General features: G+C 50.8%; 5 protein-coding genes and 2 long non-coding RNA genes across 19 annotated transcripts; 4 read left to right on the forward strand and 3 right to left on the reverse strand.

Moving 5' to 3' along the window:
* Positions 1 to 1113: 1113 nt before the first annotated feature.
* Positions 1114 to 121366, forward strand: ABLIM3 (actin binding LIM protein family member 3). 11 transcript variants are annotated; one of them, XM_089769527.1, is made up of 24 exons: positions 1114 to 1269; positions 1677 to 1791; positions 65069 to 65209; positions 71470 to 71653; positions 74937 to 75049; positions 83020 to 83146; positions 84902 to 84995; positions 93574 to 93661; positions 96855 to 96913; positions 98417 to 98488; positions 99030 to 99185; positions 101845 to 101874; positions 102870 to 102999; positions 103961 to 104059; positions 105972 to 106022; positions 109580 to 109714; positions 110046 to 110110; positions 110809 to 110956; positions 115533 to 115562; positions 116829 to 116887; positions 117681 to 117741; positions 118993 to 119000; positions 120200 to 120280; positions 121091 to 121366. In XM_089769527.1, exons 2-24 carry the CDS (start codon positions 1779 to 1781, stop codon positions 121202 to 121204), a joined length of 2058 nt encoding a protein of 685 aa, XP_089625653.1. In that variant the 5' UTR covers positions 1114 to 1269; positions 1677 to 1778; the 3' UTR covers positions 121205 to 121366. The 11 variants fall into 11 exon arrangements, 1 of the variants encoding a protein (XP_089625653.1); XR_016346967.1 differs by having other exon boundaries at positions 109595 to 109714; positions 118993 to 120280; XR_016346968.1 differs by having other exon boundaries at positions 99030 to 99101; positions 118993 to 120280.
* On the reverse strand, positions 105888 to 110280 carry LOC112543853 (uncharacterized). Its single transcript, XR_003087123.3, has 3 exons — positions 110144 to 110280; positions 109467 to 109588; positions 105888 to 106008 (listed from the first exon to the last, which is right to left on the reverse strand). It is a non-coding gene; the product is annotated as an uncharacterized LOC112543853 (long non-coding RNA).
* Positions 121367 to 127409: 6043 nt separating the features above from the next.
* AFAP1L1 (actin filament associated protein 1 like 1) lies at positions 127410 to 193354 on the forward strand. The gene is made up of 19 exons (XM_075900225.2): positions 127410 to 127588; positions 168721 to 168849; positions 170849 to 170932; positions 171557 to 171654; positions 172104 to 172215; positions 173346 to 173444; positions 174282 to 174493; positions 175279 to 175458; positions 177972 to 178067; positions 178559 to 178652; positions 178955 to 179107; positions 181855 to 182066; positions 185923 to 186068; positions 186842 to 186920; positions 187180 to 187291; positions 187967 to 188131; positions 190075 to 190253; positions 190718 to 190846; positions 192076 to 193354. Exons 1-19 carry the CDS (start codon positions 127573 to 127575, stop codon positions 192097 to 192099), a joined length of 2319 nt encoding a protein of 772 aa, XP_075756340.2. The 5' UTR covers positions 127410 to 127572; the 3' UTR covers positions 192100 to 193354.
* Positions 193355 to 205810: 12456 nt separating this feature from the next.
* On the forward strand, positions 205811 to 220497 carry GRPEL2 (GrpE like 2, mitochondrial). The gene is made up of 4 exons (XM_075900223.2): positions 205811 to 206255; positions 211580 to 211736; positions 213940 to 214021; positions 215708 to 220497. The coding sequence occupies exons 1-4, from the start codon at positions 206047 to 206049 to the stop codon at positions 216061 to 216063; spliced, it is 804 nt and encodes a 267-aa protein (XP_075756338.1). The 5' UTR covers positions 205811 to 206046; the 3' UTR covers positions 216064 to 220497.
* A 1814-nt stretch (positions 220498 to 222311) lies between these two features.
* Positions 222312 to 224756, reverse strand: LOC142818709 (uncharacterized). Its single transcript, XR_012896312.2, has 2 exons — positions 224616 to 224756; positions 222312 to 224148 (listed from the first exon to the last, which is right to left on the reverse strand). It is a non-coding gene; the product is annotated as an uncharacterized LOC142818709 (long non-coding RNA).
* A 486-nt stretch (positions 224757 to 225242) lies between these two features.
* On the forward strand, positions 225243 to 242827 carry PCYOX1L (prenylcysteine oxidase 1 like). 3 transcript variants are annotated; one of them, XM_075900220.2, is made up of 6 exons: positions 225256 to 225580; positions 232608 to 232814; positions 235827 to 236001; positions 236227 to 236438; positions 238867 to 239007; positions 241582 to 242827. In XM_075900220.2, exons 1-6 carry the CDS (start codon positions 225463 to 225465, stop codon positions 242238 to 242240), a joined length of 1512 nt encoding a protein of 503 aa, XP_075756335.2. In that variant the 5' UTR covers positions 225256 to 225462; the 3' UTR covers positions 242241 to 242827. The 3 variants fall into 3 exon arrangements, with proteins under 3 accessions (XP_075756336.2, XP_075756337.2, XP_075756335.2); XM_075900221.2 differs by lacking the exon at positions 238867 to 239007 and having other exon boundaries at positions 225243 to 225580; XM_075900222.2 differs by lacking the exon at positions 232608 to 232814 and having other exon boundaries at positions 225255 to 225580.
* A 773-nt stretch (positions 242828 to 243600) lies between these two features.
* Positions 243601 to 249515, reverse strand: IL17B (interleukin 17B). Its single transcript, XM_075900224.2, has 3 exons — positions 249401 to 249515; positions 246636 to 246970; positions 243601 to 246199 (listed from the first exon to the last, which is right to left on the reverse strand). The coding sequence occupies exons 1-3, from the start codon at positions 249419 to 249421 to the stop codon at positions 245938 to 245940; spliced, it is 618 nt and encodes a 205-aa protein (XP_075756339.1). The 5' UTR covers positions 249422 to 249515; the 3' UTR covers positions 243601 to 245937.
* Between the last annotated feature and the right edge of the window lie 19450 nt (positions 249516 to 268965).

Genomic DNA, 268965 nt, shown 5'->3' on the forward strand with positions numbered 1-268965 from the left:
ATCCTGAGGCCCTTGATCCAGCAAACCTTCCACTGGAGCCAGAGGGACCAGGGCACTTGAAAACATTGAGTGAGAATCTTACCAAAAGAGGACAGCCTTCTCTCTAGTATAAAACAGTATTTTCTATGGCCCCAGTTCTCTGAGCAACATTTATAATACCAGGGAGTTTTTTAGGGGATGAATTAGATCTATCGTTTAAAAATGGGCCGCTTTTCCGCAAAATGTTGCCACCTGTCTACACTGGCCGTGAGTACTTGCACAAGAACACTGCCGTTCTAATGTATAAAATCAGTGCTTCTTGCGCAAATACTCTGACGCTCCCGCTCACGGATAAGCCCTCTTGCGCAACTGTTCTTGCGCAAGGGGCCAGTGTAGACAGGCAACATCAATTTCTTGCGCAAGAAAGCCCGATGTTTAAAATGGCCATTGGAGACTTCTTGTGCAAGAGATCGTCTACACTGGCACGGATGCTCTTGCGCAAAAGCACATCTTTTGTGCAAAGGCACATGCCAGTGTAGACGTTCTCTTACTCAAATATTCTAATGCAAAAACTCTTGTGTTAAAGAGTGTTTGCGCAAAATCTTGCCAATATAGACGTAGCCTCTATGTTTTACAATTATAAAGCTTTAACTTTTTGAAATTGTCTCCTGTTATTAAATAATCCATACCTGACCTAGTCATAACTTCCTGCAACTGTGAAAAATTAAATAAATCCAAATAAAAAATACCTAAAGCCCATCATTTTGCACAACAGTGACAGTTTAAATCAATCAAAATGGAAAAAATACTTAAACACCGATATTTTCCATGGAAATTGTAAACAAATAGAAATCCCCCTTTGACAAGCCTGCTGAAGAAGAAACTGATGATCTTACAATCAGCCCGCCCTGTAAATACCGGGGGACAGTGATGACAGGGAAAGGTGAGAGTTGGAGAACCCATCGGATGAGTGAATTCGGGAGGAATTTGAAAATTGCAAATGGATACACCTGCTTGCTTGCATGCTTGCCTTCACTTTGCAAACTCGATGCATGGCCTGCACCAAGCAGCGGCGCATTTCGGCCAGCAGAGGGCAGCCTGATCAGCTCCTTTGCCAACAGCAGGCTCAAGCCGAGCAAACCCTGCCCAGTGGAGCTAATTTCCTCTCTCTCGCCTTCCCTTTTCATCACAATTTTCAGTCTCCAGCCCAGCCCAGCCCTGCCCTGCCTGGCTGAACTCCTCCACCTGCACTTGAAAGAGGCTTCTGCTGACAAACTTGCCTGAGAGGAGGTGAGCGCCAGGGGGGGTTCTCCTCGGATAGATTCAGGGGCGAGGGGGAGCAGCTTCATCCGATAAGCTCTCTGCGGGCCCCCTCCCCTTGCTGTGGTCCACACCCCCCTTGAGCTATAAGAAGAGCGGGCGCTGGAATTGCTCTGCATTGCATGACAGCACCCTCCATAGAACTCGGCTCTGTGCAAGCCGGAGTCAGTCGTCTGCGTGCTGCTTCACGCCGTGCAGCGACTGCTGGGAGGAGAGGGAGCCAGAGGAAAACCCTACCCTGCTTCTGTAGCTCCTCTTTATTATCTGCCTGCTAAAAATTAAGAGCAAAGGCAGGAGCCAGGGGAGGTAATAGCGTGGGGCCCCGGAGTCCCCTTGGCATGAATTAGAAGGGAATCACACGGAAACATTTTTCCTAGGAAGAAAAGGGGGGAAACCTACTCCTAGGAAGGAAGAAAGAGGTTTGGAAAAGCAGCTTTGCCCCCTTTGTTGAATGAGAAGGACAGAGCAGGACCAGCAGCATGAGCACTAGCAGTAAGTACACCTCCTTCTTCCTTTGCTATGGGAACGGGGCTTATTTTGTATGGGGTCTGGCTGAGTCGAACAGGCAGGAAAATGTCACATCAGGGTGGACGATCCCAGGGGATTGGATTTTTTTCCCACTTCTTGTCATGTAGCAAAAAATGGTTTTCTGAGGTGTCTTTTTTTTCTTAAGATGACTAATGTGCTTAAGCCCCACAGACTTTTGGGACTGTAGTTCATAGAATGTATTGTCTACATGCAACATGGTCTGAAAGGTCTGTATAATCACACACACACACAGATGTGCTTGGACCACCGCCTAAGTATTAATAGACATGGGTCTGCTATCACTGATAGGTGGGCAGGGTTGGCTCAGAATGAAGGAAGATCTAGGAATACTGTCCTTTTCCTTATTCAGGTTAGTGGGTATCTGTATGTGTGTGAGACAGGCACATGCTAGCTATGTATGAATTGCTAAAGGAGCAGAGCTAGCTAATTTACTGCATGAGATCAGTAAAGGCACATACTGCCAATCTGGATAGCTCCCTATTTTGAAACTTGGATTTCAGAGTCTTGAGGGAATAGTTGGTGTTTGCAAGTTGTTATCCATTTCTCTCTCTCTCTCTCTTTTTTTATTATTATTATTACTGTTATTGTCTAGCTTGTTAGCAGAACTCTGGCTCATTCCCTTAAGAATGCACTCAAGCCAGGCAGCACCAAAAGCAATCAATACAAAATACCATTGGAGGATTTGTCTCCTCTGCTAACCAGCTAGGGCTGGTCTCCCCTCAGATTTGACTTTTTTAGCTCTAAAGGTTATGTGCATGGAGAACTCCCACTGACAGAGCACCAGCTGCCCAATGATTCCTGAGCTCTATCACAGTCCTTTGCCTGCCAGTCCCGAGTGTCTCAATACCAGAGGGTGGAGTAGCTCCAAGGTAGAGTGCGAGGAAAAATTCCTTGGCAAGTTCCAGCTGACAGAACAGGTGATCCCAGATTTATTGGACTGTGTCATGGACAAGTAAACTTTCCAGATGCTCTCCATGGGAGCCACACCTGAAACATGGGCTGCTTATTGGGTTGGGGGGGGGGGGGGGGGGAAGAGATGTTCACAGAGGAGACAATAGGGATCAAATCCTTCCTCAGCCACTGGGTGGATGCAGACTAACAAAAGGCACCCACCCTCTGTGTCTTGCTAGGTGATAAACTCCAGAGCTGGTGAATAAATGGCCTGGAGGGAGGGGATTGTACTACTTTGCTTGCTGGATTTCAGGGATTAGGCCGATCATCTGAGAACACAAAGGGGCTGGATTCAAGCTGGAGAGACTGGGAAGGGATTTTGCCCAGGAGAGAATGTTGACGAATGCAAAACCATTCCTCCTGGTTATTTGCTTCCAGCTTTTAGCCCCCAGCTCAGGTGCTGACAATCCCTGCTTGTGGAATCTGCATTTCATAAAGATCCAATTGCTCTGCCAAGCGGGCGGGCCAGTCAAAGCCAAAAAGCAGAAATAGCCCCTCCTCGACTGGTGAGAGAAATGTGCTGTAGAAGAGGCAGCATGATGAAATGATTAGAGCACGGAATAGGAGTCAGGAGACCAGTGAGTATTCCTGATTATGCCATTGACCTGCCATATGACCTTGGACATGTCCCCTTGTATGTCTCCATTTCCCATTTGAGGATGACACTGGGATAATGATGCTCTTTGTAAAGTGCTTGGTGATCATTGATTGAAAGGGGCAATATGCTGGTGGTCTTATATGGCTGCTTGTGTGATTCTAATTATTATGGTTAATGCAAGTTTGGAAATGTTAGTTGTTGCTATCCTCACTAAAGAGTTCTGAGCCCCAGAACTGGGCACAAAAGGAACTTGACATGCCTGTCTGTTTAGTGCATCTATTGCCATACTGTGGCTAGGGATGCCAACGAGTAGTCGACTAGATGATTAACCGATAAGCCTAAGGTTATCAGTTAATCTTGTCTACTACTTACAGAGGCAGCAAGTGGGGGGAAAATGCATCAGAGGCAGCAAGCGGGGGGGGAGGGGGGAGGGGTGGAGCAGGAGCTGGTGCTGGGGGGAGCCGTCTTAAAAGCTGGTTTCCCCCCCCCCCCCAGCACTGGTTCCATGGTGCTGCCTGCCCCCATCTCCCTCACTACTGCAGCAATAGTGAATTGGAGGAATCGGAGAGGCTGCCATAAGGCAGCCTCTGTCATTAGTGGGCCTGCCCACCATGATTAGAGGCTGTTTCACAGAAGCAGCCCCGTCAACGGCGGGGGGGGAGGGGTGAGGGGATGGTCTGAGCTCCACATGGACAGATGCTGCTCTGCATCCTGTGGAGCAGCCTCTGTCTGTGAAGCTCGGACCCCCCCCCCCCCCATGGACAGGGGCTGCTGCCACACCGCACTGCTGCTTCTGATTCAGAGGCAGCAGCGCAGGGCGGCAGGCAGCCGGCCCATGAGGGGAGCTGGCTTTTAAACTCCCTTTGTGAATCGGCTTCCCCTGCATGGAATAGCAGAGGGCTCCCCGGGAGTGGGGCGGGTAGTGTACTGGCAGCCATCCCTGGGAACTATCGAATAGTTGAAGATATTTTGTGCAGTCACATGACTATTCAATTATATGATAGGTCACATCCCTAACAGTGGCTGCTGCTGTTTACAGGAGCATGGAGGGGCCTCCCTCAGGATCAGTCCCCTGTTGTGCTGTGCCAGATGCTGCACAAATGTAGGATGAGACAGCTTCTTCTGCCTACAGTTTGTTTCAAACCTCAAAACTAGCTGAGGTTCTGAAACGTCAGCGTACACGAGTCCGTTCTCATGATGTGCACGAAGCTGGAAGTGGCAGGCATGCGTGGGAAGACCACCACTCCTGTTCAACTAAATCGATTAGTTTAATAAGTATGAGGGGAAAGCAGAAAAGAAGGAAAATTCCCCTTGGTAAATGCTTCCTGTGTAAGCCCTGGTGGTGGTGAATTCTACATGCCTGGGGAGGGAAGTAATACAGCAAACTCCTGTGGCATAGCCCCGCCACATGGATACTGACCATTGCCTGAGATTCCAATGAATTCAACAATCCTACATGGGGGAGAGAGGAATCTTGCCCTGGTGTTTTCCATCCCTCCTCAGCTTAGTCCTTAAGATGCTATCTCTTGATGGGCCTCACTTCTTCTGGCCAAGGACCTGGAAGGGACTCCCTCAGGAGAAGCTGTCCACAGAGACTCCCAGAGTCCCTGGAGAGACTTGATGAGAGGACAGTCTCTCTCCCAGAGGCTGTGTGTGTGCTTCCTGGCACACAGCAGTGTCTTACATTCTGTTTTTTGCACCAGTATTCTCAACAGTGTACATGCTTTGCTGGCACCCTGCTCTGAGTAGCTGCACCAGTGTGGGGGAAGGGACAGCAATATGGTTATGTAGACGTTCCCTTCCCTCCGCCCACACAAGTGTTGCCACTACCTGTTGGCTTGAAGCAAAGTGCTAGGATTTGCAGAGCAGTGCAATGCACTCCTCACTTGAGGAGTCAGAGCAGGGCCCAAAGTCAAATGGGGCCTGTCTGAGGCAGGGCACTGCACTATTCAATTCACTGTCCTCCTTCAAAACTGTCCTCATAACTCTCCTTTGCCATGAGGCCTACAAAAAGCTTGGCAGTGGTCAAGCTGCTGGTGTGCTAGGCAGGGGCGGCCCATGAGCCTAGTTCCCTAGGTGAACTAGGCAGTTGCCTAGAGCGCATTGGCCCTGGCGCCCATTGATGGCCGTGCAGGCAGGGGCGCTGATTGCAATGCCTACCTGGGGCGCCAGCTTCCGCAGCCGGCCTCAAGCCACTCGTGATGCTAGGACCAGTGTCTGCCATGCTGCCCAATATTGTCTCAGTTTCTTTGTATTCTCCTGTCTATGTCTGTCTGTTGCCTCTTACTTACATTGGGCTGTGTTTGTTCTATGTTTGTACAGCACCTAGCGTGGTGGGGTCCTGTTCCTGGCGGGCTCTGGGGTGCTACAGAAAATTCAGATCACTTATGGGGCTGGAACCTCACTGGTGTAAATCAGCACAGCTCTATTGATGTTGGTGAAACTAAAGCAATTGACACCCACTTAGGAAATCCTGGGCCCCTTCCTATAACTCTCCTCCTCCCCCACTTTCATTTCTAAATTGTGCTTTCCAATAACCTTAAGATCGTGCCTGAACCCAACAAGAGGCAGGAAATTCAAATCCGAGGGCAGCTGCACTTGTGCACGGCCATTGGAAAGGTCACTAGTGAGTTCAGCGTGGGATATTCTGTGCCCTGGTCATACATCTGACCTCCGCCACATGGGAGGGTGTCCACCATAAGGGCATGGAATTGTACCCGGGCTTCTCAAAGTGCCAGGCAGTGATTGGGTGGGGATGGAGGAGTTTGGCTTGATTTGAGAGGCACTGTACACACCTGTCTTCCACCTCATTCCCACCCTCTGCGGGGAAACAGCCTGGCATGGAGAAGGTGTCGTGAGATGAAGAACCCAGAGCTCAGTTACAAATGCATGTCCTGACTCGGGAGGGCAGAGGGATGCCGGGGCTTGGGGTCATAAAATGCTGCACTGTGGGGAAGGGGGCTTTGTTCTTTCCTCAGCAGGATGGATTCACAGGACACACAGTGGAAGTTCAGAGGGCCTGACCAAAGACTGCAGTGTTAATGTTTACACTTGTTCAGCTATTTATGCCTCTTACTCGAGCTCCACTAATTGGTTACAAATGGATTCATAGGGATATAAATAGGTACATCAGTGCCCCTGAGCACTTCTATTGAAGCTGGATCGCTTGATGCAAACCGTTGCCAAAAAAAGGCTCACTCTATGCAGCTTCTAAAATCTCTACAGGTTCCTAGGCATAAATGCATCGCAAGTGTACAGACAGACAGAGGTGTGTGTGTCAGTCAGTCAGTCAGGGTATGTCTACACTACCCTCCTAATTCGAACTAGGAGGGTAATGTAGGCATACCGCACTTGCAAATGAAGCCCAGGATTTGAATTTCCCGGGCTTCATTTGCATGAAGCCGGCCGGTGCCATTTTTAAATGCCGGCAGTTCGAACCCCGTGCCGCGCAGCTACACACGGCACGGAGTAGCTAGTTCGGATTAGGCTTCATAATCCGAACTAGCTGTACTCCTCATTCCATGAGAAGCCTAATCCGAACTAGCTGCGTGTAGCCGCGCGGCACGGGGTTCGAACTGCCGGCATTTAAAAATGGCGCCAGCCGGCTTCATGCAAATGAAGCCCAGGAAATTCAAATCCCAGGCTTCATTTGCAAGTGCGGTATGCCTACATTACCCTCCTAGTTCGAATTAGGAGGGTAGTGTAGACATACCCCCTGTCAGTCAGTAGGAAGAAACCATCCCACTCCTGTGGGCAACCCTGCTGGAAAGGCCTTGTCTCTTCTGCTCACTAGAGGCTCAAGGGCTGACACTGCCCAGGGGAGTTAGATACACTTCCCATCAAAATTAGACAGTTGTAAGCTGTATTGGAAAATCTCAGACAGCTTTCAGTGTCTCAGGTATGCACTGTGGGCTTGGTCTCCTAGGCCAGTAGCACCTTGGCCATTCCCAGCAGGATGCACTTGAGCTGAAATTCTTACAGCTTGTCCTTGGGGCCAGCTCTCTGGGGCCAAGAGGCCACATCCTGGTCCCAGGGAGATCCGTGGGACTTCTGTTACTGACTTCAGTGGAAGCAGGGTTTGACCTTGGCAGTTTAATGCAGTAGCACCAAGGGGAGCCATGTTCAATCTTTTCTGGGGCTCCCAAGTAAACAGTGGTGAAGTTGCCCCCAGCTCCAGCCCCCAGTGATCCCTGGTGCCTGAGTCTCAAATGCCTTTCAGCACAGTGAGGTGGTGTCACTCTGGTGGAGGACACGCATCGAGTGACATGGCGATGAAAACATTGCATTGTCATGCCACAGCTTGATTGGAGCGTGTGCGCCACTTGTGGCAGCTGTGGCTTGAGCTGTTAATTCATGAGACAGCGTCATTGAAGCCGTCCCTATTTTGAACAAAGACACAAGTGAAAATCCTCCTAGAGGAGATTAAACCCAAGCCAACATCCATGAGTGTGGCTTGAACCCAGCTTGTCCTTCTCTGAACCTGGATCCCATCAAATACAGAATGGGGTGGGGTTAATGGGTCAGCGCAAAAATCAAGGGAGGTCTAAGGCAGGCTGAGCCACTGACTTGCAGTATGACCTTGAGCAAGCCCTTCAACCTCCTTTTGCCTCAGCCAGCCATGCTGAGACAGAGCAGTTAGAGTTCTCTGAGCCACGCTAATCCAGAGGGAACAAAATTGCTGCCCCCATTTTCCCCAAGCCCAGCAGGACTTAATTCTACCACACAAGGCATTGCCTCTGGAAACCTCAGGTGCTACAGGCAGAGGGAAGGTCTTTCAAAGTCCATTGACCTGGTGGATGCAAAGCTTCCCCCAAACCCACCATCGTGCCCTCTGGCTCCTGTTAATTATCCCCTCTGATCCCTCAGCTGACTGAGCTGCCTTGTAACGTGTGGGGAGGAGATGGTGGGAAGTGCTGCCCACGGAATGGATGTGGTAAGTACCACGCAGTGCAGGAGAGTTGTGTGGTAGATGGCTCACAGAAGGGGAGGAATTGCAGTTATTTTGTCCCCTAACTCAGAATCTCAGTTACATGGTCATCCACTAAGTACGATCCACAATAACCTCCAGGGATATGCTGGCACAGGGTGTTTACCTGCAGACTCTGTTACTGCTCCAGGATCTCGTGTAGCTTACGAGCGCCATGTGGAATCAGTCCGGAGTCACACTTGGTGTGCTGAGTTATTGGGTCTCTGCCTATTGTAGAGGCTCCACCTCAGCAGATGAGTTTGCACCAAGTTCTGCTTTTGTCTTTAGCCGTGCCGGTAGGCCCTGACATTTCAGTGCATGCAGTTCAAGGCCAACATCCGTTCATGTGACATCTGAACATGTTGGCAGGGGCCTGTGCAAGGAGATTTCATAGCTTCTAACTGCACTGTGCTTGGAGTGAATTGGAGACAAAAGCTTCGAGGAGGGGCACACCCAGGCAGGTAAGACGCTGCCCAAGGTGGCGGGAATGTGGCCACTGTGTCTTACTGTTTTGTTGAGGCAATTTGTCACTTGTCTATTGGATGCTGCCAGCATGCCTGTCGATCTCTGCCCAAAGGAACTCACAAGATCTGGTAAGAAGGCGATGTAGACCTGTTTCAGGCAGACAAGTAGGTGATGGGGTCATCTCCAAAGAGACGCTCTTCTTCCATGAAGATTTTTCCTATTCAATAAAGAGGTCATCAGTTTCAAAGAGGGATATGAATGCAAGGGAGATCGTGTGATGCTCCAGGAGAGAGTAAATCCCAAGAAAGGGGGTGGCCTTGGGGAGAGCTATTCAGAAGAGTAGTGTGAGTGGATTGCAGGCAGCAAGAGGTGACAGTAGTAATGGGAAAAGAGAACAAAGATGTCGGCAGGAACAGATTTATATAGGACCTTGGATGTAAAGAACAAGTGCTTTTGATCAACACATCTTGTGTGTAGCATACAGAGCCCATTCTAATTTCAGCCATGACGTCCATGGAGTAGGGATATTGAAACTATGGGCAGTTGGCACTGGAGCTAGGAGTGATCTAATGGATCCCTGCCTGCTCTTGCTCCACTCTAGCTAGCACCTACAACTAGCACAGTGTGGGTGGCAGCACCAGATGGCAGCTTGGGCTGCCCGACTGTGTATAATGGAGGGAAGGAAGGAGAGACTGGGCAGGTGTTTGTGCTACCTGGCCACACTGCTGTTTTGGGGCAGTAGTTTGAGCAGTGCTAGTGCAGGTACATCTACACAAGCTGGGAAATGTAGACATAACTTGTAGTGTCATAAGATTCTCCACGCACTGCTACTTCCCTTTGATTCATGTGCAACCCAGATGCCTTTCTTGCAATCTCCCTGGAGACAAGTAGCCCTCTAGCTAGTGGGCATTCCAAAGGAGCTGTCTTTATTAACTTTTTGCACATGTTGCCAGCCCAGGAGATCTTAATCCCAGTGAACTATTGTCTACGCTCATGGTCATGAGCAAAATTTCCATCCCATAAGGTTTCACTGCTCTTCTCAATATTCTTCCCCAGCCATCTTGCATAGTGTCTGAGGGCAGGGAAAACATAAGCCATCCTTGAAGGAAGGCCAGAGACAAGCAGGCAGTAAAGTCAGTTGCAGCAATTGAATTACTCAGAGTGTCCACATGCTCTCACAAATAAATAGTGAGTTTACTAATGACAGAACTGAGATCACTTTAGCCAGATAATTATATTTGCGATGCCAGCAGGCGGGGCTAATGATAGACTGTCCTCTTATCAATGCGTAGGCAGCATGGTGCCTGCCATTTCTCTCTGCGATCCAGAGAGGGAGTGGAAACAAGCCCACCAACTTCCTGTTAGAGCCTGCAGGCCTATCATGATAGACCCCTAATGAAGTGCCTGGAACATCTAATTAGATATTTTTAGACTAACTGAATCAGCACTTCAGAAGCGAGGGGGAGAGTGTTGCTGGCAGGGAAGCAAACAAGGCAAGAGGGGGGATGGCTACATAAATAGGTACAGAGAGGGACTCTGCCAGCCCTGCAGGAGGCAGCGTCTGGCTGGGATTGTGGCTGCTGCTCATGCCAAGCAAATTGAGCGCATCGCCTGGGTGGAGGAGGCTGACGCAAGGGAAGTGATCTTTGCTTCTTACAGTAATGGCAGCATGGTGAACAAGAGCCAGCCAAGCCAGCCTGTCCGCTTCCACCCTCCCTGCCTTTTGTATTCAGAGGCACCATAAATCTGAGAGTTTTGGAAGTGCTGTGAGCCACAGCCCTACTGGCTACACATTGCTCTCTAGAGAAGGGTTGTCTGAAGAATAACAGCAGAGAACTAATCACATTTCTCTGTGAGCGCAGCACTGGGGGCCATTACACTTGCTGGTGTTTGATGTGTTCGACAGGTCTTGGTTCATATACACATATTCCCTGTATGGTCTTGGTCACTTAAAAGCTTCATCAATATCAACCATCCTGCCATTTGTCATGGGTTGGAAAGTGACACGAAGAGGCAGAGGCATGTGATTCAAAATGAACAAGCACTAACTGTAGCTGTTGCTTAGTCAGGTGTGTCCTTTCCCTCTCCTCCACCTGCTCCAGCTCCTCTCCAAGCCCAAAGCTGCATTCAGACTTCTGTTATCCCTATATTACCCTTCTCCCACTTGGCAAGGCCTTTTTATGGTTGAGAACTGGATGGAGCACCCCAAGGGCTCATATGGAAAAGTCCCACAGTAGAATTGACTATGGGCCTTTCTAGAAAAGTCCTACAGAAATGAATACAGGCCTTTTCGGAGCAGGCCAATCAGACGTAATGGGAATATAAGTCAATAGGATTCTGCAGGAATGACTCTAAGCAGCTATTACATTCAATAGGGAACTAGATTCAGTGAAGGTTTGAGGGGAGTCGTGCTAGTCTGTAACTTTAAAAACAACTTTTTAAAAAACATGAAGTAGTCCTGTGGCACCTTAGGGCATGTCTACTCTAGGAAATTAATTAGAAATAACTTATTTCAAAATAACTTCTGAAATAGCTTGCCCATGCTATAGGGTAGCCTCGAAACTAGTCTGAGACAGGCTCCCTTAATGTGGATGTGTTACCTCAACTTAGAGCCCCAGGAAGCACTGGGGAGCAATTACCTTGAATGACTCTGGGGAGTAGTTATTTCAAAATAACAGCAGTGGAGCATCCACACTACCACTATTTCTAAATAACTATTTCAAAATAAGTGTTGTTCCTTGTGGAAAGCAGGAGTTATTTCAAAATAACCAGCCCCTTATTTCAAAATAATGGGTGTGTTAGTGTGGGTGCTTCACTTGTTGTTTTGAAATAACTTCCCTTATTTCGAAATAACTCCCTAGTGTAAACCAGGGCTTAGAGACTAACAAAAATAGATGTATAGTATCATGAGCTTTCCTGGGCAAAACCCACTTCTTCAGGTGAGATGATCTGTAGCTCTGTGTGTGCCCTGCTCATTTCTCAGTCCAGGACAAGAAATGGGTCTCTCTGGAAAATAAAGTGCTGCTACTCGGGCTCTGGGTTGCCAGGCCAGTTTTATTACTATCATGTCATGATTTCCTTACTTAGGCCAGTGGGAGACTTCTCTGAGAGAGCTTTACTTTGGTCCATTCTCATGGGAGAAAACCCTTCAGCTAACTTACACGCACCCCTGCTATGAAGCGCTTACACCAGGCAAGCTTTTCCAAAGAGCATGGTCCTTTGGACTAGGTATCAAAGAATGCACCATTTTAAACATGCTGACAGAATCCATGCCTGGGAAGGCATGTTAGCTGTGCCCTGTGCATCACCCTCTCCTTGTGTGTTTGCAGTTCTTCTGACTCCTCTTTCACTTGGGATGCATCTTGATGTAGGGCTAGGAAACCTTTTGCCGTAGTGATCTAGGTCTCAGGACAGAATTCAGGGCCGGGGGGCTCCAGATGGATGTTTAAAGAAGTTTAAGAACAAACTTGGTTGTTGGCCCTTTGTTCAGAGGCACTTGTTGGCACACGTCAGTTTTCATTGCTGGAATCTCCTGGGTGCAGCTGCTCACAGTGAAGTATGGACTCTGAGAAGAGGGGTGAGGAGCAGGCTGAAAGGCAAAACAGGATTGAGTTTCAAGCCCTGGTCAAGGACTTTCCTACACTGAAACTTTTAACTGGGAGAGCAAGAGACAGATGGGAAGGGAACCATGAAACTTGTCTCCGGCAAGTCACCTGTCAATTAAAAGCTCTTGACCAACTCTGATTGTGAGCAGAGCATTGCAATGCAGGCTTTGTCATAAATCTAGAGCAAAGAGTAAGGTGGGACTGGGGAGGGTGACTTGGCTAATGAAGAGATTTCATTTCCGTCTTCCCCCTGTGATTGGAACTCTGCCTTCCAAACAGGTGGGCAGATTGTGATCTACCCATCTGCTCTCAGCATCTCAACCTATTATGTGCCAGTCTCAATTACAGAATGTACTTCCCCAAAACAATAATCCCCCAGCCTAAGTAGCCGTCACTTGGGCTAATGATGGAGTTTTTCTGACATGTAAATAGTTTCCCCTGCTCTCTGCAGTGCACAAACAGCTGTTGCCATCCTTCCTTGGTTGCATTCTGAACGATGATGGTGAGGTAAAATTGTGGAGCGCTGAGATAGGATGCAGCATGGCTCCCGCAGCCCTACCTGGGAACACAGGGAAAATGGATCAAACAGAGACCTCATGTTGGGGCAGCGGTGGGCAATAATTTTCACAGGGAGTCCACTAGTGAATTTTGGTATGTTGCCACGGGTTGGCACTACCCCCAGAAGGGGCGGGGCTGGGGACTAACTTCCCTCCAGAGTTGTCTGGAGCTGGAGGCTTTGAATTAAAAACACAGCAAAGGGTTTGCGGCTCCCGGATCTGCCACTACCATGTTGCCTGGCAGCTGCCGCTATTTAAAGGGCGCCCCGTCGCGGCACTATCCCAGCAGGGGCCTGAACCATGAACCCTGCTGCCAGGCAACATGGTAGCAGTGGGGCTGGGGGCCCTTTAAATTGCTGCTATTTAAAGGGCTTGTGGCTTCAGCCCCTGCCAGGGTAGCACTGCGACCAGGAGCCATTTAAATTAGATCCTGCTGCCTGAGCCACCACCTGGAAATTTGGTGGCACAGGCAGCAGGGTATAAAACAGTGGTCCCCAACCTTTAGAGGCTGCTGGGCGCCAGAGGGGCGTGGCCATTCGCCTGCCAGGTGCCAGAGGGTGGGGACACATGCACGCCCGTGCTCGGGGGCGGGGCCCCCCATAGCCGCGTGCTCGGGGGCGGGGGCCCCCTGCAAGCGCCGCGCTCCCAGGGCCGGGCCCCCCCCTGCAAGTGCCGGGGGCCAGTGCCCCCTCCAAATGCCGCGCGCCCGGGGCCGGCGCCCCCCCCCCCAAGCGCCGCGCACCCTGACCGGCGCTCCTCCTGAGCGCCGCACGCCCGGGGCCGGCGCGCCCCCCCCCATAAGCACCTGGGGCCGGCGCTCCCCCCACACGAGCGGCCAATTCGCGGCGCTCCCGGGGCCAGCGCTTACCATGCGCCCGGGCCGGCTCCGGAACGATGAATGCACCACGTGCCCGGGGCCAGGCCAGCCCCAAGCACTTGGTGGGCGCACACAAATGGCCCCGCGGGCACCGTGTTGGGGACCACTGGTATAAATACAAAGGGTCCAGATGCTGTCCATGAGCTGGATCAAAGAGCCAGGCAGGCTGGATCCAGCCCCCAGACTGCATCTTGCCCAGCCCTGTGTTAGGGAGTAGCTGCTGGGCTCTGAGCCAGAGAGGTTAAATGACCAGTCATCAAGAGGCCCTGTCATTCATCCAGTTTCCCTCATGGAGCTCGTACGCGCCCTTTGAACCAAGGATTGAAATTCTGCTGCCCCAACAAAGAGATTGGTTGGTTGAAACCACACAGTTGCAGTTGGATGAAACAAAGAAAAATTTGTCAGTTTGACTTGGAACTAAATGTTTTGAATGTCAAAATGAAGTAGCAAATGAGGCAAGGTCATGTCAAGCTCGACATTTTCATAACTGTTCCCATGGGCATTTTGGAGATTTGGTTTGGGGGTTTCAGCTGAAACTTATAAAAACACCATTTTTCAGGAATTTTACTCTTTTTGCCAAAAAGATCCAGTAGCCCATCTCTCTTAGTACCAGATCCTCAGAATACCTCCCCCGTCCCTGGGAACCCCCAGGTATAGCCTGCCTGTTTTCCCCCTGCTGGTGGAGTTCATGTGGAAGGATTGGGCTGCCAGACTGAGCTGTTCTCCAGCAGCTGCTGAGCCACTGGGGGATGTGACAGAACTTCAGTGGCATGCTCTTGCCTTGTATTCTCTAGTGCTGGGCTGTGCTTCATAGCTGTCTTCCACCCTCTCCACAAGGTGAATCAACTAATCCTGAATCAACTGACCAACTAATCCTCTTCTCCCCAAAAGCAGAAGTGTTTCTCAGAGTCCTGTGCCTGCTCCCTGCTGCTCTTGGCAGCTTGGATCTCTCTGCCTGGTGCAGTGAGATGATGTCTGGAAGAGCTAGCAGCCACCTCATACAAACCAGGGAGCATTTTTCATTCCAGACCTCCTGTATTCAGCATCTCCAGGGGAACAGACCTGCTGTCTAGTTTAGTTGGAGATGAGACTACCTGTCTGGGGCTTGGAAAGGATTTCAGTATGTGGGTCCTAGGAGGATCCCTGAGCTGAGGGATTTATAGAGTTGAAGGACAGAAGGGATAGGGCAATCATTTAGTCTAACTTCCTGCATAACACAGGCATATAGAATTTAAGGATGGTTATCCCTGCATTGAGGTTGACAAAGGGCCTCCACTCTTGATTTGCAACCATCAAAAAATGGGAATTCACCACTTCTCTAGCCAGTTTGTTCCAATAGGTAATCACCCTCACAGTTTAAGAAATAATTAACAGACTCCAACTGCTTTCAACCCTACTTCTGCAATAGGAGCCCCCAGCCAGGCAGTGCTCCAGGTAATGGTGAAATCTCCCTTCCCTCAAAGCAGCTTGTTGTCTGCTCTGCACTCTCTCTCCCTCCTAGTCATAAAACAGCCCTTAGAATGGGAAAGAGGTGATATAGATACTATGTGGTCTTTCTCCCCCTCTTCAGTCTCTATCAACATGACTGCACCCATAGAATTCTGGACTGCTCCCCTTTGTGTCCTCTTTCATATTTCCTTACTAGCTATCTAGCCTTGGCATCCTTAGGGAATAAAGAAGGTAGGGCATGGTGAGATTAAGTCCTTTTCAGCCTCTTGGGTACTATCAATATTCAGGTCACCAAAGTATCTTCTGAAAGTGACATGATCTAGTTGAGGCTCTTCTACAATTGAACTCGTTTCCAGACACACCCAACTTCAGATAATTTGATAGGCTGGAAAAGATCTCTGCATGTTCTGACAGTGACATTCAGTGTCATCCCCTTAGGTTCCCTGCAGTGTGCTATCAGGTTACGCATGGTGTAATCCCAACTAGCAACAGCTAAGGGAGTCTTCCTGTGGCTAGGTCAGCTTGCAAACACAAAGCTGGCAAAGGCAGACAGATGGACAGCAACAGGGAGCCTTCTGCTACCGTAACAAAGATTAAGCGAGGTTCCACAAGCTTTAACCAATCAACAGCCTAGAAGGCTATCATATGAAGGGTCCCATGCAATCTAGGCACAGAGGTTGCTTTGTCATGCACTTCAGTTGTCTTGTCAGACTCTTTTCCTGATCAGTCATCAAGTAGCTTTGTTATTCCAAAGTGAACTGGCCATCTTCCCAATAATAAACTGAAAAGAATTAGCACTCTGTTTCTCTTTCTGAAGCTGGTGAGATGCCATCACAAACAGTCTTTTCCTATCTCCAGTTTGTTTTGGTCAGCTTCAGCAACAGGCTGTTCAAAATACTCATTCCTTTCAATGACATTCAGAATCCATGCTTCGTCCCCAGAAATCTGACTCTTACTTTCTTATCTTAAGCTTTAGAGGGGTAGCCGAGTAGGTCTATAAAGTGCTACCAGACCATTTGTTGTTTTCTCCTGTACAGACTAACAAAACACGTAGATGGTATCATGAGCTTTCATGGGCACAACCCACTTCTTCATCTGCTTTTGCAGAAAAACTTGCCGGCTGTCTACACTGGCTGCTTGAATTTCCAGAAAAGCACTGACGATCTCATGGAAGATAGTCAGTGCTTTTCCGGAAATACTATGCTGCTCCTGTTCGGGAAAAAGTCTTTTTCCAAAAGACTTTTGCGCAAAAGCACCAGTGTAGACAGCACAGTACTGTTTTACGCAAAAAAGCCCCGATCACGAAAATGGCGATCGGGGCTTTTTTGCGGAAAACCGCGTCTAGATTGGCTACGGACGCTTTTCCGCAAAAAGTGCTTTTGCGGAAAAGCATCCTGCCAATCTAGACGTGCTTTTCCGAAAATGCTTTTAACGGAAAACTTTTCCGTTAAAAGCATTTTCGGAAAATCATGCCAGTGTAGACATAGCCTACATGTTTTGTTACTCTGTACAGGAGAAAACAACAAAGTCTATAAAGTGCTACCAGACCATTTGGGGTTTTTTTCTTTTCTTAGTCTTAGTACAACTCCCAGCATCCTTGAAAGCAGGCCTTCCTGAAGTTCTGCTCCTCCCACAGATGTCCTTAGCCTAGTGATCCAGTTAAAAAGAAACACATTCTGTTGGCAGAAGCTTCTGGAGGTCTTTGCTCTGTTCATGGAGGAGGTAGGAATTTCTTCCATGTTGTATGACAATCTTCTTGTCCATCCTGTCGAGTTGTAAACTGGTAGCAATACAGACCATTGCATAGTCATAGCATATGTAACACATTGCACTTAAGCCTGCTCAAATGTCTCTGCAGCATGGGTACACTTGTGGGTAGCACCCAAAGACTAGCAAGTGACGGACCAAAAGGATTTACTGGGACCCCTACAGACAAAACTGTTCCCTTCATCTAGGTGTGAATACATCCTGTAGAAACTAGATGCAAAGTTAGGTGCATCCAGCTTCCTTTATTCATTGGCTCTGTAGATTATTAGGCAGGAGTGATGGTGCTGCTGCGCACACTGCACCTTGAGTCCCAGCCCCTTTGTGTGTTGGACAAGATATATGGCCTATTTCCAGTGGTCTCACCAAATTGCCCTTTTATGGGGACATCACACCCAGCCCAGTCTACTGCATGTGACTTGCGTATGTTGCCAAGACCCTCCCTGCATCCTGGAGCGCATGATGAGAGGGAAACTGCAACTTGTGACTGATCAGCTCTTTGCTTTGGCACACGTGTGTGTGAAAACGTCTAGCCATAGGTAAGCCGCTACTGTGAATCCCTGTAAGGACCAGTTAAGATGTAATTTTTGCTAGTGTGAGTTAGGGGAATGGCTTGCATGTCAGAGTGCTTGTCCAGGAATGCTGAGTCCCACTTCTCCCTGCAAATGAACTCGGTAACAGGCAGGTCACCTGCCTCTCTGATTAGGTGTACAGTAAAGCCAGCTCGTACAGGGCTATAAAGACAATATCCCATATCTCTGAGGATGCTCCCAGTCAAAAGTTTGTATGGTACTTTGAAAAGAGCTAACAGCAGTGAGAGAAAGGAGTGGGTGGCTGGGTTCCTAATAAGGACTGAAGAGGAAACTGGGCTGGGGGTAATGGAAAGACTTCAGGGAAAGGCTTGTGAGTGATTACACTAGGGGAATGCTGTCTTGTGCTATGGAGCCGGGTGCCCCTGAGTGACTGGGAACCCTATCAAAATTCTGACTGACATGTGCGAACTGACAGTGCTCAGATGAGGCAGCGGGTCACCCCCAGCCCAGACAGCTTCTGTTAAGTGTTCTCACTGCTCCTGCAAGACAAGTTGTCATTTTACAAATATCTGAGTGAACCTTGCTTGGTCCCATGCCTCCCCTCCCCCCATTCCCCTTGTGACTGTCACTCCCGGAGCTGCAGGGGAAATCATTACATCACTGTAACACAAATGGTTTTAATTTTTCACCCATAAATCCTTTCCCTGGCTCCACATACTTACCAGGGGGCTGAAGAGGCAAGTTCTCAGCTCACAGGTGCAAACCCCTCTGCAGACACAGCCTTTCCCATTTGCATGGAATGCAGCTACTTTTACAGATGCAATAAGCAAAAACATCCACTAAGTGGGTCTTGTGTGGTAATTCTTTGCAGGTTACAGGCTGTTGCATTTCCACTGTCTGCCAGTTTATACTGATAGGGAACAGTTGAGTCCTGCAGCTGGGGGTTCTGTCAGCTGTCCACATGCTCCTCCACGTAACAGCCCCATGTAGATGCTCAAAGCACCTAGAGCACTATGGCAGAGCAGCCAAGTCTTGCAGCCTATCAGGGAAGGGGATCAGTCTGCCTCACAATGTCCATTTTCTCTTCTATATTTTTAATAGACTATTCCTTGCTGGAACCCCAAGAGACAAGTTTCAAAGCCACTTTTGCAAGCTTGCCCTGATATTCTGTAGTTCTGGCAATCCCAGCCTCACTGGTAGAAGATTACAAAGTGCATCTGTCTCCAAACAGCTGCTAAGGCTGAAATGACTTAGGCTGAGATTTTGCGGAATTGGGCATTCAAATCCCTTAGGTAACTTGGAAAATCTTCACATCCTGTAGGCAGTTAGGAAAGTCTAAGCCTGTGTTGTGTGTTCTGCATTTTAATTTGCTAGGTTTTGATTTGGTTTGGTTTAACCCGCCTTCTCTTTGAAATGAACAAAGGTCTAAAACTGAGCCCAAAGCTAACCTCCCCAGTCACAGCCCTGCCCGACTATGCAGAAGCTGAAATCCAGATTCAAACATTGTGGCTGACAGGGCATGGCGGCACCTGTAATATATTATCACACCAGGTGCAGCAACATCTCTTTCAAGTCACAGGCATCCCTCTCTATATTTGACATATGATGAGGTCACCATTGAAACACTTGTCGAGTATTATTTTAATCGGTGTGATATCTTACACTTCCATGCAGTGCAGCAGGGACATGTGTGAATTACATGGGAGTCTGGGGGGAGGAAGAGCTTGCATTTTGGGTGACTTCTGCCAAGATCTCTGTCAGCCCACATTGCAGCAGGGGCCAGCGCTAATGACTGCTAACACACACTGATTGTACCTCCCTAGCAGATGATCTTGATGCTGGCTGTTGTAGACTTTATGAACCATTACAAGAAACACATAGACAACAGTAGGCCTGCAAAATTCCCATGGGAGCTTACTATTCCTAGCACAAAATCCACTTGCTAGTAGCCCTGTGCTTTGGCAAGGCTGCTGTACATCATGAATATACAGCACAATGTGTTGCATATTGTATTAGTTGGGGTCCGTTAGGTGTGTGTTCCAGCCTTGTCCTTCCCAGGGCCTGCTTATGCCACCAACAATTAAAACTTTGCAGACCTGTCTGGCTAAGCCGTGTTCGGTGCAGGTTGTTGGAATGCACTTTCAGCCACCTCCCAGTGTTGGAAACAGCCATGAGGTCATTGCTAACAGGATTCTCTGTCAAACTTGCTGGCCTGTCCAATGCAGGCTGCTGTTCCCGCAGTGTCCTTGGCTCACTTTGTATTTCTTTTCACAGCAGTTATCCAAATAGTTGGGAGACACAGAGACTGAACTAGAAAAGGGTTAATGTTCCCCTGAGAAGCCTGGGTGATGAGAATAATGCATGCATTAGCCTCGCTTATAAAAGGATGGTGTTCATTTGCATGCCATTTCCCGGAATCCTCTGAGAGCTTTGGGCTGAGGCCTGTGAACAAACCAGAGCCAGCTTGGAGAATGCGCGACTTCTTTTCTCCTGAGCTCTTTGCCAAAGATCATGTTCCCTTTCCATTATCCTCCATACCCAAGGTGTCCAGCATGCTAGCCACATGTGGATATTTGGCCATCTGAGTGAGGCTAGTTTGCTATAGCAGTAGCCAGTTACTGCATCAGAACTGGTTGGACACGATGGCTCCATACCCTTATAAAGGGAATAAGTCCATTACTACCTGCATCTAGCCTTTCTACAAAGTTGCTAAGTTCTCCGGAGTTACTTTTTTGCATCTCACTTGTGTGGCCCCAACTTTTCTGTGGGTCAGTGACCCCTGACTCAAAACAGGTTCCCTGCCCTTCTCATAAATTAAAGACAATGTAGAAACTTTTTGGCTACATCTAGACTGGCATGACTTTCCGGAAATGCTTTTAACAGAAAAGTTTTCCATTAAAAGCATTTTCGGAACAAAGCGTCTAGATTGGCATGGACACTTTTCCGCAAAAGTACTTTTTGCGGAAAAGCATCCGTGCCAATCTAGACGCGCTTTTGCGCAAAAAAGCCCCGATCGCCATTTTCGCGATCGGGGCCTTTTTGCGCAAAACAAATTTGAGCTGTCTACACTGGCCCTTCTGCACAAAAGTTTTGTGCAAAAGGACTTTTGCCTGAACGGGAGCAGCATAGTCTTTCTGCAAGAACACTGACAATCTTACATGAGATCGTCAGTGCTTTTGTGGAAATTCAAGCAGCCAGTGTAGACAGCTGGCAAGTTTTTTCCGGAAAAGCGGCTGATTTTCCGGAAAAACTGGCCAGTCTAGACACAGCCTTTGTGTTTGACATAGTATTTTATTTAAAAATGAAGCCTGGACAACAAACCCCCAATTGGTGCCAAGCCTCCATCTGGCCACAGCATCATAACACTCCTGTACCCCACTTCCTCCCAGACTCTAGATCTGAGCCTATCATACACTGGAATCCCTTGCCCTGAGCTCCTCACATACGCCAACCCAAATTCCTGCACCCTCACATCCACAAGCCTGTGGCTTGCTTAGCATCCCAACCCTCAATCTGACCCCAACACTGCCCGGCCAGGAGTCCCCTCTCTGAGCCAACATCCCCTTCTCCACCTCTTACCTGCATCCAGATTTCCTCCTAGAGCTTGCACCTCTCACCCCTTCCCACACCCAAATCCCTCATTCCCACCCCAGTTTTAATTTTGGTAGCTCACATTGTCCATGTGTAGGAAACCATGCCACTGGACCGAGAGATGCTGTTGCCTTAGCAAAGCAACAAGGTGAAGGAAGAGCCCTGCCCATGCGCCTCAAAACACGCGGAGCCAAAATTTCTCTCCCTTACCGTGTAGGATGATGCTTTTTGCAAGGAGAAAGCAAATGCCGTCTCCAACCAGTGACTTCCCCCTGTACATCAGAAAATGGAATATAAATGTGAAAAACTAACGTAAGAAATGGTTAACTGACCTTGGTTAATGCCCCGTTTCTCAAAATCCTGCACTGTGGCACAAAAGTCTGATTTAATGAAATCGTTTTATATCCCGTGAATCCAATGTAATCTAAAACCCAGAACAAACCATGGGTTGATATTTTCCTCATTCTAGTCCTTAAAAAGGGACTCGTTGTTTGGAAAATGCCAACTTGGCCTGGCCTGCTGACCACACGTTAATTGTCGCTAATGAGGGGATGGAAGACTTGGCTCCCAGAATCCCCTAGGGACAGAATTTCACTTCAAGGGGAGAAGAATGCTCCTCAGTGGATTGTGTCTGATGGGCGGGGGAGAGCGCTCTGACCTCAGAAGGGACTAGTTTAGCCACATGAATGGATTTGTTATTGGAGACTGCCTCTATTCTCGTACCTACTGTACTCTGAGCCCAGGCTTAATTCCCACTCTAGTGCAGAGAGCGGGGAGTGTTAAGAGGATCTCCAGTGCTTACTGTACACAGATGGATTTATTATGCATATATTCCAGAGTAATGGGGGGGGTCATTCTGAATGGGTGGGAGAATAAAACCCACGTAGCTCTCAGGCGCTGTTCCACCTGGTCCGGAGCATGAAGTTGCTGCTGCTGCGTGACAGCAGAACTTGGCCCCAGTGATTGGCAGTCTGTCCCAGGGCCCACCCATTAATATTTTCCCCCTGCTGCTGAAAGGCATGGAGGGCATTTAATAGGAGACAGTGCTGTCTGTCTGCTTGCTGCTTCCCACACTGACAGCCCTTCTCCTTTTGAAGTTGTGCTGCTAGGCGTGTGCAGAAGCTGGAGAAAACAAGTGTGGGAAGGAAGGGGGGAGAGAATTACGTCTTTCCCTGAAAACCCTGCGCAGATTCTGTGGGAGTTCAGTATTTTAGACAGGCTCTGCTATTTGCCGTTCCCAAGTTGTGTCGCAACACTGACAGGATCCATATGCTTTTTCTTCTCCTTTATTTCTGCCCTAGTTGAAATGAGATTAATTGGCCACTTTTAATTTATGGTGAATAAAGAGAGCAAGTGCTGTGTGAGATTCCCTCCTGCAGCGTGGTGAGTGGATTCCCATCCCACTGCCCTCACCACCCTTCTCTTCCAGTGCATCCCATTCCTTTGCATGCCTTACTTCATGTCCACCCTGCTCTGCCGGTGCACGCCTGCCCCACTGTATTCCATACCTTGCTCTGCCAGTGCGCCCTATCCTCCTGTATGCCTCGCTCAGCCAATGCAGACCCACCCCATTCTGGTAGTGTATGTCCAACCTGCTCCCCACTCCTGCTTTGTCAATGCACCCATATTTCTGGTGTGCTGCCCTACACATCAAGCCATCTAGTCAGGGCGTCTCCACTCAGCTCCATCACCCTACTCTGACATGCAGTTCTCCCAGCTATTCTGGACCTGGGATCCCCACCCATCTCTATCACTTCATACCTCAGTTCTGACTTGCCACGGACCCAGCCTGTCTAGTCCCGGCCTCCCCAGCCGCCTCACTCGGTGCCTTTCAGCCCTGCCTGCCAGTTGTTCTGAACTGGGCGATGTGGATTGGTGCAGACTAGGCAAAGGACGCCAAATTCATTTGGCTCATGAGGAAATGACTAGAATTTTTTTAAAAAATATTAAAGCTAAAGTCAAAATGATCTAATACCCAGGATAAGGAATGAGCATCTGGGGGTAGTGCTTAAATTATCCAAAAGCACAAAGTTTAGTGTGGAAGTCCTAGCGTAAATGCTGCCTGCCATCTGCAATGTCCCGAACTAAGAGTCATTCATTTAACAGAGTTAAAATATTAGGACTCTAGTATTTGGGGACAACACTCCTAAAAAAATGACGCCAAGAATGGCTTGTGGAAAGTAAATCTAGCAATGAGTATTGCTTGTCCCTCAGTAACTGAAAATTTGGGCTAGGTCATCCTTCAGAAAACCCACTCCCTCCGAGAAATATTCCAGTCACTGTCCCAGTTGCGCTGCTCAGTGGCACTCTAGCTTAGTGCCTGCTGTCACTCTGGATAGGTGCAGGTTAGACTCATTCTGCTTGTGTAGAAATCGCTGAAATAAATCTAGCACTTCTTATCCAGAGCTTTCAAAGCACTCTGTGAGGAAGGGCAGGTAGCAATCTCCATGGGGTTGGGGGAAGAGAAGGAAGCAGAGTAGGAAGGTTTCATGTATGTACAGGATGGGCTGGATCTCAGGAGACCTGTGTGCACTTGTGCCAGTCACATGCTTGATGATTGATTGCGGGTCCTCCAAGACTACAGTGTTGAGGGACAAATAAGCAACTAGATGGATGGATTTGCCCAAGATCACAATGTAAATCAGTGACAGAGCTGGGAATGGAGCTCGAGACCCCTGGCTCCTGGTGCCCAGCACTAACTGCCTAAGCAACACTGTTTGAGCAGGGCAGGCTTTGAACCCCACCCTCCAGCAGGAGAGGCTGAATGCACTACCTCCTTAGTGCAGCCTGGCCACTTGTGAGTTACAGGAGCGAGAAGTGATGCCCAGTTTGCTGGCAAGGTGCTCTCTGTGGGTTCTGTCACCTACCCGTACTGGCCATTCCTAGGCTAGTGATCTGGAATGCCCACTAATTACTCCCGTGATTTCTCTTTCGCCCGTTTCTTTTCGTTACAAAGACTGAGAGTTCACTTGGCAGCTCTTTCCCATGCCGTTCTTCAGCACTCCAGCTCCACTACCCTACCGCTCTCCTGGGCATTCTCCCAGCAACTAGCCCCTGATCACGCTCTGCCTTCTGAAGTGTGATCCCTCCTCTGCAGACCTGCAGAAGCCTCCAGCCTTGCGTGAGTCAGGCACTTGCTGTTTCACTCAGGGCAAGAGCTTGTTTAACATTCAGCTACTGCAAGGGCAACTCAGCACGAGGGGGACTTCCCCTTTGGGACTTAGTTCATTAGAATAAACAGCCAAGTGGGCTGTTGCTTTCCACTGCAGCTGAGAGAGGTGGTAGCTGCTGTTTTCAGCTCTATCCCTAACCACTGTCTTTAATTCTCTTTGACTTTCACTCCATTTATCATCTTCAACAGAGAAGAAGGGAAAGGGAAAAGCTCTGCCACTTTTGCTTCCCAGAGGCTTGTGCTAACATTTTTCTGAGTGCATCCCTGGAACTCACCTGCACTTCACCCCCAGCACATTATCAGGCTCCAAGTCCAAGACCTGGCCTAAGATGTTGCTGACGTCTTCTACAGTAGGAAGGAAGGAACCTTTTTTGGGTTGGGGACCGCTGATCCACAGAGAAATCAGTCAGGGGTCACACACAAGTGAGAAGCCAAAAAAGAAAAACCAACCCCACTGATGAGGCCCCCAACTGAGAAGGAGAAAGATCCTCCCCATATCAGAGCCTAGGAGGCACCAAGCTAGTAGATTTTGTGTGCTCCAGTCCTGCAGAAGGCTGGCTGGAGTGGGGGAGGGGCTGAAGCATCAGCATGGGCTCCACAATTCTGAGCCTCAGACCGCAAGCGGCCCCTGGGCCTTAGGTTCCCCACCCCTGCTCTACAGCAAGGTTGGTGGTTGCATCTTGGAACCCATCATGGACCAGGACCGCCGTGCTAGGCGCTGTACAAAGAGAACAAGACAGTCCCTGATGCAAAGACTAAATGATTTAAAGAGTAACTTGAAACCATAATGTCCCCATGAGATCATCACAGGTAGGTCACTTCTGTGAAGGTCGTACCAAGGTGAGGATCATGGGAGGGAGCTGGAATTGTCCAGAAGGCTTTGGAGATCAGAGAGGCATGTGTTATGTGAGGTCCCATCTTAGCCTGGTTTTGTGGGCCCGCCCCGACTTTAACACCAGGTCTTTGAGTGAAGAGCTGTTTCCCTTTATTATCCTGTCAGCTTTGTTCACCCCAGCTGTATCTAGAGGTTGCCATGGCGATTCTGCTGCAGCTCGGCAGTGTTTGTTTCAGGAGGCATCCCTTGGATGGTCCATTGCCATGTACGGGAAACAGCCCTGGAGGGTGTCAAGTGAAGCTGGAGTTTTATAAATCTGGCATTGTTCTCCTCTTACTCCCAAGTGCCCTGAACCAGTAATGCCTCATGGTACCCTGGGTGGCCATGGTTCCTCCTATGTAAACAGCAGTCCTTACATGAAAGGGGGTGTCTAGCCTGGGCCTGAAGGCAGCTCCACCCCCACAACCCTGCCCAGCAGGATTTTGTAGCAATACCTTGACACAATGGCATTGGGAAGGAGCTGGCCCCTGTGCCACAAATTTAATTTAATATCAAGGCTTTGCTGGCCTCTCCCCGTTGTGGTGTTAATCTGCAGTAAATGTGTTTTTAATGAGCAAATGGTATTTGAGTAACAAAGTAACTACAGCGGCCAGGGCTGTCCATAGACTTACAGGCATAGCCCTATGCGGGCAGATGCTAATTTAAAGCCATATAACACCTTACTGAAACCCCATTTCACACTCCCAGCATTCCCCTGCTTTTCTTCTCCCTCTGCACTAAATGTCTTGATGCATCAAGGAATCACCATCAGGACATCCCTTTCTGAGCTAACTACACTCCATTCGTCAGCTACCACTGATGATGTCACAAACTCTGCATTAGGCCTAAGCAAAACCCAGGGTCCAAACAGCCTTGAATCTTTGGGAAAGTTCATATCCGGAACCAGAGCCAAACTTTATTATCAGATCCATTCTCTGACTGTGATATCAGTGAATGAATCCTGGCAGGATAGGAACAGGAAAAGCTTAGTTGATCAGCAGCCACAGCATGGTATGCACAGGATTTGTGGTCTATAGCTGGATACATCCACACTGCTCCCATTAAAGTCGTTGGACCAGATCCTCCCCCTCTGTGAATTGTAGTGTCAGTGGAGCTACATATTACCAGCTGAGGTGTGGCCTACTTGTGCACTGGGTGTGGAGATCTGATGGCAGAGCTTGGCACATGATTGTTTTGTGAAGTTTTATGGACAATAATATATTTTAAATAATTGTCAGAGGTGCTGTGTCCCTTTTAATGAGATAATTTGGGTGACATGTTAATAGCTGATTACTGGGAAAAATGTATTTGCAGAGGATTAACTCTAGAAGTAACATTAATCTCCTGCATGGTTGCTAAACCCCCATACATAATTTGTGTTTGATAATCAATTGCTATTGCAAAACCATGCTAATAAATCCCAATTAAACACGCATTTATTTTACATAAAATGTTGCCAAATTCTCTTGTACTTTTCCATGCTGCTGTTTGCTTTAGGCAGATGTCTGTGTACGTGCTAACTCAAGTCTGTTTACCAGACAGCCCTAAACCAGGCTGCAGTTTGCCAAGGCACAGTAGCTATAATAGAAATAGTCCTTTTGGACAGTGCAGCAACACTGCAGGTTTCTGTTTCTCCCTCAGCTGAAGGCATCAAAGGGCTTCACCACCCTGACTGCCCCAGCTCCTTCCCCCATTATCTGGCTGTCATTAGCCCCATTTTGCAGATCATGAAACCGATGCCAAAGCTGAGGTGAACTGTGTCCCCAAATCCCAGTCAAATGCAATGGCAGGTCTGTGACTAATGTCTTGGGTGGCTTTGCTCAAGATCATGCAGCTGTGTCAGAGGCAGAGCTGGGAATACCATTCCTGACTCCTTGTGCTGTGCTCTGACCACAAGACCATGCCCATTCCTCATGCAATTGATGTGCCCAATGAGGCCTTGACGCAAATTGCTTTTAGCCCAAACATCAGACTTCAAATAGTCCCAAGCAGCAGCTGTACTCACCTGAAGTGGCTACAAAGCCTGAGAGCAGCTGTGCAGGTCAGGGCAGGACACAGGAGTGGGGTGCCCCATGCAGTGGATGTTGCTCTGTGTTAGTGGGACAAGTTTTGCCAGATTCCATTTGAGCTGGAGGAGGATTCCAAGCTTGAGGTGGGGCTTGGTTGATTGCAAGTGGCATATTTTTAAAACACAAATATGTGCTGTGAAATATTGTGGCAAATGTTCTGAAGAGTCTGATGCCTGTGGAGTGTCAAAGTGCCCATCAGAGCATGGGGCATACCGCTCATAAATGAGAGAGTGACAACACTTCCCAGGCATAGCTGATATGAATTCATTCCCCCTTGGAATGGGCACGCTGGAGACATTCTCAGGCCCATGCAGACTCAGTGGCTCCGGAGAGAACTGTTTCAGCCTCTGCGTGAAACCTTTGCTCCACTGAAGTCAGTGGCAAAACTTTCATGAGGTTGTGTTTCTCTCCCGGTTTCAGTGTCCCCCACTCCACAGAGCATGCACCCATCTGTGCTTTGGTTCCCTAGCTAAGGCAGACGGTAGCTGTCACAAGCCGCACAGAGATCTGCTGGTGCAACTACATCCTTCTCATTTCTGCTTCCCTGGATGGCTGTTCGGAATAGGGGGTGCAGATCCATGCTGCCCTTCTCTGTCTGTAGAAGTAATAGAGATGGGAACTAGAAGTGTGTGACATGCCTCCTAACTGGGCCAATGGGTGTGGAGCCATAAAGAAATGGCAAAACTGTCCAAATGGATGCGAAGATGTCCATACGCAGCTCAGCTTGGCAGGGGCCCAGACTGCTAATTTCTTTGGGAAGGGAAATACACAAACATACAGATGGCAAGAAGAATAAAAACTGCTGTCATTTGATATCGAAAGCCTTCTTTTCTGGCCAAGCAAAACTGACATGCAATAGAAAATGAATGGCAAGAGCTTTGGACGAGACTAGAGCATTTCCTTAGGCTGCTGAGGAGTCCTGTAAGTCCAGGCAATGGGAGCTAAGTCCAGGGACCGGCTTTACCTGTCTCTGTGTAGGTGAGCAGGCACTAGTGTTTCCATGACAGCAGCCTGTGACTGAAGCTGCGAAGCTGGGCTTTAATCATTCCTAGCCACACACATGCTTGGCAGCCAACTGAACGAGTTCAGGGCTGAGGCTGGAACACACAACCTCTGACTCTTCCTATAAGGCCTCCAGCTAAAGCTATGGCTCTCGAACAGAGGCAATCAATAAACACTTGGCTAGACAGGCCCATACGTGGGCGAGTGCAAAGGATGTGAAAGCACCCCCCTCAGGTGCCCTGAGTAAGCATGCTCCAGCCGGCCAGAGGAAGGCAGGAGCATCGCACTGCCCGAGCGTCCCTCCCCCATGCTCTGACCAGCTGGGAGAAGGTTGGAGCCGATTTCCCCACTTATTGGGGACTTGTGGGGGTGCATTCACACCCTTGTGGTCCACATTTACCAACACCCCCCCAAATTCCTGCATGTGGGCCTGCGAGATCTGTCTGATGGCAGAGTAGAGAGACCCTGTGAAGTCTGTCTGTGTGCTGCTGTAAAGAGGCAGGGAGCTAGCAATTCTGCCTGAGCCCTTCTCCAAACCACAGTATTTACTGTGCCATTAAATGATTTCTGCTCATTGTGATCTCCTGCCGTACCATCTCACCAAGCCACCAGGGGAGCATCAGCACCCACTTAACATTCCTTCTCCACAGCCTGAGTTCAGTGCCTGCTCAAGTGTCTAATTTAAGTTTCATGAGGGGATAAGATCTTTTTATGGCCAATTAAAGGCTACAGTTCCTACCTCTAAATTAATCTCAGCAGAAGTGACAGGTTCAGAAGGAAAATAAGCATGCACTGTATCTTTCATGATGAGGCACATTAGGCACTGCACACACGTGTAGTCAGAGCAGGCGGACAACTGCACATGCCCGTACCATAAATGTACATGGACCTGTCACGGTGAAAGGCTCAGGCAACCTGAGTAGTTTGTTTTTGTGTTTGAAGGAATGCTCCCGAGGAAGCCCTTTCCTTAAGCATTTTGGAGCTCACATGGGGGAAGGAGTGTGAGCGAGTAGAGAGAGGCCTGGCCTGGGACTCGGGAGAGGTGAGCTCTAGTCGTGATTTCCTATGGGATGACTGCAGACAAGTCTCTGCTTCGCTTCCCATTTGCAAAATTAACTCCTTTGCAAAGCACTTTGAAAGCTATTCATGGAAAAAGCCCTGTATTGTTCTGCCCTCCATTTAGACCCACCCCACCCCACCCCATTGCTTTCATGGGGGTTGCATGAGCAGTTTCCAACAGCATGAATCCACTCTCTTCCACAATCATTTGTATTATTCTTTATTAGCGCAAAGCCTTTGGTTGGTCCTATTGGGGTTTAAAGGACCCTCCCCCAGCCTACACAGAGGATCCAAAGAGCCCTAGAACCCCGGATAGCACCCACTGTCCCTCAAAGGTCTTGAGAGAGCCAGCGGATGCCGCCCAGTGGAACTCTGCCCGGATGCATGAATGGATGCAGGAGCGGAAATAGGCCCCACAGTTGCAGGCAACTCCCTCAGGCAACCTCTGTTTCCTGGTTTTATATATTGCTATCTTGGTGATGGCCAGAAGCAGGTTCTGCAACTTTGTGGGGCCACAGATGGGGTGTGCATAGATTAATAGGTGAGGGGAGAAGTGCAGCCAGAACCTCAACAAGAGATTCTGGAGGAACTAAAAGGGGCTGTAACCTGGCATACTCAAGGTAGACATGCGCCAGGGTCTTTCTCGCGCCACAGATGAGGCAAGTGTCAGGGACAGGGGTGAACTGCGCCAAGAACATGCCCATGCTCACAGTGCCGTTGAGGATTCTCCAGCTGATATCCCGGGTGGCCTATGGAACCAAGGTAGAATAGATACTGGCCCACCGGGGTTTCCTACCCTCTATTGGTGGTAGGAGGTCCCGCCACTTGGAATCTGGGGCTATGCCTACACTACAGAATCTTTTCAGAAAAACAGCCATTTTTCCAAAAAAAAACTTCAATTACGTGCACACTGCAATCGCATTCTTTTGGGGCAAAAATTTGAAAGAACAGAGGAGGTTTTCCGACAGTAGTAAACCTCTTTCTACGAGGAAGAACATCTTTTTCGAAAGAGCTCTTTTGGAAAAAGGCGTGTGTGGACGGGGAAGAGAGGGTTTTTTTTCGGAAGAAGAGGTGTCCAGGAAAAAGCACAGGTGCCCTGGTGGCCACTCCGTCCGCAGTCATCAGAACTTAAATGCAAGATAGCATCCAATGAATGTGGACACTATCTTTCAAAAAAGCAGATTGCTTTTTCGTTGCGCTTTTGCTATGTAGACACTCTCTTTCAGAAGAAGTTTTCCAGAAGATTTCTTCCGGAAAAGTTTGGTGCCAACTCTGCCCTCATATCTACACCAGTGACACCATCACAGGACCTAACCAGATCCACTTTTGCAGATCCAGACTAACACGGCGACCCCTCTGATACTTCTGGGAATGGTATCCCATCTAGTGGCACTGAGACTCCTTACAGAGAGAATGAGGAGTCTGCTCTACAGCCTTAGCTATTTGCTAGCTGGCTTTTAGCTCATTCAGTAGAGGCTCATGTGCTAAACTCCAGAGGTTCCAGGTTTGATTCCACCTGTCGGTGTGGCAGAGGGAGCACACAGCTCTCAGTCAAAGATGTGTGCAATCAGCATACACCTCACTTCACATGCTCTTGTCCTTGCTTTTAAGTGCAGTAATATTGGTAGGAGAAAACTTGGATGGAAACCAGCGGAAGCTGGCAACCCTGCATGCAGGCAACAGTAAACAAAATATCTCATGGGCCACACACAGAACCCTGATGGGCCGCATGTGGCCCTCGGGCTGCAGGTTACCCACCACTGTCCTATACCCTTTTAGACTACATCTGCAACTAGTAACTAATCTGCTGAACTCTGATTGGCTGTTGTCTTCTGGCCCTGGGCCTTCTGCTGCCCAACCCAGTGAAGGCATTCCATGTTGTCCCTGTAATACACACCCCTGTTGTGTTCTATTTCTGAGAGAAATGCCTACTGTAAGATGCCAGAACTCTGCACCAGCTGTCCTGTCTAGTCTAAATTCCCATTTCATTACGTTGGGAGCTCTGCAGTGTCCCTGGGTAGAGATTTCATTTCAATTCTCCCTGGAGCAGAAAGAGTTAAAATTAGCAAATATTGGGCTCCTCGTTCCTTGGCTATTAGGCAGCTTTCCAGATTGGCATCTCAATGTCAGAGTGAATGAGATTTAAAATAACAGCAGTAAGTGCTCGCATTGGCTCTGAGCTATGGAAGAACCAACCCCAATCAGAAAGAAGTTGAGGTATAGATGGTAAAAGAATCTCCAGTCTGCTAACCTAAGAGACACACATTTCTCTTACATAAGTTGATCGTATTTGTTTAATTAGATGTATTACACATACTTTCACAGTGCAACTATTTAAAATATACAGTATGACACAATGGGGAATTGCTCATTTTATGTCTTAGTCTCATGTCTTAAGGAATCAGCTGATGATCACAATGAGATCAGGAGGAAATGGACACACAGCTTCCTGGGGAATTAAACACCTTTCTGAAGGATCAAGTGTAGACCACTTAGGAGGCAAGATGCTGACTGGCATGATGCCTGCATGGCAGGAGATGGCCCACTGGCCTAGGAGAACTGGAATGAAAGACACAGCAGGGCACAGCCAAGGCTGATATGGATCAACTGATTCAGGCTTTGGCTGTGGGGATAAAAATTGCTGTGTAAATGGGTTCAAGCTTGGGCTCCTGGCCAAGCCCTAACATCTACACAGCAATTTTACAGCTCCGCAGCCTAAGCCCAACAAGCTGGAGTCAGCTGATCGGGGCTGGCGGTGGGTGTTTAATTGCTGTGCATATGTATCCGCAGCCTTAGCAGCACCCTGCAACTCCAGGTTACCAGACTAAATGGATTAATCATCTCCTCTGGTATGGCCGGCAGTGGGATGTCAGACTAGAAGGACCACTGATCTGATGCACCGTGGCAGGAGTCAGGACACCAATGGTATCTATTGGTTTAGTATAGGTGAACCATTTTTCTGATCAAGAACAGCAAACTCAAAATCCCCACATCTCTCTCATCACTCTGGTTGTGTCCTAGTTTAAACATCCTGGCTCTTAGCTAGCTCTGTAATATTTTAAATGGTGTCCTCTTTTTTCCTTTGACGTATATACCATACGTTTCAGCAAATGTAACAAATCCATGAGGTTCGTGGGTGGAGGCAGGCGGGCCAGGGGGACGATGTATTTCCATATAGGAAATTGAAAACATGAAATACAGCAGCAGGGAGCCAGAAATACACTTATTTCTGTCCTGGGTTCTTTCTGATGCATTCACGTGTGTGCCAGGAATCAGCCTAAATGGTTTTGTTGTCAGCTCTTGTCCATGGCATCCTCTCCATAGCCGCCTCCTGGGCCCAGCATGAGATGCCGCTGTGTCTGAGTGCCTCTGTATGTGCGTGAGAGCACATTCACCCTTTCCCTTCCTCAGTGCTCGGTCAGCCTTTTTGGTTCAGCCCTGGCTGACGTTCCTTTTCCAGTAAAGCTTCTGGGAGGCTGTAGCATCCCCAGCATTCGCTCACAGGGGCAGAAGGTAGGCAGTCAAACTGAGCCCACAGAAGTAGACACTAAGTATATTCAGTTGTGCCCACAAGGTACCGAAGTCCTTGGGATAACTTTGCCCTGCTCTCTGGGCCCACTTAGCATGTGACTGCTGCTTTGAGGGCAAATTCGGGGTTTCTTTACACAACCAGTTTTGGATAATGAGTCATAAATGCTGCCAAGAGAGAGAGAAAAACAAGAACATTAGGAGCTGAACTTACTCCCTGCCTAGATGGAGCAGAGAGTACCAACAAGGCTCCATGGTCTTGAAATATGGGACAGCCTTGTAACGGGAGGATGGGACATATCAGAAGAAACTCCACCCCAAATTGGCACAGCACTGGGGGGGAATCTGGACACGGGTTTCCCCCCTTTGTTTTGTGGTTCCGTTGCCTACTGTTTCTCTTCCTATTATTACCAGCCACTTGAAATAGCTCATGAATAAAAGCTGGAAAAGAAGATGCACTCAGGACAGTGTCTCACTGCCGAGCCAAGTGGCCCACTCACCAGTTCCCAGCCCACCTCAAAGCTGCTACTTCCCAGTGCCTGGCAAATGTAATTTTCAAACCAGGTCTGGAAGTCAGCTATTCAGGTGACAACTGAGCTTGGGACTCTTTTCACCTTCACACAGTCAACCGTGCCTCATTCTGTGTCCCAAAGTCAAAAATGGGACTCCTTTCATTTTAGCATTTATTGACTCGCACGTTTACCTGGGGTACAATCTCCTTGGAGTTGCCACTAAAGTGTTTTGTGAATACCTTGAGGGCAATTCTTGGGGAATTCAGCTGCCACTAGGTGAGCTGACCCTTTTATAAGGGTTCATTCATAGTTCAGATTTGTCTTGCAGTTGACTTCAGCCTAGGAAAGAAGCACTCTGGGAATTGTAGTTCCTATGGATCAAGGACTGTGTACACCTGGAAGTGAGGCATGCTGGGAAAGGAACTATAAATACAGGAGACTCTCGCAATTCACAGAATCGCAATTTGCAATTTCAAGTATTTGCGAGTCTCTCCTATCCCCCCCACTGCACCTCATCCTCCAGCAGGGGGCAGGGAGCTGTTGCCAGATGGCAGCAGAAGTCAGTCATCTCCTCCCCCCACACTCACTGTGGTGGCCAGGAACCATAGGGACCGCTCCTCCGTGGCTAGGAGCTGCCACTCCCATTATTCACAGATTTCACCATTCACAGTAGAGCCAGGAATGTGTCCACCGTGAACGGCAAGGGTTTACTGTACCTAATCTCCATCTCCTTCCTAGCTGAGATGGTACGAGGGAGGGGGCTTGTGAAAGGGCAGGGCAGGTTGGATTCCTGGGAGTAGTAACTATTTTTGGTTGGGTAAAGGGCTGCTGATGAGCCCTGCACCCAGGGGGTTGGCTTGAGACTTCTTGTTAGTGCTGTTTGTTTAAGGACTTTGGGTACCCTGAGAGGAATGGAATATTTGGGTTGATTAAAGGACTTGAAGTTACCCAGAGTATATGATAGGGGAACGTGCCCCCATCTGGCAAAGACAGGTAATATGAAGGACCAGTGACTTACAGGCAGTGAAATGCCACTGTACTGACTTGGTAGCATTTTTACTTTTGTGTTTCTTTGGTGGGAATGACTACCGAAGGTGCACATACCAATAGAAAGTCCAGCCTGAGAACTGTAGCTGATGATCTAAGGAACTGATCCTGTGAGGTCCTGCGTACATCCTCCAAGGGGCTGAATGGCCCGTCTACATTGAGATCAAAGGGAGGTGAGAGTGACTGTGAAAACCTTAGTCTGCTTCCATTTCCCCTTTCCTAAAAATTGTGGTAAGCGGTGGGTAGAAGAGGGTAATGTCGTTATTCTGGCTGAGTCGTGCAGGGCATCATGTCCATTATAGAAAGTGGTTGATGGCTATTACCACTGGAGCTTGGGGTCAGAAAATAGCCACAGAGTGGAGACGTGTCTCCCCATGAACTTCCTTTGTTTTTAACCTAGGACTCTTTCCTGGGGTATATCCAGCTCCTGTCCCATGGCCTGTGAACCTTCAAAAGTTCAAAACGCTGCAAGCTACAGAGAAGGGAAACAAAGAATGCAATTCTCCACTCCCTTTCACCCCATTGATATCATCCACAATTTATTTGTATCTCTAGCCGTTTGGGCAAGATTTTTAAGTCAAAGCAGATGTAACAGTGAAATTCCATATTCTGCTTCTCAGCAGGGGCTCTCCTCACATGAGCCCTTCTACCTTCTAAAATGCTAATCTCAGACAATGTTGCGCACATGCTGGGGTGGGGATGGGGGACAGAGAGGGAAGAAGGATTAGCAGGAACTGTCAAGAAACTGGTGGGACAGGCAGGGGTATAATCCTGGTGCCATACATGAAGGTCAGGGAATTCTTATTGGGTAGGGCCGCTCTGAAAACTGACTGATACAACCACAAATGAGGTGGATGGGCAGTGATGTTTGCCAGTGCTCCGTTATTTCCAGCTCAAATAGCTTTAAACGCCAGTTCTGCCAGCTTGCCCTTAGCTCTGAGAGTCAAGCTGGTTCCTCTTAGAAATCATGCCTGTAATAGCGGTTCTGCAGGACACATGCCTCCTTCAGCGATGCCTGTGCCATCCCATGTTTTCAGTTGGTTTGCGCTGGTGACACTGACTGGAATCCAGAGCAAGTCAGAAGGCAAAATAGCCAGAAATGTATTGTTGTTCCAAACACGAGGCGTGTGGTGGGCCGCAGTTCTGTAGCGTCAGAAGGGGCTGCGTCAGAGTCGCCTATTTAAGTAGACCCGTGCTGAAGACTGAGTGAGACCATTGATGTACATTGAGCTCTTGCAGTTTTGCACTGGTTCCTGTGTGTGCGTACCATGCCATGCCGTGCCTGCTTCCTGCCCAGGCTGCTCTGGGGCCGACAGACCATGTGATGGCTAAAAGGCCAGCATAGTAGGTTTGCTGTTGGCAGGTCGCCCAATGTTGGGATTTCATTAATACCATGGCCCCTGTGTGGGATCAGCTGGGGTGATCACTTGGCAGAAGCAGAGGTCTTTCTGGATCTTTAGGGGGTGACTCATGTTCTCCAGTAGCAAGGGCAGTTAAGGCTGTGCGGGACACAATGCCACAATAGGGTAGGCTTATGTTTTAGAGTGGGGTGTCCAAGAGGAAACCATATATGCCCTCAGGGACTTTGGCTTGATTAGACCTACTAACCTTTGGTTGCCCCTTCGGATGTATGCTATAATCCCCAAAGATAACTCTGCTCTAGCTTGCAGGGGCCTAATCCAGAATTCTGTTAGCTGTCATTTGCAGCCTCCTGGGAAGGGGATGTGTGTGCATGTACACAAGCAAGGGTGGAGCATCTGAGCACATGCTTCCCAGAGAGAGGGGAAGTATCTGTTGTCTTGTGTGAGGGTGGGAGACAAATCCTTCCTTCCAGGACACACTGCCATGTAAAGGGACAGGACGTATGTAAATATATTCCACCAGGACAGCACAGGGACACCCAGCTGAGCACATGATAAAATAGCTGGAAACAACAAGAGCGTAACAATGGGCAATGAATGCTTTGGAGGAAAGTGCAAGGGGAGGTACCAAATGTGTCATTAGTGCGTAAGATGTCAGATGTGTCATAGATTGTTCATTTCTGTCTATAAATTTTGGGGTACCTCGACTTAATTCTTTGGCCGGCCTAGGGGGCGATAGTGAAAAACATACTATCAATTGAGCCGCGTCCGTTGTTCCAGGTACAAATACCTAGGGCTCGGAGGCCATCTGGCTACCGACACCTATTAATGTACTTCGTTTGACAATAAACCTGACTCGGATGCCTTCGTATCTTATGAGTCTGTGGTCTTTGGGGGCTCTCATGAAGTCTATGATGCTAGCTACCTGCGCAGAGCTGGCACGATATACTTAGGGAACATACAAAAATGCACACAGCCGAACGTTTATTATCACTGACAGAGCAGAAGACCTATCAGGACGCCACACCAGTGAATCCTGAATTTACAGCATCGCTGTCCTGAACTACTACATTGGTGACCCCAACCGCTGATCTGGTAAGCGAGCTGTCTGCTGTAGGAATCATGATCTAACATGGCAGAAAACCATGAGTTAGGGAACCCCCTCATCCCCGCCCCTGAAAATCTCCAAAAGTTGATGAATCATGGACCCACTGGATTGCCGCTGTTCTACACAGCTGGGCTTTTAGTTTCGGTGGCATATGCTTATCACCAGGGCTCGCCAAGCCATGCGCTGATCGTACTGCGACGCTGTGCCGGGCTATAATCTACTCGCCCGAGGCGAGTAGATTACCTAAATTGTTGAGCCCTGCTTATCACGCCCAAGCCGAGATGTTATTCCCCACTCTCCCAGCCCAGCCCAGTACCTCACAGTCCAGCTCACCATCTTCTATGACACCATCAGCAAGGCCCTTGAACTGGTCAGTCAAGTTTAGGTTCACTCCCTTAATCTCTAGGCCCAGTTTCCAAGTGGTAGCATTGCTGATCCACATAGTCTCAGTCTTAGTCATGCTTATTTTTATCCCATACCAGTTCAGCTGGTCTTACCATTTCCTCTAGGCCTTCTTTTGAGGCTGCCCTTATTGTCATCTGTATGCAGCAGCTTCTAACGCTTTCCCACTGGAATCTGGTTTACTATTGTGGGGTGGCTCTGAGGAGCTGGCACTGGCAGTTTGGCAATAGCTGTCCTGTTGTCAGGACCATACACCTATGCATACAGGTTTGCTATTGCAGAGTTCCTGGAGTGCAAGGTATGCCCTGGTTTGTTAGGTTGTTAGAGCAAAGCAGTGTCCATAGCCCAGCCCCTACAAACAGCCTCCCCTGCCTCCCTCCCGCCCCACGCTGCTGCCTCTCATAGAGGCAGCAGTGCTGGGTCGGGGGAGGGGGGGAGAATGGAGGCAGCACTGTGGAGCTGGTGCTGCAGGGAACTGTTTTTTAAGCCACGCCCTCCCCCCCCCAGCACTGGTGCCTGCCTGCCCCACTTCACTGCCTCTGTAGGAGGCAGCGAGGGGGTCAGGAAGGTCTGCGGAGCTGGCACATGCATAGAGTCTGCTAGAAAGCTGGCTCCCCATGCATATTGGCTCCAACCTGCCCCCCGCCCCCCAGAGGCAGCAGCGCAGGGGTGGAGGGCAAGGTGGATCTGGTACTCTTGGGAAACTTGCTCAAAGCCAGTTCCTCATGGGCACTGGCTTCTGCTTCCCTCCCCCCGCCACCTGTAATACAGACGCAGCAAGCGGCGGGGAGTGTGTGTAGTCGATAAGTCTGGGCTTATTGGTTAATCCTATCAGTTAATTGTTTACTCGACTATACGCTAATGTCCCTAACCTGGAAGCACTAAGGTGGAAGTCCAAGTCCATGAGCTGGCTGACAAAATCCAGGAAACGTAATTTTGCTGGCTCAGCAGTAGGCAGATGACAAGTGAAGGAGCTGTGGGGAAGATGGCTGTGGGGAAGTGGAGAGCAGAGCTAACTGAGCTAGTTAGCCCATGAATTAAGAGTATAGACTTGCCAGATGGGATCAGACCTTAACTCCATCTAGGTCAATGTCCCATCTCTGCCAGTGGCATGCACGTGCTGCTTCAGAGGGAGGGTCCTTTGATCAATACATGGGTTAATCTCCCTCCTAGGACGTCTCATCCTAGCATTGCAAACAGAGCCCTTCCTTCCTCCCAAAATGGTTGTTTCTCAGCTAAGTGACTCCTGGTGAATGGGCCTGGGAATCATTGTGCGCACCATTCATAGGAGCAAAACCGTGGTCATGTGATGCCTTACAAACAGCAACTATCAAGGGGACATGAACAGGCTGCAATGTTCCCTCTACATTTTTCCATCTGTGTGTGGAATAAATGTTATGTGCATTGAGGCATGTGTAGATGTGCACCACCATTAGAAAACACATGCTGTGGGAGCTCTGCTAATCAGCCAAACACTGTGCTTCTAGGGAACACTGACAGGCTGCATTGAAAACCTGTTTCTATTCAAAGGGTTCTCACAGGGAGACCAGTTTCAGCCTCCAAGGAATGACTTGACCAGAGGAAGGATGTAATGAAAGGTGGTAACATCTGGGATCCGGATCCTTTTTGTGGCGGGTGTGCAGAAAAAGGCCAGACTCACTTTCTGCATCGCTTAGTACAGGGGTAGCCAACCCATTAAATTAAGAGAGCCAAAACAGCGGCAGAAAAAATGTGAAGAGCCGCACCAGAATTGTTGAGCCAAAAAAAAAAAGGATGCTGCCCTTTTAAAAACTGCAGGTTAGGCTTTTTGGCCACATCAGGCTCCCGCTGGCCGCCACCATCTTGCCAACGCCATTTTGCTGCGCCGGACGGCTCCCCTGCACCCGGTGAGCACCATTTGTAGGGGCACATGGGGCGGCTTTGTGAGCCACAGGGGAGGCGTCGTGAGCCGCACTTTCAGGGGTGAAGAGCTGCATGCGGCTCGCAAGCCGCGGGTTGGCCACCCCTGGCTTAGGATCACGCTGAGGCCACTCTACGGAGCAGAGGTGAGGTGGCCCCTGCAGTTGTCTGCTCTTGGGAGGGACCTGGCCAGGGAAGCTCAGGCTGCTGGCTGCAGAATTTGGAGCTGAGAATCAAACGTCTCCGCTCTGTGATGGCCTCAAGATCTGTGTGAAGTGTTTCATGTGCACACTCGGAGCCCAGATATCCTCCTTCCCGGAGCCCTGCTGCACTGCCTCTGGACTAGACAAGGCTGCCTGTCTCTGATTCTCTGTATTTGCTCTCTCTCCTACTGCTGTTCACTCTCTCCTCTGGGCTCCTGCCACTCTGCTCTCTTGCCTTGCTGACTACTCCTTGAGTCCTTCTGCAGTTCCACTGGCAGCTTCTTGGCCTCCCTGCGGTATGTGTCGGGGACTGGCCTGTCATACTCTGCTTTCTCCTGGATCCATCCTCAAGGCTTTACAACCTGGTAGAAATTCTGGCTCAAGGAGAAATCTTGGCTGCCCTAACTTGGAGCCGAGAGGTCTGTGATGTCTTGGACTGATTCCTGCCTAGCTATGTAGAACTTGCCAGCCAGGCCAGAGGCCCACACAGAACTGTGGACAGTCTACTGTGGCCATTCCATAGCCCGCATCCAGAATATGGTACTGGCATCCATCCAGAATACAACTTCTCCATCTCCTCAGTCATCAGAACAGCATGTCCAAGTCCACGGAGCAGCTCAGCTTTCTCCTTCTCTGTCCCCTGTGTTTGCAGAGGGGTTTACAGCTGCAGCTGACAGTGGCAGAGAGCAGTGAAACCAGAACACGCCAGGGCCTTTCCCAGCATCCTGGCCAGAGCCAGCCATGGCGGCTGTAGTGCAGGATGCCAACACTCACAGGATCCTGCATGTCGTAGCCCAAGGCAGGTGAAGTCACAATAATTCTGATAATTCTGCAGGTGCCCACAGCCCCACTATTCTGTGCTCCCCCTCCTCTCCCCCGTCACTGATGCTGGAATCCCTCTGGCTGTGGTTGGGGGGGCAGGGGCACTCACTCCATGGCTACGTGAGCAGGCGACGCAGAGTGGGACACAACCCTGAAATGGTTATGTTGGAAAAGGAATGAGAGCTTGGTCAGGCCATGCTGTGCTTCGATGCTGCTGTCTCACTGGCTGAGAGCGCTGTCACCTGCTGGGGAGCTGGAGCTCAGAGGTGTCTGCACAAGTTTCTCTCTAGTCTGTGCTGCTTGGATGCTTCCTACCTTCACTTAGGAAAATACTCTTGGCCCAAACAGCCTGGGAGGGGCTGTCTCTGAAGGAGAGCGGAGCATCCCGGTGACTGGGGAGTCCTAGGTCTGAGCAGCTCCATTGAGCACATCTTGTAACCAAGTGCTGCCTTGTTTCTTCCACAGTTGGACGCCGCATGCTCTTAGCCAGACCGGGTCTTGGCGGCTGGTGTTCCAGCCTGCTTTATTGCTCTGAAGCTGCTGCTCTGTCTCGGCATAGCAGCTGTTGCTGGGCCCTTTGCCATTTTTCAGATGTTAGCTGCACCCTGGATTCATGCTCAGGGTGGCTTCCTCTGGAGCGGGGCTATTTTGGGACTTGTTTGCCCATCAGATGCCATGTCAGAATGGGGTGCAGGTTCTGGCCATTAACTAGCTAATACCCGCACAGCACTTTGGAGATGAAAGGAGCCCTGGAAGCTCCAATCTGATTCTAGGAGGTGCTGAGCACCCTCCTTTCTATCCAGCATTAGAGAGAGAAGCAGGTGCTACCCAGCTGTTCACACATTGACTGTGAGCTCACTTGGGGGCCAGGGCCGGGAGCATGGTAAAGGCCTAGAGAGACAGAGGCTCCGCTGAACTGTCCCCGTTGAGTTTAAATGCTGCTCACTGCCTCTGGCTCACCACCCCACCCTACCCCCTCCCCTGGAGGCCAGACATTTTGGCCAGTATTAATTAAAACATCTCAGTCCTCTCGGTCTGGTTCCCCCAGGCACTGGGTGCTTCTGACATGTTCTCTGGTGTAATGGGGCCAGAAATTAAACAGTTACTGTGGAATCTGATCTCTGTGGAACTTGACTGGGGTAATTTTTCCTGCCCTTAGAGCCTGATTGGTGCTGCCAGAGTGTAAAAATAAATGAATGTATTTAATGCAGTTCAGAGAAACCTGTCAGTTGCTTCACATTGAAACCTGTGCTGCTCAGATGCAGTGGCTACATATCCGTTGTACAAGCACATAAAGAGCACACTTGTCACCCTGACAGAAGTATGGTGCACAGCTGTGTGATATATGCAGCATGTGTGGAAATACACAGGTGCAGACTTATAGCCTCTTGTATGGTGGGAAACAATCCTACACTCCCTGGGAGATGGAGATTGCCTATCTCCTAGAACTGGAAGGGACCTTGAAAGGTCATCAAGTCCAGTCCCCTGCCTTCTCAGCAGGACCAAATACCATCCCTGATGAATTTTTGCCCCAAATCCCTAAATGGCCTCCACAAGGATTGAACTCACAACCCTGGGTTTAGCAGGCCAATGCTCAAACCACTGAGCTATCCCTTCCCCCTCTGCCTGGGAGATGTAGTGGGAGATCTAATAGGCCTTTCTCATTTCTAACCTGTAAGCTGCTGTACTGTGTTCAAGCAGACTAATTTTTATGAAAGCATCCACATCCCATGAACTTCTCCTAGCCAGATGATGATCGGAAAGTCCGAGTCACACAATAGTTTCCTGGTGAGTTGCTCAAGGAGAGAGATGGGAGAGCCAATGGAAGTTAACTCTATCGATCTCATGACACTGAACAACAACCTGAGGATCAGAAGATTGTGCAGTGCTTTTTACTTGCAGTTCTCAGTGGTTTACACTGGCTTCCTTTGCCCAGGAGCAAGGACAGCAGAATCAGAATCCCAAGTTACTTTGTGCTAACTATGAAGGGGTGTTTTTCCTGTCTTTTGCAGGCAGTGGTGCTGAAACAATTTCTCTAGTTGGGGTGCTGAAGGAGAAGCCATGTTATTACTACTACACCAACTACCCTAGTTCCAGCATCAGGTGTGGGGAGAGCCAGCCAGGGATCCTCTGTGTCCACACTGCAATTAAACACCAGTGGCTGCCCTTGTCAGTTAACTCAGGCTCGCTGGGCTCAGGCTTCAGGGCTGTAAAATTGCTGCATAAATCTTGAGTGTCAGAGCTCTGGCTCCAGCCAGAGCCCAAATGCCTAAACCACACAACCCTGCAGCCTGACCCTAGCAAACCTGAGGCAGCTGACCTGGGCCAGCCACAGGCATGTTACTACAGTAAGACAAGCTCTAGCAGGCTGGCCTGAGGTAGGCTGCCTGAACTTGCCACAGATGACCCTTCCCAAGGACAAGTGAATGAGCTCAGCTTACAGATGTAAGAAACTTTCCAGAGTTGTTTGTTGATCTCAAACTTAAAGCCAAACCCCACCCAGCTAGTGTCCAGCTCCAGAGACAGCTTGGGCCTGGCTTGGAGAGAGAAGCAATAGTTTCCTGGAGAAATTGCAACCAGCTGTTGTAAGGCTGTTGTCCTCTCCCTCCCAAACCCTAGACCATCATAGACCACCACCACACACATCAGCACAGGTCACAGGGAGCGGCTTACTACTGCTTCACTTTCCTTGTTAACAAATACCTAACACAGAGACAGATGGGCTCACACTCCTGAGCACGCTGAGGCAAGCTCTGTTCAGTGAGATGTTATGTGCACAGCTTATTATGCCAGGGTGGTGGTTTTGTGCGTGTGTGTGTTTTTACTGTCCTTAAATCAGGTATCTGTCTGAGGTAGGGAAGATCCGTCCAGGGAAATCGTACACATGGTGATGTACACATGCATGCAATAAAACCTGCCTGCTGACACAGACTCCCTGCTTTTGCATGTGTGTTCATGTGTCTCCTTGCAAGGGTGTGACTACACTGTGCTGTTAGAATGCAGCATGCATCTATTCATTCAGTAACACAGGCCTTCTAGCATATACTGTAACACACTGACACATACTTAAACCACAAACACTGTACCCAGCACATTCACACTCTGTCTCTGTGTGCTCCCTGCCGTGCTTGCCTCCTCCCCCTCCCAACACACGGACTCTCCTCTGTTCCAGGCACTAGAGTGTTCTGGGCATGGCTAGAAGCTGCAGATATCCACAGAAGCTGCAGATATCCACAGTGAGAGAGAAGCTTTTGCCTAGAAGCTGGTCCTGAAATATAAAGCCTGCCAGGTGGCAGGAAACCCTGTGCCACCATTATGCTCTCTCTAGCCCATTTGCCTCTTCATTTATTTAGTTGTTTGCTGAGTGAGTGCCAGGCTGTTCGATTACATGCTGAAGTGTGGCTTGTGCTGTAAAGATGGCTCCTTCACCCCTTGCCAGACTGCTTGCTGCATGGCTCAGAGTCAGACGCTGCCATGGGATGCTAGGCAGCACCTTAACACCCTGAACCATGCAGACCTAGCGTGGCTGGAGAAAAGGGAGTTGTGTTCAGCTACTGTCTTCCAGTGGCTGGGCCGAAGCCTGCCCTCACGGCAAGTCCCACACACAACCTGGCTGCTGTCGGCAGGGTTACACAAAGGACACAGGCAGCAGAATCTACCCCTGTGGAATCTTTACCCTGATGCTGGCGTGGGAGATGGAACAAACCCCCTGTAGTACTTGCCTCATCCCTTGGGTTTAGGCTCTGTTTGCAAGGCCCCAGACTTAGGACACTGTCTGTGGAGACACAGGCATGTACATATTCCTGCTAGACAGAAAGCTGGGGAGCCCCCCAAAGTGGAACACTGTGTCTGGGCAAGGGGTCAGAATGCTGGGGAGTGCCCCCTACAGGCCTGTTCTCTGTGTTCCTACTCCCCAGCTGGCTAGCTCAGAGCACCCTCTCCTTGCCAGCCTCCCAACTCCTTCCTCCATGGACAGACACGTGGGGATTCTGCAGCTTTGCTGGGGGCTGTGCAGGACCTGGGCAAGCTTTAGTTGAGTGGTGGCTGAACCTGCCTGCTTCCCAGGCTGCCTTCCCCTGCACAGGAGGTCTCCCCCATGACATCTGCTTGGCCCAGACTCCCTGCCCATGAAGGGTTCGCTCTGCCCCAGCAGGGAGAATATTGTGGTGGCTCTATGCATTAAAAGGGCTGATGTAGTGGAAAGGACTCAGAGGATTTTCAGACCTGTTTGCTGCTGCTGAACCTGCTTTACCTTCCAGCCATTTCAGCCGCGCCATCCCCTCTCTGCACGGCAGGGTGGTTAATCCCCTTGTTCGCATCCATCGGCTCAGAGCTGAGCCCGTGCGGGGCTCCTGTCCCTGTAACATTCAGGCTCCTCGCTATCCCGCTGCCGTGCTGTGAGGAGCCTCAGGACAAATGCTAGAGCCAAGTCAGTTGGGGGAACCCCCTGGAATGCAGTCAGACTTCCAGGGGTATCCCCAAGAACACCCCCAAATTCAGCAGAGCCTGGAATGTTACAGGGACAGGAGCCTGCACCTACCACCCCCTACCCTTCATGGGCATTGAAAGCATGTTACGGCTTTGTGGGTTGCTTTGGCAGCAAGAGTTATCCCCTGCCCACACTGGTCCTAGGCAGTCTTGACCGTAGCTGAGGCCTGACTCTTACATGTACAGCAGTCACCCTGTGGAAGCCCATCAGACTTTGCCGGCTACCTCTGATTCAGAGCTAAGATCACCTGCACACAAGCAGAGACATGGAGCAAAATCCCACTTCCCATTCCTACACAGCAGGGCCAATCCACCACCCATTATCCAGTGTTCCTGCCATGACCACTCTCACCCAACATGTTCCTGCCATGCCCTGCATTGGGTTCTGTGAGGAGCGCAGAGCAGAGCAATTACAGAAGCTCTCTACCACCTGGCCAACTCCTTTATGGGTCCCCTACCTCTGCAGGATTCTGGCCCCGTGGGGGCAGTATGAAGGGGCCTGATAACAGCACGGAATGATTCCGGCCCATTATCAAATGTACTTCACTGGTTTCTCCAGGAATTTCACCCACGCATTTCCCCAGCAGGATCCAGGCGCTGGAGTGGCAGCATGCTCAGCCGGTGATACACAAAGAGGAGCATTATTGCATCTGAGTACACATTCATTGGCTGATCAGTGTTCTCGAGGGCCAGACAGGGTTACTTGGCAACTACTGTGGAGCATATTAACCTTCTGATGGATGGTTGTGTTGCTCCACAGCATACATTTTGCAAGGGGGCCATAACTGGGAAAGTCAGTCCTTGTTCTGCCAGCTCCATATGTTAAAAAATCAAGCTATTTTCAAAGCAGTAAATATTGGGCGGTTTTCATTTGCCTTTGGCTTTCAGAGCATTTAGAGGTTAGATTTTCAAGATTATCTCCACAGCCCTCAGAGCTAGAAAAATCATTTTTTTTAAATGAAGTCTCAGGTAATAGCATGACTCCAGCAGCCAGAGGCGTGTCAAGAGAAAACCACCAAATGTCTCGAGAGTTGATTACGTTGCACCTCATGTCCTGTAAAACAATTTCAAAGGGGGATAAGAAAAATCCAAACTATGTGGTAGGATGGACTAAGGCTATAGCCGTGTGGTGTGACATGAAACCCTTCCAGCAGGATGGGCTGCTTGTAGCTGGAAGATGGCAGGCTTAGCTGCATGGTGTGACAGTGAGGGATCAAGAGGTTTCCAGTCCAGGCAGAAAGGCTCATGCTAGTAGGGAGTGAACTTGTGTGTTTACCATAGCTCTGTGGGTGTTGAGGCTCAGGCGCTCAGGTTCTGCCGACCTCCTGGGTTTCAGAGTCGGAGCTACAGCCTCGCTCTGCTGCAGTGTAGACCTACCCTGCGGATCTTCAGTTTTCCGCCTGTAGATGATGGTTCTACACAGCCTGCCAGATCCTCAGGAAGTAAACATCCTGCAAGCAACAAACATGCTATTAAAGCCGCTGGCTGCACTGCAAGGTAGCTGGGTTACTCAGCACACAGAGACAATCACCAGTTTCCTGCAACTCTTAAATGTATCATTTCCAGAAACCCAGTCAGAAACTAACCATGCGATCAGAGAATGTCTTTACTCCCTACATCCTATTTTCCTCTCTCTCTCTCTCTCCCTCCCCTTAGCCGTTGCCAATCAAGAGAGAGCCAGGCCTGGAAGAGCAGCGGGTGCTGGTGATCAAGGCTGTGGCATGTAACAGAGCTTTGGGAGGGACCTCGGGCCTGGAGAGCAGGGGGTGCTGTGAGGTAGGAGTGTTCTAGCAGAGCAGTGTGAGGTGCTAGAACTGGGACTGTGGGCAGTTACTAGTCAGGACTGCAGCTCACTGACAGAGCTATGCAAGGAAGGATTGCACAGCTGGTCTGGCTAGCATTATCCTGTATATTCAGCAACATTAAATTACATGAAATTCCTCCCTGTAAACCCCCAAACAAACACACCCCTCTGTGAATGCCAGTCCCAGCAGAGTCTCATGTGTCTGGCTGCCTTTAACAGTCCTATCCTGCAGCCAGCAGAAATGCTAGGCGGTCAGAGTCGGCATCTGCCACTTCAATTTTGCTCATTGCTCTCCTCTGGAGCACTCCCATCTTGTTTATTTCCCTTGTCACACTGCAGGAGGTGACACAGCTTGCTGGTGATGGCTACGGAGGGTGACAGCGCAAGGCAGGTGGAAGCAATAATTGGTTGTGATCTAATTAGGGGAGCCTGAGGCCAGATTAGGAGCAGTAGCACAGTTTAGCTGTAAACTGCAGATGGCTCTAATGGAAGAGGTGAGAGAAGGAGCCAGCATGGTTTGCAATCCTGCCTGAATGACACTCAGCCCTTTCTGAGAGGGTGAAAATATTTCAGTCCTGATCTGTTGTTCAAGGGCTGGACCCCTAACCCGTCCTGCTCTATCTCTGGAACTCCCAACCCACAGCCCAGCCCTGACCACTGTTGGTGCACCTCACTCCTAGCCTGCGGCCCTTCTACTGTTTGCATCCTTAATAAAGTGATTTAATAAAGTTAGATGCTCATATCCCTGACTGGACACAATGACAATAATTTTAAAACATACAACTGTTGGAATAAAATGAAAACTGCAAATCAGCATCCCAGCCAGGCTCCTCTGGACTAGAAAGTCTCAAATGGAAGAGTAAAATACTAGGGCCTGCACACTCTCTCAAATTTTTGGCTTCGCCCTTTCCCTTGTGTAACTGAAGCCTTTCGGTAGGCAGGTCCCAAACCATTCAGGAATTTGTATTGGAGCTGATCAGAAACTCCACCATCTTTCATACGAAGTCAAACAAATCCAACCCTTCCAGTGCCACCTCAAAAGAAATGGTCCAGTTTTTAAAAAGCCTCTTTTGTAAAAAGAAATGGTTTTGGGTAAAATGTTTGGGTTTTCAAAAAAACAAAATCTGAATCTTTTTACCAAAATCTGAACACATTAACTGAAAAAACTCTAGGGTTTCATTGAGGAAAATGTGTCCCAAATGAACATTATCTGTGAAAATTTTCTCCTCAGTCCCAATGTTGTCTTTTCCCAAAGAATGTTTTGATGGAAAAATAGGTTTTCCCATAGTCAGTAGAGCTGGCCAGCAACTGAACCTGCTGGAGCCAAATGGTGTCCAGTCAGCATACTAGATTTCCACCAAGGATCAGAGACCCAGCCTCAATCCCCAAACCAAGTAGCTCTCTGGGCATCTTCTCTCCCTGCAGAGCATTAGTAAGTTGCCCTGGCCCTCAACCTAGTTATGTTGGTACATTTTAATGACCAATATCAGCATTTGCCCCTTTGTGGTTGTATGTCGTCACTGGCTGTGTCTAGACCAGTGGTCACCAACGCGGTGCCTGCGGGCGCCATGGCGCCCGCCGGGGCATTTGTGCACGCCTGCCGACAACCTGGGCGGGCCCCGGCGCACGGGAGGCACCGGCCCCAGGCGCGCGACACGCACCTGCACCGGGTGCGCGGTGCTCGGGCGGCCCCAGCCCCGGGGCACATGCGGGCGCGCGGCGCTCAAGCGGCGCCGGTGCCGGCCCCAGGCCCACGGCACAAGGCGCTCGGGCGACCCCACCCCCGGCCCTGGGGCACATGCCGGCGCCGGGTGCAAGGACATCCCCATCCCCTGGCGTGCCCCCGGACGCGCAGCCCCGCCCTCGGGTGCCCAGCGCGTGAGTGGCCCCACCCCCCGGGCGCCCGGGAGCCTCTAAAGGTTGGGGACCACTGGTCTAGACTATACCTCTCTGTTGACAGAGAGATGTAGATTAGGCACGTCGAAATTGCTAATGAAGCAGGGATTTAAATATCCGTGCTTCATTAGCATAAACATGGCCACCACTTTTTTTCGAAATGGAGCTTTTTCAAAAAAATGGCAGTCTAGATGTGGCTCTGTCAAAAATAAACCCTTTTTCGACAGATCCCATATTTCTCAAAATATTTTGACAGAGTATCTAGACTGCTGGTTTTTTTGTGGGGGGGGTTGAAAAAACTGTGTTTAGAAAAAAGCAGCGGCCATGATTATGCTAATGAAGCGCAGGATATTTAAATCACTGCTTCATTAGCAATTTCAACGTGCCTAATCTACACCTTTCTGTTGACAGAGAGGTGTAGTCTAGACATCCCCACTCTGCTGCCAGGGACAATAAGGGTAGGGGATGCATGTGTGTGCGGAAGGGAGTGAGAGCTCAGATGAGGGTGGGGCAAAGCAGGGGATCAGGGCAGCACCTTTTCCAAGCCTGATGGGCTTCCTAGTAAGGAAACAGTCCCTGCCTTTTGTAGTTGGGAGCCTGGAGTGATTCCTGTGCAGCTGAGAGCTGGGGACTAACCCACAGTCCTGAGCTCCCACCAGGAACTCCTGTTGTTTGTGCACTGCTAGAGGCTGCCAGTACTAGAGGTCGGGCTGTTGTGGGTTGCAGTCAGAGTGCCTCAGCTTGCCACCATGGCTCTCAGTTAGTCCTTTCCCGTGAGCTAGTGCTCAGGCCAGGCGCTCAGCTGGCCAACGACCTTGTGCTCTTCCCCACCTTCGTCTGCCCAGCAGCAGGGAGTAGTGAGAGTAAAACGTTCTGCTTTGGCTGGTGCATGCTCATTCCCACACCGCTGCGCAGGCTCGTGGACTGGCGGTCTCCTCCAACCCCCAGGGAGCACACTCTCCTGTTTTCACTGAGGTTGGCAAATGGGAGTCTGGTACCAGCAGAACAGGCAAACTTATGAAACCATGCACCTGGTCAAAGGGATTAGGATTCCCGTTCAGTGTTCCTGTTGCATGGTAGGTGCATGCAGGCTAATAGGTCTACCCTGCAAGCCCCTGTGTGTGGGACTTGAACTGAAGTCAAGGCTCATTACTTCTCGTAATACGTTTTTCTTTGTATCTGCATCTCCAGCAGGATGTTACACCATGTCACATTTGGCTCCCGGTGCAAATTGCAGGGACAGTTGTACCTGTGTGTCTGTGGACAGAGTGGATCTATGGGGCAAGTTTTAGCAAGGCTGAGGCTGGCCTCGTTGTTTGCAGGTACAAATTTGCAGGTGTTGTCAGGAATGATAAGTGCTGCTAAAAATCTGGTTTAAGGCCCATGAGGTGGAATGTACAAAATGGCTGAAAACATTGACTGTAAAGCCATATGCTGCATTCGGTGGCAGCAGGATTCTCTCGCCCACTGTTTATCTACTCGTGCCTTCTTTGGTGGGACACATTTACTGATGTGTGAGCTTTGTCTCTATCAGACAGTGGGCAGAGATCTCTTCATCCTCCCCACCCCCATCTGCCAGGCAAAAAGTCAGTGTTCTTTAGAATAGCCCTACCGACGGTCTCCCAATCCGCGCTTTTTGAATGTGCCAATCAACAGGGTGTCAAGATGACAGAAATGGTCAAGATTCTACATGCCCCACCCCAGACCAGGATCCAAAGTCTAATCTCTACACACACTGCATGGCTGCTGGTTGCAAAAGTGGGTCTTCTGTGTAAAGGGATGGTCAGTATTCTGAGATGAGACACAAGCAAAGGGAGGCCAGAAAGAACCATGAGAAGAGCAGTGACAGCCTAGGGCTGCAATCCGTGATCTGCACAGAGCTGGCCATACGGTTAACAAGATCATTCACTTTTTGGTCAATATGGAAATGATGGGTTTGTTGGAGCTGAGAAGAAGGTGCTTGTATTACTGGGAACTGGCAAGACTTGGTCAGATGGAGGGAGAGGCCACCAGGAGATCATGCTAAGAGAGTCCCCTTTGGGACTAATCTCAGTGGAAGAATGGATTTGATGTGAAGTTCCTCACAGAAGGTACATCTCTGTCTTGCGGTAAAACTGCTCTGATTTTCTTTTACCTCTCTCTTGAGAGATTTCCATGTCTCCTCCATAATATGGCTCTGACCACACAGTGCCACAATGTGAAGTAGGGAGGAGTCATCCCCATTTTATAGATGGGAAAAGCATGGCACAGAATGAGTTAGGTGGCTCACAAGGACTCCTGGAACAGCATCTCAGGAGTCCTGAGCCACAGTCTGCTTCTTTAACCACTTGTCTCCACACCCCTACTCGCTGCTTCTATTTATTGGGTGATAAAAGGCTCTGGGGTAGGGTTAACTAAATCTCCATATTCTGGAGTATTTCCCTTTCTCTGACGCTGCTGGTTTGTCTCCTGGATGAGAAACAGGCCTCAGTTCATCCTGACTGATGGTCGTCTGAGACAGGGGATTAGCACTGGCCAGGACCAGCCTAGAATGGTTTTCTTTTCTTTGCTAGATTACATTTATGCCAGGTTCAGGAAATAGCCCTGGGATATTAGAGCCACAGAGCCAGACAGATATTTGGGAGTTCCCTGCCCTTGGGTTCCTTGTTTTGATGGATTTAGTGTTAGCTGTGTCAAAATCTCCCAGAAGTAACTGCATTTTTGCAGTCACCTCAGAGTATGTCTACCTACAAGGGTATTTCAAAATAAGTTATTTCAGAATAGTAACTCCTGAAGTAGCTATTTTGAAATACAGCATCCACACTACAGGGAATCCTCGAAATTAGTCTGAGGGAGGCTCCCCTAATGTGGATGTGGCTACCTTGATTTGGCACCCCAAAAAGCACTGGGGAGTAATTACTTTGAATGGGCTTGGGGAAGAGCTATTTTAAAATAGCAATTTTGTAATAAGCATTATTCCTCCTGAAATGAGGGTTTATTATTTCGAAATAAGAAGCCCTTTATTTCAAATTAATTTCAAATAACAGGTTTGCTGTGTGGATGCCTGTTTTGAAATAATGCGCTAGTGTAGATGTGCCCTCACTGGGAAGTGGCTGTTTGTACACAGACTCTCTGGTGCAACATCAAAACTTGCTCCAAGCAGAATTTGGCTCAGGACTTTAGCAGCTGTTTATATCTGAGTTTGAGAGAGGGGTTATAGCCAACCCAGCTCTTCACTGGGGGTGCATCTACACAGCAGCATTATTCCGAAATAACAGTCTGAGCGTCTCCACAGCAATTCCGTTATTTTGAAATAAATTTGAGATAATGGATGGCTTATTACGACTTCTGTAAACCTCATTCCACGAGGAATAATGCCTATTCTGAAAAAAACTATTTTGGAATAGTAGTAATATGGACGCTCCAGTGCTGCTATTTTGAAATATCTCCTCCCCAGGACTGTTCAAAGTAATTTCTCCCCAGTGCCTCCTAGGGCTCTAAATCAAGATAGCACATCCACATTAGGGAAGCCTACCTTCTACTATTTTTGAGGCTTCCCTGTAGTGTAGACATGCTATTTCGAAATAAACTATTTCAGAGTATTTCTTCCAGAATAGCTTATTTCAAAATAAGCGTGCAGCGTAGACGTACCCTGAGTGTTCAGCGTAGTGTTTCCCAATTTTATTTCACCATGGAACCCTTTTAAACTTGAAAGAATTTTGCAGAACCCCTAATAAGTCTCATATATGGAGCTGAAAAAGTAGACCACAAATAAGTAAGGATAATAATAAACAAATGCTAAACAAGGTCATGATATGTGATTAATCTATCATAGTCAATTTATATTTGTCACGGTTAAATTTTTAAATACAAGAAATCACGGGACTATACTGAAGTAAAGTATTCGCAAGAGCACTGCCTGCTCACTCCCATACAAGCAACTGTTCGACAGCTGAAGCTTGGACTTTGTCCGACGTGGCGCTAATATATTTGTGTTCAGTCACCCACGTGATCCACGCTCCCTGAGAGTGAGTACGGGGATTTACGGTGGTATATAACAGGCAATTGCACCACTGATTGCGCACGCAGTGCTGAGTAGTGACATCATCATCCCCACTCTCTGGCTAAGCTGGCATTACACAGGAACACGTATCATGGCAAACACAAATAAAAATTGTTTTCATAAATGCTTAAATATTTTTTTTTTAAATGTTAAGAAAATGTTGTTGTTGTAATGGAATTTTCTCGCAGAACCCTTATTTTCACTCCGCGGAATCCCAGAGTTCCATGGAACACCATTTGGGAAACACTAGTCCAGAGTGATGAAGGGGGCGGGGCAGGAGGGTGCTTCCCTGGCTGGATAACAGAGCCCTGCCTCTCCGCTCAACTAGCTCAGGGCCCACTCTGCCCACATCGTCAGTTGGGGACAGTTTCCCTTATCACCATTTCATTTCCACAGATTTCTCAGTGGATTTTCTCCTTTTTGGGACACCAAGACATGGGTTTCCTCTCCAGGTATCAGGGCAGGGGTTTCCCTCTGGCACCAACATCGACCTTCCATGGCTGACAATCTGTCATTTTGCCCCAGTCTCCTTCCATAAAAAAACTTCAAGCAAAAATTTTTTCCTGGCCGCTCACTAGTCTGTTGAGCCCCAGTCTTGGAGTAAGGCAGGCAGATACCAACTTTCTCGGGGAAGCAGTGATGTCTGGTCTTCCCTGTGCAAGCTGGGTTATTCTCCCTTCCTCTTGGTAAGCCAGTCAGTACAGGCCAAGGCTTATGGCTAATCCTTCCACTCAGAAGCCCATCAGCTGCCGTCAGCAGCTTGTTTTCCCTATGTGCCTATGGCTGGCAGCTCCTTTTGGTCCAGACCCCTGGCACCAGGACACCCAAGATTGCGGCATCCTGGGTAACTGAGCAGTGAATTGCAGCAGCCACAGAAGATGTTCTTAAATTCAGGGGACCTTCCTGGGTACCATACTTACCTGGGTTACTTGCTGCCCAATTGTCTTCCTCCTTATGGAAAAGAAGGGCAAATTGTGGTTCCTTTTTGTTTGGTTTGTCTGCATGTCTGGTTAACCCCTTGCCTGCCACCAGGAGGGCTGCAGCTAATTACTGCTAACAAATATAGCAGCTGCGCCATGTGAGACAGCCATGGATGGAGTCCCCCGTGCATACCCACTCTGAGATTCATTGGCTAATCCAGTTCCTGCATGACAGCAGCATCTCCAGCAAAGCCTGGCAGGACACATAGGCACTACCCTATGCAGGGTACTTCTGCGGGGTGGCTGGTAAGCAGGTGTAACTCCGAGGCACCAGTAAGAAAGGGAGAGTGAAGTCTGCTCTATAGCCTTAGCCAAAGGCTTTTAGCTCATGTAGCAGAGGCTCCTGGTTTTAGCCCCTAAAGTCACAGTGCAATCCATCTGCTGACCACCTGGGTCCATCGGCTTTACCCAGGGAAAGGCAGGGTAGCCCGCTGAAGGGATTCAGAACAGCACTCAGCTATTTACCTTCCCATGCCATATCCCAGGATTCCAAGGCCCAGCTGCTAATGACACTAGCCCATGACTTAGACACTTTTCTTTGGTAGGCCCTGATCCAGCAAAGCTCTTAAGCAGGTGCTTTACTCCAAGATGTTCTTAAGGGACAGATCACCAGCCTAATGCCGAGAATGTGTCTAGGCACTTGCTTGGATTGGGCCCATAGTGCATTTGATTTTCATTTCACTGGGCAGGTTTCCCCTTTGCATCTCTATAGGGGTCATGTGCTCCCTGCCCTTCCCGTGCTGCTGCCCCTCAATCCTTCCCCATGCCACACCTGGGAGCAATGTGAACAGCCTTTAGGAGCTACTTTCCTTCCAGGCAACCACTACAGTGTGGGTTTCTCTGGGAGGATGATTTACAGGCCAGTTGCTGCAGGAAATGGGCAGCACATGAACAAAATGAATCATTCCCTTACCCCTGCCCATGCAGGAAGAGAGCAGCACAAGTGTCTATGGGCCGCTGGTCTGCATGGGGATGGTTGAGCCAAGAAACCATCCTGTGGAAGAGTTTAGAGACTTCACATGACTCCTTCATAATAGTATGTGTTCCTGGACCCACTCCCTTACTTGCCTGGCACCTCACACATCAACACAGCCATTGCACAGCCACACAGAAACACTCACATCACACATCACCGTATATCCCCCTGCACACTCAGGCATACCAGCACACCCACATCGTGTACATGCAGGCACATCTGTACACCCCCATCACGCTCAGCTCCTCAACACCAGCACACCTTGGCCACCAGAATTCACTTTGCATACCAACAGCGGTACTGGTTAATAATGAATACCTTACATCTCTGCAGTACCCTTCACCTGTGGCTTTCCAAGCATTGTGCAAACATTAATGAACAATAGTTAATTATATCAGGCCTCATGCTACTGTGAGGGAAGTATCTCTCCAATGCAGCCATATTCAATATCACACCAAGACAGGATCTCCAAGCAAGATGTGATAGTTGTATTGCACACTCCTGCCTATGAAAATGGGACCCAGGGCATGCCTGGGATCACTAACCGCATACAAGAGAGGACGTGGTATATCAGGTGAGCAAGGGTAGAACAATAGGAATAGGGGCAGGGTGCCGATAGGGAATGATGGAAAGGAGATCTTAGAAATACCTGGGTTTTTTCCTGTTCCCCATAGCTTGTATTCCCACTGCTGTAAAATATCTGCTGCAGCTCCTGCCCCCTTTTCAGCCACATGGCTCAGCTGTGTCCAGTCTGTGCATGAGGATAGTTTCCTCCTGTTGAGTACGTGGATTCAATCCAGCTTGTACCAAAACTCCCGGCCAGTCCATTGAGTGCACACAGGGTTTATTGGCTCTCAGACACAGGGATTCTGGCTAGCTGAGCCAGTCTGCTTTCTATACTTCACTGATTAGGTCTCCTAGCTGAGGCAGCTTATGCTCTGTTTATATCACACCCTTGAACCATCCTATGCTCTGTTTTTGTCACACCTTTGAACCATCCTATGCTCTGTTTATGTGTCAACTTTCAACCAGGTGATTTGCTGATCCCATCTCCTTAAGGCAGTCCTGGGCTGCTTCCATCACACCACAAGCCAGCTGATTCAGTGTTTATATTGCCCTGGGCTGCTTCCATCACACACTTTATACACTGTACATGGTTTGTATCATGCTCCCTGGGACAGCTGCCATCTGCATTTCTTAAGCAGCTAGTATGTAGGCACCAGTCTCTCTCACTGCGGCACCTGGTGCTGCCACTAGCCCTGGCCGATTAATGCAGTGTCTGCAGGGGACGTACTGGTGACAGCAGGTTATTTGCCATCTGGCAGATGCCTTCTGCCATGTTAGCTGAGAAGGCTTCACTCCCCTATATTTTTGATTAAGATAATTTTTCATCCCAAAGAACCCCAGACTATCCAGGGTTGCTGTCCCTGCCAGTCTTCTGAGGGAGAATGCACTGGCTGTTTGCCCAGACACAACAATGCCACACAGCGGTGTAGGACACGGCCAGCGTGTGGACAGGACAGGAAGGAAAGAAAAGCATTTACCTAAACTAGACTGCAAGGGGCCTTAGAGGAAGTGACTGCTGATGAATACTGGAGCTAACGTCTTTACTTAACAGCAGAAGTGCCCCTGGTGTATGGGGAATCTCTGCTGGTCCCTCTTACCCCGCCCCGCCCCCACACAGCACTTCAGTGTTTTGCAAGGATTCTGCCTCAAGACTGGCTCTGAGGAACAAGCACCATCTGCCAGGGCTGACAATTGCCCCAATGGCATTTCCTGTAATGGTCTCCTATCCCAGGGCTGACCAGGCCCAGTGCCGCTCAGCTTGTAAGATCTGACAAGATCACAGCCCTGGGTGATGCATCCACCAGTCCCAGGCTTCTGAAAGTGTCTAGCACAGAGGGGCCCTGATCACTGACTGAAGATGGCAAATGCAGCAGCAAAGACACTGAAAAGAGATACAGCCCAAGCCTGGGATGCTCTGAGTTCTGGATGGCTTCCCTTCCTCACCCCAACCAATGCATAGCTCAGTAAACAGTGGCCAGCGGCCACACTGGGCTTTCCTGCAGGGAGGAATCTAGCCCTACCTAGCCTATAGCACTGCAGTTAGAAGTTAGTGCAACATTAACAGTTAGTGAACTTGGCTTCCTTTTCTTGCTAAGCAAGCATGTCCATCTCGGGCAGGAGGGAACCAGTGTGAGTTTAAGGCATTCCTGGAACAGCGCAGCTCAGATCTGCCCCTTCTATCCCAGCCTGCGAGTCTCCTAATGCTACTTACATTATTACTGGATTATTTTGGCATAATGCGCTTTGCCCTGATCGGCTGTCCCTCTGCTAGGGGTGTAGTGATGTGTAATACTTCCTGTGCAGGGCCAAGAAGGAATGCACAGCTTCTTGGAAACAAACAGAGGCAAAGCAAAACAAAGGACTAATGTTTAAGGAAGAAATTCCAGAGCCAAGCCTGAGGATAATCTCAGTTTGGGGGAGCTTTCCACTTAATGCTAAAGGAAGCGAACTTGCCAGTAGGTGCTGATCCTGATTCCACATATGCTGGTGTAAGCCTGGAGTGACTCCTCTGATTTCAGGATTTATGCTGGTGTAATTGAGTTCAAAAGCTGAACCTCTGGCTTCCATAATCATTATAGCCTCCTGCATCCCTCTCCTACTCTTTCCTGCTCTGTCTCGCTGCCCGCCTCTCTCATGTCAGATTGTCAGCTCAGGGGCCTGGTGACAGGTTGCTATGGTCACCGGGAAGTTCCCCTGGAGGCAAGAAGCCCATAATTGATGGATGAATTTTCTGGCACAGATTTTTATTAATGTTTATTCAAATGTTGATTAATTCCTTGACACTCATCCCCAGCTTTTCTGGCTCAGGCTTCCCAAGTGGTGTAGCTCTATCTTATGGGCTGACCAAGAAGGCTTGCGCTGCTATAACCCTGTCTCTGCCAGCATCCCCTACCGACGATATTGGGATTCACAAGCTATTGCAGTATACCACCTCAGTATTGTATTTATCCCTGGAGGCTGGTACCAGTGTTCCCTGTAAGCTGAGCGCTTGGGCAGCCACCCGGGAGAAATTCAAAAGCCACCCAGCTGATTAGCGGAGCGCCCACATCCACACGTGCCTCAGTGCACATAACGAAACTTATCCTGCTCCCAGATGGGAAAAGGTTAGGGGGAACACTGGTCATGGCCACTTTCTCTAGAGACCCTCTGAGACTAGGTCACATGAACGGTTGTGTCCCAGGTTTCCAGAACAGTCTTGCATCTCATTGACTCTCAGAAATGAGAGCTAGAAAGGGACTACTAGGCCTCATCCAGTCCATCCTCCTCTGTAGAGGCCAGTGTTTGCATCTTCCCAGGCCGGATTTGAGCATATTAAGCAAGAGAGCCAAGTCAGGGCAGCATTTAGGCTTTTTTCCCTTCCTCCACACATAGAATCATAGAACCATAGAGCTGGAAGAGATCTCAGGTGGTCATCAAGTCCAGCCCCCTGCCCTAGGCAGGACCAATCCCAACTAAATCAACCCAGCCAGGGCTTTGTCAAGCCGAGACTTAAAAATCTCTAGGGATGAAGACTCCACCACCTCCCTAGGTAACTCATTCCAGTGCTTCACCACTCTTCTAGTGAAATAGTTTTTCCTAATATCCAACCTAGACCTCTCCCACCGCAACTTGAGACTATTGTTCCTTGTTCTGCCATCTGTCACTACTGAGAACAGCCTTTCTCCAGCCTCTTTGGAACCTCCCTTCAGGAAGATGAGGCTATCGATTCCCCCCTCACTCTTCGTTTCTGCAGACTAAACTGACCCAACTCCCTCAGCCTCTCCTCGTAGGTCATATGCTCCAGCCCCCTAATCATTTTGGTTGCCCTCCGCTGGACCCTCTCCAATGCGTCCACATCCTTTTTGTAGTGAAGGGCCCAGAACTGGACACAATACTCCAAATGTGGCCTCACAAGAGCCGAATAAAGGGGAATAATCACATATCTAGATCTGCTGGCAATTCTCCTCCTAATGCAACCTAATATGCCATTAGCCTTCTTGGCTCCAAGGGCACACTGTTGACTCATATCCAGCTTCTCATCCACTGTAATCCCCAGGTCCTTTTCTGCAGAACTACTACTTCCTGTTACAATGCTTGGGATTCTTCCGTCCCAAGTGCAGGACTCTGCACTTGTCCTTGTTGAACCTCATCAGATTTCTTCTGGCCCAATCCTCCAATTTGTCTAAGTCACTCTGGACCCTATCTCTGCCCTCGAGTGTATCTACCTCTCCCCCTAGCTTAGTGTCATCTGCAAACTTGCTGAGGGTGCAATCCATCCCCTCATCCAGGTCATTAATAAAGATATTGAACAAAACCGGTTCTAGAACCGAACCTTGGAGCACTCCGCTAGAAACCGACCACCATCCTGACATCGAGCCGTTGATCACTACATAGTCCTCTCTCATCAAGCACTTCCTGGGAGCAGAGTGCTCTAACTCGTAGACAGCACCTGGCACATAGGCAAGCAATTGAGCTATAAATTAGGGATGTAAAATCCTATTTAATCAGTTAACTAGTGAAATGTTTGGTTTAAAGAGTTAACTAATTAAATGGATCCCAGGTGGGGAACTGCTCTAACTCGGTGGCGCAGCACCCAGCCCATGGGGTTGCCAGCTCCTGGCTCCACATGGGTATGGAGCAGCCCTCCACTTCTCCCAGCTGCTGATTAACTGGTTACTCAGTAATCACCACCCAGTAAAGGTAATTCTTACCAGATAACCAGTTACCCATTCACATCCCTACTACAAATGCTCATGGGTCAGAAGCTGTATATTGGAATTGTTTGTGCCAGTCTCTCTTTTAGTTCCTTGTTCTGTGGTTTGATCTAGGGCCTCAGAATCATGCCTTGTGATTTATTTCCATATGGGCGCTGTCTGAGCAAACACACAGATTTGTTGCTGGGTTTGATTAGTTTGCAGCGATGAGCTCTATTGGCAGTACTGGATGATTCCGATGTTGTCTCTTCTGGATCCTCCAATTGGGTGGCCCTGCTCATTTTAAATGTCATGCAGATCCGCCCATTTTGGAATAATTTCATCCGGGGCGCTAAAAGTGAGTCAGAACCAACATTTGGGAACTTGGAGAAGCTCAGGATGAGAGTCAAACCTTGGAGCTAGTTGCTGTCTCTATGATTGACCAAATTACAGCTTCAGGTTTCAATTCTGCAACCCTCCACCTGCATGATCCGTGCTGGCATTTCTGGGAGTTCTGTATATGCAGAACATGTGCAGGATGAAAAAACAGCAAATCTTGGAAGTTCAGCTCCAGTTGTGGGCCTGAGCTTGGTCTGTCTCTAGTCTCTGGATGTGACATGCATCTCGGCCCTTTTCCCATCCAGTTCTTCATCCTGAGCTTGCGTTTTACAGGGTAACTCATGGGGCAGCAACCTTCCACACTGAGGGGGAAAATGGATTCCAGCAGGCTCAAAAATAGTGTGAGATGGATTGCCTGTCTAGGCAGGACTAGGGGCTACCCCTTGGCAGTCACGAAGGGTGTGTCTACATGGCAAAGTTATTTTGGAATAATGGCTGTTAGTCTGAAATAACTATGCGAGCATCTACACAGCAATTCTGTTATTTTGAAATAATTTCAAAATAATGGATGGCTTATTCCAACTTCTGTAAACCTCATTCTACAAAGAATAACGCTGATTCCGTAATTGTTATTTCAAAATAAGACGTGTGTAGACACTCCACTTCTGCTATTTCGAAATAACCCCTCATCAGGGCCATTCTAAATTATTCCTCTGGGTCCTCTAAATTGAGATAGCACGTCTACATTAGGGAAGCCTGCCTCGGACTCATTTTGAGGCTTCCCTGCAGTGTAGACGTGCTATTTCAAAATACAGGCAGTCCCCGAGTTACGCAGATCCGACTTATGTCGGATCCGCAGTTACGAACGGGGTTTTTCTCGCCCCAGAGGATGGGAGCGGCGGGATGCCCAGATGCGCCGCGGTCCCATCGCCCGCGTCCTCCGGGGTGAGAAAAGCTGCTCCGCGTCTCCCTGGTCTGCTGGGGGGAGAGCCCCCCCCAGCAGACCAGGAAGACGCTGAGCAAAGCCGCGGAGCACGCGGGCAGCGGGACAGCCCAGACGCGCCGCGGCTGTTCCGCGGCTGGCGTCCTCCGAGGCTTTGCTCCCCGTTTCCCTGGTCTGCTGAGGGGGGGGGGGGCGCAGCTAGTGCGCCCCTCTCCCCCCCCCCCCAGCAGACCAGGCTTTTCTCCGGACGCCTGTGGTAGAGCAACTGGGGCGCTGCCGGTTGGTCCCGCAGCGCCGCTCTGGGCGCTACTGGACCAACCCGGCAGCACCCCAGCTGCTCTGCCCCAGCTGACTACAGGAAGCCCGAGGCAGAGTTGCTCTGCCCCTGGCTTCCTGGAATCAGCCGCTGATCAGTTTCAGCAGCAGCTGACTTGGGGACGCCTGGGGTTCTTAAGTTGAATCTGTATGTAAATCGGAACTGGCGTCCAGATTCAGCCTGATTCAGGAAGCCCCGGGGCAGAGCAACTCTGCCTCGGGCTTCCTGTAGTCAGCCGCTGGTCAGTTTCAGCAGCGGCTGAATCCGGACGCCAGTTCCGACTTACATACAGATTCAACTTAAGAACAAACCTACAGTCCCTATCTCGTACGTAACCCGGGGACTGCCTGTAAGCTATTTTGGAAGAGCTATTCCAGAATAGCTTATTCCGAAATAACTGTGCAGTGTAGACGTACCCTTAATTGTGGGCACCATTCTGTACCCAAAGGGCCTGCTTCAGTGACTGGTAGAAAAGCTCAGATGATGACTGGCGGGGGGAGGGGCGGGGGTTGGCATGTCAGATGGGATTTGGGGATAAGAAACTCTTTATTTTAGGTTTTTAGCATAAAAACCCTCAGTGGGCTGATTCTTCCTCTTTGTCGCAGAATCTGCTGAATAGAGCCTCGTAACTACAGCTAATGATGTATCTTTCTGCGGCGAGATCTCTGTTGTTTGAAGTCCCTTCACTAGAGCTCTGGGCTTTTGTTCCTGTACCAGGCTTTCAGTGACCTTGGTTTCTTTTTTCCCCAGATAAGTAGTTCATTCTGAGGTTAGCAACCCTCCAGCCCATTGGCTCAGGTCTGCCAACCACTTAAATTCCTGCTCAGGGGCTCCTCAGCCTACTGCCCTTTTTCCACTCGTCTCCTCCAAACCTCGCACACTCTTTGCATTCTTGTAGGAGTGGCAGCAGGAAAATACTTCTCTGCGCAGGCCTAAAAACCCAGTACTAGGGCCAAAAGCAGCTACACACTGTTTGGTGCAGGCATGCCTAGAACAAAGGACTATGGAATTATAATGGACCGGAGATACTCTTTATCCATTCCTTTGGAGAGATGTGTGTTCTGAGGGAGAGTTTGCTTATAGAAATCCAAGGGAGGAGGACCCCTTTGGTTGTATAGTTCCTCCTCCTTCCCCCAGAGCCAAGAGCAGTGTTCTGTGCCCCTCGGCAGCCCGTCTCATGCTGCAGGGTGCAGAACCCTCCCCAGTGGTCTGTGTGGAGTGAAGTGTTCTGCTGAGCAAGCCAGGAGAGAGGCAAGTTTGGGGAGGGGAGCTGGAGAAGAATCTCCCACAGAACCTTTTCCATGTTCGTCACACCACAGAACATAGGGGTGGGAACTAGGGGTATGGAGGGTGCTGGAGCATCCCCGGGCGACTGGTCGCTGTCATACTCTGCTGCCATCCCCACACATCGGGGGCTCTACTGCCATCCCCACGTGCCGGGGGGCTCTGCTGCCGTCCCCATGTGCCAGACGCTCTGCTGCCATCCCCACGCACCAGGCATTCTGCTGCCATCCCCACGCACCAGGCATTCTGCTGCCGTCCCCATGTACTATGGCCTAGGCTACCGTCCCAGCGTCTGGGTTCCCGTCTGCTCCCCCACAGGCCAGCAGCTTTGCTGCCAGCTCTGTGCACTGGGGCTTTGCTCCTGGCTTCAGCTGGGGCAAGGAGGTTGGACAGGCATATGGGGACTGATTTTTCAGCACCCCGACTCCTAAAAATGTTCCTGCACCACTGCTGCAGAAGCTGGTGCACCCCTGCCCCACAGTCTATTCTCTGGGGCTTTCTCCAGTTTAATGATTCAAGCAGTGGAGCTGCCACCATTTCCCTGGACAGGCCACTCCACAGTCTAACCACCCCTCAAGAGTCTGCCCTCCATTCCACTAGGGGATCTCCCTGGGGCCTTCCGAGGAGATTTCTGGGGAGGCTGCTCCATCCAGTGTTTCTCTAGCTCCCAGTGGACTGCGTCTATGAATGGGGCTGGGGACCAGTTCCGGGGGTCGATGATAAGTAGAGCCTTTCCCCTCTGGGCGGCGGGTTTGATCTCAGCTTAGGTCGCTATCTCCTGACAGCTGTTGGGTGGCCGGGGTGAAATAAATGAGTGGGTGTCACTCCAGTTCCCAATGAAATAGGTGTGGGTCTCAGCAGAGCCACCCAGGACTGAATGGACTACAGAACATGACTAACACTCTCCCTCCAGGACTGTGGTGATGCACAGGCATGCCAGAGGGTAGGACACTTAGTCCAAGAAGCTCTGGGAGACAGACCCATAGTCTCCTATAGACAACCACCTAACCTCAAGATGATTCTTACCAACAACCACAGGACATACCACACTAATACCAACCCTGGTACTTTCCCTTGCAACAAACCCCGTTGCCAGCTTTGTCCACATATTCATTCTGCTGATACCATTATTGGACCTAACCAAGTGAGTTATAAGATCAAGAATACATATTCCTGCGCATCCAGAAATATAATCTATGCTGAATCAATGCCCACAAAACAGACATTAGACAGGATCACAAAGAAAAAACAGTTTCTTGCCATTTCAACCAGAAAGGACACTGTCTCAATGACCTAATCACATGCATCCTACTTCAGAAGACTCAAATCTGCACTTGAAAGGGAATCCTCTGAACAGGCATTCATGCTAAAATTCGACACTCTCCGCGGGGGGCTGAACAAAGACCCCAGCTACCTTACCCATTACCAAGATAGCTTCCCCAATTATCACCTCTAATACCATTAACTCACAGACATCTACCCTTCCCCACCTCTAATATCATTAACTCACAGGCATTTACCTTCCTTCCCTTCCCCCCCCCCCCCCCCCCCGCATCCCTCTTCTGTTCTGAAATGTGATTTGTCCTTTTCATATGTGTTCATTTTTTTTATTGTATCCTTTGGTATCTATGGTTGTGACTATTTTCTTCCACTATTTGATCTGAGGAAGTGGGTCTGGCCCACGAAAGCTCATCATCTTATAAACCATCTTGTTAATCTTTAAAGTGCTACATAGTCCTGTATTTTGTTTCAGCTACCCCAGACTAACACGGCTACATTTCTATCACTATGCTACTGACTGTGTGGAGAAAGAAGATGCGTCTCTCCCTAGGGATGCCTAGCAGGGACTTTCTCCAGCCCCAGCCTTGCCTTCGAGAAGGGAAGCAAGATGGCCTCATGCTGGTCATGCAAAAGGGGCAAGAAGCAGCTGCCCTGGTAGTGGGGAAGGAACTGTGCTGGCCTTGGTAGAGGGGAGAGGCGGTTCCTGAGAGTGCTTGGTGTTCTGCAGACTCAGTGCTGACTCTGCGGCTGGGAAGCAGCAGCTGAACAGTGGGGTTAGTATTTGGACTAGGCTGTGTTTACTCAGGCAACAATTCTTATTCTGAGGGCTGGGGAGCAGAGGTTTGTGAAGTGCAGAAACAGCGCCTGGCAGTAAATATACACAGGAGGCGGGGGGTGGGGCGGGTGAGGAGGCTGGCTCCCTTGCAGCTGTACTCCTTGGCACAGCTGCAGGATGCATGTGCTTTCACTTCTCGCCCAGCTATGGCTTTTTAACATGATTGCACTTGTCCAGAAAGGAACCTTGGAAAACCAGTCCCCCCACCCCTGGGGTGGCAGGGAGCTCCACCTGCCAATGCAAGACCTGGGGCTCTTTGAGCCTACAACAGTACGTGTCCCCATGCATCCAGCTGCTCCTGAGGTCTTGCATTTCCAGCTGGAAGCTTCTTGTCCTCATTTGGTTGGTTATATCCAGTTAGAATCTAGGGCCAGGTGAGTCCGGGGCACCTAGAGATACCGAGCCCAGTGGTCAAGCCCAGTCTCCACTTTTGGCCTCTGTTTCTATACGCCCAACCAGTGAGCCTCGAGAAGTGGGTACCTGGCTTACATGTGGCAGGAGTGCAGGGGGCAGTTGTGGTTTATGCCAACCTGCTCACTTGGAATGGGGAGAAGAGGTGATGTTTTGCCCTTTTTAGAGTCTGTTATCCTGAGACTGGTAGAGCTTTTGAAGCTGGGTCAGTCTCATTATCATCAGCGTGCAGCTGTTGGGTGGCTGGGGAAAAATAAATGAGTGATGATGACGAGTGTTTATTATTTGTATTGCAGTAGCACCTAGGAGCCCCAGTGACAGAGCAGGGCCCCGTTGTTCTAGGTGCTGTACAAACACACAACGAAAAGACAGAGCTTACAGTCTGAGTAGCCAGCGTGTGTTGGAATCTTGACTAGCATCCGCTTCCCTCATGCTAATACACTTGTCTCTCGCTCTCTCTCCTTTTCACCAGCAGTTCCCTATCAACAAAACCCGTACAGCTCCGGGGGCAGCTCCACCCTCATCCGGTGCTACCGCTGCGGAGACGCATGTAAGGGAGAGGTGGTGCGTGTCCAGAGCAATCACTTCCACATCAGGTGCTTCACCTGCCAAGGTAGGAAGCTCTGCTGTAAGGGTTTTGCTTGTGCTGGAAGCTGAAAGGCCTTTGTGTGACAGCCCCACTTAGTGGCGGTGAAACCTACCCGGTTCTGATTCCATGGGTGGGGTGGGGTCTAGGGCTTGTGCAAAGAAAGCAGAGCTGGCTAGAGCCAGGAGGGGGGAGTGTGGTGCAAAGTTCTCTCCCACCCCAGTAACTTTGTGTGTGCACATCAGTTCCATGTCTGCAAACCCCCTGCTAGTCTTCTCCTGGCATCCCACATGGCACCTTAATCCTCCTGCCCTCCGCCCCCCCTTTCTTTTGTAGTCCTGGACCTGTGCATAGCTCTTCTAGCGCCCCATGATCCATATCTGCATGCATGGCCTTGCAGTCTACCTCAGTCTGCATCCTAATGGTCCTCCTGCCCTAGGCAGATGGAGAAGCTGTACTGAGTTGTGCTGCTGCCCCCAAACTTGCTTGCCAGCGAGCTGGCCCCAGCTGATCTAAAACCTGGCAGAGCCAGTGACCAGTAGCTGATTAATTCCACACTAATGAAGTTGACAGATCATCCCAGCCACCCCACTGGCCATGTGGTGCTGCAGGGCTTCAAAGATACTCTCGCGCTTATTTAATAAGGCAGATGGGTGAAATAGGGATGCTAAGCCTGGCTCCGGTGCATCTCCTGGAGGAGCTGGGATGGGAAATGCACCTTACCCATCTGTGTCTGCAAAGTTCCAGGTACGTTTACCACCCTGGATAAACGGATGGTTAGTAGAAGCTGGTTAATTGGACAAGGCCCATTGACCTGTGCAGAAGACATTTGGGCTTCTTACTTTCAAAGGGACTTGAATCATTCTGGGAACAAGCTGACTGGAGGTGGATGGTGGGGTGCACAGTTGTGCTGGTGCTTTATGTGTCGTGGGCTCCTGTCCACTACAAGCTGCACTGAGAGCCCCCAACTCCCTTCATGCAGGGCCCATCGTATTCTCATTCCTTGGCAAGGCCTTCCTGGCACAGTGCCCTGAGCTTGCCTTGCAGCCTCCTGGGGCATGGTGCTCTCTCTTCCCACCCTTGCATATTGCCCAAGCACAGCTCCTCCCTGTGCACCTTCTGGGCCTAAGCAGATGTGAAGGGATCCTTAGTCCATTTATTACAAGAAACGCTCTAACGAGGGCCAATAACAGGATCTCTACATTGTAATGTACAGAATTGCCAGGGCTTAGTAAAGACCTCTGCTCTTCCCAGTTCTTATCGGCTCACGCTAACCTGGAGCTAAGTCGCCTGCACAACTCCATCCTGCACGGGCGGGGAGAGTGGGCTCTCTCTCCAGGGTTCAGTCCCTCCCACAGACAGCCCTGTGTACCCTCCCTTTGCAGAGATCTACGTCTGCCTTGCATGCACACACAGCCCTGCCTGACCTCCCCACGATACAGCCAGTCTCCCGTTCCCCAGTGCATACCAACCTGCCAGGCCCAGGCCACCCTGGCTGCTGGCCTGCAGGTGCACAGAGCTCTGCGTCAGAACCCCCTGCCCCCGCATTATCTGTGCGAAACAGCAAACTCTTCAGCCAGACAAAGAGCTCAGACTGGCTCCAGCTTCAAAGGGGACATGGAGCCACTGGGGAGAGCTTGGCAGTGGCTGCCGTCTGATTTCACAGTGAAAGGGAATAAATAATGAGAGGAAACCCTCCTCCCACACCTGCCCCTCCCAGCTTCCTCCCTATCCTGCCTCACCTTCCCCCAGCCCCAGGGCTGGCCTCCTCACTTTCAGCTCTGCTCACCTGCCAGGAGGCTTCCCACAGCCTCCCTGCCTCCCCTGGGCCCAGAGCACCCAACATCCATTGCCCAGTGGCTAATGTCAACAGGCTTCATGCCTAGGGCAGACGGGGCCAAAACCCGCCTCTGCCTCTCTGGTCTCTGTGTCTGCGTGGAGTGTGACAGGACTGTCCATCCATCCTCATCACTGCGGAGGAATGAGAGGGCCCCTGCTTTTCTTGTGCCCAATGGCTGCTTGCCAGGGAGCTGAGCGTTCCCTCGCATGTGGCAGGGTCCCCAGCTGGGAGGTGGGTAATGGAAGCACATCCGTGCGAAGGTGGGAGAAGCACAGCACTGAAAACAGCTGGCTGCAGGCGTGGGGGGAGGTGGGAGGGGCGTGTGCTGCTTCTGCAGCCCTGGGAACTCCAGCTGCTGTCTGAACTCGTGGACTGGGTGGGAGGAGGCGGCTGGAGGCAGTGAGAAGAAGAGACTGGGGTGGGGCTGGAGGCAGTGAGAAGAAGAAACGGGGGGGCTGGAGGCAGTGAAAAGGAGGGTTAGCGTGAGAAGCTCCCCTTGAAGACTGACTAGAGTCCCCATGGTAAGTGTTCCTGGCAGAGCATAAAGCTCAGGGAGCAGGCACGTCTGCTCCCAGTCCTTTGGGAGCTCCCCAGAGTGTGGCTGGCAGGAGACTTAGCTGCTCAGCTTAGCACGCCCCTGAGGGGCACTTTGCTTCTGTTGAATGGTCAAGTCCCTTCAAGCGCTGTGCAAGTCCAGTCCCCCGTCCACATGAAGACCAGCCTCCCCGACTGTAAGCTGGACGCCTCACACAAGGTAGCAGTGCTAGGGGGAGGGGTTAGAGCAGTGGTCCCCAACGCGGTGCCCACAGGCACCATGGCACCCATGGGCGCCATGGTGCCCGCCGGGCCATTTCTGTGTGCCTGCTGAGTGATCGGGGCCGGCCCCTTCCCTGCCCCCGGGCGCGTGGCGCATGGGCGGTGCCGGCCCCTTGCTGCGCAGTGTATGGGTGGCCCCGCCCCCAGGTGCACGGCACAAGGGCTGTGCCGGCCCAGGCACGCGGCACAGGAGCGGCGCCAGCCCCGGGCGCTTGGCGTATGGGCAGCCCCACCCCTGGGCGTGCGGCACAGGAGCTGCGCTGGCCCCGGCAGTGCGGCGCATGGGTGGTGCCAGCACCAGGCACGCAGCGTATGGGTTGCCCCGCCCCCATGCGCTGCCCCGCCCCCAGGCGCCGGCATCCCCAAAAGGTTGGGGACCACTGGGTTAGAACATTGAACTAAGGGCCAGATTCATCCCGGTGTTGTGGCAGGTGCCATAGACTTCCTGTGTGACCTTGGAGCATCTAGTCACTACCCTTCCCTGTGAGTTAGTTTCCCCACTTGTAAAATAGAGGTGATGATCCTGCCCTATGGCACAGAGAGACTGTGGGGGGATCAGTGCCAACAAATCACCCACCCTGGGTGTGTCTAGACTCTGTCTTTGTCGACAGAGCCATGTAGATGAGTTTACTCGGCAAAGGGAAATGAAGCGTCGATTTAAATAATTGCCACTTCATTTACATCAAAATGGTCACCACGCTGTGTCGATCAGTTGTTTGTCGGCACAGTGCGGCAGTCTAGACGGGGATCTGCCGACTCCAGAATCCTTACAGGATCTGCCAACGAAGGGTTCTGGAGTCGGCAGATCCCCATCTAGACTGCCAGGATGTGCCGACACACAGCTGATCGGCACAGCGCCGTGGCCATTTTGATGTAAATGAAGCGGCGATTATTTAAATCGACGCTTCATTTCCCTTTGCCTAGTAAACTCATCTACATGGCTCCGTCAACGGAGACATGTAGTCTAGAAACACCACCTGAGACAACCTTGACGCTTTCTGCTGCCTCGTTTCTGGGTGCCCAAATCCCTCTGCTGAGCTTTGGCAATGGAAGGGCCTACAGGAGAACCTGAAGCAGGAGTTTGTGCTCCCCAGCTGACTCAGTGATGTTAAATCTCTCACACCCTGTGAAGGCTTTGGGGCCCATCCATTTGCAGAGCAGAATTAGCCCTTTGACCACCCCCTCCGAGCAAGCAGCACCCCTCGGTCAGCCCCTGACAGGCGTGTTCATGCATCCTTTAGCCATGCCCCCCGCAGCCTCTTTCTCCTGGAGAAGTCAGTGGGCTGAGATCAGTCCTGTCTCCCACATCCGCAGCCCTATGCGCCCTCTCCCATTGCTACTTCCCCGGTCAGGGGATGCCTTAGCCATGAACAAGCCACAGAAACAGCTGCTGAATCCTCGTGAATCTTGACTTCTTTTAAATGAACCAAGCTGAGGAGACACCTGTCACTGGTGGGAGCTTTCTGAGGTGGTTTGAAAGCGCCTGGTTACATCAAGTCCCAAGTCACAGGCAAATCTGAGAAAGCAGAAGATCCCCTGTCCACAGTGGCTGGATTGTGCCACTGAATGCTCAGTTGCCTGCTCCGCTACTCTCTGCAGCTGCATCACCCAGCTGAAGAGCTACCTGGCTGAAGGGGGAGTTTCACTGGAAGGCCCTCAGCACTTTACCCCTGCTCAAAGGGCAGTTCCTGGAGCTGGGGTTGCTTTCTGGGTACTGAAAGAGATGCAGGGTCTCCCAGGGGATTAGCCTAACCCCCTCTGTGATCTGGCCCTGGGGCACCACCTGCCATGAGATGGGAAACAAGTTGTGTGGGTCCCTGCTGGGGACCCTGCCTCGCAAACCAGCGCTGCAGTTGCCTTGTCATTCCGGGCAGAGAGGCCAGGAGCTGGATGAACTTCCCTGCATCCCACACAGGACCCCCCGGTCAGGGTGGAGGCGCAGGGTCAGGTCAGTGGGGAGCAAGTTGCTTCTGGCTGTTAGCTCGGCACTGCTGCCGCCATATCCCTGTGGCCCAGGGGAGGTGTGTGCAGAGCAATCGCGTACACAGGATGGTTCAGTGCAGCCACCCTGGGCCCTGCGCTTTTGGGGGGGGCCTGCAGCAGCTGCCTCAACCATCCTATGGATGGGATGGGGCTGGCAGCAGGGGTTGGGCCGCTCTGCAGTCAGTGCGGTGGCGGGAGCCATGGGGAAGTGGAGCTACATAGCAGCTTTCTCCACTCCACCACCAGCTCCCAAGCCAGCCCACACTGGAGCTGGGGTGCTCTGCTGCCTGCCGCCACAGGGAAGCGGAGCAACTGGGCTGGCCTGGGAGATGGCAGCAGAGCGGAGCAGGCTGCTGCATCGCTCCACTACCCTGCAGCTCCTGCCACTGAGTGAGTGTGGGGAGACCTGACCCCTACAGCCACCCCACACAAGGCCCCGCCAGTAATTCCCGAAGCCATCTGCCTTGAGGGAGGGGGCTTGAGAGAAGGGGAGTGATGGGGGGGAGAGAGTGGAGCGGGGCAAGAAGAGGCAGAGCGGGGTGGCCTGGACTTGGGGGAAGGGTATGGACACCCATCCCCAGGGCCGCAGGGACTCCCGTGCCAGCAGCCGAGTGTGAGCCAGATCGTGGAGCTGCTTGGGCTGCGGATGGCCCACGGGCTGTGTTAGCAGGTACCAACTAATGCTACTTGGCTGGCAACCACTTTTGCAAGCACTGAAGCAATTACCGGTACATTTTTTTAAAAAACCTCTTAAATATGTAAAGGCAAAATGTGCAGGGAATGGGGATGTGCCTGGCCCGGTTTAGGTGCCATCAGGTCTGGTGTGCAGTGCCAGTCCATGTCCAGTCACACCAAGCTTCTCTGCCCTACCGTCATCTTGCTGGCCAGTTCCTTTGACCTTTGGGTGCGGCCTGTAGTTTCCTCTCATTAGGGCCCATCCCTTCCAAATTCAGGAGGCTTCCTCCTGGATGGGTCTCACAGTCCAACCGTGACATCTTGTGTGGCTGAAGGAGGCACCCTCCGTCCTGTCAGCATTTCAGGGCTGGCCGGCTGTGGAAGGGAGGAAACCTGCTGAGCTGTCTGCAGTGGTCAGATCACTGCCCAAAGGCTCCTGATGGAGCAATCACATCTGAGAGACTGCAGCTGAAGAATTCTCTGTGTGCACTGGTGAGGTCTATAGAGAAGTCCAGCCCAGCAGGCTGTGATGGCCGACTCAGCGCTTTGCCTTAATGCTTAGTCTGTCTCTGAGGGGTTAATTCAGAGCTCCCATCTGCATAGGCCAAGCTGCAACTATTTTAAACAGGTTGGGTTATGGCTGGAGGAAGGAATGTGGAAACAAGGAGTGAAGATACAGGGATACCAAGGGGACTGGTAAAGCAATGGAGGGAACACACGGCCTCTGTCCTGGCTGCCCCCAGATGTAATCCTTTTGGGGCGGGGATGCAGCAGGCACTGCAGTGTTCCAAGAACTTTGCTGAGATGCTGTGACCCTGCTAGCCCAAGCTGACAGCCCAGAAATTTCTCCTTGACTCAGGACCATCCCACTGGATGGCACCTCTCGGAGGCTCATGGCAGAAACGTGCCCAGCTTGTGGAGGTGCTTGCTGGGCTGATTCTTCTCCCCTCAGGGCTGTTTTCTCCCTCCCTAGTATGCGGCTGTGACCTGGCCCAGTCAGGCTTCTTCTTTAAGAACGGGGAGTACATCTGCACCAATGACTACCAGCAGCTGTATGGGACCCGCTGCGACAGCTGCCGGGACTTCATCACGGGAGAGGTCATCTCTGCCCTGGGCAGGACATACCACCCCAAGTGCTTTGTCTGCAGCATGTGCAGGTGAGTTGGACACACAGCTGCGGGCACCTCACCCCACCCCACCCCACCCCACCCCACCCCAGAAGCAGGCCAGTGCCTGATGCTGGGAAGGTACTGCTGGTTTTCAGACCGGCTCTGGAGCAAAGGAACCCTTCTCAGCAATGCCCTCAGTGTATGTTGTAGCTTTGTGCAGTGGGTGCCCTCAGACCAGGCATGTAAAAAATGTGGTCAAATATTAACCGTGCAACCGGTCAAAATTCTATCGGTTACATGGATAACCCTGCAGCTGCTGGCCCGCCGTGTGGCACAATGGGCCCAGCTGGGCTGGGGCAGCCCCCTGCCCACAGCATGTTGTGGGTGGGGGACTGCTCCAGCTGGGCCTGATGCCAGCTAACTAGTTATCGTTTAAGTAAGGGTGATGTTTACCAGGTAATTGGTTAAGCAGTTACCCATTTACATCCCTGCCTCAGACATAGCAAACATGCTAATCCCACCAGGGATGCTGCAGTGAGAGAGGGGGCCATGCATTCATTCTGAGGATCTTCTCTCCTTATTACATTTCTCCCAATGAACAAGTCTTTCATCTCCTGCCTTGGGGAAAGCCCCAGGGAAGCAAGCCCTCACCGTTCACTCCTGGAGAGCTGGATTCCAGTCCTGTCTTAGTTTACTAGTGAAAGTTGCTTTGGTGAGCTCCAAGCCAGACCCCCTGGTTTTGCACAATCCCCATGTGGCTGAAGTGAGATGATCTGTTCATCACACAGGACTGGAGGAGCAGGGCTGAGGTACAGTGAGAGATCTGTGGGGTGCATGACAGGAGGAGCAGGGTGCTACGGGCAGGGCTGAAATGTGTTGAGAGCAGGGATGAGAGAAAGGGAGGGAGGATGGGTGGGAGGGTAGTGCTAAGGTCTTTCTGGCCATACCCTGATCCACCATGTGCAAGGGTTCGAGCTGACTTGCTGCTGCTTTCCCCTTCACACTGGTAGTAATTACTGCCAAGGCGCAGTCGCTAGACGAAGAGCATGTCAGGATCTGGTGCTCTGAGTGTCAGTACAAAGGTGGATAAATGCTATTGTGGATGCTGACGGGGTCTGACATTTTGGTGTTCAGCCCAGACCTGTAAGGTGCCCTGGAGCTCTGGGTGCTTTAAATGCAAGCTAGATTGTTGTGACTCTGACTGGAGACCAACAGCCAGCATACATGCAGGTTACATCTCCCCATCTAGTTTCTGTTTGCTGCAGAATGACACCAATTTCCCCCCCCCCCCCATCCCAAATATCCCCCTGACAGTCTGCCTGCAGTGTCCAGCCCTCCCCTGGAATGCCCACAGGAATGTAAGGGCTCTTTTAAAGAGATAGACTTACGGCCTGTTCACTGCTCTTTTAAAGAGATAGACACAGCAGCAGGTTATCTGGACTGGCGCAATCTCTTCAGTTCAATCAAATCACTAGGCTGATTTAGGTAGAAAATAAAACAAATTCATTTATTAAAAAGAGAGAAAGACTTTAAACAAGCTCAGGTGTAAGGGATAAAGGTAGAGAGAGGTACAAACAATCTTGTAGTTCACTCTTCTCAGGCCTGACAAATTCACCACACCTAACACACTGTTGTCATGAAATAGACACATAAGGTGGCATGTAATATATCTCTGGAAAATTAAGAACTCACTGATTAGTAATATTTCTGCCTGATGTGTGTACAGTAAACCCACAAAGGACTTTATAGATACATGCTGGAATTGTGTGACTGAAATGTGTTTAAACCAGGCACCGGGGGGAGCTGATAAACCAGAAGGGAGCAGTTAATGTCCACGGGGAACTGTAAATCTGTCTGTTCCTCTGTTCTAGAGCAGTACTGAGCAGTGCTGGAGGGAGTTAGGTATATTACTTTATGACTGAATCAAAAGAACCTAAAAGGGGGGTTGGATCCAGTCTTAGACCCCCAAACCAGCTCTGCCGCAGCCCCTCAGTGCTAACCCAGAGCTTACCCTGCTATTCCTGTCTGGGGATACAAGGTTTGCAGAAATATAATGAGATGGGGGGGGGAGCAATCCGCAAGCTATGCTGCACCTGAGGAGATGAGGAAAACAATTCCAGGGAGCCTAAGAGCCTGTCAGCCATTGCTGCCTCCTTTGCTAGTGTCTCAATCCAGGGGTGTGATTTGCGGTACAAATGTCCCTCCAAATGAGCCAGACTGAGATCCACCCACTTCACTAGTTTTAAGACATATTTGGGGGCTTGTTTTATGTTGCAGAAGAGCTCAGAGACAGCACGTATCCAGCTGTGTCTTGCTTACCCCATCCTTGGGTATGCAACACCCATTTACGTGGCAGAAGAAGGGTCACTGCTCAAGGCTGCAGCGGTGCCTACTACTACAGAGAACCTCTCCCGCTCACAGCTAGAGTGCTGTTCCTGACAGCAAGTGATCAGCTGTTCTGTGCCCTCAAAAGCGTGACTGGCACAGATCAGGCACTTTGACCCACACAGGTCAGGGCTGGGAAATAGAGACCTGGGCTGAAAGAAGCCCAGATAAGCTGTGCTGCTGTGAAGAGAAGAGGGATTTAATGGGTGCTGGAGAAACCCATCCCACAAGGGGCTGTCTCCACAGTGCATATGCATTTCCTATATCACCATGTTCCACATGGGTACACTGAAAGGACATGGCCTGCAGACATGAGATAGTAGGACTGAAACTCTGTGGGCAGGGTGCTAGGCTGGGTACATGGGTCACTCCGGTTAGAAGGGTGATGGGTTCTGTACTCTGACACCCAAGCACTGCAGCTATCCCTCCCCACCCTTAGCGCCATGCTCTCTCTGCCCTTCCACCTGAGCCGAGGAGCAGTGCAGAGACAACCATCGTTGTCTGTGTGCATGACTCCTTGTCTCCATGCGTGTCATGTCTGTGGACATCTGTGCCTTTTTGTGGCTGTATTCCTGCATGTTTTGATGGCTTCCTGTATATTTGGCACTGGAGCAACCGCTGCTGCAATGCTGGGTCCGGTTCAGGTATTGACCATTCAAGAAGGATGTTGATAAATTGGCACTGGTTCAGGGAGGAGCCGCGAGAGCAAAAAGCATGTTTGATCGTGATAGACTCCAGGAGCTCGACCTAGTGAGCTTACCAAAGAGGTGGTTAAGGAGCGACTTGATTAGTCTCAGTGGCCCTATGTGGGGAACAGATCTGTAAGCCGGGGGCAATGGATGGGGTCAGAAGAACAGCCTAAGCACGGAGCTGTCATGAAGGCAAGCGGGAGCTCTAAGCAGGGGAAGGTGTTTCTCATGTTTTTCTGCCTTCTCTGTGGCTGCAGGAAGCCATTCCCCATTGGAGACAAAGTGACATTCAGTGGGAAAGACTGCGTCTGCCAAGCCTGTTCCCATTCCCTGGTCAGCACCAAGCCTATCAAGATTCATGGGCCGAGCCGTAAGTTGGATGGATTTGATCTCATTCTCTCGTGTAATGTCTGCAAAGGGCTAATGATGGGTGATCGTGCAAGTTCTGATCCCTGGGGCTATTATGTGATGTGGCAGAGTGTGGCCCCTCTTCGAAGCATTGCTCCATGCTAAGTCATTCTGGCTATGGCGGTCTGTGCCTTTCAGAGACCTAGCGGTAGCAGGTACCAGGAAGAGAAGCAATTGGAAACATTTGTGGTGCCCCCGTGGTGTTCCGTTTGCTCCCTTGTATTTCCTACCACAGATACAGAGCCACGCTTTCCCATCCCCATGAACCAGCAGAGATGCTATTACCACGCAGATGCTCAGCCTGAGAGAGGACCCTCCCAGTGCGTGGTTCCTCCTGTGGTGCCCTGTGCTGGATTTCTCTCCAGTGCTGGCACTGGCGATGATGGGAAGAGCCCCAGTGTCGCAGTGTAGTGGAGCACTGGTGAAGCCAGTGTGACTAGAATTCATTTGAGGAGCTGGTGAGGGAGTCAGATCAGACAGGGCATCTCCCCAGTTCCACCTGGGCTTTCCCAATGGCTGTCACAGCTCACCACTGGTGTCTGGAAATCCCATGCTCTATTTCTGACCTGGCAGGGCTTTGCTAGCAGGCCCTTGGCAACCTGGGGTGGGATTTCTGAAGACAGCATGAGGTTGTTGGGACCAAACCAAGACTCTGCAGCAAGAGGAGGGGGAGCAAGACGCTGTGATCCCCATGTGCATGTTGTGTTTCGCCTCGCCTGGGCAAGTCCAAAGTGGAATTGCCCTGTTTAGGGAAGGCAAGGAGGAGGAAGACAATTTGCTCGCACGCCCTTGCTCCAAGGAGGTGCAAGCCAGGCACTTCTGTGACATCTGAGAGCAAGTTTCAGGTCCTGTATTGCTCAGTTACCTGTGGATGGCAAGCTAGTGTCCAGGGCTGCCAGCAACTGCTCAGGAAAAGCAGGATATGGCTTGCTCACTCATGTACTTCCTAAGAACTGTACTGAGTCCAGGGTTCCTCCCTCTGTACGTGAGCAGCACCATCCAGGGGAAGCAGGCACTGGCTTTCACTAGAGTTTTATTTACTCACGTTGCCCTGCGATGCTAGTGGGGTGAACAGCCACTTCCCATCCCCTCCCCCACAGAGCCTAATACAGAGCCCACTATGGGCAGCGGAAAGGCTCCCATTGTCTTTGATGGACGTTAGATCAGGCCTCGGGGATTGTCCTGGTTTTCTTTTATCCCTTTTCCTCTCTCTCTCTCTCTTTCTTGGTCCTTCTTTCTGTCCTGGTTCTCACTGTTACATTGAACTTTGGCTCTTAGAGCTCTCACCTCTTAGCATCTCCCTCCCTCCCATAGCTGCCTGTGTGGCTGTAAAGACTTTCCTTGCTGCTCTGTGGGCTGGCTAAGGGGCATGTGGCTTTGCCCTCAGCCACAGGTTGCTGAATGTCCAATATATGGCTAGGGAGTGTAGCACTTTATGCCATTGAGGAGCCATTCACAGAGGGAGCAGAGAGTCCATAACTGGCCCATCCTTTGCTGGTACCCATGTACAAGGTGTATGCTGCCATCCAAGGCATGGGGGGAACTAAATCAGCATCATTCTTATGTAGTTGGCAGCAGACAGAGATCAATGGGAGCCATGCCATGCCCTGGGGACATGTCAGTTGGACCAGGCTGTTGAGAGGCAGGGCACAAGCCCATGCGGCAGCACCAGGAAGGGACACCACTGCGGCCAGCAGGAATAACTCACTGCTGTGGCCAGGACAGTCTGGCAGGAGTCCTGCGAATGTTGCTCTGTTCGGTGGGTGCTCAAGAGAGCACCGTAGTGCCAGCTGGAGGCTGGCAAGCACAGGGTGTTGGGTGCTGCCAGCCCTGCGTTTGTGCAGAAGTTTGCATCTGGATTTGCCATAGAGGGCAGCTACAGTGGAGGTGGGCTCAGCATCTCAGGAGAACAATGGCCATTTTTAGAAACCCACGTGGAAGAAGGGCCCTTCTGTCTCTCTTTGTTTTCAGTGGGATTTTAATGCATAAAAGTCTGTGGAAATGTGAACATCATAGCACTGACCCAGTAAACTAAGACAGACCCCACAGCGCTGCTGAGCCTTACCCCACTGGGCAGGAGAAGGGGGGACTTTTTGCTTTCCCGCCTAAGGCCACGATGTGGACCCCTGAACTGTGGAGTTTCCTATTGTGGGCCTGATTTGCATCCCAGCTATAGCTCTCTGGGGTTCAGAGAGTTCTTTCAGGGGAGGGGAGGGCACGACCTCCGTATATTATTTAAATCTATGGCATAGTGTTACAGTATGCTCCAGGCAGCCCCAGGCATGAGGGCCCGTGAACCAATCCCCTGCTCCGATGGGGACATGTCTGGCAGAGTCGGGCACGAAGGCACAAAACGGCGGTGATGAAAGCAGCAAGGCCATGGCTATCTGAGCCATAGCAGACTAGCTCTGAGTCAGCACAAGGTTGCTTTCTACCGCCATCCCCCTTCGCCTGGTATCCATTAGGAGGCTCTTGGCAGAGGGGAAGGAAAGGGGAGCCATGTGTGTTATCTGCTTCCTCCACCCACTTCCATGTCCTCTCCCAGTCAGGCGCCCTGGAGACCACAGCCTCTGAAATCCGCTTGCAGACTCTTCTGTAGGCTGCAGAGCTGAGGTTACCCGAGGGCAGCATGGATTATTCATAACGAGCTGCAGGCAGTATCCAGGATGTGCATGAGCCAAGACAGTTTCTCTTGCTGCTCCTGGGCTGCACCTAACCACCTCCAGGGCATTGCAGCCAATTGGGGACTGAAGAGCCTCAGACCCCTGGGGCAGGCGAGAGAAATGCCCTGATGGTCTGGTAGCTAAAGCAAGGATAAGTTCTCGGGTGGGGACGTCCCCAAAGAAGGGCTGCAGGCTGCCGAGCCCCCTGATTGCCAATGTAACAGGAGCAAAGGCAGGTTAGCAGCAACCCCTGCAGAGTGGTGTCACATAGGGGCAGGTGATTCATTGCTAGACAAGGTTAAGTGAGCAGCTGCTCTGTGTGCCAGTTATATAGGGTCAGATGCCCTCCAGTGCTGCCCATTGAGGTGCATGGGGGTGAAATGCAGTTGCAAGGTTGCCCTTAGGTGCTGGGTAAAATGCAGCCTTGGGCTGCTGAGATTCCCACCCAGTTGGCCAGTGGCAATGCACGGTGTTTGCTGCGTTCGTGTAGCAAGGGGACTGAAATCTCCCTGGAGACCGGCAGCAAAGAGGTTAAAAAGAAACACTTTGCCCGTGTATTACACAGGCTCCTGAAATCCTAGAGAGTCCCTGATGCGAGAGAGAGAAAAAGGCAGAGAGGAGTCAAAGCTGGGCTCTCAGGCCCATATGCTTCCTGCTTCCAGCCTTGATGGGAGCCAAGGGAAATGGGAAAGGAAGGAAGGCTGGTAAATACTGCAGCGGGCTGATGTAGACACAGCATGAACAACAGCCTTTTCTACACCCGGCTTGCTGCCAGACTCTTCCCACATTGCTACCCGCAAGGGGACCCAAGCTGGGAGCATTTCTACAGATGGGATTCAAGCCAGCTGCCAGTATTTTAACCCAGGCACCCTCTATGGGTGCTCTGGGGCTGGAGCATCCACCGGGAAAATTAGCAGGGCTCAGCACCCACTGGCGGGCAAACCCTAGAAAAGGGAAAAAATTTATAGGCAGGTGTGTTAGACCAAGCTGGATGAGCAAGCATCTCAGAGAGGTGATTAAGAAAAAGCAGAAAGCATATAAGGAGTGGAAAATGGGAGGGATCAGTAAAGAAAGCTACCTTATTGAGGTTAGAGCATGTAGGGATAAAGTGAGAAAAGCTAAAAGTCAGGTAGAGTTGGACCTTGCAAAGGGAATTAAAACCAATAGTAAAGGTTTTATAGCCATATAAATAGGAAAAAAACAAAAAAAGAAGTAGGACCACTAATTACTAAGGATGGAGTGGAGGTTAAGGATAATCTAGGAATGGCCCAATATTTGAACAAATACTTTGCTTCAGTCTTTAATGAGGCTAATGAAGATCTTAGGAATAATGGTAAGTTAACAAATGGGACTGAGGATAAGGAGGTAGATATTACCATATCCGAGGTGAAAGCCAAACTTGAACAGCTTAATGGAAGTAAATCGGGGGGCCCAGATGGTCTTCATCCAAGAATATTAAAGGAACTGGCACATGAACTTGCAAGTCCACTAGCAAAAATTTTTAATAAATCTCTAACCTCAGGGGTTGTACCATTTGACTGGAGAATTGCTAATATAGTTCCGATTTTTAAGAAAGGGAAAAAAAGCGACCCGGGTAACTATAGGCCTGTTAGTTTGACATCTGTAGTATGTAAGATCCTGGAAAAAATTTTGAAGGAGAAAGTAGTTAGAGACATTGAGGCCAATGGCAATTGGGACAAATTACAATATGGTTTTACAAAAGGTAGATCGTGCCAAACTAACCTGATCTCCTTTTTTGAGAAAGTAACAGATTTTTTAGATAAAGGAAATGCAGTGGATCTAATCTACCTCGACTTTAGTAAGGCATTTGATACAGTACCACATGGGGAATTATTGGTTAAATTGGAAAAGATAGGGATTAATATGAAAGTTGAGAGGTGGATAAGCAACTGGTTAAAGGGGAAACTACAGCGGGTCATACTGAAAGGTGAACTGTCGGGTTGGAGGAAGGTTACTAGCGGAGTTCCTCAGGGATCAGTTTTGGGGCCCATTTTATTTAATCTTTTTATTGCTGATCTTGGCACCAAAAGTGGAAGTGTCCTGATAAAATTTGCAGATGACACAAAGTTGGAAGCTATTGCCAATTCAGAAAAGGATCGGGATATCATACAGGAAGATCTGGATGATCTTGTAAATTGGAGTGATAGCAATAGGATGAAATTTAATAGTGAGAAGTGTAAGGTTATGCATTTAGGGATTAATAACAAGAATTTTAGTTATAAGCTGGGGACACATCAGTTGGAAGTAACGGAGGAGGAGAAGGACCTCGGAGTCCTGGTTGATTATAGAATGACTATGAGCCGCCATTGTGACATGGCCGTGAAAAAGGCTAATACGATCTTGGGATGTATTAGGCGAGGTATTTCCAGTAGGGATAAGGAGGTGTTAGTGCCATTATACAAGGCATTGGTGAGACCCCATTTGGAATACTGTGTGCAGTTCTGGTCTCCCATGTTTAAGAAGGATGAATTCAAACTGGAACAGGTACAAAGAAGGGCCACTAGGATGATCCGAGGAATGGAAAACCTGTCTTATGAAAGGAGACTATCAAGGAGCTTGGCTTGTTTACCTTAACCAAAAGAAGGCTGAGGGAGGACATGATTGTACTTTTTAAATATATTATAGGGATAAATACCAAAGAAGGGAGAGGAATTATTTAAGTTTAATACCAGTGTGGACACAAGAACAAATGGATATAAACTGGCTAGTAGGAAGTTTAGACTTGAGATTAGACGAAGGTTTCTAACCATTAGAGGAGTGAAGTTCTAGAACGGCCTTCCAAGGGAAGTAGTGGGGGCAAAAGATCTATCTGGTTTCAAGATTAAACTAGATGGGTTTATGAAGGGGATGGTTTGATGAGATAACATGATCTTGGTAACTAATTGACCATTCATTATCAGTGGGAAATAGGTCAATGGAGGGATGATAGGAGTTACTATAGAGAACTTTCTGGGTGTCTGGCTGATGAGTCTTGCCCACATGCTCAGGGTTTAGCTGATCGCCATATTTGGGGTCGGGAAGGAATTTTCCTCCAGGGTAGATTGGCAGAGGCCCTGGAGGTTTCACCTTCCTCTGTAGCATGGGGTACAGATCACAGCTAGAGGATTCTCTGCATCTTGGGGTCTTCAAAGTATTTGAAGGCTTCAATATCTGAGATATAGGTGAGAGGATTATTCTGGGAGGGGTGGGTGAGATTCTGTGGCCTGCACTGTGCAGGGGGTCAGACTAGATGATCATAATGGTCCCTTCTGACCTTAAAGTCTATGAGTAAACTCTCCCTTTTCCCCCCAAGTGCCTCCCACCCACCAGTGGCTCCACTGATCTATTCTTCCCTCTCCCTCCCAGAACCTCTTGCTGCTGTGAAAAGGCTGGAGGAAGGGGTATGTGGGGGCAGGGGTTTGGGAGAAGGGGTGTAGTGAATGTGCGGCCTGGGGCAGGGTGGGTGAGTACCCCCTGGTTAGAGCGGAAATTGGCAGCTATGAACACAGTCACCTACCTCATGACCTGAGGTGGGTAGACCCTGCTCAGTACCAGATTTTCCACTGGTGGAGCTGAGCTGCTGCTAGTAACACTGCGAAAAGTTTGGCAAAGAGACCCTGGACTCACCAGACTGCTTCATGCCCACTCACCCATCTGCCTAAGCTGGGACTTGGCTGTCACCAGCATTTTATTCCCCTTCCAAACATGCCTTCCTGCCAGCGTTCACTGTAACGATCTCAGAAAAGCAGCTTGAAACCAGGCCGAAGCAAGCTGGTTGGCCCCGCCTTGACACCCATCCAGTGAGACTGTTTTGTGGGAGGCTGGGGGTGCCTGTTGCTCTGTGGACTCGTGGCCAGCTCCCCGTGCATTTTGCCCATGTCCTGTCTGCACCTTCTGTGCGCCAGACCACCACACCAGTTTCCCTCTCAGGAGCCAGCTCTTTCTATGCAATACACAAAGTGCTGGTGCTCATTAGGGCACATGCTGAACATTCCCACAAGAGAAACGCAATGTGTGTCGGGACACAGCTCCAACTGGAGGTTTCTCCCACTGCTCCTACCAGAGGGTGAAACAGGAGTCCGATTCCGGGAGAGAACAGGGAGTGAGTGCTCTGATGCTGCATGTTTGGTTACATCTAGACTGCAAGCCTCTTTCAAAGAAGGCTTTTTCGAAAGATACTTTTGAAAAAGCCTCTTTTGAAAAGAACGTCTAGAATACAACCAGTATTTTCGAAAAAGCAAGCCACTTTTTCGAAAGAGAGTACCCAGGCACACTGGACGCTCTCTTGAGAAAGCACGGTTTGCATTACATAGCGCCTTTTTTCGAAAGAGCACTTTGGAAAAAAGGCATTCTTCCTCGTAAAACGAGGTTTTCCACGGTCGAAAAACTGCCGCGTTCTTTCAATTCGCTTTCAGAAGAACATGGCAGCAGTCTAGACGCAGGGGAAGTTTTTTCGAAAAAAAAGCCACTTTAAAAAAAAAACTGTAGTCTAGACACATCATTTGTGCACAAGTGTGCTCTTCTCTCTGTTTGGTTCTGTGTATGGAAATGCGTGTGTACTGGCTACACTGGCCAGGCTGGCATGGCTACACTGCAAGCTTGATTCTACTAAGCCTGGCTAAAAAGAGCCATCAAGACAGAGTGTCATGGACCCTGGCATGGGCTAGCAACATGAGTTTGTCTTCAGGATTCTGGCAAACTTGTACAACTCAGTCCCGGGTCCATGCCACTGTGTCTTTGCTGCTATTTTTAGCTGCACTAGCTAGAACAGGGTTTGGCAATTTAAAAAAAGGCAGCTCACCAGGGTTAGTCCCTGGCGGGCCTCCGCCACTATGTTTACCTGCACCTCTGCAGGTATCGGACGATCTCAGAGCTCATTGGCTGCGAATGGCGATTTGCGGCCAACGAGAGCTATGATCGCCTGATGCCTGCAGAGGTGCACGTAAACATAGCGGTGGGGGCCCGCCAGGGACTAACACTGCGGACCAGATCCAGCCCTAAAACTAGGGAGTGATGTCCCACGTCAACGAACTGTCTCCACAAGCCCCCTCTAGCTTGGGCAGAGTTCACAATATGCGAGTCACAGCACCTTGCTCTAGATGAAAGTGAGATGGGAGCAGGGTTGCCAGGGAAGCGCATGTCCGTGTTGCCAATCCCTGTGATTTCACCGCATGTGAGTTTTCCAGCTGTGCCTTCACCAGGCTGCAGAGCCCCTTCGGACAGGAAGCTGTGGTGGTTTCATGCACTGCCTTGTTCCTTGTCTCCCCAGACTGTGCAGGCTGCAAGGAGGAGATCAAGCACGGCCAGTCACTCCTGGCCCTGGAGAAACAGTGGCACGTCAGCTGCTTCAAGTGCCAAACCTGCGGGATCATCCTGACTGGCGAGTACATCAGCAAGTGAGCATCTCCGCGTCCCTACCCATGTCCTTCCCTGCACGGCGGCCACTCACTGGGGAGGCAGGAAAGAGAACAAGGGCCCCTGGCATTGCTGCAGGCTCACAACTCCCCTCACCCCTCAAGCTGCAGGGGCTCGAGAAGCACATACCCTAGAATTGGATTCTGGGTGGGCAGCTGATCACCTCTCTCCACACACACCCCACGGCTGGGTGGACAGGCTGCTTCCTGGAAGTGCTAGACACACTTGAGAGGAGACTTAGGGAAGGGGCTCACCAGGTTGGGGAGGAGGATCAGTGTCCCGCCAAGATATGCTAGTGTGCAGGAGACAGGCTGGCTGGTGAGTATGTGACACGCATGCCCCCTTCTGAATGGAAGAGCGCACCTGCATAAGTGCATCTCACAGGCCTGGGACCTGCTCCCCAAGAGCAGAGTCTCCATTACCTCAAGTGGCCTGTGCTTCCGACCCAGGTGACTGTCCTTGGTCACTGTGGAGTTGGGCACAGCAGCAGCCTCGAGGGCTGTGCGTCACCGTGTGTTTGTGACTGACAGGGGCTGAGGGCATGTGGCAGAGAAAGGCTTTCTTGCTCTACATGCTAAGTTTCTGGCACTTGAAGCATGCCCGCTGTCAGGCTTTTACAGGCCAGGCTAGAGGGCCCCTAGGAGGCTGCAGGCGCATTCAGTTGCATTAGCAGGCAAGAGTAATTCCATTGTACTCTCGTACCACTCCTCTCCGCCTACTCAGACTCCAGAGCACAGCTTGGCTGTCCCAGGAGCCCCCTCCACCTTCTTCTCTGACGCTGGTCAAGGGCCAGCAGCTCTGAACAACTGCTGTGGTGTGTGCAGATGTGGTGGGTCTGAGACACCATGGAGCCCGCCTACAGGCAGCCTGGGAGCCCTGAATCCCCTCTCAGAGGTTGGGGCAGGAGGGGCTGCATGAGCCTGGCCTTGCTGGGGTGGGGGATCAAGCACCTGACCTGCAGGAAGACGCCCCTTGCAGTCGGAACTGCTCTCTGGGAGAAGCACGAGGCTTGAAGATGATCCTTGTAATATAATCCTTATCTTGCTCCTGTATGGAACAGCAATGAGCAGGGGAAACAATCTGACAGGGGAGGGGAGCAGATGGGGGGAAGGATGAGGAGAGCCTGTGGGAGAGGGTGTGGAGGGGAGGTGCGTCTGAGGGGGCAGGAGCAGGGGCTGGCAAGGGAAAGGCAGGACTGGGATAGGAAAGGAGAGCTGAGGGGGGCAGGGCTGAGGTTGGGGGGAAGAAGGTGGGGAGGGATGGGGCTGGTGATGTGGGGAAGAGAGAGGGGAGGGATTATGGGAGGGGAGAAGAGGCTGTTGGGGAAGGGGCAGGGGCTGGCTTTGGGAACATGGAGCAGGGCTGGAGCTGAGGGGGAGAAGAGGCAGGGCTGGGAGTGGGGGGAGAAGGTGGGAAGAGGCAGGGCTCAGGATTGGGGGGGAGTGAAGGAGCAGGGCAAGGGATGGGAGACGAGCCTGTGGAGGAGGGATGATGACTGATGAAGCTGCCCACTTGGTTCACAGCCAGCTTTCCCATGATCACTTGCTTACTTCCCTGACAGCAGAAAGAGCTGCCTAGCAAATGCCCTCTAGGGAAGTCGTTCTCATACAGGCCGCATCTTGGTTGCACCATCTGATGTAGTGAAAGCCACTAGCATTGGACAGATGGGTGGATCTCTCGGTTGCTCCGTGCCCTCCCCCCTACTCTCATTTCCTGTCTCCTTCTCTTCTCCAAAGGGATGGCGTTCCATACTGCGAATCTGACTACCATGCCCAGTTCGGCATTAAGTGTGAGACCTGCAACCGGTACATCAGTGGCAGGGTCCTGGAGGTAAGCTGGGGCAGGCAGGGGACTGCTAGCTTCCTTCCAGCAGCAGAGGGCCAGGGCAAGTGAATCCCACCCGGGATGCAAAGGAACCATCTTGGAACCCCCATGCAGAGGTGACCCCCTAAGAGTTTTTTGTTGGTGACCTAAGCACAGCACCATTTTAACTGAGTGTTCCCTAAATCACACTCTGCAGCCTGTAGCCCCTCCAGTCCCACTCAGGTGATGCAAATGACTGAAAGGCAGTGTGATCTGTGGGCTGGAACAGGGCACTGCGGGCCCTCACTTCCATTCCTGGTTGTGCTACTAATTCCCTGGGCACTTGGCCCACTCAGGAAGCAGCGCAGGCTGAGGGACTTGCTGGCTGCTGGCACGGAGCCTCTAAGCTCCCAACTTTCCACGGACCCTCTACAGTACCATCACTGACCCCAGGGGTCCGTGGACCACAGGTTGGGAACCACTGCTATAGCACAAGTGGCAGGGTGAAGGGAGATGCCTCCTCCACGTGGCAGGTGCCTGTATATGTAAGTAGCAAGGATGCCTAATTGGTGATTTCCTAGGGATCAGTGTGCTTCTAATATGGCACCGTGCCCGACACTATAATATCTGAGCATCAGAGAGGAAGGGAGAAGAGCAGAGGCAGTGTGGTATATATCCAGAGTGCCTTGCCCAGCACAGAGCAGGAATTCAGTGCCTCCTCAGAGGGACCCTCCCTTCCCCAGTTCTAGCCACTTTCTCCAGTCACCAGGGACTTTGCCAGCACATCTCCCGGGTACTGCACGGACATGACTGAGCACCCGGGAGAACCATCAATTACTGCACCTTCTCTCCTGGTGACTCTGGCACATTTTTCAGATGCTTCTCTCAATGCAGTTACCTAGGAGCCTGCTTGTGGCCAGACTCCACCCCACCCCCCGAGTTGCCATGGCAACACATGCACCACGGAGGCTGTGTACTAGCAAGGAAGAGGCACGCCAGAGCTGTCTGCAAGGGGAATGAATAGGCCTGAGCCAAGCCCACTAGCCACCCTCTTTAGGCTGACAGAATGAGCCCATGGGAGAGAGGCCAGTGTAGAGGAGAACATAAGAACATCCATACTAGGTCAGACCAAAGGCCCATCTAGCCCAGTATCCAGTCTTCTGACAACAGCCAATGCCAGGTGCCCCAGAGGGAATGAACAGAGCAGGTCATTACCAAGGGATCCAACCCCTGTTGCCCACTCCCAGCTTCAAACAGAGGCTAGGGACACCTAGGACAGGGCTGTGTGCGAATGATATTGGTGAGCCCACGCAGGATTGGCTTGTTCTTATAACAGGGACTCACCTCAAAGGACCTGCCTATTTTCTGCATCCCTGCAAGGCTGTAGGTGTCGTTTTTTAGTAGCTCACCCCATCCCTTTAATGGTGCTCATTCCAAGTGCTGTTGCTCAGGGCACAGTGGAGGAGGTGTCTTGGGCTCCTCATGGTTCACAGGTCAGGTTAGCCCAAGGCAGAAGGCATGGGGGGGCTTTTCTAACGCTGACACCCTGAGAACATGAAATCCAGATGTGTCAGCAGAGGAACCTGCTGACTTCTGCTTTCTCTGGACATAGCTGCTTTTTTAAAGAAATGTTTCAGGTTCATTTAGTGTCCTGAAGAGTGGAGTCCTATGTGTTCCCCGGGACAGGCATCATGTTTGCAGGGGGCAGTTTCCACGGCTTCCCTGCTGAGGCAGACAGCAGCTGTGGGGGTAGCTGGATTGAGGCCCCTCACTCAATCTGTAGGAGCTACCAAAGAGTGTGAGATGATAACTACTTTTGGTATGTAGTGACCTGGGCTAGCTTCAAAACAGTGACCTTGAAGTGAAAATCTCTGGACCCCTTTACCCAGCCGGCTGGGTCACCCAGTCCCTTCCCCACCCCTTCAGGGAACTATGGCTGACTCTTGAGCTCTAATCCTGGCTCTGACACTGACTCTCTTTGTGACCTCATCTAAATCTTTGGATCCCTTCAAAGATGAATAAATGGATCAGTGGAGTCATTGCGTGCTGGGGGGAGCAGAAGGGCAGAGCTGTACCTAGAAAGTGATTCCCTGGGGGGAATATAGAGTAGGAGGAATTGCCTCGCCTTGCTATGCTTAATTCTGCCACGCTGCTCTTCTGCCTCGTCACTGTCCATGTTATGCCACTTCGGTCTGTGTGCAGCATTCTGAACATCATCTATCCACTGTTAGCTGAGATTTCTGCTGTGACAGGCAGGTAGGATTCCCTAAGCCCAAGCAAGGCAACTGCTTGTGTAATAGTGACCAAATGGTCTGGAAATAAATCACTTGGGCTCTGGGGTACCTCAGGGCAGAGTCTGTTAGTGACTTTCATCCAGGTTTGGAATGGAGCTGAGGGAGGGCATGAGGAGCAGATATGCTGTGCAGCGAAGGCTTCAGAGGAATGGGGACACAGAGAGCTCCTTGGGCATTTCTTGACCTATCTTTCCAAAAAGCTAATGCAGTGTTACATCATAATCCCTATTCAGTCATGCCCTGGCATTTGAGCGGCCCCTCATCTTTCTCCCATGCCTCTTCTGCTCCTGCATATCCCTGCAGAGGGCTCCTTCTAGATCTCTGACCAGCCAATGCAATCACAAGCCAGTCACTACGCTACGATGGGATGCTGAGGAATTCAGTCTGAATTATTTTCCTTAAAGCAGTAGGCTTTCATTGTCTTGTCTAGAAGAGCTCAAAATAGAAGAGGCATCTTTAAATAATTTTAGGCCTTAATGAGCTTTCTTGTGCTATCCCATGACCCTCTGGGTTTTCCAAATGACTGTGAGCTGTGTAGTCAGCCTTGAATGATTAATGAGTCTTTAAGGGACCCCAAGTAGTAATGAGCAGGTCTCTTCACTCACAATGGCTGTAATTTTAATCAATATAAAATAAACAAGGTTGTTGCATTCTGCTTTTGAAGTGTAATCACTTCTCCTTGCAGAGGGACTGTTGTGTTTTAAATTGTGGATGTGTGTTTCAGAGCTGTTGATTAAAGGGGAAGACAGGCCTGAATTTCAGTATACTCTGCTCTGCACAACCCGGCTAGTGTATTTCTGTGCTGACCCACAGTACCCCATCTTATTTAAGGCCTGCTCCTCCAATGCAGCTCAGTGCTGACCTAACCTGCAATAACCAGCTATTCCAGTAATGGGTTACTGGCAAATCCAAGGGGGAGTGTTTTAGATTTTTAGTGGCAGAGCCAGTTTAGGAATTGTAAAACGTGGAAGCACTTGAATAGATTATTTAAAATATACAATATATTTAAAAGAAAGATATGGTCCAAAAATATTCTAGTCAGTGGAGACTGCTTTGCTTGTCCTAGTTACTTGCCCTTGCTCATGTAGGGTGTGTCAAAATAAGCTTATTTTGAAGTAATTTTGAAGTAAAGCACTATTCTAACAAGTCCCTTAGCCCTCATGAAACAAGGCTTACAGGAACACCAGAGTAGCAAACCCATTATTTTGAAATCTATTTTGAAATAACAGGAGTAACGGTAGTTCGGAATAGGAACCTAGTCCGAACTACCTAGTTCGAGCCCTGTGTAGCCGCGCTGCACGGGGTTCGAAGCAGCGGGGATTTAAAAATGGCGGCTCCCCGCTTATGCTAATGAAGCCCGGGAAATTCAAATCCCGGGCTTCATTAGCAAATGCGGTATGCATACATTACCCCGCTAGTTCGAACTAGCGGGGTAGTGTAGACATACCCTTCGAGAACTGATGGGCAGGATTCCCTGGGATGCTTACGTGAAGGGGAAAGGAGTCCAGGAGAGCTGGCAGTATTTTAAAGAAGCCTTATTAAAGGCACCAGAAGAAACCATCCCCATGCACAGCAAGAAAAACAAATATGGGAGGTGACCAGATTGGCTTATCGGGGACATCCTTGGTGAGCTTAAACACAAAAAGGAAGCTTACAAGAAGTGGAAACTTGGACATATGACCATGGAGGAGTATAAATATATTGCTCGAGAATGTAGGGGAGTTATCAGGAAGGCAAAAGCGCAATTGGAATTGAAGCTAGCAAGGGATGTAAAGGGTTACAAAAAAGGTTTATACAGGCATGTTATCAATAAGAGGGTGCAGAGAGGGTGTGGGGCCCTTACTGGATGAGGGAGATAACCTAGTGAAAGATGATGTGGGAAAAGCTGAAGTACTCATGGACAAGGTCAGCTCCCAGACAAATGCACCAGGAAACGCAGTATGGGAAGGAGTTGGACTGCCATTGGTGGGGGAAGAACAAGTCAGGAACTATTTAGAAAAGCTAAACATACACAAATCCATGGGCCCGGATTTAATGCATCTGAGTGTACTGAGGGAGTCGGCAAATGTCATTGTGGAGCCTTTGGCCATTATCTTTGAAAACTTGTAGAGATCGGGAGAGATCCCGGATGATTGGAAAAAGGGAAATGTAGTGCCCATCTTTAAAAAAGGAAAGAAGGACAATCCAGGGAACTACAGACCAGTCAGCCTTACCTCAGTCCCCAGAAAAATAATGGAAGGGATCCTCAAGAAATCCATTTTGAAGCACTTGGAAGAGGGGAAAGTGATCAGGAATAGTCAACATGGATTCACGAAGGGCAAGTCGTGCCTGACCAATCTGATTAGCTTCTATGATGAGGTAACTGGCTCTGTGGATATGGGAAAATCAGTGGATGTGATTGATATACCTTGACTTTAGCAAAGCTTTTGTTACCCTCTCCCACAATGTTCTTGCCAGCAAGTTAAGGGAATATGGATTGGATAAATGGACTGTACGATGGCTAGACTGTTGGACCCAGCGGGTAGTGATCAACGGCTCGATGTCAGGATGGCGGTCGGTTTCTAGCGGAGTGCCCCAAGGATCTGTTCTTGGACCAGTTTTGTTCAACATTTTTATTAATGACCTGGATGAGGGGATGGATTGCACCCTCAGCAAGTTTGCAGATGACACTATGCTAGGGGGAGAGGTAGATACGATGGAGGGCAGGAATAGGATCCAGAGTGACCTGGACAGATTAGAGGATTGGGCTGAAAGAAAAATGGTGAGGTTCAACAAGGACAAGTGTAGAGTCCTGCACTTGGGATGGAAGAATCCCAAGCATTGTTACAGGCTGGGGACCAAATGGCTAGGTAGCAGTTCTGCAGAAAAGGACCTGGGGGTTACAGTGTATGAGAAGCTGGATATGAGTCAACAGTGTGCCCTTGTAGCCAAGAAGGATAATGGCATATTAGGTTGCATTAGGAGAAGCATTGCTGGCAGATCCAGAGAAGTGATTATTTCCCTTTATTTGGCTCTGATGAGGCCACATCTGGAGTACTGTGTCCAGTTCTGGTCCCCCCCCCCCCCACACACACACATACACACACACTATAGAAAGGATGTGGACGCATTGGAGAGGGTCCAGCAGAGGGCAACCAAAATGATTAGGGGGCTGGAGTTCATGACCTATGAGGAGAGACTGAGGGATTTGGGTTTGTTTAGTCTGCAGAAGAGAAGAGTGAGGGGGGGATTTGATAGCAGCCTTCAACTTCCTGAAGGGAGGTTCCAAAGAGGATGGAGAAAGGCTGTTCACAGTAGTGACGGATGACAGAACAAGGAACAATGGTCTCAAGATACAGTGGGGGAGGTCTAGGTTGGATATTAGAAAAAACTATTTCACTAGGAGGGTGGAGAAGCACTGGAATGGGTTACCTAGGGAGGTGATAGAATCTCCTTCGCTAGAGGTGTTTAAGTCTCGGCTTGACAAAGCCCTGGCTGGGTTGATTTAATTGGGATTGGTCTTGCCTTGGGTAGGGGTCTGGACTTGATGACCTCCTGTGGTCTCTTCCAGCTCTATGATTCTATGACCTTTCAAGGTCCCTTCCAGTTCTATGAGATAGGTATAGGATTAGTATAGGTAATCTAGTGAGAACCTTTCTCATGATGGAGTTAATTATCCTATTCTCCTCATTGTTTCCTGATACAAAAGAAACAGGTTAGTTAGACACAACAATAGTCCTTCCTCCTCCTTTTATTCTCTTACCAGCCTTAAATAGTCCTTCCTCCTTCTGTTGTTATTATTGTAAAATGTCCCTTGGGGGTTATGCTCTATACAGCACAGACCAGTTTTCAGTACAGCCCTGAGCCAGTTGCTGCCTCTTAGCTTGGAAGCCCAGGAAACAAAATTCTTGCAGACATTTTGAGAGGAAACAAGCTAGCAATTAAATCTATTATCCTTGTCAAAGTGCAGGAAGAACAGACCAGCTATATCACAACTGAGAAAATAGAAAAAAAAATTCTAGAGAGTCCCAAGAAATCAGGGTAAGGGAAAAAAGCAGGAATTATTTTCACTTTCATTCCATTGGAATGGGCTGCAAAATGAAACCTAGTGTACTTCTTGTACTGTTGTGGGTGTGTCTCTCTCCCTCTCCTAAGATGCTAAAAATCCCAGTGACAGGCACCTATACCATCTATGACTTATCCTGGCCAAAAGGGGCATCCTATCCAACTCCAAGGGAGTTGCTTGGGGTGGGAACTGGTGGAGAACATTGCTCCATAGCCAAACTATAGGACATTTCTGAGCTACATCTACAGAATCCTTCTGAAAGCAAATGCAAAAATGGATCCAGTAAGTCCTTGCTCAGATAAATAATACTGTTGACTTTGAGATGTACTTGTGCGAGTCAAAGATTGTAGGATTTGGTTCCTAGTTTGTTGGTCGGGAGCTACCTGGACCTAATTTTCTGCGGGTATGTCTACACTACAGCACTATTTCGAATTAACTTATTTCGAATTAGTTAATTCGAATTAAGCTAATTCAAAATAGCGCATTTAGACACCAAAATTAATTCGAAATAGCATTTTTCTAATTCAAAATAGCGTGTACACATTGAGTGGACCCTGAATTGAAGGTAAGGCTGGCCAGAACCAGTGCTGGCAGGGCATCAGGTTAGGACTTAGTGTGTGGGGCTGCTGCCTGAGGCTAACTGAGCTCTGTGCTTAAAGGGACCCTACCCCCACCCCAGACAGACTGTTCTCAGGGTTCCCACTTGCTTGTCTAACTCGATGAGAGACACCACAGCACTCGGCCACATGGAGCCAGAGCTACCCGTGGGCACGCCGGTGCGTCTCGTGGGGTCATTGCCATAAGCCCGGCTACACTTGCTGCAGGCTGCCCTCCGGGGGGTCCATCGGGGGGCTGTCAGGATCCAGGAGGCCCTGAGGGAGAGCGTCCACCCCAAGGAGCCCTCAGAGCCTCCCTGGTCCTCCCCACCGGGACTCATACCCCATTCCTCCCTCACATCCTTCCACTTACCCCTCCCTAGTCCCCCTTCCTGATGTCAAATAAAACAAACGCATGTTCAAAAATAGAAACTGGGCTTATTGAACAAAACTGGCGGGGTGGGGGGGATGAACCTCTGGGGAGACTGGAAAAAGGAGGTGGGAGAAGGGAAGAGAGAGGGTGGAAGAGGAGAGGGGGAAATCTGGGAGGAGGGAGCTGGAAGGGAGAAGCCAGGGGAAGAAGGGGGAGTGGAAGCTCAAGGCTCAGGGTTGGGGGTCGTGCCGGACCAACCTGACTTTCATGCTAACCTGCTCCTGGGTTCGCATGTGGCCTTTGGTGGCCAGGCTGGCAGCTATCCTGCCTTAGATGGCCACATTCCTGTGCCGAGTGCGGAGGTCGTGGATGTTGGGGGCATTCCCCCCCCCAAAACCTGAAGAAGGTCCATGATCTCCACCCTGGATAAGGAAGGCATTCGCCTTCTCCGGCCCCTGTCAGGCTCCTGTGAGCTGGCAGACTGGTCCTAGGGAGCGGTGGAGGGCTGGCTGCCAGTGGCTTGCTGGCTCATGTTTTGTGGCCACTGGGCATGGGGCCCCGGTGGCCACTGCTGGCTCTGGGCTGGCAGGCTTGAAGCTGGCACAGGCACTGTGGCCAGGGTCTACCCCTATAATGTCTCCGGGGCTGGAGGAGAGGAGAGTAAGCTTTCCTGGTTGTGCCCAGAGTGGCCACCAGGGCTCTCTGGGATGGGCTGGAGGCCCCCTATTTCGAATTAAGTGTCTTCACAGCACTTAATTCAAAATAGCTATTTCGAATTTGGCATTATTCCTTGTAGAATGAGGTTTACCAAATTCGAAATAAGGGCTCCACTATTCCGAATTTATTTCAAAATAGCGGTTTGCCTGTGTAGACGCTATTAAAGTTAATTCGAAATAACTGCTGTTATTTTGAATTAACTTTGTAGTGTAGACATACCCTGCTGCCCTGCAGTTTAGCCATTTACCCCACTGTCAGGTGAGTGGGAAAGGCTGTTCTGAGTGGGTAGCATTGCACATCCACCTTGTGCTCAGTTTGCTTGCAGGAAATGGGACCCTGGACATGCGTTCTCTTCATGCATCATGCCAAAGATGATGGTAGTTTTCTTGTCTGTCATCTGTGGTTCCTTGTTGGGATCCTGGCTCTCCTTTGCTAGGCTCTTCCATTTTGTTTTGTGTTTTGCACTGCAAGCAACAGGCCTTGGAAAGGGACTGGGCAGCTCACACTCAGAGGAATGGAGGTAAAAGTGGACCTGCATTTTCTACTTGCTTAGGGCCATTTTCCCCTCCTTGTTTTGTAGGCAGGAGGGAAGCACTACCACCCAACCTGTGCCAGATGCGTCCGCTGCCACCAGATGTTCACGGAAGGGGAGGAGATGTACCTCACAGGTATGGGCACCCTTGCCGGAGGGAGAAAGCTTAGGCTGTGGATTGGGCAAATTAACACCCCCTCCATGCCCCAGACATCCATTGTCACTGAACTCCACTGCTAACATAATTTGTTGATCCCAGCAACATCAGGAGCATGGCCTTGTGCAAATCTCCCACAGTGGACAGTCACTAGCATCACTTTCTAAGCCAGCAACACAGGTGCAGTGACTTGGGAGTCAGGTTACCCCCAGACAGTTGGGAACTGACAAATGAACTAGGAGACAAAATCCTGGTGACTAGCTCCAGAAGGACCCTGTGGAGTGGCTAACACATTAGGCCCAGTCCTGGCTGCCTCATGCAACTAGACCCCCAGAGCTGTTGCTAACTAGTGATTAATGCAGGTTTTGGTTAACCCTGTTCCAGTGATGTCAGAGACACTCCCACTAGATCCCTTTGAGGATTAGATTTACTTTTCCTGCAAACCCAAGCTCCTGTCTCCTCATTTTGGGCTTCACAAGGATGCAGCTCTCTCCTGGCACAACAGTTGCTTTCACCAGTCATGTTGGAGAACACAACTCAACAGTCATCTCATTATGTGAATTGTTCCTTCCTTCCCGGTGGGGGGAGGGAGTGACTAAGCACACCCGCGAAAGCCCTCAGTCCTGCCATCACTCCACCCTCTCCCGCTCAGTGAGTCTGGAAATGCTATAGATTCAAGGCCAGGAGGGACTGCTGTGATCATAGTCCGACCTGTATAGCGCAGGCCACACAACTTCCCCAGAATAATTCCTAATCAGAGCATGTCTTTAAGTGCAGAGGAGGGAGTTCTCAGGGGCCTGAGTGCATTTTCCTGGAGGAGAAATTGTCCCTCCTGTCCAACATATTACCTTCATCCGTGCTGCTGGAACATGCCTGTGCATGCCTTTGTCCAGCACCCATTGGAACACAAGACATTGGGCAGGTGTGGGAATTCCCAGCCATGGCTAAAGAGCCACTAGCTAGGAACTTTTGTGACCTCCAGCACTGTCGTGTCTAGCGCACGTCTTGCTGTTCAGGGGTTAGCCCTCGCCATCCACCGCTTTGCAGCAGGGGAGGCTGAAGCACAAAGAGAACAGAACCAGCATTTTCAAAATTTGCCACAGGTTTTGGGTGCCCAAGTTGAGAAACAGATACACACCATCACTGGCATCTTTTGATTTAAGGAATGCATTTGATATCTCCCAGCATGCTTGGAAACTGAACCCTGATCTCTCAGGTCCCACTCCAGGGCCTTAATCAGAAAACCAACCCTCCTCTATTTCCAGGTTCTGCTGAGTGTGGCACTGAAGGGGTTACGCCATACAGCACAGGCAGCTGGGTAGGCTGGTTTCAGCAAGAAGGAAATAAATAATTGGGTCTCTAGATATGTTCATCCCTCACCCGAAGCTGCCTTTGGGGCTATTTACAGCTTTGAGCGAGGGTGTATTTTCGCTTTAGTAGTCTGCAGCTGCCTGTCCCCCTGAGTCATTAATAACCCCATAGGTCTGTGGGGTAATTGCAGGGCTGGGTCCCTCCTGCCCCCGCATGGCAGGATTTGTGACAGGAGCCCTCTGCTGGGGGCTGACTGACTCCTCTGTGAGATGCTAATCATGAATGTGAGGGAGTGGTTGTGCCATTAGTGTCATGCTGCAGTGTCAGCCAGCACACTCCCAGAAGGGTGCCACATATTTGGCATGGAGGGAGGGGCATTTTATGAAAGCTCTACACCATGCTCTACCCCATTCCTGACTGGTCACCGCTGCTATGGCATCCAGGGGCCCAAAAAGTGACACCCAAGAATGGGTGGAGGGAGACAAGTGGGCTGGTTTTCTGCCATTGACAATTTGTGAACCTAGACTGTTGGATGGATTGTGTTGGGTGCATGCACAATCTCACCTTGACTCTGACCTGGAATTCCCTAGGGGCTGTTTCCTGACCTTACAGGTGAACGTCAACCGTTACCTGCCCAGACCTGAGTTCAAGATTCTGTGTTACCCCAGGAACAGCTGGTTGGAACATAACCAGGCCACCTAAAGCAGGGATGGGGTAGGACAGTGCTCCTCTGTTTCCAAGAAAAGCACAAAATCCTGAACTTGGGTCCTGGTAGGTAGATAAAGGGTGAATGGACTTTCCAGTCAAGGTTTGTTTTTTCTGTAAGTTTCTACCTGCAAATTTGAAAGTTTATTTTTAAATAATCTGTTCCTTCACTTCTGAGGGGAGTTATGTTCCTACAGATTTGTCTGGCATTGGGCTGATGGTGTCTTTGTGTGGGTAGGTAGATAGACGACTGTTAAATTAAACAGTGAATGGCTTCTGTAGCCAAGAGAACAGAGGAGTCTGTGAACATATGTTGACCTTTACCAGCCAGTAATCATAGGCTTTAGGAGCTAAGGAGATGACAGTGTTCAATTTGTCTGTCTTACCCAAAGTTTCACCTCACTTAAAAACTATTTGCTTACAAAATTAGACATAAAAATACAAAAGTGACACAGCACACTAGTCTGGAAAAATTGCTTACGTTCTCATTTTACCATATACTTATAAAATAAATCAATTGGAATATAAATTTTGTACTTACATTTCAACGTCTAAAGTCTAGAAGGGGTAGGACGTGTTAATCTGTGACTTTAAAAACATCACATAGTCCTGTGGCACCTTGGAGACTAACAAATATACAGGATCACGAGCTTTTGTGTGTAAAACCCACTTCATCAGATGAGTTGGAGTGGAAAACTCCACTCCACTTATCTGATTAAGTGGGTTTTATGCTCATCATTTCAGTGTATAGGTTATAAAGCAGCATAAACAAGTTATTGTCTGTATGAGATTTTAAGTTATACTGACTTTGCTAGTACTTTTCATGTAGCCTATTGTAAAACAAGGAAAATATCTAGATAAGTTACGTCTCTTGGTTAAGAACCACTGATCTATCCACTGACTTGGGTGTCTCCAGCTGCTAAGGGTGTCTTCACTTCCAAGAGCCCCAGAACTGGATCAGCTCAAGGTGCTCCAGACCAGGACTGGGAATTCTCATCAGAGCTATAAGGTTCCAGGATAGTCTAGTGGGGGCAGTTGTATTGCAGGATTGAAGTGCATTCAGGTCCAAAATTAAGCTAACTGGGTGTGCTGGGAGTGGAAGTTCGGTCTTTTCAGTGGAGAGTTGAAAGTTCTCTGCTCTTCTTCTGGCTTTCAGGTTCTGAAGTGTGGCACCCGATCTGCAAACAGGCAGCAAGAGCAGAGAAGAAATTGAAGGTAAGCTAGAACATCAGAGGTTCGTGATGGAGTTTTTGTGACAGATGGCTGGACCAGAAGCACACTCTAGTGTGCCTCCAAGACAAGCAGACATCTCTGAAAGTGCCCCTGAGTGATCTGTTTCCTGGCTGAAAATGAATCATGGTGGAGATTGCCAAACTGAGGGGACCTGCTGTACCAAAAACACTGCAAGACCCTGGTGCAAGAGTCAGCATGTTCTCAGCCTCCAGCTTTCCAAAGAGTCCTCAGCCCAGAACTTTGAGGACTCCCTCCTGCCTCAGAGGTTTTGCATTGCAGCCATCTTCCTTCTGGGAGTCATGAGCAAGACTCCACTTGGAGAGTAGCTGGAGCTCTGTAAATGTCTGCATGGTGCTGTTGAACAGTGTGAGGAGGCATCCCTTCCTATACTGCATATACTACTTCCTCCTCCCTGCAGGGGGCCACTCCCAGCACACAGAGTCAAAGACCAGGCAGACTTTGTGCTTTGTTGGGTGGGAATTTGTTCCTATTGTTGAACTGTAGGTAGACACAAACATGGGATTGCTTTAGGCCACGAGAACACTCACCATATGGTCCATCAAAGCTGCCAACCCTTGCCTCCCTTGTAATATCAGAATAATCCAGATCAGCCCCTTGCTTCCCTGCTGTCTCAATGACAGCTTCACTGCCACACTGCTGGGTGCAAACTGCTGTAAAGTATCTTTTCATCCTGCTGGAAAGTCTGATTACCTAGCCTGCTCAACCCCCGTTTTGCTGTGCTGTTCAGAAGATTCAGTAAACATTGGGAGGCCTTTGTCCATGTGCCATGGCCTCTGGCGAGGCTGCTGGCCATGCTCACAGCCCTCAGCTGCAAATTGAACATGCATTGTTGACTGTCATGCAAAATGCCAGAGAAATGCCTGACTAAACCATTGACTGACAGGCAGTGGCCATGGGTGGGTTGAAGGATTGAAATCATCACTAGAAACAAACTTTGGAGGTAAACCCACACATTTTAGCAGTCATTCTCCCTCTAGTTTTTTCTCCCTTCCAAGCCTTGCCTCAAGTCTTCCACAGCCTGGTATTGTACTTCCTGCTGCTCTGTTCAGTTAGCATTAGATACAACTAACAGCTGCTTGGGTGTCTGCAACCAGCAGTCAAGGTGCTATATGTCTTTCAAAATCCTGTGCAGGGTCTCCCTCTCTTGCTGGATCTGAATTTGGCTACTAAAGTGGCTACACATTTTGGACTATGCAAACACAGACAGAATGCCAAGATACAACCACCAGAGTGACTGGTGGGAATACAGAACTGGGCAGTTTAACAGGGTTGGAATTTGGGGGTGCTGTCCTTCCCCTGGAGTTAGTGGGAAACATTCAGCCCTGAACTAAGCACGTGAAATTCCATTGACTTCAATGGCATTGTTCCTGCTTACACCAAGGCTGGATTTGGCCCTTCATTGCCATGATTTGAATGATGCCTAGCTTAAGTTTTGATCCAGTTTGTGTTTTTGTATGTACACAGCACAGAAGAACATCAGAAACCTCCATCTCGCCCCCTGGTTCCAGTATTGGTTCCCCTAACCGAGTCATCTGTGTAAGTATAGCTCTGCTGATGATGAGGGTACATGAGTTGTGCGAGCTGAGTCCCTGATGTTGATGGGGGAAGGGTGCCCCATATGTCCCAGCCAGGAGGCACAGGAGGAGACTCCCCCTGCACTGATCAGGTTGCTGTTCAGGATTGGGAGCAGCGGGTTCCCAGTTCTAATCTGCAGTGCAAGCGGTGTGCACACACAGGACAAGACCAGCCTTGGGATGGTGAAATCCTCCTTGAGTGCTTGCCTGCCTTGCCTTCAGCAGGCCCTCTGGGACAAACATCAGACAGGAGAACTCGGAAGAGTCTTGCCAGGCAGCTCAACACCACAGTCCACTCAGCCCTTTCCCCAACGCTGCCTCTTCTCTCCTGGGAGAGTGTGTGCCTGTCATGAGGACATCTCCTTACCTTTCCCCTTTCCTGTGTGGACACTGTTCTGTTTGCTCTGGTGGGAGCGTCACATTGCCTATTCCAGCCTCCCTTCCCTTCCTTCTCCTCTTTCTCTTTCTCTATGTCTCTCTGCTTCTCTCTCTCCTTCTCCTAGGCTAAAGTGGATAATGAGATCCTTAATTACAAAGACCTGGCAGCTCTTCCCAAGATTAAAGCCATCTACGAGGTGCAGCGTCCCGACCTCATTTCCTATGAGCCCTATCACAGATACATGTCAGATGAGACGCTGGAGAGATATAGCTATGGGGAGGTACTGAGTCTTGGCACATTCAAACAGGGACATCAGGATCTGATGAGGGTTAATGGAGGGACATTTGTGACTCTGTGGGTGTGAACCCTGAGTTACTCCATTGGCATTGGGAGGGAGGGGGTTTCTTCAGATTTACAGTGAGGAGACCAAGAACAGAATCTGGCCTGGAACATCACCAAGAAGGATTCGAGTCTGTTGTCTGGAAATCCAGAATGAGCCCCGACTGGAGAACTTTGGCCCCAGCCTCCTCCACTGTAAGCCACAAGAATGAGAGGCAGAAAACTGCTAGAGCATCAGTTAGCTACAATCTGATGCTGATGGAGGCCACTAGCGATGGCCATGCCATGTAATCTGAAGGGAGTGTTTTCGGGAGAAAGGTTGCCCCAAGGAAGGGCTCCTCTGGCGAATGTCCCCCAGTGCCTGAGGCCATGACATGAGTGAAGAGATGGGGCGCAGACTGAACAACAGCTCTCCAAGGGGATCACTCTACATACTAGGGATGTTAAGGACTAGGCAACGTGTTGACTATCCAATAAGCAAATGCTTATCAGATAATTGACAGGATAGTTGACTAGTCGCTTCCCCCCCTTGCTGCCTCTATCAGATAGAGGCAGCAAGAGGAGGGGAAGAGCGGGGTGCTTCAAAGTGGCAGCACCACATGGAGTCCGGGATCAGCTGTGCAGCGCTGCCCCTTTGAAACACCACTGCGGCGTTTCAAAGCGGCAGTGCTACATGGAGCCTGGGGTCAGCTGAGGAGTCCCCAGCTGATCCTGGGCTCCCCCCCCCCCAGCATTTCAAGGCGGCAGCTGACCCCAGGCTCCGTGTGCATGCCAGCTTTGAAATGTATAAGAGTCCCTAGCGGGAGCTTTTGTGCATTTTAGAGGAAGCGCTTTTTCTCAGTGGATTCCCAAAGGTTGGTTGGCTTATGAGCCAGCTAAGGCTCACCCCTTGAGGTGCCCTGCAGCAGTGTATGCTGAGAGCTCTGCAGCCTTTCATCCGTCGGAGCTTCAAAGGCTCTCTGGCTAAAGCAGAGAATGCAGGTTGCCACGTCGGGGCCTCCTGTGGACGGCGACGTGACCTGTGACACAGACAGGGATGGCATGCAGCGGCACAGACCTCCAACGCCAGGGAACAGCGCAACTGAGACAGCGACAGAATGAAACCATGAGAAGCTGCTGCACGTCAGATGGCCAGCAACTTGCTGGGCAAAGGGGTGGGCCTTTGGCTTTGGGTGTGTCTGGCTGCATTTGCTGCTTTCTGGTGTAAACCTCTTGAGTTGATGCTATTTCAGACTGTTGCAGAGACAGCCCAGTGCTGCTCCTCTGACCCCTGCAGGAGGTCACAAAGTGGTATTTGACAGTGGGTGTTTCCTGTGAACCCATCAGACTTCACTTAGCCCCCATCTGTTTTCATTCTCCCCATTGAGTCAGTTGCTGCTGTTTCACCAATACCAAGGGAAATATACAAGCTCCTCACAGATAGCCAGACATTCACAGCAGCAGAAATCCCTGGAGCTTCCCAGTTCAGCCTGTTCCTTCTCATCCTCTGAGGGCATTTCCCCTTCCCTCCCCATCTGTGCAGCTCAGCTATGATGCCACCATTTCTATATGAAGCTAGGGATGAAATTCAGAAAGGCAGGAGAGGAGAAATCCTCTCTGAACCCTAGGACTCTAGGCTGGCAAGAGCAAGGCTCTCTTGGGCTTACCTTTGTATCTGGAGTTTTGGTACAAGCATGCAGAGCCAGGCACTCTGGGTACGGCTAGACTGTGGGCGGGAGGGGTTCGGAACACTGGAGATATTCCAAAAAAACCTCCACCGCATCCAGGGAGCACATTTGCTCTCCCGCTTTTTTTGTGGAAGAGAAAACGTGCTCTTTTGGAAGCCCCAGTATTCCTCGTTCCATGAGGAAGAAGGGGGCTTTCAAAAGAGGTTTTTTTTTCCGAAATTTGGCCCAGTCTAGATGGGCCAAATTTCGGAAAAGCCTCTTCCAATAAAGTATCAGAAAAAGATATGCAAAATGTGGAGTGCATTTTGCGTAGATTTTTCCAGTAGATCCTCGCAGTCTAGACATACCCTCTGGGAACAGGTGAGATTCCATCCACACAAGCAGGGGAGGGGTTGGTTGAGGGGCTTCAAGGGGTGGTTGTTTCAGTTGTTTTCAAACTGGGAAAGCCAAGCTCGGAAGGCTTCCCTTCCTTCCTATGCTTGAAGTCACGGTGTACCTGTCACGAGGGAAATCCCAGCACTGCCGTGGGAGGGCCTTCCTGCCGGCTCCAGTGATGGGAACGAGGGATATTCTTGAAAGAAGCTGAAGAATTCCCCCAAACACTTTCTTCCTGCTCCAGGAGATGGGGGAGAAATGAGTTGCTCCCGTGAGTTCCTCTTCCAGGCACTGGCTGGATGGGATCAAAGCAGATTCTGTGCTCTCCAGCCTGTGCTCAGAGTGGAGGTGGAGGGACAGGCTGCTATTTATGCCCACTCTCCCCACATGGAGCCTTCTCTCCCACAGGCTTCCGTGAGTACCTGACAGTACTAGGGAAGCTCTAGTTTCACTGAGAGGGCTGTAATTTTGAGCAGATGAAATGCTGTGTGGCCCATTAATCATATCCCCTTTCTCTCTTCTCTCCCTCCTGCACTGCAACGGGGTCCCCTCCCCCAGTCCCTTGGAACGCTGTCTCCATATTCTCAGGTGCGTACACTGTGCTCCTCTGGGGCTGCAGGGCTGGCAGTGGGTGGGACCTGCCTGGACCCATAACAGGAGGATGTGGCCTGAGAATAGGGGCTCTGAATGGTCACAGCTGCTGGGCAGAATCCCTTCTTAGTGTGGCGTCGCTGAGGTCAGTGGAATTACACAGGAAGTGAATCTGCCGTGTGATGCGAAAGTAGAATTTATAATGGAAATCGCTTCCTTCAAGTTAGGACTGGGGTGCCAGCCCTGCAGTCCCACCAGGCTTGCCTGAAGCTACAGTGCTGGGGCGCAGGGCCAGTGTGCTCAGCCGGCGTGTAAGGGGGGAGAGGTGTGGCACACAAAAGCCAACCTCCCAATTGCATCTTGGAGAAATGTTGACAGGTTCTGGAGAGAGCTGCACCCAGCCCTCCGTGGCCAAAGCAGGGGGGAGGTGTCTCTTTGGGGGACAGTGTCAAGTGAGCCAACGGAATTCTCCTGGCACCAAGAGAGTCCCGTCACTAGGGAACAGGAATTTGGTGTTTCTCAGAGGCTCTGCTTGCAAAGATCCATTGCGGGGGGGGGGGGGCACCTGACTCCAGTCAGCTACTGCTGTTGAGCCCCACACGTGCTGAGAGGAGCAGAGCTCACATGGGAGATGCGAGACTTGTCTCTAAGTGCTGGATGGCTGCTTTGCACTGCGCACCCATTCCCCAGCCACACATACCGGTGCACAAGCCAGCTCACCACACCCACTGCACCTTTTCCTCGTGAAAGCTCTACGCTGTCCCAGCTGAATCCCTGGCTGACATGTGGGGGGATGGGACATTTTCCTAAAGGAAAAAGACCCTGAAATAGGCTTCTGCTGCCCATGCAAACACCTTCCTGCACTCTGTGATTCCTTGATGAGGCACACGCCCCAGGAGCCTCACTTCAACTGTCTCCATGCCCCGGAGCCCAAGGCACATGTGCCTTCTTTGACTCTTGCCCTTTATTCACCTCTCCTTTCATCCATCCAGGATATCTATGAAAGTATTGACATACGGCAGAGACGGGCTTCCAGCCCGGGCTACATCGACTCCCCCACCTACAGCCGCCAGGGCATGTCTCCCACCATCCCACGCTCCCCACATCATTACTACCGCTCAGGTAAGGACACTGGCCATCCCCAGGCCTGGCCCAGGTTAAAACAGTCAGCCAACAGCCACATGCTGGGGTCACAAGGACACACACACTTCTCCCTGTTGCCTCAGCCATCCCTTTGGCAGCAGCGCAGGTCATGGTGGGGAATCCTGACTGAACAAGGAGGAGTTAAGTTCGACAGTGCCTGCAGGATGCTGCGAGGTATGTGCCCTAGACAGTGGAGAGACGTTGTTTTGGCTGCCTCATGCACAATCCAGTTCAGCTAATGCCACTTCCCAGGACAGCCCTCCTGTCTCATAACCGATTCAGTCAGCATGGCCCCATCGCTACAGAAAGTCCAAGATGGTGGCTCCACGCCGGCACTTGAGCTCAAGGCACAGATGATGCTCAGCTTGCTTCTCCTGGGCAGTGAAGGATACATCTGTCAACGCTGGGGGTGAACGCCTTATACATACGTGGGCTAGCACATCTTCGGGGGATGAAGAAGAACACAGCTGGACCTTAAAATCTATGGGGCTGTGGGCAGTGGGCAGGAAAACCTGGAGAGAAATGAGTCTGGAAGACTTGCCCTTTGCTGGGTCTCCCCCCATGTTGTTCGGTGAGACTCCAGACCTTGCAACTAAAGCTTATAGCACAATCCCCGTCAAGGACTTTGCCATGCCAGTGAGAATGCCAGAGAAATTCTGGACAGGAGTTTGGGGCCCCTGCAACAGGTTCTGGGGTAGGCCCCTGAACAGCATGCACCTGTGGATTTTCCTCCAGTTCCTGCCTATCCCTGCCTGAAAACCCTGAGTTCCTCCCTCACAACAGTGTGTCAGAAACCCCACCCCCAACCATACCTCTCTCGCCAGCCATTGACTCACAGGTGGTTTGCTGCTCTTCTAACATGGCTGCATTTAATACTAGTTTTCTTCTGCCTCTTGTTCTCTCTCAATCACGCTCACTCCCTCTGATCCGCGCTTTCCAGGCACAGAGAGTGGGCGCAGCTCCCCCTACTATAGCCAGTTAGATGTGAGGTCTTCTACTCCAACCTCATACCAAGCGCCCAAGCATTTCCACATTCCAGGTAGGATCTGGAGACCCCCGGCCTGTGGGGAGCACTGTGTCTGTTGCATGCATGCATGTGCTATATGTGTGTATCGCATGAGTGGCACCACTGCCTGCCTAGAATCAGCTAGCAGCAGCAGGACACATCACATGATAGTGGCCATCCATAAACAGGACCTGCAGCTTTAACCCCACCTAAACTTCCCATTGTCCAGAGTCTGCTTTAACCTCTCCTGCCATTCCCCACTGCCTCCTAGTGAAATACCCTGCAAGGACTCTGCCCTCCCTTCCCCAGAGGACCACAAGGCAAAGCTTTTCTGATTAGAAGCTTTTCTACACCCATTCTTTACAGCTGATTTATTTTATACTCCTCCTACTCCCCCTAGGGCCTGGTGCACCCTTCCCCCAGAGTCTTCTGGGCTTGCCAGATGGCTGCTCCCCTCCAGCAGGGACTCCAGGGGGCCACCAGGTAAGGCCCACTGCCCCCTCAGTCCATCCACAGATCTTCAGCGGGGTTGGGAGGGAAACAAGGCCCTGTTCCCCTGTTTTTCAGGATAAACAATAGGTTGCAATAAGGCACTCGCTGCCCTCCCGGCTGCAATCACAGAGACTGACTGGACCGTTCGTCAGTTCAAAAACTCATGACTCAGCCCATGCAAAACAAACCAACCCTAATGAGTTCAAGGGACATTTGACCTGTCCCCCTTCCAAAGACGTTTCTCTGGCTCTCAAGTGCACCTTTGAGATGGGCCTGAACCCAACCCCAGACTTGGGTGGTGGGATGCAGACTGTGAACATACTTTCCTTATAGTGCAGTGAGTTCTTTTCTCTAGCGTGGGCCGAGCTGGTGAACTGAAACCAAAGGCACCAGATTTTGGTGGAGGTGTTCAAAAAATCCAGGCCATGTTTAGTATGCACATACATAGTCCAGAATTAGCATCTCTCAGGGCGGACACCAACAGTCTGGATTGGAGCTTCAGCCTCTTCCTCATGCTCACCCATGTTACCAATCCATGGTCACAGGCACCACCATAAGGACTAGCTCTATGCACATCTACAGGTCCCATCCTTCTGCAATGGCCCTATCTTGACCCTCTCCCTGTCCCGCCACCCCACCACCACAGCTATGTTATGTGTGCTGACTGGAGTTCCTCTGCCCCCTTGCTGATGTCTGTTATGGATGGCCCCATCCCTTCTCCGGCAGCTCAGCTGGTAGGCCCTAGTGCTGGTAGGATAACTATAGGTACAGTTCAAGTAGCTTCCCCTTCGCATCTAGATCTGTTTCTCCCTTGCTGAAAGAGGCTTTGGCTGATGTTGGTTTGCTTTCAGGTGAATCATGGATCATTCTTTTAGATGCTTATGCCCCAAGAAATAATCTCCCTCTTGTAAATCCTTCAATAAGGGTGGACCATTGGGGTACCCCATAGAGGTACCCCCAGATCCTGGACTTCCAGGTGTCCCCTCTCCTTCTTCCCCTTCCCCCCGTCTGAGAAGAGCCCACAGTGGGAACAGGAAGGAGAAGCATCTACTATTTTGTCAATGCATGATGTTAACACTGAGCATGCTCACTGCATGTCCTCTAGCACACACACACTCTCTCTACACTAGGGTTTTCTATAGCACCCATCACCTAGTAACTGGGTGCTTAGTTTCCAAAACAGGTTTAATCCCCTTTCAAGCTAAACCAGGCCCTGGTCCATCTTTGATGAAATGCCTTGGAAGTAGGTTGCTTTTTTTTTTTTTTTTAAAGATCCATGGAGGTGAAAAATGTTGAACCTAACAGATGAGTGACTGGGGGGTTTGCATCTCCTCTTCCATGTCCTCTCCATATCACTGCTCCCAGCAAACACAAACTGACTTCCATATCCTTTCTCTTTCTTTTCTTTTCCTCTCTCTCTCTCTCTCTCTCTCTCTCTCTTGTTTACCTCCAGCTGCCGCAGAGAGTAACATCTACCGGAAACCCCCCATCTATAAACGACACGGTATAGTCTGAGTGTTGCTTTGGGGTGATTGCCAATTACTTAATAGTCCTGACTTTGGAAGGGCCAAACAAAGATTAGAGACCAGCTTCACTGCTGAATAATTCCTTGGGCTGGGACTTACATTGGTATGAAACCGAGATAAGATTAATCTAGAATATTGGGACTGATATCTTTAGACAGAGAGTCAGGCCAAGAAAAAAGGCTGGAGGTGTTGGCAATGGATGGGGCTGTTCTCCTTCAGCCATGGGACTTAGTGAGGCACAAAGCTGTGAGATTCCTCATCGCCTTCAGCAAAAAGCCCAGGAGGTGGGAGTGAGCTGTTGAGTGGCATGAGAGCACTAGCAGCTCACCTGTCACATGGGGGTTCAATCCCTTCCTCAAATACAACCCCAGGTTGGATATGTGTCTCCAGTGCACAACAGTTGCCAAAGATGGGAAGCAGGTGCTGAAGGACAGGACTGAGGGATGGCATCAGGGCCTGGGTGGGAAAAATAAAACTGGCATGGAAGGGCGCTGCAGGTCAAGAGCCTGAAGGCATTAATATGAAAGCACATAGCAGGGGTGCTGCTGGTCAGGGGCGGGTTGCCCTGGCAGAGCTGTGAGGAGAGAGGAGTGACCAGTATGTGGGCATTTTTTTACACTAGTAATATAAAATAGCTGGAAAAAACTAAAAAGGGAATCCCAAACTCATGAACACCTCCAACCGTCCCAGGTGCACATTATAGATTGAAAGAGACTAGTGATAACCAGCAGAAAGTGATCCAGTGAGTGTTGGGGCTGTGTGGGTGGGGGATGTCTGGAGAGGTGGCCTGCAGGCCCCTGGCACCAGCCATGCCCTTGTTGAGAAGGACTTGTTGTGTGCTCACAACTTGCTTCACTGTGTAGACGTAACAGCTTTCCCCGTGAAACCGTAACTCTGTCTCTCCTTTCTCTCTCTGTGCGTCTCCTCTGTCCTGTCTGCCTAACACCCCTAATGCCCTCTGCTGGCTGGCTGCACCCCTCCATGCTGTAAGTAGCTGCCTTTACCATGTTCCTTGGCATGACTCCTGGTATGTTACTGAGGGGCTCTGAGCACTCTTAGCAGGCCAGGACTTGAGGAAGAGTTTGGCCCTGTCTCTCTTGGGCTCACCATAAACCAAGATGGCAGTCTTCCTGCAGGGGCTTCCTCACATGCGTTATGAGGAAGAGACTACTTCTGAAAAGGCAGCCATTTTGTTTTCTTAATGGTGGAGCGGGACCCTCATAAGTACAGCCCTACCAAATTCACAGCCGTGCAAAATGCATCACGGACTGTGAAATTTGGTGTCTTCCTGTGAAATCTGGCCTTTAGTTTGCTTTTACCCTATGCTGTACAGATTTCACAGGGGAGAGCAGCGTTTCTTAAATTGGGGGGCCTGACCCAAAAGAGAATTGCAGGGGGAACAAAAGGTTATTTGAGGAGGGCCACAGTATAGCTACCTTTACTTCTGTGCTGCCTTGAGAGCTGGGCAACTGGAGAGCCAGAGTTGTAATGTGCCAAGCTTTGAAGGCAGTATCCTGCCAGCAGCCAGAGAGTGGTAGCTGCTGACTAAGGGCCTAGTTCTGCAGGCAGCAGCGCAGAAGGAAAGGTTGCAGCAGCATGTTATGCTTTCCTTCTCTGCTGCTGCTGGCAATAGCTCTGCCTTCGGAGCGCGATTCCTAGCCAGCAGCCACCACTTTCCAGTTGAAGTAAGGGTAGTAATACCACATCCCCATACAATAACCTAGTGACTGCCACACAGCTCCTTTTTGTGCCAGGACCCCTATTCTGACAACACCATGACATTTCAGAATTAAATATCTGAAATCTTGAAATTTACCATTTTAAAAATCCTATGACTGAAATTGACCAAAATGGACCATGAATTTGATAGGCCCCTAGTCATGGGGTTGCCAACTCTGACTGAAGCTATTCCAGGAGATTTTTTTCCCAACACAACGTAATTTCATTAATTGTACTGTAGCTATTAAAAGTCCCAGGTTGCTTTCAAAAGTCACCATGGTGATTCCAGTAGACTCCTGGCCGATGCAGGAGGGTTGTCAAACCCGAGCCTCTGAGCAGTCTGAAGGCAACATAGAGCCCTTGTGTGCAGAGTCATGGCCCCATCCGACTGTTGCTGCGGGCTGTAGTTCTCTAGGCACAGGAGCCGTGGAGCAGTATTCAAGACTAACTGAATATGCATGGGGCTCCCCTCCCGCATACACAACCCGCTGCATCCCTTCCTCACAACCTGGGACTTGCCAACAGCACTTCCTTCCATCCCTTCAAACACACCTTATGGGAAGCTCACTACTTCCTTGTGCCCCTTGCCTCTGGATCTCTGCTCAGACTCCCAGGGCACTTTTACAGCCCTTTTCTGGCAATAACATTGCATTTCTGATGCCAGGTCACCATGGGAGGAAGGAGCAGCTGGTGTCAGTAGCCCTTGTGTTTTCCTTCTTCCTTTGTTGGTGCAGTAGGAAAATTGTAGGTTAAAGAGGAAGAGCAAGATATTAGAACCAGCCAACATCACATGGGCTCTGGATCCGCACCATTCTGGCTGCGACGGTTGTGACTCAGCCTGGCAGCCAAAGGCTCTGCATCATTATGTCATGGCATTTGCATGTCAGAGCCATGGGCTCTGAGCAAGATGCAAGGCAGGGATGGAGCGCCGGTAACAGAACCCTTCAAGTACTTGGCAACCAATTCTGTACAGAGCAGCTGTGTGCAACTGAGCAGGGGGCTGGCTGCTAGTAGCTGCAGGGTTCTGTTCCCAGTTCTACCACTGCCCTGCTGTGTGACCTTCACTTCCCTCTCTGCATCCCTGCTTTGCCATCTGTAGAATGGGGAGGATCCTACTGATTTCCTGGGGTGTCAGGTATAATCAGCAGGCCCACCGACAGGGGAGGGCAAAATGGGTAGTTGCCCCAGGGCCCAGAAATTCTAAAGGGGCCCTTTAAATCACTGCCAAAGTGCCGCTGTGCAGCATGCTCCAGGCAGCTCTAAGGGAGCACTCCAGGCAGCTCTAAGGGAGCACTCCAGGCAGCACTGAGGACTGAAGACCTTGCCTCTTCCGGGAGCATGGGGCTGCCCCCCTCACCCTGCCCTGGGGGTCAGTGTGGCTGTCTGCTCCTCTGGTAATCAGATAACGTTTGCCCAATGCTTTGACTACAGACTATTACCAGTCAGGCCAGGAAAGCTCCGTGCCTGGGAGAGAGCTGGCAAGCCACTGGAGAGTGGTGCAGGGGGATATGCCATGTGCCTAGATTGTTCTCCAGGTCCAGCGAGTGACTCTGATCAGGCATGTGACCCATCAGTTTCAGCCAGTCTGCTACCGCCATCATTGTCCTTTGCTCGGCGGACATACTGGGCCCCTTAGGTTCTGGGAAGAAGCACCACGATAACTGTTATCTCCAAAGTGAAGCCCGTTGGGCAGTTATGCTTACTGGAGCTGGGAGGCACGTGGTTGTCTGTGTGGGAGATGCCATGGTGATTCTGACAGCACCTCTTCCAGGGCTTGGCTTTCCTTCCTAAGTCTCACTCTCTGTTGCTTTTGCAGACCATCCACCTGCAGCAACGAAAAGCAAAACCAGCGATGACATTGCACAGTCCTCCAAATACAGCCCAGCCTATTCCCCAGACCCGTACTACCACTCGGAGTCCGAGTACTGGCCTTTCCAAGGTTCACCCAAAGGTAATGCAGGGCACCCAGACCTGCGGCCTACACCACAGGATGCCCAATAAGGACCTGCACGTATATCATTTTCTGAGAGGAGTTGGCTTTGAGCCCTTGCTCCTCAGGCCAGGCCCAGAGCTGAGGGCATGTAATTTAAATCGAAGGTAGGCAGTGATGGATGATGATGACACATCTAGAACCCTGGGCCTGAAGTCCCCACAGCCTTTGGGCCATTTGCCAGGCACATCCATCCTGGGAACTGTTGCTAACAGTTCCACCAGGGGGCTGCCTCCTGTTTGTATTTGTCCATATTGTGCATCTGATTGGTCCTTATCTTGTCTCCTGGCAGCACCACGAGCCCGCAGATTCTCATCAGGAGGAGAAGAGGATGGGTTTGACCGGGGGATGCACAGGGTGAGTGGCTGCCCCCATCCCTTCCACACCTACCCACTGGCATCTGCTCTCAACTCCTCCCCTGAAAGGGAAACGCAGCAGCAGACAGGAGAGGGGAGCTAGCAGCAAGGCTGGAGGCCACACGCCCTGGCAGGGATCACAGCAGAAAGCCAGGAAAGACTGCCTTGACCCAGCCTCCTCATTCGGGTACATCTGCCATCTGTCTTTTCCAGACGCTTCTACCTCACAAACGGGTCTTGTGCCATCCATACCCGGGAACCCTCCATTCCAAGCTCAGCCCCTCCCAGAGGAAACTGATGTAATGCAATACCCCACTCAGGCCCGCTTGTTCCTTGCTTCCTTCCTTTCATGGACTTTCTCCTCCCTTGCACAGCCTAATGAGTTTGGCCAAGGACCCTCTCTTATGAAGAGGGTGAAGCTGTTTTATGACGCGGAAGGAGGGTGAAGCTGTTTTATGACGTGGGGGGGGGGCTATTGGACTCACCAGGGGGCACCAACCCCTCATTGCTGGCTGGGTGTTGGCCTGGATGTGAGAACCATAAAGAGGGAGGGCCTTCCCGTCTCTGAATGCCGGAGCAGGAGAGTCCAGCATTAGCAGCATTGTGTGCTGACACCCAGATGTGGCGGTGCTGCCACTGCTGGTTAGAAGAGAACTTCCTGCCTGTGTCTGAAGTGTATTCCTTTCCATCTCCCCTCAGATCCAGAGCGGCATCGGCAGGTTGATCCTGAAGGAAGAGATGAAGGCGCGATCCAATTCCTACGCCGACCCCTGGACGCCACCCCGCAGCTCAGCTGGCAGCAGAGAGGCCCTGCACACAGCCGGATATGAGAGCTCGCTGAATGGCTGTAAGGAATGCCAAAAGCACCAGGCCAGCTGGAGGCTGCTGCTCAGCTCGCACGAGACCAAGAGATTGTGGTTTCTAATTTGTTAAGAGCTGGTTAATACTTTGGGTTGTGAGATTAACAGGCTTACTCCCCCAATGCCCAGATTTGCACAGACTGGATCATGTGATCCATGCATCCAGCCATGTGAGCATGGAAGGATCTGTGGGGCTGGCCAGTAATCTGTCTTAGCAAGGGGCTATTCTGTGGCCTCAGGGGGAAATGAGTCAGTGGGTCCCAGACCATATGGCCAAACCCCAAAATCAGCCATTGGCTTTGCCATCTCATCGTCCTGCCACATACCATGTTCCCACTTCTACTTCCATCACCAGGGCATGATCTGGTGTGAAGTGTTGGCATGTGGGGAAGGAAGGACACCTGAACCAGAGCCTTTCAACATGGCTGGGGAGATTGGATGTTTGTAAGGGACATAATTTACCCAAGAAATTAGTCTTGTACAATTCTTTCCCTTGATGGCATCATCAGGGAAACATCTCTTCTTTACACATGCCCCTAGGTGCTATGCAAGTCCCAGGGTTTGGTATTTGTGCTTTTTTTTAATGCTTTGGGGAGCCAAAATAACCTCAGATCTTCTAAAGTTTCAGAAGGGATAGCTGTGTTAGTCTGTAACTGAAAAAAACTTTAAAAATAATGAATAGTCTTGAAGCACCTTAGAGACTAACAGAATTTGTAGATGGTAGATAAGCTTTCATGGGCACAACTCACTTCTTCAGATGAATGATGTTATTCCGAAATAACATAGTCCACATCTACACAGCAAACAGTTATTTTGACATCCCTAGAGGTATTTTAAGTCTTGGCTTGACAAAGCCCTGGCCGGGTTGATTTAGTTGGTATTGGTCCTGCCTAGAGCAGGGGGCTGGACTTGATGACCTTCTGAGGTCTCTTCCAGTTCTATGATTCTATGAATGTCGAGCTGGAGGGCTTTTTACTCCAACTCCTGTAACCCTCATTTTGTGAGGAGTAAGGGAAGATGGAGGAAGAGTGCCCTAACTCGTACTTCCTGCTGTGTAGACAGCGAAAAAGCCAAAATAAGCTAGTTCAACTTAAGCTTAAGCTCAATTGACATAGCTCAAATTGAGTAGCTTATTTCTGTTTTAGCCCTGTTGTGTAGGGTGTCTGTGTACCTACATGGTGGAGGGGCTTTTAGGAAAGCAGGGCTCATGTTAGTTTGGCCCCATAATTATACCCATGAGGCAAAGAAATGCCCTGTAATAAAAACAAAGACAAATACAGCTCTTGACATTGGAGAGGTTGTCTGAGTTCTCTGATAGTGACTTATCATTGTGTATTAGAGCTAGATCCCGGTGCATACACTCTACCTCATACATACACACTCAGGCTACACCACCAGTTGGGCCCCCTAACAGCACAAGCTGAAGCAGTCTTTTATTAAAGAAAGGGCTTAAATTGCAGTAAGGGAGGTTTAGATTGGACATTAGGAAAACATTCCTGTCAGCATGGTTAAGTACTGGAATAAATTGCTTAGGGAGATTGTAGAAATTATGTTAGTTTGGCCCCATAATTATACCCTGACGTTCTAATGTGTGAAATCAGTGCTTCTTGCGCAAGAACTACGATGCTCCCGCTCAGGAAAAAGCCCTCTTGCGCAATTGTTCTTGTGCAAGAGGCCAGTGTAGACAGGCAACATAAATTTCTTGCGCAAGAAAGGCCGATGGCTAAAATGGCCATCGGAGCTTTCTTGTATAAGAGAACGTCCACACTGGCAAAGAAGCTTTGCGCAAAAGCACATCTCTTCCGTTAAAAGTATTTGCACAAGATCATGCCAATGTAGACGTAGCCTTAGAGATTTTTAAGAGCAGGTTGGACTAACATCTATCAGGGATAATCTAGATGGTGCTTGGTCCTGCGGTGAGGGCAGGGGACTGGACTTGATGACCTCTTGATGCTCCTTCCAGTTCTAGAATTCTATGACTCTCTGAAATTTCGATAGACTGCCACATAGTCCCACCTTCCTTTCTGAGGGTGTAAATTCAGGTCTACAAAGGAATTACACACCTGCAATTCCACGAGCTGGTCACTAGATGGCACCATTGAAAATTTGTCAGCTCATCCTCCAATTGGCCTGTTGGTTGGACCAAGTTTCTATAGAGGAGCTCCCTGGTTGCTGGAGCTAATGCCTCTGCTTGCTATGTGATCTCAGCAGCCAGTCTCTAGAATCCGGGATATTTCAGGGCTGCCTGGAGGTAGGGTTGCCAGGGAATATAAGGCACGAGGAGGGAGAGGTGCCAGCCCGTGTGCAAGGCCTGCCACTCTGGCTGAGGTCCTGTAATAGCATCGGTTTTCAGAGGGGTGGGCAGGGAGAGAAGGGAGGGAGCAGCAGAGGCAGAACCTGTTGCCACTGTGAACAAACAGATTAGCAACTCTCTATTAGGCTGCGTCTACACTGCAGGGCTTAACTCTGAATAAGCTACGCACATTGAGCTATGTCAGTTGCATATCTTATTTTGAAATGAGTGTCTACACAGCACTTATTTCAAAACAGAACACTCTTCCTTCAACTTCCCTTACTCCCTGTACAATGAGGGTTACAGGAGTCGAAGAAAGAAGTCCTCGAGCTTGACAGTATTTTGACTCTATTTTGAAATAACTGCATGTTGTGTAGACGCAAATGAAGTTATTTCAGACTAGTGCTAGTTATTTTGAAATAGTGTTGCAGTGTAGACATACCCCATATGACCAGAGTAATTGTGGTCTTAAAAGGCAGCTCTGAGCTGCCCAAAACTGCATTCTCCCTTCTGCAGATGGGCAGAGCCACCTCCCTCAGCCCCACTGGCTAAGCCCAAAAGATGTTGCAGGAGCCACTAAAAGTGACATGGAGGACAGGTACTCTCTCACCCCTGCTTTCACGCCCTTGTAGCGCAGCTGTCTGGTTGGAGATAGGATCTAAGCCTCAATAGCTCTGGGTTCTAGTTCCCACTCTGCTACTAACTTATTAGGTGACCCTTTTTCACTCTGTTCCTCTTTTCCATGTCTGTATAATGAGGGGCAAATTGGCAGTCTTTGTAGGCGGTGGGAGGGCTTGTATTGATTTAGATGGAATAAAGGGACAGAGGAGTCAAAGGTATTACCATGACCAGATCTCTGTCCAACATTAGTGTTAAACGAAGTAGAGAGTTTGGTGTACTGAGATGTCAATAAGCCCACTTAGTACCAGGGCAAATACCCTGTTAAAAATCCTTAGTAACTGGTTATTAGCGACAGAAAAAGATGGAAAACTAGTTAAAGCACTTAAAATGACAAGTATTAAATTAAGCTTTTATTTAAGCAACATCCCACATTTACTCCCCACTCCACCCCCCAAAAAAGCCCCACAACCCCTTTGTCTGACAGTCTTTCGGGTGATATGAAAGATAGTCCTAACTGGCCTTGGTAAAGGAGAAGAAGTTAGTTGAGATGACCTCATGCTTTTGTTGTTAAAGTCCAATCCCATTCCCTAAAAAGGCAAGACAAACACAAAGAAAAGCAAGGACCAAAAGTGCAGCTTCTGTTACTGACTTTCACTTGCAACCTCTCTGCTGGAGAGACACAGGCCTGTCACATGGTCTTATCGGCCATTCCGAGACCTGGCAAACTTGTAGCAGCATTGTGCTGTTTAGAGCATTGCTGTTAGCTGCCTCTTTCCAGTCACGGTCTTGGCCAGCTAAACCAGACTCCTGTTAGAAGCTAAAAAAAGAGGGTTAGGAAAAAGAAAAAATAAGGTGGGCAAGGAATAAGACATATCCTGTGGGGAGAGAGAGAGAGAAAGAGTCTCACATTCCAGGTGCTATTTGGGAGCTGGAGCTAATGGAGTCTACAGTGTCATCTGGGTCCAACTCTCTGGCCCAGTCTGACCAGGAAATCTCTCAGGATTAGGACAAAGAAGGTCCAGTGTCCGAGAAGATGGTGGGGTTGGCCATCATGATGGTGAAGCTCTCTCCATTAGCTAATTTTTTTCCAGTGACTTTTATTAAAGACTCCAGCAGGGAGTGACAGCGGGGGGGAATAGCCCATCCTTTCATTATTGTATCCACCAATTAGGTCTAGTTTCTGACATACCAATTTTGGTGCACTGATTTCTGGCTCCACACTTTTCTTATTTATCAAGCATCAGCTTAACCCAGCCCTTGCATTAGATCAATAGGCCTTTGTGTTTAGTGTCTCTCTGGCACAACTCTTCCCATCAAGTTGTGTTGTTACAGGTCACTGTGACCTTTGAAAAACTTCCACTCGCTTGTTACAGCTGAGCTCACAGTTAGGGTACATCTGCAGGCCCAGTAACCACAACAGGCTGGAAGGCTCAGCCCACCAATATTCATAAAGCCTTGGAGATGCTCACCTGCAAGGGGATGTAAAGGGAAATGGAACGTGCCGCCAGAAGCAGAGTGTGCAGTGAGGTTGTCCTTGGTGTGGAAGCAAGGTGGGGAATGCTGATCGTCTTGCCTGGTGGGGCTTATCATCACAATAAATGCCTCTCTGCCTCCAGTGTACTGACTTCCCGCTTCTTTTCTCATTGCAGCTCCCCGGACACATTACCTGGCTGACAGTGGTATGTATATCTTCCTCCTCCCTTCCACCTTGTGCTTCTCTATCTGCAGGCCTTGGGAAAGGGGGGAGAGCAGAGAACCCACAGTGGCTCTGAGGGTAGGCTGGGGCTGGGTCATGGTGTGGCACACTCCAGGCAGTGCTCAGGGCCAGCTGGGTGGGGCCAGGGCTGGGACACACTCCGGCTGGTGCTGTGGACTGACTGCCCCCAGTCCTACCCCTTTCACTTGAGGCTTTGGCCCTTCCGAGAGTGCAGGACCGCTGCCTCCCCACTTTCCCACTAAGCCTGTGGGTCCATCTGTGTGGATCTCCCTGCTGGATGCCAGGAACCCCTGGTGGCTTCCCCCTTCTCAGTTGGGAGTGGAAAGATGAGAAGCCCTGGGCAGCTTCCCCTCTGCTCTTTGCTGGGGCTGGGGAGGTGAGAAGCTTTGAGGGACAACTGAGCTCCAGGCAGGGAGCCGTACAGAGCTGAGAACCCTGGCTCTCTACCCCATCACCTCCCCTCATTGGTTGCTGGCAGCACTCCTGGTGAGGAGACACACCCCGAACAGGAGGGTAGGGTGGGCTTCAGCTGCAGAGGCTCTAAGTCAACCCAGTCTAGGTAGATAAAGAGTGTAGCATAGACATGCCTTGAGTCTGCTTCCCTCACAGAACATGGCAATATTCCTATGGGCCCCAATCCTCATGGGGATGGGAGGTCTCTTTCATTCATGCCTCCTATCTCAGGTGTAGGGGCAGATTGTATATTGCAAAATCTTCTAAGTCCTGAGAGGCCCCTCCCAGCCCGAGATGACTTAGCGCTCCATGCTGTGAGTCTCCATCCTGGTCTCACTCCCCGGGGAGACAGCCCACTCAGCCACTGCTGGGCCCCAGGCTCTACATCCTCCAGCCATTGGGAGCAGAATCCAAGGGCTCAGAGGGGCATCCAGCCTTCAGCGGGGAGGGAGGTAGCTAGGACAGAGCCTGCAAAGGGCAATCCAGTAATGTAAATTGCAGAGGATCCCCCTTCCCCCCCAGTGTAACAGGCAAGGTGTCCAATGGACTCCCTGAATTTGCCTACCAAAGGGGCCAACTGCAGCACTACATTTCTTCTTTCTCTGATATACCTGTGTCATCCGGGCTAGATCTTTGGGGTCTTTCCTCTTTATAGTTAAACTTCAGCTGTGTTTGGGGACCGGACACCTGGGCCTTAGCTCAGTAGCTGAGGGTTTCCCAAGTACAAGATGTCAGTTTGGGGACTATGCACTTTGTTGTTATTTTTTCTCTTCAGATCCCCTCATTTCAAAATCTGCATCCCTCCCTGCCTACAGAAGGAACGGGCTGCACAGGGTGAGTTTCACTAGCTACCCTGGATCTGCCACCAGGTGGCAGTGTTTCCGACTGTTTCTCCTGGGGGAGTGGCTGCACAGGTGAGATACATACACATGTGGAATGGAGGGAGCAATTCTAGGGCAGTAGCCTCAGGGGCTGGCTAGTAGAGCCCTCTTTGTACCTGGGTTCAGAATCCTCAGGCTGGGGTTCAGGATCCTCAAAACTTGCGAGTGTTCTTTCTGGAGGCATGTGGAACAGACTAGAGCCATGTGAGCCTCTAGGGGCTGCCCCCTCTGCTAAGACATATCCAGAGCTTCCCCGGTGTATTTTGTATGGAGTCCAAGTAGGAACTAGAGATTGGAAAAGCCTCACCCAGTCCTAGGAATCTAGGAGTGGAAAGTGCCCCCCCCCCCAGCTGTAAAATCTCTTCCAGACTCCTGGAGCTCAGAGGCAGGGAAACAGAACCCCCGTGTCAGAGTGTGGGAAGGTCTGTGCTTTCCACAGTGATGTCTTTGCTGTGTAACTTTGGGCAACAAGGATTTTAGGAATGGTCCCCTGACTGATGCAGGCTGGGAGTTAGGAGGCCTGGGTGGTTTCTTGACTCTGCCACTAACTCACTATGTGACCTTTTTCACCTCCCTGTGCCTCAGTTTCCCCTCTGTAAAATGAGGGGAATGACATCTCGGAACAGATTAATTATAAGCGTTGTAAAACATGTTGAGCTTCCCAGGTGGAAGGTGTGATAGAAGAGCTGAGTATTTATCGAGGCTTCCCTCATCCTGACCCCTCCGTGTTCTCATTTCTCCTACAGCCCCCCAGTGCTGAACTCTTCCACTACGACAGCACAAATGCCGTCAACTGGGGGATGCGAGGTAAGCAGGGAACAGTGCCTGGGAAGCCTTAGCAGTTCTGCAGTATGTGCTGCTAGAACCTGTGCCAACATGCTTCAATGCGACACTCCGAGAGTGGCCCCTCTTACCAGAGTAAGAGCTTACTACATACTCTCCTCCAGATCCTGCACAGCACAGTCAGCATAGAGTGCTGAACACTAAAGCTTGCAGGGCCTGTGCAAGATACACCGGCTGATGCTTTTACCTAGACCCTTGACTGGCCCTGCAGCAGCAGATAATGATGTTTTTCAAAGCTGTCTTATCGATGGCACCTGTCACTGTAAAACTGCAAAAACAGTCAGAGTGGTTGTCCCCCTTCCTGCTACTGCTGTTTGCATTCCTGCCAGCTTGGGGGGAAAGTAGGTTAATGAGTTTCTTGCTTTGTCACTATCTAGGTGGTTTATCTTTCCGGCTCTCATTCCCAAGTAAATTCCTGCAGTGCTGGGGTTGCAAACACAGCCGGGGAAGGGTTAAAGCTAAACCAGAGCACTGTTTACGAAACTATTCCTGTGAATATCAGGCCCCGTTCACATCTGTGTCAAGCAGCTGCAATGATGGTGGACCCAGTGTCCAGGGAATTCCCATGACAAAAAGTTTCCCTCTGGCTGGCAGGGACCAGCGTAGCCGATTCTGGGCTCCCCACTGGAGCTGCCAGAACATGGAGCATATGAGGGGCATTTCATATCCCCTCCTTTGAACAGTATTGAGCCCTGGCTATTCCTACCTCCCACACTGGCCCTGAGGGGCTGTTAGCAGCTGTCAGGTTAGTTAAACCCACCTTTCCCCCTCTCCCTCCTCGTCTCCTTGCCCAGTGTTGAGTTCAGCTGCAGCACAGGGATGAACCAGGTTCATGTTGTGAAAAACCTTTAGGAAACTCTGAAAAGCAACAAGTCCCTTTAGGGGCTTTAAGCCTCTCAGAGGCCCCACACTGCAGGCAGCTGTGCACCCTACACCCGTGTGAAGTCAATGCTGGCGAAGGGCCCTGAGCACCTGGCAGGATCAGGCCCTGCCTTCCCCAGCGCTCACAAAGAAGCTTTGCTGAGCTGTGGTGCTGGTGCCTGGGATCTTTCTGTGTTAGCTTCCAGGTGCCGAGCAGCAGCAAGGAGGGCAAAAGCTGTGGGAGGGGGCAAGAGCAGCCAGTACACTGGGACTCACCTGGGCGGCAAAGGGACAGCTTGGAGGCTGCTTGCTGACTCATTTCTCATCTCTTTCCTTCCCTTTCTCTCCCTGCAGAATACAAGGTAGGACTGCACAGGAGTTTGGAGCGGGGAGCAGCTGCCAGCCAGTCAGTGATGCTGTCCAATGTCCAACTACCACCAGGGCACTTGTGGGCTGGGCGGGTCTCCAGAGCCCATGTTTGAACTGAGACCTTTTCAGACACCTTCCCTTCCCTTCCCTTCCCTTCCCTTCCCTTCGACATGACCTGATTCGCTTTCCCCCAGTGCCAGCCACCCTGTCCCTCCTGCTGTCATCCACTCCAGCAGGACTGGGCTGCAGTTGAGCCTGGCTTACGCTGTGGGGATCCCAGACACTTTGCTCCGCAGCAAGGCACATGCTCGGGGGAGAGCTGAGGGGCTGGATGATCACAGCTGTCATGCTGGGCTCAGCAGCAGCAGCTCCTACCCAGTTCTAATGGGAGATGGAGGCCAGGGTAGGACACCAATGGTTCCCAACCAGGCCCTCACCCACCAGCGGGTCCCTATGTCCAAAACTAGGTTAATGCATGACTGGGTCCTGGCCTAGGCAAACATACATTTCCCCCCACCTGGTGCAGAGGGGAGACTCTGGGGGAGATGGACTGTGAGTTCCACATTGCCCCACAGTGCTAGCTCCTGTCCTGCTGGACTGGGTTCCCCACACCAGGGTTTGCAGCCTGGCACATGGGGTTGCAACACCACCAGCTGGACCAAACCCAAGTGGTGCTGCAATCTTGTGTGCCAGGTGGTCCCAGCCTTGTGGGACAGGAGCCAAGGCTGCAGGGTGAATGCAGGGCAGACCCTTTCCCCACCTCTCCAGCCTCTCCTGTTCACTGGGCCGGGGTTAAGGTTGAGGTGCCTGGGCAAAGGGTGTACGTACCTAATGGTGAGTTGCAAAAAAAAATGTAGCTGGCGGGTCACCTGCATAAAATGCATTAGCCTACTCTGTGATAAGCCAAGTGGTCTGGAAATGGGCAGGTGGGTGCTGGGTTAGCATCAGCCTCTCCATCAGAGCATCAGCCCTGCCTTGCAGTGTCCATGCGAACTCCAGGTTCTGCTCTGGAAGCTAGGCCTGCCCTTTGGGCCCCAGGAAGCACCACCCTGTGCCCAACAGAACAGGTCCACGGACTAGCTGCTGGGTTGTTGCTGTGGGTTCCCCTTAGCTGTGCCCATCTGGGTTGCTCTCTGGCTCACAGCTTGGGGAGTCCGCCCACCCAAAAGCGTTTCTTGGCCTCTCTCGGCAGATATACCCCTATGAGCTGCTCATGGTGACCACCCGGGGGAGGACCCAGCTGCCCAAGGATGTGGACAGGACTCGGTTAGAGGTAAGCAAAGCCTTCCCTGCTGTGGAGAATATTGCTGGGATGCCCCCTTCTGACATTGTCTCCTGCTCCCCCAGTGCTGCTGAGGCTGGAGCAGAAGGTACGAACAGAGCAGGGATAGCCGCTGCCCTCCTGCCTGTTACGCATCATCTCCCAGCATGGAGACCTGACATGTTTCAGACATGAGCTCCCTGCAGATGGAACAGGGGCTGGTGTTGTCTGCATGGACATCACCCTGTGGAGCACAGCATCACGCCGACGCACTCACTCCTCCCCACTCCATAGAGTTCACAGGGGAGCCCCTGCCAGATGCTTCCCAACCTCCCCTCCTTTGAAAAGCTCAGGCTAACTAGAAGGTCACTAACCCAGTGTGGGGCTGGCTGCCTGAAGCCAACAAAAGCCTCAATGCTGGGTCACCAGTGCGGTGTTCGGGGTGCAGCATTGGCCATGGAAATCTGTGCCCCAGCTGGAGGCTGAGGAAGGGGGTCACCGATTCACGTGGTTGTGCTCATACCCAGCCACAGATACATGTCACGCTCCCACACAGCCACCATTGCACACACAGCGCTACACAGCCACAATAGTACACGCACACTCACAGGTGTTCACACAATTACAATTCACCTGCTCCGAGACGCGACAACACTGGGATAGTCACAGCCCTGTGCTGCGTGTGCAGAGCCACATGTACAGACAGCCACTTGCCGTTCCAATTGCATCTGCACAGGCACGTTGAGCAGTGGCAGCCATACTCCCGCGCGCTGTCTCAGGCCCATACACCCCGCCTCATGCCCCTCTCTGCTGTCCCTCCAGCGCCACCTGTCACAGGATGAGTTCTATCAGATCTTCGGCATGACCATTGCGGAGTTCGACCGCCTGGCCCTGTGGAAGAGGAACGAGCTGAAGAAGCAGGCGCGGTTGTTTTGAATGCAACGCACTATAAATTTATACATAGCTATAAATATATATGTATAGAAAGATCTCTATATTGAAGCTCTGTATAACTCTCTCTCTCTCTTGTACAATAGGAGACGCGGCCACTCTCTTTGCAACCCTGTAGAGTGAATTGAAGTGTCTCAGATATTTTTATGCCCTTTGTTTGCTTTATGTTCTTTTTTTATTCTAATGCGATTGGGGGTGGGGTGGGAGGTGCAATTTGCGTATTGAACCTTCTGGCCTTTTGGGCCATTCAGACCCCCACCATCCCCTGCCACAGGGCCAGTGTCCGTAAAGCCCAGCCCAGTGGAGGAGGGAGTGTTTGCAGCTCATGCTCAGTGAAAGGTTGGCTCCTTTTCCCTCTTCTGCCCCTTCAGACCCTTGGCTGCTGCTATGTCCTGGGCTCTGGGCTCAATATCACCTTCTCACTTTGCACAGGCAGACCAAGCACTTTCAGCCGGCAGAGCAAGAGGTCCCTTCCCTCCCACAAGGGTTCCTGCAACTCCCAGCAGGGAGGGCCCTGCCATCTGATTCAGCCATTGATAGTAGAAGGGTTCCTGGTAAACTGCCTCTCTTCTCAGGGTTTGGGCTGGGGCAGCAGTTTCCCTCACCTTTTGTCAGCCCCACCTACCAGATTTGTACTAATTTAGGGAAGTGAATGGAGTGGAGTGTATCACCCCATCCCTTGCTAACATAAGACTCCCTCCCTACAGGCCCAATCTGTCATGGCATCTGGTGGAAGTGACATGGCCAGGGACCAAATTTGGCAAGGCCACAATTTTGTTCTCTCCCTCCCCGGCTTTCCCATCCCAGCTGCCAGGGGAGAATACACCTAGGCACTGCCAGTGCAAATCACAGGGGATCATTACAAGATGTGTCAGATCTGTGTCATCTGCAACACTCCCAGGCCCATGAATCACAGGAGTCATTCTGTCAGGAGTGTGCTATGAAAAAGGTGTCTCAACCTTCGTATTTCCAAATCACAGTATCCCAACAGCTCCAGGCTTCTTCCCACCCACGCCTGCCAATGTCAATAAAACTGTTTTCCCTCCTGCAAGTAACAAAACGATGGTTTGTCCTCATCAGAGCCCCCTTTTATGTCCAATGCCACTGTTAGCAATTTGACACCAGAGTTACAGACCCAGGCCCTTTACAAAGTGTAATGCATTTATTAAAGCCCAAGATGTGGGGTGGATATGTCCCTAATGGCATCTTTGTGACTGTAAGGCTTCAACGTGAGCCTCAACTAAAATCCTGACCCAAGCAGGCCTGGACTTTGGAGGAGTTGGGATGTGGCTCTAACGCTGCACTCTGTAACATAGGCCCTATCTTTCTGGTTAGGAGTAGAAGGGGCTGGTTTGGAGTCAGTCCGGAACCTCCTCATGAAGTGTTAAGCAGGTGTGGAAGTAGCCGGTCGGGAGAGCTGTGGGGAAAAGGGGAAGGAGGCATGTTAGACTGTTGTTACAAACTGAATCAGCTACACATCCCCTTATTAATGTGTTCGCTGAGGTTTTTCTGATTCTCGTTCATCAGTAACATCCAGCATCCCAGCTCAAATTGCCAGAGCAGCCTCTGGGAGGGGCGTAATAAAGACGTTTGCAAAGACTCTCTAGAACTATGGGGGGGAGGGGAACTGTAGAGTTTTATTGCTTGTTTGGTTTTTTACTAATATGCTGTTTCAACCCAAACACAGTTGCCTGTTGTGGTATGTTTCTCTGATTTCCTGTTTGCTTTCTTGATGTAATGCTCAGGCAGGCCCCAGGAGTGCCTGTCCTGTGCTCCCCAGTCCACGCCTAGCAAAGCATGCTCACACTCCAGAGTTGTATCAGTCTCTCTCTTATGGGAGCGGAGGATAATGTTCTGCTCTAGCAAAGGGGCAGGACCCCATGTCCTCAGAGGCCTGTTCCAACGCTGTCTCTAATAGTCATCCTTAATCCCTGTATTGGGAATTTTCCATGCTGTTTTTCGATGAAGAGCCATCTCAGGTGAGTGCTGAATGCTCTCCAGGGAGAACCAGCCTCTTGCAGCCGATTGTGTGGCATTAGCCTAGGATGAGCCCCCAAACGCATTACACAAAGAACTGACATCAGGTTCCCGGTATGTGATAGAGGGAATATCCAGTTTGGCCCATTGCCCTTCTGCCCTGCAGTGCTGGTACATGACACCATTGCTATCCCCATGCCTAACACCATGAGACTGGAGCAGCAGGAAGAAAATTCATCTTCAGCAAGCAGCAATGGGTCTTTTAGCTTTTACTTCAGCACAGAATGGGCTGTGGAATGAAGTGAAGAGTGTAATATTGTGCTGGTAATTGCTTCTGTCTACTTTAGCACAGCAGTAAGTGCAACCAATTGTATTTATAATGGTTTCACCCACATAAAACTGCATTTCCTTAAATCAAGCTTAGCTATTTGGGGCTATGAGAAACCTCAGACTCCAGCAGCAGCTCCGGTGAAATCCCTAGGGAGCTAAGAGCTTTAAATAGTCAGGATGATGATGCATAGCATCATCGAGCACTTTTCTTTTCCAAAACACTTTGGGTGCGTCTAGACTGGCAAGATTTTGCGCAAAAGCAGCTGCTTTTGCGCAAAAACTTGCCAGCTGTCTACACTGGCCACTTGAATTTACACAAGAGCACTGACTTTGTAATGTATAAAATCAGTGCTTCTTGCGCAAATACTTTCACGCTCCTGCTCGGGAAAAAGCCCTCTTGTGCAAGAATACTTGCGTAAGAGGGCCAGTGTAGACAGGGAAGAATTGTTTTGCGCAAAAAAGCCCCGATGGCGAAAATGGCGATCAGGGCTTTCTTGCACAAAATTGCATCTAGACTGGTCACGGATGCTTTTGCGCAAAAGCAAGTCTTTTGCGCAAAGGCACTTGCCAATCTAGACACGCTTTTGCGGAAATACTTTTAACGGAAAAACTTTTCCATTAAAAGTATTTCCGCAAAATCATGCCAGTCTAGACGCAGCCTTTAAGTATTAACTAAATATTCTTCACATCCCCCTGAGGGGAGAGGTGCATTTATTCCTGCTGTCCAGGTAGAGAAACTGAGGCACAGAGTGGTTCAGTGACTTATCCAAGGTCATACAGTGTGTCAGGCAGAGCCAGTTATAAAAATCCTGGGCTCCCAGTCCAGTGGTCAGCCCACTAGTTCACACTGACAAAATATAATTGCTGATCCCTACTCTTGGTAGGTATTTTTCGTATTTATTTTGGGGGCACAGTAATAAACTGCTTTATGGGAGGAGGCAGGGTTTTCCTCCAAGTTTTTGATCTTCCAGGGGAAACTTGCCAGGGAACATCCTCTCCATGAACCTGTTGCAGTGGGAGAAGTTTGCAGCTGTAATTGTTTAGTTTCATTTCAGACTCAGTTAAAGTACAGGATCTTTTAGGAAAGACACAGGGCTGGCATCTGTTGAGTGCTGGGGTTGGGTGTTATTTATTAATATTTCCCTATGTGGTGTACACTAGTATTCTATGAATCTATGATTCGCTTACCTAACCCCATCCACTTAGGCTCACCCAACAGCAAGATAGGTATGGATACTGGTGGGCCAAACCAACTCCTATGGAAATCAATGGCAAAACTCCTGTTGGGCTCTTGAGAGGTTAACAGAAAAGGACACTGGGTAGAAAAATATAATGAAAGTACAAAGGATAAACAGAGGCAGCTGTTCTCAAAAGGCAAGGAAGGTGCAAGAGGTCTGGCAGAGCTGCTTAGGATTTTGACATGATTTACCAAACAGATTGGGAGCAGGCCCGTGTGCAGGAATTTCTGTGGGGGGTGCTATCTTTGTAAATGTGGACCACAAGGGTGTGAATGCTCCCTTCGTGGTCCCCCATGAAGCAGGGAAATCAACCCCAGCCTTCCCCTGGCCAGCCAGAGCATGCGGGAGGGAGGATCAGGCAGCATACTGCTCCTGCCTTCCCCTGGCCAGCCAGAGCATGGGGGAGGGAGGATCAGGCAGCATACTGTTCCTGCCTTCCCCTGGCCGGCTGGAGCATGCTTACTTGGGCAACCATGGGGATGCTTTCCCACCCTTCACACCCACCCTGTGTACAGGCCTGGGGAGCAATTTCCTTGGCTGGTAGTGGAGAAGAGGAATATGCTATTAGCAGACCCGCTGTTCCTGGATATGCCGTAAGGGGGCAGCAGACAAAACTGTCTCTGTGTCACCTTTGTGTCTGGTGTTCCCATTGTCTGTCTACCTAGGTAGCCCTATACTCCCATCCCAACAGGCCCTTTCTCCAGCTAGGCAGCCTATCGAATCTAAGAGTCAATCCCTGCAGCAAGCAGTGTTTGCCTTATGCGCTGCTCCCCCAGGAGCACAAGCCACCACGAGGAGAGGGATGAGGTGGGGGCATGAAAACCTTCCCATGAAGACTATTGTTCTGGCTGGTTCTAATTTACTAATTTTAGTGCCTTGTGGGCCACAACCACAAACTCACCTGGGCCCAGCTGGCTGTTTCTATAGTTGCTTTGAAGACTGTGGCCTGAGTGTGCTCTGCACTAACCAGAATTGGAGTTGGAGGAAAAGATCTATTTGCCATTTAGCTGCAACAAACCAAATGTGCTCAGAGAGACCAATGCAAGCTGGGCTTTTGGATGGGGCTAGAGAGGGACAGAGTCTGGGAAGCAAGCTGGCTCCTCTGGAAGCCTAGCTGGCTCTTGGGGGTGCTAATGGGCTCTGGAGCTATTTGCCTGCATCACTCATTCAACCATGGTCCTGGAGTGGTAGTGCCTAAAAGTCACAAGGATCTGAAAGGTCCCAAGTGTGACATGAGTCTGGGAGTTCTCTGCAGATCATGAAAATGATTGCCAGGAGAAACACTAACTGGTCGCCACGGGAGATTGAACATCTCTGGATAGAGCTTGTATTTCCAGAACAACTCTGAACCATGGGGAAGGCAGTCTTGGGGGAGGGACACACTGTCCATGTGTCTGTTCTGGGTAGACAACAGTACAACTCTATCTTTCCTGAATATAAACCTGATGTTGTGGACTCAAAACACACTGTCCCCTCTGTCTGTGCAGGCAGGAGGCAGAAGTGTCCATGTTACTGGCTGGGGGCTGACCTCTAACTTCACAAAAGCATTAGGGGAGCACAGCTAGGTGTGTCTGTGGTCCTAAGCATTAGAACTGATTATCCACAACACACCCCACCCTCATCCAGCCTGTAGAGCCAGCAGACGATAAGCAGGTGAAGAATTCCCAGCCACATCAGGATGAACCCCTCGGTCTTCATGCCCACATAGACAAACATGTGCTGTGTACAGAGGGGAATTCCAGGTGCTTGCTGCCTGCCATGCGAGGATTCAAGATCCAGAATCCATGGGAAACGCCTCGGAACCCTGAAAGGCAAAGCAGCTTGGGAGTTGCCACAGCACCACAGAGGGGAAGGAGCACGATTAGGGTTGCACCGAGGAGGCTAAGAAAGCCTCGCTCCTCTCATTATGGCAAGGGGGAAGGGGTGTATCTGGGGAGCTAGCACAGGAAAAGGGAGAGAACATTCTTAGCAATGCCCCTCATTGTAGACTAACTTTCCTGCATCCCACAGGCCTTGCACTCACCTCAGGACCTACAGGCAGGTTATGAACAGTGAAAGTGCTGACTCAGGAAAGGAGGCTGGAGGAAGAGTTGTTTGTAGAAGTATTTGGGGTTGCTCAGCTCTGCCTGATTTGTGGTTTGCTCGTGTCCCTCTTGGCTTGCTCAGTGCCCCACACTTGAGCGTTGGCAGGTATTGTGGGAGAAGGAGAAAAGCTGGGGGTGGGTGGGGGCGGGGGTGGAGAGACAGTGTGCTGCCAGAGTGTCTTTGGGGATCTCTGGGTGAGAGGCTGAGAAGGGAGCTGGTGCTTCTGGCTCAGAGGAAAGGGGGGAAACAGGAGAGCTGGCTGGGAGGTGCTAGGTGTGAGAGGTATGTGTGTGGGGGGGGTGATGTGCTGGCTCTGCAGGGCATGAGGGATGTGTGGATGGAACATGTGGCTGTGGGGTGGACCTTGGGAGGCAGAAGCATGGGAGGATGTGGGGCTGAGTATGGGGGGAGGGGCAAGGGAAGTGGGCGGAGGAGGGGCTAGCTGAGGCTATGTGGGGGAAGGAGCAGTAGGCAGGGTGGGGACTGGCTGGTGGGATGTGGGGGGCAGGGACGGGCAGGGGGTGGGACAAGAGTCAGCGGAAGTGTCCTCCCAGCTGAGCATCAGCCTAGCAGAGCCGGCGCTAAGACCCCGCACTAAGCCAGGGAAGCGCAGGGCGGGCGGGGCAGCAGGTTTAAAGGTTGACGTCTCTGTGCCAGGCGAGCCAGGCGCATCCTCTGGCCGGACCTCTGCGCCCCTCACCGCCGCCTCGCGCCCGCCGGGCCATGGACAGGCTGAGCGGTAAGCGCGGCGCATTGGGCCAGGCGGGCGGCTGTGGTGGGCGCTCCCGGAGCGGACAGACCCAGTGCCCGGCCGCTGCGGCTTGCCCCCTGCTCCCGGCTCGGAGCGCGCGGCACCGGGGCTGGAAGGTGCCTGGACCCGGGAGGGGTTTAGCCGGGAGAGGGGCCGCCCCAGGCTGTAACTACCCAGACCGGGGCCGACCCCTCCGCCCCGTGGGAAGGGGCCCGGCCCCACCCGCCGCTGCTCACCCCACGGGCCGGGCGCCTGGGGAGAGCATCCCCTGCTCCTCCGAGCGGCCGGCTCCCGACCGCGGCCATGGCGCGTGTGGGTGGCAGCGCTGGAGCTGGGCTGCGGGCGGCTGTTCGGGGCTGCCGCGCCCGGCGGGGCAGTGACCCGCTGCCTTTGTCTCTCGCGGAGGGGCTGCTGGGGGACCCGGAATGGCCGGAGCCAGGGGCGCTGTCCCTGGGCCAAGGGGCGCGCCTGGCACCTGTGCGCTGAAAGCCCGTGTGCTGGCAGCTTTGTGCTGCCTCGCTAGAGCCCTGCTCTGCCCAGGGGCCTGCGCCTCCCCCTGGGAGTTTGCTGGCAGGAGTAGGCCCCCGGGGCTGCTCACGGATCCGGAGCTGCAGGAAAGGGTTTGGGGGACTGGGCCCTGCTTTCTCCGGCAGGTGGGTTGTACCCGCAGCCCTGATCTTTAGGAGGCTACTGATGTTCCTTTGCCCATTTCTAGGGATGCTGTTGGGCCAAATACATCCCCATGTTACCGGGGCAGATCCTCGGACATTTTAAGATGATTTAAATCAGGCGCCGCCTTACTCAGACAAAACATTCCCTGCAGTCCATAGGAATTTTGTGCCTGAGCAGGACTTCAAGATTTGGCTCAGGCTCTGTCTGTGTTTTTAACACCCAAGATGAATAAGGATGTTTCCTTGAACCATTGTGTAAATTAGAGCCAACCCCTTTAACTAATATTCCCTCCCTTAGATAGTGCCCAGTACAACCGTGGCAGCGCTCTTCTAGTGCTGGAGAAATGGAGAGCAACCTTGACAAAAGTTATGGACTTAAGAGTCTGTTTCGCTGTCCAAACTGAGGGAAATGAATGATGGAAAGTAGCCTGCTTAAAAAACCTGAGTGTGTTAAGCATGTAGTAAGAATAATAAGGAAAATAATGACACTAAACTGAAGTATCGGGTTGTGTTCCTGCACGGATGGAATCAGCCCAGGAGAGAAGTGTGAGACCATCTCTGCAAGGTGCTTTCTAACCCAGAACAGAGCAGAGGTGTGGGCTTGTCTCAAAGCCCTCCCTACTGCAAGTGATCTAGTATCTCCTCTATAGACACACATTCTCGTATCTGTCTATGGAGCCAAGCTCATTTAGCTACTGCCTTTGACTCTAGTTATAAATAAACCTGCTTGACCCAACTTGTGATGAAGATCCCAACTTTCAGATTGGGAGGAGCATCCCAGGACTGGAAAGGAGAGAGGGTTCCAACTTGCGCCTTTTGTAGCGCATTGCCACAGCGCCATGGTGAGAAGTGCTATTGAGCCGCCCAAAGGGGTCGCTTCTGCTGGGTGAGACGGGAACACTCTGAGCTCCTCATGTCAATTAAAACAAAGTTGGAGTATCAGCCCTGCATTTGCACCAGACAAATCTTCTGAGGGTCAAGTGTTTCCCTTTCCCTTATGTAAAAGGATGGATGGCGCTTCCTCCGTGGAAACTTATGTGGGGATTTATTACTATTTCTTCATTGCCAGCTTGCTCCAAGTTCCAAACTGTCTCTCCATAGTGAGGATGGGGCATGAGGGGAAGGTGACCGCTCTCTCCTTCATTAGCATAGGTCATCCTATCTGCCTGCAGCCCTCTAGCAAAGGGACCTGCCCCAGGCAGCAAAGGGGCTGGGACTATTTTTCACCGCCGGGTAGGCTGTGCTCTCAGGGGAAGGCGCCTTGTCAGGTGTGTGGTAATAAGGGTACTACTGAGACTGGTGCTCAAGGATCATGCCTTGGCAGCTGGTTAGAACAGGGAACTGAAAATCTGTGGTAGAGCTGGACATAGAATGTCCATAGTCTAACTTCCACTGTGGAGTGGGGGGTCATGTTGTTTTTCTACGCCTCAGTTTCCCCACCTGTGCAATAGGGCTTACCTCACGGGAAAGGAAGGGTTGAGGTGTATGTAGCTCTCACAAGTCTGTGCTAGTAACCCCTTGTATGAGGTCATTTTATTTGGATTTGAATTTTTAAGAAAAAGTTAATTTCTCCATCCTCGTGTTACATGACTTCAGTACCCCCCTCCCCCCATGTCCCCTGGTGGGAACTAGGGATGTAAGCGACTAATCAACTATCCAATAAGCAAAAGCTTATCAGATAGTCGACACACTAGTCGACTAGACACTTTCCCCCACCCCCTTTGCTGCCTCTATCAGAAAGAGGCAGCAACGGGGGGAAGGAGAGGAGGATGCAGGGTGGAGCTGGCTTAAAAGCCGCTTCCCCCGCTGGCTCCATGGGAGGGGGCAGGGCACATCTGCTGCGTTCCACTTTTGAAATGTACAAGAGTCCCCAGTGGGGCTCTCATACATTTCAAAGTGGAAGCAGCATGGAGCTGGTCAGCTTGTACGTTTCAAAGGCCGTGGCATTTCTGCCTTTGAAATGTAGCAATGCCCAGGCGGGCTGTTGCTACATTTCTAAGTGGAAGTGCCCTTATCAACTAATCAAATAGTTGATGGAAATTCCATCGACTATTCAATTAGTTGATTAATCTATTTGTAACATCCTTGGTGGGAACACTTGCACTTCTGTGTCCAGCATGTTAACAAACTAACAGGCAGATGCACAAAGCCTCCAAAAGAGGCCCCTGAGCCTGGGTGTGCAACTTGAGACGTTATGAGGCCTGATTTTTAGGCATCTCAGAAAGGGTATTCAAAATCAGTGGCCTCTTAAAAACGTGGTTGAAGATGTCTATGAAATGCCAACCTCTCTGAGAGTTTCCAGTCGGGCGCAATGAGAGTGTCTCCACTGCAGATAGACACCCCTGGCTGGCCTGTGTCTGCTGACTCCGCGCAAGCCCCATGAGTCCAAGGGGTGGTTTCACTGAGGGTGACTATAACTCTTCAACGTTGACTAGATGTAACTCCAAGTAAGGGCTTTGGTCTGCCTGTTCTGAGCTTTGTTTTGCTGCTGCTCTCTCCTAGGTGCCTTCTATGGTAAAGTCAGCAGCAATTGCACTCCCTCCTTTTCATGTTTACAGTACGTTGCCATTGGCACCTGGGCTGCTCTGAGCTAATATAAATGTCCTGCTGCCCCATTTATCATCTGCAGCCTCTGGGAGCCTCCCGGGTTTGTGTGATTTCTGGAAGGTGTATTGGTGACTGGAGGAAAAACTTCAGCTATGTCGTGGGGCTCCCCTTTCCTAGGGGCAGGACTGGATCCCTCACACTGGCTAGACAAGCCATATCCCTCCAGCACTGTCTGTGCTCTGCTCTTCGCCACATCTCCCACGCCATGTGTACTCTGCCCCAATGCCTACTTAGTGCCTCTCTAGCCTTAGCCCTCGCTCAAGAGCTTTTCCCAAAGCATTTCATTCTCCAGGTGATCCAGACGCTTTCCAAGGGAGGTTGTACAGAAAACTCTTGCCCCCAAGGAAGGGTCCAGCTTTCCTGTCCCCTCCTGTGAGCTCCTGAGGGATGTGATAATGCTCTGCGGAGTCCACTAATCACAAGAGCTTCAATGCAAATACAAGCATGTGCACATTCTTTTTTCCCTTATTGATGCCAGGTTATATTTTTGACTCATTAGCAACAAACCATGAATGGTGTGGGGAGGGGGCCAGTTAGGCTACGTCGACACTGCACAGTGATTTTTGGAATAAGCTATTCCAGAATAGTCTTTCCAAAATAGCTTATTTTGAAATGGCACGTCTACACTGCAAGGAAGCCTCGAGAGTAGTCCGAGGCAGGCTTCCCTAATAGAGATGTGCTACCTCGACTTAGAGCCCCCGAAGGAATAACATAGACCTGGCCCTGCTGAGGGGCTATTTCAAAATAGCAGCAGTGGAGTGTCTACACACGCCTTATTTTGAAGTAATTCTTTTGGAATAGGTGTTGTTCTCCATAGAATGAGGTTTACAGAAGTTGAAATAAACCATCCATAATTTTGAAATTATTTCAAAATCATGGAATTGCTGTGTAGACCCTCACATAGTTATTCTAAAATATTGGCCGTTATTCCAAAATAACTGCTGTGTAGGCGCACCCTTAGTTACTTGTTGTGGCCTGTCTCTCCTCAATCTGAGCATTGTGGTAAATAGCTACAGATGCAGCCCTCGTGGACCCATCGATTCTTGCCATTACTTGCTCTTGCGTCTCTCAAATTCCAGTTCTCGGGCCAAATTTATCCCTGGTGTAGATCCACTGACGCCAGTGGCGATGCACCAGGGCAAAAGTTGAGTTCATCTCACCATAGGACCAAGGAAACACTGGGCTTGGTGGGAGGGTCCCTTGGCCATACTTGGGCTGCTGCCCAAAATTCTGCTGCAGGAATCCCAGCCTCTGCTAAAATGCAGCCCAGCAGAAGGGCGTGTGGAGGGGGCGAGGGAGTGAGAAATATCAGATCAACCCAGCTGTTGGTTTCCGAGGCAAGTGGCGAGCTCTCCCCCACATTGCAGCCATTCCTTCCTCTGGACGCTAAGCCGCTGCCGTGCTCACAGGAATAAAAAGCAGCAGCTTTTTATAGCTCCATGCAAATGAGAGAAGAGCGACGGAAGCCTTTCCTTTTGGGCAGGTTTCCATTGCTGTGTGCACGCGTTTCCCTCACTGTCCTGCCTGCAGAATGTCAGCCCTGAGCGCTGCAATTCCAGGGGAGGTGCATTTCACTCACGCACTAAGTTTAAACAAGCTTCACAAAGGACTAGGGATGTAAGCAACTAGTCGAGTAATCGACTACCCAATAAGCATAGGCTTATTGGATAGTGGAGTGACTACCCACCTATTCACTCCACCACCCGCCCACTGCCTCTGTATCAGAGGCAGCAAGGGGGTGGAGAAGCAGGAGCCGGTGCTTCAGGGAGCCAGCTTAAAAGCCCGGCAGGTTCTTACTACATTTAAAGTGCAGAACTGCAGTGGGAGTGCTCCCCCCAACGCACACACCCTGCCAGCTGATTGGGGGCTCATTGAGTAGTCAATGGAAATTCCATCAGCTACTTAATTTCTTAATTTACCGATACTTAACATCCTACAAAGGAGCATCCTGTGAAAAGAGGAACAGTGACTCCAGTCCCCAGAACCTCAGTCAGGATTTTGGGGTGATTTGTGCCCTTAAATTGTCCCACACGGTGCCAGCATCTTCACATCACTAGAGGGGGAGTACGTGGATGGGGAAAGCCATGAGCAGACCTGTGCACTCCACTGTTTATCTGGCAACAGGGATGTGTGGTATTCCACACATCAGGCTCCTGCTGGGCAGGCACTCAGAGGCCTGTCCCGCATATCCAGAGGTGTGGAAACCAGGCCCTGTTTCCAGAGCTCACTGTCACCTGAGACACTGCTTTCCAGAGTGAGCACTTGGTTAGCGTCAAGGCTCTCAGACCAACCGTCCTTCTAATCTTTTCCATCCATGTGCTGAATACATTTTGTTTTGTGCACTGAGGCATGTAATAATAAACAAGTGTATTATTTCAAGGTTTCCCGGCCCAACTCTCCTGCTCCCCTGGATTTGCAGTTTAGTTCTGAGTCATTCTGTGTCCCCAAAAATTTTACTTTTCATGACACTTGTCTCAAAATAGGAAAGCTTCTGCTGGAGACAGGTGATACTATTGCTGCTCCATATAAGCTGATATGAAAATTCATCTGTGCTGCAATGAATTTTGCAACTAGAAATGTTAAAAATGCCATAATTTTCTTCCAACAGCCTTGTCACACACTTGGCCTGAAAGCAGAATGGCAGGGAACCCAACTGCTAGGTGACACCAAATGTCTTTTGCTAATCCAGCCCGTGTGCAGCAGGGAGCCGTCCTGGTCACTTGTTAGAAAGGACGGTTTGAGTCTGTGTGTGGTCAGGGTGGTTCTGGATTTTTGAACTTTTTAAAATCATGAAACTTTAAGTTTTTGGTAAAACTGAATGAAATAAACCAAAATGTGAGAGCTTCTCATTTCAAGGGGCTTGAATGTTATTGCTGGTACTTTGTACAGGCCTAGTACTTTTTTACACATGGGGATGGCGGGGAACTGAGGCACAGAGCAAGATTAAAACCTGTCTAGGGCTTGCTGTAGCTGGGTAACTTCTGTTCCTAGGCTCTCACCCTCGCTCCCCACCTTTGACCCTAATACCGGTCCCCTAAAAAGGCTGCTGCACCCTGAAATTAAATGCAGAATTAGACAATGGGTCTAGGCATTTATATGAACTTGCTGACATCACTGGCAGCCAATCAGAAATCTCCACATGCCTCCCAGGCTATAAGGTGTCTTTGTTTTGTTTGGGTTTTTTCCTGGTTGATGTGGGAGGCTGGCTTCTGCAGGGCAGGAAGGGTTAAGCTGATAGGAAACGTTCGGGTCACACAGCCATGACCTTGCTGCTGCACCTGATTCTCCTGAGGGCTTTCGGCAATGGGCGGAAAGGGAAGGGCTGGTCTCAGCTGAGAAAATACCCTTATCCTGCTCTCAGCTGGGCTGGAAGGAACCTAGTGGGAGCGCAAATTGCAGGCCAATTTGTATCCTTTCGTGTGCACAGTCATTCATGGAGTCTCCTACCACTCGGCTGTCCCAGGCACACAGTTTTGCTTTCCTCTGCGGCCCTCTGTCACCTTCTCCTGCGAAACACCAACGCTGTGCATGGATTAGGGATGTTAAATCGCAGTTATCTGACTAATTGTGGTCAATACAATTCGTATCAATGACACAATTAGTCGATAAGGGCCGCTCTGCAGAGCTGCAGCGGGGGTGGCTCCAGGAGCTGGCTCGAGCCAGGACTGAGCAGTCCTGGCTCATGCAGGCTCCAGGAGCCACCTGCACTGCAGCTCTGCATTTTAAATGTAGCAAGAGCCAGCGGGCTGTTACTACATTTAAAACGCAGAGGTGCAGCATCCTGGACCAGCGCAAGCCAAGATTGCTCAGTCCCAGCTCACACTGGGTCCAGCAGCCCCTGTTTGCAGTGGCCAGCCCTGCCCACTACAGACAGGGGCTACTGCTACACTACTACTTCTTGCACAAAAAGCCCCTCTTGCGCAAGAGCCGTTCTGCCATTTATATTCATCGCCGCACCTCATTTGCATATGTTCTTGTGCAAGACTGGTCAGTGTAGACGTAGCCTGTGTATTGTATGCAAGTCCCCTTTAGCTCCCCACTCAAGACCTAGCTCAAAACTGCTTGGGGATGGTGTTTTTAAAAACTCTCAATGGGCTACATCTGCCTCTGTTCCTCTAGCCACAGCTTCATCAGGCCTGTGGGCGGGGTGGGATGTGTGTGTGAAGGGTGTGAACACATCCTCCCAAGTAAGTATGAGGCTGGGGCTGGGGCTGGGGAAAAGGTGGGACTGATTTCACCCCTCCCCCCCCAAGAAGTGAGGCCCAGGGTGGGGTTGGGCTTCCGGGACAGGGCAGCTGCCAGCCCCTTCCATAGCTCACACCCCCGACAGATTCCTGTGAATGGGCCTGTTCATCTTGTCTGTTCACCTGCGCTGGGTACAGCCAGTGAAAGAGACTTTTGCTCTGCAGCTCCTGGAAATTGACCAACTCCCCATGTTCCCTCACCGATTCTGCCTCCTCTAAAAATCTTGTCTTTGTGGTGTCTTTCCCTTCTGAAGCTGGATTTAACCCAAAGCATTTTGGGAAATTGCATGACCTCTATGTGTGCCTAACCCTGCAGGATTGTGGGTGGTTTTAGCTTCCATTGACTAATAGCAGTAGAGGGTCCCAAGCCTCTTCCAGCGGATACTCAGAATCTCTAGAGATCTACTTGATAGAGACATACTGTTGCAGCTTCCTATCCATTGTGGTTATGCCCATGTCTCTGCAGCATTCAGCAGTGAGTAATCCTAGAATATGAGAACTGGAAGGGACCTCGACAGGTCATCAAGTCTAGTCCCTCATGGCGGGACCAAGCACCATCTAGAACAGGAGCCCATGGGCCAAATCTGGCTCACCACACACCTCCAGATCAAAATTACCACAGGGATAATTATTCCAGTCACAACAGGTTAGGCATTTTAGAACTCACTACTCCAAGAATTAAATTTTAAGCATAAGAGAGAAATGAAAGTTATGAAATGCACAGACCAGTCACAAACCAAAACTAACCCACTTTGCAAACAGTAAAAGTAGTAACAACCCCCCCATGTACGTGTTGGGTCAGGAGATAAGAGGGAAGGACAGAGTGTGTCTGTGAGAATGACAGAGCCGGGTGGGGCAGGGCAGGGGCCGGGACTCCCAGACGCTCCCCCCTGCCCGGCTTCTGCACACAACCAGAGGCTCCCAGCGCCAATCGCGGCCCTGCCTCCCAGCTGGGAGCCTCTGGTTGTGTGCAGAAGCCAGGCAGGGGGAGTGACTCACAGCAACTCCCCCCATCCCCGCCCGGCTTCTACTAGCAACTAGAGAGAACGCCTGCTGGGGGCACGGCCTGTTGGACTCGGGCTGCGGCCAGTGGCTGCACCCCCAACCCCTCCCCCTGCCAGCCCCGCTTCCTCCCGGCCAGCCCCGCCCCCCTCCTGGCCGATTCTTCCCCCCCCCTTCCTCCCCATCAAGTGTATCTGATATTTTGGGGGGGGGTCTACCAGGTAACCCTACACACTGTATGAGTGTCTGTCAACAGATTTGTATTGCCAAGCTTCCTTTTTCCCCTTCTCTCTGTGTGGAGACAGGGTACAGGAGTGGGTGGGGGGGACACCCTGACATCAGCACCCCCCCCCCCCTCCTTCACCTGCACAGCAAGCAGGAGGCTCCCAGGGAGGTGGCTCCAAGGCAGAGGGCAGGAGCAGCATGACAGTGGGTGGAGGAGCAACTGAGGTGCCAGCACTTGCGAGCTTCCCAGCCAAACTGGTCAGGATCCCCTGTCAGAGGCTCCAAGCTCTATCTACTGGTTGGCAACCACTGTTCTCAGAAAGCTTCCTGGGGTTGGTTTGACATAGTTTGTTCTTTACAAATCCATGCTGATTGTTCCTTATCTTCCAGAAGCTTGCAGAGGGATTCCTTAATTATTTACTCTGTTACCTTTCCTGGCACAGGCATTAAGCTGACTGGTCTGTAGTTTCCTGGGTTGTTCTTGTATATCTTTTTATAGATGGGCACTATGGGCGGGCTGGAGTAAGGGAGCTCCCAAGTGCTGAGTGTGCCTAAGTTCCACCACAGAGAATACAGTTAGGAGTGAGCGGAGCTGCCCTGCAGCCTGAGGTTGTGGGGGAGGGCATAGTGAAGCTGAAGGGCTTATGAGTGAGAGGTGGGTAAGCAAAGAAAAGCCCAGTATTTTGGATCCTCTCCCAGCACTGAGCTAATGGCCCTGGCAGTGAGGAAGCTTTGGCCTGGAAGGATTTCCTGATGTTGCATCCAGGTTCCCGTAGTGCCTGGAGATTTTTTTTTATTATTATTATTTTTGTCCTCTGCAGCCTTCCACTGGCTCCTGTGACCCGGTGGGTAGAGGAGATCCTTTTGTTTGAACTCCATTGTGAAATCTTTTGATGAGTGCAGAGTAGGGATGTGAAAGGTTAACCAGTTAGCATATAACTCACCAGCATGCTTACTGCCTAACCAGTTAACTGGAGCCTCCCCGACTTCCCACAGTGGCCCAGCTGGCAGGGAGACCCTGCAGGGGTGGTGAACTGGTTAAACAAATTGTATAATAGGTTAAATATTTTGGATGGTTTTTATCTCTAGCCAAGAGTGATTCTGTTCAGATTGCCTCTGTGAAGGCATCACTAGTGCAATGCACCCCCACCCAACCCGTTGTGTAAGTATCCTAACATGGCTGTCTGCCTCAGTTTCCCCATTTTCAAAAAGGAGCTAAGGCTACTGATCCACCATTCCTTCCCAGGGTTGTGACCGCTCACAAGGACGCTGGTAGTGTAGCGAGTGCTTTGAAGGCAGAAATAGCTGTTACGCCGTGCCAGAAGGCCCTTCCTGTTCTGTGTGTTTGTCCTCATTCTCCCAGAGGAGGTGATGGAAACCTCACTCCTTGTCTGTTTGGCTGCAGCTTCCCGGAGCCTCTTTGAAGCCTCCTTGTCTGTGTGTTTTACTCATGAGTTATTTGAATCCTTTTGTTTCCCAAAACCAACACCAATCTGGAAAAGAGACCCCAGTGCAGGAAATGCCTGTCCCTTGGCGGGGGGGGGGGGGGGCAGCTTTAATTGGGGGCTTAAATGGAATTCAGTGGGGGGGGATTTCCCCTCCCAGTAGGGGGTCTGGCTGTCTGCATTGGCTTCCCAGCCAGGACTGTGCCACTAAGCAGCTCTCTGTTCTAGTCTGAGGTCCCACCCACCCTTACCCCTTGTCTCTTATCTCAGGGGAGGGCGGTGCACTGAGGCCAGGCAAACCTGCTGCTTTCTGCACTCCACAGGGTTTGTTTGAAAAAGACCGATGCCAGAATTTGACTTGAGACAGAGCGTTTATTCTGGGTTCCAAGTGATCCTAACACTCTCGCCTTTGCTCTGAGGTTTGTTTTTATATGTTACTCAGCAGGTCTGAACCCTGGCTGGCTATTTCTTTAAAAGGGCATCTCAGCCCCCCTCGTTGTTTAAGGCCTCCTGAAGTGCTCTCAAGTGAGTGGCTGGAAACAAGCGCCCAGATACTGATCTCTGCACCAGATTCACATTGGTGTGACTTGAGTGAGCTACTCCAGAGTTAGACTGTACATGGCAGAATATTTTGGCCTCTAATTAAAGGACCCAAACTTGTAATTCTTACTTGGGCAAATTTGTCTCAAGTACCCAAACGCTGTGAGTTAGTCATATCACCTCCAGCCAGGCTTGTAAACCAGTTGGAGTCAAAGGGGTCGCGTGCAGGTTCTTTGCACAGATGCAGCTTTCAAGCAGTTGAGGTAAGTGAGGAGGGGAGGGCAAAGGCTGGTATAGGCACTCTCCAAAGGTGGGCAGTTCTGCACTGCCAGAGCCCCTACTTTTGAGCTGCAGGGGGCTCCCCCATGGCTCACCTGCTCTGTTCTACATTGCCGTCAGTCTCATGCCACTCCTGACTGGCCCCTGTGCAGTCAGTGTGTCTTGCCTTTATTTTGTTTTGCTCAGCCAAAGAAAATCCAAAGCAAAAGCCCCTTTCTGACCAGAGTATTGACAGCTGCATCTCATCTGTTTCAAGGGAGTCCAGTTTGCTTTTTCTCCATGGTTAGCTGTAACAAAGCACAAAAACCTTTTGAGTCTTTTAAGAAACTGCTAATAATCTTTGTCTCTCACAGTGCCTCATCATCAGACTTCAAGGTCTCTAATATACAGTTCTAGAAGATTTACCTGGCATGGCTTGGGTCCTTAAATCGATTCTTTTTTGTTCATGTAAATCATTGCTCTGGGGTAGGGCTGGGGAAGAGGGGTTCAGTATGCTGGCTGCCCCCTGAAGAGAGGTCTGTCCCAGCCCCCTCTCACTCACAGCTGCTTGGAGCCAGATGAGAGGAGGGGGGGAGCTGCAGCCCTCCCCCCATCTAAGGTTGCCAGATGGTTTCAACAAAAATACCAGACACACTTGACATGACATCACAAGCTACATTACATCTTATTTAGAAAATACCGGACATTTCTATTTTCTCAATTTGTTTCCCAAACAGAAAGCTCCAATACTGGACTGTCTGGTTCAAACCTGGACATCTGGCAACCCTACCCACATCCCTAAATGGCAGCAGGGGTAAGGGGAGGCTCAGGGGTGGGAGGTGACCCCCTGCCAGCCCTTATCTGCCTGGTGATTGTCTTTTTTTTTCCCCTGTATGAATTGGGGGGGGGGGGAGCTTTATCCCATTGTTCTCCACACATAATCAAACCCTTATCTTGCTTTAAGTTATGATAAAAGGAAGCTGCATACTGAATTTGGTGGTCCTAGCTCACCATTGAGGAGGTTTTGGACGGACAGATGGACAGAGACAGACTGACACTTGGTCACTCAGACAGACTTTCTCAAATATATAACAGATAGCATGAAAGCAACCAGCAAACCCTTAGTAGCAGCAGTCTCCCCCTGTGTGAATTTATTTTTTAGAGCCAATTCAATTACTGGGGATGTTTTGTGTGAGTTTAAATGATCTATTAATAATTATCTGGGTACCTGTGATGTGTCTATTACATATTGGATAATATACAGAAGAGAGCAATCATACAGTGGCAAGGGGTGGATTAGGTAATCTAATGGGGCTTTCCAGTTCTATGAATCAATGTGATGGCAGCTGTGTATCTGTGGGGCTATATCTACACTGCAATGCTATTTCGGGATACTGGAGTATCCCGAAATAGCTATCCCGCGTCTTTACAGCAAGCCTGTTATTTCGGGCGCTCTATTTCAATGTCCCTGGAAAACTCATTCCATGAGGAGTAAGGGACATTGTGGACTAGCAGGTTATTTCAGAATTTGGCACTTTGTAGACAGTGCCAAATGACAAAATAAGTTTGCAATAAGATATACAATTTGCATAGCTCAAACTGCATATTTTGTTTCAAGATACGATGCAGTGCAGAGGCACCCTGAGTCTAGGTCTACGCTACAAGTTTTTTGCAGCAGAAGCTAATGAGGGACTCATTGGCATAAGTTGTGATCTCATTTGCATATTTTCTGCTGATCCATTTTTGCACAAACAAGCAGTGTAAACGTCTCCTTTTTGCACAAAAAGGAAACGTCCACACTGCTAGTTTTTGCGCAAAAACATGTAGCAAATGACATCGTGACTTATGCTAATGAGTCCCTCGTTAGCATATTTTCTGCTGCAAAAACTCAGGGTGTAGACATAGCCTGAGAGACCAGGTGGGTGAGACTGTGTTTACACACTAGCATTTTTGTCATAACTTTTTCACTCCTGAGTGTTATAACACCTCTCTGAGCAACAGAAGTTACGCCAGTATGGATATCATTGTGTTGGTGGGAAATGCTCTTCTACTGACTTGCCTACCACCAGGGCCGGCTCTAGACACCAGCAAATCAAGCATGTGCTTGGGGCGGCACATTTCCAGGGGTGGCATTTCCAGGTAAGCAGCCGCCCCTGGCAATACCTGGCCCCACCCCACCCTGCCGATTTTAAAGAGCCTCCGGAGCTCGACTCCAGCTGCATGTCTCCCGGAGCTGGCTGCAGAGAACAGCGCGACCAGGCTCCGCCCCGCCCCACCAGCTCCAGTCCTGCCACCGCCCCAGCCCCCTTCGCTGACCAGAGACCGCTCCCTGCCAGCCGCCCGGCTCGCTGCACCCACCCCGCCCTGCCCTGCGCCCCTCTGGTTCCATGCCACCTGTTCCCTGCGCTCCACACCCTGCTCCCCTGTACCCCAGTCCCCCTGCTCTCCCTATTCCCTGTGACTCTCTGGCTCTGTACCACCCTTGCACCCCACACACTGCTCCCCCCAATCCCTGCATCCCCCTGGCTTCACGCCACCTGTTCCCTGCACTCCGGTCCCTGAGCCCTTCTGGCTCTGCCCCCTCTGCACCCTGCAGCCCCTTTTCCCTGTGCCCCTCTGGGTTTCTGCCCCCCCATTCTCCGCACTGCCCCTGGACCCTGATCCCTCTGCCCCTCCCGTTCCCCGCGTCCCATTCCCCGTGCCTCCCTTGCACCCTGTTCCTCCCAATCCCTGTGTTCCTCTAGTTCTGCACCTCCTGTTCCCCATGGCACCTCTGTACTCTCCACACTGTTCCCCGCACCCCTCTGGCTCTGCGCACCCCAGTTCCCCTGCTTCCTCTGGTCCCCATGCCCCTCTGACTTAGCACCTCCCATTCTCCATGGTGAACCCTGCTCCTCCTGTTCCCCATATCCCTCTGGCTCTGCGCTGTCCCTGAACCCTACTCCCCCTGTGGTTCGGGAGTGAGGGGTGCTTATCCATAGGGAGGGGCTGGACAGGGCAGGGAAAAGGCTGTTGTGACCCAGCAGCGAGTGAAAGGGGAGGAGGAATTTACCTGAAGAGTCTTTGCCTTTATGGGAAAAAAAATTTGCTATTTATAGGGCTAAAATGCTGGGACAAAAATGAAAACAAAAAAAAATTGCAAAGTGCTAACATGTGTAAAAGCCAACAAAAAGGGGGGGGGGGGGGCGTGGCCAAAAATTTTTTTGCTTGGCGCAGCAAAACAACCTACAGCCGGCCCTGCCTACCACTGCACATTGCGGGAGCTTAGTTATGTCGATGGGTGACCTCTACCACATTGGCACAGAGTGGTACATGAGAGGTCTTACAGCAGCACGGCTGTGCCCCTGTAAGGTCCATAGTGTAAACATAGCCTCTTGGGGCATGTCTACACTGGGGGGGGGGAGATTTCAAAATAACGGGGCGAGCGTCCACACTACCAAGCCTGTTATTTCAAAATACTGGGCTTGTTATTTCGAAATAATAACTCCTGCTTGTGAAGAGGAATAAGCGTATTTTGAAATAAATAACTCCCAAAATAACTATTTTAAAATAACCTGGTAATGTAGATATAGCATTAGGACCACACACATGTGAGAAGCAACTGCCATGGCCCCTGACTGAGGAGAAAGACACTCCCCATATTCCATTCCCACACCAGAAGCAAGGGGGGCCCAGCCTACATTTTGTATGCTCAGCCCCATGATGGGGCAGAGGGGAGGCTAGAGCACCAGCATGGGCTCCCCAGTGCTGGGGAGGCCCTGAGCCTGAGGTTTTCCACCCCTGCCTTAGAGTGTCACAGCTAAATATAGGGTGAGAAAGGTGGTTTACCTTAAGTAGTTGGTTTAGCTTAAGTAGTAACACCTTTCATGGGACTATTAAAAATGAAGCAGCTTGTTTAACACCCCTCCAATCTCTGGAAAACCAGACAACGACTGTGCCTTTGAATGATCTCTCGCAGGAAAACAATAAAAGAGAAAAACACCTGTCATGTCTCAGGGCATGTCTACACTGCAGGACAAGAGTTGAATTAAGCTACACAACTTCAGCTACGTCAACTGTATAGCTGAAGTTGAAATAGCTTAATTCGCCTTTTGGCGTTGTCTCCACAGCAGGAAGTTGAAGAAAGAACACTCTTCCTTCCGCTTCCCTGACTCCTCGTGAAACAAGAGTTGGAGTAAGAAGTCCTCCATCTCAACATTATTTTGAAATAACAGCTTGCTGTGTAAACATTTAGAAAATAACACTGTTATTCACAAAGAATCATAGAGCTGGAAGAGACCTCAGGAGGTCATCAAGTCCAGCCCCCTGCCCAAGGCAGGACCAATCCCAACTAAATCAACCCGGCCAGGGCTTTGTCAAGCTGAGACTTAAACACCTCTAGGGATGCAGATTCTACCACCTCCCTAGGTAACCCGTTCCAGTACTTCACCACCCTGCTAGTTAAATAGTTTTTCCTAATATCCAACCTAGACGTCTCAAGTTACAGTGGGAGAGCATTGCTTCTTGTTCTGCCATCTGTCATGACTGTGAACAGCCTTTCTCCATCCTCTTTGGAACCTTTCTTCAGGAAGTTGAAGGCTGCTATCAAACCCCCCTCACTCTTCTCTTCTGCAGACTAAACAGACCCAGATCCCTCAGTCTCTCCTCATAGGTCATGCGCTCCAGCCCCCTAATCATTTTGGTTGCCTTCTGATGGACCTTCTCCGATATGTCCACATCCTTTCTATAGTGGAGGGCCCACAACTGGACACACTACTCCAGATGTGGCCTCACCAGAGCCAAATAAAGGGGAATAATCGCTTCTCTGGATCTGCTGGCAATGCTTCTCTTAATGCACCCTAATATGTCATTAGCCTTCTTGGCTAGAAGGGCACACTGTTGACTCATATCCAGCTTCTCATCCACTGTAATCCCCAGGTCCTTTTCTGCAGAACTGCTACTTAGCCATTCAGTCCCCAGCCTGTAACAATGCTTGGGATTCTTCCATCCCCAGTGCAGGACTCTACACTTATCCTTGTTAAACCTCATCATATTTCGTTTGGCGCAATCCTCTAATCTGTCCAGGTCACTCTGGATCCTGTTCCTGCCCTCCAGCATATCTACCTTCCCCCTAGTTTAGTTTAATCTGCAAACTTGCTGAGAGTGCAATGTAACACACTTGTGTTGACACTAATAGTAACCACTTCTCACAAAGAGGTCAGCTATAGCGTGATGAGTCAGTCATAGTCATCAAAGATACCAACCCAATACCTTCAACAATTTGGGAGCTTAAAATTAATAATTTTAGCTAGATACGAAAAATCAGGCACTGACTAGAGACGCTGGATTTATGCCTTGTTACAACAATCTGTAGTCTACTAACAATGCTTCCCAGCTGCCTTCTCCAGTCATAGGGGGAAGTGAGAGGAGGGGTGTCAACAGACTGCTTCATTTCAAATGGTCCCTTGACACATACGTTAACTACTTATGCTAAACAATCTGTCCCATCTTGTATTTAGCTGTGACCCTGAGTACCCTCCCCAGACCTGAAGAAGAAAGAGCTCTGTATAAACTGGAAAGCCTGTCTTTCTCTCACCAACAGACACTATTCCAATAAAAGATCCTACCTTTCTCACCTTGGAATGGACACAACACCACCATCAGTGCCATACATTTCTATTGGGTTCCATTAAGTCTGACGTGTGCACTTTCTTTTAAAGTCCACTCCTGTGCTCCTCATTTGAGAACTCTAGAAAATGTGTAATCAGTCCTTTACCTGGGCCTTTCTTCTACCTCCTGGCAAGTATTTTAAGAACATTAAGCTTCGCAGCATCCTTGTGAGCTGTTACGTAGCCTATCTTTAGCAAATGATGAAATTGGGGCACTGACTTGGGGGAGGGGATTGACTTACCCAGGATCTCTCTGGAGCCGATGGCAGAAGTCCATGTCAAATCGAGCAATTCTGACTCCCAACCTCCTGCTCCAATTGGTAGTCTGGAGTTGCATTAGTTGAAAAATGACTTGTGAATAAAATGTCTTAAATTAATCAACACCCAGGTGCTTGCTCCAAATTTGCTTCTAAATATGATAGCAACCCCCTTCAGGCGCTGCGAGTTCAGACCCTTGCTTATGCAGTTAGGGGACGTCTAAACTGCAGGTTTTTTCCTGGATACCAGAGGTATCCCAGAAAAACTCCGTCATGTCCAGGGAACATGTTTGCTCTTCCTTTTTTTTTTTTTTTTTTTTTTTTTTTCTCTGGAAGAGCTAATGCGCTCTTTCGGGGAGCCCTGTATACCTCGCTCGAGGAATAAGAGCTCCACTGAAAGAGGAGGCTTTTCTGCCATTTGGTCCCATCTAGACTCTTCTGGAAAAGTAATCAGAAAAAGCTATAGTGTAGACCAGTGGTCACCAACCAGTAGATCGGGCTCTACTGGTAGATCTTGGAGCCTCTGAGAGGTGCTCCTGACTGGTTTGGCCAAGAATCTATCAAGTGCTAGCACTCGGGTGGCCCGTGAGCCTAGGCAAACTAGGCAGTTGCCTAGGGTGCCGCTGGCCCGGGTGCCTGATGATGATGTCTTTGCCATGCAGGCGGGGGCGCCGATCTCGCCTTCCGCCTAGGGCATCAGCTGCTGCAGCTGGCCTCCGGCTGCTCCTGCCAGCACTTCAGCTGCCTCCACCTCTACTGCTGCACATCTCCTGCCCTTTGCTTTGGAGCTGCCTCCTCCCACCCCTGGGAGCCTCCTGCTTGCTGTGCAGAGCAGGGGAGGGAGAAGAGGGGCGCTAATGTCAAGGTGCCCCTCTTCCACCCTTATCCTATCCCCACAGAGCAGAGAGGGGAAACAACAGGGCTTGGGATAGAGGGAGTCTGCCGGCTGCTTTGGGGAGTGGTGCAGGGCTAGGGCAGCGGTGAGCCCTAGAAGCCATCTGAGGTAAGCAGTGCCCAGCTGCAGCCTACATCCTGAAATCCTACCACAGTCATGAACCCCAAGCACCTGCCCTAGCGCCAGGTACCCCTGCATCCAAACACCCTCCTAAAGCCTGTACCTAGAACCTGCTAGTACCCCAACTGCCTGCCCCAAGCTCAGCTCAGAACCCCTCTCACACTCCAAATCCCTTAACCCAAGACCAGAGCCTGCACCCCAACTCTCTGCCCCAACCTGGTGAAAGTGAGGGAAGATGGGGTAGGAAGGGAGGATGGAGTGAGCAGGGGTGAAGCCTTGGAAAAGGGGCACAAAGGAGGCAGGGCCAGGGTATTTGGGTTTCAGGTTGATCTTGGGTTGCACTTAAATTCAAAAAGTGATCTCATGCTTAAAAAGGTTGGAGACCACTGGTGTAGACCTAGCCTAAGTCTCTGGGTAGGGGAGCCAGTCCATTGACTTCAGTGTGACTGCTCACAGGAGTAACGGTATGTTCCCATCCAAATAAAATGCTCAAGCCCTTAATCTGGCTTTTCTAGGGCTGAAGTTTAGTGTGGGTAAGAGCCATAAGCCACTCTTTGGACTGGATCAGGGTGTCCTACTTCTGCCTGGGTGGAGTCTGACTCAGCACAGTTTTAGCTTGCAGGCCTTGTACTTGTGAAGAAGCTTCCTAGTGTGAATCCCTGGAGTTCTTAGCTCAGACAATCTGTTTGGAGCAGAGTGAAGTGACCCTTTCACCTTGATACAATGTTAATTCTGGACCCTACAGGTGACAGTAAGTGACATCTCGTCGTATTTCTTTAAGCTGTGTAATTACATGCACGAAGTGTGCAACTCCACAGGTACAATGTAGCACTGCAAACTAGCCACATGTGCAAACTGTGGGCACAGGCCTCATGCAGGTGGAGCAAAGGGTAAAGGAGCAGCAGGTCAGTGTTGGTGCAGCCTTTTCCATGCCTAATCTCCGGCTCTCTTGTGTCTCCCTGCCCCTCCCCCAGCACTGGGACAGCACCAGGGAGCCAATGAGCCACTTCTGAAACCCACAGGCTCCTTTATCCTGTGTAAAAGGAGAAGCCAGCTGGTGATTCCATTGCAATCAGAGACTAATGCCCCTCCTTCCTCTGACTTCAGTGAGTGGGTCTTGGGTTAATCTTTCAACGCTGGTTTTTCCAGGGTTAGCGGGTAGGACTATACATCACCACAGTGGGATAGGGAGACACTCGCCCCTCTCTCAACTCACTGTTGGCTTAGGGAGGTGGAGATTTTAACCTGTTCTGAGAGGCAAGTCTCTGATCCTCCATGTCCCCCTGCAGAGAGGATTGCTGCATTGTGGGGTGGGTGTATTCTCCCCGGGGACAACCTGAGATCAGAAGGCTTGAAACCCCCGTGCGGGCAAGTGGAGAGGGTTTTGTTAGCAGAGCTGAGCATTGGCTCCTGCTCAGCAGTTGGGTGCTAGAATTCAACTGTGTCTGGGTGTTACAGGTTTCCCTTGTGGGGTTCGAGTCCTCCCCACTCCCCTCAGTTAACAAGCACCAGTTTACACCTCTGTGCACGGTAGCGGTTTTTACGGTTTATTTTATTTCTATATTCTGCGGGTCACCCCGGGTGATTGCTTATCCGCACAAGACAGGTTTCGCTTCCCGGGTACTGGAGAAGGGGGTTCGGGCCCTCCCTCTCTCCGAACCCTGGCCCAGGGCCCTAAGGTAGGGACCTACGTCCCTACTCAGTGGAGGGGGCTGTGGCCCCTAAACTCCCCCACTCATAGGGTGTGTCTACACTACCCCGCTAGTTCGAACTAGCGGGGTAAACATAGGCATACCGCACTTGCAAATGAAGCCCGGGATTTGAATTTCCCGGGCTTCATTTGCATAAACCGGGCGCCGCCATTTTTAAATCCCGGCTAGTTTGAACCCCGTGCCGCGCAGCTACACGCGGCATGGAGTAGCTAGTTCGGATTAGGCTTCCTAATCCGAACTAACTGTACTCCTCATTCCACAAGGCGGCGCCCGGTTTATGCAAATGAAGCCCGGGAAATTCAAATCCCGGGTATCATTTGCAAGTGCGGTATGCCTACATTACCTTCCTAGTTCGAATTAGGAGGGTAGTGTAGACATACCCATAGACTTTAAGGTCAGAAGGGACCATTATGGTCATCTAGTCTGACCCCCTGCACAGTGCAGGCCACAGAATCTCACCCACCCCTCCTAGAATAATCCTCTCACCTATATCTCAGATATTGAAGCCTTCAAATACTTTGAAGACCCCAAGATGCTGAGAATCCTCCAGCTGTGATCTGTACCCCATGCTACAGAGGAAGGCGAAAAACCTCCAGGGCCTCTGCCAATCTACCCTGAAGGAAAATTCCTTCCCGACCCCAAATATGGCGATCAGCTAAACCCTGAGCATGTGGGCAGGACTCACCAGCCAGACACCCAGAAAGTTCTCTATAGTAACTCCTATCATTCATCCATTGACCTGTTTCCCAGTGATAATGAATGGTCAATTAGTTACCAAGATCATGTTATCTCATCAAACCATCCCCTTCATAAACCCATCTAGTTTAATCTTGAAACCAGATAGCTCTTTTGCTCCCACTACTTCCCTTGGAAGGCCGTTCCAGAACTTCACTCCTCTAATGGTTAGAATCCTTCGTCTAATCTCAAATCTAAACTTCCTACTAGCCAGCTTATATCCATTTATTCTTGTGTCCACATTGGTATTAAGTTTAAATAATACCCTGGTATTTATCCCTCTAAGGGTATGTCTACACTACCTGGTATTTATCCCTCTGAGGGTATGTCTACACTACAGCACTAATTCGAATTAGTTAATTCGAACTAAGCTAATTCAAACTAGTTCATCTAGACCTAAAAACTAGTTCGAATTAGCATTTTGCTAATTCGAACTAGCATGTCCACATTGAGTGGACCCTGAACCGAGGTTAAGGATGGCAGAGCTGGCAGGGCATCAGATTAGGACTTAGAGTGTGGAGCTGCTGTCTCAGGCTAGCCGAGGGCTGTGCTTAAAGGGTCCCGACCCCCACCCCGGACAGACAGTTCTCAGGAGTTCCCCGCTTGCTTGTCTAACTCGATGAGGGACAGCAAAGCAGTCCTGGCTTGGAGTGCCCTGAATGCCCACACTTGGCACATCACAGCACTCAGCCATCAGCCCGGCTGCACTTGCTGCAGGCTGCCATCCAGGGGGGAGGGTCAATCGGGGGGGCTGCAGGACAGCTTCCACCCCAAGGAGCCCGCAGAGCCACCCCAGTCCTCCCCATCGGGGGCTCGTACCCCATTCCTCCCTCACCTCCTTCCACTTACCCCTCTCTAGCCCCACTTCCTGATGTAAAAAATAAAGGACACGTGTGTTCAAAAATAGAAACTCTCTTTATTTAACAAAACTGGGGGGGGGGATTAACCTCTGGGGAGACTGGGAAAAGGAGGTGGGAGAAGGGAAGAGAGAGGGTGGGAGAGGGGAAGGGGAAACCTGGGAGGAGGGAGCTGGAAGGGGGAAGCCAGGGGAAGAAGGAGGAGGGGAAGTATAAAACTATGGTATGCCATATCTTCAGTACTGTGTACAGATGTGGTCTCCTCACCTCAAAAAAGATATTTTGGCCTTGGAAAAGGTTCAGAAAAGGGCAACTAAAATGATCAGGGGTTTGGAACAGGTCCCATATGAAGAGAGGCTAAAGAGACTGGGACTTTTCAGCTTAGAAAAGACGAGACTGAGGGGGGATATGATAGAGGTCTATAAAATCATGAGTGGTGTGAAGAGAGTGCATACAGAAAAGTTCTTCATTAGTTCCCAATATACAAGGACTAGAGGACACCAAATGAAATGAATGGGTAGCAGGCTTCAAACTAATAACAGAAAGTTCTTCTTCACAAAGCAAATAGTCAACCTGTGGAACTCCTTGCTGCAGGAGGCTGTGAAGGCTAGAACTAGAACAGAATTTAAAGAGAAATTAGATAAAGTCATGGAGGTTGGGTCCATGGAGTGGTATTAGCCAGGGGGTAGAAATGGTGTCCCTGGACTCTGTTTGTGGAAGGCTGGAGATGGATGGCACGAGACAAATGGCTTGGTCATTGTCTTCGGTCCATCCCCTCCAGGGTACCTAGTGTGGGCCGCTGTCGGCAGACAGGCTACTGGGCTAGATGGACCTTTGGTCTGACCCAGTACGGCCATTCTTATGTTTTTATGTTCTGGGCTCAGGGTCTGGGGTCTCACTGGACCACCTTGATTTTCATGCAAACCTGCTCCTGGGTGGCCAGGCTGGCAGCTATCCTGCCCTAGATGGCCACTTTCCTGTGCCTAGTGCGGAGGTCATGGATGAGGTCCACGATGTCCGCACTAGACCAGGTGGGCGCCCGCCTCTTGCAGCCCCGGGCAGGCTCTTGGGAGCCACCAGCCTGGTCCTGGGAAGAGGCGGAGGGCTGGGTGGCAGCGGGTGGCTGGCTCGAGCCGTGCCAGGTGCAGGGTCTGCTGGCTGGGTGCTGGCAGGCTTGCACCTGGCACGGGCACCATAGCCAGACCGTGCCCCTTTAAGGGGGCCGGGAGGGGGGCAGACAAGTTTCCCTGGTGGTGCCCAGAGTGGCCACCAGGGCAAGCTGGGCTAGCCTCCCACTAGTTCGAATTAAATGGCTACACAGCCCTTAATTTGAACTACTTAATTCGAACCAGGCGTTAGTCCTCATAGAATGAGGTTTACCTAGTTCGAATTAAGCGCTCCGCTAGTTCGAATTAAGTTCGAACTAGCGGTTTGTATGTATAGTGCCTATTAAAGTTAATTCGAACTAACGTCTGTTAGTTCGAATTAACTTTGTAGTGTAGACATACCCTAATATATTTAAAGAGTACAATCATGTTCCCCCTCAGCCTTCTTTTGGTTAAGGTAAACAAGCTAAGCTCCTTGGCTACGTCTAGACTGGCCACAAATTCCGGAAAAGGGATGCAAATCAGGTAAGTCAACATAGGGAAATCCGCGGGGGATTTAAATATCCCCCGCGGATTTCCCTATGCTGACTTACCTGATTTGCATCACTTTTCCGGAATTTGTGGCCAGTCTAGACGTAGCCCTTGAGTCTCCTTTCATAAGACAGGTTTTCCATTCCTCGGATCATCCTAGTGGCCCTTCTTTGTACCTATTCCAGTTTGAATTCATCCTTCTTAAACATGGCAGACCAGAACTGCACACAGTATTCCAAATGGGGTCTCACCAATGCCTTGTATAATGGCACTAACACCTCCTTATCTCTACTGGAAATACCTCGCCTAATACATCCCAAAATCGTATTAACCTTTTTCACGGCCATGTCACAATGGCGGCTCATAGTCATCCTATAATCAACCAGGACTCAGGGTCCTTCTCCTCCTCCGTTACTTCCAACTGATGTGTCCCCAGCTTATAACTAAAGTTCTTGTTATTAATCCCTAAATGCATAACCTTACATTTCTCACGGGGTCCATGACCCTGCCCTAGTGACGTCATCCACCTGCGTCCCAGGCGGCTGACGGGCCGCGTCTCCCGCTCTGCCGCCCGCGCTTCCTCCGTCCGTTCCCCGGCCGGGCCTTCCCACGGCTCCCTAACCCCGCTTTGCGACTCCCCGATTCGGCATTCGGGGGGAGGTTCCAGTACGGGGCGGAGTCGCCCGGTCACACTGGGTCAGGAGCCACACAAGGAACATCTCTGCCTCTGCAGTGTGGAATAGTGATAGAAATGTAGCCGTGTTAGTCTGGTGTAGCTGAAGCAAAATACAGTGGACATCTGCAGTGTGGGTTACTAGAGTATTCAGCAGTGGAGTATTAGAAAGGTCGGAAGGATGGGGTGTCTTCTAGCCACAACAACCCAGGTGAGCCTGAGGATGGGCACTAGGCTTGCATGAATCTCAAGGCTTTCAGTTTGGGAAACATCTTGTAAGACCTAAGTGGGCTTGTTAAGGACTGGAGCAGTCTAGAGAAGGATCCCAAGGATCCCAGGTGCTTCATAACCTCCATGTGCACATCACCACTGAAATGCAGCCATATCGGGGGGTGGCCAACAGCCTGAGCACTGTCTTGTAGGGAGCAGACACCACAGGGAGCCCTGCTGCTCTCTCTCGTGGGGGGGAGGGAGCGAAGGGGGGATTCAGAAAGTCCTTCCTTCTCGCTATTGTGTTGCGCTGCCTTTTTGCTGCCATGCTTCTTGCTCTCCCAGCCGCTTGTACCTCCTAGCACCACCCATTCCCACTACAGCACATGCCAATGAACCTCCCTGGTGGTGGTGGGGGAGACCAACTTTGTAGATTCCCAGCTTCGTAACAATCCTTCTGGAAGTACAAAATAATACAGCCAGCACAAAGGAACAATGGTGTGAAATCTGAGCTTCCCCATGGCCGGGAACTTCCTCGCCTGTTGGACTCATGCTTCCCACCCTTTCCACCTCCCTCTCCGCTGACCAGAAAGCAGCTAGTGCCAGACCTGGGGAAGGAGCAGGAGGCCCTGCCCAAATTGCTTCAGTAATCGCAGCCTTTTACAGTGAATAAAGGAGACCTTGACTGCTGGGAGGGAAGCAGGCAGCAGAGCTGCCAGTGCCCATGGATACTGCAGGGAGTGCAGCTGGGGGCCTACAGCGTCACAAGCTGGACTCTTTTGTGGGGAGCTGTCCAGGTGCACGCTCAAGAACTGGGCATTTTCCAAATCAGTAGGGAGGAGCTGTGGTATCCTGACCTGCCTTCCTGGCTGTAGTAAACCAAGCTCCCAGGCTTGATGTGACCTTCATGTGGGGTGGCCTGCATAGCCCAACCCGTGCACAGTGTGCCATGTGGGGTTCTAGGAGAGGGGGAACCAGCTGCTAGTGCAGGGGTGGGCAATAATTTTCGCAGGGGGCACTACTTAATGAATTTTGGCATGTGGTCATGGGCCAGCTTCACTACCCACAAGGGGCGAGGTCTGGGGCAGAAGGGGCGGGGCTGGGGACTAACCTCCCCCCAGAGCCAGAGGCATTGAAGTAGAAACACAGCAAAGGGCTTGTGGCTGCCACTACTGCATTGCCTGGCAGCCGCTTGGGGTTGTTGCCGCTATTTTAAAAGTTTGCATCTCTGGCCTCTTCAGGGGCAGCACCACAACCAGGAGCCATTTCAATAGGATCCTGTGTGATGCTTAAAAGAAGCACATGGGATCTTTTTCAAGGGAATAAGGCAACACACTGCATTTATTGATAATATAACAATGTAACATACATATACACACACACTCACACACACCCTGATGATGGAATAGTTACCAGTCTGTTGCTCAACCCAACCTATTGGCCAGATATGTCAGGTGTGAGGAAGGAGCTGGGTTCTTGTCAGTCCGGGCTGATGCTCCACGTGGCAGGACGAGAACCCAAAGAATCCTACAAGACACCCCATCTTTTATAGGATTTTCTTTCTATGCATTTTGCCTTGTCAGGCCTTAATCAGTCACTCAGCATCACAATCAGTTTTTCTGCAACATATGTTTATCTGGAGGTTGTTCTCACAGTCATCTGATATCAGTATACTGATGACCCCTCCTGGGGCGTTGTCTTTCCAGCAACAGTTGTTATCGGTTCCCTATCAAGGGGTGCTTGCCACTAACTTCAGGTTCGTCAATCTGCCCTGGTAGTCGTCTCCAGTGTGCTTTCACTTAGTTGATAATTATTTGGTGCTTCTGAATCTCCGGCCTTCCTCTGACCATCTGGGCATGCAGTGGCCTTCACGCTTATCTCTCCTAAAACATTTTCTCTCTCATTCACACAAACAATACATTTAAAGAATTGCACCGTAGGACAGAAGGGTTCTTTCCACATTAAACTTCTATCTGTCTATTACAAGGCCTTGCCTAATATTAACATCACTATGCATTACAATATTCCATCCCTTCACTTTAACATCCGAACATGCTAACATCAAACAGAGCTGGTGCTAAATTAACAAAGCTGCCTGACCTGTCTGAGGCCTACATCTTTTATTTAAGTTTAATCCAAACCTTTTGCTATAACATACATTCATTATAACTAACTTCTTAGCTACAAAATTCCAGGGCTACACCTGCTGCCTGAGCCACGGCCTGGAAATTCAGTGGCACAGGCAGCAGGATATAAATAGAAAGCCACCAGATGCCATCCGTGGGCTGAATCCAGCCCCAGTCTCACATTTTGCCCCGCCCTGTTCTCGTGTGAGGAATCCCGTGAGGGCTCGCAGGTGTCGGTTCAGTACTAGCTTTGGTGTTGTCTGCATGGGATTGTGAACAATTTATCCGATGAAGTTGGCCACATCATTCACATATATATATATATATATATATATATAGTTGCCCAGTGTCTGTGCGTCTGTAATGCTGACGTAGATGGCCACGCCCCCTTCCCCTCCCTCCGTGGTGGTTTGGCCAAGCGCTGCGCCACTCAGCTGGGCCCCAGCCGGGGAGCAAGCGGCGGCAAGCAGCCATTTGGGGTCCATGCTCCCCATGTGTGCTCAGCCCGGCCTGGCGGGAGCGCTGCTCAGCTGGGCATGGAGGGAGGGGAAGAGGGACAGGGCACCACGCAGGGAAGAGAAGGGGGGGCGGAGCTGGCCGGAAGGGGGGCAGGAAGCAGAGCTGAGGGGGATCGGGGGCTGTGGGGCTGGAGGGGAGAATGGGGGGGCCTGGAGGAAGGGGGGAGGGAAGCAGCGCTGGCGGGGGAGAGGAGGAGGAGGGTGTCTGGGGGGCCGTGGGGCTGGCCGACAGGAAGAGGGGGCGGGAAGCAGAGCTGGGGGGGATCGGAGGCCGTGGGGCTGGACGGGAGGAGGGGGGCGGGAAGCAGACCTGGCGAGGGGGGGACGTGCAGCCACTGGCCGCAGCCGGACCCCAAACGGCCGCTTGCTCCCGCTTGCTCCCCGGCTGGGGCCCAGCTGAATGGCGCTGGCGCTGCACCGCTAAGCTGAGCCCTGGTGGGACAGGAAGGAGGGTGGGGCGGTGATGTACATGGCCAGGGGGCGGGGCCATGTACGTCACCGCCCTCCCTTCCTCCTCCCGCCATGGCGCTGAGTGGTGCACCCTCAGCTGGGCTGCCGAAGGGGGGGGGGGAGCAGTGACGTAGACAGCCCTGCCCCGTGGCCGTGTACATCACCTCTCCGCCCCTCCTCCCCCGCGGCGGCCCGGCTGAGCACACAACACTCAGCTGAGCTGCCACGGAGGATGGGGAAGGGGGCGGGGTGGTGACATACATGGCCGAGGGGTGGGGCCGTGTACACATCACCGCCCCCCTTCCCCTCCTGCCGTGGCACTCAGCTGAGTGCTGCACCCCTCAGCCAGGCCGCCAGGGGAGCCAGCAGCGCAAGGGGCTGTTTGGGCTCCCCCAGGGTGGGAGGGAAAGGGAAGGCGGTGACATACATGGCCCCACCCCCTGGCCGTGTACATCACCACCCTGCCCCCCCCCCTCTCTTGGCAGACCAGCTGAGCAGGCAGCACTCAGCCAAGCGCCACGGCGGGAGGGAGGGGGAAGGGGAAAGGGACGGGGAGAGACGGAGGGGAGAGAGAGGCAGGAGGTGGAGGAGAGCTGGGGGGGGGAGGCAGTAGGAGGAGAGAGAGAGAGACTGAAAATCCCGTCTTATGATGGGTTAATTGGATACTTTCACTAAGAAATAAGCAAATCTTCCTTGCTTCATCAGAGCTGCTCTCTGTGCATTGCTGTATCCAGACAGCTGAGATGGGGGGTTAGGTTGCAATTCCAGCACATGTCACTGTCCTAAAAGTGATATGTAGCAAGCTAATTCCTTTTCCCTGGGCTTCCCCAACCTCTCCCCTCCCTTCCCCCCTCTCCCCCGTGGCTCTCCCTGCCTATTTATGGCTTTCCAAAGATCAGTAGCGCTATAAGTGTCTGTTTATTGCTGGTTTGTTTGCAGCTCTAAACAGCCCTCCCCTGGCAGCTGTGATGTCTTGGGGCCCTGCCCACTGTAACAGGAAGTGTATTTTATTTTAGCTACAAACAATGGTCATTTGCCCCACTTGCTGTCCCCCTGCTTGGCCTTCACCTGGGATCAGAAGGAAATGCATGTAAACGTCCAGCTAGAGGAAGGAAGGGACAGGACGTCAGGGCATCAAAAGTTTGGGGACTCTGGTGCTGCAGGCCTGGCAGTGGGGGTCCAAGCGCAGAGAAGATGCAGGAGGCTCCAGCAACACTTTCTTATTATAGCTCAGTGCATTAACTCAGTGCCCCTTCAACTCCCCCATCTCGCTCTCCTCCCTCTCCCCCTCGAGCCTTCTCAGCACCAGCTTGGGCCTGTCCTTGTAAGTGTCTGGGGCCTTATTGCGCACTGTAGTGGTTTTGCCTCAAATTTGGCCACTGCCCCTTCCATGTGACACAAACCTGCCCGCAGCCCAGCTGGCTGGGCCCTGCTCTTTGCAGGTTGGGTGGGAGTCTGCTTAGCGGCAGCACCTTGCTCCTGTGACAACCTGTGGGGCGAACTAGCTGCTACTGAGCAATGCCTTTATGGCACGGCAGTGGGTCCACCAGAGGAAAGAGCAGGGCTCCAAAACCAGAGCTGTCCCCAGGGAAGACAAGCAGAAGAAGGCACCAGCAGGGAGGCCAGTGCATCTGGGGAATTGGAGCATTCAAGAAAGCGAGGTGCTGCTAGAGCCGGGCCTGGTGTGGGCAGAGCACTGCTCCCCCACCTCACTGCCCCTGCCGGTGCACCACAGCCCTGCCCTGCCCTCCAGCTCAGCACAGTCACCGCCACTCCCCAGCTATTGCAGTCCGAGCCAGCACCAAACCAGCTCTTTCTACACTCCCCAAAACCCCTCCCTCCCCCTTCCGAGCCCCAAAAGCAATGGCTGGAAACCAGCTCTCTTGGGGAAGGTCCAGGCGCCCTGGGAGGAACCAGGCTGGCCATGCACTGCAAAGGCCTCTGTCACTATTCCATCCTAGACCCATCTGCTCCCAGGGGCCCCTCAGCCCAGCAGGGCTCAGGGTAGTAATGTCTGGGGGTAAACATGAGCAGTTGCAAGCCAGTGGAGTCACTGAAAAAACAAACAGGTGAGAGCCATTGGTTAAAGCCAGATAAAGGGAGAGGCCCCCTATAGCTGCCTCATCAGCTAGGCTACTGCTCAGTAGTGAGGGTGTGGGGTCTCCTGTTGGCTACAGTCACCTGCTCAGGCCCTCTGGCCAGCTTTGATGTGGAGTTGAGTTTCTCCTCTGGGGATCAGGAAGGCCCTTTGATGTGTGGGTTGTTTCTGTTCCAGGCTCTGTGGTTTCACGGCTATGGCTGATTGAGCCCCCAAGCCCAGAATTGTTTATTGACACACATACTTTCAAGGAAAAACACAAGATGCCCAGCAACACAGAACTTTAACTCCCCTCCCACCCCCCTGCAAAAAAAAAAAAACCCAACAGCTGGCCATTTGGAAAGCCTGATACAGCCCCTTTCTCTGTGCTCTGTTCCAGGGGGAGCCTTCAAGTTCTTGGGCAATGAGAAATCTCAGAGAGTTTGCTTAAGCTACTGCCTTAATATCCAAGAGCGAGTGCAATCGGTACTGAGGGCACCAACTTCCAGGGGACATTGCCCTGCTTGCCACTTGCTCTTGGTTGTTCAGCTTTTTTCATTTGCTGTGCTGCTTGATGGGTGAAGAGGATGACAGTTCTTGCCCTGCTGGCAAAACAGTTAAGAGCACGTCTGATTGTAATTGACCAATCAGAGAGATTCCTTGATCCATCACTGGTCCTCTGGGTGACCATAAGCAGCTCAGGATTGCTGTATGCCTCGGTTTCCCCATCTGCGAAATAGGTGTAAAATACTTTGACAGGGCTGTAAGAGGGTTAATTAATGTGTGTATAGAGCTTTGACTCTTGCATGGTGCAAGAGAAGGGAAAACTCATCTACTTTTTGTGGAATACATTAGACCTCTGCTAACAGCTGGTATTTATCTGGAAGCAGTTTCCATCTTGCCTTTCCGTCTAGTTACTTGGGCTTCAACGCTGGGAGGCAGGACTCTCAACTGTGCTGATGCAAAGTCCATTTCTGCTAATCTGGGCATCCTCTCTTTTTCCCCTCTCCTCCCTCCAGGGCTCAGAGATTCATGGCTGGAGAGCACTGGCCTGTGGCTGTACAGAGCACCTGTACAGCACTGAGTGGCACACAGCAGGGCCTACTAGGATTTATGATCAGATGCAAACTGCTGCCTACCTGTGAGAGCAGAAGGGAACCCTTTGGAGGGAATAGGGTTTGCAGGGGGAAGTGAATGGCTGCCTGCGTTTCTTTTGCAGGATCAGTGTTGGTGCCTTCCAGCAACGGGGAAGGGAAAGGGTTTGAGTGTTTCTCCCAAGTCGGGGTGGGCAAGAGGCTGCCAGCGGGCTGAATCCGGCCCACCAAGCCACCAGATCCAGCCCGTGTCTGCCTTGCCAGAATCATTAGGCAGAGAACAGCTCACGTTTTAAAAAGCCAGCTGCTCTCCGTTCCAGATTGCTTGGGAGGGAGGACGGAGACTTCTCATGCTGTTCCCACCTTCCAGCAAAAACACTGAGCTCCTATTAGCCGTTCTCTCCGTTTCCAGCCAATAGGAGCTGAGAATTTTTTCTGGGAGCAATGGCAGTGTAGGAAGCCTTCTTCCTTCCTCCTCAGCCCCCTCCTTCTCCTCAGGCCTGGCGTGGAGTCTTAGGGCATATCTAGACTACACTAGACTTTCGAAAGAGGATATGCAAATTCCATGGGAATTTGCATATCTTCTTTCGAAAGTCTAGTGTAGTCTAGATACACCCATAGGCTGTGTCTACACTGCAAGGTTTTTCCGGAAAATCATGTGATTTTCCGGGAAAACTTGCCAGCTGTCTACACTGGCCGCTTGAATTTCCGGAAAAGCGCTGACGATCTAATGGCAAATCATCAGTGCTTTTCCGGAAAAACTATGCTGCTCCTGTTCGGGCAAAAGTCTTTTTCCGAAAGACTTTTGCCCGAAAGGGCCAGTGTAGACAGCACGGTAGTGTTTTCCGCAAAAAAGCCCCGATGGCGAAAATGGCTTTTGTGGAAAAGCATCCTGCCAATCTAGACGTGCTTTTCCGAAAATGCTTTTAACGGAAAAGTTTTCCATTAAAAGCATTTTTGGAAATTCATGCCAGTGTAGACGTAGCCATATGGAGCAGCCTGCAGCAGGCAGGTTTCTGCTGGTAAGTACCTCCCAGCCAGAGCCACTAGGATTGCCAGGTGTCCGGTTTTGAAGCAGACAGTCCAGTATTTGAGCTTTCTGTTCGGGAAACAAATTGAGAAAATATAAATGAGAAAATAGAAACATCTGGTATTTTCTAACTAAGATGTAATGTAGATTGTGATGTAATATCAAGTGTGTCCAGTATTTTTGTTGAAACCATCTGGCAACCCTCTGCTCCCCCTCCACATACCCAAACCCTCTGCCCCCCGGCCATACTCCCTCCCAGATCTGGCACCCAGTCTCCTTCCCCAAATCACAATCCCCTCCTACCCTAGGTCACATCCCAAAATCCTGCATCCCGATACCCTGCCCTAAGTCACAACTGCCTCCTTCACCCAAACTCCCTCCCAGACTCCATTCTCCCTCCTGCACCCAAATCTCTTACCCCAAGTTCCCTTCTGCACCCAACCTCCATCCCAGACCCCAGAATTCCTCCAATAATATCCTGAAAGAGTGCAGCTCTCGACCACTTTCCAAAATCTTGGCGTGCCCCCTCCCCCCCCATCAAAAATTATTGCCCACCCCTGTATCAAGTGCTGGCCAGCGCAATTGGTAGAAGCTTTTTGGTCTTGAGCCATTTGACACTGGATAACAGTGCAGGAGCAATCCTGCCTTGCTGGGAGGGAGAAGTCAGACCCCTCTAATGTCTCAGCTTTCCCTGCCTCAACTGGTATTTCCCTTGATGCATCTTCCCTTTGGGAGTGTGTCATTTCTCACCCATTTCCTGCCCCATATAGTTCAGGAGTAGAATTGTCCTGGCAAAAGGTGCTACCACAACATTTCCCTGCTACCAGGTATCACCCCACTGTAAATGGCAAGGTGGGCTGAAGATGGGTTTCCCTACTATGATGGAACTTAGTTACCTGCCTTGCACCCCAAACTCTAGCAAAAGCTGCCTGCAAAATATGGTTGGGGAAGAGGGGGGAAGGAAAGCCTCCTGAGACGCCAAGCCTCAGACAATCTCCTCTCATTTCCTGCAGCCACCACATTAACCTTATCTGGGCTGGGAGCCTAACAAGGTTGGAAATTAATTCTTTCCCCTCTGCTCCCCCCGCCTGGGTCAGGCTCGGCTCAGTGACTCACGTGCCCCCAGCTTGGATCACAGGCCTCTTTGATTGGGTTTTTCCCCTTCGGTTTGTATTTTGGTGTGTGTTTAACAAGGGAGACGGGAGGGGACAGCCCAGCAGAGGGGAAAACAAAGGAGCCCTCAGTGCCTGTCTGCATCCTGGCTTCATGCACCCCAACTCCAGAGCCTGCTGTCAAACGGCACTGGATGAGCTCACCGGTTTGCAATGCCGTGTTACAAGCCTTTCCTTATCAGGGCTTTTGCCTCTTCTGAGGAAGCTGCTTGTAGTTTGTGTCCACGCTGGGGTCTCCTGACCCCGCCCCGTCACCCCTCACACCGCATCGCGCCCGCCTTGGGACTATTCATAGATCCGCCACTTGCCCCTTCGCCCTCAGCCAGTCTGGAGAGACCCTCAGGCAGGAGCTAAGGGCTGTGACTCAGGCTGGCAAGAGGACAGGGCTGAGCCTGCACCACAGACTGAGACCCAGCACCTGGTATGAGTGGGCAGTGGGCGTGGGGAGATGCAAAAGTCCCATTGGAGTGGCCTCTCTGCATGGGAGGAGGGTGTTCGCTAATGCCCTTGGGCATTGGTTTTCTCGTCAGCGCCAAGGCTGGCTTTAGAAGTACAGCTCTTGTGCAGTGGGAGAGCCCAGAAGAGCTGGTGTGTCTAGGCTACGTTGTTCCCCTCCCCCATGCCCAGTTCCCTAAGCCTGGTTGTCCCCTGGCCGGTGGTGGAACGGGTCTGTTCAGATGAACAGTGAATTTCGTGTGTTGGGGTGATTTTAACGTAGCTCATCAGAGTCACTGCAGCTGAGTGACGTACTAACAGCTAAAGTGGGCTGAGGGCCGAGGTATTGGGCAGCTGTGAGTGTCCCTCTCTTCCTGCTAATCCCCCTCCCCACCCCCGGAGCGAGTGACAGGTCAGTGCCTCAGGGGAGGGTGGGGGGAGACTGGAAGTGGAAGGAAGAAGACAACACCTGGGGCTGCCAGGCAGGCGGGCTCTTGACAGCAAACTTCCCATCCCTATGGTGATGGAGGTGAGACATTCTCCACTGGCTGGACTGAATTTCCCCTGTTGCTCCCTCCCTGACCCAGGAGCCATGTGTAGGCTCTGGCAGCAGCTGTGCGCCAAAAGACAAGATCAATAGGCACAATGGACAGGGCGTCCCAGAGACATCATTCAGTTCTTGTGCCCTGCTCGCTTGTCCCCCCTCTTGAGCTATGGGGGAAAGTGGGTGGTTCACTCTCTCGGGCCAAGCTTGTCCCAGTGTTGGCGGCAAGGGGTCATGAGGCGAGGCTGCCACATGGGCCTCCGCATCATCCGCTGTTCCTGGAGAAGGGGGGTGAGGAAAGGTTGGGTGGGGGAGCTGAGCACTCTCCCAGCCCGTTGTACTTCCTGACTGCATCCCTCCCGGTCCCACCAAGGTCCTGTTCTTTCCAGCACAGCAGTGTTTATAGTGCACAGGAGGCCTGGTCTCCCTTAGCTAAGTACATCCACCTTCTCCCATCACAGACCACTTGAGTGGGGCCTGCTCCTAAGCCTTGCTTACACTTTTCCTGATTCCAAGCCCCTCATGGTCTGGAGCCCAGTGGTAGGGCAGAGAGTCTGCAAACCCACTGCACGTAGGCTGGCGGAGGAAGGAGCTGACAAACCCATCTCCACCAAGGTGCTACGGGGTTAATGTTTAGCTTGGCTCTGGGGAGGGAGGAGGAAACAGAAGTTTTGTGGAGATAGAAGTGCATCAGCTGCGGAGGCAGGAAGAGGCTTGTGAGGGCCGTATCCTGCCTGCATCCTGGACAGGCAGTGACCTGGGCTGGGAACCTACCCCCAGAAACCAGAGCTGTAGGGGTTTCAGGTCCAGCCAGAGAAGAGGTGCTGAGGGGAAAGTAGGGGGAACCTAGGTGTGATTGGGCCCAGCTGTACCAGATTCAGAGTGAGCATCAGCTCCAGGCCTGCAGTATCAAAACTCAAGTCAGGCCCCCCAAATACAACTTGGAAGATGCTGGGTTCTTGTCTGGCTCATAGACTCTAGCGCTTATTTTCCAGCTGGTCTCTGTAACCCTGGCCAGACATCACTCACTTTAAAAAGCAAGCCAAGATTCTGACATTGTCCTCTGGCCCCAGGAGCCGGGGCTCTGGGAACCCCCAAAGGCTGGAATACAACGGTAAGAGTTGGCAATGCTGAACCTCAGCTGCGTATTCTCTCCAGCGTGGCCAGAATTGCTGCTCCAGGGACTGATCTAGCTTTGTGCCAGCCAGGCAACAGGGGGCAGAGGCCACAGGCATGACCATGGAACTCAATGGTTTCTGCCTGCCAGGCCCTTGATCAAAGCAGCTGCGTCACGGATCAAGGGCCTGGACAAACTCCTGGGCACGGACAAACTCCTGCTGAGACCGGAGCATCTTTGGCAGTAAACCTGGAGGAAGCCAGTGTCTCTCGCCTGTGTTGTCTGAGAGTGGTGGCAGGATCTGCTCCTTTACAGGGCCCTCCCTCTTGGCTGGCCCAGCACTGCCCACAGCTCAGTTCTCCATCTTCCTAGGCCAAGTGGAGACAACCTGCCGGCGAGAGGGGACTCCAGCTCATGCTCTAACAGCCGAAAGGCACCATCTACTCCTCCTGGGACATAAAGGTGTTCGGATGGTCCTTGGGGTATTCCCACAAGCATACGCAGAGCTGCCTGGAGCACCCGATCCTGCCCATCTCCCTCCAGCGATGGCAATGGCACAGGGGTGCTCTGGGGCTGGCATGTAAGTGGCCAGAGCACCGAAAGCTGCTAACCAGCTGTGTAAGGCTGCTGTAAGGGAGAGTAGCTCCGGAGGCTGGGCTGGCTCCCAGATCAGCCTGGAGCCTGAGCTGCTCACAGTGGCTTAGAGCTATCTCCTCCTGACCTTGCCTTGGCTGAACTGCTGAGAAGCCAGCCTCTTCGCCAGCCGCAAGTGCTTACACGCACGGCTCGGTAGAAATGCAGCTGGGGTGGCAGATGCCATCAGCCATAGAACAACAGTGCCCCAAGCGAACGGGGCTCCCGTCTTGAAGCTGCAGCACAGCGCTTGTCCATGGAAGTTGCAGGGGGGAGGTAGGGAGCCAGACAGCTGTCTGAACTAGCCTTTGGACAGCCCCGGCCCCCAACTACTGTAAGATGCCCAGATGTCTCCAATGAACATTCATGGTCAGAACTCTTCTTTTCCCATGCCTCCTGCAGCACAGCACCCCAGCACCACTGAGCTCCGCTTGGAGCTGCTCGCTCCGCTCAGCACCTCCTTCATGCAGCGAGTGTGGGGCTGTGGCAGGTCGCACTGCCAGTCCTCCAACACCCCAGGCCAGGTGGCTCGCCAGGCTTCTGTTACAATGGCAATGAGGCCTGTGTGGTTTGGTGATTGCTGAGCAGGCATCCCAATCTGGGGGGTGGGACGCCCCCCCAGCAGGTGCCAATCACTTGCCTCCCACCCACTGCACTCTGCGGAGAACTGAGGCTCTTTGTTCTGGTGAGGTTTGTGCACACACATGCCGTGTGTCTGGACCCTCTGCTTGTCTCCCTTCGTCCGCACGTTAGAATCCCTTGGTGGGCAGCCCCAGGAACTCGCCTTCCACCACTCAGAGACCTGGAGCCAGCTGTGACCTGTGCCCTGCTCAGATTTTGCTGTCTCTAAGTGCGTGCACTTTGCAGCAGGATCTGCTGATGTTTGCACCGACGCAGGATCACTTTGGCAACTGCTGAAGCAATGGTCCCCTGAGCCTGCATTCACAAATCTCTGCCTTCCCCAGGGCACCTGATGAAATCAAAGGAGAACTTGGGTTTGGGTTTTGTTTGTTCTTGTCCTATTCCTTCTCCTGACTGCCCACAAGCAAAACAAGAACCAGGGATGCCACTCATCCCACCAGCGGCAGGTCAGCGCAGGGGGTCTCCAGTTGCTGTGCTCATGGCACACTGAATCCCTGGGGAAGGGCTGAGCTGAAGGTAGCTTGGAAAGAGAAAGGAGAGAAGGTTCCCATGGTGGGGCAGGGTCTCCGATTGGGGTGAGAGGAGGTACTGAGTGGGATGAAATCAGCAGGGAACTCTTAGGGTACGTCTACACTACAACGTTAATTCGAACTAACTTAGTTCGAATTAGTTCGAATTAGCTTAGTTCGAATTAACTAACGGATCCAGACTAAAAAACTAGTTCGAATTAGCGTTTTGCTAATTCGAACTAGCATGTCCACATTAAGTGGACACTGAACCAGGCTTAAGGATGGCCGGAAGCAGTGCCAGCAGGGCATCAGAGGAGGACTTAGAGCGTGGAGATGCTGTCTCAGGCTAGCCGAGGGCTGTGCTTAAAGGGTCCCGACCCCCACCCCGGACAGACAGTTCTCAGGGGTGCCCCGCTTGCAAAGCAGTCCTGGCTTGGATTGCCCGGAGTACCCACACTGGGCACATCACAGCATTCGGCCATCAGCCCGGCTGCACTTGCCGCAGGCTGCCATCCGGAGAGAGGGGGCAATTGGGGGGCTGCAGGAGAGCTTCCACCCCCAGAAGCCCGCAGAGCCAGCCCAGTCCTCCCCATCAGGGGCGCATACCCCATTCCTCCCTCACCTCCTTCCACTTACCTTTCCCTAGCCCCTCTTCTTGATGTACAAAATAAAGGACAATTGTGTTCAAAAATCTGTCTTTATTGAACAAAACTGGGGGAGACTGGGAAAAGGAGGTGGGAGAGGGGAAGAGAGAGGGTGGGAGAGGGGAGGGCAACTAACATGATCAGGGGTTGGGAACAGGTCCCATATGAAGAGAGGCTAAAGAGACTGGGACTGTTCAGCTTAGAAAAGAGGAGATGGAGGAGGGACAGGATAGAGGTCTCTAAAAGCAGGGGTTGGGTGGAGAGGGTGCATTCAGAAAAGTTCTTCATTAGTTCCCATAAAGAAGGACTAGAGGACACCAAAGGAAAGGAATGGGTAGCAGGCTTCAAACTAGTAACAGAAAGTTGTTCTTCACAAAGCAAAGAGTCAGCCTGTGAAACTCCTTGCTGCAGGAGGCTGTGAAGGCTAGAACTAGAACAGAGTTTAAAGGGAAGTGAGATCAAGTCATGGAGGTTGGGCCCATGGAGTGGTATGAGCCAGGGGGTAGGAGTGGTGTCCCTGCCCAAGGTTTGTGGAAGGCTGGAGAGGGATGGCATGAGACAAATGGCTTGGTCACTGTCTTCGGTCCATCCCCTCCAGGGTCCCTAGGGTTGGCCGCTGTCGGCAGACAGGCTACTGGGCTAGATGGACCTTTGGTCTGACCCAGGATGGCCATTGTAAGCTCAGGGCTCAGGGTCGGGGGTCTCAGTGGACCCCCTTGATTTTCATGCCCACCTGCTCCTGGGTGGCCAGGCTGGCAGCTCTCCTGCCCAAGCCGGCCACTTTCCTGTGCCTAGTGCGGAGATCATGGACGAGGTCCACGATGTCCGCACTAGCCCAGGCGGGTGCCCGTCTCTTGCGGTCCCGGGCAAGCTCCCGGGAGCCGCCAGCCTGGTCCCGGGAAGAGGGGGAGGGCTGGGGGGCATCGGGTGGGTGGCTCGATCCGTGCCAGGTGCAGGGTCTGCTGGCTGGGTGCTGGCAGGCTAGCACCTGGCACGGGCACCGTAGCCAGCCCGTGCCCCTTTAAGGGGTCCGGGGCCGGGAGGGGGGCAGTAGAATTTCCCTGGTGTTGGCCAAAGTGGCCACCAGGGAAAGCTGGGGAGGGCTAGCCTCCCACTAGTTCGAATTAAGGGGCTACACAGCCCTTAATTTGAACTAGTAAATTCGAACTAGGCTTAATCCTCATGGAATGAGGATTACCTAGTTCGAACTAAGCGCTCCGTTAGTTCGAATTAAATTTGAACTAACAGAGCGCTAGTGTAGCGCCTAGGAAAGTTAGTTCGAACTAACGTCCGTTAGTTCGACTTAACTTTGTAGTGTAGACATACCCTTATTGACCTTCTGTGGCAGGCTTGGGAATGCAGCTTTCCACCTCAGAGCTTGCTGTAGGGACCAGGTGGTGCAAGTCCTTTCCCCTCTTCCTCATTGTTTTCCCAGGGGATCTTGGCTCTTGATGGGCTGGGTTGTTTTCCTCTTGCTGCCTGCTGTCTACCATCTCTGGGGAACTGTGGTGCAAGGAGGTCCTGTGATTTACTCTTATGTCTACACAAAATGAGTGGGTGGCTCAACTGCAGCTCCACCCACTGGGTCCTCAGCTCTGACCCTGCTTTCCTCTCCTCCCAGAGCTGCTGGCAACAGGTGACTGCTGAGACACGCCTAAGAAAAGTATCTGACTCTGGCTTCTGATGTTTCTTCCCTTGTTGTCTAAGGACAGGTTTTTCCTGTCCCTGGTGTTCGGCATCCAACTTGCCTGCTGCCCTATGCCTAAGTGCCTGCCACAACTAGCAACAGGCAGAGCTTAGTTCAGGTCTAAGCTAGTCCCCTGACGTTCCGGTTCATTTCCAAACCTCCACAAAAGCCACCTGGAGATCCTGTGTGAGGCTCACACATGAGATTTCCAGCCAGATGCTGCTTCTGTTTGGGCCAGAAGGATGGCCCAGTCCCGCAGCAGCACTGGGTCCTGCAAGAACCTGGGACAACGTGAAAATGAAAAATAATGGAGCAAAGCAGAGGGGCAAACTCTAACTCTCAGCAGCTTGGCTCAGACTGTGTGTGACATTTGGGCTCTGTCGGGATCTTCTCCACCCCAGCTCTCAGATCCCGAATGGCACAAGCCTCGCCCTGCATTCCTGTGTGGGCCAAAAGCCTGCTGAGGGCTGGGGAGGGAGAAGCCAGACAGTTGAGCTGCAGGGTTACTAGGGGCGAGGGCAGCACAGCCTAGCAGGGCAGGAGAGCGATGAAGCAGCAGGGAGCGTTTTGTAGTTCATGCTGTAATTTATAGGGCCGGTTAGGGGACTTGCGGCGCACAGAGATAGGAACTTGACTAAGGAATTGAGGAATTGAGTTAATAGCTATCTGGTGCACACCTTCTTATTGGAGTGTTGCTCACTATCTAGATTATTATACAGTAGCCTCTTCCCCACCTATACCCCCATATGCCTCGGCACTTGATCTGAGCACCTCCCAAGCCCCTCAGACCAGAAATCATGACGGCAGTGTCTCCTGCTTCCCAGCCTGGGGTGGGGACGGTGGGAGGGAGGGAAAGCTAAGCTGAAGAAATGAGTCTTGCATTCAGGGGTGCAAGTTCTTAGCTCTGTGCTCGTTCTCCTACTATGTGACCAGGAGATCCATAGTGCAAGTCCAGCTCTGGCTCCCGGGCTAATCTGAGGGTCAACAGGCTCGTTGTTGCAAAGGCCCATACAGCCACTGAAGGCTGAGGGCATGGCACAGAGGCAATCTCTCAGGTAGTTACATCAATGCCACGGAGACCTTTGGATAACAGAACACCTGGAACTTGGCTCTGCCTGCACTGTGGAGCCAGGGCTAGGGTCTGGTCATGCCAGTCTGTCTTGCTAAGCAGACAGGCTGCCATGTTTTGTAACAGTAGGAATTTCCTTCAGAGCTTGCTGCTTTGTTCCTAGGTGTGAGATGCTAAGCCTGGATGTGATAGGCCAGTGGACTCAGCAGGTGGCCAGCTGTCTTCTGCCTGTGACCCGGGGTCTGTGTGTTTGCAGAGGGAACGCTATCGCTATCGGAGAGGTGTCTGGGAAAGCCAGGAGAGCAGCCGCTCCCTGGATGGCAAAGGGTGCGCTGCACAATGTCAGGCCCACTCTTCAGCCCTTATCTCTCCCCTCCCTGCTCTGTAGCAGCAGCTTGCTTTTAGCACCTCTGCCAATACCAGATGGCCTCTTCTGCATTCCAGGCAGGGATGTGCAAAGCTGCAACTGAGGGGTCTCTCGCCAGTCAGCCCTGTTGGAGCAGAAGCCACAAAGCAAAGGGGGCTCCTATGCCAGTTTAAAATAACCCTAAGTCACTATACATATCTCTTTGGTGCAGCACCCTCTCTGCCCCAGAGGTGGGAGGTGCAGACTGCCAGGCCTGCAAGGTCCACTGGAAGCTCTGTGTTCTTCTTCCTCTGAAAGTGACTGCCAGCCCCTGGGAGCTAGCCTGCAATTAAAGATCAGACGCTTCAGAGGGATAGCCATGTTAGCCTGTAACAGGAAAACCTTAAAAAACAACAAATAGTCTAGTTGCACCTTAAAGTCTAACAAAACATGTAGATGGTATCATGAGCTTTTGTGGGCACAGCCCACTTCTTCAGATGACCAGAGTATAATAAGTTCAGATCCAATTTATTCTTGGATCTGGACTTATTTATACTCTGGTCATCTGAAGAAGTGGGTTTTGCCCACGAAAGCTCATGATACTGTCTACATATTAAAGATCAGGCCAAGGAATAGGGGGAAATAATGTCCTTGACATCATCCTTATTGACAGCTGGGTGTCAGATTAAGACCTGCTCAGTCCATAGGCTTAGACTGGATGCTCGTCCATCTTCCCCTCTGCTCTTTGCCTGCCTGCACAGAGGGTTTCTGGGCGGAGTGCATTCAGTTTACCTGCTACTATTTATCTGATGTCCCCTTTGACCCTAAACTTCAGCAGCCTGAAAAATGGACTCTGGCTCCAAACCAGTATGTAAATGACACCCATGAGAGGGATGTTTTAGAGGTCAACCAAAAGCAGTGAGCTGGGTGCCCTGCCTCCAGGCACCGATCAGGTGGCCTCACAATGTGGGTCGCTTCCTGCGGGACCAGATGGACGTGAAGTTCTTGTTTCTCCATCTCCCACGTGGACTCTACGATCTCTCTCTCCAAACACGCAGCAGGTGTGGTGGTGTGGTTTGTGTTGCCATAGCACCTAGGAGCCCCAGTCATGGACCAGGTGCCATTGTGCTAGGCGGTGTACATACACAGGACACACAGTCCCCGCCTCAAGCTGGTTTTCCTCATTCCCCACCAGTCTCTGTAGTAGCCCCAACTCCTCAGCAGTTTTGATCCTGTTCACTTCTCCCCCAGCTGGCTCCCTGACTCCTAGTCTCTCTGCTGCTTTCCCCAGTGCTGGACCAGCTCCTCCCAGAGCTCAGTGTGCTGCTCAAGTTGCTGGATCATGAGTACCTGAGCACCACCACCCTGGAGAAGAAACTGGCCGTCTCCAGTATCCTGCAGAAGCTGCAGCCCCCAGCAGGTCAGTGAACTCTTCCTGCCCCTTTGCTACACACCCTCGCTCAGCCACTTCCCCCACTTCTCTCCAGGATTCTCCTGTGGCTTAACTGACTTTCCAAAGGAGCTTCTGCCCCTGCCGGGGGGGGGGGGGAGCCTCATGCCTCATGCCTCATGCCTCATGCCTCATGCCTCCAGTCTGCGCAGCCCCTGACTGAGCCGTGTGCTTGTTTTACAGCACTACATTTACTGGAGGGTGGAGCAGCCTGGTTCTAAATTTGACTGGATATCAAAGCCCTGCTTGGTGCTCGGGGGCAAAGCCTGCCTACAGGCTACAGGAGTGAGTGCCTGGGAGCCGCCTATCTCCTGGGGGGGTCACAGGTCTGTCTGTGGGGCTGGGATGGGGAGAAAGGAAGGTTTGTCCGGGCCTCTCAGCTCAGGAGTGTCCGTGGCAAACAGACACTGCAGTCCCCTGGCTGTGGCCAGAGGGAGGCTGCAGTTCGGGGGACTGGACTCTTCTGCAGCAACCAGGGAATTTGGAGTAACCATCATGGCAGTGTCGTGAGCAGCCATAGAAACTAGGGTGGTAAAGAGTTAACCAGTTAACTGGTCACCCAGTAAGCATCAGCCTTACCGACATGCTTACTCGGTTAACCAGCGGCCCGGCCCAAACAGCTGCCCACAGCACGGCAAGCTCAGCCCCACCTCACTGGAGCAGCCTCCGGCATGGAGGGCACGGCCAGGCAGGAGCAGCCCCTGCCTGCAGGATCCCAGTTAATCGGTTAACTTTTAAAATAGGATTTTACATCCCTAGTAAAAACTGCCTCTTCCTTCATCCAGTGCCATGGATATAAAATGGGGATCCAGAAGCCGGGGTGGGGCATGAATGAACTCCCATGGCACTGCCTGATGAGCTCCAGGGGAGCCATTGAACCAGGAAGGTGAAGCTCCCCGCTCTCTCATCTCTCCCAAGAGAGCAATTTATTGCTTGGCTGCATATCAGACCCCTTGACGAGGTGCGTGACTCCCTCTGGTGGCTTGTTCCTTGTTCCTGCAAAGAAAGAGTCCTCCAGTTGACCTTGAGTAGCCGCGATACCGGCATAAACAATAGCTGGCAAGATCCCACCGCTTTACCTTTGTGATTTATTCAAGCCCCCTGGATACCAATGAACTCACTGTACTTGGTGCTGTTTCACCTGCCATACAATGGGAGCTGCGGACGCACTGGGATGGAAAGCTCTCTGGTTTCACGGCTACCTGTCTCTATCCTCTGCTAAAGCCCTTGTTCATGTCGTCCTTTGGCAATGCTCCTTGGCAAACCCTGGCTGATCCCTGCCGCAGCAGGACCCCCATGAGACCTCTTTTCCCCTTTCTCCAGCTGTCGGACGTCAGAGCTGCACAGCGTGCGCACGTCAGGCCGACTGGCACGCTGCGCCCTGACACCGGCCACTCCTGTGCAAACAGGCCCAGCCCAGGGAAGGGAATGGTTGTGACTGGGCTGGAATTGCTCTGCATTTCCTGTGGAAACGCTCCTTCCCACTGGCCTTCCTGTGGGCCATTTCTGCTGAGCGAGGATTTCCATGGGAAGGGAAAACAGGCTTCACACCTGGAGGGCCACCTCCTCCCCATGGCACGCTGCAGCGCAAAAATATCCCCGGGGGGACCCTCCGAAATGACCCTCAGCAGGAGGGAGATTTGTAGATTTCCCCCTCTGCTCTCTTATCCTTGCCCTGCGTCATTGTGTGCACTCCCACTTCCCTGCCTCCTCCCTGCTAGTCTCCCCTGCCTTTGGCTGCTTCCCTGGGGAACCAGGTGTGGTGAGAGGTGCTGCAGATGAGCATGCAGCCAGGCAGGCTGCGATGGTCTCTCAGCTTACTGCTCCCAGGGAGCTGGGCATATGGCCATCTGAGTGAAGTCCAGCAACAAGAGATTTGAGTGCTGGTCATGCTGCCCTGCCCTGCCTCTGCAAGCAGAAGTTGACTTTGCTCCACCCTAACAGTGGCAATGTCCTTTCTCCCTCCCAGGGAAGGATCTGGACTACATGTACGTGAACACAGCGGCCCTGCACAATGGCACCAGCTTCGTGGAATCCCTCTTTGAAAAGTTTGGTATGTGCAGCTCAGCCTGCTAATAGCCAGCCCAGAAACCGCTCCACTCCTCACTGGCCATGCAGCTGAAGTGCTGTGGCTTGCTAACTATCACCCCAGCCTGGGAGGCTGAGACATCAACTCCTGTAACCCCGAGTGGAGGGCCAACTCCCTCTGTGCTGGTACTGAAGCCCCATCCTTTGAATGGCCTGTTACTGGGGGTTCTTGTTCTCTTTGTTTGCTGTGACAATTAAAGCTCCCAGGGCAGGTATAGAAAGAGCAGGGTACAACCTGGGTATAATGGAACCAATCACAGCTCCAATAAAACCAGATATGCTGCCAAAAGTGGGGTGCGACCCACTGCTGTCACACTGGTCTATGAAGCCCCTTCACCCCCAATACCTAGCTCACTTGGGAGTACCCAGATACAAAAGCATCTGTAGAAACCCCAGAGCTTGCTCGCTTGGGAAGGTGATGTGTGTAGTGGAGTAGAAATGACATGTGACAACCGGCCACTTCTGGTGGGGCTGGGGATCGTCTGTGTGACACTGAGGAATAGAGAGGCCTTCCCTGAAGATCAGCCTGGGGAGCCCTGTCCCTGGGATCACTGCTTTGCTCAGTGTCTCTTCTCTAAATCCCCTCCAGACTGTGACCTGCGGGGTCTCCATGACATGCAGGAGGACAGTGGAGATGCCAGTGAGGGCATTGGCCTAGAGCTCGCAAGAAGCCATCCATGCAAAAATGTAAGTCCAGTCACCTCCCAATCTCCACCCCCAGATCCTTGGGCTAGTCAGAGCCTACGCCCTGTCTGGCACGGGACCGTGAAATGACAAGAACCAGAGGCAGTTGGGTTGGAACGGAACTATAGCAGCATATTAGAGCCATCTGGGTTCCTGGGGGGCTGGGCTGGGCTTCTCAGGCCATAGGCCCTGCCTGCTCTGAGGTGGAAGGAGACAGCTGAGGGGGGAGGGGGGGAGGGGGAGGGTCTGGGCTCTGAGTGTGATGTCCGCTTGGATGGGGAGAGGCACACACAGATCCAGAACGTTGGAAGAGGATGGGGAGGAGACTTGTTACCCTTTTCTTGCCATTGTGGGAACAAGACTTGTTGATGGCCTCTCGGACACCCTGGAATTCAATGCTGCCCCGCTCCTTCACTCTGTCTAATCCACGCTGCTCTCGCTCTCCTTTGCAGGCTCCCAGGGACCCTGCTCCACCACTTCCCACAATCCCCCCACCTGAAGATTACTATGAGGAGGCCCTGCCTCTGGGCCCTGGCAAGGCACCTGAGTACATCACCTCCCACAGTGAGTCTGACCCTGGTACAGGAGGCACCCAGGAGGAGGGGACTAGAGAGCACCCTGGCTGGCCCCTGGTATGTCTGTGAGGCTCTGCAGCTCCCATGCCAGCCTATCCAGGAGCCACACCGTGGGCAGACCTGGGGTGGGGACATTGGCACTCCTGTCCCTGTCCCATCCCATGGGGTGGTGGCACTGGGAGATGTTTGCACCCACTCTGCTGGAAATGCCTCCGTGAGGGCTGAGTGACCCGTGCTGAGAGCCTGATGCCAGACAGCCTCTCCCACAGCTAGCCTGGTGGCTTAGAGCAGGGAGTGGGGGTGACTAAGGGGCAGAGGACTCAGAGAGACTCTGAGCTGTGTCAAGCCCTGGTTTCTCTCCACCGCCTTTGGAATGAACCAAGCCCCAGGCCTGGCTCCTGCCGCGTGCTGGGAGAGTGAAGGGGGTCGCTCACTGGGTGGCTGTCATCCAGTAGCAACACCTGCCAGCCCTTGAGGAGGGACGTTACTGGGCTCCCCAGAAAGCCCTGTCCAGCACTCTTGGGCAGGGCTCCAGCAGCCCCAAGGGAAGGAAGAAGCAAAGAGTTTTTTCCCCAAGGTGAGGGGGGGGTTTGCTTTCTGTCCTCTCAGGCGGAGGATCAGCCCCTCAAATGCTCCCTCCTCTCCTGGCTGCTGAGCTCTGTGCCTGGGTGAAGGGCAGCAGGGAGGTGAGGGGAGCGCTCCCAGGCTCGGTGTGTGCTGAGCTTCCCCAGGGGAGGCTGCTGTGACCTTGGAGGCATGTCAGGGAAGGAGCCAGGTGCTTTTCCCAAATCATGTTGCTTGGCAGTCTCCAGTGGGCAGTGCTGTCTGGTGGCGGAGGAGGAGAGGGAATTTTTCTGCTGCCCAGGCTTCTTCAGATTAGTCTGTGGGCAAAGTCTGTCCCCTTCTCCCACCCCTTCGAGCTTCCGCTCTAGCTGCACCCATGTCTGATCTTTTAAACTTGGCCTGTCTGGGGTTGGCAGCTGAGAGCACTCCAAGGCACAGCATGACTTGCTTCAGTTGGACCCTGTCACTGAGCCACATGTGGGCCCAGTTAATATCCCAGACCTTCCGCAGGGGTCTCCCTCATCACAAACGTCACACCCTCTGCTCTCTCGGCAGATAGCTCCAGTCCCCCCAACTCAATCGAGGACGGCTACTATGAGGATGCAGACAGCAACTACCCTGTTACCAGGATGAATGGAGAGCAGAAAAACTCCTGTAGGTACCAGGGCAAAGGCACTTCAAGACAGGCACCTAATTGGGGGAAAGCCAAAGGCAATGAGCCATCAGCCTGATGGATGGGGATGGGGTGGGGAATTCTACGCAAAGCCAAAGAGTACCTAGGAGCCTGCATGGACCACAGCCCATCAGTGGTAGTGCTGTGGCCTTCAAGGTTGGAATCGCTGTAGGTGTGAGGAAGCAAGCCGGGTTCTGTTTATTTCAGGAAGTGTATCACCATGTACAAGAGACACTCATCTGCTGCTCCGGGAGCCTTTGGCTTGAGTTAAAATAACAGAGCAATGAAAACAAAGCCAGCAGCAACCCCAGAAAAGCTCTAGCACAGCCCAAGAGGTGGGACTTTCCTCATTCATTCTCTTCAGCTGTTTGGGCAAAGAGCTGCATCCCGGAGTGTCCCTCGGAGGTCAGCAGTCCCTGAGTAATCCAGACATGGACGCTGGTCTTACACGGGCTGCTCGGCAAACAGACCTTTTGCATGTCCTAGCCACTGAGTTCTCCAAGAGCTTTGCCCCATCTAAAGCAGAAGGTTTGTCACACACAAGGGGCCACTGAGAGCCCTCCATGCTTTGTATATTTAATAAAGAGAAGTGCCAGGACAACCCGGAAAGGAGCTGTAGGGAAATGGGAATAGTTGAACTGCTGCTGTTCCAGAGTTTGCTCCTCCCTTTCCCCTGCCCGCCCCAAGGCTTTTCCTCCCCAGATGCTGTTAGGAGAAGGAGATACTCCTGGCTGCAGTCCCACCCACTATGCAGGACCCTGGAGCTCAGTTGTCAATAGCATCCTGGGGTGACTGGGAGGGTCTCTGCTTCCTTCCAGACAATGACTCTGATGCGATGAGCAGCTCCTATGAGTCATATGATGAGGAGGAGGAGGATGGGAAGGGCCAGCGGCTGACACACCAATGGCCATCAGAGGAAGCTTCTATGAACCTGGTGAAGGACTGCAGGATTTGTGCCTTCCTGTTGCGTAAGAAGCGCTTTGGGCAGTGGGCCAAGCAGCTAACGGTCATCAAGGACAACAAACTCCTGGTGAGACTTCAGCTCGCTGAGTGCAGGGGGACCAGGGCACAGGAAAACTTTGGGGAGATCTGGAGTCTGAGAGATCCTGGGCTGACGAAACAGGGAGTATCCTGTGTATAGGGTGTGGGTGAGCTGAGACATCTTGTGTTGGGAGCATCGAAGGACAGTCAGGGATTGGCAAAGCTGCTGCTTTCAAGTGGACTAATGCTGCATGTTCAGTGAATTTATTTAAGAGTAAATGAAAGACTGTCTCCCCCATGGGGATGTGCATGGAGCTGGGACTGCCTCTATGGCAATGTCACATATCTAATCCATGCCTGCTGCACAGAATGGCAGCACCCCGAAAGCATTTATACCACAAGGCCCACAGTCTCCGTCTACCCAGAAGCCATCTGGGTTCACCCTGTATATTTAGCACTGGGGAAATTAATGCAAAGCATTGTGGGTAAAGTCCTCATGCAGGCTGGTTACCTGGGAGACGGTTCTGTTCCTGGCTCGGGGAAGGGGGTATTGTCTATTGGTGAAGCAGGGTCTCCTGGATTCTGGTCATGGCCCTCTCGGTGACTTTGGCTGAGTCACTTCCCTGTAGCTTCCTCCTCTGTGAAATGAGGCTAGTGATACTGTACCATCTCTGTGAATTGCTACAAGGTCACTAGACCCTGCCCTGGGTAAGGGGCAGATAGAGCTTGAGCAGGGGTATTCCCCCTGTGTGCTAGCATGCTCACTGCACAGCCTGGCGAGCAATGCAGGCAGGTCTTGACCCCATCAGAAACAGTTCTCTCTGCTTCTTTTAGTGCTATAAAAGCTCCAAGGACCGGCAGCCACACCTGGAGGTGCCCCTGAGCACCTGCAGCGTCATCTATGTGCCCAAGGACGGGCGCCGCAAGAAGCATGAACTGCGCTTCTCTCTGCCGGGGGCTGAGGCTCTAGTGCTGGCAGTGCAGAGCAAAGAGCAGGCTGAGGAGTGGCTGAAGGTACCTCTTGCTCAGAGCCAACTTAGCCTTTTTCCTAGCCTATGCCACTGCCACACAGCTCCCGCCCCTCACAAAATCCAGCCTTCCCCCATTTGACCAGCCTTTCTCCTTCTGGTCTTTATACATGGCCCAGCTCCTGTGACTCCTGCCTGAAATAAGTGGGTAGGTAGGTAGCTCCTTCATGGGAAAGGCCTGGCTTCCAGTGCTGCCTTATCTCGGGGGAAGGGGACTTTCCTCCCATCTTTTATCATTCCTGCCAGACTGGGACACCAGCTGTGGCGTGAGCCCTCCAGCCAGTGCTGCAGGCCCAGGGAGCTGCCCCCCCTTTCCGCTTCCTTGTGTGATAGTTGGAGTCTCATGGGCAAATGGAGAGGGGGGGCTGTTTGTTTACCCTCCCCCTCCTTTTTCCTGCCTTTGTTCTGCTGATGGGAGGCTGTATGGCTAGGAAGCTGTTTGGTGAAGTCACAGGCTCTGCCTCTGAGCTGGCAGTATGTAAACAGGAGCACATTTAATTAGCACCACTGCACCCTCAGGGAGCATGAGCCCCTGCCCACCCCAAATCCACTGATATGGGGTGTTTCACGGCTGAGAGACTGGGATACCAGCCTTCCCCATTCCCCCTCTTCCCCAACTGCACTTACCCAGCCTGGCTTCTGCATCTGCCTTGGAGAAGGGCTGTGGGGGATGGGGTGGGATTGGAGAATTTCTCCCAGGCTGAACCTGTGTGGAGACTGGCTGGTCACCCTTCTTGCTCACATCGTGCTTATAGCAGCTTTTTGTCACCTGTCTCCTTTTGCTGGATGGCAGGGATGGGACACAGGAAGGCTGAAGAAATGCAGGGCGGGTTGTCCTCATGCCATGACCATCCTGATGGATGGGCATCTCCCCAGAGCACGGCTGGTCAAGGCCCAAGTCTGGGGGCTCAGGAGATGATGGTTCAGTTCCCTGCTCTGCTACAGCCTTCCTGGGGATTAGGACATAAAAGACTGTGAGGTGCTCAGAAGCTAGCTGTGGTGATGGGGTAGTATAGGTACCTAGGGCAGAACCCCTGCAGGAGATGGCTGGAGCCTCCTAGGTCAGCCAGCTGGAACCCAGTATGCCTCTGTGACTGTAGTCTGAGTCCTAGTTACATGTCACTGAACCTTTAACTGCCAAACTGTTTATTATCCAACTAGTCAATTAGCCTGGCATAAAACGGGATTTTCAGGTCTCTCCTCCACGTCCTATTCCCTTTCTATCTCGGTCTTCTCTCCTGAGCCTCCGGTCTCTCGCTCCGTCTCTCTCTCTCTCTCCTCCTCCTCCCTCCCCTTCTCTCTCTCTCTGGGTATGTCTACATTACCCCGCTAGTTTGAACTAGCGGGGTAATGTAGGCATACCGCACTTGCAAATGAAGCCCGGGATTTGAATTTCCCGGGCTTCATTTGCATAAGCCGGGCGCTGCCATTTTTAAATCCCGGCTAGTTCGAACCCCGTGCCGCGCGGCTACACGCGGCACGGAGTAGCTAGTTCGGATTAGGCTTCCTAATCCGAACTAGCTGTACTCCTCATGGAATGTACTCCTCCTAGTTCGAATTAGGAGGGTAGTGTAGACATACCCTCTGCTCTCCTCCATCTCCTGCCTCTCTCTCCATCTCTCTTTCTCTTCTCCTCCCACTCCTGCCTCTCACTCTCTCTTTCTCTTCTCTTCCTCCTCCTGCATGGGGAGCGTGGAGCCCAAACAGCTGTTTGTGCCACTTGCTCCCGCGCGGCAGCCCAGCTGAGCGGCTGCCTCTGAGCTCCAGCTGTCCCCCTGCACCGTTTCCCTTCACCCCAGCACTGATCCTGTAGCCTCCCAGTTGTCCTCCACCTCCCTCTCCCCCTTGTTCCCCTGTCCTTCCCCCGGCCAGGATCTGTTTACAGCCAGGGGGCGGGGCCTGGAGCCGCTGTCACGCTGCACGTCACCACCCCGCCCCCTTCACCTCCTGCCGTAGCACTCGGCTGACTTCTGCGCCATTCAGCCAGGCTGCCGCGGGGGAGCAAGTGGCGCAAGTGGCCGTTTGGGGTCTGCGCTCCCCATGCAGCACCCCCATGCTGCATGGGGAGCACGGACCCCAAACGGCTGCTTGTGCTGCTTGCTCCCCCGCAGCTGCCCGGCTGAGCAACGCAGAAGTCAGCTAAGTGCCATGGCGGAAGGCAACAGCGCCCCCAGAGGCAAAGTGTAACGCTACAGCGTTACAGACTCTCAGACACTGGGCTACTATATATATGATATGGGACTTTGTTGAGGGAGTTTTCAGCAAACCCTGTTCCAAAGGGAGATTTTCAGGGCAAACGTGCTGCTCTGGAAGGCTGCAGGGAGAGGGATCCATTGCTTGGGGAAGGGATCATTCATAAATAGCTAAGACACAAAGCTGTTTGCTGTAGCCAGGTCAAGCAGTGTGGTCAAAGCTCCCCTGTTCCTGGGGTGATGACTGGGGGCTGAGTTGCTCCCAGTGGATCCTGTGATGCCAGTGCTAGATGGTCTGTCTCCACAGGTGATGAAGGAAGCCAGCAGTGCCAATGGAGCAGGAGCAGGTGGGACTGAAGCCCCTACATCCCCTGTGTTGCATTGCAAGATGGACCTTGACAAGGTGTCCTGTTCTGTCTTCCCCCCATGCTGCTAGAGAGTGTGTGTGTGTGTGTATGGGGGGTGGGGGAGGCTGGGGTTAGGGATACCCAGCAGAAGGGAACAGTGACTGAACTCACGGGAATCAGGGCTTGGGAGCAAGACTGATTTTGTAACCCAATGCCTGCCTGGCCTTTCTGTGGCACCCCTATGACAGCAGAAGGGGCTCCCTCTCTGACCATAACAAAGAGCCAAGACCCACTCCCTTGCCAGCCCTAGAATGGAGATGGGGGGTTTCTTGAGGAGGTGGGGCATGTGCCTTTTTCTATCCTCCTGCTGTGTGTGGGGGGGAGGAGGAGATAGCTTTGCTATCAGGAGCAAGGCTGGACACTGGCCTTTGCCAGACTCGCAGAGCTCAGTGCAGCACTGAAGTGGCTAAAAGCTGGGGGGAGCCAGGGGCGGAGGAAGTGGGGAGAGGAGCTGCACTGAAATGGATGCCTGCCCTCGTCCCCACAGAGGTTATCACAAGACAAACAGACGTCCGACTCGGACAGTGTGGCAGCAGGAGAGAACTGCACCCCAGTGAGCCGGAGGGAGCCTCGAGAGCATGGTGAGAGCCCCAGCCCCACTCAGACCAGGTGGGCCCATGGACTAGCATTGCTAGGGGAGGGGAGGATCCACCCCACTGCTGGAGATGTCCAGCTCTTGCCCTGTCAGTGCACCTCTTCCCCTCCACCCTCCCTCCCCCTGCCACCATCTGACACCTGAACCCCCTTCCTTCTGTCATGGCAAATCCCAGCCTGAGCAAGGTGGCACCACACTAAACCACAGTGGCCTCGTCACTTTGGCCAGCCTGGGGGAGGGGAGTCTCTTTACACGTGAGCTAAGCTCTCCTCTCCTCCCTGTCCCCAGGGAAAGGAAAGAAGAGCAGCTTGGCTGAACTGAAAGGCTCCATGAGCCGGGCAGCCGGGAGGAAAATCACCAGGATCATCAGTTTCTCCAAAAAGAAGCCATCACCTGAGGACACCCAGACGTCCTCCACCGAGGAGGACATCCCCTGCTGTGGTTTGTACCTAGGGCTCTGGGGAGATGGGAGTATTCTGGGTCTAGCTCAGTGGTGCGCAACCTGTGGGTCTTCCTGGGGGGTCGCCATAGCAATGGGCATAAGCCCCAGCCACGTGGATCTAAGTGCCATGCCTCGGGGCCGCCAACAGCCAGGCCCAGGCCCCAGCTGCCCGGATATAAGCGCTGCACCGTGCTGCTCAAATTACCTTAGGGGTCGCGACAGGAGTACAGTGAAATATGGGGGTCATGGTTGAAAAAAGATTGTGCACCACTGGCCTAGCTGGACATGGTGTCTCAGGGATGCGGTACCAGGTGTAAGTTGTGCCACAATGCCTTCCTCTTGCCCACTGGAGAGACCACCCAAAACAGGGATAGGGACGCTATCCCAGACACGGGGATTTCACAACTTCCTCTGAATTCTACCCATCAGTCACCAGCCCTGTGGCAACATCTGTCACTTTTCATGACATAGAAAAGATTTCCCACTACAAGTGTGTAGCCGGGGGTTACCGCACACGCACACACGTGTACATGCAGCTGAAAGAAAACAAGATGAAATTGAATAAAGACAAATGCAAAGTACTTGGCTTAGGAAGGAAAAATCAAATGCACAGCTACAAAAGGAGACAGTCCAGGGGAAGTAACAAAAATGATAAGATTTAGAATAGCTGACCTGTGAGAAAAGATTAAAAATAGTAGCATTGTTAACCTTGAGAAAAGAGGACTAAAACAGGACCTGAATACAACAGTCTCCATATATGTAAAGGGCTGTTATAATCAGGGTGGTGATCAGTTCTTCATGTCTACTGAAGGTCGGAGAAGAAGAAATTAACTGATCTGCAGCAAGGGGTATTTAGGTTACATATTAGGAAAAACTTTCTAACTCTAAGGCTTTGTGTACACTGCAGGGTTTTTGCACAAGAAGCTTTCTTTTTGCATGCAATAATTTCTTGCACAACAGCACATCCACACCTCAAAAGCACTTTGCAAAAGCGATCTGCTTTTGCGCAAGAGTGTTCACATTGCAAGAAAGTTCTGATAGCCGGCTATCAGAGTACCTGTGCTTTTTGTGATAGGCTCTTTTTGTGCAAGAAATCCCTGTTGAGCATCCACACACACCTTTTTGTGCAAGAACACTTGCGCAAAAAGGAGTTATGTCTTATAGAAGGAGGTATATCTACACCGCAAAAAGCCCTCTGTTCTGTTGATTGACTGTAGATTTTCTTGTGCAAAAACGTGCTTGAGGTGTGGACGCTCTGCAGGTTTTTGTGCAAAAATGCCTGGTTTTGCGCAAAAAACGTATAGTGTAGACATAGCCTCAGGGCAGTTTTGGTCTGGAACAGGCTTCCAGGGGAAGCTGTGGAATCCCCATTACTGGTCAGACACACACCTGTCAGGGATGATTAAGGGTTACTTGGTTCTGCCTCTGTACAGGGGGCTGGACTTGATGACTTCTCCAGGTTCTTCCCGGCTTTATGATCCTATGAGTTAGTAAGTGACTCAAAATGCCCTCTGAGATAAGATGCTGCTAAAGAATCCATGAAGCTCCATGTGTGTCTGTCTGCCTTACATACAACTATTGGCCCTATTCCCATAGTCCCATATGTGAGTGTGTCACAGTCGGGGATGTAGCTAGCCATGGGAGACAGGGAAGTGTTGTTATCCCCTGGAGAATGAGGCCCAAAGACCAAGTGATCAGTCACGCAGGTATCTGTGGTGGAGCTGGAAATGGACTGCAGGTCTCCTGAGTCCCAGGCTAGTGCCTGGACTGCTGGGCCACTTACCCCACTAACCCTGCCCCTGCAACAGAGCAAAGGAGCATGGTGACTTTATGGGGCTTCTGCATCTATAATTTCTGTGGGCAACCCCAATCCTCTTACAAGGGCAAACAGGGGCTCCAGCAGAGATTTTGCATAGTATGAACTTACCAAAGCCCACATCAGACTTGGCCTTTATTCTGAGTTCTGCGGTTCTAAGTGGCAAAGCCATTGGTGCCCAGAGGGAGCACCCCGATCCAGTGCTTTGTGAGGGGGTTTCCACTGCTAGCATGATGTGGGGGAACGAGGCCTACCCAGCCATAGGGATATGTCACTGACAGGTCTCGATGTACCTTGGCAGGCAGAGCAGCATTCCAGACTATGGTTCTGTCTACACTGCAGTTAGACACCCACAGCTGGCCAGGGCCAGGGCCGGCCCAAGCCATTCGTGTGCCCCGGGAGCACGGCGCCGCCTCCAGGAGTGCGATGCATGCACAGCTCCATCCCCGGGCGCCTGGTGCATGCATGGCCCCCCCAGGTGCACAGCACATGTGTGTCTCCGCCCCTGGTGCGCAGCGCATGCATGGCACCACCTCAGGCACGCGGAACATGCGCAGTGCCACCCCTGCACAGCCCAGCAGCCCCGCACAGCACCACCTATAATGGGGTGCCCCGGGCAGTAGCCTGGTTGGTCCGTACCTTGGGTCGGCTCTGGCCTGGGCTCGAAGACCCTGTGAGGTGGGAGGGTCCCAGAAGTGAGACTGCAGCCTGAACTCAGACATCTTCACTGCAACTACAGCCGTGGGTGTCGAACTGTAGTGGAGACAGACCCCCTGAGAGAAGTACAAGTCGGGGCACTTTCTTTGGAGCCTTCCCTCTGGTTCCTATTGATTCGCACCTTTCACCTTCTTAGCATCATGCACGTTTGCTCATTAGGTCTGGCCCATAGGCACTAAGACTGTTCCCTTTGGGAACTGGCTCTCCCTGCAGGCTACCTGAATGTCCTGGTTAACCAGTGCTGGAAGGAGCGCTGGTGTCGCTTGAAAGGCAACATGCTCTATTTCCACAAGGATCGCTCCGACTTGCGCACGCATGTGAATGCCATCGTCCTGCGTGGCTGCGAGGTGGTGCCAGGCCTGGGCCCTAAACACCCGCTCGCTTTCCGCATCCTTCGCAGTGGGCAGGAGGTCGCTGCCTTGGAGGTGAGTGAGTGTTTCATTGCCAGCAGCTCCAAGTGCGGCATGCGGGCTGCTGAGGCTTTTCCTGATTCCCTTTGGAAGACATGGATGGGCTGTCTGGTCTGCTTGTTTCCTTAAGGGTCTTACCAAGCCCAGCACTGAACAAAGATGCAGAATAGATTCTAAAGGGAACCCTCCATGGACAATTAACTTACCTCTTTCCCAGCTGGGCTTTGAGATCTCAGACTCAGCCAGGTGGGCTGGTGCATGGCCCAGGCAAGTGAAATTGACTAAACCCGAAAAGGGAAGTTCTGTCTTGCTGCTGAGCCCAGCCAAATGCAGGTGATCACATAAACCCTGCTGAGCAGCTGAGACCTCTGAAATTCTCTCTGTTAATAATCTGTGGTGTAACTTGTTACTCCAGCAAGGGATATGGGGTCTTTTAAATCCAATCTTTATCTTGGCAGGATGGCTATGTGAAGTTTTTATTCTATGATTGATTAAAACATAAACATGTGAAGAACTGTTAAGTGGCTCCATATGAGTGAATGAAATATGCTAAGTAATTTCACTTGGGTCTGAATGACTGTAAATAGCAGCTGCCCAGATGCTTCCAGTATCAGCACAGAAACTGCTGAACTGGTTGAACCATGCAAATCGCAGCAAGTGAATGAAGTCCTTTGACTCTTAGGTGCAAACCAATGGTTCCCTGTACACAGGAGTGGAGCTTGGCAGAGTTGTCTGTGCTGATGGTATCTGGCTTGATGCCATTTGGAAACAGCAACCTCCTTCTGTAGGGAGGGTAACTTCTTAAGAAAACCCTGTCCCTAATCATCCCCCACCCAGAGTTGAAGACATACTGCATCTCTCAGCATGTGCGTTGCATGAGTAGAGGCCTGTGCTTTTTGCATGGTGTTGGGCCGGTGTGGGGAGGCCCAAAGAAAGGAGGTTTTGGGGGTGAGGGGAAATATTTGAGGGGGGTCAACAAAAATGTGGACAAGGGGGATCCAGTGGATATAGTATACTTAGATTTCCAGAAAGCCTTTGGCAAAGTCCCTCATCGTAAGGCTCTTAAGGAAAGTAAGTTGTCATGGGATAAGAGGGAAAGGTCTTTCCTGGATTGATAACTGGTTAAAAGACAGGAAACAAAGAGTAGGACTAAATGGTAAGTTTTCAGAATAGAGAGAGGTAACTATGGTGTCTCCCAAGGGTCTGTCCTGGGACCAATACTATTCAACTTATTTATAAATAATCTAGAGAAAGGGGTAAACAGTGAGGTAGCAAAACTGCTCAAGATAGTTAAGACCAAAGCAGACTGTGAAGAGCTCAAAAAGATCTCACCAAACTAAGTGATTGGGTAACAAAATGGCAAATGACATTTAATGTTGATAAATGTACAGTAAGGCACATTGGAAAAAATAATCCCAATTATACATACAATATGATGGGGACTAAGGGTATGTCTACACAGCAAAGTTATTTCGAAATAACAGACGTTATTTTGAAATAACTTTCCTAGGGTGTGTCTAGACTACATGCCTCCTTCGACGGAGGCATGTAGATTAGCCAGATCGGAAGAGGGAAATGAAGCCGCGATTAAAATAATCGCGGCTTCATTTAAATTTAAATGGCTGCCCCGATCTGCCGATCAGCTGTTTGTCGGCAGATCGGGGGAGTCTGGACGCGATGCCCCGACAAAGAAGCCTTTCTTCATCGACACAGGTAAACCTGGTTTCACGAGGCTTACCTGTGTCGATGAAGAAAGGCTTCTTTGTCGGGGCATCGCGTCCAGACTCCCCCGATCTGCCGACAAACAGCTGATCGGCAGATCGGGGCAGCCATTTAAATTTAAATGAAGCCGCGATTATTTTAATCGCGGCTTCATTTCCCTCTTCCGATCTGGCTAATCTACATGCCTCCGTCGAAGGAGGCATGTAGTCTAGACACACCCCTAGTGTCTACACAGCCAAACCTCTCTTTTGAAATTAATTTGAAATAGCGGAGCGCTTATTTCGAATTTGGTAAATCTCATTCCATGAGGAATAATACCACATTTGAAATAGATATTTCAAAATAACTGCTGTGTAGACACATATATCGAAATAGGGGGCCTCCAGCTTTCCCAGGGTGCCCTGGTGGCCACTCCAGCCTCAACCAAGAACACTCCTCTCTCTCTCCCGTCCTTGGAGCCCTTAAAGGGGTTGACTCTGGTCACAGTGCCTGTGCCAGCTCCAAGCCTGCCAGCCCAGAGCCAGCAGTCACTGCCCCTGACCCAGTGGCCCCAAAACATGAGTCAGCAAGCCACTGGCAGCCAGCCCTCCACTGCTCCCCAGGAGCCTGCCAGGGCCCAGAGAAAGCAGGCAACTTTCTGGTCCAGGGTAGAGATCCTGGACCTTATTCAGGTTGGGGGGGGCGGGATGCCCCCAATGTCCATGATCGCCACACTAGATAGAGGAATGTGGCTGTCTACAGCAGGATAGCTGCCAGCCTGACCACCAAAGGCCACATGCGAACCCAGGAGCAGGTTTGCATGAAAATCAACTTGGTCCGGCAAGACCCCCAACCCTGAGCTTCCTCTCCTCCTCCTTCCCATTGCTTCCCCCTTTCAGCTCTCTCCTCCCACGTATCCCCCTCCCCTCTCTCACCCTCTCTTTTCCTCTCTCCTGCCTTCTTTCCCCAGTCTCACCAGAGTTTCATCTCCCCCCCCCCCACCCAGTTTTGTTAAATAACAAGAGTTTGTGTTCATGAAAATACATGTATTTTATTTGACATCAGGAAGGGGGGTTAGGGAGGGGTAAATGGAAGGACGTGAGGGAGGAACGAGGCTCAAGCCCCCAGTGGGGCAGACCAGGGAGGCTTTTAGTGCTCCTGAGGGTGGAAGCTCTCCCGAAGGGCCTCCTGGATACTGACAGCCCCCTGATGGACCTCCCAGATGGCAACCTGCAGCAAGTGCAGCCAGGCTCGCAGCAACGCGTCCACGAGAAGCACCAGAGTGCCCTGGGGCAGCTCTGGTTCCATGTTGCAGAGTGCTGTGATGTCCCGAGTGAGGGCAATTAGAGCACGCAGAGACATAAATGCTTTGCTGTCCCTCATCGAGGTAGGCAAGCAAGCAAGAAAAGATGAGAACCGGCTGTCCGGGGGGGGGAGTCCCTTTAAACACAGGCCTCAGATAGCCTCAGGCTGCAGCCACACAAAGTAACTCTTAGCAACTACCTTGAATCATACTTAGCCATCCAATCTTTCCCCTACATTGCTAGCTGAAAACTTTATTTTTAGTCTTTTTGGTGCGCTTTTAGAAAGATTTATCTTTTTTAAAAGTTTTTTTATATATATTTTTTACTTATTCCTACAATATAAGAACTAGGGGTCACCAAATGAAATTAATAGGCAGCAGGTTTAAAATAAACAAAAGGAAGTTTTTCTTCACTCAGTGCACAGTCCACCTGTGGAACTCCTTGACAAAGGATGTGGTGAAGGCTAGGACTTTAACAGGGTTCAAAAAAGAGCTAGACAGATTCATGGAGGTTAGGTCCATCAATGGCTATTAGCCACCATGGGTAGGAATGGTGTCCCTAGCCTCTGTTTGTCTGGAAATGGATGACAGAAGAGGGATCATATGATGATTACCTGTTGTGTTCCTCCTCCCCCCCCTCCCGGGGCACCTGGCATTGGCCACTGTTAGCAGAGAGGATACTGGGCTGGATGGACCTTTGGTCTGACCCAGTATGGCCGTTATTATATTCTTTTGTTAATATTGCTGTAACTCCCTGCCCATGCTCGGGGGATGGGGGGGTATGAATCTTCTACTTGGAGAGATGTGAAGGGGAGATTTGTATCCAGGGGCCGGGTGCTCATGATGATGGCTTTCTCACACCCCTAGGCAAACTGCTCTGAAGATCTCGGCCGCTGGCTTGGCCTCCTGCTGGTTGAGACTGGCTCCCAGAAAACCCCAGAGGCCTTGCACTACGATTACGTGGATGTGGAGACAATAGCCAACATAGTCACCGCTGTGAGACACTCCTATCTGTAAGGGGCTCTCCTTCCCAGCTCCAGAGCTTTCATTAGGGCAGTGCCTCTGTGTGGGAGATCCGGCTCTGGTGCAAGGCTCTCCTGCTGCGCACCCCTTCTCTGGTTGGGTCTGGGAGGCCATGCTAACCAGCTGCACCTCTACTGTGCACTTTGGGTGCATCTTGCATCTCCAAGCCTGGTGGCAACAAATCTCCAACCCATAGAATGCCGCCTCAGAGCCAGAATAAACCACTTGCCCGATGAGTCGCAGTGGGGTTAGGGACATGCGGTGGGGAAAGCAGCAAAGGGGATATGGTTTGTGGAGCCCCTGGTCATCTGTGCATTCTAGAAGTTGTGTAGGGAGCTCTGGGTCTACTGAGTGGACTTGGGCAAGTCACTGCATCTCCCTAGGCCTCATTGCCCCCAGAATGGAATAATCTTTGCTACTGTGTTTCAAACAGTGTGGGGCACCTGCCTCTGGGAGGAGGTGCGGGTGTATGAAAGGCAAGCTGGGGCACACAAATTGTACACTGGAGGCTTTTATCAGCACATGGGGTGTGGCTGGGTAGGGGCAGGGCCTGGCTGGCTTCATTGTGTGAAGCAGGGCAGCAGGATCTGCTCTCAGTAGTTTGGGGGCCATGTAGGGGAGGAGGGCACAGCTAATTTGTAAGTTTGCAAAGTGCTTTGAAATCTTTGGGTAGGAGGAGCGAGGGAAGGATGGTGCCTTCCCGCTGTGTGGGAAGGGACACCTAGGGCTGACCCACACTCCATCTTCCTCCCTTTCTCCCTAGGTGGGCCAGCGCCTCCCATGAGAGCCCGACAGACTCCTCCCGGGTGGTGTATGATGATGTCCCATACGAGAAGGTGCAGGTACAAGAGAGGCTTGTTTCCTATCACACTCCCCTCCCCCGGAAAGGCCTTGGTCCTTCTCCACCCAGCCTGTTGCGAGTCCCCTCCCCCAAGTAACTGAATGCTAGGGACAGAGGAGCCCCTTCCCCTCAGTGGCACGTGGAGCCCATGGTTTCCCGGGCAGCCACCCCACTCTGGGTGTGGATTTCTGCTCCTGCTTAGTATTGATGCCACACAGTGTCTCTGCTGGGATCTGTTTTCACTGGGTCCATCCGTGCAGGCAGAGGAGCCGCCGCGGCCGTCGGGGGCCCAGGTGAAGCGCCATGCTTCGTCCTGCAGTGAGTCATCGCGCCGTGTGGACCCGCAAGTCAAAGTCAAGAGACATGCATCAAGTAGGTTCAGCACATGTGTTAGGGGGTCTCAGCCACATGGGATGTGCTATGGGAGGGGCAAGTTGGCTCAACGATTGGAGCCTCGGATCTCTGGCCACTTCCTGCCAAGCCCCAGGTCGCTAATGGCAGGAGCTGTTCCCAGCCTCTGGCTGTTCCGGGAAATGAGCTGGTGGGATCTTAGTGCTATGGAGTCTAGTGATGGTCAGAGGTGGCCACGTGTCCTTTAAGAACCGGAGTAACTGGCAGGCAGATGTGAAGGACTTGCAGCTTTTCCTTCCCAGCTGGGGCTCTGGCAAGCTGGCCTTCTGTGAGGAGTGGGGAGTGTGAACTGCCCCCGCGAAGGATAGTGTGGGGACTCCATTGCTCCCCTGGCACCGTTACCTGCCTTGATTTCCCTAACGAAAAGCCGCACCTCAGTAGGTGATGGGCAATGAGGTGCCAGCTTCCGGATGATCCTGCATGGGCTTCAGTGGGTCCCCCTGTGCCTCATGGGGAGGATGGTGTGATGCCCCTGTTCCCACAGGCAGCCTCTTCTCCCCATTGTGGCCTCTGGAAACTGAGGCCCCAAGGCTGTGAGTCCTGAACTCCCTATGTCTGCCTTCACACTTTCCTCCTCAGAGGCAGGGGCGAGCATGTGAAATCCCTTCCTCATCGGTAGCATCCTTGTCTCTGCAGATGCCAACCAATACAGGTATGGGAAGAACCGGGCTGAGGAGGATGCCAGGATGTTCCTAACGGAGAAAGAAAAGCTGGAGAAGGAGAAAGCCTCTATCCGGAATGAGCTGATGACTCTGCGGAAGGAAAAGAGGGAGCTCCGAGAAGCCATTAAAAGCAGCTCGGGTATGGAGCCTGCTGCAGCCCCGGCAGGAGAGGAAATACCCCCCAATATGGTCATGTCTTCATCTGTGTCTACACTGGGCCACTTATTCCGGAAAATCAGTCGCTTTTCCAGAATAAGCTGCGAGCTGTCTACACTGGCCCTTGAATTTCCGGAAAAGCAACGACGCTCTACTGTACAAAATCAGCCGCTATTCCGGAAAAACTATTCTGCTCCCGCTCGGGCATAAGTCCTTATTCCGGAACACTGTTCCGGAAAAGGGCCAGTGTAGACAGCACAGTAGTCTTTTCTGGAAAAAAGCCCCGATCGTGAAAATGGCGATCGGGGCTCTTTTCCGGAAAAGTGCGTCTACATTGGCCACAGACGCTTTTCTGGAAAAAGGGCTTTTCTGGAAAAGCAGCCTGCCAATGTAGATGTTCCTTTTCCGGAAAAACTGAAAACGGAATAGTATTCTGTTTTAAGCAGTTCCGGAAATTCATGCCAGTGTAGACACAGCCTCCTAGTCTGTGGACTGTTGCTGTCTCAGCAATGAGGCTGGAAGACTTAATGCCCAGCGAAACGGGGGGGAGGGCAGAGAGTGGGCGAGGGGCTAGAACCCAGCAAAAGGTGCAGGTGTCCTCCATCTAGCTCTGCCAGTGCCCCCTAGCCTGACATGCTGCTCTGGCCATGCATCCCTGCTGGTCCAGCTCTCCAGGCTTCTCCTGAGGATGAGTCCTGCACCCCCAAACCCGAAAGCCCCTTCCTCTCTTCCCCAGTTGTGTAGATAGACCCCAGCTCCCTCCTTTGCTGGCCAGGAGTGCAGTCACCAGCTATTTCTCAGCAGCAAACTCCGACCCCCACCCTGACTCCCCTCTGGAGATTCCACTGGGTTGTACCATCCTCCCTCCCAGGCCTGGCACTGCTGGCTCGCTGCTGGCCCAGCCCCAGCACAGATGCACTAGATGCTCTCCGCTGGAGCTGCTGTGCTCCTTTGTTCTTTGTACTCCTTGTTCCTGGCACCCCGTCTCAGGGCCTGCCGGGGCTGTGCCGTCAGCCCTCTGCCAAGCTGGCTATTGCTTTCCACTGGGCTGGGCAGAACATTGGGTCCTTGTGGTAGTGCTGAGTCAGCAGTGACCACCTCAAATGGTGCCCAACCGCACCACCTAGTGGCCAATCAGGTGTGCCTCCCTCCAGTAAGCTGGGCATACATCGTATTGTTTCCTTTTCTGCTTCTGAGCCTGACAAGCCAGAGCAGGAACTGTCCAAGTACTGCGGTAGAACCCCAGCCTGGCGAATCCTTCGGCAATGGAGGCTGTTTGCAACCCTGAACGACACTGAGGGCTGTTCTTTCAAAAGCTTACAACCGAGCACTGACTTAAATCTGCTTTGAAACTGTACTATGCAGATGAAAAATGCCGCTTTCCCTTTATTTTGTTGGTAGTGCGCATTAAACATCGTGCCGTGTGGTATTTGGGGATTTTGTATCTGCGGCTGCCTGACTGAGTGGCTGACTGGTCAGTCTGTAATTCTGAGGTTCTACTGAACTCAAACCCTGGCAGAGGAAGCTTCAGGGGGTTAGTCTGTACAGGATAAACTTAAAAAACAACAAATGGTCTGGTAGCACTTTATAGACTAACAAAACATGTAGATGGTATCATGAGCTTTCGTGAGCACAACACACTTCTTCAGAAATTTTTTCCTCCTAGCAGAGGAATGAGGCTTCAGCACAGTATGGTTAAAACAGGTATCTGGACCCTAGAAACAGGCCCTCATTAGAACAGCTGATACAAGATCTCCCAGCCGGAGGCACATCATGGCTGCCCCCTATACCCAAAAGGGCACTCACTGGGGGAGGAGGGTAAATAGGGCTCTCCTGAGAGACCCTTCACTCTACAAACCCCATCCCATCTCTCCACGGCTCTGTGTTGGAACCTGACTGGCCTCGTTCCTTGCCTCCTTTGGTCAGGGAGGAAGCTGAAGGAGCTGGAGGATCGGGTGGCAGCCTTGGAGGAGCAATGCAAAGGGAAGGAGGAGCAGCGCGTGGACCTGGAGCTCAAGCTGACGGAGGTGAAGGACAGGCTGAAACAATCGCTAGCAGGAGGGCCAGCTCTGGGGCTCACTGTGCCCAGCAAGGCTGAAAATGGGGTATGATGTCACTTTCTTTTCGACAGGCCTAGTCTTCCAGAGTGTTCCTGCTCCCCAGCAGAGGGGCAGGACTCTGTTTTTCTGTTGGCTATTGCCTGCTTGGGGATGGAGGCACCTCAGTGTTTAGACCCACAGCCTCGCCTCTGCTCTGCTCACCCCATTCCACCTGAGGCAACATTGCCCTGCAGCCCCTGACTGCTTTGTTATTTGGCCATTCCAGTCCTAGGATTTTCCCCAGCTGGGCTGTGGCCCCTCAGCCATATCAGTCCTGGGCTCCCACCAGCTTAGCACTGCCCCTCACTGCTCAGACTGTCCCAACAGTCCAGTAGAGGATGGGAAATGGTCCTTGTCACATTTGGAAGTCATGGAATGTGCTTTAATCTGGGTTCTCTGACGGTCTCCCCTGCTGTTGTCACTGCTTCCTGGGTCTCTGAAGGGTTATTCTTCCCCTCCTCTCCTTCCAGGAGACTGGAAATAAGCCAAATGGGAGCCCTGTGGAGCACCTGGTCCCTGTGAACTGTGCAGCAGAAATGAGGAAGAGGAGCCCCTCCATCATCCCTGCCAACAAGGGGAACGTGCTGCAGAAGGCCAAGGTACAGCTCTGCTCTCCCAGCCCAGCAGCACCCCCCTCAGCCTCGCCAGGAGATCTCTGGATGTCACATCATCCCTAGACCACAAGGCTGGGGAAACAACTGGTTCCCCTCCCCCTCCCATTTCTGCCCCCAACACCACATTCTAATGCATCAGCAGCTGTGCCAGTTTCTGCAGAGCTCCTGGCCAATGCCTGCGCTCTGGCTGCTAAAGGATGGGAAGCCTGGAGGCGTGGAGCATCAGGCTGGCTGGGGGATCTCATGGAAGAGGAGCCCATGATCCTGACTTCCAGGCAGTGGTGGTGGCTCAGTCCCTGAAGACAGTGGAATCTAGAGTCGGCAAACCCCTGTAGCAGGCAGCAGTATAAGGATCTGGCCTGGCCTGGTCCCTGAATGGCTGAGCTAAATTGGGCCTCATCAGGCTTTGCACATCTCTAATTTCTACACAGTCTCTCTCACAAGCAAAAGAAGCTACTTGGAACTAAACCCTGGCCCACCAGGGTGCATCGGTGCTGCAACTGGACGCTCCTGGATGGCCCACGTCAGCTGAACTGGGCTCATGGTGCTCAGGGTATGGGGCTATAAAACTTCCATGTAGATATCTGGGCTCACATCTGCACTGCGATTGTACAGCCCAAGCACCATGAGCCCGAGGCTATGTCTATACTAGGGGGGGGGGTTGGAAAAAAAGGCTGTTTTTCTGAAAAAAACTTGAATTATGTCCACACTGCAATTGCATTCTTTCGGGAAAAAAATCAAAAGAACAGAGGGATTTTTCCGACATTGGTAAACCTTTCTACGAGGAAGAATGCCTTTTCTGAAAGAGCTCTTTCGGAAAAAGACATGTATGGACGGGGAAGAGGGTTTTTTTCGAAAGAAGAGGCCTCCAGGAAAAAGCACAGGTGCCCTGGTGGCCACTCTGTCCATAGTAATCACAACTTAAATGCGAGATAGCATCCAATCAATGTGGATGCCATCTTTCAAAAAAGCAGATTGCTTTTTCTATGCACTTTGGCAATGTGGACACTCTCTTCTGGAAAAGCTTCTTCTGATAGAAGCTTGCAGTCTAGACATAGCCTGAGTCAGCTGCTGTAGGCAGGCAGGAGGTGTTCAATGTCCAGGTAGTCCAGGTACCGCTTCCAGCTCCTGAGGGCTACAGCTTTTGGGCCTGATTTTGTTCTGCATGGCAGCACCCCCTGAAATGTTTTGTTTTATTTTTCCATATGCTGCAGGAATGGGAGATGAAGCAAACCTAACTGGGTCAGCCAAGCCTCGCCTGCAGCAAACAGACCTGGGTCCTGGGACACACTGAAGAGCTGCAAGCCTCTTTCCCCAGGGAGAGTAGAAGATGATTCTGGGGAGTGTGGGGCTCCAGCAGGAGGATGGGGGAATGGATCAAGCACCCACCTTCTAATGATGGGCACGTTTGGCAAGAAGACAAGACTGGGTGTGGGGGAGAGGGGAGGGATCTTTGGGTTGGGGGGAGGGGGAATGTTTCAAGGTTAAGGCTCCCATGCAGCTGGGAAGCCAAGCTCTGAGAAGGAGCACCCTGCTAAGACTGTAATGTCAGCCATCCCCTTTGATGAATTTTGCTCTTGGTGGAAAAGGGGAGCATGAGCTAGCAGGACGTGCAGGTAACTCAGAGTCAGAGCGCCTGGGTTCTCATCTTGATTGTGCCTCAGGTTGTCTGTGAGTTTCAATTTTGCATTACCTCCTATTACTGTTTCCCTCTCTGTCAAACATGGGTCAGTATGCTCTGTCTTTCAGCCAGAGGTGGGTTGGGCTTTCATTATAGGCATTACATAGAACTGGTGCTATTCACAGCCTATTTTACAGGATCAAGCCATTGGTATAATTGGTCCATTAACTCAAATCAGAGCAGAGATGGGAGAGAGCAGCTCCGTGTCCTTCCTCTGCTGTGGCCATGCTCAGAGGCCCTGGTGCTTGTACACTGTTATCTCTAGCACTTTGCCTCTGACTTAGTCTGTGTGTTCTGCCGTGCTGCAGAGTGTCTTCTGTTACACAGCAGTTGTACTCTAATAATATTTTTTATACATCAGGTAAATTCAGCAAAAGGGGGGAATAGGAAGCTGTGACTCTCCTACAGGGATGAGGCTAAAACTTGGAAATAGCCACTGATTTTGGATGTTTTATTGTTGGGGTTCATGAGTTGCCCAGGACACAACTCTCAGAGCTCTGGATCACCCACATTTTCTCCTGACTGCACGTGGAGCTTGGTGTGCTCAGCAGCCTTGAGCAGTGGGGGCCTGGTTGTCTCAACTTTGTTTCTGGCTCAACTATTTGCTGTATCCCTAGTCTCCTTCCTGCTGCGCTCCAGAGCAACCCAGTCCAATGCATGGTGAGGGCTGGCTGCCATTGGAGCACAAACACTGGAGAAGCTCTACTGACAATATTTGAAAGCATCCCCATTGCGCCTTGCTCAGTATCTGGCAGGGGGTGGCATATAGAGCCTCCTCCTCAAAGCACTACCCAATGGTGAATTGTGAGGGGAAGAAAAGATGATGGTATTGCCTGAACCAGTGGTACATCCTCAACACTGAATGTAGGGCAGGACACCTCCTCTTCCAGAGTGTGTTGCTGAAATGGAGAAGGGCTGGGAAGGGGGCAAGAACAGAGTGAGGGAGCAATTTCAGCCAATTTTGTATGGAGGAGAGAACAGTCAGGAAGCCTGGAGGACAGTGCAGCACAGTGCATGGCTCTTTCCCTCTGATCCTGGACTGCACCACTGTGCCAGTAAGCTTTCAGCACAACAGAACCTGTAGAACACACTGCCTCAGGGTATTTGTATTAATTACGGTGGAACTAGTTATCACACAAATAGCAACAGCAGGCAAAGGAGCCAGACTCCAAACCACTGGTATGTTCCTTCCTGAACTGTTTGTTAGTTGTAAATCACCCACCCCCAGTTCCCGTCAGCACTAAAGAAATACATGAAGGAAGGGAGCAGCATTGCTTGCTTGTCTTCACCCACTTTGAATGTACCGTGCATCTACATACACAAGAGCTCAAGCTGGTTTATAGTCAGGCTAAGTAGAGTAGGTTAGGCTGCAGCAGAGTTAATATTGACGCCCATGTCCTTCAGACTAGTCTCAGTTGTCTTACTATCAAGGCAGGGTATTGCCCCATTCAATGCCCAGTGGACAGAAGATGGTGCACTTGGATAACCCCTACGTTCCTTCACAAACAGCCAGTTTTGGGGGGACTCCCATCCCCTGCCCAACAGTAACCTTGGCCTGGCCCTTAGGAAGTCTCTGAGCCATGGTGGGATGCTGAGGCTGCTAATGAATATTTCTGATCTCTTGACCATGCTTAATGCTGTACTGTGATGTGTGCTTATTTTTTGCTTCACAGCAGTTTGGTTGAAGGTGGGGTCTTGTCTCCAAAGGTGTAGGAAGAAAGGGAACTGGATGGTTATGTTCCTTGAAACAGCAACCAGAGCCACTGCATTTTGGGGCCTGGCATCTCTCAGCATTTCTCTGACCTGCAGGCTGCTCCGTCTGTCTCCTTCAAGTCTGTGTGTCTGCCTGACTGAAGGGCAGGTGTCACTTCGGGCTAGGCAGCCATCATCTCCCTAATGATCTAGCGCCCTCTGCTGAGACAACACGCCATGAAATGTCAGCACAGATTTGGGATGGGTTTGAAGTTGGCTTTCGGGGATAAATGCCCACCAGGTGCTGTAAATTGCTTTGGGGGACCCTGTAGTCAAATACCTTTGGCCAAGACAGCCCTGCTGAAACTGTATGCTTTGCACTCAAGCTACCTGGGGTCCTTGTAGCCCACTTCTTGGCAGAACAAATCCTTCTCCAGCCCCAACTCAATCTAGGAGTTCTCAGACCTTTCCAGCTAGCACAGGCTGTAACTTGGCCCCATCTGGCCCTCCAGGTTTCTAGTCTCTAATTTCTGAGCAGGGGTTATAACTGCATGAAAGTTGAATCTGTCAGAATCGTGCTTCTTTCTCCTAAGAACTCTCCTCCCTTCAAACAGGCAGGGGAGAGCCAGCATTTTGTGTATATGTACTGATCTGCCCACGTGCCTGTAATGGCCTTTCAGACCCCAGAGACAGATACGTCATGCCACTGGCTCTGCAATACAGGAGGTGTACAGAGAGCAAACCAGCTGCCTGGTGACAAGCCTGAAGAACAAAACCAAACATCCTTGCTGTATTGCAATTGGGTTTTCCTCTTATAATTCTGCCAGGCTGGGGCACCGCTGTGTGTGCTCACTCACTAATTAGCCAGGGCATCATGCTGCTACTTCCCATAAGGAAATTAGGGCTTGCACAGTGCCCTACTATGACAGGACAGGGCTCGCTCTCTCTGTCTCTCAGACCTGTTGTCTTTGCAGATGTTGGGATGGATAGGGCAACAAGCAGGAACGTGTGAGACAAACACCCCTGGGAATGGCCATGCCTGGTGGGCATCCATGGTGCCTGGGCAGCGCCATGCCACTTGTGCCAGCTGCTAGAATCCTGCTTTTGAGTAGGGGGGACGGAAGGCACCTGGCTCAGCATGTTGAGCCCCATGCTGCCTATGTGAGAACCATCTGCACTTCATGGAGCTGTGTCCTTTCCCCTAATAAACAGACTGCTGTACCATACCCAGGCTGTGTACATTTCCTGAGCTTGGCAAGGGGTGCAGGCTAGATCTGAGACAAGGGGAAGGATAGTTGTCTCCTCCCATTGGGGGCCCGGCCCTGCACCCCAAAAACAGTCTGGTATTGACTCTGCACAAGCTGATCTTGCTGCTCACACCCTGGGGTCTCCAGAGCAGAGCTGGGGATGTGCACACTGGGACCTTGGCACTGACAGGCCCCAAGGCCCATTCCCCAGCTAGGCAGCTGTACAATTACAAACTGCTGCCCATTTGAACCAGGGGCTTGGCTGACATGCAGCATGCTGATCTGAACGGGGGCTGGTCAGGAACCTCTGATGAAACTACTGCCCTCCCTTGTGATGAAGATCTGCTCCTTGCTGCTCAAGAGAGTAAGAAGGGGCAAATCAGAAGGGAAGGGTGAGCAGAGCTGCAGAGGGAGGGAGGGACTGAATGCACAGGAAGATCAAAAAGCTGGAAGCAGAAAAAGAGAGGGGTGGAGGGAAAAAATCTGGAGCAGCAGCTAGGAGCTGACATTAAGAAATGGCCTGGGATGCTGCCAGACAGCGGCAGAGGGGACAAACCCGATATAAGGGGTAGAGGAGAAAAGTTACCCCAGATGGAATGAGCCACCTGCAATGGGTGCAAAAACAGCATTTTGGGGGGGAGCAGAGGATGGTACGCACCCATTTCCCAGGGCTAGGTTCTTAATGACACCATGCAAGTCAATGCCTAGGCAAGGCAACTCTTCTCTGTCAGAAATAACACATTGAGCTGCCAAAGGAGGTTTGAGTCAGTAAAATAGTTTTACAGACCCCACCTTCCAAAAGAGAGCGTCAGGTTGTTTTAGTGTTTAAAATAATCCATATCACAGTCTATGTCTGTACAAAGCCTCATAGCGGTTCACAAACTTGTCTTTTTTGCTGTTCAGTTTGCCTGAATAGGACAACTTTTCCTTGTCTGCCACTGTAAATGGACTGTCACCTATTTTAAATTATTGCCTTTTTAAGGGGTTATTTTTATTACTTCATCAGTTATCTTTGTTAATGTTGTGCAGATGGATGTCGTGTTTATTAAGTGATGTATAGCACTTCTTGTTGGTATTCCAAGGTTAAATTCTTAATTTTTGTTTTTGGTTGTATACACTAATTTATTCTTTGGGATCATATGACCTAACAGCTGATTTCCTGATTGGCATCAAAACTTCTTTAGATGCCTTTGATCCACCAATGGCCTTTCTCTACCGTTCTTTTTTATCTCTATCTAGCATCCTGGTGCTTTTCATGTCACCGGTTGTACGTAGAATCTGATTCCCAAATATTCACCACAGGCAGATTTTCAATGGGTGAAAGCACCGAGCTGTTTTTGAAAATATCACTAGTTGCCTAAATAACTTTTTTTAAAAATATGACCCTACAGGCATTATCTTATCTTGTATGTAATTCTTTTCAAAGGCAAATTTATACTGTAATGTTGAGTAAATACAGCTTGACAACCCCAAGATAGATTGACAATTGTTTAAAAATCATGTTATACTCCAAAAAGTCATTAAATTAAAATAAATACAATGGGGAAGTTGTATTCTGAAATTGTCTTTTTGATTCTGAACCTTTAGTGCTCATTAACTTACTAGTTAATTTTGCTGTTATCTTTCCCTGAGAATCCATACATCTTAAATGGCTGTAACATTCATTACTATTTTGGACTTCCAGTAATACGTGATTTTTTTCCCCCTCCTTTTGTATTGAAAATGTATTACAAATCATTGTTGCTATATATAACTCCTCATTGTGCAAACACTGACATGCACATTTCACTCTATAACTTTATTTGTTAGGAATGTAAATGATGGTTTTCTATTTAATTGTTTATACTTTTAATGCCATAGACTTTTATGTATACTACAGATTGTGACGTTTTTGTTCTTTACCGATCTTCACTGCCAAAGTCAAGAATTTTCTAAGATGAATTATCCTGTTACTCCTTTGCATTAGTTGCCTTTTGGAGAAACCAAAGAGCCATTTTTCCACTATGTTTTTACAGGGGAATAGCTAATGCATACATTAGCCCATGGATGGGCAAAAACACACATTTCTTAACACAGAAGATACAGACTATATCAGTGACTCAGATTATTATTATTCAGAGACTGAAAAGTCTCATAGGGATTGTGCTAACACTGCTCCTTCACCACCAGGCATGCCCACCAATGGGGAAAAAGGGGCAATTGCCCCGGGCCTAGGGTTGCCAGATGGTTTCTGAAAAAATACCGAACAAAACAAGCAAACAAACAAACAAATAAAAAGGACTCCAAGAGTTAAGCAAAAAAAACAAAACAAACAACCATGTGGCCCCTTTAAAAAACATGTGGTGAGGCTTTTTGGTTCTAATAGGCAGCCTTCAGCCGCCTGCCATCTTGCCTCTCTGCGCAAGGCCTGACAGCTCCCCCGTGGAATCCAGTAAGCACTAGGGTTGCCAGGCTACCTCCATATTGAGCTGGACAGCCAGGGATTTTTGCCTCCTGGCTAGGAAATAAATCAGAAAGTACCGGACATTTTAGGTGTCTGGTATTTTCTGAATTTGTTTACCAGACAGGAGGCGAAAATACTGAACTGTCCGGTTCAATACCAGACACCTGGCAATCCCACCGGGCCTGCGGTGTCTGGTCACTACCACTGTAGTTGCAGCAGGAGCCCCAGCTCTCTGCTGTCCGGGTGGCACTACAGGCTGTCTGCCTTTGGCCCCACCCCTTTCAGGACACGGAGCCAGCTCCCCCACACCTTGCCCCAGGGCCACGATGACTGTGCGTCCCACTGCCACCAGGTATTTGCTTCTGAATGGCTGCAGCCTGCCCACCCTGCCATTTGTATGGGTGTCATGGAAAAGCAGTTAAAGCATTTTAAACTAAATAGCTTAACAAAGGCCTTTCACCACCCCCTCAATTTCCCTTATTCCCTTCCCTTACTAAGATGGCAAGATAGTGTGATGCTCAGGACCAGCCTTAGAGAAAATGACACCTTGGGTAAACTTGTTCACTGACCTTGTGGGCTCCTCACCCCACTCCTGGCTCACCAGCAAGACCATCCCTAGTGGGGAGCAGGCCTAGGATACAGGGAGGTACAGCAGGCCCTGCTGCTCCATCTCTTCCTGCCCCATGCCTTCCCCCAAATCCACCCCTGCCCCATCTTCCCACCCTCTCCTGCCCCCATTGCCAGCCCTTCACCAAAGTCCCCTCCAAGCTATGTGACCTGGGGAATTACTAGGGAACCTGGCATGGGGCAGCAGCAGGGGTCAGGCCTAGGGATGTAATAGTATAATCAATTAACTGATAAACCGATTAGCATTAACCTATAAGTTTTTGCTATAGACTACACGCATTCCCCGCACGCCTTGCCAGTAAATTTTTTAGCAGGCTGGCCAGCAGCCCAGCTCAGTCCAGGCTTGCACTAGGACCTGGACCTACCCCGCTGCAGCTCTGCATTGAAAGTGTTATTTGGAGCCAGGTGGGCAGGGAGAGCAGCTCAGTTCCAGCTCATGGTGGGTCCAAGAGCTCAGACCCCTCCCTCCCCCCCCAGACGGGCTGCCCGGGGACTACAGAATAGTCGACTAACTGATAAGAATTCATGAGGTTAACTGACTCTTCAATTAACCGATATTTAACAACCCTAGTCAGGTCACCACACTCACAGCAGTGGAACTATGTGAAGTGACCCAGCAGCCTACTCCACACCACTGCCGTCTCCTAAGTAGGTTGCTCTACTTCGCCACTGCTGGGAGATGGCTGGGTGAAGCAGGTTGCTGTGTCACTCTGCTTGCAGTGGATCCCACTGCCCCCCAGTAATCTCCCAAACCACCCTGTGTCTCACAGGCTAAACTCAGTAGGGGGGACAGGCCCGTCCATAGAACAGTTAGGATGGCTGCTGTGGGGGCCCCCCCAAAGCACAAGGTCTAGGGCAGTCCCCTCCCCCCCCCCCCCAGCCATCCTATGGACGGGATGGCTCTGCTCACCTGCCCCCAAGCTCCCACTGACTCCCTCCAGTGCTTAATTTGTATTGAAAGAGGTGCTGGGACTCAGTCCCTGCTCAGACTCCTAGGAAGATGTGGAACAGTGTGTGTGTGGGGGGGGGAGGGGGAGAGGAATGCCACCCACTTGCCCCTTTTCCTCTGTGGGGAGAAATCTTGGTGGCCTCCCCCCATGCATTCTGTGTCATTTCCCTACCAGCCGGCAATGTGTACTTCTGCATGGTGCCTCCCTGACCACTGTGCCCTGGGAGGTTGCACAGATGACCTACCCTTATGGCCAGTCCTGCAAAGCTGTGAAATTAATGCACACGAGTTACAGCACCTTGAACACTCTTGTTCAGAAGAAAAGTGGTCTTTGTTTTGAGAACATCAGTTGGGGCAAGCACAGATTGCAGTAATCCTTCCTCAACAGCTATCAATCATCAGACCTTTGACCCATCTTTAAAGTTTTTAAAATGTGAGGTACCGCAGGTCCTGCTTCAGGTGCATCCCCACTTGATTTTTCAAGTCCAAAGTAGTAATGGAGCTCTCCTAAATATCAGAAATGTAGGATTGGAAGGGACCTCAATATAGATCCTTTACTTCAGTGTGCTGGGTGCGTGTCACCTGCCAACAGAGGCTAGGGAGGGCAGAGCCAGCAGACTGTGCCAGGCTATGCCTATCTCACGCTACCTCCAGAGGGGCAGATTGGGACAGGCAATTTAGGATTTCACATCCTGCTGCCCATGCAGCAGAAGATGGGGGCAGGATGGAGCAGGGCAGCCCAAGGGACCTTTAGAGCAGGGATGGGGAACCTTTGGCCCACAGCCCAAGTTCCAGCCCACCACTTAATTTCATCCGGCCTGCAGCAAATCTGTGCCATGGCATAAAAGTCCGGGAATGTCCCTGCAACACCAAGGAAAACACTGCATCCTGCCTCCACAACCTAGCACTGGCTCTGCAGTTCCCATTGGCCAGGGAGCATTACCAATGGGAGCTGCTGTGGCCGAGTTTCTCAGTGCAAGCAGCATATACCATGCAGAGCTGCCTGGCCTGTCCACCTAGACCAGGGTTACTCAACTTTGGAAGCCCTGGGGGCCACAATGATACTCATAGCACACGCCAAAGGCCACAACTTAAGAGTGGTTGCATATATATGCAAATACATGCAAATAGCTTCACACTGACAAACATGAATACAAAGATTAAGGCAAGACTACACAACACTCAGCCCCATTTAAATCAGTTCTGCTGATATGAATAAAATGCACTATTTGCCCAATTTCCACTCATATGACAGCACTTTTAATGAACAATGGCAGTACTAAAATGCATATCAACAGAAGACCATTATAGTGACTACATTTTTTGTTTGGCTCCCAGTCGCAGGCTGCATGTTGAGCTCCATGTAAACCCAAACCACACCGTGAGCCACAAACAGGTCGCGGGACACATGTGGTCCTCAGGCTGCTTATAAAGTAGCCCTGAACTAGAGGCTGGACACAGCAGCTGCTTGTGGGAGCAGCATGAAACCCAAACAAGCAAGGAGCCTATCTTACTTGCACTGTGCCCCTGACCAGGAGCTGCCAGAGGTAAGCACTGCTCAGCCAGAGTCCACACCCCAAAGTCCCAGGTAGGAACTCTCTCCTGAACCCTAACTCCCTCCCATACCCTGCATCGTGACCCACACCTCTCGTGTGGTTCCGTTTTTTGATATGAGAAGAGCCAGTAAAAACACCTCAGAAAAACTCTTGTTAACTTCATTATGTACAGAATAGTAAATGAAAGCAATGCAAAGTTACACACATCTATTTCAATACACAGGCTAGTTAGCACAGACAATAATATAACACCTACACCTAGGACTATACACAAGATACTTAATTTTAAGAATATGAATATACATATACTCAGGGCTCGACAAACCGCTGTTTCTACTCGCCCGGGGCGAGTAGATTTCAGCCGGTCGCTCTGTGCACCCCATTCATCGGCGCTGCATGCATGCACAGTGCCAGTCTGGCGCATGCGCAGTGCGGGGCTGGCGAGTAGCTCTTGCCGCAGTTTGTCAAGCCCTGCATATACTTATTTCTATAAATCACACACAGTTCCACCGCTAAGACCTTGTGATTGTCAGACGGGAGGTCGTGGCCTCGTTGTTTCCCCACGCACAGAGGCATCCACAATGCAACAGTCGATAGGAACAGGCACAGCTTCTAGTTGCAGTGAGTAAGGTAGTGGGGAGCCCTTACCCAATCCCTCCCACTGATTATCTTTTCTACACCTATATTTATACTCGACTTGGCCATTTCTAGTAAAATCTACCAATTGATTATGTATTATATATGCCCATTTTTGGGATACATCCTGCAATTCAAATTCTACTATTCTTGATAGTTCCATGGCTGCATCACTGATTTTTGCTTATTAGAAATGTTATGTACCAATATCAGGTTTCTCCCAATGTTCTTGGCATGGTTTCACTATAGCAATCCTCCCTACACACTACTTTTTAAAGCACTCCTGTCTCTCAAATCTCACCACCCCCCTGAGCCTGGCGTATGTGCCTACATGCACTAGGCTTGAGTCAAGCCTGCGTTTGTTTTGTTAGAAACTGCACTTTGGTCAAGATGGCCATTGTTAGTTCTGTAAAGGCAGGGCTGGACAATGCAGACATTATTATTCTGGTCAAGACAGGGTTGTCCAGGCTCCCCTACAACACCCCAAACCCCTTCCAGCTCAGAACCCCCTCTTGCAGCCCATCCCCTAACCTAGTTTGAACTCCCTCCTCTACCCAAACTCTCCTCCAGACCCTGCACCCTCACCTAAATCCTGTCCCAGGTTGGAACTAGGGATGTTAAATATCGGTTAATTGAATGAATTATCATCAGTTACTCGACTATTCTATAATCCCCTGGGCGGGGCTGGCAGCCAGTGCACTCTGACCCCACTCCTGAGGAGCCCTCCTGTATCAGAGGCAGCAGCGTGGGGTGCTGGGTGGGAGCTAGTCAACGAGGGGAGCCAATTTAAAAACCAGTTCCCCTCATGGACTGGTTGCCCGTCGCCCCATGCTTCTGCCTCTGATACAGAGACAGCAGCATGGTTTGGCAGCAGCCTCTGTCCGGGGTATGGGGGGGGGGGGGGTACTGAGCTCCCGGACCCAGTGCAAGCCAGAATTGAGCCAGGCTGCCTGCCTGCCTGCCTGTCCAGTTCTCAATACACTTTAAATGCAGAGCCTCAGCAGAGGTAGGTCTCAGAGCCAGCATAAGCCAGGAATGAGCTGGGCTGCTGGCCAGCCTGCCAAATAATTTACTGGCAGGGAGAGAGAATGAGTATATTCTATAGCATTAACCTATAAGCTGTTGCTTATCAGTTGATTGACTACTCTCTTAGGGTATGTCTACACTACAAAGTTAATTCGAACTAACGGACGTTAGTTCGAATTAACTTTGATAGGCGCTACACTAGCGCTCCGCTAGTTCGAACTTAATTCGAACTAGCGGAGCGCTTAGTTCGAACTAGGTAATCCTCATTCTACGAGGACTAAGCCTAGTTCGAACTTACTAGTTCGAATTAAGGGGTGTGTAGCCCCTTAATTCGAACTAGTGGGAGGCTAGCCCTCCCCACCTTTCCCTGGTGGCCACTCTGGCCAACACCAGGGAAACTCTATTGCCCCCCTCCCGGCCCCGGACTCCTTAAAGGGGCACGGGCCGGCTACGGTGCCTGTGCTAGGTGCAAGCCTGTCAGCACCCAGCCAGCAGACCCTGCACCTGGCATGGCTCGAGCCAGCCACCTGATGCCCCCCAGCCCTCCCCCTCTTCCCGGGACCAGGCTGGCGGCTCCTGGGAGCTTGCCCAGGACCGCAAGAGGCAGGCACCCGCCTGGTCCAGTGCAGACATCGTGGACCTCGTCCACGACCTCCGCACTAGGCACAGGAAAGCGGCCGTCTAGGGCAGGAGAGCTGCCAGCCTGGCCACCCAGGAGCAGGTTGGCATGAAAATCAAGGTGGTCCACTGAGACCCCTGACCCTGAGCTTACAATGGCCGTACTGGGTCAGACCAAAGGTCCATCTAGCCCAGTAGCCTGTCTGCCGACAGCAGCCAACCCTAGGGACCCTGGAGGGGACGGACCAAAGATAGTGACCAAGCCATTTGACTCGTGCCATCCCTCTCCAGCCTTTCACAAACTTCGGGCAGGGACACCACTCCTACCCCCTGGCTAATACCACTCCATGGACCCAACCTCCATGACTTGATCTCACTTCCCTTTAAACTCTGTTCCAGTTCTAGCCTTCACAGCCTCCTGCAGCAAGAAGTTCCACAGGTTGACTCTTTGTTTTGTGAAGAACAACTTTCTGTTACTAGTTTGAAGCCTGCTACCCATTCCTTTCCTTTGGTGTCCTCTAGTCCTTCTTTATGGGAACTAATGAAGAACTTTTCTGTATGCACCCTCTCCACCCAACTCCTGCTTTTAGAGACCTCTATCCTGTCCCCCCTCCATCTCCTCTTTTCTAAGCTGAAAAGTCCCAGTCTCTTTAGCCTCTCTTCATATGGGACCTGTTCCCAACCCCTGATCATTTTAGTTGCCCTCCCCTCTCCCAGCCTCTCTCTTCCCCTCTCCCACCTCCTTTTCCCAGTCTCCCCCAGTTTTGTTCAATAAAGACAGATTCCATTTTGGAAGACACGTTATCTTTATTTTGTACATCAAGAAGAGGGGCTAGGGAAGGGTAAGTGGAAGGAGGTGAGGGAGGAATGGGGTACAAGCCCCCGATGCGGAGGACTGGGCTGGCTCTGTGGGCTTCTGGGGGTGGAAGCTCTCCTGCAACCCCCCAATTGCCCCCTCTCCCCAGATGGCAGCCTGCGGCAAGTGCAGCCGGTCTGATGGCCAAGTGCTGTGATGTGCCCAGTGTGGGTACTCTGGGCAATCCAAGCCAGGACTGCTTTGCAAGCGGGGCACCACTGAGAACTGTCTGTCCGGGGTGGAGGTCGGGTCCCTTTAAGCACAGCCCTCGGCTAGCCTGAGACAGCAGCTCCACGCGCTAAGTCCTCCTGTGATGCCCTGCCGGCACTGCTTCCGGCCATCCTTAACCCCGGTTCAGGGTCCACTCTGTGTGGACATGCTAGTTCAAATTAGCAAAACGCTAATTCGAACTAGTTTTTTAGTCTGGATGCGTTAGTTCAAATTAGCTTCGTTCGAATTAGCGCTGTAGTGTGGACATACCCTTACATCCCTAGTTGGAACCATCTTTTGCACCCAAACTGTCTTTCAAGCCCTACACCAGGCTGGAACCCCCCTCCTGCATCCCAGACCCTGCACCTGCATCCCAAGTCTCTGCCCAAGCCCAGAGCCCATCTGCACCCCAAACCTCTCATCCCCAGCCCCACTCCAGAGCCAGCACTCTCATCCAGGGCCCACACCCCCTCCCACGCCTCAACCCCCTGGTCCGGCCCAGAATCCCCCTCCACACGCTGAACTAGGGATATGGACAGTTACTGGCGGGGGACGGGGGACTGCAGCAGCTGCTCCAGCACCACACGGGCCCACCAGGGACAGAGGCTGCTCCCCGCATGGGCCTTTCCCTCCCCCCGCTCCTGCACCCCCGGCTCTTGCACCCTCCCTCCCCCCCGCCCCCAGCTCTTGCACCCTCCCTTCCAGCTCCCCCCCCCCCCCCCCCCGCCCCCAGCTCTTGCACCCTCCCTTCCAGCTTCCTCCTCCTTCCCCCCCGCCCCCAGCTCTTGCACTCTCCCTTCCAGCTCCCCCCTCCTTCCCCCCCGCCCCCAGCTCTTGCACCCTCCCTTCCAGCTCCCCCCTCCTTCCCCCCCGCCCCCAGCTCTTGCACCCTCCCTTCCAGCTCCCCCCTCCTTCCCCCCCGCCCCAGCTCTTGCACCCTCCCTTCCAGCTCCCCCCACCTTCCCCCCCGCCCCCAGCTCTTGCACCCTCCCTTCCAGCTCCCCCCTCCTTCCCCCCCGCCCCAGCTCTTGCACCCTCCCTTCCAGCTTTCCCCCTCCTTCCCCCCCGCCCCCAGCTCTTGCACCCTCCCTTCCAGCTCCCGCCCTCCTTCCCCCCGCCCCCAGCTCTTGCACCCTCCCTTCCAGCTTCCCCCTCCTTCCCCCCCGCCCCCAGCTCTTGCACCCTCCCTTCCAGCTTCCCCCCTCCTTCCCCCCCGCCCCCAGCTCTTGCACCCTCCCTTCCAGCTTCCCCCCTCCTTCCCCCCCGCCCCCAGCTCTTGCACCCTCCCTTCCAGCTCCCCCCTCCTTCCCCCCCGCCCCCAGCTCTTGCACCCTCCCTTCCAGCTCCCCCCTCCTTTCCTTCACCCCCCCGCACCCATTTTGGCATCACGCTGGGAGGCTGGTCTGCATTGGGGTGGGCTGCAGCCCGCACAGCTGACGGCGGCTCTAGGACCCGGGGTGGCGGCGGAGCGAGTCCCTCTGCCAGCGCCACGCTCCAGCCCAGAGAGAGGCGCCCAGGGGCCGAAAGGGCAGCTCCGCGCGCTGCTCCGAGGCGAGCAGGGCCGCCGCTCGTGCAGCGTCTGGCGGGAGTTGTAGTTTCCAGCACAATGAGCCCGAGGGGGGGGTGTAACAGTCTCGCAGCCCGATGACGCGGGGGCTGATGGGAGTTGCCGTTCCTGAAGCCGCGGCGCGGTGGCCGACGGGGCTTGTAGTTCTGTCGGTGGCGGGCGCGCTGCCTAGCGCTCAGTCACGCAAGCGGACCCAGGGAGGCGGGAGCATGGCCGGCAGGTCCCTGCGGGCGGCCCGGCATCACCTCAGCCCGCTGCTCTCGCTCGGCTCCCGGCGCCCCAGCAGGTAAGGCGGGAGCCTGTCCGCCCCGTGCGGCGGGATTCGCTGAGGGCTAGGAGAGGAGCGGGAGCGGCTGCGCTGGGGCTCCGGTACCGTGCCCGGGCGGGGGGCGCAGCCGGGGTGTCCGGGGCGCTGCCCGGGGGCGCGGTGCCGGCGTGAGGGGTCTGCCCGTTGCGAGCCGCGCTGCTGAGGGGCAGGGAAAGGCGTTGGGCTGCAGCCAGCTCAACAGCTTAAAACCCCTCCTGGCCCGAGCCCTCCGCCTTGGGCGCCCGCGGGGGTCCCGCCCGACACCGGCCGCTCACCTGGTGCTGAGCCCTCGGAGCCCCAAGCCAGGCCCCCTACGCGTGCGGGTTTGCCTGCCTGCAAAGGGGACAAGGGGCTCCCCAGCGCCGAGCCGGCCACCAGGAGCTTGACTGGCACTTGCCTTTTCAGCGTGGCCTTCTCGTTCCTAAGTCAGGTGCAAATAGGGAGTTTATTTCAGTGAAAAGAGGGGAACACATGTGTGTCCTCCTACTGAGGAAAAGAGGTACGTGTGAGAGTAAGGAGGAACTGCTGTTAATCCCTTCTGGGGAGCCAGAGCTAATAATTCATTCTGTACATTTTAGGAAAGGTCCAACAATACCCTTGAAATTGTTGGGGACCTGTTTGCTGAAGTCACTTTAAAGCTTTCAGTGAGAATGTGGGTGGCCCCTGGTTCTTTTTGAGGCCAGAAATAAGTGTAGCTGCAACTGATCTGGGACTGGGTCACTTACTGTAGTAATACAAATAATAATTATATTGTGGCATAGGAGTGGGAAGTTGATGTATGCTGACAAAGCAATAGGTATGGAATTGTTTTACTGTGTATGTTGAAAGCAAATCCCTGTCTGGAATAAAAAAAACCAGTCTTGGCTACCCCAAGGAAAATGATACACATTCCCATTGCTTCTGCTGCACCGATGAGGGCCTAATGTGGACAGGCTCCCTGTGGATGAAAAGTGGGTCAGGGCCCAGGAGATTTGCTTATGTAGGAGATCTCACTGGTGTAGTGAACCTTTGGAAAATGTTGGTGAAATAGTTATGGCTACACATGGATATCTTAATGAAATCTGAATGTTTATTAAGTGGATTTTTCAAAAGACTAAATAAAAATAAGAGAAATAAGGTGGGAAGGTAATATACTGGGCCAACTTCTGTTGGTGAAAGAGGAAACTTTCAAACTTACACAGAGTTCTTCACGCAGGCAATTCTTCTTTCTCTTTTGCTGAAGAAGCTGTTCCAATAAAAGATATAACCCCACCCACCTTGTGTCTCGGTTATCCTGCCATCAACATGGCTACAGCAACACTGCAAACACTAATCAGAAATGACTCAGTGTAGAAGTGGAAGCAAGATGTATTTTGAAAATCCCATTCTTGCTTCTAAAAGGAAATGGTTGAATAGTAAATACTGTGGGCCATGCCCTTTTATGTGCAGTATGTCAGTATAAGAAAAGCAGACAGGTGGTTACAAGTGGGGGCTGGCCCTGGATCTCAGCTGGGTCTTTGAAGCTTGGGATGCTCTTCCTTAGCTAGGGGAAGTATGTAACCCGCATGTAACCACCACTACAGATTCCTGGGATGTTTGGAGCTTAGTATAGGAGCCTCTACACTACAGCTTGAGCTATAAAGCCAGCTGGCTCTCAGTTTAGGCTGTAGAGCTCATTTGTTTATATCTCTCACTCCAATGGTCTACATGCCACTACCTGGAACAGTGAACTACACCCCACTAGGTGTGTGGGTTACACAGGTTTATTCTAGATTTATCACTCTAAAGAGGAATTAGAAGAAAATGTAAATACAAAAAATGGAGAGTTCCCCTATGTACTTTGGGAACTACTGGGTTTGGGGTTTGTAGTAAAAGCATGCTATATCCTGAAATCCTTCCCTTTGTGTGTACTGGTTAGTTATCCTTGTAAATGTGCTATCTCCTTGAAGTAAGTGACAGATGGACAAGCCTATCAACAATGTGAAACCAGCCCATAGATGCAAAATGTTAAATTATCCAAAATTGTGTGCTGTCATACTAATAAAGTGACTGTTAGATGGATGATGGCATTGGAAAAAAGTGACATTTATGTTGGATCCTCTCTCCTGAGAGGTGAACCTGGGGTATGTAACTATCATGAGAGAGGCAGGCTTCCTCACAAAGGGGACATGGAGAGAAACATGAATTTGGAAAAGGGAAAATATGAGACAGACTCTGTTCAGCTAGATTTGGGTGTTGTCCCTTAAATCCTCTTCTCCCCACACTGATCTGTCCTTTACTCTTTTCAGAGTCTTTCATTCCATCTCAATAAGCTCCTCGTTCCCTCAGGGATTTCCTCAGTGCTGTCACAGTCATATCAGAATTTCCTAACTTCCTCATTTATAATTATCTATTTGTAGTTGTTTGCAGTGTTGTGGCTGTGTTGGTCACAGGGTATTAAAGACACAAGGGGAGTGAGGTAATAGCTTTTATTGGATCAACTTCTGTTGGTGAAAGAGACAAGCTTTTGAGCTACATAGATTAACTTTTTTAAAGATGAACTCTAATAAAAGATACTACATCACCCACCTTATCTACCTATTGCTAGGACAACTGGGCTATGTCTAGACTGGCATGATTTTCTGGAAATGCTTTTAACAGAAAACTTTTCTGTTAAAAGCATTTTCGGAAAAGAGCGTCTAGATTGGCATGGACGCTTTTGCGGAAAAGCGTCCGTGGCCAATCTAGACATGCTTTCGTGCAAAAAAGCCCCAATTGCCATTTTTGCGATCCGGGCTTTTTTGTGCAAAACAAATCTCAGCTGTCTACACTGGCCCTTTTGCACAAAAGTTTTGTGCAAAAGGGACTTTTGCCCGAATGGGAGCAGCATAGTATTTCCGCAAAAAGCACTGATTTCTTACAGTAGGAAGTCAGTGCTTTTGCAGAAATTCAAGCGGCCAGTGTAGACAGCTAGCAAGTTTTTCCGGAAAAGCAGCTGATTTTCCGGAAAAACTGGCCAGTCTAGACACAGCCCTGGGGTTAAATAGAAGATGAGACTGTATCTGGAAGATGGGACTATATTGCCCTAGCTGCAGATAAAGACTGTTTTTCTTGTCTACTACACACCTCATCTCTTAGGAAGAGGCAAACTATGCAGCTTTTTCCTGTGTTCCATTCCATACAGCAGTTCTGAGTAAAATTCTTCAAAACATGGCTCTGAGAGAGTACTTGTTCCTGCCTGCAGCATGAGGCAGGCTAATCCAAACAGCATGTTGGAGTTGGTCCTTTCTATAGGACAAGGGTGTTTTTGGGACTCGGATCTGGTTTCACTAGCTGGGAAAGGGAATCCATGCCGGCAGCTCTCTGCTTCACGTAGGCAGGTTTCTCTGGCTGAAGTACTAGCTCATTTGTTCCTCTCGCTCTTGCGTGTTGTACACACCCCTCTACACACCCACGAGTCACATGCAGACAACTCACTAAACTTCCGTTCCTGGGAAGTGAATCAGTAGCAACATCTTCAAATATTTGTATAGCGCTTTAAAGCAAAATATGTCTTGATCTGTAGGTGATTGGGCTGCCAAGACTATTTTGGCTGAATGGGTCATCTAAAGCACATTTGTTAACTTTCGTGACTGAAGTTATGTAAATGAAATGAGAAGATTTATACACACTTAAATTTTCCAACTTGTACTGATCTGTTTTGAAATCGAGGCTAATCCATTCATCTGAAGAAGTGGGTTGTGCCCACAAAAGCTCATACCACCATCTACATTTTTTTTTTTTTTAGTCTCTAAAGTGTTGCAAGACTATTTGTTGTTTAAGTTTTTTCAGTTACAGAATAACTTGGCTACCCTTCTTAAACTCCTCCCCCCCCCCACCTCCCTGTTTATGCCTCTCCTTTTAATTTTGGGAAATAGCATTTGCTAATCTGTTATCTTTTTAAAGAGTAACTTGTAATTAACTGCTTGCTATTTGCAACTTTTAGTTGTAAAAAAACAAACCCCACACCCTGGTTATTTCTAGGTCTCCACCTCCCATCTGTCTTGTGATAACAAACTTGCATTTTTGTGGCATGACTGGCTAGACAGTTGCACCCTTTTTATCTCTCTCTAATGGGATAGTCTCCACTGAGACAGAAATTCATTCACAGATTCCACGGCCAGAAGGGACCATTGTCATCATTTAAGTTCCTGCTAAGCTGTGCAGTCATATAGCTTCCCATTAAGTCCCACACAGGGGCTCAGTGCTGCAGCAGGGAGAGAGATACTTCTCCCCAAAGCTGCTATTGGTGGCAGGGGGGCACCCTTCCCTGTCAGCTCCTTCACCAAGATGTCACAGTCAGGGGAAAGAGAGACCCTTCTTCGTTGTCCCCAACCCCACTCCAGCTGTCCTCTGTGCTGTGACTAGAGGGGAAGTGGCCAGCACAGCAGGTCCAGCTCCTACGTGGGGAGACCATGGGGTTCTGTGTGCTGCCTCTGCCTTCTGTGCAAGAACTGCACAGGCATCATGCACCACTCCAGGATACCTGCTAGCTGCTTGATGCCCCTGTACTGGCAGGCATTAGGCAGCTTGTCTTAGCAATGAGCTTGAGCCTAATAACGAGCCACCTGTACCCCAAACCCCTCATCCCAGAGCGTATATCCCCCTCCTCCACCGCAACCCCCAGCCGTGAGCCAAATCTGAGTCCCCTTCCTGTGCACAAACTCCCTCAATCCCACTTGCACCTTACTACATTTAAAGTGCAGAGCCTCAGCAGGAACACATCCTCTCCTCCCCCCCCCCCATCAACTAGTTCATCAATTAGTTAATTAACCAATACTTAACATCCCTAGTTCAGATCTGAACTGCCTGTGTTGGGATTTCACATGCTGTGCAATTTCTATGTGCATAGACAAGATCCCGTATTTCGTGTAGGATCTGTTCAGCAGGAATGTGCGTGCCTGGCTCCCACCCTTTGGCTAGATGCATAAAGGAGGGTGTGCCATCTTCCTCTCAAACATTAGGTATGAAGTCAGGGAAAGAATTATCACCTAGATACACCAATGCATTTAACATGCCAAGTTGTATGGTTATGTGGTTTGTTGACCATCTGGGCTATATCTGCTATCTTTCCTGCAGAGCAGATTCAGCTCTCTACATTTGAGCTTGGTTTACATATCTCAAATAACTGAATGGCTGAGTGGTGCCAGTTATCCTATTATCTAAGCATTAAAGTGCACGGGTTAAGATCCTACCAAGGTGTCTCTAAAGAGAATGTGCTTTTAATATTTATGGGTATAAAGCAACATTCTTCTGAGCTCTGGGTCATGTTCCTCTTTCTTCTTTGCCTTTGGCTTGTATTTCAGAGATTGCCTGTGTGTCTTCAGCACTGCTGCCCAGCAGAGAAGCACAGGAGATGAGTGTGGCCCAGAGGATCCCTGCGATGAGCCGAGGCATCCCCTTTCTGAGCGAGCTCTAGAGCTCAAAGCCAGCAAATTGGAAGAACAAGTTCGTGATTTAACTGTGAGTTTACCATTAGCAGCTTCTTAGCCAAAGTATCCCCCTGTCCTCAGGGCTCAGTCCCTTCAAAGTGGGAAAGCACATTTATTTCACTGTTAAGCCACTCTGAATACATTTAGATGTCTTACATCACAAAGCTTTTCACCATTTCCACAAGATGCTCACACCAACACAGAAAGACACCCATCTCTTGGTGCAAAGTAGCTACGAGTTAGTCATTGCTTAACAGCAATGCCCAGTTAGCAAAACATTTTGTCCTCTTCCATAACATCAGGTGTTGATTGCTGCTGTTTTTCACTGAGGAGATGGCTCTCTATGCTTTTGGAAATCAGCATCTGTTCTGAAATCCTGTTCTCTAAATGCTCTAAATTTTATGGCCAAGTTACCTTACTTTACATAGCAGAGTTCTATTTCCTCTACTCTTGCCTTTACATCTTTCAGTTCCTAGATCTTATCAGATGATCCCTCTTCCGTCTTTTTTTAGAACAGAATCACGCATCCCTATTTCTGTGAACTTGTAGTCACTGCCTGGCTCACCCATTCCTTGTGCATTTCTAGACTTGGCCACCTCCCTATGACTCCCCACATTTGAAAGATGGTTGCATCATTTATGCTGCATCATCTTAACTGGAACACCCTCATACTTCCACCTCAATGCAATGAGTTACTTTTGTACTGTAAACCTTCCCCCATTTACTAATTTGAGTAGAATTAAAGGGCCCAAAGAGTCAAAGATGATGATGTGACCCTGTCATCATCCAGTGTTTAACAGACCTCTGCCTGCTTGGTATCATGGCAAACACGTGATTAATAATTGTTTGTTACAGATACAGAAAAGAAAGGAAAACAGGTAAAGTATTATACGAGGCTTTCACTTTAACAACTTGTCTTATTCCCTTTCCCTTTTGCCATAAAGTCTTTAGTAGGGAAAATATCCTGTCTGGTAGTTTCTTATATGCTATTAAATATCCTAATAACTGTCCTTCTTTAGGGAAAAGAGATAGTTAATCTGCTCTCTGGTTTACAGCATCGTTGCAAAATAGTCTTGGCCAGGTAAACTAGACTCTTATTAGAAGGAAAAAGGAGAGGGGTAGGAAGGAGAAGAACTAAGGTGGGAAAGGAAAAGGACATGTGGGGTTCGTCTGGGGATATGTGACAATGTCATCTCCCAAGGGAGTGGTTGTGATTTAGCAAGAGGAGGTGGAGATATGATGTAATTTGGGTCCCTCTCACTGCCTCTGTCTGGTCAGGTTATGTCTCAGGATTGGGATGACAAAGGCCCAGTAATGTTGCAATAGATTGTGGGATCCCAGGAGAAGGCAGGGGTGGCAGCCATGATAGTAAAGCTCGCTTCAGCAGTTGCTGGCATACAATAACCTACCCAGTAAGGATGGGTTCGCAGCTCTCACTCCACTATTTAGGGTTGGGCAGCCAGTATCCTGCAGTATAGAACCTACAGCCAGACCTGGACCCCACCATGTGAGATTTGGCAGCTAGCAGCCAAACCCCACCACACTCAGCTGGGCAGCCAAATCCTGGGACTCAGGGCACAGTGTGGGGCACCTGGGTTGTGGTGGTGGTGGTGGTGTGGCTGCTCCTGTGGCCAGAGCCATGGTGTTGATGTCCCCACTGGGATAATCACAGAGCTGGAACTGCTGTCGCAGTGAGGCTGCCCCAGTAGAGACAGCCTCACTGTGGCCCTGGGTCAGCCGCCCATCATGCAGCCCTGCCAACCAGGCCACATGGCAGCTGCTGGAGCTGGAGCCCACCATGCCACTCACCTTCCAGCATGAAAGTGAGTACTGCTATGTGGCTCTGCGAAGGGGGTGGGTGGGCATAGAATTTTTGTGTGTGACTATGCAGAACCTTAGAGGGAACTATGGTGTCGCCCAGAAGCATAGCACAAGCTTTGTAATATGGAATACATACGTAATCCATAACCAAAATACAAAGGTGATACAAACACATACGTGAGATTATCACATTTGACAGATTATAATAATTTTGCAGATCTCATGCCAGATATGCCATTGTAAAGCTCATTGCCATTTTATAGTCTTGACATTCATCCCCAAGTTCCATACAGCATCACAGCTTTCACAGGGCGTGGCTCTTGGAATAGACTGTGTAGAAGGATGCAAGAGGTGTGGCTCTTGCAATGGGTCACTCGCCCTTTATAATGCCTCTCCTGTTGCTGTGTGTGTAGGAACGATATCGGAAAGCCGTGGCGGATTCTGAAAATGTCCGGAGGAGAACACAGAAGTTCGTGGAAGATGCCAAGCTGTTTGGTAAGTGAAGTGCTGCTTGCATTGTGCAGGGGCTATTTTCTGCGTGTGGCTTGCTTGGCCAAGCAGACTGCAGAAAGTACAAATAAGCCACTGTTTTTTCTAAATCCTGTTGTGGTGATTGGCCTGACAGGCTAGGCTAGCTAGTTCCTGTGTCTGCATGTTCAGCCAAATCCTGTAGGCTTATCTTGGAGATAGCACTAGTGCTTGTTTCTTTTTGCCAGGGTCCATTTTATAATGGTGTTTATACTAATAACCAGTGCCACTCTGGATTTTGGTAATGTATTTGTTAAATGCTTGCCCTCAGCTCTGAGCTGGTGTAAATCAGCATAGCTTCACTGATGTCCTTGAAGTTATGATTTACATCAGCTGAGAAATAGTATTTAGAGTTTATTCTGTGCTCTGTGCAGTGTCATCAAGCTATGATCATTTTTGTAGTACCAAGACGTGTTTTTCCTTTCTTCTCTGATATGAAACTAATGGATTTAGTGTGAGCTGGGTTAGTGGCCCTCACTTTCACAATTAATGTATTCATCCTAAAATATTTTTAGTAAACTCTGTATTGGTGAAATGGACTGGATTTATAGCCCTGGAGACTGATGTCCTTGATTAGCCAAAGAGCATATGCAGCATGAAGAGCAGCAGAGCGAGCATTCCACACTCTGCATTATCAATGTACTTCTGTGGGCGGGGCCACCGATAGCGGTGGGAGGATAGTTCAATCCCCCTGATGAACCCAGTCTTGGGCATCTCTGCTTACACTGCCATCAGAAATACTAGTTGTGGTTTTAGATGATATGGGCACCTATCAGCTTGGAACTAGGCTGAATCCATCACCTCATATTACATAGCCTGCCAAGCAATCTTATCAGGTGCTCTAAAATATTACTGGTGTGACTGATTCAAACCTAAAAAATCTCTGTAGCTCATCCCAGTCCTGGAAGGGTCCTTTTTTTCCTCATTTAGTTAATGCTTATCTGAAGGCTGCTAGAGTTTATATTGGGTTAGACTGATTGCTGTTGAACTCATTTGAATATGAGTAATTTTACCATGTGTCCCGAGTTCAGCAGAGGGAAATTTGACCACCCTATTCTTTCTTTTTCTCTTCCAAAAGCTAGGGTTGTGTCTAGACTACAGGGTTTTGTCGACAAAGCAGCTTGCTTTGTCGACATAACTGAATGTAGTCTAGACGCTCTTTGTCGACAGAAGCTTTGTCGACAGTATCTGTCGACAAAACTTCTGTCGACAAAACCCTGTAGTCTAGACGTACCCTAAGTTTCCTAAATGGCAAACAGGCTTTGGATTCTAGACCACATTTGTTACCAGGGCTCACCTGAATGTTCTAATTTCCCAGGTTACAGGAACATCATGAAACAAAGTAATGAGACTCTGTGAATAGCTCTAATTTGTTGAACATGTGTATATTGTATAGCACTGTCATCCTTCCCTATGGTGTCTGGGAATCTTTAGTGCACTCTTAACTCTGTGAAATGCTGAGGTCTCAGTCATAGGAGACATTGAATTCCCTGAGTAACCCTTGAACTGGGGGCTGAAGGCACTAATTAGTTTGTCAGGATCAGATCCTTCAAATGATATGACAGTATGACCAGGACTGAAACTGTAGCCTTGCACAATCAGTCACTGAACTGACATTGCTTAACACCTGTCTATTTGTGTATATGGCTGCAGGGATCCAGAGTTTTTGCAAGGATCTGGTGGAAGTGGCAGATATCTTGGAGAAGACAACTGAGAGCACTACAAGAGAAGCAGAGCCTAGTGACCCGAAACCAACCCTCAAGAAGATCTGTGAAGGCCTCTCTCTCATAGAGGCTAAAATGCAAAGTGTATTTGCCAAGCACGGCCTTCAGAAGATGAACCCAATTGGTGGCAAATATGATCCTTACGACCATGAAATAGTCTGCCATGTGCCAGCAGAAGGAATGCAGCCGGGCACAGTGGCACTAGTGACTCAGGACGGGTATAAACTCCATGGTCGTACTATCAGACACGCACATGTTGGTGTGGCAGTAGAGTCGCAGGAGTGATGTGGCTGCATCCTTGGGGATCTGGGACCTTTATGAGCTGAGGACTCTGCCACACACTGGTGATAACAGCTGCATGTCTTTTCTTTATTTATTAAGCTAGGCTTGTATTGTACATTGGCTTCTTCACAACATGTGCAGTCATCTTGGCTTTAATTCCAAGAAGATCAGTTATTTAATGATACTTTTCTGAGAGTATATGGAGTAATTCTGGGAGTCCTGCTATTTGCCAGAAGCATGTGGCACTGCTAGCCCCTTTCTCTGTTGGATTCAGGTATCTATTAAAACTTGCACTGGGGAAGAGGGACTTGGAGAGAGAGAGAGAGAATGTGAGAGCTAGGAATTTCTGCCTTCTGATCCCAGCTCAAACATACTCTTTCTGTGGCTTTGGGCAAGTCACTTAGCCGCTCTGCTTCAGTTTCCCTACATGTAAAATAGGGATAAAATTAATACTTACTGCCTCGCAGGGGCGTTGTGAAGATGAATATTTGAGATGCACTTTAGAGTTGAAGACCTCTAAGTGCTAAATATTATTATGAGACTCTTTTGTGGTCTTTTTTTTCCCTATTTTTCTTAGGCAGAGAGCTGTGGAAAGGTCTGCTGTTTTCAGCCAGACTTTTCTCATCTCTGTTCAGAAAGTAATTCTGAATTAACAAAGCCTTAATAATCTTGTATTTTAATATGTAAGAAGGTTTTTTAAAATTCAGTTGAAACGATCAGACTAATGTTTACTCTCCAACAAATACTTCAGACCTGTCTGCTTCTTATTGAAGTAACAGTAAGTAACACCAGAAAGGAGGAGCAGAAATTATTTTCAAGTCTTAGCCAATGAACAAAGATGTAGGCCTGTTCTCAAACAAGAATTACATTGAAAGCAGGGAAATCTCTATCCCTAGATCACTTGTGCTGCAGCTTCCAAGCTCCAGAAACGGTTCACTTTTTATCTGTCCCAAAAAGGAAAATGATCTCTTATTTTGTCATTCACCACCTAATTGCTACACAATTAACATTAGTTACTTTTCCCAATCCTAATTCAGAGCCTAATTCTATCTGGCTGAGGATAGACATCAAATTTGGGCTTTATTTCATTTTTTTTAGATGGAAGGAGGGAAGTCTTAGCAAAAGCTCCAAGTGTCTTTAAATCAGTTGCAGCAACAATTCTGAGCAAGTGAAGAGAAACTGGGATCCAAGTGCTAGCCAAGATCAGAAGCTGGTCTGAAAGGTTTTTGTTCAAGGCAGTTTGGTGTGGTCTGGTGAAAGATTATGGGGCATGTGTATCTCTGCTGAACAGTTCTTGTGTGATAGCTTCAGCTAAACTGAAAGGATAGGTAAACTCATCCCCAGCATGACTGATTTACTAGAAGCTAATGTGTATCTGGGAGCTAACATGGAATCCACCCCCCTCCTTTTTTTTTATGAACAGTGCAAGAAATAGTGGAAGAGAAGGCCCCCTGTGCTATCAGATGCACTATAAAAGGCATGGAAAATGAACAGTTGTGCTTTCAGGAGGCTTCCTGCTAAGGAAGGAATTCTTGCCCTCTCACTTGCTATCAAACCTATGGTCTGGCAGGGGTTTGGGCTCTGCTTCCAAAGACTTTGTCTAGTGGGAGTGTTAGTTCTAGCTCAGAGAAGGTATCCCTTTCCCATTCCTTTGTAGATGTGCGATGCTGAAAAAAGGCACCCATGGTTTTGTGAGGGATCTCTAGATTACACTCTCCCCCCGTTAGCAGCTACAATTAAGACTTCCTGGGAGCATTACATAAACATCGAACGTATTCAGTTGAGTGAGTTTTTTCTAAGACAGACGTGTCTCTTCTTGTAGGGCTAATGCAAAACTGCCTCTTAATAAAATCTGTACACATAGTTCCCTTGGGGTGATTCAGAATTCTGACTCTTACTTACGAAACACATCTCAGAGTGCGATCTTTTGGATGTTGAGGTGGGTGTTGAGGAAGGTACTTGAGATCGCAGCCCTGGAAATCAGTACTTAATCGCCATATTGAATCAGTTCTGGTAAACATCCATTTAAGTTCCTTTATCTGTGTAATGTCTACAGTACTTGCATACCCTATAGGATAGCTGTAAGGATTAATTTAAGCCCCAAGACTCAGGAACCCCTTACCGCCCCAGCATTGGGGAACCCGCCATGGAGGCTCCAGCCCCCCTGCTGCCCCATCATGGGGCTGGAGCACATAGAATCTACTAGCTTGGGCCCCACTAGGCTCTGGTATGTGTGGGGAATGTGGGAGTATCTTTCTCCTTCTCAGTCAGGGCCACATCAGTGAGGATTTTATTTTCTCTGGCCCAAAAATGGTTCCCCACTCCTGATTTTAAGGTGTATGAAATGCACTGAGTTCCTTTGAATCCCACAAAATGCTACTAAGCAAATCTTAACAGACCAATTTCTCATATTCCCTAGCAGGAGTTATACGTCTTAGGCTAACTTTAGTCCTGTTGCCTTGCACGCATGTGCATGCACACACAAACTCCTTCCTCATGTTATGGAGGTTATCTAAGGCTAGGCTAAATGTCTTCTCTGGAGATTGCGTTCCCCTTGCTATCGTCCATAGTTTGTGTAATGCTTGCATGCAAAATATAGGGGGTCATATTTCTCTTTGATGCAACTCTTGCACTTCAGGGAGTTATATCAAGGAGGAATTGGGCTCTTTGCCTTTTTCTTCTCAGTTACGTTATGGTGGCCTAACCTCAACACAGAGGTGTGTTAGAAGGGAAGACTTGGCCAAGGAGGGAAAATGTTGCAGCAACACTGGTCACTTCCACTTGCCTTGGAACTTAATGTAGATGTCTGGATAATGTGTTCATCTGGAACCATGGGATAAGCTAGGAAACAAAAGGTAGAAATAAACAGTTTTCACAGTAGAGAGAAGTAAACAGTGAGGACCCCCAGCGATCTGTAATGGGAGTAGTGCCATACAACATTCAGAATGATCTGGAAAAAAAAGTGAACAGCGACAACATAAAGTATTATTCAAGATAGTTACATCCGAAGTTGACTATTTAGCATTACAAAGAGATCTCTCAAAACTGGGTGACCAGGCAACCAAATGACAGATGAAATTCAATGATAAATGCAAAGTAATACACATTTGAAAAGATCATCCCATATGAACATCATCAACATACAAAATGATTTGGTGTGAAGTAGCTATTCTCATTCTATAAATAGATCTTGGTCTCATCATGGATAGTTTGCAAACATCTGCTTAATGTGCAGCAGCTGTCAAAAACTAACAATTCTAAGAAACATTAGAAATGGATAAGAAAATATCTCAGTGCCATTATATAAACCCATATCTTGAATCCTGTATGTAGTTGTGGCTGCCCCATTTTAAAAAAGACATATTTGAATTGGGAAAAGCATAGAGAAGGGCAACAACAGTGATTTAGGGGTATGGAACAGCTTCTATATGAGGAGAAATTTAAAAAAAAAAAACCTGCTCAGCTTGGAAAAGAGACTAAGGAGCAATATGATAGAGGCCTATGAAATCAAGAATGGTATGGAGAACGTGAACAGGGAAGTACTTCACACATTGCTCAGTCAACCTGTGGAATTCATTGTCGGGATGGTATGGCCAAAAATATAATTAGGTTCCAAAAATATCTGGATACATTCATGTAGAATTGATCCATCAATGGCTGTTGGCTGAGATGATCAGGGAAGCAGAAGTGTCACTAAACCTCTGCCCTAAGCTTGGGACTGGACAAGAAGGGATGGATCACTCAATAGATTGCTCACTCCCTTCTGCAGCATCTGACATTGGCCTCTGTCAGAGGACAGACTACTGGGCTAGATGAACCACTGGTCTGACCCAGTAGGGCTGTTTTATGGAGTGTTGGTCAGTAGAATGGTTCTTGATTCTGACAACCCTCCTTTATGTTGGTATTCACCTTTCTTCATGACCTCATTAGGTCTTATCAGTGGGGCACCTTTGTGTTGAATTTTTCCATGAGGCTCCCAGTGGCAGCCTCATATGTTTGGCAGCCTGTCTGACACTACAGTGTAAAATGTGAACATTTCTATGTCGACCTCAAATTCTCTATGCTTCACTAACATCTGTTGAAACAGCTGTGATAAATCCATTATTAGCACTCTGATTTTTAAAATATTTGTTTTTATATTTTAGTATTTTTTTTAATTTTAAAGCACAACCTATTTTGATATCACTTTTGCTAAATCAAATGAACAAAGAATTGCTAATCTCCAAAAAGGTGCCATCCTTTTAATTGGATTTTTCATTTGTTTCTATGCTCTTCTTTACCCAAAGGTTCTACCTGTATGAGAGAAAAATGCGAACAGGGGTGTGAGGAGTGGTGCTGATGATTGATTGATGAGAGGTTTGAGTTAATGTTGGAATTTGCAGATTTCTTCTAGATGTCTGGATACTGTGTGCGCTAATAAAAATGGCTTTTTCAAGATTTTTTTTGACGATTGAAATGATTGCCCATTGCAGGTGCTGTTTAAGTGGGTCACTACAGTAGAGTTAAAGATTTGTAGCTATTCTAATTCTTGCTATTTAGAATCAGCAGTATTCATCGGAGCTTTGTAGTGATTCTTTATCAGGACTCCCAGAAATAGTGTACCTGTCTGACAGGCTCTGACATGACCATGCTCTTTTCACACTCCTACGGGTATGCTGCCAAGGCTCTGCATTGGACTAAACCATCTGGCAATGTGATGGCATCATTGCTATCCCATGCTTCGTGGATTGCTTCCCATTTCCATAAATACAGCCCCCAGTCTAAGCCCGTTTGTATGAAGGAATGCCTTGCACTAGCATCAGATCATTTTGCACTATTTCCCAACTTCACCTTGCAGATCACTGCCCTTATGTGTCAAGTTTAGTGCCTTACCATTTCTTCCTTGTACAAATGTATTCTTTCATTGTTTTGGTCCAGTGGTCACCAAACCTGTAGATCTTGGAACCTTTGATAGGTGATCCTGAGAGGTTTCATTGGGAGGCTGTCAGGTGCTGGCACTTCATCTGCCTCTCAGCACTGCTGTGCTGCTCCTGCCCTCTGCCTTGGAGGTGCCTCTCAGCCCCACTGGGAGTCTCCTGCTTGCTGTGCAGTGCACAGGAAGAAGAGGAGAGGGTGATGTCAGGGTGCCTCTCTCTCTCTTCACCCTGTAGCCCATCTCCACAGGGCAAAGGGAGTCAGGGATGGAGAGAGTTTGCTGGCTGGCTTTCGGTAGTGGTGTAGGGTTATGGTAGGGTTGAGCTGGCCGTAGACCCTTGCACCACCACCCAGAAGCCATGTGTGGTAAGTGGTGCCCAGCTGGAGCTCACATTACAAACCCCAGCCCCAGTCCTGAACCCCTACTGCACCCCAAGCCTCTGCCCCTAGTCTGATAAAAGCTAGTGAGAATGGGGGAGGGAGGATAGAGTGAGCAGGGGTGGGGCCTCAGAAGGAGAAGGAGCAGGAAGGAGGCAGGGCAAGGGTGTTTGGGTTTGAGGTAGATCCTGGATTGCACTTAAATTCAGAAAGTGATCTTATGCTTAAAAAGTTGGTCAGTGATCTTATGCTTAAAAAGCTTTGGTCAGTTGCAGTTTGCCCCTTTGGATACAATATACTTGAGCAGGTTTACTCCCTACTGATATAGCTATTTAAAATGAGTTATTTGTACAGTGTTACCCTCTTCAGCGGAACTCATGGTCATCGCAAGGTAGGTTAAGATCTCTGGGATTTAGGGACATGCTTCCTACCCCCTTAAACTAAATACCTGTTTCTTATTTATTGCCTTATCTCTCGGCCATACCTTCATGCACTACAAGGTCTGCTCTCCATTCTGGCTTTAACTGAAACTGACACTTTTTTGGGGGAGGGTAGGGGTGGACCCCACTCTCTTTAATTTTCCCTGTAAATATGGCACTGCAGCATTCTAGCTAGTTGCTACACTGACTTCTATCCAGTATATATGTTTCTAACTTTGCTCAAGTTCTAACTCCTAGGACTGATTTTTTTCCCCCCTCACCCTGGGCAAAAGTACACGCAATCCTTTGCTATCAGTGGTAGTAGGTGCCAAGACCTTATGGGGAACAAACCCATGGTCCCTGCCCCAAAGAGCTTACAGTCTAATTAAAAATACTACAGAGGAGGGAAGACATGGATGAGAATATGGTCAGGCAGTTAGAGGGTTAATGACAGGGTGACTTCTTTGAAGTGCAGCAGTAAAGCAGAGGATTTTAAAGGCCAGAGTAGTAGCAGAAACAAAATACAGGACTATGTAGCACTTTAAAGACTAACAAGATGGTTTATTAGATGATGAGCTTTCGTAGGCCAGACCCACTTCCTCAGATCAAATAGTAGCAGACCTTTCCATGTGTAAGGGGCCATGCTGATGAAGACATGGAGGTGTTTGTGTAAGAAGCTGATGTATGGGGGAGGGGGTGCACTCATTTGCAAGCACCAAAATTGGGTTGGCTGCCAGGCCCAGCCCTCCAGGTTCCATCTGATGGCTGTTAACAGGCCTGTATAATAGTAGTTGGGGAGTGTGAATAGCAGCCAGTGGAGATGGGTCAAGTCAGTGTTTCTCACCCTTTTTTACATAAGTACCCCTTTGAAAACTGTAGGTACTTACAATTTTTTTTTAGACACACATTTTTTTTCTACCATTGCAACACATTTGTTTAAACAACTTAATCATAGCTGGGCGGGTGATGACATTTTTGGGTGTAAAAAGTACAAAAATAATAAAATGCTGTAAAACTTAAAACAAATTTCAGTTGTGTTGATGTACCACCCCCCTCCCCCACCCCAGACTTCTCTCAAGTACCACTGGTTGAGAAACACTTGGTCTAGTTCACACACTGCAATGGGAATAGATTGATATCGTTGGCAATCTCAGCAAAGGAGCCATGGATGCAGGACTCCTCTTTCGGTTTTGGAGTCCATCCCTATGCTGGGAGTGAGGCAGGGGACAGCGATGGACGCTGCCTCTGAGCTGAATTTGTTCTGTCTCCAAGGCTGTTAATCTGGCATGTTCATCAGAACTGAATTCACACCAACTTTTTCTGAAGATAGAGAAGTATTGTGCATCCCCTAGGAGACTGTGAGATACTCAGCCCGCCCCCTCCCCCCCCACCAAAGCTCAGTGGCAAGGGGGTAGGAGAGGAGGGTTTGGGCCAGTGCTTTCTGTACTACAGACGTTCTTTTCCCACCCTCTCAACATTCCAAGTCCCGCTATATCAATGACTGACACTCCTCCAATGCCCATGCCCCAGAGCCATGCAGCCGACCATAAGGAAGGGCATGGCAGTCTTAACATTCTTCAGCCTGCATTTCCTTTGTGAGGTTTTGGGTCCAGTTCCTTCTGGCCTAGGCAGTGGGGCTCAGGAAAGGGAGCAATGGAGAAGGTGACTAGAGAGCTTGGAGTTGCCTGGCCTGTTGCTAGGGTTACATCTCTCTTCCCCATCTGCTTTCCAAGTATGGCTGGTGGAAGCTGGAGCTCTCCAGCTGTAGCTCTTTTGTGTAGCAACTTGAAAAGCAACATTAAAGGTCCAACTTTCATTCCATGTCAGAGCTCACAGTGGATGACAATCAATGCTGTGCTTCTAGAGAAGGAAGGCAGAGAAGTGGATCAGGAGATGTTCTGTGCTTTGGATGGAGTGGGCAGGGCAGGTGGTAGCGATTCAGGGCCGGAGGAACAGCACCCTCCCACCCATGAGGAGCAGCCTGGCCAGAAGCCCTGCCTGCATTCACTGGTGCTGGCCTTGCCAAGCAGATAGAGCAGCAACAGGCAGAGGCAGCTGAAGAAGCAGGGGCACATGGAATGGCCATGCTGCCCACCATGATCCCAGAAACCTTTATTCCTGTATAAGTGTTAAGTATATTATAACAAAATCATTTTACCAATCAATGTTTCCATTCAAATTTTTCATTAACTTCCCTTCAGCACATTCATTGCATGACTATACTGTACTCCTTTATATTTTAAAAAAAAAGTGTGGTCCACATGTACAAAAACTCTCACTCCCCAGAAATTCCTGTGTAGGGGCCTGGTCTTTACTGTGCTTTTGGAAACGTGGATGTTTGCTCTGCCTTCTGACTTGCCAGGGCCATCACAGGATGCTGCGGAGAGAGGGGTTGGTTACCATGGCGTGAGTGAAAGCAGCTGGGGGTGCAACTTTTCATAGAGGAGGGTGCTGGCAAGAAGCCCCCAGTCTACCAGTTTCCAGAGTGCCCCACAATGCCCAGGGCATTCTTAACAGGTTGCTTCTTTGCTTCATTTTTACTCTAAAGCTGCAGGCCTGGATTCAGCCTGAGCACTCCACCCCAAGCCATTCACTACATGTATCCGTATAGGCTAGGGGATCATCCCATACTGCTGGGTCAGCAGGGGTCAGGTAAAGGGACGGCTATAAGTTAACTACTAGGGGCCTACATGGTGGGGGGTGCACTGTGGATTTGGACAACTAGAATTTCGGCCCAAGAGCATCGGGCCAAGTCCGGGACTGAGGCTGTGTTGCCATAGGACCCCATTCCCTTTTCCTTCCTTCTCCTCAATTCTGATGGAAACGTGTATTTGAAATGTTCACCTGCCCTGGCTGCGAGCCGACGGGGGGCGCGTGTGACACCATGTGCGCCGGGGAAGGGACCTCAGTGCAGAACAGAAGGTTTCCTGATCTTTTAACTGAGCGCGGCTGGGTAGCCCGGGGCCAGCAGCGTCAAGGAGCCCGCTGAATGCCGTGGAGCGCTGCGTGGGCTCGGCTGGCTGTCCGCTCTCGCGGCAAAATCTGGCTGTAAGGGGCTCAGGCAGGCTCCTCTGGTAATTTGCGGCACTGCAATGGCCCCTGAGCAGCGCAGGCTGGGGTGAAGGCCACAGGTCTCGTCCGAGCTGGCGGGACTGGGGCTGGAATCCCGGCCCGGAGCATCGGCCTCCCGTCAATTCCTAAAAACAACAAACGGTCTGGTAGCACTTAAGACGAAGAAAACATGGGAAGGCGCCGACGGCCGCGCTGAATTTCTCTCACCGGCAGCTGTTCTACTTCGCTAGGGCCCTGTCGGTCCTTCCCCATTGACTGCTGCAGCGAGCCGGGGAGATGCACTCACCCGCCCTGCACCGAGCGAGCCGGAGCGCTCTCCCCCGGCAGGCCGGCCAGTGCGTTTGCACTGGGCACGGCCCCTTTAAGCAGGCCCCTCCGCACGCTCGGGAGCTAGTGCACCACGGGAGCTGCAGCACAAAGGAGGGGCTGCAAGCCGAGCGGCTGCTGCTAGAGCCTACAGCCCTGGGCAGGGCCAGCGGGGCGTCCAGTGCTCTGCCCGCTGGGGGAACCGGGCCCGGTCTGCTGCCCCTTTGCCCGGCCGGGAGGGGCGATGGTCTGAGCGCATGCGGGGTTCTGTGCTCTCCTGCTGCAGCCGCCTGCTCGCCGCCCTTCGTCCGTGATGGCTGAGCGGCAGCCGCTGCGCTGGGCAATGCGGCTCCTTCCAGCTGTCGTTGTGGGGCTGCTGCTGGCAGGTCCCTCCTCAGCTGCAACAGGGGATGCCCCGCCTGGCAAAATAGGTAGGAGCCGCCCCGTATCCCTGGGGAGTGGAGCAGAGACTGTGAGAGCAAAGGGGTGGGACCGAGCCGGCCGCTGCTGAGAAGAGTTCAAGGGGCACTGGGGAGGGGAGAGCACAAGCCAGGCTCGGAAGGGCAGAGGGGGCTGGGAGCCAGCACATCAGCAGGGCAAGGAGCTAAGAGGAGAGCAACAAGGGCTGCTGCTGAGATCAGGGTGGAGAAGCGCTGTGGGCCTTGCAGGGCTGGCCTGTCAGAGGATGGGGGGGGAGGAGTTCCAGCCAGCCGGTGGGGGAGGGGAGCAACACTCCCCATACCTCCTGCACAAACTAGACTTCAGACCTGTCTGCTTCTTATTGAAGTAACAGTAAGTAACACCAGAAAGGAGGAGCAGAAATTATTTTCAAGTCTTAGCCAATGAACAAAGATGTAGGCCTGTTCTCAAACAAGAATTGCATTGAAAGCAGGGAAATCTCTATCCCTAGATCACTTGTGCTGCAGCTTCCAAGCTCCAGAAACGGTTCACTTTTTATCTGTCCCAAAAAGGAAAATGATCTCTTATTTTGTCATTCACCACCTAATTGCTACACAATTAACATTAGTTACTTTTCCCAATCCTAATTCAGAGCCTAATTCTATCTGGCTGAGGATAGACATTAAAATTTGGGCTTTATTTCATTTTTTTAGATGGAAGGAGGGAAGTCTTAGCAAAAGCTCCAAGAGTCTTTAAATCAGTTGCAGCAACAATTCTGAGCAAGTGAAGAGAAACTGGGATCCAAGTGCTAGCCAAGATCAGAAGCTGGTCTGAAAGGTTTTTGTTCAAGGCAGTTTGGTGTGGTCTGGTGAAAGATTATGGGGCATGTGTATCTCTGCTGAACAGTTTTTGTGTGATAGCTTCAGCTAAACTGAAAGGATAGGTAAACTCATCCCCAGCATGACTGATTTACTAGAAGCTAATGTGTATTTGGGAGCTAACATGGAATCCACCCCCCTCCTTTTTTTGTTTTTTTTATGAACAGTGCAAGAAATAGTGGAAGAGAAGGCCCCCTGTGCTATCAGATGCACTATAAAAGGCATGGAAAATGAACAGTTGTGCTTTCAGGAGGCTTCCTGCTAAGGAAGGAGTTCTTGCCCTCTCATTTGCTATCAAACCTATGGTCTGGCAGGGGTTTGGGCTCTGCTTCCAAAGACTTTGTCTAGTGGGAGTGTTAGTTCTAGCTCAGAGAAGGTATCCCTTTCCCATTCCTTTGTAGATGTGCGATGCTGAAAAAAAGGCACCCATGGTTTTGTGAGGGATCTCTAGATTACACTCTCCCCCCGTTAGCAGCTACAATTAAGACTTCCTGGGAGCATTACATAAACATCGAACGTATTCAGTTGAGTGAGTTTTTTCTAAGACAGATGTGTCTCTTTTTGTAGGGCTAATGCAAAACTGCCTCTTAATAAAAACTGTACACATAGTTCCCTTGGGGTGATTCAGAATACTGACTCTTACTTACGAAACACATCTCAGAGTGTGATCTTTTGGATGTTGAGGTGGGTGTTGAGGAAGGTACTTGAGAGCGCAGCCCTGGAAATCAGTACTTAATCGCCATATTGAATCAAGTTCCTTTATCTGTGTAATGTCTACAGTACTTGCATACCCTATAGGATAGCTGTAAGGATTAATTTAAGCCCCAAGACTCAGGAACCCCCTACCGCCCCAGCATTGGGGAACCCGCCATGGAGGCTTCAGCCCCCCTGCTGCCCTACCATGGGGCTGGAGCACACAGAATATACCAGCTTGGGCCCCACTAGGCTCTGGTGTGTGTGGGGAATGTGGGAGTATCTTTCTCCTTCTCAGTCAGGGCCCACATCAGTGAGGATTTTTTTTTCTCACTTGTGTGTGGCCCTGATTGTTTTTTTTTTTTTTTCCCTCCCCTTTGGATCAGCCATCTGGCCCAAAAATGGTTCCCCACTTCTGATTTTAAGGTGTATGAAATGCACTGAGTTCCTTTGAATCCCACAAAATGCTACTAAGCAAATCTTAACAGACCAATTTTGCATATTCCCTAGCAGGAGTTATACGTCTTAGGCTAACTTTAGTCCTGTTGCCTTGCATGCATGTGCGTGCACACACACACTCCTTCCTCATGTTATGGAGGTTATCTAAGGCTAGGCTAAATGTCTTCTCTGGAGATTGCGTTCCCCTTGCTATCGTCCATAGTTTGTGTAATGCTTGCATGCAAAATATAGGGGGTCATATTTCTCTTTGATGCAACTCTTGCACATCAGGGAGTTATATCAAGGAGGAATTGGGCTCTTTGCCTTTTTCTTCTCAGTCACGTTATGGTGGCCTAACCTCAACACAGAGGTGTGTTAGAAGGGAAGACTTGGCCAAGGAGGGAAAATGTTGCAGAAACACTAGTCACTTCCACTTGCCTTGGAACTTAATGTAGATGTCTGGATAATGTGTTCATCTGGAACCATGGGATAAGCTAGGAAACAAAAGGTAGAAATAAACAGTTTTCACAGTAGAGAGAAGTAAACAGTGAGGACCCCCAGCAATCTGTAATGGGAGTAGTGCCATACAACATTCAGAATGATCTGGGAAAGAAAAGTGAACAGAGACAACATAAAATATTATTCAAGATAGTTACATCCGAAGTTGACTATTTAGTATTACAAAGAGATCTCTCAAAACTGGGTGACCAGGCAGCCAAATGACAGATGAAATTCAATGATAAATGCAAAGTAATACACATTTGAAAAGATCATCCCATATGAACATCATCAACATACAAAATGATTTGGTGTGAAGTAGCTATTCTCATTCTATAAATAGATCTTGGTCTCATCATGGATAGTTTGCAACCATCTGCTTAATGTGCAGCAGCTGTCAAAAACTAACAATTCTAAGAAACATTAGAAATGGATAAGAAAATATCTCAGTGCCATTATATAAACCCATATCTTGAATCCTGTATGCAGTTGTGGCTGCCCCATTTTAAAAAAGACATATTTGAATTGGGAAAAGCATAGAGAAGGGCAACAACAGTGATTTAGGGGTATGGAACAGCTTCTATATGAGGAGAAATTTAAAAAAAAAAACCTGCTCAGCTTGGAAAAGAGACTAAGGAGCAATATGATAAAGGCCTATGAAATCAAGAATGGTATGGAGAACGTGAACAGGGAAGTACTTCACACATTGCTCAGTCAACCTGTGGAATTCATTGTCGGGATGGTATGGCCAAAAATATAATTAGGTTCCAAAAATATCTGGATACATTCATGTAGAATTGATCCATCAATGGCTGTTGGCTGAGATGATCAGGGAAGCAGAAGTGTCACTAAACCTCTGCCCTAAGCTTGGGACTGGACAAGAAGGGATGGATCACTCAATAGATTGCTCACTCCCTTCTGCAGCATCTGACATTGGCCTCTGTCAGAGGACAGAATACTGGGCTAGATGAACCACTGGTCTGACCCAGTAGGGCTGTTTTATGGAGTGTTGGTCAGTAGAAATGGTTCTCGATTCTGACAACCCTCCTTTATGTTGGTATTCACCTTTCTTCATGACCTCATTAGGTCTTATCAGTGGGGCACCTTTGTGTTGAATTTTTCAATGAGGCTCCCAGTAGCAGCCTCATATGTTTGGCAGCCTGTCTGACACTACAGTGTAAAATGTGAACATTTCTATGTCGACCTCAAATTCTCTATGCTTCACTAACATCTGTTGAAACAGCTGTGATAAATCCATTATTAGCACTCTGATTTTTAAAATATTTATGTTTTTATATTTTAGTATTTTTTTTAATTTTAAAGCACAACCTATTTTGATATCACTTTTGCTAAATCAAATGAACAAAGAATTGCTAATCTCCAAAAAGGTGCCATCCTTTTAATTGGATTTCTTTCATTTGTTTCTATGCTCTTCTTTACCCAAAGGTTCTACCTGTATGAGAGAAAAATGCGAACAGGGGTGTGAGGAGTGGTGCTGATGATTGATTGACGAGAGGTTTGAGTTAATGTTGGAATTTGCAGATTTCTTCTAGATGTCTGGGTACTGTGTGCGCTAATAAAATGGCTTTTTCAAGATTTTTTTTGACGATTGAAATGATTGCCCATTGCAGGTGCTGTTTAAGTGGGTCACTACAGTAGAGTTAAAGATTTGTAGCTATTCTAATTCTTGCTATTTAGAATCAGCAGTATTCATCGGAGCTTTGTAGTGATTCTTTATCAGGACTCCCAGAAATAGTGTACCTGTCTGACAGGCTCTGACATGACCATGCTCTTTTCACACTCCCACGGGTATGCTGCCAAGGCTCTGCATTGGACTAAACCATCTGGCTGTGCTGGGTTCCAGGTAGCCCGGCTTTCTCACCCGGAATCCTGTCCTTTCCTGTTCTTAGGGGGCCATGGTGCTATGTACCTGGTGAGCCAGGTTTGCTTAGTGCCCTTTCCATGTTCTATGCCTTGGGCAAAACTAGCCCTGTGCTGGCAGGCAATTAGGACTGGCCCACCTGCCTCCCTTCCCAAGTCAAGGCTGGTTTTTGTGTGTGTCCATTAGCTGCGTTAGTCTCTAGATGGGAAAAGCCCTGGTTGCCAAGGACTTGTTCTAATGGTTCTCTGGTGTCTGAGAATCCCCATGATGGTAATGGACACTTCTGACCCTTGCTGTCCTCTCACAGCCTCTTGTTTTGGAGTTTCTGTGAGCTATCCCCATAACTCAGGTTCCTCGGCCCGTCCCAGCACTGCAACTGGTTTTATTTTAACCCCAGCCTTCTTGCTGGCTCAGTAGGACCTAAGCACATTAGAATTGCTGCCCAGGGAGTGCTAGCCACAGCTCAAGCCCATCCCAGGATCTCACCTGTGCTCTGTGATACCTAGTCCAAGCTTCCTCTATACCCGTAGTCACCAACACGTCGATCACGATCGACTGGTCGATCGCAAGGCCTCGACCAGTCGATCGCGAGGTGTCCTGTCCACCCCACCCCCATTTCCCTCCCACCCCCGAGAAGCCCCACTACCTACCTCAAGTGAAAATGGAGATACAGTAGGCTTCCCTGGGATGGACAGAAGTCCCGCAGCTTAGGGCCACTTCTGGCGATTCCAGAAGTAGCGCTAGCTGCTCTGCCGGGTGTACTGTGGGAGGGAGCGTCAGCACAGGAGGGGTGAGTCAGCCCCGGGGGAGGCACACGCGAGGCTTCCCTGCGCTGGGGGGGGGGTCGGCCCCCAGGACAGGTGTGCACGCGCAGGGGGCTTCCCTGCATGGGGTCGGCCCTGGGGCAGGCGTGCACGCACGGGGCAATCCTGCGCTGGGGGGGGGGGGTCGGTCCCGGGGCAGGCACGTGCTGGTTTCCCTCTGGGGGGGGGGAATCCTGGGAGGAGGCAGATACAGGGGACTCTCTGCTTCCACTGGCACCCCACTCCCCAGCCACAGAACTCTGTCCCCACTCCCCGAACTCTGTCCCCACTCCCCTGTCCCGAGCCACAGAATTCTGTCTCCACTCCCCAAACTCTGTCCCCACTCTCCTGTCCCCAGCCACAGAATTATGTTCCCACTCCCCTGTTCCCAGCTACAGAACTCTGTCCCTATTCCTGTCCCCACTGGCACCCTGTCCCCAGCTGCAGAAACCTGTCCCCACTGGCACTCTGTCCTCTGCCCTCCCTGTTCCCTCTTCCCTGCTCCCGCCGCAGAACTCTGTCCCCACAAAATGTGTAATTATAAATGCTTCATTTTAGATTTAAATAGCATGAATAAAAAACAGACCATTTATTTCATAACTATAAAGACGTGATTTTAATTTTATACATTGCATAATTTAAAAATAAACTGTTTATCAGAGTGTGTAAGTAAGGGCTGGGGATAGCAAGTGATGGACAGGAGGAGAATAGAGAGGGCGGGGCTTTAAGGAAGGAGCGGGGCGGTAGATCTTCGCCTGTTCGGACATTTAAAAAGTGATCTTGGGTGTAAAAAGGTTGGAGACCACTGGTCTAGACTTTGCCAAGCTTCTGCCATCTGTTGGACCTGTGATGGCCTGGCCTGTAATGGCGCAGCAGAAGTGTACACTAGGGAAGTGAAGGACTAGTTGACTTGTCGACTAGCTGATAAGCAAATGCTTATCGGATAGTCGACAGGATAGTCGACAAGTCACCTCCCCCACCCTCACTGCCTCTATCAGATAGAGGCAGCAAAGGGGGGGGGGAGAGGGGTACCTCAAAGCGGCAGCGCTACAGGAGCCCAGGATCAGCTGGGGACTCCAGGGCAGCATTTCAAAGCAGGTGCTGCACGGAGCCTGGGGCCAGCAAGGGAGTTCCCCTTCCCGCCCCCCCCCCCCCCCCCGGACCCCAAGGCTTCTGTGCTTTCACCTTTGTAATGTAGCAACGCCCCTAGGGCTGTTTCTACACTCAGGGGCGGATATAGGGCAGGGCGAATGGGACGGCCGCCCCGGGCCCCGCGCTTAAAAAAGCCCCACGCATGTGCCGTGGCAAAGGGGGGGCCCCGCGGAGTTATGCTGCCTGGGGCCCCACAAAACAGTCATCTGCCCCTGGCTACACTTCAAAGACAGAGGTGCCCTATCAACTAATCGATACAAAATGCATAGACTATTCGATTAGTCAGTTACCCAATACTTAACATTCTTAGTGTAAACAGCATCAAGCTTCATGGAATAGGTTGGACTGGAAGATGTTCATGTTACTTTAATCAAACAAACAAACACAAACATTTATCTTTTGCCTCCTCCCTTCCTCTGAGTGTAGGGACATCTTCCTAAGTGCACAGGCAGAGAGCCTGAAGCACAAGGTGTCTGTGTTAGAGCAGAGTTGCATGCATGGTCCCAGCCCTGCACTCGGTTCACAATGCTCTCTTGATCTGGTGCAATGCATGGGGATGGCTCAGGCATTGGGATTTGCTTTGTACATGCTGCATTTCCCTGAGGAAGCAGCCTCCTGTGGCTGCATTGCTTCACTCTGGTCTGGCCCTGGGGAAAGCTGTGGGTATGTGCATCATGTCTAATGGGGCCTGTTTCCCTTGTCTCTCCTCTGATAGCCATAGTGGGTGCTGGGATAGGTGGTTCGGCAGTGGCCTACTTCCTGCAGCAGCACTTTGGGCCACAGGTGCAGCTGGATGTGTATGAGAAGGGCAGCGAGGGGGGCCGGCTGGCCACCATCACCGTCAACAAGCAGCAGTATGAGTGTGGCGGCGCGTCTATCCACTCGCTCAGCCTGCACATGCAGGACTTCGTCAAACTGCTGGGTGAGTGCTGCCCCTCCCCTTCGTGCCCACGGGAGGGGGTGCCAGAAATCCTTCTATCCTTGCCCCTTCCCTGGAGCTGGGGAGAGAAGGTTCTCGCTGCTGACCCTGCTCCTCAGGAGAAACCTTTTGCTCCAGCCTACAGAGCGGGGGTTGCGACACAAATCCCCCTCCCCTCCAGATGGCCCGGCCTCCACCTTGCTTAGAGGCCAATTGTGAGTGAATTGCCAGTTCCCGGTGATGTGCCATCCACTGTGATGAGTTGAATTTCCTTCAATAAGGGCTGGTGTCTCAACCCAAGGCAAGATGTAGGTGGGCCCTGGCATGAGCTGTGTCCCTCCTGAGCTAGAGGGCCAGGGAGTTCCAGAGTTGGAGAGTGGCCTGCAGCCTGCCCTCTGTGTTTGCCACACATGAGCCCTCTCCTACCCTCATCATGACATCACAGGACTCAGGATCAATGTTCCCTCTAATCTTTTCCATCCAGGAGTGGATTTTTTCCATTCATATGCAGAATATTTTTATGTGCATGTGCACATGTGCACCACCACTAGAAATAAAGTGCTGCGTGCACTCTCTGAATCCGCTGGACAGCACTTGACTCTCCTGAGAACCTGCCCAAGTGCACAGCTTACAGGGAACGCTGCTCAGGACTGAGATAGCAGAGGAGCTGCAGGTCAAGAGTATGGGGCATGATGGGAGTACTGTGGGACTTGGACTTGGAGGAGCAAGGGCTGCAGGCAGAAGTGAACCTGCTAGAAGCCAGTGACTGGGGTTAATGTATTTGGGTTTTGTTCAATATCTTTGTTAATGACCTAGATGAGGAGATGGATTGCACCCTCAGCAAGTTTGCGGATGACACTAAAGTAGGGGAAGAAGTAGATATGCTGGAGGGCAGGGGTAGGGTCCAGAGTTACCTAGACAAACTGGAGGATTGGGCCAAAAGAAATCCGATGAGGTTCAACAAAGACAAGTGCAGAGTCCTGCACTTGGAACATAAGAATCCCAAGCATTGTTACAGGCTGGGGACTGACTGGCTAAACAGCAGTTCTGCAGAAAAAGACCTGGGGGTTACCATGGATGAGAAGCTGGATATAAGTCACCAGTGAACCCTTGTGGCCAAGAAGGCTAATGGCATATTGAGATGCATTAGTAGGAGCATTGCTGGCAGATCTAGGGAAGTGATAATTCCCCTTTATTGGACGCTGGTGAGGCCACATCTGGAGTGTTGTGTCTACTTCTGTCCTCTCACACACCTCGGTACAGAAAGCTACCTTTCCCTCCCATAACAGAAAAAATGTGGATACATTGGAGAGAGTCCAACAAAGGGCAACAAAAATGATTGGGGGCTGAAGCACATGACTTATGAAGAGAGGCTGAGGGATTTAGGTTTATTTAGTCTACAGAAGGGAAAAGTGAGGGGGGATTTGATGGCAGCCTTCACCTTCCAAAGGAGGGGGGGTTCCAAAGAGAGTGGAGAGAGGCTGTTCTCAGTGGTGACCGATGACAGAACGAGAGAGCAGTGGTCTGAAGTTGCAGTGTGGGAGATTGTATACAGTATTAGGAAAACTATTTCACTAGGAGGTGGTGAAGCACTGGAATGGGTTACCTAGAGAGGTGGTGGAATCTCCATCCCTACCGGTTTTTTAAGACCCAGCTAGACAAAGCCCTGGCTGGGATGATTTAATTGGGATTGGTCCTGCTTTTAGCAAGCAGTTGGGCTCGATGACTCCTGAGGTCTCTTCCACCCCTAGGATTCCATAACTGAGGAGCAAGAGATTCTGTCACTGAGTCTTGGAGTTGTGATTTGTTTTCTGTGCAGCCAACCTGGAAGCAGCAGCGCGTACCTCTAATTTGTGACATCCTTCTAACACAGGCCTGGGCAAAATATGACCCACAGGCCAGATGCAGCCCATCAAGCCACTGGATCCAGCCCAGGCAGGCTCCCCGCTTGCCTAACCCCACCTGCACACAACTCAGAAACGTGGCCATGGGGTGGTTCCACTTTAAAAACTGAGCCCAGAGGAGTTGGGGAGAAGCTTTAGGAGTTGCTCCTACCCCCAGCACAATCCCATTGGCTGGCTTCTGGTCAGAAATTGGCCAATGGGAGTTGCCTGTTTCAATAACAGGCAACCACGAAGCACAAAGGGTTATTCACAGAGCACATGGCTGAAGCCTGGTGGAGGCGGGGCTTGCAGAGAGGCTGATTCAGCAACAGGCTGCTAGCTGGTAAATCTCCTGGGCAGAGGCTGCCTCTGGCATCCCAGCCCCTCCCTTCCCCAACCCTCTGCCCCCCACTTCTGCCCTCCTGCTCCACATACCCAAATTCTCTGCCCCCCTCATGCACCTATACCCCCTCCCAGATCTGGCACCCCAATCCTCTGCCCCAAATCACAGTCCCCTCTTGCCCTAGCTCACCATCAAATCCCCTCCGCCCCTTCCTGTACCACCATTTCCCTGCCCTAGGTCACAATTCAACCCCCTGCACTCCAGTCCAGTGCTCCAGGTCGCAACTGCCTCCTTCACCCAAACTCCATCCCTTACCCCAAGCTCCCTTCTGCACCCAACCTCCATCCCAGACCCTGCACCCCCCCATTAATATCATGGAAGAGTGCGGCCCTCAAACACTTTCAAAGTTCTTGGAGTGCCCCCTCCCCCCATCAGAAATGATTGCCAACCCCTGCTCTAACACATCCTGTCTGTCCAAGGTGCCTGGATTCTAAAGAACTCCCAGAATTTCACACTGCATGTAATTAGAGTTGAGGCCTATCCAGATTTCCAGTTCTTAGATTTTTTAGATGTTTGGACGTTGGGTTTGGTTTGGCTCATGGATCTACCTTCTGACAATTCACCCATCCCCACTCCATGTACAGGGATCTTCAGCTGCTTGCCAGCATTCAGGCCCATCAGCAGTATCCATGTGTAGCAAATGCTTGTTATCATGTGCTCTTCCTTTCCCCCTGAATTGCTGACTGCAGAGAGGAGGGTGAAATTGCTTTTCTCTGTCACACGCTGCAGGCCTGAAGCCCCGAAGAGAGGTAGCAGGGAAGAGTGCCATCTTCAGTGGGGAGCAGTTAGTCCTGGAGGAGACGGACTGGTACCTGCTGAACCTCTTCCGGCTCTGGTGGCACTACGGCATCAGCTTCCTGCGCCTGCAGATGTGGGTGGAGGAGGTGATGGAGAAATTCATGAGGTACGGGGCAGCTTGGCAGAATCGGTGTTTCTGGGAGGGAAGGAGGAGGAGTGGGAATGGCCTTCCCCTTTTGGCCCCAGGCTGGGTACTATGCCTGAACTCCCAGGAGACTCTGCCACCCGGTGGCCAAGCTAGGAGAGAGGGCACGTCAATGGGTAGGCTCCGTAGATGGGCCAGTATGAGGGCGGGGGTGTTGCTCCTGACATTTTTGCTTGTCTCCTGCAGGATCTACAAGTACCAGGCACACGGCTATGCCTTCTCCAGCCTGGAGGAGCTCCTGCGCTCGCTGGGCAGTGAGACCTTCGTCAACATGACGCAGCGCTCTGTGGCTGAGTCCCTGCTGGAGGTGGGCGTCACACAGCGCTTCATCGATGACGTCATTGCAGCCGTCCTGCGCTCCAGCTATGGCCAGTCAGTGCTCATGCCTGCCTTCGCAGGTGAGGCCCAGCTGGCTGTGCCAGTGCTGCCTTCATGGTCTGTCCGGCACGGGCCACAGCGGCCTCCTTGGAGCCAGAGCTGCTGTGTGGGCCCGAGGGTGCTCTGTCACTGGCCGAAAAGAAGCATGCATCTCCCCTAGGGATGTTAACTAACAAATATTAACCAAACTGCTCAAGATAGTTAAGACCAAAGCAGACTGTGAAGAGCTTCAAAAGATCTCAGACTAAGTGATTGGGCAACAAAATGGCAAATGAAATTTAATGTTGATAAATGCAAAGTAATGCACATTGGAAAAAATAATCCCCACTATACATACAATATGATGGGGACTAATTTAGTTACAACTACTTGAGAGAGAGATCTTGGAGACATTGTGGACAGTTCTCTGAAAACATCCACTCAGTGTGCAGCGGCAGTCAAAAAATCAAACTGAATCTTAGGAATCATTAAAAAAGGTATAGAGAATAAGAAAGATAATATCTTATTGCCTCTATATAGATCCCTGGTATGCCCACATCTTGAATACTGCATACAGATATGGTTACCTCATCACAAAAAAAAAGATATATTGGCACTGAAAAAGGTTCAGAAAAGGGCAACAAAATTATTAGGGGTTTGGAATGCATCCCATATGAAGAGAGATTAAAAAGACTGGAACTTTTCAGCTTAGAAAAGAGGAGACTAAGGGGGATATGATAGAGGCCTATAAAATCATGACTTTTGTGGGAAAAGTGAATAAGGAAAAGTTATTTACATATTCCCACAATATAAGAAGTAGGGGTCATCAAATGAAATTAATAGATAGGAGGTTTAAAACAAACAAAAGGAAGTTTTTCTTTATGCAGCACGTAGTCAACCTATAGAACTCCTTGCCAGAGGATGTTGTGAAGGCTGGACCTTAAATAGGGTTCAAAAAGGAGCTAGATAGATTCACGGAGGTTAGGTCCATAAATGGCTATTAGCCAGCATGGGTAGGAATGGTGTCCCTAGCCTCAGTTTGTCTGGAAATGGATGACAGGAGAGGGATCATGTGAGTATTACTTGTTGTGTTCCCTCCTTCTGGGGCATCTGGTATTGGCCACTGTCGGCAGTCAGGATACTGGGCTGGATGGACCGTTGGTCTGCCCCAATATGGCTGTTCTTATGTGTTTGTATAAACGTGTAACTGCTGGATTTTTAGCAGTTACATGTTTACATGCTGGGGGAGAGAGAGGTGGGAGCAGGTGCTCACTCTCAGCCCCCTAGGGATCTAAATGAATAGTCAACTACCAAATAAGCCTAAGCTTGTCAGGTAGTTGAGTTGATGACTCGCTTTCCCCCCACCCACGCACACACTTGCTGCCTCTGAGGCAGCAAGGGGGTGGGGAACAGGACCCGGTGCTGGGGAGAGACAACATAAAAAGCCGGTTTCTCCCCAGCACTGTCTCAATGGTGCTGTGTCCCCCTCCTCCCCCCTCTCCCCCTCTGGTGTGCTGCTGCCCCTATCAGAGGCAGGGTGGGGGTAGGGAAGGCTGCTGTGAAGCAGTCTCTGCCTGCAGCCAACCTAGGCCACCATGAACAAGGGCTGCTGCTGGACCCAGCACAAGCCAAGACTGAGCAAACCTGTGTCAGTCTCAGCTCACGCTGGTCCGGGACGGCTGCAGCTCTGCATTTTAAATGTAGCAAGATCCTTACTGCCTGCACACCTGGCTCCTATTACATGTAACTACAGAGACACAGCGAGGGTAGTTCCTGGACCGATGTGAGCCGGTACAGAGTAGGGATGTTAAATATCAGTTAATTGAGTAGTTGATTAACTTCATGAATTCTTATCAGTTAGTCGACTTTCCTGTAGTCTCCGGGAAGCCCTTATACAGGGGGAAGGTCTGAGCTCAAGCTGGAACTGAGCCCAGGTGCCTACCCGCCTGGCTCCTAATATATTTTAAATGCAGAGCCACAGTGGGGGTAGGTCCAGGACCCAGTGCAAGCCGGGCTGAGCTAGGCAGCTGGCCAGCCTGCTAAAAAAATGTACTGGCAAGGTGTGGGGGGGAAATGTGTGTAGTCTATAGCATTAACCTATAAGCTTTTGCTTATCGGTTAATTGGTTAATCGACTACACTATTGCATCCCTAGTACAGAGCGCCTTCCCTTATCGACTCATTGTTAGTCGATACAAACTGTATTGAGTACATGATGAGTCAGTTACCCACCACTTAACATCCTCACCCCCCCCCATGCTGCTGCCTCTCTATAAGGTGCTTAAAAGCCAGCCTCTCCAAGCACCAACTCCTGCTTGTTCCCCCCCCACAAGTGTGTGTAGTCGTTAGGATTAACCGAATCGTGTAAACTACTATAAGCTAACATCCCTAATCTCCCCTGGGAGCAGCACCCTGGGGGAATGTGCTGTCCTTACTGTGAATGAGTTTAATCCTCTGTTCCTTTTCCCAGGGGCCATGTCACTGGCAGGGGCTCAGGGCAACACGTGGGCTGTGGAAGGCGGCAACAAGCTGGTGTGTTCGGGTTTGCTAAAGCTGACAAAAGCCAACGTTGTCCAGGCCAGGGTGACAGGCGTCTCTCTGCAGAGCTCAAGTGAGCCAGCTGGGCCTCCTGGGATTGGGGCGTGACACTGGGGGATCATGTGTCAGCCTGTGGGGTAGGGTCCGAGACTGTAGGTCTAGGGGCCTTTGGGACAGAGTGTCTCTAGCATTAGTGCTGTCCTCTCTTGCTTCTGGGTTGAGAAGCATGAACAGAGCAACAGGGGGAGCGGGGAGCAGAAATGCTCAGAGAATAGCAGGTCTGATAGCAGGATGAGGAGAGCTGAGAGGCCTTAGATTCCCTTCTGCCCTGTCTGCTTCCAGCCCCCCGCCTTTGCCAATTCACCCTACTCTGCCCATTTGCTCCTGCTAGCTTTCGCGGCAGCCTTCTTCCTGGGCTGTTGTGGTATCGCAAAGCATCAGTGTGGCTGAGATGTGAGTGTGACACATGCAGGGCAGGCAGTCATCAAAACTGGTGGATTGTTCTAGAATTAGCTTCACCAAAATAACAAAAGAGCCTCTGCACTACCCCACTGGTTAGTCAGAAAGCAAACAGTCTCCCTTAGGCAGTCCAGCCTTTGGCTTCCTGCTAGACAAGCAAGTCTAATATCACGAGGGGTTCCTGGATATCCAGCTCCCCATACGTGAGATTCTACCAGTCCTGAAGGATGAGACATTTACCCTCAGGTCAGTATGTTTCTCAGATCTTATTGAAATATGCTGTCCACCAATCCTTAATAAACTAACTGAAGACTTATAAATAAAAGAAAAGAGCATGATTGAATGGCTAAGGAATCATGTACATACAAGTGATTTTCAGTGTTCATAGATCAGTGTAATAGTGATCTGCTGCCCTGCAAAAGTCTTTCTAGAATCATTCCCAAAAGGTTAGAATCTAAGTGCAGTTTAGATGTAAAGTCTGATTGTCTCTCCATGCACTTTCTAGGGTATTCCAAAAAACAATTTGAAAGATCTCAGTCCCACAGCTTAAACTTTCTCAGTTCAAACTTTCAAAGGCTAGTGATGAAAGTATCAGCCCAAGGTTTCCATTTTTAGCTCTCTAGCAAGCCAAAAGGCCTCCTCCAGAAATTGTCACAGCAAGGCTTTCCTCTGAGGAAGAATAGGCGATGCAGGTATTTTGTGGACCACTGCTGTGAAACAAAAAACAGGACTGTGTAGCACTTTAAAGACTAACAAGATGGTTTAATAGGTGATGAGCTTTCGTGGGCCAGACCCACTTCCTCAGATCAAATAGTGGAAGAAAATTGTCACAACCATATATACCAAAGGATACAATTAAAAAAAAGGAACACATATGAAAAGGACAAATCAAATTTCAGAACAGAAGGGGGATAGAGGGGCGGGGGGGAAGGGGAGGAAGGTGCCCCGGGGCTGAGGCCGCCCGAGCGCCACGCACCCAGCGCCGGCGCCTCCCGGGCGCCGGGGGCAGGGCCGGCCCAGGTTGTCGGTGGGCGCCGGCGGGTGCTATGGCGCCTGCGGGTACTGCGTTGGGGACCACTGTGCTACACAGTCCATTTTTTTGTTTCAGCTGCACCAGACTAACATGGCTACATTTCTACCACTGCTTTGAAGTAATTCTTCTATTTCCACAGATAATCTAATTATGCTATAAGACAGCAGCTGGCCATTCATTATTACAGAGGCAAAAAGCTGAAGACAGCATAAATAATATTACTAGTTTCCTGCAACATCTCACATCTTTGATATTATGATTAACTGAACATGGTTGCACACATAATATAAGCTGATTAAGACATGAAAGGGATTTAGCATCTACAAGCTAATTTGGTTACAAAGTTAAACTTCTGATGGGACTTGGGTATTCAGACAAATACGGTTACCTTTGATTTCCATTACTACGAATGAATGGTTGGTGATTGCTGATCTAGTGCATCTCTTTGAAGTTCACATACGGTTGAAATAGCTTTTGTTAAGGTGTTATACATCATATACAAGTTGGCTGGTCTGCCCCATCACAATTGGACTGGCCTCCACGCTGACTCCCACACAGGTTTTTACACTGCCTCCTGCTTCATTGGTGTCTTTCTCCTGTCATCATTTTTTTCTAAACTAGGCCAAGCTGGCTATGGCTGGGCCAGTCTGTGGTATGGGAGGCTGCAGTGCAGAGCTTGCACACCAGAGGGTGCAGTGAGGCCAGCAAGTGGCTCCAAAGCCCCTAAAAAGGGTCACTGCCTTGTGACCCTTCTGTGCTGAGATATTGGGGAGATCTCTGGCATCTTGGTGGCAGCCAATTTTTCTCCGGTCTGTCCTGGGGAGGGAGATTTGTCCCCTACAGTTTGTCCCCTTTGCTCAGTGACCCAGGGTTGCCCAACTGCTCTGTGGTCTGCCAGGTGACTCCCCAGTTCTGGAATGTCCAGTAGTGAGATACAGTAGAGTCTGGGGGAAAGGGTTGCAGGTCAACACTAAGGCGCATTGGCGGAGCTGAGTTGGGGTGCAGGTCAGGATGAAGGGGAGACCATGCCCAAGGCTTTGCTTGGCCGTGGCTTATTTTCTCAGTACTCAGCCTTTCTGAGCCCCAAATCCAGTGGTGGTGAACTGTGCTCTGGGCTGATACTTGTTGTGAGTCTCTGTCCTGTCCATTTTGCAGACGGCAAAGCCCTGTACCAGGTGCGCTATGAGGATGACGAGGGCCAAGGCTCAGCCTTCTACGACATGGTGGTCATTGCTACGCCGCTGCATTTCGACAGGAGCAACATCACCTTTGAGAACTTTGACCCGCCCATCACTGACTTCCCAGGCTCCTTCCACCCCACCATCAGCTCTGTTGTCCATGGCTACCTCAACTCCTCCTACTTTGGCTTCCCTGACCCCAAACTCTTCCCCTTTGCCAGCATCCTCACCACTGATTCCCCTGACCTCTTCTTCAACGCCCTGGACAACATTTGCCCCGTCAACATCTCAGGCACCTTCCGGCGCAAGCAACCCCAGGAGGCTGCTGTCTGGCGCGTCCTTTCCCAGCAGCCCCTGGACAAGCAACAGCTGAAGACCCTCTTCCGCTCCTACTATTCAGTCCAGGTGATGGAGTGGGAGGCTTACCCCCACTACGACTCCTCCAAGAGCCTCCCACCCATCATCCTCCATGACAACCTCTTCTACCTCAATGGTGTGGAATGGGTGGCCAGTTCCATGGAAATGGTTGCCATGGCAGCCAAGAATGTGGCACTCTTGGCATACAACCGGTGGTACCAGGACTTGGAGAAGATTGACCAGAAGGACTTGATGCACAAAGTGAAGACTGAATTGTGACACCGGGGTGATTGTGGGGGTGTTGGCCAGGAGCTGCTTCATTTACTAGCCTGCTGAGGGTTTATTGTTGGGGGAGAGATGACTTCATTTCTGGCTGAGAGGAGGGCAGGGTCTGTCCCATGAGCTCCTTCTGTGTTGCCCTCAGTAATGCCATCCCTGCACCGCACTGCGGAATGTCTGGGAGCTAATGCCAGGTACCTGCTACAGACACCACTACCCAGGCTTCTTCCCTACCCAGGGGAAGGAGAAGAGGAGGGAACCTAAGCTCATTCCTAGAGAACTACTAGCCAGGATCCATTTCAAATCTTAGGGTGGGGCTGTGCATCATTATGGTCAGCGCAAAGGGTGGGAGTGTAAATCTATTCTCTGATCACTTGCCTACTGGGCCTGAGCATGAGACTTTCAAAGGGTAAGATCTGGTGATGTCAAGAGCAGATATGGGGCCAAAAAATGTGGCCACATCCCCTGGGCACAGATCCATAGGTGGATATGGACTTTTTAGTGTGACCCACCTGGAAAGACCCAGCCTTCCCTATGCAGGACTCCCCTTGCTGGCAGTGTGGTCAGATTCCCTACTCTAGCTGCTGGGGATGTCATCAGTCCTTGTGAGGCCAGTGCTGGAGCCAGCATTTGGGTCTCAGCATGCATGTGGTTCTCCAACTGTGCCCATGTTGGTGCTGTGAATCCATATGACTAATGGGACCCTCTGTGCTTCTCACCCTGAGCTGCTCTCTTGCTTTAAGTTCCCATCTAAATACTGTCAGGCAGGGGAGGGGCCAAGCAGGGAAGCTGCCATGTAGAAGGACTGAGGCTGTAGCAGCAAGACCTGTTCATCTCTCTCTCTACATACATAACATAGAACCCTTTCCCAGCACTAACCCTGACTCCTTGGGGTCCTGTGCATGGCCTCTCCAAGCCCCTGCCTTGCAGACAGATCCAATGCACAGTTGGGAGGAGCTGGCAGCTCAGGTTCCCTGGGTAGAGGGAGGGATACTCAGTCTGAGATGGGTTTTCAGTCTTTCTTGAACCATGCTGCATGAATCATGCTCTGTGAACCATAAAGAACTAACACCATGGAGCCAGCCCTTTCCCATATGGGACTGTCCAATGTAATCTAGAGACAGCTGGGGTCATTAATACATTGATGCCAATAAAGGGGATTCTACTTGAAATAAATCAGTCCTGTGGTCTTACTAACTGTGCAGAGGCTAGATAACTGTTTCAAAGCACGTACTCAAGTATCCAACCAGTGTTCAGCATTGAAAACCCTGTAGGCCCAGTCCCAGCATGCACAGGCATTTGGCTCAGGCCCCTCCAGGGGGAGGCAGGGCTGAGCCAGACTTCAATGAGCAGCGTTGGGCCCTGTGAGTGAGGGAGGAAGACTTGCTGTGCCCACGAGAAAGTTTGGTGTGAGTGCCACTCCAGCTGAGAGCCATTTGTGAGGGGAAGGTCTCCTGGCCTAGTCTCATCCACCAGCCCCATGCCCACAAGGAGTTAAGTCTGCTCTGATGAATGGCAGGTCCTGTTGTAACAGAGCTGGAAATTGACCAACAACATCCCTTAATGGAGTCGGGGTTGAGGAATAGTTATGGGGGGGACAAGAAGAGAACATGGGCTCCCCCTTGAGGAATAACCGGCCCTGCCCTGGAGCTTGTGTGCTGGAGAAGTAAATGCTAAGGAACCATGTTGGTTTGGCTGAGGAGCAGTGCCTGCAGCTTGGGGTGAGGAACGCACCGTATTGTCATCCTCCAGTGCCATTTCTGAGCTACAGAGCAGAGCAAGTAACCCAGCCCCCGCCAACTGCAGCTCCAGCAGGGCCACAGTGCTGGGGGCATTGCCTCACTTCCGACCTTCCCTGCTAAAGCTCCCAAGCTGTTTGGGTCAATGTTTGTGCCCAGAAGGTCTGAACTGGCTCTGAGGGGAAAGCCACTGAGGTGAGGTAGTGGCCTTCACTCTTTCCTGTGGGGAAAATACTTTCCTCAGTAGAAATGGAGCCAACGGAGCACTGTGGCACTGGTGAAGCCTCACTGCCTCAGTTTCCCCAAGTGTACAGTGGGTACTGCAGTGCTGACATGAGGCTGAGTTGGTCAGTGTACGTGAAGGGTGGTGGCGATGCTGAATGTTAGCCAGCTCAGCACAGGCTCACCGCTAAGCTAGTCCCAGCCTGGTTTTGTCTGTTTTCACATGTCCTCTCCCTGAGCCAAAGGAGACCCTGCACTCTGAGGGGGCAGTAGCTGGATTTGGTGCTGTGGCTGCAGCAATGGGCATTGCATGGGCTAGCAAAGGTGAGACAGACTCTGATCAGCTGGGGTTGGAGGAGGGATTGACAGTCCCACTGTGCCAAGGGGCAGTCTTGGTCTAGTGCACAAAGGCCGGCTAGGAACCAGTCCCTTGCCCATACTGCCTGGCTGTGTTCCTGAACTAGGCTTGTCTGTGCCCACGTCCTGCCCCCAGCGATCTCTGACCCCATCCCAAGACCTCGCCTGCTCTGCTCCTGCAGGCTAGTATGCTCCATGCCTGGGTGGACATGGCAGCCTTCTCCACAGGACACTGTCCCTCCCCCGTGGCTGATTTCTATGGTGGACTCCAATTTGTTATCGCCAGCTGCCCTTGGAAGCCCTCAGGCCCTTGGCAGCCAACCAGGCTTCCTGCTCCAACCCGGACCCTGCTATCAGGTTACTTGCTGGTCACGGCTCGGCCAGTGTGGCACTGAGATAAGGCATGTTCCTTACCACGGGGTTTAGCTTCAGCAGCCACGCCAGCTCCGTAGTGATCAGCTGCTTACACCAGGGTCTGTGCTCTCACATCAGGATCTGATGAGGCCAGAGATTCACAGATTGGCTGGAGTGAGCTGAGCTCAGGGCCCACTGTACTCACCATCCGGTACAACTGCCCCCCAGCTGCAGAGTTTGCTTGGCCACAGACTGGATCTCCTGTCCTGGCACCCGTGGGAGCTGTAGGTGGCCCCATCCTAGCTATAGAGAGAGGAGCTGCCTCTCCTGGCCTCTTTGCCTGAGGTGGTTCAGGACCTGCCCATGAGCATTGCCTCCTTTCAAGTCATGCTTCCTGGCTGGGAGAGGGGTGGCCCCTTGGACTTGGGGACTGTTAGCCTGAATGGGTGTGCAACAATGCGAGTGCCTGGATGTGAGCCCCAAGGCGAGTGGCTGCTAAGCAAAGGGGGCTGGCTGGAGATAGGTGGAGGCGGCGGCCCATGCAGCTGAAGCACTGTCTTGAGCCTAGGGAGCAGAAGCAGCAAGGGCCATGCACAGCTCCCAAGCCTTGCAGAAGCGAGATCCTGGACGGCAGCCACCTGCTCCCATTCTCCGGCTGGAGGAGCTAACTTGGGGTGCGGGCATTGCAGAATGGCTGGCCCTGTAGGGCCCTGAGCTGCCATGGCCTATGGTGCATCCCAAAGAGGAGGGCCCTGTGGCAGCTGCTTGTGGTCATGCTGGAGGCTGCGCAAAGAGGCAAACCATCTCTAAGCAGCTGCCTCCTGCTTGCTTCAGATCCCACCACCACTGCACACACAGTGCTTCTGTCTCCTTGTGGGAGAGGCGTGTTGGGCATGGGCTGGGGCCCTTGCCAAATGGATCCAGCAAGAGGAGGCAGCTGGTTAGATGAGAGTTGGTGTCCATGCACAGAGGCTGAGGGGTTGGTGCTGCCAGCAAGGAGCAAGGGCGAGCGGTTCCTCTTCTCCTCAAAAGATGCAGGTGCAGCCCACAGCGATGGTTTCCATGACCATCTTGTACTCCTTGTGGCACCTCTTCTTCTTCCTGCGGGGCTTGGCTCCTGAGCCCTGTGGGGTGTGGCACAGGAGCCGGCGGACGGGCAGCTTGCTGTAGATGGGGATGCTCACAATGCTGCGGTCCTCCTGCATGGTGAAGGGGTTGATGCAGCCAGTGCAGAGGCACTGCGCCTCGGGGATGTCTGCTGGGATCCGTGTGGCATCGTGGTTGATCCTAGAGAAGAGAGAGTGTGAGGCTGATGCAGCCTGTAGGGAATGCAGGGACTGGGGCGCTGGTGCACCAGTCACCTGCCTTGGGCAAGTGTGCGTTTGTGGCAATGCCTGCTTGGGGCATAGGGCACAGTGCCTGCACACAGGGAAAGGGGGCAGTACGTGCACAATAACGCACGCATGGGGAAGTGAGCCTGCAAGTGGGCTCAGTCTGTGCAGGGGGGTGCCCATTAATGGGCCTGGATAGGGCAATGCCTGCATCTGGGGCACTGGGCACATGCACAGGGATGTAACTTGCTCACCCAATGGATCAGGGTCTACAGGGCTTCCCCACATGGAGCTCACAGCTGAGCGTTGGGGAGGGGGTTCCCTTCACAGCAGAGCCCTGCCCTGCTCCCTTGCAGTGCCAGTGCCTGGGGCGCTTTGCCCTGAAGTCTCACCTGTAGGCCCATGGAGAGAGGCTCCTCTTATTGGACCTCCAGAGTCTCAGGTTGACCTGGCACATGCTGTCGGCTGGCTCCGAGTTGTTCCACAGCTGGCTCACCATCTCCTGGATGCTCTGCTCGTAATCCTCCAGCAGAATGTAAGGGCTGTCCACGGAGATCCTGGAGTCCCCCTTGAGCATAGGGTCAGGGACAGCTGCCTGTGCCTCTGGCAGCTGGAGCTCATCCCTAGCTGGTCCTTTCCTCTTTTCTTTCGCTCCCTTGCTTTGATCCTTGGGTTTGGTGGCTGAGTCAGCCCATGGACAGGAGATGACAAGCACACAGAAGAGAAGCTGAGAAGGAAGCCAGGACAGGGTGTGACTCTCCAGGCACTGTCCAGCATCAGGAACACTTCCTCCCAGAGCCCAGGGAGGTTATGCTGAAACAGAACAATGTTCTGTCCTAGGAATCATCGACCCTGCCAGGACTGGAATGTCCCAGAGGGTTGTGAGGGAGGAGAGGCGGTATGGGGGTCTGGTGGTAAAAAACGGCTAAGGCAGCAGGACTCCCGTTTTCCACTCCGGAGTGGTGACCATGGGTAAGACACTCAGCCTCTGTGCTTCCATAAAGTGGGTCTAAAGAGACGGGCTCTGCTTTGGACCTGGCTTTCAGCCTGGCAGGTGGAGGGGGTTCCAGCAATGCAAACTATCACTGATCATGTCTGTGGGCACAATGCCCTGTGAAATCTAAGTTCCTGGAGAGGGCGTTTCCTGTAGGCACCACCTGCAAGGTTGCAGCCCTAGGTGCCCATTATGCTGGCTGGGTACAGGGGGCAGCTGACTGGTTCCAGCCTTGCTCCTAGGTCCCAGCAGCTGACAACATTTCCAACTTACTAGTGGGGAGAGCCCCACAATGGTTCCTAAACTAGGCAGGCTGACTAGCAGCACACTGTGAGCACCTGGGCATTGAAATGATGTAGCGGGAGGCCTTTTGCAGAAAGGACAAACTCCCTGAGCTGCACAGGTAGGTTAGTTCCTGTGTCGGGTCGGTTTATTGATGTTCTAGAAAGGGCTTCTCACAGGTTCACCCCTTAAGGCCAAAGAGCGTTGTCCTGTTTATTTTCTTGACCCCTGTCTGCCGGGCTGGCATGGCAGAGCCTGGAGGAGGAAAGGATTATAGAGTAACAGAGGCCAGTCTTGCTTCACTGGGTGAAATGCGCCCACCCTGGACTGTCAGTGCTGAGTGCACAGCTGTGCCAGAGGCAGATCAGGACACAGGGATGCGTGTTGCACATCTGCAGTCCCCCCAGTTACATCTCTAGTGGGCCCTTTGTCGTCATTATCAATGGGGCGAGGGGTTCTAAGTCTGATAACCGCAGGCGGGCAGGCCAACAGCAGGAAATTAGATCAACTCAGCTAGGTGGCTCAAGAGCATGAAGGATCCCCACCTTTGAGCAACATAGTGAAGCCGACATAAGTCCCAGTAAGCCAGTGCTAGGTGGATGGAAGAGTTCTTGTGTCAACCGAGCTACCGCCTGGGGGAGGTGGGTTTGCTGCCGTGATGGAGAACCCCTCCCATTGCTGTAGGACTTGTCTACTCTGAAGTGCTGTGCTGCTGCAGTGTTCTGTGTAGGCTTCGCCTGGGATACTCCGCCCCTCCAGAGCAAATCCTGACAGGGACAGCAGTACCCCAGCCCCAGGGGAGGCTGCCTGAGCACAGTCTCTCTCAGGCAGATAAAAGGAGCTGTGTTCAGCTTTCTGTCTTCATTATCAGGCCCTCAGCCCCAGGCCATGTTTGTTGTATATGGAGGTGATGGCCATGCTAGGAGAAAGTCTATTGTTTCCCCTTGACTAAAATGCCCTTCCCCTCCCTGGATTACAGCTGTGCATTGCTAGGTGGTCTGTTTGTTTGCACCGTACCCCAGACATGACTGCATTGCCGTAGGGAACTTGCATATGTGCAGGGCTTGCAGACTGTTTGAGCTGAAAAGTGCATTAGAGCAGAAACACTGAATAATATAATCGCTAGTCAAACTCTTCCCCGTAACCTCTTGGTGTGCATCCCCCCAGCACGCCATTCCTTGCTTGTTCCTTGTGGCAGCAGGGGGCTGCCAGAGTCCCTGAGCCCTCAGGCCCTGGGCTACCAAGGCACCCACCCTGCGCCATTCTCTTGGCACAGTTCATAACCTGAGTTCTCTCTCCTCTGCCTGTTGTGAGCCAGTGCTTTGCCCTTTCCCCATTCACCTCTGCTCCCTCTCTCCTGTGTCCAGCCCAGGGTTCTTTGGCAATGCCTCTCCCACTTCTCCCTTCAGCCCCATCCATAAAAGGCAGGCTAAGCTTCCCAACAGTAAACAAAGTCCCTGTTTCTATATGTCGTTCCCAGTTACAACAGGATACAAGAATCTTCTTCATTCCCTGTCCTAAACAATTGGGGTGTGGCATTGTGCCTAGTTAAACAGCTGCCATGTCCACTCCCAGAGGTGGCTGCATTTCATTGCTGGGTGACATGATTCCATGTAACATAGCTTGCAGAGTGCTAGGGATGCTTGGGGTTGAAAGGAGTTCTCAATGCAAGACATTCCCTAGGCAGGAGCTATCGAGATAGCCCCTTTGCACTGGAATCTCTGCAGCCCACAGGCTCTGTGTCTGTTTTGTCCCAGACATGGGGAGCAATAACTCATTCAGGCGGAGTGCCTGTTTCCAAAGCAAACAAACCCAACCAGCCCAAACTAAACAGAGAATAAATAAAGCACCAAATGTAGAGAAAGCAGCCCAGGCACCTACCAGGGATGTAGTCCAGTCCATGACAGAGGGCAACGCGGAGACTCCTCGCCACAGTGTGACGGGAACAGGATGAGCCAGGCGATTTAAAAAGCAAAGCACCAGCCCCTAATCTCTGCAGCGCCTGGGGGTGGGTCTGGCAGCACAATGAGCTTTCCCCAGGTGCCAGCCTGGGTGTTGACAGAAGGGACAATGCCTGGTGTTGTCTGGTGCTGCGGGCGGAACATGGGTGCCCCATGGCCCACGTGCTCCTTGATGACAGCGCTAGCTCACAGGCTGTGTTTGCTTAAATACCTGCAGCCCCAGCAGCAGGGCTGGCTGAAGGCAAACTTCCCTGGGGTGCCTTTGGAAAGGAGAGATTGTGCCATGCAGATGGGCTGTAGCGTGTTTCAGGCAGGCTTGTAGGGCAGGGGCTGGAACACAGGACTGGGAGCAGGGACCTTGAGTTCTAGTCCTGGCTTTGAATGCTGCCGTCATGGCCCTTCCCCAGACGTGGAGGCTCCTTTCTAGGCTGAGGGTTTGAATTCGGCTGAGGAGCAGTTAGTAGAAGGTCTTATCTGTGTGGTGGCCTGTGTGAGACACGGGGGTGGCAGTCTGGTGCCTGGCAAGCTGCATTGAATGTCATAAAGGGAGAAGCCTGGAGAGATGGCTCCTGGTGCATGGCATGGCTCAGGAGCTTAGCTGGCCTGCTGCTTTCCTCCGCTAATGAGCTGAGAGCCTAGAGTAGCCCATCTCCTTGCCTAGGAGTAGGGTGCCTCCTGCCATGGCCGAAGAAGGGCGCTGAGTGGTGACTCCAGCCATGTCAGCTCAGGTCAGGAGCTGAGGCAGGAAAGTGGAAAGGTCTGGCTAGTTGGTGTTATTGTTCATGTCCACCCTGCTATCGGTGGCTTGGTTTAAACCCGCCCTGCCCTTTCCCCTGAGCGCTGCAGACAATGGAGTGGCTCTGTCTGAGGAAATGAAGGTGTTTGCAAGGCACAGCAGCAGGGCAGAGGCCTGGCTTTGGAGCTAGTGGTAGCAGGGGGACAAGCAAGGCAGAAGTGGGATCTCGGGGACCTTAGGCCAGAGCGTAAGGAAAGCTGCCCTGCATCTCCTGGGCGGGTTTAATACTTCCTGGGATTGCAGAGAAATGTCTAATGCTCATCAGAGGAGGCCTGACCTGCTTTGTAACCCCAGGAGGAGCCTCCACGGCCCTTTTCAGGAGGCACCGGCTTGGCCACGTGTTCGTGACAACGATCTATCTATGTGCTATGCCTGGTCCCTTCCTCCACTGCTCCTGCCAGGCCAGGAATTAGGGCCTGAATCTGTGCCCTGGGGTGGGGCAGGTTCTCTTCCCCTCCAGTAAGCCCAGGTCTGATTACCAGCAGAGCTACCATTGTGTGCAGTGGTCATGTCTGGGTTTCGCCACAAGATGGTGCTATTTTAAAGCCAACTAGTTGGACGCTTCCCCCCCCTTCATCCACCCTCTCGCCCCCCCCCCCCCCCCCCGACTGGCATGGATGCTGGAAAGCAGAATTTGGTGGCTTCTGTGTCTCTTAGGGTTTCCCACCCTCCACCTTCCCTTGCCACGTGTGGCCCTAATGATAAGAAAAAGCTGATGTGTCCCAAGCACCTTTTACCTCAGCCTTTTCCCCGCTCCAAGTGGACCCGGACAGAGCAGCCCCCCTCGTGGCTCTTTGCTGCTGACTCCGACTGCTTCAAACCTGTAACACGGCTCAGAGGGAAGCCATGTTAGCCTGTATCTGCAAAAGCAAGGAGAGTCCGGTGGCACCTTAGAGACTAGAAGTCATTTGGGCGTTAATTCCCGGGGTTTTACACACACAAGCTTATGCCCAAATAAATCTGTTGCTCTTTTCGATGCCACAGGGCTCCTCATTGTTCAAACCTGGTAGCAATGGCCAGGCTGGAATCCAGTTTGCCTGAACCCAGGCTGCTGCCTTTGGGCTCCAAAGGACTCTCCCAGAATGGGCAGCCCTAAGGCAATTTTATCAAAGCATCACGTGTTGTCCCTTCTCTTTGCCATTCGGTTCCTGAGCTGCACTGGGTCACATGATCCAGCTTTTCTCCTACCATTGATGCCACCAGGGCCCTGCTGCCAAGCCCTCTCACTGCACAGCACATGAGCGCCGAGGGGCCCGGGCTATAGACCGGGGCTCCATATCAAATGCCCCAAATGCCACACTCTGAAATCAAATCAGGCCCACACTTTAGTGGATCCCTCTGCCTCTAATGGACTGGGCTGACCCCAAACACCCTGCAAGCTGGAGCACTGCAAAATCTGAGGTTCAAGACCATGTCTAGCCCAAAGGTTGGCAGCTGTTCTGGCCACCAACTGGTGGTGCATCAAGTTCCGGGTGTGAGCACTAGGTATCTACCCACAGGGGATGCTGCAGGAAGGCCACGGAGGAAATGATCCTTAGGGCTGCAGCACACTCAGGGACATGGCTCCAGTTGCATCCTGTCTCTAATATCCAGATGCTTGTGGGGCTAGTGCCTAGAGCAGGCATGTCCAAAGTCCGGCCCTCGGGCCAATTGCGGCCCGTGTTCTGGTTTAATATGGCCCCCCAGGTAATTTGGCAATATCTATCTTTTATGGCCCCCAACGAATCCATATGTATTGAGAAGAATACATTGTAAAATCTCAGTTAATGTCAGTTGGTCTAAATCAGTTATATTTGGACACAACATGTATACTTGGTGTTATGTTCCTGTTCATATTTTTTGAACTTAAAAGTTGACAGATAACCTTTATTACCAATAATATGTAATGTACTTTACAATGTTCCTGACATATATTTCAGCTTCCTGGATTTTTTTTTTTCATCTGGCCTTCAGATATGAAAGGCAGAGTGATTTAACACCTGTTTAGATTTGTCATCCATGTGACGAAATGAAAAGTATGTCGTTTGCAATAAACTTTGCATAAAATAGTTAATTTGCATTTAATTTTAATGGTTCAAAGAATGTCAGGCAAAATGGTCGGCCCTCACGCATGTTCACTTCATCAAATCTGTCCCTCTTTGAAAAAAGTTTGGACACCCCTGGCCTAGAGGCTCCAGTATATCACTCCAGACCTCCTGCCACTGGTCCTGTCCCCGACTGCTCCAGCAGGGGTTTGAATGGGATCCACCAGTGTCCAAGAGAGCCCCACCACTGGTGCCTTGGGATCACCTCAGGGGCACATACCCCACTGTCCAGGGCATGTTCCTATAGCAGCCCCAAAGCCTGCAGCCTCTGCGGTCATCTGTGCCTTGGGAATACTTGGGATGCTTTAACAGCGGCAGCAGTCTGGATTGTATCAACACTTGGAAATGCTGTTTACACATGAGAGAGGCTCAGAGGCATCTGCTTTGGGAGCCAATTACCCGGTTTTGATCTTTTTTGGTGAAAAGGAAATGAGGCTTTTCAGACATAGCCAAATTTGATAAGTCGGGGTGGTAGTTTCTTCCATTCTCCGGAAAGAAGAAAAGGGGACGTTTTTCCAGGCGGTGACCAAAGCCTGGCTCTGTGGGAGGGGCAGATTCTGGGGGCTGCTCTCCAGCCAGGGTTTTGTCTTTGGCACTGCTGGGCTGGCTGCTGCTCTCAGCCCCTGAGGGAGCGAGGGCGGCAATGTAGGAGAATGGGCCAGCAGGCGTACGCCTGCAGTAAGCAGGTGAAACTCAGGGTCACTGCTGCTTAGGCCAGGCTGCAGGGAAATGTGGTGGAAACCACAGGGTGATGTTTAAAACTGGCATGGATGGAGAACAAGGAGATGGGCTGGCTGGGCTCACTGGTCTGCTCCATCACTGCGTTCTAAGGGGAACCCACTTCTGCCAGCTGCACCCACCCCCTAGACCAGAGCAGAGAGGACATGTGACAGGACAATTCACCTTTTTAAAGATGGTTCTGCTGACACCTAACGTTGCCCTTTCAGCATTCTGGATATGTCACCAGACTCCTGGCTGTGCGCACCCGCCGCACACTCCATCACTCCCGTCTTGCTAGGAACTGCTAGATTGGAGCCGGTCTTAGGTCCAGCTAGCCTGCTATCCTCTCTCCAAAGGCTGCCAGTATCAGCTGGACCAGTGAAACAACCCTGGATAGCATGCCCCATAGAAAGTTGGCCTCTGCCCAATAATTAGAGAGCAGCATGTGCCCTAAAGCTGGGGCAGCAAGCTCTGGCCCAAGCTGTTTGTTTTAATTTGTTAACATAAAATTCTTGCTATCATCAGCCAGTACTGGGGATTCCTAGTTTCCACTTGCTCCCATTGACTTTCCACGTGCCCCTCCCAGTGGAAAAATGCTTGTGGCCTTTGGGGGTCGCCAGGACCCCTTCTGAAAACAAAGCACCAACCTGAAGAATTGTAAGAAAGAGGACAGATGAAGCAAAAAAGTTAAGTCCAATGTGCATCTTATATCATGCAACCCCATTAGCATATCCACTTTGCTATTTGTTGCTTAATCTAGTCCACGCTGATAGCCAGAGCTGGGTTCTTGTTCTGTAGAAAGCATTTGTTTCAGTTCTGTAATTAACCCGCTAATAACTTTGCACACATCCATTGTGCTTTTCCTCCCAAAGGATCCCAAAGCACTTTACAAATTGTGTCTACAGGAACCACTTGCTCTTTTCCATCAGTGTTGGACATTTTTAGGAGAAATGAGATCGTGCTGGTGAGGATTTCAGGGAGGTGGGATGTAAGTGTGGGAGGTGGAATTTAGCCAGGGCTTGGGGGTTTCCGCTCCAGCTCTTGCACAAAACACCAAGGTCTTGTCCATTGCCCCTGGCTTAGCTACGGAGTTTTGACGATAAGTGACAATGTAAAGGTAAAAGTCAAGATAAAAGCTAGAGATGGGACCATATCAAGTCTGAACATCTGGGGACCTGCAGAACCAAATCTCTCAGGCCTCTCTCCTGAGCTGGGCCCAGCCTCCTCTGCTGAGCCAAAGGTGGCCAAAGCCTCGGCCCTGCTAGGAAAAGGAAACTTTGCCTCCAATGACTGCACCAACAGGCTATAGTGACTTTGGCTTAATGTGCTGGCCTTTGGGTACTTTCTGTTTTAGCTGTGAGTGGCAGAGGGGGGGTCAGATCACCCAAAGGAGAAAGGGCTGATGCCACTGCAGACCAGAGGTGCATTTAGGGGCCATAACCAGTGCAATGGGGTGAAGGAGTACATGGCAAACCGAGGTGGCAACAGATGGCATCGGTAAGACTAGCCATGCCCACCAGCCAGTAGCATGACTAGTATTAGAGAGAAAGGCCCAAATTTTTAGAATTGCATGGACAAAAATACTTGGGTGTATTTGCATGTGCAATTACATGCACAGTGTCTGTGGGTACACATGCACTGACTGAGACTCTATGGGTAATGAATGCAGCTCTGCATCAACAGCCTACAGTTACATATGCCATTCTGAGAGTCCTGCATTAGATTGCTCTAAATGAGAGCAAGAAGGCAAGATACCATTGTGGTGGCTGATCAGGAAGGAACTGGCCAGGGTATTCCTGAGAAAAGCATGTAAACTGAAGGTGTGAAGTCTCAGGAGCTCTAGAATTCAGAGAGCAGCTGGTTGTTTGGAAGGGGCAGCTGGAGAGATCTGAATCCAGCCACCTCCCAAGAATGGCCATTCGTGCCAAAGGAGCCCAATGTGCTAGGCACCCAATGCTCAGAAACACTCATTCTTTGGGTAGGGGGGACCAGCCAGTGCAGCAGAGGTTGCCAGGCAATCAGGGCATGTACTCCTTTCCAACTCTTGGGAGACCTGTTCTGGGATCTTTCATACCCACAGCAAGGAGACAGGACCTTGAGGGTTTTCTTAGCCTCTCAGACAGTAAACTGCAATTATCTCCTCTGGTCTGGCAAACTGAAGGCTCAGTCAGTCTCCCTTGGACTTTGAACTTGTAGTTGCAGGTTAAAGGACTAAACCAGCAGAAGGTGCACATCTCACAGAGCATAAGAAGGGAACAGGAAGAGGGTTAACAGACGAGGTGCCTAGCTCTGCTCTCGCAAGGATAAGGGATCTGAATGGCAGGAGCTGAGAGGCTCTCACCTCTGGACCAGGAATAACATTTTCTGTCCATCAAATCCACATACAGCACAAATCCCAGTCCATGAAAAGCGCAGCCAGCTGGGGAGGAGGAGGACCTGGGGCCTTTCAGAGACTTTTCAGCTGTACCAGTCATTGCCTGACCATCCTCCCACAGCAGGTAGTAGCTGGCCTAGCCTGTGTAGCCTGGGGGCTCTTTGCTCAAGTCCTTATTTGCACAAACTGCTGCTTGCCATGCGAGCACGCGCGAGCAGCTCTGGCCAAAAGAGCTTATTTTAAGCTTGTTCGACAAGAACATTGTTTTGTGGGAATTAAACGCCCCATTCTCAAAAAAGGGAAAAAAGGCAAAGCACTTAATTCTGCAGACTCCTTTAGTTACATAAACACAGAGATGTGTCCTGTCTGGCGAGGGAGCCAGGAATTTGTTACTGGCACTAGGTTGAGGTCAGTGCCCTCTTTGTGCCCTCCCTTGGGCATTAGTTAATGGAAGAGGGTAGGGGTTCAAGTCCCGCTGCCTACAGCTGCATTCCCCAATGATTCCCACCCACAACCGGAAGGCTTTTCCCATGCAATTTCCATTGGATTTTAGTATCACTTTATCTTTGGCCTTGATGTTGTTGCTGTTTAGTTAATCCACAAACTTTGAGTAGCAGAGCTTTAAACATACTATAGGCACTGATATGGAATGTCATTTTTAGGGTGGCCTAGCAACTAGTGCAGGGGGATTAGGAGCCAGAACTTCCGGGTCCCAGTCCTAGCTCTGCTACTAACTTGGGCTGTGTCTAGACTGGCCAGTTTTTCTGGAAAATCAGCCACTTTTCCGGAAAAACTTGCCAGCTGTCTACACTTGCTTGAATTTCCGCAAAAGCACTGACTTCCTACTGAAAGAAAACAGTGCTTTTTGCGGAAACACTATGCTGCTCCCATTTGGGCAAAAGGGCCAGTGTAGACAGCTGAGATTTGTTTTGCGCAAAAGCGCGTCTAGATTGGCCACGGACGCTTTTCCGCAAAAAGTGCTTTTGCGGAAAAGCGTCCGTGCCAATCAAGACGCTCTTTTCTGAAAAGCTTTTAACGGAAAACTTTTCCGTTAAAAGCATTTCCGGAAAATCATGCCAGTCTAGAAGTAGCCTTGCTGTATGATTTTGGCCTAATTACTAAATCTCCCGGGGGTCTAATTTGCTTTTGTACAATTGGGATAGTTTTGCTTCTGCCTGTCAGGATCTTCAGCGTCTTTCACAGGCAAACTGTGAAGTTTGACCTAACACTTACGAATGTTTGCAAATTGCCTTGAGATCCTTGGACACACTACACTAGATAACAGCCAAGTCTTCCTATTCCTATGGGGTGTCGAAATGCACCATTTCTGTTCTGCTTCAAACTTCCTGACACGACCAGAGATGGATTAAGACACGCTAAAGCACTAAGCCATGTCAAGTTTAAGAGGCCCCAGAATATTGCCAAAAATGTGAATAGTCTAACAGAAAGGACAATGACAATATAAATAATTAAGTTGTATATTTGCATCTATACCAGTACATAGGTGAGGATGCAACTAAAAACTACAGGTTGCACCTCTAAAATCTGGGACTCTCTGGCCTAGCAACATGCTGGATTAGAGAGCCCTGGCTGGCCAGCCCCAGCAGCAGTGAAGTGGTGTGGTAGAAAGCAGAGCCTCCGGCTGGGGCTGGTAATGCACCCCCGGCTAGGGCTGCAGGCAGTGGGCTCAGCACATGGGAGCGTAGCTCTGGCCAAGTGAGCCAAGTAGGGAGTGCAGCCCTGTCCAGGGCCAGCACAGCAGGGAGTGCAGCCCTGGCCAAACTGGAGACAGCAGGGCCTGGCACCCCCAGCCTGGTGGGGAGCAAACCCCCGTCCCCAGACAGGAGTGCAGTCCCGACAGGGCTGGGAGTGGAGGGACCAGTGTGGAAGCAGGGCTGACAGCTGAGAGGGGAGCCTTGATCTCCTCTGGTTTGGCAAACTCAGAACTACTTAAGTCCCGCGGGTGCCAGACCAGGGAGGTCCTACCTGTAGTAATATTTTTGTATTTAGAGGCCCTTCATAATCTGAGGCCCTACGCTGGAGCTTCCTTGGCTTGTGCATAAATCCGGCACAGGCACACGCCTGGCAATGCAGTCACACGGGCCCTGGTGGGAGGAGGCTCTCAGAACCTAAGGAAGAAAAACGATCTCTGTTGTCAATAAACAGCATGTCTGCAATGGCGCCAGGGTTCCAGCACATCCTGCCGCCGCAGCTCCAGTGCATTTATCACCAGGGCAGCGTTTACAGCATGTCGCCGGTTACGAGTTCCAGACACGCAGGTTTCCCACTGCACATGCTTTGTTCTGTCTCTTTGTTTCCTCCTCTTGCTGTGTTTTGATACTGAGCACCTGGTGGAAAAAACCTGCTTGGACTGCTTATTTCTAGATCATCCTAGCAGTTTCCTTCCTCCTTCCATAGCCCTCCCTCCCCCAGCTATGAGCCGCTGCCAAGGAAAGGCTGTTCACTTGGGATTAGGCTCCTGGGTATCATCCCCTCCCATTCCTAGGGCTGGGTGCCTGCAATTGGTGCGACCCACATGTCATCTATGGAAATCCCTCACTAGCCGACATCCAGGCCTCATCAGACTGTTACACATAGGGTGGGCCCTGCAGGGCCAAAACGAGTTGATAGTTCATGTGGCTGCGATTGAGGCCTGGAAAGTTCATTGGAAGGCCAATCCTAGAGGGTAGAGCCCTGCGCAGATACAGACATGTGTATCTGCATCTGCTTCATGACCCACAGCAATTATTGGTGACTGTCTGTGTCCATGAATGCGGGGATCCCTTGATTTGCAGGGCCCTACCCTGGGTTGAGGCTCGTAGGTACCTCCCCTTGCACTGGAGCCTGGTCGGGAAGAGCAGCATAAACAGCTGTGAGGAGCCCGCCAGCATTGCAGACCTTCTACCTGCCTTCAGCTAGGCAGAGAGCTGGGGGGGGGGGGGGGAGGGGACACGGCCAGGAGCTGCTCTCAGCCCACCCACCCACACGCTGTGGGCAAGTAGAGGGTCCACCATACCTCCCCATGGCTCTCTAGCTGGATTCCACAGTGGCCTGGCCAGAGGTCTGACCTGTGGAGCTGCCCTGGGCCTGCTCGGGCTCTTCATCCTGGGCAGGTGGAGGGTCCATTGCAGGAGCAGCTCCCCACAGCTGCCCACCTGGCTCTTACTGTGGCAGGACTGCAGCTCCGAGCTGGATGCCAGCAGCACATCTCTGCAGAGGATGAGCCAGGCCCATGGGAACCTTCCCAGCTGAGGTGCCTGGGATTTTGTTAGACCCCCTTGAATCAGCATCCCCCGGGCTGCCTGGCGCTATGCACTCGGAGTCCCTGCCACACTCTCAGGTCTCTGTATGGATGCAGGGATGGCTGCTGGCTTCCACTTCTTGTTTCTGTTTCCTTTCAAAGCCCAGGCTTGATGTTCCAGGAGTAACGGGTTACCGGAGTCTCAGCAATAATCAGCTGCAGCTGTGGAAATGCAGAAGGGCAGCAGGGCCCTGAGTGCTCTGTCTTGCTTTTGATCTTCACAAGAGACCCACGCAGAGGCCCCGGTACACTGCTTCCATCCCACCTCAGGCCTGGGGCTGAGGGGACTGAAGAAGGCAGGTGTAGTCTTCGGCTGCCCAGCCATTTTCCCTTTACAGAAATGTCCTAGGGCAGAAGGGAAGGAGGCAAAGTGCCTTGGGAAAGAAACTGAGCCAGGCCGGGCTAATGGTGTCGCCGCCCCTCCCCCGGCTTCCCAGCGAGACCGAAGCAGAGTCAGCGAAAGGAAAACCAGCCAAACAGCACAAGGCACATGGTAGCTCTGCAGCTACAGACTCCTCACAATTCATCCATGCATCCTTAGGCACTGCAGCATGGCAGCCCTGGCTGTGTGCAGGATGCCTCTGCACTATACAGCCATGTGTTATGACCACACACAAACATACATGCATGTCCATAGCAGCCACACATACATATGCCCTGCCGGGGAATGCACAGCTGCTAATCTGTATTAATGCTCTGCAGATTTGGATGTTTCTGGCCAGCAGGTGCACCTCAAACCTCCCTATCTCGTGATCACTGGACAAGATGCACCTACATAAGCACAGAAGACCTGCTGATAATGCATCTCTGCAGCTCCAGAAGAGGCACAGCAGGAGTACACGTTTCCCACCCTCCTGCTATGAGACCAGCAATATGGAGGAGCGCAAAGTTCAGTTTAGGGCTCATTTAGTATCATGGGTCTTTGCTGAGACTGCCAAATGGAGGCCCATTAGCACCAGCTGAGCAGAGTAATTGGCTGTTGGTACCTGTCATCAAAGGATGAATGAACCTCCTGTCACTCATTCATGGGGGCTACAGACAGAACCAAATGGGAATGACTCTTGGTCACTCGCACCCCTGGCCTTTCTACACTTCCCTTCCATCGTGTGCTTCCATCACTCTGCCTTACTGCACCCACAACTGGCTGCTGCTCCAGTTCTGTCACCACAGAGACGGGGAGGACTCTACAGGTGGGCAGATACCTTTACCCACTTCTTTCTACATCCCCTTCTGTTGTTCTCCCATCTAGGCTTTGCTGCTGCTCATGCCTCTACCATCTGCCAGCAGCATTGGCTGTGCCGCCAGCCAGGATGCCTTTCTAAATTAAGCCTCCACACCATTCCCTAATTGGTCCTGTGTCTGCCGAGACAAAGGAGCAGTGCACTGAGCAATACCAGCCATGACTTCAGCTGCTGGAAGGTTTTATGGGCCACAGACACCCTAACATTTACATCGGAGCCAGTTCCCGGTTCTCACTTCAAACCGTTAACTTGAACCATGGGGATTTTTGAGGTAGTTTGTTAAACTCCTCGTTAAGCGCTCTCCTGCCAAACAAATCACACAACCCCTGGGCAAGCACTTCACCACTAATGGCCCTGAGTTGATCTGTTCCCACGTTGCCCAACCAGGTCCAACCATTAGATGGCACTATTTTACAGCTGCCCTCTAAGACCACGCCTGGGCCGGTTTTGACATTCCTGTAGGGGTTTAGCAGCTTCAAGGAGCAGCCATTACAATTGGCTCAGTTTGATTCTGTGCTGGGGTATTTCCCCTTCTGCACGCAGCGTGCCCTCAGCCAGCCATGCTGACAGCCAGCCATGTCCCAGGAGTGCTATATGCTTTCAGTGCCATTTTGGCACCTGGTGCCAGCTGATCTATACAGTCTGATCTCCCACTGGGCAGAGCCAGGCTGGAAGGAGCTCTGAAGGAGCTAGAATCTCTTCCAGGACATAGGATCTTCAGAACTGGTGATAAAAGGCATCACTTTGGAGTCTGAGGGGCTTTCTTGTGGAGATTTTGTTTTGCTTGTGGGGAGAAGCCCAAGTAAGTAATTTCCTAGGGCAGAAAAGACCAAGGCTACAGCACTGATTGAGAGGTGTGGGACACTAAGCAATCTCCTACCACAATCCTTTCCAACTCTCTAGCTGGCTAGCTGTCCCCTTGTCTGCTCAGGTAGCTTGGTCTAGTGCTTTCCTGTGCCGCAGTAAGGGTACGTCTAAACTACATGGCTCCGTCGACGGAGCCATGTAGATTTGTTGTTTTGGCAAAGGCAAACGAAGCCGCGATTTAAATGATCGCAGCTTCATTTAAATTTACATGGCTGCCGCGCTGAGCCAACAAACAGCTGATAAGCTGTTTTTTCCGCTCAGCGCACTAGTCTGGACGCTCCCCTGCCGACATCAAAGCCCTTTGTCGGCAGCCCCGGTAAACCTCATCCTACGAGGAATAATGGGGCTGCCGACAAAGGGCTTTGATGTCGGCAGGGGAGCGTCCAGACTAGCGCGCTGAGCGGACAAACAGCTGATCAGCTGTTTGTCGGCTCAGTGCGGCAGCCATGTAAATTTAAATGAAGCCGCGATCATTTAAATCGCGGCTTCATTTGCCTTTGCCTATGTGTCTAATCTACATGCCTCTGACGACAGAGGCATGTAGTCTAGACACAGCCTAAATGTTTGCCCCCTGCTGGCACGGCAGGACAAGGCCTGGTGGCATAAGGGACGGCTAATCACATAAAGAAGCAGTCACAGCTCAAGTCACTGGTTCAAAGTTAGTTCAAATGATGCTGCTGCCTGGGTCTCAATTCCTAGGGGAGAGGAGAGGACGTGATGAAAGCCACTGTGGCAGCGTAGTTATACCCATTAGCAAAAAGGCTATGGACGGATGGGGTCCTGGAGACTGAAAGCCTCTTTCACCCCAGAGGTTACCTCAGGTCCCAGCCTTCCACTGAGGCAGCCACAAGGGTGTCAACTGTCATCTGGGGAACCGCCTGAAATTATGAAATGCCACACACCCAAAGCACAGCCACCCGCTGGTGACAACTTCTGGTGCCTTACCAGCCTGGACTGGATTTGAAGAGCAGACATCCAGGTGAAAGGCTTCCCTCTCCCCCCACCATGTGCAGTCCTGTTTCGGGGTGACCCTGCTGAGCAACGCTGACCCCAATATGCACATTAATCACCCCGGCCTTCCCACATTTAATCTAGAGAGCACATGCAATTGAGGAACAAGGATGCCAGCTTCTGCCTTTGGTTACATTTAATTATGTATGGGCTGAGAAACCCACATCTCTCTCAGAACAGTCATAGAATCATAGAACAATAGATCTGGAAGGACCCTCGAGAGGTCATCAAATCCAGTCCCCTGTCCTCATGGAAGGACCCAGTCCAGTCTAGACCATCCCTGATAGTTGTCTGTCTAACCTGTTCTTAAATATCTCCAGAGATGGAGATTCCACAACCTCCCTAGGCAACTTATTCCAGTGTTAAACCACCCTGACAGTTAGGAAGTTTTTCCTAATATTCAACCTAAACTTCCCTTGCTGCAGTTTAAGCCCATTGCTTCTTGTCCTATCCTCAGAGGCTAAGGAGAACAATTTTTCTCCCTCCTCCTTGTGACACCCTTTTAGATACCTGAAAACTGCTATCATGTCCCCTCTTAGTCTTCTCCTTTCCAAACTAAATACACCCAGTTCTTTCAGTCTTCCTTCATAGGTCATGTTCTCTAGACCTTTCATCATTTTTGTTGCTCTTCTCCACAGCTTTCTTGAAATGTGGTGCCCAGAACTGGTTACAATACTCCAACTGAGGCCTAATCAGTGCAGAGTAGAGTGGAAGAACGACTTCTCGTGTCTTGCTCACAACATTCCTGTTAATGCATCTCTGAATCATGTTTGCTTTTTTTGCAACAGCATCACACTATTGACTCATATTTAGCATCAGTCCTAGCTGATGTCATGTGGCAGATACAGAGGTCATAAATGTAGTGTGTTTGCACATTAACTTGGAGTTGCTGGAGCGGGAGTTTTGTTATCATAGTCTGTGCTCTTTATATGAAGTACAGCCAAGTTCAGTGCACACACGCACCTTGTCCTATGCCTGTTCATCCTCTCCAAGAGGAGCTTGCTTGGGTGCCTTGAACAAAGGCCTGCCCTCTTCCTTGTGTCTGCTAACTCACCAGCGTATGCTAAGGGCCAGGATCCTTCTCTTTTATGTTACATCATTAGTGACTGTAGTCCTGGGGCAGGGTGCCGGACTCTTCTGCTGAGCCACAGAAGAGGTGCATCAAGGCCAGCTTTCCCAATCCTTTCTTGGCTACACACCTCCACCAATCACTGGATTGTAAGGACTTCCCATCACTCCCACTTCTGGTGACCTAGTGGTGAAACCTTCCCTAATGGCTGACCAATCCCCTGAGACCTACAGTCTCCTCTACTAGCCCCCCTTTAGCGAATCAGGGGGATCCCTGTCTGGTAGCAGGACCTGATGTGCACGTTGGCCCAGATGCAGCATTCCCAGTGAGGTTAGTGCAGGCAGCCTTCCTACTGGGATTGTGGGGTGGGAGGCATAACACAATCCCATGAGGATGAGAGTGATGTTTTCACCAGATGGTTTGGGGGCTATGGGCACATCCCACTTGCATAGTAGCATAGTGTAGACATTGCCTGAGAGCTGAGACACTGCTCTCAACTGAGGGCTGCATAAAATACAGGGAAAATAAGGGATTGTTATGGAGCCACACACACACCCCTACAGATCTCCATGGGCACATTTCTCCATGTCAGCTGGGCCCCACTTCCTGCTGGATCCCTTCCTCGTCCTGGGGATAGGGAAGGAGGAAATTGTACAGGAATCTATTTTCAATCAGCTCAGTGCTGGCCTTGAAGCCTAGAGCCAAATGAGACCACCCAGGCTTTCGTGGCCCTCCAGGGAGGTCGGGGGACAAAGGTTAAGGAGTAGAGTAATAGAGCAGCCAAGGATCATCTGAAACTGAACCCTCTGTAAAGAAGCATCCTTCCACAGCACCTCAGTGGAGCAGTAAAAAAACCCACAAACCTTCTCCTTGGAAGTGTGCTTTGCCCCAAATGTTTTTCTTACCAAGTCGTAATAAGACAAGAGTTGTAAAGATAGTAACCTCCTAAACATTACCTTATTAAGGCTTCTTAGAAACCACGGGGCATGACCCTTCTGGGTCATGGAACAAGACTAGAGCATCCAGCGAACAAACAGAGGGTAACGTTACATTTTTCACTTCATTTAGGAAACCTGGTTTCTAATTATAGCATTTGTTTAATGGCAGAGTTTATTTGCATTTCAGTTGGAGCCAGCCCGTCAGTGAAAGAGATGGGTGGGGGCTATGTGCAAGTGTGTGTGGGGGGGAGAGGGCACAGGAGCAAAGAAGGAGCCAGAGGAGAAGGAAAACTACCCACAAGCTAGAGGAGCTTTCTGCACAGCAGATACACTCAGAAAGCTCCGGGGGAAGAGGGACGGAATGGCTCAAAGCAGTTCACCAACAGTCAGGATTAAAGAAGCAGAGGTGAAGAGTATAAAAATCATAAAAATTAGTACAACAGGCATCTATCTCTCTGTCTCTCTCGCTCGCTGTCTGTCTATCCATTTGTCTGTCTGGTACCCAAGTGCCTTTGGAAGAGCCCCAAAGAGCTTTCAGTCATGTTACTGAGGCACTGGGACCATTACTCTTGGATCATGTTTCCCATCTTTTTCCATACTGGTACTTTGTTCCATCTATCCAGCGCCTACTTGGGGCTCCTGTCATTTAGCAATATGGGCAGGAGAGGAATATTGTAGCCCCCTGCCACTTGTTCATAACCTCCTTGGTGGTTCTGAGAACCCAAAACCTAGCACACGGATGGCTAAAGCAGTGAACTCATCTGAGGCTGATGGACAGAGCTGGCTAACCCTAAACCTAAACCCTAACCCTAAACAACACTAACCCTAACCATAACCCTAATAGCAAACTCCTAACCCTAACCCCTAACCCTATTCCTATCCTTATCCCTAACCCTATCTCTAACCCTAACCCTGACCCTAAAAATTAACCCTAAACCATAATCCAGACCCTGGCCCCGAACCTCACCCTAACCCTAAACCCTAACACCTAACCCTAAACTCTAACCATAACTCTAACCCCTAATCCTAAAACCTTAACACTAACACTAATGCTAACCCTAATCCAACCATAACTCTAACCCTAACTCGTAGCCCCTAAAGCAGGAATGGGCAATAATTTTTGGTGGGGGGGGGCGCGCCAAGATTTTGGTAAGTGGTCAAGGGCTGCATTTTGTCTGTGGAGGGGTTGTGGGGTGCAGGTTGGAGGTTCGGTGTAGAAGGGTGTGCGGGGTAAGGGGACTGGGGTACAGGAGATGGTGTGGGATCTGAGAGGGAGTTTGGGTGGAGTAGGGGATTGTGACCTGTGTTGGGGATTGGGGTATAGGGACAGGGAGGGAGTGTGGGTACAAGAGAGTATTCTGGCCTGGAGGAGCAGTGTAGCAGGGGTACAGAATCTGGGAGGGAATTGTCACCTGGGGCAGAGGGGGCAGATGGTTTGGATGGTGATTTGGGGGATGGAGTCGGGGTTCCAGAGGCAGGCACTGGCTGGGAGGAGTTCACTCAAGTGTCTCCTGGCCAGCAGGCTGGGCTCCCTGCCTGTTGCAGCCCCAGCCCGCTTGAAAATGCAGGGCCAAAACCCTAACCTTAGCCCTAACGCTAACCCCTCACCATGACCCTAACCCTAAACCAGGGGTGGGCAATAACTTTTTTGCTGGGAACCACTTCAGAAATTTTTGAAGTGGCCCCAGGCTGCACAAGAAAGGGCGGGGCATCTAGTGGAAGGGGTGGGGCATTGTGTGGAAGGAGCATGGCCAAAATATTTCTGAGTTCCCCACCCCCAGAAAATGATTGGTCTGGGGGTGAGGGAGTGCCTTTGCCACCACCCCACATTCCTCCAATGTGCTCATGCCCCTGATGTGGGAGATTTCCCTCACTCTCCTGCCCCTAAGCCAATTAGGGGTTGGGGGCAGGGGAGCGCGGGAAGCCTCCTCCCTACCTGCCAGAAGCACACGGTGCTTTGAAGGGTTAGGGTTAGGGATGGGTTAGGGATAGTGTTAGGATTAGGGTTAGAGTAACGGTTACATTTAGTGTTAGGGTTTAGGGTAAGGGTTATGGTTAGGGTTAGGGTCTGGGTTTAGGGTTATGGTTAGTGTTGTGGATTGGGTTAGGGTAGGGTTGGGGTTAGGGTTAGGGTTTCAGGGTTAGCATTACAGTTAGGGTTAATGTTATTTTTATGGTTGGATTAGGGTTTAGGGTTTGGTTTATGTTTAGGATTGAATTAGGATTAGGGTTAGAGCATAGGCGTGCGCATGGAGTGTGCCAGGTGTGCCCAGGCACACCCTAATGTTTCAAAGGGCCGCCCTGGTGCGCTGAGGAATAGACACTGTGCAGGGTTTGCCAAGCATGCGTGGCTAAAACTGGCGGGTCTTAGGACAACACGAAAACAGGTGGCAGGGAGCAGAATCGTCACACCGCCTCCCCAGCAAGTGAGGTAAGTTTAAACCTAGGGCGGGAAGGCAGGGGGTGTGCCCACCCCCAGGCAGGGGATGGGAGCAGCGCGGCTAGGCCGGGGGTTGGCTGGGCTCGGAAGCAGCACAGCTGGGGGGTGGGGCGGGGGTTGGGTCGGGGCAGCACTGCTGGGCTCGGGGGGGCCCGCGCTCAGGGGGGGCACTAGAGGCTCCCAGTGCCGATTGCGCCCCACCTTCAAGTTATTCCCCCCGCCACCGCCAGGCTTCAGTCTGGCACCCAGCCAGAAAACCAGGAAATACCAGACATTGCATGTGTCCGGTATTTTCTGGATTTTTTTTACCAGACAGAGGGCCCAAAAACCAGACTGTCCAGTAGAAAAACGGACACCTGGCAACTCTATGAGTCAGACCCGGTGCAGGCACCAAGTGATGGGGAGACTGCCGGAACTTTGGGAACCAGAGACTGCGGGGTGGGGGTTTGTGGCCCAGAAGGGGGCTGAGAAACCTAAAAGACAGAGTAGGGGGAGCACCAGAAGGGTGACAGTCAGGGCAACAGTCAGGGTGACCCTAGAACTCTGTTACAGACCAGCTGGCGGCTGCTGGAGGAGGAAGTAAAAATAGGGGGAAAGGGTCAGAGAGGAAGGGACTTGTGCTGAGGGGAGGGGGGCAGGTCAGGAGAAGAAAGGAGAAGGCACCAAGGGACAGAGTGGAGGAGAGAGAGAAATGCCAGGGGGCCAAGTGGAGACAATGAGGAAAAGGGCAGGAGGGGAAGTGTCAGTGAGAGGGGGGACAGGATGATGCTAGGAGAGGAGAGGGGAAGAGCTTTGGGGGGGTTAGAGAGGAGAAGGGGAGGTTCTGGGAGAAGGTTTGAAAGAAGGGGTGGGCATGAGGAAGGCTGGGATGGAGCAAGTCATGTGTGAGGGCACAGAGCCATGAGGGGAATGGGGGCAGAGGGTGGTGAGCGAGTGGGCATCAGGGAAAAAGAGGGCCAAAGGAGGCAGGGGCAGTGAGGGAAGGGGGAGGCACTAGGAGGGTACAGGGTAAGGGGAGGTGCAGGTGCCAGGGGATTCTGGGGGTGAAGCAGAAGGGCAGACACCTGCAGGGGAGGGACCAGCACCAGTGGAGAGAGGCAGGGCAGGTGTGTAGTGGGAGGTGTTAGGAGAGGGGATGAGGAGGGGTAGCTCACATGATCAGAGTGGGGCTACTGGAGGAGTGGGCACAGGGGAGAGAAGGGCTGGTGGAGGGGGGCAGGTTGAAGGAGGACTGAGGGCAGTGAGAAGGGCAGGAGTCCGGACAGCAGAGGTGGGTGAGGTGTTGGGGAGCGGGGAGGCAGCAGGCACCAGGGGAGCTGATGGAGCAAGGGGAGGAGATATGGCAGCAGAGGGAAAGGGTAGAGGTTTATAAGATACTTATTAATATATTGGGTGCCACAGTGGCACATCCAAACAAGCCACAAACTCAGTACTAGTGCACAACACAAAATTTATTGTGCTCATGGGAGGAAACTCTGAGAGGGGACACTTCCCCCAGCCTCACCACGCCCCGAGTTAATGTCACACACATTGGGTTAAAGGAATTGCAGGATAGTTGCATGGGGGAGGGAGACTGGTGAGGGCCAAACTAATCCCTATTGGTAAGAGGATGGTGGGAAAAGACCTTGGGGAAGGGGTCACATGACACCTTTTATTTCTGGTCATATGTCCATATTGCCCCAAAAGTATTACCCCCAGAGGCGTGGCTAATGGGGGTCAAAGAGTACATTTTTAAAAAATTCTTTGGGTGCACACCCTAATAAAATGTGCTGTGCACACCTATGGGTTAGAGGTTAGTGTTAGTGTTTAGGGTTAGGGTTTAGGGTTGGGGTCAGGGACGGAGTTAGGGTCTAGGGATTAGTGTAAGAATTTTGGGTTAAGGTTACATTTAGGGTTGGGATTTAGGATTATGGTTATGGTTAGGGTTTAGGGTTAGATTTAGGATTTGGGTTGGGCTTAGGGGTAAAATTAGGGTTTAGAGTTAGGGTTAGAGTCAGTGTTTCGGTTAGGGTTTAGGATTAGGGTTCAGGGTTAGGGTTTAGTAGATAAGGTTATGGTTGTGGTTTGAGTTTTGGGGGTTAGGGTTAGGGTTTGATTGTTGGGGCTAGAATTAGGGTTAGAGTTAGATTTAGAGTGAGTATTTAGGGTTAGGGTTACGGGTTAAGGTTTAGGTTTATGGTTAAAGTTAGGGTTTAGGGTTTGGGTTATATTTTGGATTGAGTTAGGATTAGGGTTTGGGTTTAGGGTTTAGAATCAGGGTATAGAGTTAGGGTAGTGAAAGTGTTAGTGTTAAGATTGATGTTTAGGGTTAGGGTTAGTGTTAGGGTTTAGGATCAGGGTTAGGGTAACCATAGTCACTAACCCTAAGCGCTAACCCTTACTCTAACCCTAACCGTAATGCTAACCCAGAAACTGTAACCCTAACCCAACAATAACCTAACCCTAACCCTAAATTTAACCCTAAACTCTAACACTAACCATAAACCCTATCTCCAACTGAACCCTGAACCTAAATTTAATGCTAAACACTTACCCTAATCCTGAACTTAACCCTAACCCTTATCCTACCCCCTAAACCCTAACCCTAACCTGAAACCCTAACCCCAACACAAACCCTAAGCATAACCATAAGCATAACCTTAAC

The sequence above is a fragment of the Pelodiscus sinensis genome, chromosome 16 (assembly GCF_052426305.1).
Source record: "Pelodiscus sinensis isolate ZL-2025 chromosome 16, ASM5242630v1, whole genome shotgun sequence".
In the NCBI taxonomy this organism is placed as follows: Eukaryota; Metazoa; Chordata; order Testudines; family Trionychidae; genus Pelodiscus; species Pelodiscus sinensis.

Coding starts and splice junctions, on each gene's coding strand:
- ABLIM3 (XM_089769527.1), top strand. Junction 84,996..93,573: donor TCAGTGGCAGGGTCCTGGAG/GTAAGCTGGGGC, acceptor CTTGTTTTGTAG/GCAGGAGGGAAGCACTACCA. Junction 93,662..96,854: donor GGAGGAGATGTACCTCACAG/GTATGGGCACCC, acceptor TCTGGCTTTCAG/GTTCTGAAGTGTGGCACCCG.
- AFAP1L1 (XM_075900225.2), top strand. Junction 182,067..185,922: donor AGGAGGTCGCTGCCTTGGAG/GTGAGTGAGTGT, acceptor TCACACCCCTAG/GCAAACTGCTCTGAAGATCT. Junction 187,292..187,966: donor AGTCAAGAGACATGCATCAA/GTAGGTTCAGCA, acceptor TTGTCTCTGCAG/ATGCCAACCAATACAGGTAT.
- GRPEL2 (XM_075900223.2), top strand. CDS start 206,047: ATGACGCGGGGGCTGATGGGAGTTGCCGTTCCTGAAGCCGCGGCGCGG. Junction 206,256..211,579: donor GGCTCCCGGCGCCCCAGCAG/GTAAGGCGGGAG, acceptor CTTGTATTTCAG/AGATTGCCTGTGTGTCTTCA. Junction 214,022..215,707: donor GGAAGATGCCAAGCTGTTTG/GTAAGTGAAGTG, acceptor ATATGGCTGCAG/GGATCCAGAGTTTTTGCAAG.
- PCYOX1L (XM_075900220.2), top strand. CDS start 225,463: ATGGCTGAGCGGCAGCCGCTGCGCTGGGCAATGCGGCTCCTTCCAGCT. Junction 225,581..232,607: donor TGCCCCGCCTGGCAAAATAG/GTAGGAGCCGCC, acceptor CTCCTCTGATAG/CCATAGTGGGTGCTGGGATA. Junction 239,008..241,581: donor CGTCTCTCTGCAGAGCTCAA/GTGAGCCAGCTG, acceptor TCCATTTTGCAG/ACGGCAAAGCCCTGTACCAG.
- IL17B (XM_075900224.2), bottom strand. CDS start 249,421: ATGGACTGGACTACATCCCTG. Junction 246,971..249,400: donor TGGACTGGACTACATCCCTG/GTAGGTGCCTGG, acceptor CTTCCTTCTCAG/CTTCTCTTCTGTGTGCTTGT. Junction 246,200..246,635: donor CTCTCTCCATGGGCCTACAG/GTGAGACTTCAG, acceptor TCTCTTCTCTAG/GATCAACCACGATGCCACAC.